Source organism: Kogia breviceps, chromosome 17, assembly GCF_026419965.1.
Source record: "Kogia breviceps isolate mKogBre1 chromosome 17, mKogBre1 haplotype 1, whole genome shotgun sequence".
NCBI classification, from domain to species: Eukaryota; Metazoa; Chordata; class Mammalia; order Artiodactyla; family Physeteridae; genus Kogia; species Kogia breviceps.
In genome coordinates this window covers 50,257,942-50,521,862 of record NC_081326.1, presented here as the reverse complement: position 1 = coordinate 50,521,862, position 263,921 = coordinate 50,257,942, and the positions used below count along the sequence as shown (strand labels likewise).

Here is a 263,921-nt window from a genome sequence, read left to right as displayed (position 1 = left end):
GATCTTCCCGGACTGGGGCACGAACCCGTGTCCCCTGCGTTGGCAGGAGGATTCTCAACCACTGCGCCACCGTGGAAGCCCGCAAAACGTTCTTAAAGGCATCATTAATATTCACTTTTTATCTTAAGATAGCGCAACCAAGCCGTGTTAATAGCAAAGATTTCTAGGTGATTATATCACTAGCAATTAAAAGCAAGTCTGACAGTTATTTAATACATCTTAGTGGACCTGTAAAAACTGCAGGGAGGAAAGATAATATGTGAATATTAAGCATTTACTATGTGTCAGGCATTTTTACACCTATATATCTAAATAACCCTAAGGAAAAGAAAAGGAATCTAACATTTGAGTGCCTCACTTATGCCTGGAAACACGGAAATTTTTGTGCAGATATTTATATATTGTTGATGAGGAAATATACACAGATGGTTACTCAAGGTCATACCTAGTAAATGTTAAAGCAAGGAATTGAAAACAGGCTTTTTCAGTTATGTCACACTGTCTCTCCTTACATCATTATTGTTTTATAAATCCTTCCAGACTAAGTTTACGTAGGGTTATGGGATGTATGTTTAGTAGGTTGTAAATGAGAATCTTGATCCACAAAACCATTTAAGTCTCTTGGCACCATTATCTTCAAATGAGAGCAAAAGGGTGTTTTGTTTAGTTTTGTTTTTTAAGCCAGTATAATCATCTGATGCTATTGGCCTCACAAAAGAACCTATTGGAACATACAAAACTTTAATGAATATCTCTGATTTTTTTTTTCTATTTATGTACCACTCTTTCAAGATTATACAATATATGAATAGTTAATGTTCACATTTTCTACCACTTTTTGCTTTCCAAATATTGCTGCCCTTTGAAGAAAGATGATGCCACTATGGATTACCAGTATCAATCAGAAAAATAATCAAACTGTATATAACTAATGGCCATTTTTACACATTACCAAAATTTGTTCATTGTTGAAGTGCAGATTTGAGGTTTGCATAAAAACAAATTACTGGGTTCTGGATTTAACATTAAGTTTTGATAACAGATAAACTGTCCCAGTAAGATGTTGAGCACAAATTATGTACTGATTAATTTTTTTGTGCTTTTTATTTTTTTCCATTTAATAATAGACCCTTTTATGTGTCAGCAGTTTTTACAGGCACTGGGAACACGTCAAAGAACAAGAGTTCATGAAGCTTAAATAGTTGCTTGTGTATCTTTTTTAAAAGTTACATATTTTTATTCAAAGTGTGTTTATGCTTTTTAAATATACTTTTGTATATGAAATGTACAAAAGAATATATATCAATAGTATCTCCAGTTTAAAGAAAAATAAAATACCCATTTACCAGTATCTCCTACCTACTACTCAGCTTAAGAAATTGAATGGTTCTAGTAACTTTTCAGAGCTTGTGAGCCCCTCACTAATTGTATTTTCCTCTTTGCCCCTGAGAAGTAACCATTACCACGACCTTTGTGTTAATTTCTTTATATGTACATGCCTAGCAAAAATGCCTGGTTTTGCATGTTTTTGACATGTATTTAATTGAAATCATATTTTGTATTCTGTGGCTTGCTTTGTAAACACTGAAATTTATCCATATTGATTTATTCATGTTGCTATATTCAGCTGTAGTCTATTCTTTTTCACTGCTTTGTAATATTCCATTGTCTGAATATACCATAATTAATTCATTCAAGGGTTGATGAACACAGGATGTTTCCAGCTTCTTATCTGGAGTTTTTGGAACCAGCCTGACAGTCATGTGTCTGTTAACTGGAATGTTAAATCCATTCCTTTTATTATGATTACTAACATATATGGGTTTATTTCTACCATTTTATTATAAGCTTTCTATATGTTCCACTTTGTCTTTTTTCCACTCTATTTCTTGCCTTCTTATGGTTCCATTTTTCTTTCATCTGCTACAAGTTGGGTAGCTAAACATTTATTTTTATAGTGGTCACCCTAGAAATTTTAACTTGTATTTTTAAATTTAGTGTCTTAAAATTAATATCTTTGCCCCCTGCCAACAATATGAAGAAAGCTTCTACTGCAGTCATCTTTCTCTCAGCTTGTTATTTGTGTCCATAGTCTGTCCTTTTCATTGTAACCTCATAAATAAGACATTATTTTGTACAATAGTACCCTTTTTCTTGTTCATTCTTTTTGTAATTAGATTTTTTTTCTCCTCAGGTTGCTTTTAGCATTTCCTTTTCATTGGTGTTCTACAGTTTTACAATGATGTGTCTTAAGTGAATTTTCTTCTATTTATTCTGAAAAGTTTTCATTGGGCCTCCTGATTCTGAAGATGGCTTTTGTGTTGCATTAATTCTGGAAAATTATGAAAATTATCTCTTTGGGTATTTCCTTTTCTTGGGTCCTCAAGTTTTTGAGTTCTCACTCCAGAAGAACCTCCCTCCCTTTTCATATTTTTTTACCTCTGTCATCTGTGCTGCATTGCTTTTTGGGTAATTTCTTCAGATCTGTTTTCTAATTCATTAACAACCTCTTCAGCTGTGTCTAAATTGCTGTTAAACATCCATTCAGTTTCTTATTTCAGTGATTTTCTTCATCTTTGGTAGTCTCTTATCATACTTTCAATGCCCACTTGTATTCTTTAAATTTATTTTATATTTTATGTTTTGAATCTGTTTCTCTACTACTACCCTTGCCCAAGCTAGCATCCATCACTTAATGAGCACAGTAACTTCTGAGTTACTCTCCCTGTAACTGTTCTTGACACCCCCCCCCCCATTCCCACCTGTTTTTCATATTATAGAGTTAGAGTAATTTTTTCACATTTAAATCTGATTGTTTTTCTTCCCTGGTTAAAATTCTTCAGTGGCTCCCCATTGTTAGCCTAAAGACTGAATCCTTAACCTGGCTCTCATTATCTGGCATCTGCTTGCTGCATCAGCCTCATTATATGCCAGCCTTAAGCCCTACTGACCTTCTCAGTCCTTAAAGCAGTAGCTTCAAGCTATTTTGACTGCTGCAGAGTAAGGAAAACATTTTACATCATGACCCAATACTATAAAAATAAACATATTTGGTGCAAAAGTTTTATAAAACAATACCCACCTCTTTGATATGTGGTGATCTCTTTTTATTCTGTTCTATTAGTTTCATAATCTACTATTTTGTATTAATTCACATTTGAAAAATACTGCTCTAAAGAACAACAGTCCTTCCTATTCTTTAATGTTTGTAATGCTGTTCCCTCTACTTGGGAATAAATTTTCTCTGCTTCCACTTCCCACTTCCCAGAAGCACACATGTACTTTTTTTTTTTTTTTTTTTTTTAAATATTCATTCATTGACTTGGCTGCATCGGATCTTAGTTGCAGCACGTGGGCTCTTCGTTATGGTGCGCGGACTTCTCTCTAGTTGTTGCATGCAGGCTCAGTTGCCCCGCGGCATGTGGGACTTAGTTCCCTGACCAGGGATTGAACCCAAGTCCCCTGCATTGGAAGGCGGATTCTTAACCATTGGACCACCAGGGAAGTCCTTTTAGTTTATATTTTATTTTTCCTCCAAGACTCAACTCACATCAAAGAAAACTTGACATTTCCTTTCTCAAGGAAGATTTTCCTTACCCACAGACTAGGCCAGATTCTTCTGTCACGATCTCGGTCTCATTTGTATAATTTACCCCACTATAATTATATTTAATATTTTATAATTAATTGGTTCATTTCTGTCTTAGGCTGTCATTTTCATTTGTTTATGGATAATACGTGTCTTTTTCATTGCTGAATCCCTAATGCCTGTCTTATAGTAAGCCCTTGATAAATTATTGAATGAATGAATGAGTCTTGTTCAGAATGGTACAGTGGAAAAAAATGTGGACTTGGAGGGGGAAAGGTTGATAAATGTACCTGTTCAAAAACTTTTAAAGACTTCCACAGCCCTTTTTATGAGTTTAGAGTTGATGTCTGAGACAGACACAAACATAAAACAATTTGGTAAGTACTACTGTATGTGGAAACACTTAGACTGATGAATTGTTGCTATAGGATGCGTTTTTATTTTATGGTTAAGGTTAGTTGAAAAGTTGTTAAAATCAACAAGATAACTGCAGTTTATGAAAAGTTTCAAACTTGTCTTTCTCTGGGTCTTGGCTCTTTCCTGGTAATGGTAGAAGGAAAATAGAGGCAGATATTCTAATGATCTCAGATGTTTTCCTTCCTAATTCCCAGTGGTCAGGAAAACAGCTGAATAACATATGAAACTATTGACTTCTAAAATCACAATATTCTGAACTCAGAATTCTGTTTGTCAGCCTACTGTTGATCCCCACATCTAACAACTGTTTTGTTTTCCAGCTGGTAGATGTGTGAACAAAGGAAGAGGTACAGATATCCTCAAAAATCCTCAAGCATCTTGAAAAGGTCACTTGGGAAGAAACCTTTTTGGTTCTAGTGTCACTGCTAACACTGGAGCAATTGAAGCCCTAAATCAGATTTACCTCAGCAGTAGACGTCAGTAGTAAAACACTGAGTAGTAACGACCATCACTAAGAGAAGGAACCAAGGTCTGGTCCATACTATCTGCTAGAGTGAAATGTTTAAAACTTCCAATGAGTCTTTAATTAGACTCTTAGAAAATGGCCTGCTGTTAAATTATTTTATGTGTTTTCCATGCATAATTCACTCCCACACATTTTAATTCTCTCAGAGAACAAGCCATCTTCTGGAAAAGTGTTAACTTGCTGTAGAGGTAGCACAAACACTGTTAAGTTTTGTTAATTTTTCATCTCATGTATTTAATAAACTGTTTGTTAGAATCTGCAAGAAATAACATTAATCTAAGGCATCTCCTATTTTGGTTCTAAAACTGATTCTTGTGCTGACTTCCATTTAGTCTACTGAGATTGGGAGAACAATGCCAGATTGATTCATTTAGTTTTTAAGTATTGTGAGGACAATTGAGGAGAAGTTGACATTTTGAACTGGGAAACAGCATGGGTACTTCGGCACAGTTCCAGGTAGATAAACGAAGTATGCTTATGTGTATGTGTAAGTCTGATGGCTTAAACATATACATCTAAGATTCCATGTGGATCTAGACAGCAGCTGTTTTGAGGACCCAGAGGTATGGCTTATGTGCACAATGGCATGGAAAAAGCAGTTGGATCGCAGAAACTCTTATTTAATCAGGACTTGAAATCTGGTGCTCTTCTGAGGGAATAAAATACAGTATTGGATTGCTTTTATTTGTGGACCTTTTTTATTTCTTGCCTTCTACATTGCCCTTTAAGCATAATAACCATAATTTCTTTATCTTTGTACTCCCTAAACAGTAGGCATAATAGTAGATGCTTAGATATTTACTCCACTACCTGTGTGTTTATTCAGGTACACAGGTAATGTTTGGTAAATATTAAAGCAGCAGTCTAGCAGAGAGGGCATTGCTATGATTCCCTCTGGTTTCCTCAACTTAGGGATTATGCAGCTTTTCATTTTATTTTAAAGACAAATGGTTTGCATAGAGAGGAAGCACTGATTAGTTGTGTCTTTGTTCAGTTGGCTAATTAGGACAGAGCTGTTGGACCTTCTGTTCATAAGCCAGTTAGTGTTTCTCCACTCCTAGCCACAGATTTGCACCTTGAAACGTTGCCAGCTGTTTCCTAAGTGCATGCCATGAGATGCCAGGAGACCAGAAAACAGTGCACGTAGATCCACTTAAAATCATCACAACTTTTAAAAACAAAGCAAACAAAGCATAAATCAATCCCATAATGGCAAATCAGAAGCTTTAATTTTGTATATTGAAAGGTCTGTAAATCAGTGTCATGTGCTGCTGTCATTGTAAACACTGTGTTGAGAGGGACAAAACTTAAGAAGCTATGACAGGTATTGGAACTTTTGTTATCATTCTTAATTAAAATTTTAAATTTCTGCTGGTGAGTTAGAATAACCAGGCCTAGAAAATACTGGGCAGAATGTGGATGGTTTCCTTGATTCAGAAATCATCCAAAGTTCTACATGATCATTGTGTTTTAATAGATGACATAATTAGAGAACACTCTTGGTTGTCTAGCCATAACTAGACACAGTTATGGGACTTCGGGCCTTGTTCTTTGAAGATTTGTAGGACTCAAATGCGGTTTCACTGAACAGTCAGTAATAGTGCCTCATATTTGCTGCATTTTCACTTTTTGTTAACATTCATCTGTAATGATTTACATCGTCTCAAATGAGTCTGAAAACAGTCTTGTAACTTGGACATTATTGTTCAGGTTTATCATTTGATCACCTGGCAGCCTTTTCTTACCTGACCATTAGTGACTTAACTCTGGGAAGAACAGTTGACTATATAGTTTAAAAAAAAAAAAAAAAGTCCCATACTGACAAAATTATTTCTCTTATAAGATGCTATTACATTCTCCTATTAGAAAACAGAATGAAATTTAAGTTCATCATTCATCAAAGTTAAAAACAATACTAAAACAGTTTGCTCCCTTCTGGAGCATCTAAAGAAAAAATGAGAGAATTCCCTTTGGCATCTCTGGATATTTGAATAGACAACAAGGAAGAACTGTAGCTTTTTTTTTCCTTTTTCTTTTTTTCAGCTAAATTATCCTAAGAACACTCTGACCTGACATAGGAATGCCAGTGGAATAGGAGATGGTAACACAAGATGCACCAGGAGACTCGAGGTTTTGTGTGTTTGAAACTTATATTCTACTATAATGACTAAATTGTAGAGAAGCAAAACTAATGTGTGTGTGTTTTTTTTTAATTTACCCAATGTTTTTTGGGTTTTGTCTTCTAGGAGCAGACAAACTTCTTTTGTATTTTGTTTGCTTGTTTGTTTTTAAAAGTTCACTCTTAAATTTTATAAAACAGTGTAAGACAAGGAAAATTTAAAAGTTGTACTACATTAGAACAATATATTTGCTCAAAATAGAAATGCCAAAGACATATAAAGGTATAAAGTGGTATGCAGTGTTTTTTCACAGAATTTATTTACATTGGTAAGACATTTTTTTGTCTTTCAACTTTTAATTTCACTATAAACAAAAGTGAAGTAAATACACTTCACTGAATTTATCAACTGAATACTAGATGGGGCCTCAGTATTTAAAAGAGCATAACTCTCTTTTTAATTCAAGAATAATTATGCCTGGGTTCTTATGTGTGACTGGACAAAAAAACATGCGGTTGTATGTTTTGGCATATGTTCTTCCAGATTTTTCAGTGATAGTCATGATAACCAACACAGGAAATTTAGATTGGAAGCTCTTTTTCTGTACAAGGTTCTAATAATCACCCTAAAAATAATTCCAGCACCTATTGGTTACTTTTACTTGAAGTCCTTCAGTATATATATACATGACATAGAATCAATGACATTAAGTGGTGGAGAATAGGGATGTGGAATTAAGAAGAATTAACTTTTGGAACAGATAACCTGCACAATACCATGCTCCTTTCCAGCTCCATTGTTGTTACCAGAAAAAGATTTGGGTAAGTAATAATGAAATTAGTAAAAATATAATGTTTTTATAGCAGACTTTTTTTTCTGTCAATCTTTTTTTCCCCTATCATTCATGTTTAAAGCTTTCCCAAGCAAGCAGAATAAAAATTGTAAATCTTAGCTTTAACATATATTATTACCATAAAGGAAAGGAATCTATACACATAGAACAGTGATGTGGATGTTGTGCAATCAACAAAACACTTGTGCAATAATTAAAGAATTTTTAAACTGAAGATTAAATTGGAATGTTGTTATAAACATAAGGGAAATGGCCAACATTTTTCGTTGTATCAAAAGAAAACTCATTTCTAAAAATAAGCACCCTCTTTGTGATGACCCTTTAAAATAGTTTTAAGTGATTCCATTCACAGATGAGCTTTTGGGTCTGCAGCCCTTTGCCGTAAGTGGTTTGCTCTTTGATCCTGTAGCCTTTAATCAGGTGTGTATCGAGAAGAAGAAAGCACTGGCATGGCGGTATCACCCTCCAGACTCTGCATCTGAACATGCCATGACTAAAACAGCCTGCTGGGTCTTGAAAGGTTTCCTTTGGTGTATGAATTTAAGAAAACATTGCTAAGCTTTATTTTACCAAATCGAGGCAAACATGGACTTTTCTAAAGTTACCAAATTTAAAAATCACCTTTACCGAAAAGAGAAAGAAAAGTGTTTTTATCTTCCATATTTCATTTTAAGTTCCCAGAAATTAGAATTAAATAAAAGGATTGAGAATGTTACCTAGTCTTTTAACTCTTGACCTTCAGTGTTCAATTCCTTGTAATGCAAAATTGATTTAGTGTAATCCTTTTTTTTTTTTATCGTGTCTTGGATAATGCTGTCAGAAATGCAAAAACCAAAAAATTATTCTTTTTATTCCACCTCCCACCCCACTCAAATCCACACTTCTTATTACTACTGATTCTGTTGTTTAGATACCAGACCTTCATCCTTTCTTCCAGGTCCTTTTTCTCTTCCTATCGAAACAGTTTTGTCCCTAATAACTTAGTGACTAAGAACTAGGTTTGAGTTCTTTACCAGACATAAATTGTTATAACTTGGCCTTGAGCAAGTTACTTAACCTCTCTAAAGACTTTTTTTCAATACCTATTCCGTAGGGTTATGGGGTTAAATGAAGCAATTCATGCACAGCAGTTAACACAGTGCCTGCCCTCAGTAGCTGTTAGCAAGCACTCACTATTTCCCTGTCTGCCCTGCCCCTCCTTGCTTCCCTCACCTGCTCTCCTCAGCCTCCTTTATCCTTCTCCCTCCCTGCCCTTCGTCCTCTTCCTCCTCCAATTTGAGTGAATGCTTGGCACAGAGGAACTGCTCAATGAAATGGTAGTTTTCACTGTTATGAAACTACCTTCTCCTCTCCAAGAATCAAGCCCTCATTATTTCTCTTCTGGAACACTGAATTTAGTTAATTGGTCCACATGCCCTATTTATTTATGTCCTTCACAATAAAGTTCTGTATCCATGATTTAAACTTCTAAAATTTAGTTTTTAAAGAAAATCATGTGAAATAAATTCAGGACCATGGAATAAATTATTGCACAAACCACTGTTAATAACGCTTTTGCTTTCTGATCATATCCTATGTTTGCTTTCTGATCATATCCTGTCTTCATGTAGATGCTCCATACAATTGCTGTCTTCATACAGACTTATCTGAGGATTTTTCAACTACTTTGAGAACATGTATAAAGTTTTACTTAAAAACACTTTACCATGTGCCAGGCACTGTGATTTAAGTGCTTTACATACATTATCCTATTTAATTCTCAGTAACCCATGAGACGTTTAGTATTATTGCCATCCATTTTACAGGGAAGGAAATAAACACAGAGAGTCATTTTCAGGGTCATACAGCTATAAATGGTATAGAAGGATTTGAACCCAGATGCTCTGATTCCAGAGCCTATGCCCCTAAACACTAGTCTATACTGCCCCCCCTGCTTCCAGAAATAATTAAATAATTTAATAAAGTACATCCTTAGCCTAGTATTTTCTGAGTACTTGAGTTATAATGAATACTTCCTGTAAATTAACTTTTAAAAGGAAAAACATTATTTTCTAATAAAACTGAAAGATAAATCTGAAAATAAACCTTATGTTGACTTCATATTTTTCATGGCTAGTCACTAAGGTTTTCTCATTCACTAATTGTTTGAAAAAAGGGAATACGTCTGAAGGATGGCATCTGTGTTGAAGAGACAAAATCATGGCCTATGAGAAATAGTTGAAGTATCTGGAGATATTTAACTTTGGGAAGACCCAGGGGGGGATGAAAACTTTTCAAATGTTTGAAGGGCTTGCATGTGAAGGAAAGATTAGAGATACTCTGGCCCAAGAGGACAGAATTAGAACCATTTGTTGAAAGCAATTAGATGAGAGCTTTCTAAAAATTAGAGCTATTGCACCATTGAAAATCCTGTTCTGAAATACAGTGATAATACCTTTACCAATCACCGTTTATTTCTACTCATTTTCTAGCTCACACTTTAAGGAAAAGGAAAGGCAGCTCATTTTTTTTATTTTTTATTTTTTGCGTACGCGGGCCTCACTGTTGTGGCCTCTCCCGTTGGGGAGCACAGGCTCCGGATGCGCAGGGCCAGCGGCCATGGCTTACGGGCCCAGCCGCTCCGCGGCATGTGGGATCTTCCCAGACCCGGCACGAACCCGTGTCCCCTGCATCGGCAGGCAGACTCTCAACCACTGTGCCACCAGGGAAGCCCGGCAGCTCATTTTTTGCAAGAACCCTCAGAGACCTTAAAGTGTGCTCACTTGGCACATTAAAAAATTGGAATTTCATAAAACCAGAAACCTCCTACTCCCACAACCTAGGGACAATAATTTGGTATTATTAATAGCATCTTTTCTTGTGATTGTAAAATGAATATCGTAGAAAATTTAAATACAGAAAAGCATAAAGAAACATACAAATATAGGAAAAAGAAGTAAAAACAATTCCATAATCTTCTACATAATCACCACTTACATTTTGTTGTATTTTTCTTCTAGTCCTTTATTTTGCTATTTTTATATTAAATTTAAATTCTAATTTTTAATGAGACTTCCACTTAACACTTTACAAAGTTTTGTAGGCCATTCTTTTAACATAGCCTTATATTATGGACATTGCCTCATTTTTTTCATATTTCAAGTACGTAATTGTTAATGGAGACTTATGGCTCTATCTTATGAATGTACTGTGATATATTTAACCAGTTTCCTATCACAAATAATTATGTATGCAGTGCTTTGTTAGCATAGTGATGTTGCAATGAACATCTTTGTATATTATTAATTATCCAAATGCTAATTGTGCTCTTAAGTTAGATTTCTAGGAGAGGAATTAATCATTCCTCCAAGGTTCTTGATATTTCTGACCAAACTGACCTCTGAAAACCATTTATCAGTTTACTTTCTCACTATCAGTAAGTTATATTAGACTTTTAAAAACTTTTTAAAATAAACTTTTATTAAATTATAGTTGTAGATTATGCAGGCAATTTTAATGTGTATTTCTTTAAATAAAATTAAAACATTGATTTCATATGACTAATGGCCAATTACAATTTTTCTTTAACATAATTATTCATATTTCCCCCATTTTTCAGCTGTATTTTAAGAATTTATTCATAGGAACACTTTATATATCAAAGGCATTAAAACTTTATCATGTTTTTTGTTTTGTCTTGAGTGTATTTATGTATTTTTAACACTCAGAAGTTTTCATTTGTATGTGATCATACTCCTCAGTATTTGTGATTTCTTCCATTGCTATTACGTTTTTAAAAGTCCTTTACATCAGTCCTTCCAAGTTAGACACCTTGTATCAGTAACAATTCAGAGAAGCAGAACCACTAGGAGATAGACACACACACACACACACGTTCTTACGCAATTATAGGAACTGGTTTAAGCAGTGTCTGCAAGGTTGCTTGTCTTTGATGCTGTAGCTTGAAGTTCAAAGGGCAAGCAATTGGGAAGGAAAGATGGAAGTAAAGTAGGAAGAGCAAGGACAAGGTGGAACCACAAGCATGAGCTGGGCCCCACAGGGATGGAGTGACACCAGTGCCTGTTCTTGTTGTCTCTGCCCTTGGTGTTACGGCATGGGTATCTGCCTTTGGTCATGGGTCCAAATACACACCTAGTCCAGGAGTTAGAGCAACTGAAAGAGGATCTAGGGGAAGGCAGAGGATTGTATGTAGGCCTGGCTGCTACATCACACCAAGAGATGAAACTGCAGATCAATGACAATGTGTACAAGGTACAAAATGCCTGCTGCCTTGCTCCCACTCCAAATCTCCCATAAAAATCTCTCTTGTTCACTCTTATGAGAAATAGAAAGTAACAAAAGAGAGTTGACGCATGACAAAGCACCCCACACCTACATTTTTTCTAGTTTTATTAAATTAACTTGGAAAGAAATGATATCTCCAAAATTAGCCTGTCCATTCAGGACCATGGTATGATTCTATTTAAGGAAAGTGCCATAATTTGGTCATAAGAACCCTACATAATTTCTATTACAGTTATTTTATATTTCTTGTTTTAAGAGCAAATGGAATTCTTTCCAATTACTTTTAGCTAATTGAAAAGAAAGCTATTACTTTTAGCTATTACTTTTCTATTCTGCTACTTTGCTGAAAACCTGTAAATTTTAGAGCTTTGTTAAGTTGATTTTTCACTAGTTTTCTAAGCATGTAATTTTATTATCTACAAACAACAGCATTAATCCTTTCTATCATCTCATTATTCTGGAATTACTAATAGGTGCAATGCTAACTAATAGTGTTGATAGTGGGTATCCATTCAGTTTCCTGATTTTACCAGATATTTTAAAAACCTTAAACAGCTACTTGTATTTTTGCTTGTTTGTTCATTTCTAAAATCAGGAATCTTTGTGGAATGCCATTTGACATCTACTGGCATATGGCATAGAATACATTAATAAATTTCTCAAAAGTGGACTATCTGCATTCCTGGAATCCTGCATTGTGCTGGTGAAAGATTTACTTTTTAATGTACTTTTGAAATGTGTTGCTAATAATTTATTTTTTTAAATCAGTATTTCTAAGTGAAATTGATTCAGTTCTTTATCTGGTCTCAGTTTCCAAGTTATGCTAATTTCATAAAATTAACTCAGTAGCTTTACTTCCAAACTGTGTGGCAGTTTGGTTTTTGAAAATATGAAAGACCTTGCCAGTAAAACTGGTACCAGGCATTTTTGTGGTAGTTTTTAAAAATTAACTTTTTATTTGAGGTAAAACATACGTATGGTAGAGTGCATAGATACACACACACACACACACACACACACACACACACACACACACACACACCTGTGTAAACACCACCTAAATCCAGATATAAATCATTTCCAACACCCTAGTCAAAATTCCTACAAAACTAATTACTATTCTGACTTGAAAATACTTTTTATTCCCGTTTTTTTCTCATGTGAGTAGTTTCAGTGAACACATGCCCTCCTCCTTCACCACTGTATTAGTTTGCTAAAGCTGCTCTAACAAAATGACTAGGTTGCTTAACCAACAGAAATTAATTTTCTCACAGTTCTGGAGGCTAGACATCCAAAATCAAGGCATCAGTATGTTTGGTTTCTGCTGAGACTTGTCTCCTTGATTTGCAGATGTTCTCCTTACTGTGTCTTCACATGGTCTTTCCTCTGTGAGTGCACATCCCTGGTGTCTCTTGGTATGTCCAAATTTCCTCTTACGAGGACATAAATCAGATTGGATTAGGGCCCATCCTAAGGTCCTTATTTTAACTTAATCACATTTAAAGGCCTTATCTCTAAATACAGTCTGCTGGGGTCTAAGCCTTCAGCATAAGAATTTTGGAGGAAGCACAATCCAGTCCATAAGAGCCACCTAACAATTTCTAAGACCTTCACTGTATTTGGGGAGTTTCCCACTTCAGTAGTCTACACTTTAGAAGCTAGAATCCAGAAACTCATTTTTCAAGCAGGTGCCAGGGCTTCTGCAAACTCTTATGATTATACTGCACAGCTTAAGGAGATGATATTCACATAAACTCCATTGAGAATGATTCTTCACAGTATTGCTGTGTTCATCTTTATCATACGACTTAGGCGCATTATTTTCCAACATTTTGAAACTACTGTCACAAAGAAGCCGGTATCTCAGAAATCAATTCCAGTGCTGATGAGAGCAGGGCCATGAAACTTGCAGAGACAGAGAATCTAGTGACAATGCCCACTACCCAGTGTGTGCAGCTGCAATATGTACCTTGAAACTACTGAAGTGGCAGTTCCACAGGGACCATCCAGCAGAGTAACTTGGGCATCATTTCTGTCTGTATGGTTTCTATGTTGGAATAGCTGATTTTAATAGAAATTCAGTGATCACATGGTATACTTTACAAAATTGATTTTTTGCTTGAGTTCTTTCAAGTGTATTCTTTTGCTTGCGACTAAGAGCCCTACTGGATACATTAGTTTATTCAGGGTTTTTGCTTTTTAGAAAAAAGAAGGGTTTCTTGGTGTGTGTTTGTAAAATACAGCACATATCCAAGCAAGAAGAAGAATATAAAAGTGTATATGTGCAGTTTAAAAATAATAACAGATTTCTATGTACTCATTACTCAGGTCAAAAAAACAGACCATTGTCTTTCCATGTTCCTGCCATCTGTACCTCTCCCCATTCTGACATTTGTGTCAACCATCCCCTTGCTTTTCTTTAAAGTTTTTACCACCAACATATGCACCACTAAAGAATACATTATGCGGTTGTGCCTGTTTGTGAAATTTATATAAATGAATCAATATTGTATGCATTTTTCTATGGCTGTTTCCTTTTGCTCAACACAATATTTTTGAGATTTGTCCACATGGATGCACATAGCTATAGCTTACTCATATCACTCTGTGTCGTGATCTGTTGTGTGATCCCATAACTTATTTATCCATTCCATCAGTGATGGACTTTTATTTTCAGGTTTTTACTATTATGTAAAATGGCACTATAAATATTTTTATACATGTCTTCTGGTGCACATGTGCAAGAGACACCCTTAGGGTATACCTAGTAGGGCATCTGGTGGGTTATAGTCTTTGTGTGTATTCTCATTTACTGGATAACACCAAAATTTTTCCTAAGTGATTGTATCAGTTTTTAATTCTAATAGCGGTGGCTGAAAGTTCTTTTTGTTCTGCATTCTAATTAGCACTTGATATTGTCAGACATTTAAATTTGTGAATACAATCTAGTATAAATGTCATCTCACTGTGATTTTCATTTTCATTTCCCTGATTTATCAATTAGATCAAATATCTTTTATTACATGTGTATTTTTGTTTCTGCTGTGAAATTTATTTTTTCCCTTTTTCCTATTATCTTTCTAAAACTGAAGCACAATATTCTTTATATTTTATTTGTATGTGATCCTTCATTGGTTATATATTTTATAGATATTTGCCTTTCACTTTCTGTAGAGTCATTTGATAAACACAAGTTCTTAATTTTAACAGTCATTTAATAACTTGTTCCTTTGATTTGTCTTTTTTGTGCTTTAAGAAATCCTTCTGTACAATGAGGTCTTCAAAATATTCTACATTGTTTTCTAAAAGTTTTATAGTTTTGCCTTACACACGTGTCTGAAACCTTTTGGAATGAGCTTTGTGTATGGTGTGAGGTATGCGTGCTTTGCAACACTATCTCTGTCATACAGCTAATGACCAATAGAAAGGTGTTTGTTTTTAAGGTCTTTATTCTCTTACCATGCTAGTATTGATTTTTGACTTAATCACACTGTAGTAGGAGAATAAGGTCTGTGATCCCAGTTCTTTCAAGTTGGTTGTAAATTGTTTTATGTGTGTGGTCAGTTGTGGTAAATATTTCATTTGTGCTTGATAAAATATAGTGCATTCTACAGTTGGGTGCATTCTCTAGACTAACATTGAATAATATTATTCAAATTGTCTCTCCTTAATTTTTTCTACTAATTCGGCCAATTACTGAGAGAGTTGTGTTAAAATCTTCCATTATTATGGTAGATTTGTTTGTATCTCACTGAAGTCTGTTAATTGTTGTTATATATGATTTGAAGCCATAGTATTAGGAATATACAAGTCTAGAACTCTTAACTTCCTGTTCATCAGTATGTAGTGAACTTCATTTTAATAATCTTTTTTTGTCACAAAATCTATTGTGTCTGATATTAGTGTACAGACCCTAATTTTCTTTTGGTTCAATATTCCATGCTATTTTTTCCAACTTTTTCCTTTTAAGCTTTTTATAGTTATGTTTTAGATATACATTTTTCTTTTCTTAAATGTATTCTGCTGATCTTTGCCTTTTAATGGGCTTATTTAATCCATTAAAACTTATTTTAATTACTATCTGTAGATATAATTACTATGTATGTGTGTGTAAATATATATGATATAAATATGTTATAATGTTAATATATAAATTCTGTTTATATAAAAATGTATATTTTAAATTACTATACACACATACTTGGATTTTTTTTCTAACATTTATTTTGCACTTCCTTTTTGTTCTATCTTTTCTAGTTTCTCTCTCCTATTTTTCCAGGTGTTTTGAATCAGTCTTACTAATAGTTACCATATCTATCAAATAATAAAAGAGGTATTATTTCAAGAATTTTCCTAGAAATTTTAACATGCATTAGTTAATTAATTAATTTTATGTTATTAACCTCTAGATTTAATAAAAGATATTTATTCCCACCTGAACAATATACAAGCCTTAGCACAGTTGATTTCAGTCACCTGTCCCCCATTTGCATCCCATTGTCATGGTTTTTTTTGTTTTGTTTTGTTTTGTTTTTGTGGTACACGGGCCTCTCACTGTTGTGGCCTCTCCCGTTGCAGAGCATAGGCTCCGGACGCACAGGCTCAGTGGCCATGGCTCACGGGCCCAGCCGCTTCACGGCATGTGGGATCTTCCCGGACCGGGGCACGAACCCGTGTCCCCTGCATCGGCAGGCGGATTCTCAACCACTGTGCGACCAGGGAAGCGCTGTCATGTATTTTAATTCTAACTTATCTTGTTTTTATTTTAATCCAGAAAGATATTAGTATTGTTGTTTTATGTCATCAATATTTGTTTGAATTTATCCATATAACCCTTTCCTTCTTGAACTTTAAACTTTTCATCACAGATCCTAATCCATGTGTCTGAAACACATATTTGGGGATTTCCTTTAGTAATATTTTATTGATAGCAAACTCACTGTTATCCTTCTCTGAATACATTTTTTATTTCACCTTTAGTTGTAATGACTTTTTGATTATATTCCTTCTGGGTATAGAATTCTGATAGTTTCTTTCTCTTGGCAAAATTGAGCACACTTCATAGACTTCTGGGTTCCATTGCTGCTATTGAAAATTCTGCTGTCAGTCTAAATTTTCCTCTTTTGAAGATCGTTTATCTTTTTCTCTTAGGCTTTCCTGAAGATCTCTCTATCTTTGAAGTTCTGTAGTTTCATTATGATGTCTAGGTGTTATTTTTTTTCTTTTAATTTTACTTAGAATTCATGGAACTGTTTAAGTGACTAGAAGATGATAGAAGATGACTTTCATCAGTTCTGGAAAAATTTTCAGTCAGTATCTCTATTTTTCTCTATACTTATTTTTTCAACATGTTCCTACATCTCTTTCACATGTCTATCAAAACAGTGCATCACATGTCTATCAAAACAGTGCAATAGTAACCTAATAAATAAATCAGTCTAAAACAACAATAATAATTTATTATCTCCCATAGTCTCTGTTGGTCACATTCAGGATATACTCAGTCAATTACTTATTGTTTGGAGTCATGAGATTACAGTCCTATGTTGGCTGGGGCTGCAGTTATCTGAAGGCTTAAAGGGTCCTAGAGTACCCATTACCAAGGTGGAAAATAGGGGCCTTATTTCTTTTCTACACGGATTACTCCACAGGGCTAATAGAGTGTCCTCATGGCATGGCATTCATATTCAGCTTTTTTCTCATTATAAAGATGGGAGAGATGACTTCCAAGCTCTTCTCATGTCAGAGCAGGAGCTGGAAGTGCTGATTTTGTCTTTTGAGCTTTTGTTTGAAATTTTTATTCTATCCTTTTTTTGGATTTTAATATCTTCATCATCTTTAGTAACATTACTATAGTTTCATAACTGTAGTAACTTCTCTTTTCCATTTGAACAAGTTTTTTATAAGTTTTTTAAAAAATTTCTTCTGCTTTGTCTCTCTTTGGGGGGAGATGATTTCCATTCTTCTGATTTTCAAAAAATTTCATTTCACTTGCTATATAAATGACAAATGGAACTGTGGGAATGGATGAAATTGCCTCACAACAGAATGGGAAGAGAATCTAGCCCTGCCTGGGAAACTCCAACATGTAAAAGGTAGAGAAGGACGCATATTATTTTTATAGCTTCTTGAATGTTAGTTTTTACATTTTCATTTGCTATTTTTTAAAACAGTATTAAGGATTGTGAATTTTTGCCTTTGGACAACTATGACTATATTCCATAACGTGATCCAGTAGGAGAAACACTTTTAATTTTGAAGGAGTAGGTTTTTCGGTTTGAATTTCCATTATTAATTTATAATTTTATTGCTTTGCAATCTATAAAGTAGACTGCTATAATTTAGTTTTCCAGAGTTTGTATATATTCTTTGGTCTAATGGATGTTACCATGTTAATTTTACTTAGGTACTTTAAAAATTATGTGAAAGTGTTTTCAGAGTGAATCATTAATTGATTATTAATTACTTTTTCAAATCTCTTTTTTTTCTATCTGATATGACAGAATTTATAGTGGCATGTTGAAATTTTCTAAAGTGTATTTCTAAATATTTAACAGATATTTTAATGATTCTTTTTACATTTTAGTGCTGTGTAATTTGATACATAGACTTTTATAGTTGTTATTAATTTTTATAATGTATTATTATACACATGTGTGTATCTTTTTTTCCCACTTAATGTTTTCTTCCTTGAATTCTCCTTTTTATGAAATCAGTCTTTTGACACCTGTTTTATTTGTGTTTGCCTAATATGTTTTAAGGTATCTGTTAATTTTAAACTGATCTGTTCTTTTGTTAGTTTCTTCTCTTGTCTGAACATTTGCCTTTTATTTTTACCTACTCTGATGTCTTAATCTTTAAATTGAGGCAGTTCCGGTGCTAGTTCTATGTATATTTTTATATAGTTGAATGCATACTGAATACATAATTTTTATTATACGTTTCTGATTTTGCAGTGTGACAAAGCAGTTTTCCTTATCAAAAATCTTCTCACAGTTATAGTGAATAATGTTGGTGTACTATAGTTTTACTATAAATTTTCTACTATTAGGTATTAGGTTGTTCCTTTTATTTTTGTAATTGTTTCAAGTAATATTTCAATAAACTTCTCTGTATTTTGATTTAGGATAGATTCTCAGAAGTGGAATTAATGAGTCAAAGTGCACAAACATTTATAATAAGGCTTTTGATATATAGTTCCATTTTAAAAATAAGTTTATTCTTTTCCTATCAGTGACTGACACTGAATCCAAACAAATATGCTAGAACTTATATATCCCAAAGTCTCATCCTCCTTAAAGTGGACATTCTGCACAGGTAAGTGCTTATGTAACATGCTGCAAATACTGAAACTGCTCTTTATGAGTTGCCCTCAAAGCTTAACACACAACGTTTTAGTGATTTTTCACGTGATAATCTCAATTTTTTAGAATAAATTTGATTTTTAGAAATGGACGTCTTTCAACTTCATGTCTTATGACTCAGAAGGAGGAACAAACCCTTTGATGAAAGTCTTGTATATAGATACCTGAATAAGACAGGATTTTGACCCAAGTCTGTCTGACTTCCAAGCCTAAGTATGTAATTAGACTTACAGTCAGCAGAAAAATATTTATTGAGCACCCATTTTATTCTAGGCATTATGCTAGGTGCCAAGAATACAATAGGGACCATAAGAGACATGTTTCTGGTTCTTCTGCTGCTAAGAGTTTATACTCAACTTTCTTCTTTCAGTTATACTCTTTTAGACATATAAGTAATGGTACTTTTCAAAACTCTATCTTGTTAACTGATAAGTAGTGCTTATACTCACCACCTTATTATAATGTCATTTCTTTAAAAGCAGAAGGCATTCTTTTTATCTCTCACCTGCTATGCATTTAGTGTTGGTCAGTTAGTACTTGTTCTAATGAATGTCTGATTGTATATTGATAGCTTTGACTCAAACTTCTTTTAGGTAGGGTGACCTTATAATTTATCATCTAAGCTGGAGTATATGATTGCCCCAACTTTATGTAGTGTATTAGAGAAAGGGTTTTACAGGGCAGCAGACAGGTGCTTTGAGGATTTTTTTTTTAATGTGCTAAGAGGATAGAAAAATGAATCTGATTTTAGAGGACTTCAAGGTAAATTTCTGTTTTGAAAAAAACACTTCATTGAAATAAAAAGTGGAAGTTTAATAAATATTTCTTAGGACCTCTTTTATTCTAATATCTTTATTTTATTAAGTCAGATTTTGAAAATTACAACCATAGCTTAAAATATAGATCACTCCTTTTAAAATCCAGTGCAGCGGCATAATTGCTTTAAGCATTATGGGAACATCAATGATTGGTCCTAGACTTATAGAAAATAACTTAGTCATAAATTTTGGAACCTCCAGAAAGAAGATGGGCAAGGGGCATTTTCCAATTCATTTCTCTTGGCATTTAACTTGTAGGGTCAAAAAGCATCTGAATTTTAATAACATATGCTTGAATCATTTCTTGAGCCCTATGTTGTTTTCCTCAAGTCAGCAAGAGTATATGAAGCAATAATCAATTTTAAAGGACATCTGGAAAACATTTGATATCATCTCCTGCAATTCCCGTAATTTTATTTTTAATTCAGGGTCACATGAACCATAGTAACTTCTTTTGACTAAGAAAAATTAGTAATTAAGATATTTAATATATTACTCTAAAAAATGTCCATAATTACTTGAAACAGAGATTTAGGAATGTGTGTTTGGGGAAGATGAAAACCCACCATTTACTCATTTGAAGTGTCTGGTGAGTTTCCTAGATAAAGTTGGTTCTAATAATTAAGTGACTTTTAAATTAACGTAACAAAATTATGCCATAGGTGATGAGACAGGTTAGAGTTAGGTAAATCATAAGAGCTCTATTTAAACATAAACTTATTTTGGATTTGCTTCTTCTTACTAATAGTGAGTACCTTGTATGCCATAGATTGGGATCTCCTAAAGACCCATCTAGAGCCATTAGTATCAGAATCTTTGGGGATTCTTGTTTAAAATGCAACCAGTTTGAAAACATCATTTTAACTGATCAATCTTTACAAACCTGTCCAAGAAAAAGAGAGGAAACCCAATTCACCAATATCAAGAATGAAAAAGGAGATATTTCTACAGACCCTAAAGAAATTAAAAGGATAAAAATACTGTGATCACCTCTATGCTTATAAATCCTGTAACAGATTAAACTGACAAATTCCTCAGAAGACACAAATTACCAAAACTCACTCAGAAATAGATAACCTGAATTGTTCTATACCTATTAAAGAAATTGAATTTATATGTTAAATACCTTCCCACAAAGAAAACTGGTTCCACTGGCAAATTATACAAAACATTTAAGGAGGAAGTAATATGAATTCTGTACAAACTGTTTCAGAAGATAGAAGAGGAAGAAACACTTCCCATCTCTTTTTAAGAGGTCAGCATTATTCTGATACCAAAACTAGACAAAGACATTACAAGAAAAGAACACAACAGACCAATATTCCTCATGAACACAATGACAAAAATCCTCAACAGTATATTATCAAATGCAGCAACATATAAAAGAGTAATACATCATGACAAAGTGGAGTTTATCTTAGAAATGGAAAGCCAGGTCAACATAGAATAATCAATCAATATAATTTACAATATTAACAGATGAAAGAAAGCCACCTGACCTTTTAAGTAGATGCAGAAATAGTACTTGAAAAAATTCAACAACGATTCGTGATAAAAATTCACAACAAACTAGGAATGAAAGGAAATTTCCTTAATCTGACAAAGGGCATATACGAAAAACTACAGGTAACATCACAATTGAACATCTATATGTAAAAATAAGGCACCTTGACCTATACCCCATACCTTATACCAAATTTACCTTTAAGTGTACCATAGGTATAAATGTAAAGGGTAAAACTATAAAAATTTTGGAAGAAAACATAGGAAAAAATCTTTGTGACCTTAAGTTAGAGCAAGAATTCTTAGATACAACATCAAAACCATAATCTATAGAAGAAAAATATTGACTAATTTAACTTCATAAAAACATTTTTACTCTGAAAATGACACTGTTAAGAAAATGAAAATGCAAACCATAGACCTGGAGAAAATGTTTGAAGACCCCATATTTGTAAAGGACTTGGATCCAGATATATAATGAAAATTCAGAAATAAGAATACAACCTAATTTTAAAATGAACAAAAGATTTGAAGAGACAGTTCACCAAAGAAGGTATACAAATGGCAAATATGCACGTGAAAATATACTCAACATCATTGGTCTTAGGGATATGCAAATTAGAACTACAATGTGATACCACTACTCGTAGATTAGAATGGTCGAAAACAAAGACTGACATGCAGCACAGAAAGGTGTGCAGCAACTGGAACACTTCTTTGCTAGTGAGAATACAAAGTGGCATTTTGGAAAACAGTTTTACAGTTATTTATAAAGTTAAACATACAATTAAAATACAACCCTACAATTCCATTCATAGTCATTTACTAAGTGAAATAAAACCTGTGTTACATAAAAACTTGTATGTGAATGTTATGACAACTTTATTCCTAATTACCAAAACCTACAAATAATCTAAATGTCTTTCAACTGAGGAATGGACAAACATACATATAATGGAATATTACTCCTCAATAAAAAGTAATGCACTATTGACACATGCAACAACATGAATCAATCTCAAGTGCATTATGCTAAGTGAAAGAAGCCAGAGTCAAAAGGCTATATACCAGAAGATGTGGCCAAGATGGTAGAGCAGGAAGACCTGGAGTTTACCTCCTGCCATGGGCACACCAAAAGTACAACTATTTACAGAGAAACTATCAATGAGATAGTATAAAGAATGAATTTTTTTTTTTTTAGAAAAACATTCATTTTATTACCCTATGGTACACTGGATATTAATACAATGACACCTACACCAACACCAGTCTCTATTTTTCAGCATTGTGTATTAATATAAATGCTGATAATTTATACTAATAAAACTCACCCTATTATTTTTATTAATTTACTCACACTGAATGAGTGTTGTGAATAGTCAAAATTTAGAATTAAGTGTACCCCAGTAATTTAGCAATGACATGGTAGAGAGCTCAGAAGCTTCTTTTGTTCCTCTTTAAGCTATTTTTGACTTCAAAAGATACTTTGTGAAGAGAGCACAAAACCTCTGTAAACTTACATTACATTGTAGTAACATCTGTAAACAATGGTTAAGGTAAATTGCTAAATCTTCACTATTTAATCAAAGAAGAGTGTAGGCATTTTCTGTAGTTTATATCTTTCCACACTAAAGGTATAAAGAAAGAACTACATATAGAGACATGTAGTCAAGATCCACACTCCCGGGTAGGTGATCTACAAATAGGAGGATAATCACAATTGCAGAAGTTCTCCCCAAGGAACAAATGTTCTTTGCTCCACATCAGGCTCCCCAGCCCAGGGTTCCTGTACTGGAAAGGTGAGCCCCCAGAATGACTGGCTTCGAAGGCCAGAAAGGCCTCCACATGGGAGAACTGGAAGGCTGTAGGAAACAAAGATTTTGCTCTAAAATAGTGTGTGCAAAATCTCATGCTCCAAGTCCCAGCACAGAGACAGCAAATTGAAAAGAGCCTGGATCATGCCCACTTACCGAACTTGTAGATCCTCATGGAAAGAAAGGAGACAACTGGGACTCCCCCTGGGGCCATAGATGCTGGCAGCAGTCCTTTTTAGGAGCTCTTTCTACCACAAGGACGCTGGTGCTGGGAAGTGCCATTTTAGAGTCCCCTCTCTAGCCTATTAGTCCTGGGCATCCCTAACCCTGTAGGCAGCCAGCCAGAATCTGACCCCTTTCACCAATGGACCAGCACTAGCCTAAGTGGACCCTCCAGAGAGCCATGCTGAGACCCTGCCCCTCCCACCAGTGGATGGCACAAGTCTCAGGATGGCACCAACCACAGGCTTCCCTGGGACCTGGCCCCACCCACCTGCAAGCTGACACTAGCCCTAGGGCACCCAAGGCCTTGTAGCTAGCTGAGCTGAGACTCAGCACCCCCACCAGTGAGCTGCAGCTACTACACACCATGCAGCCCACGTGGGGGCACTTGTAGAGCATATAGCTCAGGTGACCAGAGGGGAGTGTGCTGCTGGGCTCCACAGGACATCTATATAAAGCCAGTTCTCCAAGATTGGGAAACGTAACTGACCTACTAAGTGCATGGAAATGAACACATAATTAGGCAAAATGAGGAGACAGAGGAATATGTTCCTAACAAAGGAACAAGACAAAACCCTAGGAGAAGAACAAAGTGAAGTGGAGATAAACAATCTAACTGATAAAGAGTTCAAGGTAATGATCATAAAGATGCTCAATGAACTTGGGAGAAGAATAGATGAACACAGAAGTTTGACAAAGAGAAGATCTAAAGGAGAACCAAATAGAGCTGAAGAATACAATAACTGAAGTAAAATATACACTAAAAGGAATCAGCAGTAGATTAGATGATACAGAGGACTGGATCCGTGAACTGAAAGACAATAGTGGAAATTACCAAGCTGAACAGAAAAAATTAAAAATGTGTTTTTAATTGAGGATGGTTTAAGAGACCTCTGGGACAACATCAAGCATACTAACATTCTCATTATAGGGGTCCCAGAAGGAGAAGAGACAGAGAGAAAGGGGCAGAGAAATTATTTGAAGGAATAAGAGCTAAAAACTTCCCTAACTTGGGAAAAGAAACAGACAGCCAGGTCCAGGAATCACAGAGAGTCCCAAAGAAAGATCCACACCAAGGCGCATCATAATTAAATGACAAAAGTCAGAAACATGAATTTTAAAGACAGTAAGAGAAAAAAGTCACATGCAAATGAATCCCCATAAGGCTATCAGCTGATTTTTTCAGCAGAAAATTTGCAGGCCAGAAGAGAGTGGCATGATATATTCAAAGGGATGAAAGGCAAAAACCTACAATCAAGAATTCTACTTGGCAAGGTTATCATTCAGATTTAAAGGAGAGATAAAGGGTTTTACAGACAGCAAAAGCTGAAAGAGTTCAGCACCACTAAACTGGCTTTATAAGAAATGATAGAGGGACCTCTCCAAGTGAAAAAGAAAAGACCACAACTAGAAATATGAAAATTATGAAAGAAAAAAATCTCAGTAAAGGCAAACATACAGTCAAGGAAGTAGATCAAGCACCTATAAAGCTAGTAGGAAGGTTAAAAGACAAAAGTAGTAAAATATAACAACAATAAGTAGTTAAAGGATACACAAAGCAAAAGGTTGTAAAATATGATGTTAAAAATAGTAATCATGGGAGGAGGGGAATAAAAGTGTAGGGTTGTTCAAATGCATTTGTCATTAAGAGATCGGCAACTTAAAATAATCAGAGATGATACATAGATAATGATAGATGATAGATAGATAGATAGATAGATGATAGATAGATCACTATATATAAACTTCATGGTAGCCACAAGCCAAAAACCTATAATAGATACACAAAAGATAAAGGAATCCATAAATAATACTAAAGATAGTTATCAAATCACATGGGAAGAGAGCAAAAGAAGAAATGAACAAAAAAGAACTATGAAAGCAACCTGAAAACAATTAACAAACTGTCAATAAGTACATACCTATCAATAATTACTTTAAATGTAAATGTACTAAGTGCTCCAATCAAGACTGAGAGTGGCTGGGTGGATAAAAATATAAGGCCCATGTATGCTTGCCTATGAGAGACTCAGTTCAGATTTAAAGACACACACAGACTGAAAGTGAGGGGATGGAAAAAAGGTATTCCATGCTAACGGAAATCAAAAGAAAGCTGGAGTCGCAATACTTGTATCAGACAAAATAAACTTTAAAACAAATACTGTAACAAGAGACAAAGAAGGACATTACATAAATGCTAAAGGGATAGATCTGACAAGAAGTTACAACAATTTAAAATAAATATGACCCAACATTGGAGCACCTAAATAGATAAAGCAAATATTAACAGACATAAAGGGAGAACTTGACAGTAACACAGTAGTGGTAGGAAACTTTAACACTCCACTTACATCAATGGACAGATCATCCAGACAGAAAATCAGTAAGGAAATACTGGCCTTAAATGACACATTAGACCAGATGGACTTAGTAGCTGTATACAGAGCATTCCACCTAAAAGCAGCAGAATACACAGTATTTTCAAGAGCACATAGAACATTCTTCAGGATAGAGCACATACTAGGCCACAAAAAAGTCTAAGTAAATTTGAGAAGATTGAAATCATATCAAGCATCTTTTTCGACCACAATACTATGGGACTAGAAATCAACTACAAGAAAAAAACTGCCAAAAACACAAACATATGGAGACTAAACAATATGCTGCTAAACAATCAATGGGTCACTGAAGAAATCAAAAAATATCTGAAGACAAATGAAAATGTCTCAATTTTGGACCAAAATCTATGGGACTTAGGAAAAGCAGTTCTAAGAGAGAAGTTTATAGTGATACAAGCCTTCCTCAGAAAATAAGAAAAATCTCAAATTCCACATTAGCAAACTGAAGAATAAAAATTATATTATCTCAATAGGTGCAGAAAAAGTTTTTGACAAAATTCAAAATTCCATTTATATAAAACTCTCAACAAAAGAGGTATAGAGGAAACATACCTCATATAATAAAGGCTATATATCAGAGACTTAGAGCCAACATCATATTCAATGGTGAAAAGCTGAAAGCATTTCATCTAAGATCAGGGACAAGACAAGGATGCCCACTCTCACCATTTTTATTCAACATAGTATTGAAAGTTGTAACCATAGCAATCAAATAAGAAAATGAAATTTAAAAATTCCAAGTTGGAAAGAAAGAATGAAACTGTCACTGTTTGTCGATGACATGATGCTATATATAAGAAATCCTAAAGATGACACCAAAAAACTATTAGACTAATAGACAAATTTAGTAAAGCTGCATGATACAAATTAATATACAGAAATCTGTTGCATTTCTATACACTAAAAATGAAGTACCAGGGAAAGAAATTAATAATACAATTATATTTACAATTGCATCAAAAAGAATGAAATACCTAGAAATAAATCTAACCAAGGAGGTAAAAGACTTATACTAAAAAAACTGTAAGGCACTGATTAAAGAAATTGCAGGTGACACAAACAAGTGAAAAGATATGTATGCTGTACTAATTGATTGCAAGAATTAATATTGTTAAAATGACCATACTACCCAAGGCAATCCTTATCAAAATACCCATGACATTTTTAAGAGCAATATAACAAATATTTGTAAATTTTTTAAGGAGAAACAAAAGACCCTGAATACCCAAAACAATCTTTAGAAAGGAGAAGAGAACTGGAGTTATCACAGGCCTTGACTTAAAACTACACTACAAAGTTACAGTAATTAAAATAATATGATACTGGCACAAAAACAGACACACATAGATCAATGCAACAGAGTGGATTGCTCAGAAATAAACTCACAGTTACATGGTCAATTAATCTATGACAAATGAGACAAGAATATACAACGGGGAAAACTGGACAGCTGCATGCAAATGAATGAAACTGAACTAGTTTCTCACAACATATACAAAAATAAACTCAGAATGGATTAAACACTTAAATGTTAAGACTTGAAGTCATAAAACTCCTAGAAAAAAATAGGCAGTGTGATATTTAACATCAGTCTTAGCAGTACTTTTTTGGATATGTCTCCTCAGGTGACAGAGACAAAAGCAAAAATAAACAAATTGGACTACATCAAACTACACAGCTTTTGCACATTGAAGGAAACTATCAACAAAATGAAAAGGCACTTACCGAATGAGAGAAGATATTTGCAAACATATATCCAATAAGGGGTTAATATCCAAAATATACAAAAAATTCATACAACTCAACATCAAAACAAACAGACAAACAACTTAATTAAAAATTGGGCAGAGGAGCTGAATGCTGAATAGACATTTTCCTAAAGAAGATGTACAGATGGCCAACGGACACATGAAAAGATGCTCAACATCACTACCCATCAGGGAAATGCAAATCAAAACCACAGTAAGATGCCACCTCACACCTGTCAGAATGGCTATCACCAAAAGGACAAGAAATAACAAATGTTAGCAAGGATATGGAGAAAAAGGAACCATTGTGCACTATTGATGGGAATGTAAATTGGTACAACCACTATGGAAAACAGTATGGAGGTTCCTCAAAAAATTAGAAATAGAACTGCCATATGATCCAACAATTTCGCTTCTGGGTATCTACTCAAAGAAAACGATAACACTAATTCAATAAGGTATATGCATTCCAATGCTCATGCAGCATTATTTACAATAGGCAGGATGTGGAAGCAACCTAAATGTCTATTGATAGACAAATGGATAAAGAATATGTGGCATAGGGGCTTTCCTGGTGGAAAGTGGTGGCACCACTGGTGGCAGTGGTTAAGAATCTGCCTGCCAATGCATGGGACATGGGTTCAAGCCCTGATCTGGGAAGATCCCACATGCCATGGAGCAACTAAGCCTGTGTGCCACAACTACTGAGCCTGCGCTCTAGATCCTGCAAGCCACAACTACTGAGCCCACGCACCACAACTACTGAAGCCTGCACACCTAGAGCCCATGCTCTGCAACAAGAGAAAACAACGCAATGAGAAGCCCTGGCACTGCAATGAAGAGTAGCCCCCTGCTCACCACAACTAGAGAAAGCCCACATGCAGCAACAAAGAATCAACACAGCCAAAAATAAATTAATAAAAAAAATTAAAAAAATAAAAAAGAATATGTGGCATATATATGTATATATACATATACACACACAGTGGAATGTTACTCAGACATTTTTAAAAAATGAAATTTTGCCATTTGCAATAATATGGATGGATCTAGAGGGTATGATATTAAGTAAAATGAATCAGACAAAGACCAATATCACATGATCTCACTTATATGTGGAATGTAGAAAAAAAACCAAACAACAAAAACGGACTCATAGATATAGAGAAAAAACTGGTGGTTGCCAGAGCAGAGGGAGGTTCAGTGGGGGGAAATAGGTGAAGGGGATTAAGAGGTACTAACCTGAAGTTATATAGCAAATAAGTCACAGGGATATAATATACAGCATCAGGAATATGGTCAATAATATTGTAATAACTTTGTATGGGGACAGATGTTTACTAGGCTTATCATGGTGATAATTTCCTAATTATGCAAATGTCAAATCATTATGTAGTACACCTGAAACTAACATAATGTACAACTATATTTCAATTAATAAAAACTTTTGAAAATTTAAATTATGTTTTAAAAATTGTCCTCTTTAATTACTGACTGCTAATTACTGAGTGCTAAAATATAAGGTGCTATTTGACATAAGTCCAAGTACTCAATCTGTGTTCTTTTTCTATTATAAAACTATTGAGCTATCTTAAAAAATTTTTAAGAAGTTACAACTTGTATATCAAAAAGTGCTGAAATTTCAGAGTTGGGCCATATTCAATTGAAAATTCATGATGGTAACTTATGTAGAAAAAAGAAAAAAAGACTATATACCATGTGATTTCATTTATATGATGTTCTGGAAAAAGTAAAACTATAGAGATAGAATACATATCAGTGATAGCCAGGAACTAAGGGTAGGGGGAAAGCCTGACTCCCAGAGGGTAACCAAAGAGATCTGGGGGAGGTTGATGGAACTGTGGTGTGTCTTGTTTGTGGTAACAGTTATACAACTATGTGCATTTGTCAGAACTCATAGAACTGTACACTGAAAAGAGTGAATTTTACTGTTTATAAATTAATATAAAAATCCATCTACATCTCTGATTTTTTTCACTTGTATCATCTCTCAGTCATTTCTGTGCATACTAGCTTTTTAAATTCCTCCCTGGTTAATATAAAAATCCATTTACATTGTTGATTTTTTTCACTTGTACCATCTCTCAGTCTTTTGTGTGCATACTAGTTTTTATTTTTTGGCTGTGTTGGGTCTTCATTGCTGCATGTAGGCTTTCTCTAGTTGCAGCAAGAGGGGGGCTACTCTTCGTTGAGGAGCACAGACTTCTCATTGTGGTGGCTTCTCTTGTTGCAGAGCATGGGCTCTAGGCATGCACTTCAGTAGTTGCAGCATGTGGGCTCACTAGTTGCGGCACGTGGGCCCTGGAGCACGCGGGCATCAATAGTTGTTGTGCGCGTGGGCTCAGTAGTTGTGGTGCACAGACTTAGTTGCTCCGCGGCATGTGGGATCTTCCCAGTCCAGGGATCAAACCCAAGTCCCCTGCATTGGCAGGTGGATTCTTAACCACTGCGCCACCAGGGAAGTCCCCCATAATAGTTTTTTTAATTCCACCCTGGTGATTCAGAAAGTAGCTTTGCAAGGGGCATCTCTACACTTTTCAGTTTACAAATTGCTTTGCAATTATATAAGCAAAAAGTTAACTAAATGCCATTTGAGTGCCCAAGATTTAGCTATATATGGTAACTCATACTAAAAGTATAAAGTTTTAACCATTATTTAATTAAATGACATTATAAACTGTAAAATAATACTTATTTATGGTCATAATTGTACTTTCCCCACAATGGTCTGAAAGCATTATGTGGTGCTTACTTTTCACTAGTTAGAGCAATAGATGCAGCAGAGAATACAGAGAGGGATCCAGCTGGTAACTTATACTCTAAGGAAACAAGGAAGAAGTGAATAACCTGAAGGATTGTCTTGATATTCACCAGAGTCCTACTAGCAGGGTCAATGGTCACACTCACTTTTTCTTCTTGTACTACACCCAATCACTTATGGTGACATACACAGAGAGCACAATAGTATGGATAAAAAATTTCTATGGAGCATACAATACTGTCACTCCAACCAGTGATGACCTCTCTTTCCTTGATGTCATTGCACATTGGAAGGTTGAACTTGATAGGTTTTATTTCCCATCACATCCTGTAATGAAAGGCAGTAAAAATAAGAAGGAGGAGGAAGAGGAAGAGAGGGAGGGGAGTGGGAGAAAAATTAAGATTTAACAAGGAAAAGCATCAATGCCAAAAGTCTGGTGAAATCTACAGGGAAGTAACAGGGTGTTATGGCAGAGCATAGATGCTGAGGTCAGACATATTTAGGTTCATACCTCAGCCTGCCACTTATAATCTATTTAGGCAAGTTGTTTAACCTCTGTGAGCCTCAGTTTCCTTGCTTTTAAGTTGGAAATATAGTACCCAGCATAACAAATTATTGTGAGAATTAATGAGATCATGTAAGGTGGCTAAATTTAGCTTTTGATACAGTGAGAATACTCAACAAGTAATAATTGTTACTATTAATGTTATGATTATACCTTTATAAATCAGCATGGAATAACTAAATTGATCGTATTTAAGTTGCTATTATTCCTTCTCTTCTAACACTCACTAGCTCTATGACTTTGGGCACATGACATACTTTCTCTGATCTTAGTTTTCTCATTTATAAAATGAGGATAAGCATATTTCATAGTGTTGTTGTGAGGATCAACTAAGTTAATACTTGTAATGCTCTTAGAACAGTGGCTTGCACATAGTAAGTACACAATAAATGTCAACTATTACTACTACTACTAATATAACTATTGTTATTGCTATTATTCTCAACCAAGGATTAACACGTACTAGTTGAGCACTATTATGAGTCCAACAGTGTTGGTAAAAGATTTGTGAGCTATACTGAATATTAAACTGTGTAGTATTGAGGCTAAGTTTCTAGCACTAAGTACTCAAAGTATTTGATTAATTAATGAAAGCATGCATTAGTAACCCAGAGAACAGACAGTGAATTAGTGAGGAAGAATCAGGAAAAACAATACTCATATTTTTGAGAGAATTGAATACATGAAAAGGAAAAAAGGGGAGTCTCTTAGACTAGGACAAAGGCATGAAGGCATAAGTGGAACAAAGTGCGTATGGAGAAGTGAATATCCACCAGCAGTGGCATGGATACAAGAAACTGCAATATAGTAAAGTAATACAACGGATTACTATACAGCAGAGAATATTAACTAATTATACCTATATATCAGTGTGGATGAATCTCACAAACAGAATATGGAGTAACATAAGCAAGTCACAAAATAAAAGCTATTATTATTCTATTTATATAAAATTCTAAGCTAGGCAAAACTAAATTACATTGTTACAGGATAACATATGTAAATTATAAATCTATTAACAATTATCGCAAAAGTTAAAGTAGTGGTTACATCTGAGGAAAGGAAGGGAAGGTCTCATGAAGTATTAATGTTCTATCATTTCATAATGGGGGTGTGTATGAGAACTTGGGTGTTTGCTTTACAACTTTTTTAATTAATAAATTTTATTTATTTATTTTTGGCTGCATTGTGTCTTCGTTGCTGCACGCGGGAGTCAGTAGTTGTGGTGTGTGGGCTCAGCTGTTCTGTGGCACGTGGGGTCCTCCAGACCAGGGATCAAACCGGCATCCCCCTCACCAGCTGGTGGATTCCCAGACACTGCCACCAGGGACGTCCCCAGCTTTTTTTTTTTTTTTTTTAATGTACACATATGCTTTATATATTCTTTTTTATGGATGACATATTTCATAATAAAAAGTAAAATCACTTAAAAGTAAGAGTGAATGGGGTCCAGGAAGTTAGCAAGCTCAACCAGAGGATATTGTATGTTGTGGAGTAGCAGGAATTAAAACAAATGTGGTGATATTCAATCCATTTCTTTTTGAGTGCTAAACGGCATCCAATTGGTTACTTTTTCCCCCTAAGCTTAAAAATCTCACCTTTCTCAATACATAAGAACAAATAATAGTGAAAAAAACAAAAAAACAAATAATGGAAGTCATGAAGCAGAGTCAAGGGGTCATGATGGAGGGTATGGAAACCTGGGAGAGGAATGTTACCTCTGACACCTACTAGCTGGGCTGGGGTATCAGGCACAAGGCAAGAGTGAGGCATTGATAGTCGGCAGTTGTCTATCGATATTCAGGGCTTCCTCATCACAATTGAGGCCCTTATTCCAGTTGACAAATGACACCCCACCAAAAGAGACGATGGAATTCATTATGCTATCGAGGATATGGTTAAAGCAGAGTCTGGTCAGTCCTCAGTGGGAAAATGGAAGAGATCAAGCGAGGATAAACCAAAGGAATGTACTCCTACTAGGAAGATCAGAAAGAGATATAGGCTGATATATATGCAAGTTTAGACACCTGGAGTTTATCTCTTGTGCCCGAAATCTGCCCCAGACATTCCATTACTCATGGCTCTTTCTCTTTTAATCCTGCTGTCGAGGAAATAAGATGCAAGCCGAGCAGGTGGGGACTAAAATCAATAAGTTTAACATTCTATTTGAATGCTTCTATCAATAGAATTTAGCCAGCAACGAAAAGGTTTATTCTGAGCTCCTTATTATTTTTTTTAAGTGGCTAGCCAGCTGAGAGCTAGATAGCTGGATATTTGGAAGTATTTCTGTGTTATTTGGGTTCAATTAAAATGTCTCTGTCTCTCTCTCAGAAATTATTCTGGGAACAGGTAAATGTCCAAGGCTAAATAAGAATACTAGAATACCATAGCAGATAAATCTTGAATTGTTATAATAATTATTTTACTGTTGTTTTTGTATATAAAGTGGTAGACACTTTACATAATCCTTCAACAACCTTGCAAAATTGCTTTTTTTCCAGATAAGAAAACTGAGGCTCTGCAAGGTTAAGTAATCTGACCAAAAATGTATAGTGAAGCTAGGATGCCAACTCAGTACTGTCTGAACACAAAGCAAAAGCGGTAGTTAGGTAATCACTAGTTTCTTAAAAAGCAGGAGAATACTTTAAAAGGAATCTTATCAGAGCTAGTCATAGAGGTGGGAAGATTGTTCTCAGAAAGACTGGTATATCTAGCGGAAGTCTTTCTAAACTAATGAAAGACTGGGTGGTGAGGGGACCATGTGAAGTAGAAAAGGTGTAAGTCACCTCAGGTGGCCAGTGGCCCCCCACTTCCCACTGATTGTTGTAATGCAGGATTTAGGCCTAGTATTGCTAAATTTCTTATTTTTCAAAAGAGGCCAGAAATCAAACATTTAAATAAAAAATTTGATTTAAAAAAAGACTGTACTGTGTCTGAGGTTTTACAAAACACTATAATGGCTTAACAAAGCCTGCCATCAGCCTGAATTTGCCCTGTAGGCAACTAGTTTGCAACCCTGAACTTATTCCAATACTGCAAACCTGGGCTTGCAGATGGTTTTCTTTTTAACCTCCAGAGAATTAACTAGCTGTCTCTTCCTCAGGAAAGCCTTCCCTGACCAGATTGGCTCTTCTAGTTGGACTTTCTCTAATTCTCTATAGATCCCCTATCCTTCCTCTCTACATACTTTTTTTGGAATTACATGTTTGATGTTTTTCTTTCCCCCTAGACTGTAAGTTCATGAAGCAAGGAGCCATTTCTGTGCTGGTCATTGTCATTGGCTTCCCCAGAATCAGACTTTGGCTGACAGGAAGTTATGTGAAGAAGGTTTACTGAAGCGTGCTCTTGGGAGCGCACCAGGTGGGTAAGGGAACAGGATTGGTCTGGGAGAGAATTAAGGTGAACAACTTAGTAGAGCTCCCACCTGGGAGATAGCTATCTATAGTATATGATAAATAATTTATATGTTATTACTTTAAAATAAAGATATGAAAAATGGGTGTTTATTTGAAATTATATTAAATTCTATATTATTTACTTTGCTTTTATATAAATGCTATTGTTTCAACCAAAGCAATAGAATTAGTTAATAGTGACAATTAGTAGTAATTAATACTAAGACCAACTAATTGTATGTGTAAGGAAGATTTAACAATATTTTGATAATATTTCTTTCCTCTGATGCAATGATTTAACTCTCTTAATTGGATATTAAATAATTTCAGGATATAGGAATGTGTATTTTTAAGATCCATACTAATTAAACAGATATAACCTATATCTAATAAAAAAGTAACAATGAGATGTTTCTTTCTATCTTATGATACGGTAGAATATTTTTACTCTTTCAGTTTCCCTTTCCAGTAATACTTCTCTCAATGCCTGAAGCCGTTGCTTTAGGACATCTTTTTTTTTCTTTTATGTAGTGGTAAAAGTAAATATAGTTGAAGGTAAAATTCATTTTGATTTGCAACTCCGCTCTTTCTTTTAATTCTTTTCCTTCTAATTTTATTGAGATACAATTAACATACAGCACTGTATAAGTTTAAGGTGTACAGCATAATGGTCTGACTTACATATGTCGTGAAATGTTTATCACAGTAAGTTTAGTGAGCATCCCTCTAGTCATATAGATATAAAATTAAGGAAATAGAAAAAAACCTTTTTTCTTGTGATGAGGTATGAACTCAGGATTTACTCTCTTAACAACTTTCACTTATAACATTAGCAGTGGTGATTATATTTATCATGTTGTGCATTATGTCCTTAGTACTTACTTATAACTGGAAGTTTGTACGTTTGCCTTCATCTAATTCTCCCTTCCACAACCTCCATAACCACAAATCTGATTTCTTTTTCTAAGAGTTTGTTTGTTTGTTTCTGAAGTACAATTGATCTACAGCTAGCCTTACTATTAGAGCATGTTACACACCATAGTGATTCAATATTTCTATACATTTCAAAATGATCACCATGATAAGTCTAATTACCATTCAAAGGTATTAAATACTATAGCTATAAGCCCACTGATTTCTGATGTCAGTCCAATGTGACGACATTGATCCCAATATCTTCTCAACAAGTTGGGCATTGACTACTTAGGATTTTACTCTGTAGTAACAGCAGGTTTTTAGACTTATAAGAATTAGTTTCTGACTCTCCTAAAATGTCCATTCATGTTATATCTACACACTTGTTTTGGTAGACCAGCTGCTTATCAATCAGATCCTTTGCATGTAGAAGTCAATCAGGTAGATTATCCATAACTAAATTGTTCACCTTTTTTTTTTTCATTTTAAAAAATTTGGGGGGGGGTTGTTTTGTTTTGTTTTTTTAACTGTTCATCATTTTTAAACAATCAAGCACATAGGATGTCATCATGAGTTAAATGCTCTTTCTCAGCATTTAAGACATAGAGGTCATTTGAACTTGTGAAATTAAACTTGGATTCCAAATAAGGTAGTTTCAGTAAAGAAATGAGAAAGTTCTATTTAACTTGGCTACCATTTTCTGAGTTTTAAAGCAGTCTTATTTCTCCAAAAAAGAATCTTTTTTTTTTTTTCACTGTATGAGTTTTGTTGAAACCTACACATAACATTGAATGATTCATGTGCACCCAGTCCATCCTTTTCCAGGTTCCTTATGGCCTCTTCAAAGATCATTGAACAGTTTCAGAGAAACAGCATATACAATTCTGTTTTACTGTAATCTTTTTTCCATTCTCCCTCTGGATGCATTTTCATATTAGAGAAGGACATTCTTCTTGTCTCACATTTTGAAAATATGATTTTACAGTAAGCTAATGTTTTAGCATCTTTTCTATGGCTAGCAACAATGATACCCATCTTGTGGGCACATGTCTAAGGATACAATCTCCTTCCATTTCTATAAGTCTATCTCTTAAGGAAATTGAAAAGTGACCAATGTTTTCACTATGAAAGCCTCAATATTATGGGCAAGAAAATCACACTTCTTTTTTTCCCCAATACTGTTGTGTACAGGTGTGTAGAACATAGCAGGTAAGACCTTTCTATTTTCTTTGATAAGAAGTTTCTAGACTGGAATTTTCCAAAATTTATATTTGTATAGTATATCTGCTGAATATACAGATAGATGAGCAAAGTCCACTTCTGTTTGAACAAAATATCAACAATCTTTTGTATTTTCTGTAGTTTGATTAAAATCTTCATAGAAATCAGGAAGATGATTTGATTTTCAAATCAAAATACCTACGAGCCAGGGGGAAACTTTTTTATTTTTTTCTTGCCATGATTCAATTTATCACTTGTACTATAGAAAGTATGGTCATTGGTAATATCTGACATAATCGGAGCTAAGGGACCAACATATCTGTTATCAAAATTCTCCCTTTTGTTTGGACCACAGGACATTTGGGACTCTAAATCAGAAGAAATAGCTTTACTCAGCATCACAAAGCAATTAAGGGACTGATAGATAATGTGTTTTATGTGGTGTGTCTAAATTAATTCAATGGCCACTATTTTCAACTGAGCATTGGTGTCTTTGGGGGAATATGAAAAAACTGTTGATTGATTTAAAGTACTTGCCTGTTTCATTCCTAACTTGTAAGATTTAATCTTCTTATGTGCTTTTACCTCCCCTTCTCCACCATGCCCAACCCCAAGTTCTTTTTTGCATATTACACCAATATTGTATCGACGGTATTTTTTGTTTTAGTTTGGCCTTGTGTCCATTATCTAATAAAGTGCTTCTAACAGTATGAAAGACCAAGCCTTGAGCTATATCTTATACGTGGGAACTCTGACTCAACATTTCATCTTCAACTCTTTAATGGAGTTCATCCTAATTTTTAGAAAACTTCAATGTTCCTACATGCTACAGGGATATAAGAGGCTGTACTTAAAGGGAGAGTCCCTGATAGGAAATTGCAGTAAGCCCTGGAGTTTCTTAGTACAGCACAATGGAAATAAAAGCCACCTCCCTTCTGCTGGTCCATTTTCCCTTTTGGATGAGCAAATGGGAATCATCTTTAGGGCATTACATATTCATTGAGGGGCTGTGACCTTAATCCATAAAGCCCTATGGAGTTTATGCCTTGATTACCTTAAAGCTCGCCTCCCCTTATACAGTGTCCCAGACATTTAAAATCTCCCCACAATGTGCCTGCTAACAGTTCACAGTTTCAGTGGACCCAAGACTGAGCCCCATCTGGTAAACAGGGTTTGGTACAGAGATTCCCCTTAAAGTGATCTGACCATGCCACACAGTTTGCCTAGAAATCTCCTGAATTTCCATAAAGCTAGGCCAGTTTTTAGAACTCTCCTTGGATTATTGGAGAATACAGTAATTAAACTAAACTATAATTGTGGATTCACTACAACAAAGTTTCCATAAAGAAACTTCCTGTGGGGTGTGGCTTCCACTTTAGCCTCTCACTGAGTCTCCTGCTGCCTGCTCCCCAGGCTCGCCTTGCTCCAGCCACACCGGTTCTCCTGCAGGATCTTGCACCCCAAGCTCATTCCTGCTTTTGTACTTGCTGCTCCTTTGCCTTCCCTCTGACCTTTCCTTGGCTCACTCTCTTCTGTCATTTAGGTCTGTGATCAAACATCCCCTCGAGAGAGAGGTATTCCTTGACTCTCTGTTTCTAAAATAACCACCAACTAGTCCTACTCTAATGCCTCACCCTAGAATTTATCACTCACTGCCTGGAATTACATTAGTTGTGAACATAAATTTATTCTCTTTGTCTTTCTCCTGCCATTAAAATACAGGCTCCATGGTAACAGGAATCTTTTCTGTCTGGTTTATCACTGTTTTCCAGAGCCTAGTATAGTGCCTGCTTGTAGTAGACAATCAGGAAATGTTTGTTGAGTGAATATACTTTCACAAGTGCCTCAGGAATTTTCAAGGTGATCTTAGCAAATTGCTTTTCTGACCACTAAATTATTTCTTCACTTCTTTTATTTGTTGCATTTTTTTTTTTTTTTTTTTTTTGCGGTATGCGGGCCTCTCACTGTTGTGGCCTCTCCCGTTACGGAGCACAGGCTCCGGACGCGCAGGCTCAGCAGCCATGGCTCATGGGTCCAGCCGCTCCGCGGCATGTGGGATCTTCCCGGACTGGGACACGAACCCGCGCCCCCTGCATCAGCAGGCAGACTCTCAACCACTGCGCCACCAGGGACACCCTATTTGTTGCATTTTTTAAATTAAACGCTTACTGTAGCACTTGATCACATACTGCCTAATGATGTATTTTGTATTATTACTTAAATAACATCTATACAGTATTGTTATAGTTTGTCTTTCAATTTTTATCTTGTTTGTAAACACCATAGTAGCTTAAGGATAACTGTACTTCTCTTAGTATTTTCCAGAGCAACACAGTTATTGATACCACATAGTAGGAAATCATAGATGCTTCATTATTTGATGATTGAATTAATGACATGTTATTAAATCCCAAGACAATATTCTAATACTTTTTCAATATTATTTCTTTTATCCTTATGACAACAACCTGAAAGTAGGAATTCTTATTCTCCTCTTGCAAATAAAACCGTGGTTCAGAAAGGAGAAATGAAATGCTTCATTAAGGTTGTACACCTAAGAAAAGATGAAGTCGGTCTTAAACGTAGATCCTGACTTCAAAACAAATGCTCTTTCCACTAGAGACTATAATTTTGCAGTAAATCTCTGTTAATATTATAGATTCATTTATAAGGCACAATGACTCCCAAATCATACTGAGCTGACAACTCTTGTGGGTAAAGAGGAAGAGGAGAGTGTGTGGCTCTTGATTATTACCTTTATGTCATGTGCTTACAGTGCTGTGAAAAGGACTGCAAAGGCAACTGGATCTACTCAGAAGACAGGCATTTAAAAACGCAAAACAAACGGGCATGAAGGGTAAAGTACAATTTTGATCCAATCCTCCATGTTACTTGACCCCCAAGACAAACTATGTTGCTTTCTCTTCCTTCCCATAACCATTATTTCTAATGAGGCCTGTGGCGCACAGGAAAGTGTAGCTCTAATTAGAACTGGGAAACTCAATGTACAGCCTAAGGGAAAGTGAATCAATCACTAGCTAACCGCATTTCAGTTCTCCACAGTTGTCCAAAGCTTGCAGTATCCTTGGCATCTTTGCAAGCATGACATTGTGCAAGGTGCCTAGCAAAACCAAAAAAATCACTGCCTAAAGAGTACAAAAGAGGGCAGCAGCACACAGTAGGGATTTGGTGATTTGGTGAAGCTTGACATTTCATGAGATCTTCACATTTGCTGTACTTTCTTATTCGAGCTGAATTTCCTGAATGTTATCATAAATCAGTGGCTCCCATGTTTTCATATAGAAGAACCACCAGTGCATCTGGTATGAAAAAGCAGATTCCAGGGTCCTCATTGCTAGGGATTCTCATTTAGTAAGCCTTGGGTGAGCTTGAGAACCTGAGTCTTAAGTACCTCCAGGTGATTCTGATAATACATTATCCACGGAGATATATCAGTCTAGAAAAACCTTTCCCCCCACTCAGATATTTTAACTCTGGACTTGTGTTTTATGTCTCTGAATAATATATTATTTTCCACAGGAGCATGGAGGACAGAGGATATTGTTAAATGTGTTCATTTTAGAGACTCAAATCCAAAATGATAATCAGAGAAGAGATTGATCTTGCAATGATTTATTCAAGCCTTTTCTTTTTGTTTTGGTCTTGTAGGGCTTTTAATGCACAGTCAATCTTTTAAATTAGACATCAGCCAAGCGTTAGCTCACAATCTATATTGCTAAGTACAAAAAGCTGGCCCAGCGTTCTGGCAAGAAGGATGAGCTGTGAACAGTGAGGCCTGACAACCAGAATGGTGTGAAGTGCTTAGAACACCTTGGGGGGAGTCTTGGCACTCATGCTAATCCTTATTTCCCAGAAGGTTCCTCTAGTGTCACACAGTGGGGAAACCATTAGCTGACACACTGCAAGAGGATTTTGATTGCTGTGATACATACATACTGCATCTTCTGGGGATTTTTGTACTGCTTTCATTACATGATTTCTCTAAATAATAATTGAAAACTTATATTAGACTATAAAGTTATAGATATCACAGTTACAGTCCTTGCTCTATTTACCCCATAATATGGATATGGACAGATATGGATAAAAGCAGACCTGTATGTTATTAATTATGATAGAATATGAAAAGCACTACACAGATGGTATGAAGAAAGTGCTCAGAGTTTGGAGGCTATGAAGAAGGTGGAGAGGATGACACGTGAGCTAGACCGTAGAGTATAAGTAACCTTTCACCAGGCATAGAATGGAGCAAAAGCCTTTCTAAAGAGAAGGACTGCTTTAGGATAAAATAATAGCAACTAACTTTTATGGAAAACTTATTATTTGCTAGACACCGTTATGAGCACTTGTGTTTTATTTCATTTAATTCTCAAAAACCTCTATGTAATGGGCACTGCTATTATCTTCCATATGAAAATGAGGAGAGCCAGCTGTGTGCATTGGTTTGCAATACTCTTGGGTAGCAGGAGCGGTCAGGCAGTGGCAAATGGTGTGGCGTGACCTGAGTCAACAGAGGAGGACTCAAAGGTAGGCTGGGGCCAGGTGATGAAGTGCCTTTGTTAGATGCTGATGAAGTGCTTTCACTACATGGAGGGTTTTGGTTTTGCTTTTTAAATTAGTGTTTCTAATTACAAATGTGATATCTACATGTGATTTTTAAATCTACAAAGAGCGCATAATAAAAAGAATCTTTGGCACCCTAGATCTTCATTTCCACAGCCTCCCTCCTGGGAAGCAACCACGATCATTAACTTCTTGTGTATCTTTGTGGAAATCGTTTATGTATAAACATTTCCTTTCTTCTCCCTTTTTGCACACACAGGAGCATACCATACAGACCCTGCTTTGTATCTTGAGATTGTTCCGTATTTGGCACATTTAGATCTATCTCATTCTTTTCCACAGCTCCGTGTTTTACAATTATGTGGTTGAACCATGGTTTATTTAACCCGTCCACTAATGATAGATACTAAATATGTTGCCAGTCAATACACAATGCTGATTTGTATATTCTTATCTTTGAAAACATGCAAGTACTCCTTACAGGAGATGCTCCTCAAGGTGGAATTTCTGTGCCCCAGAAAAAAATTTAAACAGGGGAGCGGTGTGAACAAGCTGGCTTTTTAGAACCATCAATCTGGCTGTTGTGGAGGATGGATTGGAGGGAGGAGCAATTAGAAGCAAAGAGATCAGGAGTCTCTTGCATTTCTTCAGAAGTGAGACAGTGAGAGCTGTGGACAGCACTGGCAAGGAGTGCTGAAAGTGAAGGACAGATTGGAGAAACAGTTAATGGATAGAGTCAACTGAGAGAAAGAGTTTGCACCCCCCTTTCTGACTGCTTCTCTTTCTTCCTTTCTGCCTTTCTGTTTTCCACTGAGGTCTTTGAGCAGATATCCAGAACCTGTGATCAGAAAGTATTTGTGCCAACGTCACCACCTTTATTTTTGAAAGTATTTTGAAATTAGTAACCACAGATAATTGAAGAAGCCAACAAGTAGTGGGAGAAGTGGGAGAGGAAACTGTTCTTAAAAATGAATTCTAAAAGGGACAGTCCAGTTACCTTAGTGGTCAGATCTGCTCCCAGTTCTACTAGAGGATTGCAGATGGAGCTGTGTATCTGTGCATCTTTTATTGCCGTCTTTCCTTTTTCAAATTTTTAAATTTATTTTTTATTATTTTTGGCTGTGTTGGATCTTCATTGTTGCACGTGAGCTTTCTCTAGTTGCAGCGAGCGGGGGTTACTCTTCCTTGCGGTGCGCGGGCTTCTCATTGCGGTGGCTTCTCTTGATGTGGAGCACAGGCTCTAGGCACGAGGACTTCAGTAGTTGTGGCATGCAGGCTCTAGAGCGCAGGCTCAGTAGTTGCGGCGCACGGGCTTAGTTGCTCCACAGCATGTGGGATCTTCCCGGACCAGGGCTCGAACCCATGTCCCCTGCATTGGCAGGCAGATTCTTAACCACTGCACCACCAGGGAAGCCCTCCTTTTTTTAAAAAAAATCTTTTCTCCTACCAATAAAAGCAAGCTTGTTATCCTTTTCATTTGAGGGTAACTACTATACCCTCATTAAGCCCTGTGATTTCTTCATTCATTGTCTAGTCATAATCTTAATTACCCCTGCTTTAAAAAGCTTAACCTACTTAAAGGAGAAATAACAAACTAATCCTAGTTTGACAGCACATGTACATTGCATCTGGCATTGGAAGCAAAAGGGTTTACCCAGCATCTATCACTGTGTGGCTTCCAAAGGGAAAATGCAAAGAAGCAAAGGCTCAGAGTTATCTTCCTCTCTTCTCTCTGTCTCATTCATGGAGTCAGCTTTGGGAATGGACACACTCACTCCAAGCCTGAGCTCCAGAGAACTCCACAGCCCATGTGCCCTAGGGACATCCAGCTTTATGTAACAGAGAAATGAAGTAGAACTCCTCCTGGTGAAGTTGCAAATTAATTAGAATTTGAGAAACATAAAACTGGAAGCCAGAGAGGACTGGCTGCCAGTCACACAGTGTGTCCTTCTGCCAGGGCATTCCTGCCCTAATGATATGGGTACCAATGTTTATTCTGTTCTGGCAGAAAAAAAAAAAAAGCCCCAACTGGTACAGCTCACACCACTTCGGCTCAGAAGGGATCCAGCACACTCACACACCTGTGCTGCTCATCCAGCAGTCAGGTTTTGATGATGGGCATTGCAAGACAGTAAAGACAGTAGCTGCTGTTCATTCAGGGGAAAAAGTGAAATCTGCAGTGCAGCAGTCTTCTAGGTAAATGGTGTTCACAGTTTGCTCTGGGCTTCCTAATACTTCCATTTTAACTACTATTGTTCGGTTTCCCTGGAGGAAGAAGAAAGAAAAAGGAAAGTTTTAACTGGGATTTTTCAGGTGGTGAGGCTTATTTATTTGTTTTTAGTGGTGAAATTGACTTTATTCAGCACATTTCTTTTTATTCCTGGAGAAACAAGTTCAGAGCAGGTGCAGAACCAGAGAAACGGAAGAGGTGAGATGGAGTACGTTCTCAGTTCGTTTCCTGCTTACATGCCTGGAATGTTTCTCTAAGGCAGAACTAACTTCCTAACTAGGGTAGATTTCAGCGTTCCAAACTACTGATCCTTTCAGCTCACAGGTGGCAGGGCAAGGCCTAAAAGGGCCTCCAGTGGCCTTCTCCATGTATCTCAAGTCACTTTCAAATATAGTCCTTTTGTGTGTATAGCAAGATGTGACATTTTTAGAGGCACTAAGAAACACTGTTTTAGAACCTAACAGTCCCAAATTCTTTGAGAGAAACACAGGATGGCTATTTGACCCCATCAAGACTCTGGTTAGCTAGGTTGTGTGGGTGCGTATGTGTTTTACATATATACGCATGTATGTATATATGTGTGTCTGTACATATATCTATATCTATAGAGAGAATTAGAGAGTTAATCAAGTGTGGTGGCTAATAGCATATGCTTTGGAGTCTAGAAGATTTGTTTTGAAACTCAGTTTCACCATTATCTCACTGTATGTGACCTTGAGCAGCTTACTAAACCCCTTTGAACCTTGATCTCCTGGGGAATAAATACCTACCTTTCAGGGTCATGACCTTGAGCAAGTCACACTCTGTTCTTCAGTTTCCTCATCTGTAAAATGGGATAATAATAGTATCTATCTCAAACTTTTGCTGTAAGAATTAATATGTTAATTCATGTCTTAGTATATGAGTTAATATGTATATAAATCTGTTAGAACATTGCCTGTTATGTGATTAACTATGAAGTTGTGAGTCGTTATTATCATGAATCATCATCATCATCACGTAAAATGTTTAGCACAATGTTTATCCTGTTTAGTACAGGATAGCTATCATCATCATCATTATTATCATAGTTAGCTTTGGGGAAGAAAATGTTTTTGTTCCCACCACAGAAAACCAAAATGTGTGGAGCTCTGACAATTGCTGAGAACATAGGAGATAAGACTCTTTTCTGAGTGAGTGTAAAGTATACGTCATCTTCGCAGCCTAGAAGATGAGCTCCAATGCAGGCCTCTTATCTAGTCAAAAGTCTCTTCTCTTTACCCCTTTCTTTCCAGTCTCCCGCCATCATATTCCCGTCTTTGTTAAAGCACTTCTCCATTAATTCTGCCAAAAAGAAAAATGAGAATATTTGTGTTCTTTGGAACCCTGGCCTGGCCTTCCCATATCAAAAAGCTGGCTGCCAAGGAAGTTTTGCCCTGGGGCTCCCTGGCTTCCCCTTGGCATTCCCATTCCACTGCTCTCCACGTTGGCAGCTGAGGGAAGCAATGTTCATGGGAAGGAGTGTGAAGAGTCAGCAAAAGCTGAGCTGAGCTAAAGTGTCATTAGAAACAAGAATAACCAACAAATTGAGCTTTCAGACAGGAAAATAGAGGCAACCAAGACCAAGTCCAGGTGAGTACCCCACGGGCCCAGGAGTCTTGGGGCAGATATATTGTGCAGGGGTGTGGCATGGCAAAATGACCCCCTGTGGACTTCTTGTTGCTCCCTGTCATTCCATCTCAGGCTCAGTCTACCCCATCTCTAGGAATCCGAGCAGAGAGCAGCCCCTAGGAGAGGAATAAAGCAGGAATCGCTTCCCTGGCTCACCCTCCTTTTCCACATGCATGCTGGATTGTCAGGGAGCTGGAAGAAGAGGGCATGAGTCAGAACTTGAATACTCTAACTAGCGTTCATTCCAAAGCTCCCAGGACAGCAGCCCTGCTAAGGGGCTAGGAGAGCTACGTGGGAGTCAGATTGACCTGCGGTGAAATCCTAGCTCTCCTCTGCAACTGAATAATCATACTCAAGTTATTAATTTCTCTAAGCCTTGGGACCCGCATCTGAGAGATGGAATTAAAGGCAGTTGCACACATTACATTGTGCCTGAACCAGTTAATGTATGGAAAGAACTTGCCAAAGTGGGGCATCACAGGTGCTTAGTAAATGGTAGCTGTTTTTATTCTATCATTATTATCATTAACATTAAAGTCATGTATAGACCGCTCTTCAGTGGGTCTGTCCACTGCTACCCATGAAACAAAATCTTTTTCCTTTTTTCACTCACATCTGCTGGCAGCTTTCTGCTGGCCTTTCTTGACTCCATTTCCTCTTTGACTACTGCAACTGATGTTGCTGTAATCTGGGTTTTACTTGTCTATATGTGTTCACTGTTTGAGATAGTCCTGGGACTCTGAGCTCTCCTTGAGCCACCCTGGTAAGGAGTGAGGTTGGAGAGAACCCAAGTCTCAGACCTCATCTCCTGTTCTGATGCCTCCAAAGTCTTTTCCTGCCATATCCAATCTGACTGAAGAGCCTTATAAACCGCAGATGCATTCATGGGGCACTTGCTAGGGGCAGGAGAAGGGAAATGATCCCTCCCCACGGAATGATCTCTGGGAGGGAAGGTGGAAGGGAGACTGGGTTACACAACAGGGAAAAATCTTGCTGTCAATAGCTTCTTATTGGCAGTTATTTTGGTTTCTGGTTTTCAAACTGCTGTGCAAGTCAGCTACTGACAGCTTGAGTTGCCGTTTGTTGATGCAAGAGGTTCATAAGCCCAACCAAAGTTCTCCTAAGCCTCCTCCATGGGATTTTTTCAAAGAAAAATAAAGAAAAAAAAATGCCATTGGTATCTTCTCTCTCTGAAGCTTTGATAGTCTCTCCAGTTATCATTCTGGAAAGGACTCTGATCTAGTATTTCATGAGAAAACCTAAATGAAGCATGTAAAAATAATCTTCTGTGGGGTCATAGGAGGGATGGCATTAGATGCTACAGATGGAAATGTTGGCTCAAAGGAACTGAGCTTCAGAATGAACAGGACCCCTTGGACGGTTGTAGACACAGGGTCTCCCCACAGGTCAGAATAGGGAAAAGGTGGTTCATCCTCTTAAATGGCATGAAAAGAGGGCCTCGGGATACTTGAAGAGAGACTCTGCAATCTCAGGATTCTAAGCATTACAAATCTAGCAGATGTCTTTGGTAGAGAATTTGGTTGGCTTTGAAAAACAAGTAGAGGAAGACTTCTAACTGAGCGTGAGGACTCAGTCTTTGAAGGCTGATTAAGCAAATACGTGGGTATTACTGTGTGTTTCAGACATCTCCCTTTCTTCGCTTCTGAACCCATTTTCAAGTGATATTATCTGAGAGTTTATTGAAATGGCTCAGAATATAATTATATCTGTCTTCTTGGCCCTACCTGAGGGACTTGCTCTTTTCCATCTCCTATGTCTAACGAATTCTTGTCACTAAGTTCAATTTCTGGAATTATCTAGCTGACAAAAGTCTATAAAGTTTAGTGTGTCCTGGATATATCTAGTTAAAGAATCATAACTAAATATTTACTGTGCTGCAGAGTGGAACTGAGGTCTGCATCCCCTCACTAGAGGGGGTAAAACAATGAAATGCAATGAGATGAAGTGATTCTATCCTTCCAAGGACAATTTCCTGTTCAACTTAAGCACCTTAACTTTGGTGGCTAAGCTAAGGACAATCTACTTTCTTCTTGTCCCTCCCTTAACAAGGAACTTATTAATTAATTCATTCACTCAACAAATATTTATTGAATATCTGCTGTGTGATAGGAACTCTTCCAGAAGCTGGGAAGATAGTAGTGAATAAAACCACGTTTATGCTCTCATGAAATTATATTTTACTAGCAGGTGATAGACCAATAACCTAATGACTATATTATATAATGCTGGTGGAGATAAGTGCTATGAAGAAAAACAAAGCAGGCTATCTAGCCGAAGACTTGTTTGGAAAGCAAACTATTTGGCTAGAGAGAAAGTAAAGCATTAACACTTCAGGCATCCTTCATTCTATACAGTTTTCCCACTTGAAGGGCTCAGGACTCTCAAATGATGTTAGTGGTGCTCAGCAAAGATAAACACCTTTGTGCGGACATGGAGATGTGTACTTGTCATAAAGAGGGAACAGTGTCTCAGGGTCAGATTTGACTGCCCCGTGAATACCAGCACTTACCTCAGAGATGTGCTGGACAGAAATAGGCTTGTGGTGCTGAACCTGACACATCCAATTTATTTATTCTTCTTTTTTGGACTTTAAATCTGCATTTTAAAAATTGTGGTAAAAAACACAGAACATAAAAAAATTACCCTCTAATTTTTAAGTGTACAGTACAGTATTGTCAACTATATACACAGTGTTGTACAGCAGCTCTCTAGAATTTTTTCACCTTGCATCACTGAATCTTTAGACCCATTGAACAGCAACTCCCCATTTCCCCCTCCCCCGCATTCTACTTTCTGTTTCTATGAGTTTGATTATGTTAGATACCTCATATAAGTGGAATCATACAATATTTGTCCTTTTGTGACTGGCTTATTTCACTTAGCATAATGTTTTCAAGTTTCATCCATGTCGTAGTGTTGGACAGGATTTCCTTCTTTTTTAAGGCTGAATAATATTTCATTTTATATATATATATATATATATATATATATATATATATATATATATACACACACACACCACATTTCCTTTATCCATTCATCAATCGATGGACATTTCATTTTGGATGGTGGATCCAAATTTGGATTTGTGGATTGTGCTGCAGTGACCATGAGTAAGCAAATATCTCTTCAAGATCCTGTTTCCAATTCTTTTGGGTACCAATCTAGGCATTCTTGAACCACTGTATGATGTGTTGACCCTGAATGAAATGCATGGATCACTCTCTTTGTAATTTGCAGCGGTTTCTCCAACCCCCATACATCAAGTACCAGCTGTCTCTCAGGCTCTGGAGACACAGAGGAGAATAGTAATAAAAGCTAACACTTCTATGATGCTGGGCACTCTTTTAAGAACCTTGGGAGGTACGTACTATTATTGTCACTCAGGGAGAATGCTGAGGCATACAGTTAACTGGCAAAAAGAAAAAGGGGCTTAGTCTCAGGCAGTTTGACCTCAGAGGTTGTGCTTGTAACCCTTACACTGAACAATCTCCTCTTTGCCTTCCAAGTGTTCAGGGTATGGCAGGACAGGGCTGACAGACAAGGAAATGACCACATTCAACAGTGCAGGAGTTGCTGCTGTGTATATGCTCAAACAATTTGCTTTGGAAACATGGAGCAAACAGCACTGAACTCTATGAAGTTGGGCAGGATTTTTCTAGAGGCAGAGAGGTTTGGGTTAAATCCTGGCAGGTGAGTGGAAGGAACAGATGAATAAAGGGGCATTTAAGATACCTTCCAGGTAAAATAAAATCCATGTTTTTTCACACCTGTTTGGTGCATACCTGCATTCAGTACATGCTGTTCAATTTGTGTGTGCTAGACCGGACTGCAAGTATTTAGTGTATTATTAATCCCAAACCCTTGTCACTGGAGGGCAAGTATAATAATCCTCATTTTACAGGTGAGGAGACTGAAATTCAGAGAGGTGAAGTACGGTGCCCAAGAGCATCCAGCCGAAGTCCAAGTCCAGTTTGTTGGACTCTCAAGCTGGTGCTTCTGACACTCTGCGAAGTATAAAGGGAAGACAGATGAGGTAGAAGTCAAGCTCTTGACCCTTGGAGACCCCTGAGGGTGCAGTTGCCCAGGCAAAGGTGTGGTGTGAGCTGGTCCAACTTGGTCCACTGACTGATAAACCTGCCTGGAGTACACAGCAGAAAAGGAAAGGTTAAGAACAAGGGCAAGGTAGCAAGCCCTTTCTTTAAAGAAAAGAAAGCGGGGCCTCCTCCCCCGGTCCCCACCCCCGAGCTTAGCACTTCGGCACTGCGGTGGAACTGGGTGTTTGGTTGCCTTGCAGCCACTGTTCTCCTCGGTCTAAGGTTGCAGTGCAAGGCTCTGTTCACCTGACACTACTGAAAAGCGGAGCGAGTGAAACAGTGGCTTATCACAAGGCACCGGAGGTCTCTGTTTCTGGCTGCGTTCTACCGTGCACTTGGCATTCTGAAAGCACTTGTAGATGGACTGCCAAAATGCCAGCTTTTTTTTTTTTTTTTTTTTTTTTTTATAAATCCAAGGTAGGGTCAGATTTTCTCTCCATCCACCCTCCTCCCCCTCCCCCAAGGTAGTAATCGCATCATAGGGAAACCTGAGCTGCTTGTTTTTTGCCGCTGTTCCTATTTGCCTGGAAAATACATTTGCTGGAGAAGAATCCGGGAGGAGCTCGGTCTGGATTTATTGCTCTTTCCCTGCAAAGTTTTTGCTTCTGAGAATTCTATTGTGTCAGAACTGGGGTGGGATTTAGGTCTTGCTCTCAAGGACCTGAGTCTTGGTAATAAGATTAATAAAGGGCATATTCTGGTGTTTCAAGCACTGTGATGTGGCAACTTATTAAGGAGAACGGAGAAGGGATGGTTTGTTAAATTGCTTTGCTGTTCCTGTGGACCTTTACATACTATCCTAATGCACATGATGGGCAGACTTGGAGGTTCGAGGCTGTGTCACAGGTCCTCCCCAGAACTCTGCAGCACGTCTCTATCTCCTCATTCTCTCCCACACATTACCGCAAGATGCCCTTGACAAGGGACTCAGAAGAGGAATAAGCGTGTTTTGCCTTCAATTCAAACATCCTTAGTGATATAGGTGCTCCACGAATGTGTGTTAAACGGATGAGCTGGGCTTTGGCAAAGAGTGGGCGATGGTGGAAATGGGGGCAACAGGCTGGTAGAGAGTGAGGAATAGAGTGGTAGTCCATAGCAGGAAGGAAGACAAAGCTGGTGTCCTAACCTCCTTTGCTTTCTCCACCACCAAAACCCTTTACAGTCCTGGCTTGGGAAATCCAGATATGCTCAATATGTTCACACAGAGCAGGACTTTTCTCTTTGCAAACATGCTTGGGGAGTATTTTTAGTAGAACTTAAATCTGTTTTTACTTTGGGTTCTAAGAGCAACTCACATCCAATGACATTTTCTCTTTTGTGAGACAATCATGTAGTTACGCACTTGTCAGCAATGGCCACAGGATAGGTTTCTTTTTGTAACCACCCCAAAGTTTGAAGGGACAGTTTTTTGTTTTTTAAAAAAAATCATTTCTCAAGTTCAGAAACTGTATTTTGGTAGATATGGAGGAAAGGACACTTTTGATAACTATACAGGAAGATGAAACAAGGATTACCTTGATTTTAATTATGACAATAATCCAATTACTCTTTTTTTGTGTGTGATTTTTAAAAACCACTTTATTGATATATAATTTACAGTCCATAAAATTTACTGTTTAAGTATACAATTCAGTGGATTTAATTTACTTATAGAGTCGCTACTGTCACCATAATCTAAGTTTGTAGCATTTTCATCCCCCTAAATAGAAACTATGTACCTAGTAGCAGTTACTCTTCATTCCCTCCAGCCCCCAGCCCTAGGCAACAGCTATTCTATGGATTTGTCTGTATGGATTTGCCTCTTCTGGACATTTCATATAAGTGGAATCATCTAATATGTGGTCTTTCATGTGACTTTTTTCACTTTGCATAAAGTTTTCAAGGTTCATCTGAAGAATGTCATAGCCAGTATCAGTACTTCATTCCTTTTTATGGCTGATTAATATTCTGTTGTGTGGATATACCACATTAATTAATTTTTTTTACTTTTAAAAATGATTTACTAAAAAATTTTATTTTAGGGCTTCCCTGGTGGCGCAGTGGTTGAGAGTCCGCCTGCCAATGCAGGGGACACGGGTTCATGCCCTGGTCCGGGAAGATCCCACATGCTGCGGAGCTGCTGGGCCCGTGAGCCATGGCCGCTGAGCCCACGCGTCCGGAGCCTGTGCTCCGCAGCGGGAGAGGCCACAACAGTGAGAGGCCCGCGTACCGCAAGAAAAAAAAAAAAAAAAAAAAAAAAGCACACAGTAGTGTGCTTTAAAAAAAAAAAAAAATTTATTTTATATTGGAGTATGGTTGATTTAAAATGTTGTGTTAGTTTCAGGTGTACAGCAAAGTGATTTAGTTATATGTATACATGTATCTATTCTTTTTCAGATTCTTTTCCCATATAGGTTATTAGAGTTCCCTGTGCTATATAGTAGGTCCTTGTTGATTATCTGAAAATAATCCAATTGCTTTTAAATGACAAAATACAAAGTTATAAGCAGTTGGGATCATAATTTCTGAATGTGTGAGGTAATTATGTACATTCTTAGTGGAGTTAGACTTAACTCCTGAATTGTAATTTATTTGTGGTAGAGTGTCATTTTTCAACCTTTTACTAAGTTGGGGATCAGAATAATTTGATATACAGTTGTACCTAAATACTTCCATAGAGAGGAAAAAAAGAGATTAAAATGCTGCCAGTTTACTGTGTGATATCACTTATATGTGGAATCTACAAAATACAGCAAACTAATGAATATAACAAAAAAGAAACAGACTCACAGGTGTAGGGAACAACCTAGTGGTTACCAGTGGGGAGAGGGCAGGGGAGGGGCGATATAAGGATAGGGGATTAAGAGGTACAAACTATTATGTATAAATAAGCTACAAGGATATATTGACCACACAGGGAACATAACCAATATTTTATAATAACTATAAGAGGAGTATAACCTTTAAAAATTGTGAATCACTATATTGTACACTTGTAACTTATATAGTGTTGTACATCAACTATACATCAACGAAAAAAAAGAGAGAAGAATCTGGAAAAGACAAAATCTATGAGACCTTGCTCCACATTGCTTGTCGTGATGCTTGAGGCTAAAGAAGATGGCTTCTGCTTCAATACATTGAGGGCTAGAGGAATGTAAAGTGGGCTCAGATTCCTGGTGGTCTTCGCTAGACAGCAAAGCATGCTTCGAAGATTTCCTGGTGAGAACCTGAGACCCTGTAAGAGCTCTGAGGTCAAGGACAATGTTTCTCCTGTTCATAGCTCTATTCAGGACACCTAATAAAGACTTCTAACCCAGTAAGTACTCAATAGATAATTGCTGAGTAGGCTGAATGAAATAAAATGGAAATGGAAATCTGAGACCTTATTGGGTTATGCTGATGATTCAGCAGTGAATAAAACAAAGTCCCTACCCCTATGGTGCTTCCATTCTCACACAATGATGTTGGTGTAGAGAATTTCATCAGAATCACTCCACAGGCAATATATATTTTTGCTGAGAAACTATTTTTCCAGAGTGAATTGCACCAAATCAATTTGATTCCTTGATCAATTTTCTATAGAGTACAGTTAAACATTTCTAATATTTCCATTTTCATTCTTATTTTATTAACTTATTTTATTATTTTTACTGAGAGCTTTTTTCTTGTGAAAACTTTGCAGTGAAATTTGATTGCTTGGTTAGTTTTTTGTCCATTTAGAGTCTACCAATTATAGCTTATTCTATTTGTAATTTCTGAACTTCCTTTTAATTCCTGTTTTTAATAAGTCTAACTTTCCCAGGTCAGATTGAAGACCTCATAATTTAGCTGTTGCCAATCTTATTTTATGTTGATTGGTTCTACCATTTGTTGTAAATGAGATAAGAGATCACTAGGTTGTGTTTATGTCCCCACTAATTCTTGACATAGTGCAGGATGGCTCTACTGTCTGGAATTATTCTCCCACGTTTAACACAGATCTTCTGATCACTTTGCATATTCTGTTCTCTGTGTCAGCAGAACAGAGTGTCACCATATCTGGTTTCATCTCTAACTTTATCTCCTCCCCTGACACTTTAGGCATTGTTAGTTTCAGCCAAATGGACTTCCTACTGAATGTTGCTTTACCTTTTTTGTTCTTTCTAGCTTGAGAGGTTTTGCTTATACAAATTTTACCAATCTCTTTAGGTCTATGAAGGATGTTTCTGAATCTTCCAATCAGAGGTAAATTTTTTTACATCTTTGATGGCACAGATATTATATTATGTTGTTATGTAATATTATATATTATGATATATAATACATATATATATATATATATATATATATATACACCCCAAGATATATGTACATATATAATGACCTTGTCTTATTTTCCATGTTTATCTTGACATTTCTTGAAGGTACTGTTTGTGCCTTCATTATAGTTATGTTATCTAGGGTTACTTAAAAACCAAGCTGAATCCCTTTCTGAACCCATATCACAGTAGGCTGGAGGGAGGATCAATCTCATTCTTGTTGCTTCTGCTCCCATCACAAGTCCACACTGCTACTACTGAGACACCATAATCCAAGCTGGAACTGTCCTTTCCTTTTCTGCAGCTGTGCCCCATCTGTACCATATGTGGAGGGTGGGAAACTTAGGCACTGGGGGTTCCTGGGCCTAGGTTTCTTGGTAACTCATACAGACAAACCTCTGAGGCCTTGCCAACTCTCAGGAGTACTCCCCTGAGATGGGCCTGGGTCCTCGTTCCTCTTATTTCTGTAGAATACACATTTCTCTGTTCTACCCATTCAGGTTATTTAAAATTAGCTCTTCAGTAAGTTTTTCCAAAAGACAAAAAATGTCATCTTCGGGCTTCCCTGGTGGCGCAGTGGTTGAGAGTCCACCTGCCGATGCAGGGGACACGGGTTCGTGCCCCAGTCCGGGAGGATCCCACATGCCGCGGAGCGGCTGGGCCGGTGAGCCATGGCCGCTGAGCCTGCGCGTCTGAAGGCTGTGCTCCACAATGGGAGAGGCCACAACAGTGAGAGGCCCGCATACCGCAAAAAAAAAAAAAAAAAAAAAAAAAAAAAGTCATCTTCTTCAAATGGCCTCTGCTTTCTTAGGAAAATTCTCTGCATCAGGAGATACTAAGGGCCTGGCTACTTGCTTGGAATGGTTGGGGAAGGGAAAAACATAAAGAAGAATTAATATTTTAGGGAAAAATCCTTCCACAGACAAAAAGCTGAAAGACTGGCTCTGAGATGTGAACCTTTACACAAATAAAGGATTAATCTGAATCAGGACTGTCGTCAGCTGTTCAACTGACTTGACGCAGGAGACCAGTCAACTCTAAACCATAAGCAATATGAGGAAATAAGGACTGGCAGGTGAGCTGCTGGGGATTTGGTAACTAGCAATAGCTAGAAATGTCAACAAGAAGAGAAGAAGCATCAGGAAGGTTTGGCAAAGAGGCGGGAGGGCCTTGGGACTCAGGGTTAGGACACTGGTCTTCAGGAGGATCAATGGGACCCAGGCAGGACCTTAGCTCTAGAGGAATGGGCATCAGGTCAGGCAATCACAACAGGGTATTCAATAAGGAAAAACAATTAAAAAAATGAGGACCAAATCACCAGAAAAGGATTCAAAGGTTAACCATATCCAGAAGCAAGGCTGACTTCATGCTAGGTTGCTGAGTCATTGAGCTACTTGATTATGGTTCCAGAATTTGCCCTCTAAAAGGAGAGAGGAAGATTGGTCCTCAAGCTGGGGGTGGGGCTAAGTTCCAGCCTGCTGTAGAAATATGAGTTGACCAAGGGATGCAGAGTGAAGGGATGGGGGAGGAATGGAGAGTGAGTCAGGCAGGCCATTAAACTTGGGTTTCGATGCACAATGTTTGAAAGGACACTGGCATAAAAATTAGTCTTCACACACTTCTCCACACATGGATGCTATCAACACTTAAATTTAAACATGTTGACCAAAATAAAAATAGCCTGCTTTTAAAGAAAAATCACAACTTATATTTCCTTCTCAAAAGCTCCGTTGCCACAATTCCAAGGTAGAGAATGTCTTATATGTTGAAAGATATAGTGACAATATTGGTCTGATAATGACTGTTAGTGAAATCTCCAGAATGAATAGAACATTTTCTGGGAGGATTAGAGAGCATGTCATGGATGATTGCCAGTTTGTGAACCATTAGTCAGGAAACACTTGTGTTAAGGTAACTCTAAGACCTTCAGTTGGGCAACAACCATAACTGATGCAGTGAAAGCACTTGAATGTTTTTCAGTGACTTCATAAGCAAATAGACCCAATCTCTTTCCACTTTAATCTGTACCACCTTCTACAATGAAAAAAAGTTTTCTTAAACTATTAAACACATTCTTCCTCTTACTTCAAAACTTTGGTAGATCCTTAATATGCCCCACTTCAAGTCCGAAGTCTTCCTGTCAAAGATATCCACCACTTGAACTCACTCCACCTATTCATTGTTTGCAGCCATAGTCTTCCCTTAATCTGTTCTCTGAATATGTCAGGCTAATCATTCAAATCTGACTTCCACTTCTGGTCATGCTGTTGATGCCACTGGAGCAATCTCCTTGTGTCTTCTTTGGGATATCCAGATCCTGCCAACTTTCCAGATCAAGTTCTTGTTTCACTTCCTCCATGAAACCATTTCCAAGAAGTTTCTCCCTTCTTTTGACTCTCAGTATTGCAGAAACAAATGGTCATCTACTTACAACAACTCTCCTTTTCTTTTTCTTTTGTAGAGTCCCAATTTTGTTCTGGGCAGCTCTTTTGAAGCAAGGAGTGATAATACTCTGGCTAGTGAGACAGAAATGAATTTCTAGGAATTGTTTTCCCAATATAGACATGACATCCCCTTTTCCTCTTGATGCTTTTTTTTTTTTTCTAGCTTTATTGAGATAAAATGGACATGTAACATTTTGTGAGTAAGGTGTACATACACATATAAATGATTACCACCATAAGGTTACTTAACATGTCCTTCACCTCACATAGTTACCATGTTTTTTATTTTTGTGGTGAGAACAATTAAGTTCTACTCTCTTAGCAGCTTTCAAGTATACAACATAGTCAACTGTCAATCAACATAGTCAATCATCATGCTGTATATTAAATCTCCATAACTGATTCATTTTATAAATAGAAGTTTGTTTCTTTGACTAACATCTCTTTTCCTCAACCCTCCAGCCCCTGGCAACCAGCAATTGACTCTCTGTTTCTATGAGTTTGGCTTTTTTAGATTCCATATGTGTGATACTGGTATGTCTTTCTCTGACTTGGTTTACTTAGCATAATGCCCTCAAGTTTCATCTATATTGTTGCAAATGGTAAGATTTCCTTCTTTCTCATGGCTGAATAATATTCCATTGTTTATATACACCACATTTTCTTTATTCATTCATCTGTTGATGGCCACTTAGGTTGTTTTCATGTCTTGGATATTGTGAATAATGCTGCAACGTGTATGGACTGCAGTATCTCTTCCACATAGTGATTTCATTTCCTTCAGTTTATATGTAGGAGTGAGATTGCTGTATCATATGGTAGTTCTATTTTTAATTGTTTGAGGAGCCTTTATACTGTTTTCCATAGTGGCTGTACCAACTTACATTTCTATCAATAGTGTTCCAGTGTTTCCTTTTCTCCACATCCTTGCCAGCACTCGTTATCTCTTGTCTTTTGATACTAACCAGTCTGACATGTGTGAGGTGATATCTCATTGTGGTTTTGATTTGCATTTTCCTGATGATTAGTGATGTTAAGCACCTTTCTATTGCCATCTTTATGTCTTCCTTGGAAAAATGTCTATTCAGGTCCTTTGCACACTTTTTAATCAAATTATTTGGTGTTTTTGCTATTGAGTTGTATAAGTTCATTCTATATTTTGAATAATAACCCCTTAGCTATATGGTTTGTGATATTTTCTTTCATTCCATAGGTTGCCCTTTCATTTTGTTGATTGATTTTTTTTTGCTATGCAGAAACTTTTTAGTTTAGTGTAGTCCCACTTGTTTATTTTTGCTTTTGCTGCTTCTACTTTTGGTGTCATATCAAACAAATCATTACCAAAATTGATGTCAAGGAGGTTTTCCCTATGTTTTCTTCTAGGAGTTTTATGGTTTCAGTCTTACATGTAGGTCTTTAGTCTATTTTGAGTTAATTTATGTGAGTGATATAAGATAGGGGTCCAGTTTCATTACTTTGCATGTGAATATCCAGTTTTCCTAGCATCATTTATTGAAGAAACTATTTTTCCCCCATTGAATATTCTTGGCTCCTTTTTCATATATTAGTTGACTGTATATGAGTGGGTTTATTTCTGGGGCCTTCATTCTGTTTCATTGAGTTGTGTGTCTGTTTTTATGCCAGGACCATACTGCTTTGGTTACTATAGCTTTATAATATAGTTTGAAATCAGGTAATGTAATGCCTAGAGCTTTGTTCTTTTTTCCTCAAGATTGCTTTGGCTATTTAGGGTCTTTTCCACACAAATTTTAGGAAAATGTCATTGGAATTTTGAGAGAGATTGAATTGAATCTATAGATGGATCGGGGAAACATGGACTTTTTAACAATATTAATGGCTTTTTTGTGCCATAAACACACAAAAAATCTTTCCATTTATTTGTTTCTTCTTCAATTTCTTTCATCAGTGTTTTATAGTTTTCAGTATACAGATCTTTCACCTCCTTGGTTAAATTTATTCCTAAGTATTTTATTGTTTTTGATACTATTATAAATGGAATTTAAAAAAAATTTCTTTTCAGATAATTCAGTGTCAGTGTATAAAAACCTGTGGGATTTTGGTATGTTGATTTTGTATCCTGCAACTTTACTGAAATTATTTATTAGTTTTAACAGTGTTTTTCAGCTTTATTGAGGTAAAATTGACAAATAAAATTATAAGATATTTAAATTATACATTGTGATGATTCAATATATGTATGCATTGTGAAAGGATTCCTCCAATCTAGTTAAACACACAATCACCTCACATATTTATCTCATTCTTCCTCTTCTTTTTTTTAAACATCTTTATTAGAGTATAATTGCTTTACAATGGTGTTTTAGTTTCTGCTGTATAACAAAGTGAATCAGCTATACCTATACATATATCCCCGTATCTCCTTCCTCTTGCGTCTCCCTCCCATCCTCCCTATCCCACCCCTATAGGTGGACACAAAGCACCAAGCTGATCTCCCTGTGAGATGTAGCCGCTTCCCAATAGCTACCTATTTTACATTTGGTAGTGTATATATGTCCATGCCTACCACTCTCTCACTTCGTCCCAGCTTACCCTTCCCTGTCCCTGTGTCCTCAAGTCCATTCTCTACATCTGCATTTTTATTCCTGTGCTGCCCCTAGGTTCCTCAGAACCTGTTTTTTTTTTTCTTCTTGGATTCCATATATATGTGTTAGCATATGGTATTTGTTTTCCTCTTTCTGACTTACTTCACTCTGTATGACAGACTCTAGGTCCATCCACCTCACTACAAATAACTCAATTTCGTTTCTTTTTATGGCTGAATAATATTCCATTGTATATATGTGCCACATCTTCTTTATCCATTCATCTGTCAATGGACATTTAGGTTGCTTCCATGTCCTGACTATTGTAAATAGAGCTGCAATGAACATTGTGGTACATGATTCTTTCTGAATTATGGTTTTCTCAGGGTATATGCCCAGTAGTGGGATTGCTGGGTCATATGGTACTTCTATTTTTAGTTTTTTAAGGAACCTCTATACTGTTTTCCATAGTGGCTATATCAATTTACATTCCCACCAACAGTGCAAGATGGTCCTCTTTTCTTCACACCCTCTCCAGCATTTATTGTTTGTAGATTTTTTGATTATGGCCATTCTGACTGGTGTGAGGGGATACCTCATTGTAGTTTTGATTTGCATTTCTCTAATGATTAGTGATGTTGAGCATCCTTTCATGTGTTTGTTGGCAATCTCTATAGCTTCTTTGGAGAAATGTCTATTTAGGTTTTCTGCCCATTTTTGGATTGGGTTATTTGTTTTTCTGATATTGAGCTACATGAGCTGCTTGTATATTTTGGAGATTAATCCTTTGTCAGTTGCTTCATTTGCAAATATTTTCTCCCATTCTGAGTGTTGTCTTTTTGTATTGTTTATGGTTTCCTTTGCTGTGCAAAAGCTTTTAAGTTTCACTAGGTCCCATATGTTTATTTTTGTTCTTATTTCCATTTCTCTAGGAGGTGGGTCACAAAGGATCTTGCTGTGATTTATGTCATAGAGTGTTCTGCCTATGTTTTCCTCTAAGAGTTTGATAGTGTCTGGCCTTACATTTAGGTCTTTAATCCACTTTGAGTTTATTTTTGTGTATGGTGTTAGGGAGTGTTCTAATTTCATTCTTCTACATGTAGCTGCCCTGTTTTTCCAGCACCACTTATTGCAGAGGCTGTCTTTTCTCCATTGTATATTCTTGCCTCCTTTATCAAAGATAAGGTGACCATAGGTGTGTGGGTTTATCTCTGGGCTTTCTATCCTGTTCCATTGATCTATATTTCTGTTTTTGTGCCAGTACCATATTGTCTTGATTACTGTAGCTTTGTAGTATAGTCTGAAGTCCAGGAGCCTGATTCCTCCAGCTCCGTTTTTCTTTCTCAAGATTGCTTTTGCTGTGCAGGGTCTTTTGTGTTTCCATACAAATTGTGAAATTTTTTGTTCTAGTTCTGTGAAAAATGCAATCGGTAGTTTGATAAGGATCGCATTGAATCTGTACATTGCTTTGGTAGTATAGTCATTTTCACAATGTTGATTCTTCCAATCCAAGAACATGGTATATCTCTCCATCTGTTGGTATCATCTTTAATTTCTTTCATCAGTGTCTTATAGTTTTCTGCATACAGGTCTTTTGTCTCCTTAGGTAGGTTTATTCCTAGGTATTTCATTCTTTTTGTTGCAGTGGTAAATGGGAGTGTTTTCTTAGTTTCACTTTCAGATTTTTCATCATTAGTGTATAGGAATACAAGAGATTTCTGTGCATTAATTTTGTATCCTGCTACTCTATCATATGCATTGATTAGCTCTGGTAGTTTTCTGGTAACATCTTTAGGAATCTCTATGTATAGTATCATGTCATCTGCAAACAGTGACAGTTTTACTTCTTCTTTTCCAATTTGTATTCCTTTTATTTCCTTCTCTTCTCTGATTGTCATGGCTAGGACTTCCAAAACTATGTTGAATAATAGTGGTGAGAGTGGGCAACCTTGTCTTGTTCCTGATCTTAGTGGAAATGGTTTCAGTTTTTCATCATTGAGAACGATGTTGGCTGTGGATATGTAATTTATAGCCTTTATTATGTGGAGATAACTTCCCTCTATACCTACTTTCTGGAGGGTTTTTATCATAAATGGGTGCTGAATTTTTTGAAAGTTTTTTCAGCTTCTATTGAGGTGATCATATGGTTTTTCTCCTTAAATTTGTTAATATGTTTTTATCACATTGATTGATTTGCATACATTGAAGAATCCTTGCATTCTGGGATAAACCCCACTTGATCACGGTGTATGATCCTTTTATTGTGCTGTTGGATTCTCTTTGCTAGTACTTTGTTGAGGATTTTTTCATCCATGTTCATCAATGATATTGGCCTGTAATATTCTTTCTCTGTGACATCTTTGTCTGGTTTTGGTATTAGGGTGATGTTGGCCTCGTAGAATGAGTTTGGGAGTGCTCCTCCCTCTGCTATCTTTTGGAAGAGTTTGAGAAGGATAGGTGTTAACTCTTCTCTAAATGTTTGGTAGAATTTGCCTGTGAAGCTCTCTGGTCCTGAGCTTTTATTTGTTGGAAGAATTTTAATCACAGTCTCAATTTCAGTGCTTGTGATTGGTCTGTTTATATTTTCTATTTCTTCCTTGGTCAGTCTTGGAAGGTTGTGCTTTTCTAAGAATTTGTCCATTTCTTCCAGGCTGTCCATTTTATTGACATATAGTTGCTTGTAGTAATCTCTCATGATCCTTTGTATTTCTGCAGTGTCAGTAGTTAGTTCCCCTTTTTCATTTCTAATTCTGTTGATTTGAGTCTTCTTCCTTTTTTTCTTGATGAGTTTGTCTAATGGTTTATCAATTTTGTTTATCTTCTCAAAGGACCAGCTTTTAGTTTTAATGATCTTTGCTATTGTTTCCTTCATTTCTTTTTCATTTATTTCTGATTTGATCTTTATGATTTCTTTCCTTCTGCTATTTTTTTGTTTGTTTTCTTTCTCTAATTGTTTTTGGTGTAAGGTTGGGTTGTTTATTTGAGATGTTTCTTGAGGTAGGATGGTATTGCTATTAAACTTCCCAATTAAACCTGCTTTTGCTGCATCCCATAGGTTTTGGGTCATCGTGTTTTCATTGTCATTTGTTTCTAGGTATTTTTTGATTTCCTCTTTGATTTCCTCAGTGATCTCTTGGTTATTTAGTAGTGTATTATTTAGCCTCCATGTGTTTGTATTTTTTCCAGATTTTTTCCTGTAATTGATATCTAGTCTCATAGCATTGTGGTCGGTAAAGATACTTGATATGACTTCAATTTTCTTAAATTTACCAAGGCTTGATTTGTGACCTAAGATATGATCTATCCTGGAGAATGTTCCATGAGCAGTTGAGAAGAAAGTGTATTCTGTTGTTTATGCATGGAGTGTCCTATAAATATCAATTAAGGTAATCAGGTGTACTGTGTTGTTTAAAGCTGTGTTTCCTTATTTATCTTCTGTTTGGATGAGCTGTCCATTGGTGAAAGTGGAGCGTTAAAGTCCCCTACGATTATTGTGTTACTGTCAATTTCCCCTTTTATGACTGTTAGCATTTGCCTTATGTATTGGGGTGCTCCTCTGTTGGGTGCATAAATATATATAATTGTTATATCTTCTTCTTGGATTGATCCCTTCATCATTATGTAGTGTCCTTCTTTGTCTCTTGTAATAGTCTTTATTTTAAAGTCTATTTTGTCTGATATGAGAATTGCTACTCTAGCTTTCTTTTGATTTCCATTTGCATAGAATATCTTTTTCCATCCCCTCACTTTCAGTCTGTATGTGTCCTTAAGTCTGAAGTGGGTCTCTTGTAGACAGCATATATACGGGTGTTGTTTTTGTATCCATTCAGCCCATCTATTTCTTTTGGTTGGAGCATTTAATCCAATTACATTTAGGGTAGTTATCACTATGTATGTTCCTATTACCATTTTCTTAACTGTTTTGGGTTTGTTATTGTAGGTATTTTCCTTCTCTTGTGTTTCCTGCCTAGAGAAGTTTCTTTAGCGTTTGTTGTAAAGCTGGTTTGGTGGTGCTGAATTCTCTTAGCTTTTGCTTGTCTATAAAGGTTTTAATTTCTCCGTCAAATCTGAATGAGAAGCTTGCTGGGTAGAGTAATCTTGGTTGTAGGTTTTTCCCTTTCATCAATTTAAATATGTCCTGCCATTCCCTTCTGGCTTGCAGAGTTTCTGCTGAAAGATCAGCTGTTAACCTTATGGGGATTCCCTTGTATATTTTTTGTTGAATTTCTCTTGCTGCTTTTAGTATTTTTTCTTTGTGTTTAATTTTTGATAGTTTGATTAATATGTGTCTGGGCATGTTTTTCCTTGGATTTATCCTGTATGAGACTCTGTGCACTTCCTGGACTTGATTATTTCCTTTCCCATGTTAGGGAAGTTTTCAACTATAATCTCTACAAATATTTTCTCAGTCCCTTTCTATTTCTTTTCTTCTTCTGGGACCCCTATAATTTGAATGTTCGTGTATTTCATGTTGTCCCAGAGGTCTCTGAGACTGTCCTCAATTCTTTTCATTCTTTTTTCTTTATTCTGCTCTGTGGTAGTTATTTCCACTATTTTATCTTCCAGGTCACTTACCCGTTTTTCTGCCTCAGTTATTCTGCTATTGATTCCTTCTAGGGAATTTTTAATTTCATTTATTTTGTTGTTCATCATTGTTTATTTACTCTTTAGTTCTTCTAGGTCCTTGTTAAACTTTTCTTGTATTTTCTCCATTCTATTTCCAAGATTTTGGATCATGTTTAGTATCATTACTCTGAATTCTTTTTCAGGTAGACTGCTTATTTCCTCTTCATTTGTTTGGTCTGGTGGGTTTTTACCTTCCTCCTTCATCTGCTGTGTGTTTCTCTGTCTTCTCATTTTGCTTAACTTACTTTGTTTGGGGTCTCCTTTTCATAGGCTGCAGCTTCATCTTTCCTGTTGTTTTTGGTGTCTGCCCCCAGTGGCTAAGGTTGCTTTAGTGGGCTGTGTAGGCTTCCTGGTGGAGGGGACTGGTGCCTGTGTTCTGGTGGATGAGCCTGGATCTTGTCTGTTGGTGTGCAGCAGCACATCCAGTGGTGTGTTTTGGGGTGTCTGTGACCTTATTCTGGTTTTAGGCAGCGTCTCTGCTAATGGGTGGGGTTGTGTTCCTGTCTTCCTAGTTGTTTGGCATAGGATGTCTAGCACCATAGCTTGCTCATCGTTGAGTGGAGCTGAGTGTTAGCATTGAGATGGAGATCTCTGGGGGAACTTTAGCCGTTTGATATTATGTGGAGCCAGGAGGTCTCTGGTGGACCAATGTCCTGAACTGGGCTCTCCCACCTCAGAGGCTCAGGCCTGACACCCGGCTGGAGCACCAAGACCCTGTCAGCCACACACCATGTGTTCTTTTAAGAGCACTCTTAAGTAACATCCTGATTGTGTGCAGTACAACTTTACTTTTGAATTGAGAGTTGTGGTGGATGTGATTTTTGCCTTCCCCACATGGTTGAAGGTTACGATTTTTGTTTTTGGAAACCCCACCACCTCCTTATTTCTATTACTGTTTTTGCAAGAAAAAGTGTAAAGAGAGTTGGAGTGGAGGTGAGATTTGTGATCAGGAAAGCCCTGGATGCTCCCCTTCTCCATCTTCCGCCTCTCTCTCTCTGGTTAGTTCCTATCCAGCAGCAGATTGAAGTGGGAGATGGTCCTTCTCAATGTTTGTTCAGCAGCTTCACTACTAGGTGAAGGCTTCATGAACCAAGTCCCTCCTCCTCCTCCTCCTCCTCCTCCTCCTCCTCCTCCTCCTCCTCCTCCTCCTCCTCCTTCTTCTTCTTCTTCTTCTTCTTCTTCTTCTTCTTCTTCTTCTTCTTCTTCTTCTTCTTCTTCTTCTTCTTCTTCATTATTAGTGTGAACATTTAAGTTCTATTCTTTTAGCAAATTTCAATTATACAATAGTGTTATCAACCTTAGTCATCATGTTATACATTAGATCCTCAGACCTAATTCCTCTTATAGCTGAAAGTTAGTAGCCTTTTGCCAACCCTTCCCTATTTTCTTTTTGTCCCAGCCCCTGGCTACCGCTTTTCTACTCTCTCTAATAATTTTCTGTGAGGGGAAGGTAAAGTCTTTAGGATTTTTTGCATATAAGATTATGTCATATGCAAACAGGGAAATTTTTACCTCTTTCTCTCTGATTTGGATGCCACTTTGTTTTTCTTGCCTACTTACTCTGACTGAAACTTCCAGTACCATGTTGAATAGCAGCAATGAGAGGGGGTACCCTGGTGTTGTTTCTGATCTTAGAGAAAAATCTTTCAGCCTTTCACTGTTGAGTATGATGTTAGCTGTGCTTGTTACAGATGGCCTTTATTACATCATTTTTATACTCAGGTGTTGAGAATTCTTATCATGAAAGAATGTTGAATTTTGTCAAGTGCTTTTTCTGAATCTATTGATAAAATTGTATGATTTTTATCTCTTTCAACTACTTCCTAGAACCTGGACTATAAGTTGCAGGTGGAAAAGTCATCTTGTGTTTATAAAATGACCAAAGGAATAAAAAAGAAATGCTGAAGATGGCAGAACATAAAGAGAGTAGACTGGGATTTTAGTAATATCATGGATTTACTGCACCAGCCCTGCACTGCCTATCTATAGCCATCTATTTTTTTTTTTTTTTTTTTTTTTGTATGACAAAATAATCCCCCTTTTGGATAATTCACAATAGGTTAGTGGGTGAAATGTACAGGTACTGGAATACCTATATAGTACCCCCATGTACTTAGAGTCAATGTCATACCATAAATCAGTTATTTATTTTCTTACCTCTTTATATTTGCTAATTTTTCCTCTCCAATTAGATAATTATCTCCTTGTGGGTGGGTATGATCTTATATGTCTTTATCAATATTTTATCATTATTCTTAGACACTGTTAGAGTCATCTAAGTAATTGAGTGCAACTAACATGCAATTACATCAATCAGCCAGTAACTATGTAATAATATAAACTATGCATCCAGAATAATAGAGATCATGCAAGCTGGGGGAGTTTGCATTTTGGAGTAGTTGTATTCTGATACTAGAAATCAGATCATTGCATATGAGTTTTTAATGTACTTGTTTAAAAATGGTCGTTAAGAGTCTTTTCATACATTAGATCGTTATATTTCAGTATTTAATTTCATTATATTTCACATTAAAGCAATGCTTGTAATTTCAGCAGCCAGTGTTAAAAACAGAATAATTAGATGATAGAGGCAGGCAACCTTATAAAACCTATTTAAACTATATCTTAATGTAGCACTTATTATGGGATAAATGATATAATACTATGAAGATATTCTTGCATTTCCAGTGCAAATTTGAAAGAAATATTCTTTCATTAGCTGTGTAAGAAGCATTCCTGCAATTCAGGAAGTCAAGAAACTGAAAGGCCTGGGCGTTGGATGAATTATCTATATAGAGTTAAGTTCACCAAGATGATAAGAGTAAATGATGGAGAGGGAAGGAGTGATCCAGGTACTAAAGTGACTGATGAATGAAGAAGATTGATCAAGAGGTAAAAAACAGCAAAATGAAAGTCAGCAAGGGATATTGTCAAATGATTATATATTGGTATCAAGTATTATTATTAAAAGCATTATTTTATTAAAATTTTGATTTTTCTCTCCCAATAATTAGTTATGAAAGTAATTTTAAGTTTCTAAATTAATGGTTTTCTTTTATTTGTTCTTTATATTTTATTTTGAATTTTATTATATTTTGACTATATAACATGGCCTGTTTAATTCCATTTAGTAGAACTTATTGAGGATTTCTTTGTGGCTTAATACATGGTCAATTTTTATCAATGTTTCACTGCTCTTTTAAAAGAATATCATTCTCATTTTGAGGGGTCTGGAGTTTGATATATAGCTCTTGAGTTCATCTTACTAATTATATTATTCAGAGAGTGAGGAAATCAAACCCACAGTTTAAATCATTTTGTATTAAACTCAGAATAATATGTTTTTGCTATTATATAGTTTGTTGTGTGGAAGAAAACTTGAAATTTTAAAGAATTTGAAAGAGTAACCCTGTGATTCTGACTTTAAAATATTAATTGATGCTAAGTTTGTTATTTTAAGCTGAAAGTTGTTAAGAGAATTTGCTAAAATTTTAAAATATTGAAATTTTAAACTATTGAAATATTTTAAAATAATTTGTAATTAACTCTAAATAGTTGTATAAAAGCTAAGGAGGATTTGCCTAGTAGTGTTGTGTATCTGCCCCATCAAGCACTTGAAGTTCTTCAAAAGAAAATAAAATATACTAATCTAAATGCAGTTCAAAATGCTTAAATAAATCAATTAAGTCCATGAATTAAATGGCTTAAGTGTAATTTAGTCCATTCTATATTAGTTGGCCATACATTAATTAAAGATTTTCCTGAAAATTTTTGTTCTTGTTTTACATAAAATTTAGTAGATTTATAGATAACAGGAAAGAATCTTTAAGTGAATTTGAATTTTAAAGCTTAAGGGAAATTTCAGCACTTTTTTGTGTATGTCCTATTTTTTTTCAATTGAAGCATAGTTGATTTACAATATTACGTTAGTTTCAGGTGTATGATGTTTTTCTAGACTAAACTACATTTAAAGTTATTATAAAATAATAGATATTTTTCCCTGTGCTGTACAATATGTTCTTGATGCTTATTTATTTTATACATAGTAGTTTATGTCTCTTAAGCCCCTGCTCCTATCTCTTTCCTCCCTCCTTCCTTCTCCCCACTGGTAACAACTAGCTTGTTTTCTATATCTGTGACTCTGTTCCTGTTTTGTTATACACACTCGTTTGTTTTATTTTTTAGATTCCACATATAAGTGATAACACAGAGTTTTCGTCTTTCTCTGACTTATTTCACTAAACATAGTGCTCTCTAGGTCCATCCACATTGTTGCAAATGGCAGAATTTCTTTCTTTTTTATGGCTGAGAAATATTCCATTGTATAGATATATACCCCATCTTCTTTATCCATTCATCTTTTGATGGGCATAGGTTGCTTCTATCTTGGCTACTGTAAATAATGCTGCTATGAACGTTGGGGTGCATGTATCTTTTCAAATTAGAGTTTTCATTTTCTTTAGATGTATATACCAAACAGTGAAATTGCTGGATCAGTTCTATTTTTAGTTTTCTGAAGAGCCTCCAAACTGTTTTCCACAGTGGCTGCACCAATTTACAGTCCCACCAAGAGTGTACTAGGGTTCCCTATTCTCCATATCCTTGCCAACATTTGTTATTTGTAGACTTTTTGATGATAGCCATTTTGACTGGTGTGAGGTGATATCTCTTTCTGGTTTCCATTTGCAGCAAACTTCATTTTTAAATTGGGAAATTTATTATACTGAATAGTTAAATTCCATGTAATTCTAAATAGTCTTTTCTGGGCACAAAATCCCTCCTTGAGCATCAGAAAACTCCCATTAATGAAAGATAATATTTGTAATAAGAAGTCCAGAAATGGGGGTGGGTGGATATGGCTTTATAAACAAGGAACCATAGAAGAAATTTCAGTGAAAACTTCATGGAAAATGATAGCATGAACACAGGTGTCATAGAATCCTCCCATCCTCAACTGAATTGAACAAAGGAATGCAAACATAGAGAAGATGTACACAACACCTGAAAGAAGACTACTATATCTTACAAAATTTCATGAAATTTTACTAGATCCATTGCAAATGGGACCAAAATTAAAGGAAGCTATCAAGGTGTCAACAACACTTCCATTTAAGAAAGTAGAATGGTTTCACAAAGCAAATGAGCAGATATCCTGGAAAAATACCATCCTCTAATTTTGAGGGGCCAGGGCTGGAAGCAAAGGGCAGGGTGCCCTGGAATGGGTCAGGGGAGTCTTTCATTTAAAGTCTCTTTTGCCACCACAGATCAACAGAGTTTGGAAGCAGAATGGGCACCCTTGGCGGGAAGCTGATTCTCCCATCCCTGTGGGCTCCTTCAGGAAGGAGACTAGACAAGGGCTCATCATGTGGCTGAACTTGTTCCAAATAGTGCAAATCATTGGGCAAATATTAGAGGGGTGGAGTGATGTAAAATGTTGAATGGAAGGGTTTTTGGATCTGGAAAAAAATGCTTGAGTTGGGGATTGGCTCCGAATCATAGGGAAAGGGCGAAGCTCTGCTCTTGCCCTGATTTTTTTTCATGTTGATCCTAACTATCTGCACTAAAAATTAAGGCCTAAAATTTACTATCCTACTTCCTCCTGTGCTTGCATTATGGATGTCCAGGTCCTATCTAGTTAGAGTTCTAGAGCATGGAATTATGGAATTGGGGAGTGGGAGGGAACTTGGTCCACACCAGACCCTCTTCAATCTTCTGTTGACTGTAGAATCTCTGCTTTTCAATGTAGACCTGAGAATTTGAGAAGGTGGTGTATGACTGGCTTCTCTGTGTGCACAGTAGAGTAATGAAGCTTACTGGGTGTAAAGCACACAGCAGACACATAAACACTTCAGTATATGCACTAATTAATGCATGTGAATCTGTGGTGGGTGGGAGTAGGTAGGCAGCCGGGCCAAGGGAGATTGTGGAGAGGCCAAACAGCACTATCGCCTTGATGGTTGATGATAATAAAAACCAATGACAATTTGTCTCTTTGTACTATAAAATGGATATATGTCAATTCATCCATCCTCAGTCTTACTGACGCCAGTTTACTCCTGCAGTAAATTACAAGAGAATAACCAATATTATCTTATGAATGTAATTATTACCAAATCCTACTTATTACTGGGGTAAGCAATTCATAGGCTTTTTACCCCATGTCTTTGCTACGACCATGGCTGAAATCAGAGTCTAGTCTTATTATGAAGAATTGGTCATATACAACTGTGTTTGACATTTTTAATTGTTTTCTGGTTCTTTACTTCTTTGGCTTAAAGATCAAGTGGCAGCTAAGTGATTTATATGATGCGTAAAATCATGACTGAGAAAAGATCTGCTCAGTGTCTGCTTTAAAGTAACAGTGTGGTTTAGTGGGAGGAGCAAAAGCCCAGGGCCAGAAGGACCTGCATTTACACTCTGGCTTTGCCACTAACTAGTGTGTGATTTTACATAGGTTGTTCTATTTTCCCAAGTCTGTTTCCTCACCTGGAAATGGGGTAACTCTAACAAGTAATTGTAAGAATTAAATGTTTAAATTAGACAGCAAAAATCCTCTAACATAGTACCTGAAACATAAAAAATGTTCAATAAACACCAACTATCCCTTAAAATAGCTTATAATTTATTCCAGAGGATGTCAATAGCTTCTGTCTTTACTTGTTGATTTTCAACTGTGTAGAGACCCCAAAACCCAGCTGTAAATTATGCAGAGAAAGAATAATTCCAAAACATCTGAAAACCCTTCTATTCTAATGCCATTCCTCAGTCCTGGGTATTTGGATATCTGTTTACTTTTTAGGGTTTAAGGTGGGATGTCTCAAAGGGCAAATGATGTACTTTTTAAAGAGAGAGATTAAGTTTTATTGCATTATTTTCTAGTGGCTAAAACTCTTGCCAGGCATTTTACTATATTCTGTCTTTATATGAGAAATGAATATTAAAGTAAGGGGATTGGAGGTATAGAGAATAAGGGAGAAATCAAGAGGAGAAAAGTGAGAGCAACAAGAAACACTATTTTTTTCTGTCTTGATTTATTTTTGCCCATTCACATAGGCAGAGTGTCTAAGAGCATGGCCTTTATAACTGGCTTCTTGATATGCACAGTTTAGTAGAGTTATGGAGTTTAATGAGTGTGAAGCAGCCAGCAAACACACCCAACTTCTTCAGCATATGCACTAATTAGCATATGTGAGAAAAGAGTGGATGAGGTGGAAAGAGCTCTCCAAGGGAGATTGGGGCAAGACGGAGCAGCACTGTAATTTTGAGAGCTGATTTTTTTAAAAACAGCAATAGTTTGTCTCTTTGCATTCAACAAATTCCTATAAAAGGCTGGTAATACCCATAATAATTTAGCTTATATGTCAGACTCCGTAGGTAGTTTGTAAGCTCCTTTAAGGCAGGTTCTATGTCTTGTTTCTCTCTGTACAACCATCCCCTAGTGTAGGCACTCCATAAATGTTTGATAGATAAATGAATAAATAAATGAATGAACACAAAGTTAAATAGACTGAAGTTACTGAGCTGAATGTTCTACAATCCTGAAAAGCTGAGACTGTAACTCCAGTTAAATATCTTAAGAGGCTACCTCTGTTCATTAACTTGTCTAGAGAAATATTGTGCCTCACTATCACAAACTGGAGAACCACAGACTTAATTTGGTAAATAATGCATGTATGCCTGTGTGTGTTTTAAAAATTTAAGATTGTTAACTACAGGTGGAAGTTGGGATATAATATATCATAAAAATTTGGATTTGTGTGGTTTTCTTGATTGGCTCTTGACTGATGCACCATTTCTCTTGAAAAAAGAAAGACTTGGCTTTGGTAGGTCAAATGCTTATGTGAAAAAATTTGGCCAGACCTAAGTCATGACTACCCTCTCTGGATGGGACATGTAATCTGTAATTCACCATCATCCCTATCTACTCACTTTACGCATTTATGTTCCCTACTTGATCCAGAATAGCTGGTTGAGTTTGTGATCTCTGCACCAGATGATGGCCTGGTTAAAAAAAGGGCATCCAATGAAGAAGGGGATACCTTACTCTCTTCCAAAAATACTGTGAGACGTTTGATTGGACCTGATGAAGGGCTTTCTGGTTGGGGTTACAGGGAACGAACACCTGCAGAGCAGCTGCATTTGGGGACAAAGTTGATACAACTGTTATTGCACTGAGAAATGGAGGGAAAAGAAATGAAAGATTCCAAATTCCATTTCATTGGGCTGCATAATGGTCCTTTGTGGTCAAGAAGACCAGTCTTTCAGAAGACAGGGGGTTGCAGTGAAAGAACTTGGTTTCTGAAGGGGGAAGAGCAGAGTGGAGTTGAGCTGAGATTGTGCTTAGTCTAAACTATTGCATACAACACTCTGGTTCTTAGAAGCCAGCCAATTCAATTTACTTACATTTGGCTTCCACTTTCAAAAACACATACATTGGATCACACAGTCCTGTTATATTAGATTCATTAATATTTTACAGTGATGCAGCAAAGAGCAGGCCAAGTACCTTAGACACATGAGATTTATGACCAGTGATTAATCTTGTAAAAATAATGAATTGCCACCGAAAAGGGGGAAAGAACAGATTCTTTCCCAAAGAATCTAACCCTCTCATTTGATGGATGGGTACTTCTTTTGAGAAAAACAAATAGAAAACATTTGGAATCTAAAAAATCTCTTTCCGAACACCAACAGTTAACATCTTCCAAAACCCACTTGGTGGGTACAGTTGGCAAAACTGAATTTGCCCTCTCGCCTTAAGAATATTAGCAAATTGCAATGGGGTTCCCTCCAGAAGAAATGTAATATTCTCGTGCTAGGACTTTCCAGCAGGAATACAGCTTCTACAGTTGGCAGGCTCTAACTGACACTCACAAATAGGTCCAGTTTGAAAGATGAGGATTCAGGATGCAGTGAACAGCATATTTTTCTTATTATTTTTTATGTGTATCTAGCTTTTTGGAAAAAAAAATTGAAAATGTCCCTGAAACTGAAACTCAAATGGCTTATAAAAACCATTCTTTTACTTTTTCTCTAATTGTTACTTTTTCCCCCTGTGCCTTGAAAAGAAAGGGGAAGATGAAATTAATTATGTTTTAGATTAAAAGGAAAAGTGATTTTGGTTTTTTGAGGAGGAGAGCTGTGTGGCAGGTTGGCTAAACCTATACGTACTCACATCCACGCTGTACTCCTGGTGGTAGTGCTCTTGTTCATTATTATCACATTTTTAAATGAAAACCTCACCTTTTCTGAAGTGGTATTACCTATATGGTTCATCGCCCTTTTTTTGAGCTTTATATACAAATTCAAGGGAGTCCTGCTTCACTGGTTTTTCATGAAAGAAAACATTTCCTTTGCAGCTTGGAATTAAAAAACACAACTATTGGAGTTGTTTTCCTTTTCCTTCCTCTAAAACCAAGAAACATATTTTTCTTTCTGCACTGAGACTATTACTGAACTATCAGATGACCAGTGAGTCCTGAAACCAAGATATTTATAGTCTGTAAATATTTTTATGGTGGTAGTGGTGAAAAAAGGGGTGGTCTTCCCTATACACACAGACTGCCTTATAATTTTTTTTCTAACATTTAAAAGTAACCTATTTTTCCTGCAATGAGAGCAAAGCAATCTAAGTTTCTGCTGGGATAATATGTGGTTATTTTCTTTTGTTGCAATCTCAGACATTGTGGATCTGTGAATTTTACAGATTATAGATTGATTTTTATGGTTCTTTTTCATAGGTACAACATAGGTATTGAGAAATAAAAAAGGTTTATAAACATAGACAAATTTATATTTCAAACATTACATTTTTTTCTGCATCAGTTTTATCTCAGAGCATGTAGTACTGGAAACAAAGTAACTCAGGAGTTTACTTTAAAAAGCTTTGGTTTGCACATCAAAGACAATTTAATGATGTATAAGTCAGCTCTGCTTTGGTAACAAATAATCCCTCAGTCTCAGTAAAGTAGAACAACAAAGGTGTCTGAGGGTCAGCTGTGGCTCTGCTGCCAGTGTCGTCTTATTCTAGGGTTCAGGATAAAGGAGCAGCTCTTATTTGAAACATGTCATTTTCATATCTAAAGAAAAAGGGCAAGCATCGTGGCTCTTAAAGCTTCTGCTTTGGTGTGACATGGGTCACACATGCTATTGACCAAAGCAAATTGCACGGCCAAGATGGATATCAGTGGGGCAAGGAGGTGTGTTTCTCCCACAAGAAGTCACTGCACACTCCATGGCAATGGGTTAGAAAATTACGCTAAAGGAAAGGGGAAGCAAATCATTGAAAACCACAGTACAATCTAACAGGTTAAGCAGGAGGAGCTTCCATAAACCCATCATCAGTCAGTCCAGGGTGCTTCCAGTTTCCACCCTACTTCTATGATTTAAATTAGGATTCCCCCTGCCATGAAGAATACATCCAGAGTTCATTCCTTCTGTCATTTAATGTGCACTCAGGATATTAAGAAATAAATTTTATTATTTGCATAAGCAGAGAAGACTCAGAAGGGTCAAAATTCTAAAAGAAAGCATTATAATGTAGCTTATAACTGGAGATGCCCAAAAGTATTGCTTAATGTTTCTAATTTCTTCTATCTTCTCTTATTCTTTTTCTCTCTCCTTCTGTCTTCCAACCTCTCTTCTTCTCCCTTTCCCAAAGTACATAAATTTTACTTATTATGTCTCTCCCATTTTCTTAATTTCTCCTTTCTTATTTCCTTTTCTCTTTTCATTTTATCAATTCATTCCTTCAATTAATTAATATTACCTCCTAAACACATCTAGGATACCAAGATAAAACATAGTCCCTACCTCAATTTATGAAATAAGAAAGTCCTTCTAAGTCTGTGCAAGGTTGTTTTTTTTTTTTTTTTAAATATTAATTAATTTATTTATTTACTTTTGGCTGTGTTGAGTCTTCATTGCTGTGCATGGGCCTTCTCTAGCTGCGGCGAGTAGAGGCTACTCTTCCTTGTGGTTTGCGGGCTTCTCATTGCAGTGGCTTCTCTTGTTGTGGAGCACGGGCTCTAGGTGTGCGGGCTTCAGTAGTTGTGGCACATGGGCTCAGTAGTTGTGGTTTGTGGGCTCTAGAGCACAGGATCAGTAGCTGTGGCCCACGGGCTTAGTTGCTCCGTGGCATGTGGGATCTTCCTGGACCAGGGATCGAACCCATGTCCCCTGCATTAGCAGGTGGATTCTTAACTACTGTGCCACCAGGGAAGTCCCTCCAAGGTACATTCTGACTCTGAATTTCTATGATTATTTCCTCCCCAGGGTATGCAGATTTGTAGGAGATATATATAAAGCTTGCTATAATACAAAGTAAAATGTTTTAAGTGCTGAGATAAGGTATGATAAGGTTATGAAAATCAGTAGAAGGAGATTATTTTTAGGATGGGTTGGCAATAGATAAGTCTCTTTACCTAAATTTTCTAATCATTTCCTCTTTTAAAATTGTCATTCCAAGACTGACTTTCCCTCTTTCAGATATTTTATCCTTGGTGACCAGCCCAGGGCTCTGAATAATGTTCTAATATACCAGGAGTTTTGTTTGTGAGCTACAGAAACACAACTCAAACCGACTTAAGTAGAAAAATGGAATGTACTGTCCTGTAAAATGGAGATGTGTCTGACCTATAGGCACAGAATCTATATGTTTAAAGGATGTCATTAAGAATCTATTTCTCTACCTTGGGTTTTCTTTTCTTGGTGTTGGCTCTATTTATAAGCAGGCTCTCTTCTCATGGTTCTAAAACAGCCAGCAGACTTCCAGCCTCCCAGGTTAGCTGCCTCAGCAGTTCCAGCTCCTTCAGGAGTTCCAGCAAAAGTTTTACTTTCATTAGTCTGTCTTGGAAAACAGTGTCATTACTGAATCAATTACAGTAACCAGGTGAATGGAATTGTTCAGTTGGTCAGTCTGGGGTCTCCTTACCACTCTTGGAGCTTGGAGGAAGGTGAGTCTTCCTTATAGTGTGTGTTTCCTTATTAAGGAAAATAAGATTGCTACTTGAGAGGAAGGCAGTGAAAAATAGACATGCAAAAACAACAGACATCTGTTTTATAGTAGGGGCTTAATAAAGCATTTTGATGAAAATGATGGTATTGTTATTGATTTTATTCATTATATAGGCATGTATGTATGTAAACAGAATCCTCCAAGTTTTCTCCCCAAACTTTATTGTCCTTAGCCTTGTCTTCCTACATCATTCACGGTCAATTCTATACTCTGCAGATATCATCAAGCTTGTTTTTTAGTATTTCTTTAAACACATTAAAGCATAGTTGTTTTATAATTTGCTTGATTATACCTATTTGTAGTCTCTGTGGGTCAGTTGTCTGTTGTTTCTTGTCCACAGTGATTTTTGTGTGTGTATGCTTCTGGTTCTCTTGTATTTTGTGCTGGTTATTGTATCTGAAAAATTATTTCTAGAAATAATGTGAATTCAGGATGAATGTATTTTTTTTCCTGGACAGGTTTAAAATTTGTTCCTGCCAGCTCCTATTTAATTCCTCAACTAATGTGAACCTTGCCTTTGAATTTCTATTTCCTTTCCCACAAGACACCCTCACTTTCCTGAGAAAATGAAAATTCACGTTTTTGTGTTAGGCAAATAGCCTCAGGATGAAAGTGGTTTTGTGTTCACTTACCATCCTGGGTTCTTGTTTGGCCTGTTATTTCTTACTATCTTCTTAGCTCTTTGTGGCTATTAGAAAGATGTTTATTATATTCAGCATTTTTAGTTGTTTTCAGCTGGAGAGTTGTTCAGATAGCCCAGCCTGCCATTCCTAGGAACTGGAAGTCTTCTTCCTGAAAACCCTGGTCAACGCTTCGTCATTCCTGATCCTTTCTTTCTGTGTCCACTCTCCCAGTTTTCTGCCCCTGTTCTTTCGCTGTACTTTGCTTATGAATAGGTCTTACTGGAATGTGATAGACAAACCTATGTTTCTTTTAAAATAAATAATTAATAAATTAAATTTTGGCTGCATTGGGTCTTTGTCACTGCGCACAGGTTTTCTCTAGTTGCGGTGAGCAGGGGCTACTCTTGATTGACGTGCGTGGGCTTCTCATTGCAGTGGCTCCTCTTGTTGCAGAGCACGGGCTCTAGGTATGCGGGCTTCAGTAGTTGCAGCATGTGGGCTCAGTAGTTCTGGCTTGCGGGCTCTAGTGTGCAGGCAGGCTGAGTAGTTGTGGCACACAGGCTTAGTTGCTCAGTGTCATGTGGGATCTTCCCCGACCAGGGCTCGAACACATGTTCCCCACACTGGCAGGTGAATTCTTAAGCACTGTGCCACCAGGGAAGTCCCAAACCTACGTTCTTTGATGTGACATCGTGGATCAACTTTTCATGATCTTTGGTACATATCTTTCTTTCTCTGCCTTGAGATGGATGGTATGGGTTGCTTCCAGTTTCTCCAGAAAACGATCTTCTTGGTCCATTTGGACTCTGGTGTATTTCCAGGATAACCAATCTTAAATTATTTCTACCATCTTAAAGCATGATGAAAATTAGACTGTTACAGAGGCAATGGGTACCAAATATACAAATAATGTTGCATATTTAGAATTGCATTACATACATGTTTGCATACATAATATTTCCTTTACTTCCTGTCCTGCTTGGGGAACATTTACTAGCCTTTTTACTTGTTATTGTTCTTATAATCCCCTTAGATTTGAGATTTTCCCCCCAAATTTCTCCTTGGCTTTTTCATTGGTTCTTTTCCACTATACCTCTTAAATTTAGTATACATTTTCAAGGTTTTATCTTTGGATTTTTGCCTCCTTACCCAAGCAATCTCTTCTATTCCTACAGCTTCAATTGTACTCTATATGTACCTGATAATCAAATTTTATATATAGTTATGGCCTCTGTAAGGTGCTCCAGTTCCACATTTTAATGATTACTGACTATCTCTACCAGGATGTTGCCCTTGTTTTAAAATTCTACATTTCCAAAATTGTATTCTCTTTCTCCTCCAGACTCTCTTTCAGGATTATATATTTTTGTAATAACATTAACTTTTACCCAGTCTTCCAAAATAGAAACTTCAGCAACATCTTTGCCTTCTACCTCTCTCCATTCCTGCATTTAATTGATCAAATCCTTCCTTCCCATTTCCACTAACATTGCACTGGTTTAGTTTCATACATATGTATGTAGTCGATACTAATTATTTGTAGATTCTGTATTTGCAAATTTGCCTACTCACGAAAATTTATTTGTAGCCTGAAAATCAATATTCCTGGTGCTTTCTTGGTCATCTGTGGACATGCACAGAGTGACAAAAATTTAAGTCACTTGATGTTCATATTCCCAGCTGAGGTCGAGCAAGGTAGCATTCTGCCTTCTTGTTTCAGCTCTCATACTGTGAACAAGTATCCTTTTTGTGATCTATTTAGTGCTAGATTTTTCACATTTAAAATTTTTTTGTTGGTAATTTCATTGTTAGAAAGGTCGCCAAGTGTAGTGTTGAAATGCTGTCTAGTGTCCCCCAGTGCAAGAAAGCTGTGACGTGCCTTACAGAAAAAATACGTGTTAAGTAAGATTCATTCAGGTGTGAGTTTATAGTGCTGTTGCTGTGAGTAGGATGTTAGTGAATTAATAATACATATTAAATATGGTGTCTTTAAAGCAAAATACACATAAAACAAGGTTATGTATTGATTGTTGATGAAAAGTGATCAGAGGCTTGCAGGAATCTTACCCGGTATTTCTCCAAGGAGCAATGGGTCAGTATTTGCTAATTCTGTGTTCATGGTGACTTTGTAGAACACAGCTACCATAAATAATGAGAATCAACTGTGTGTGTGTATATATATATGTGATATATAATATAGTCATATATCATATATATATAATTAACCTCTGAACTGGTTTCCCACCAATACATTTTCAGTACTGACAAAGTAATTATCTTCCTAAGGTAGAACTGAATATGTTACAACTCCTGCTTTAAAAAAATACTCAGTTCGTATTGAAGGTAAAATTCCTATTCATTACCATGGAAGTCCATTCACTTACAATCTGACTGCTATCAACTTTGCCAGTCTGAACCACCCTTATCTTCCCTCCCTTCATGCCCCACTGCATTAGCACATCGGTTTATTAGCCAGCTATTTCCCTTTATATCTTGGTTTTCCCTCTTTCTATCACTTTTGACTTAAATGCCCTTTCTTGCTTCCCTGATAAAATCCTACTTAGCCTTCAAGACCAAGCTTATGTATCATCTCTGGTGAAGCTTTCCTTGATACTCACACAACAGCAGCAATTGTTCTTTATAGGTATTTCCAATTTACATTTATCACTGTTGCAGAGGGAGTTACAAATATGGAAATAGAAAAAGCTAGAGTAAACTCTGTGCTGTTGGATTGGAATGAGGGGTGTATATAAAGAACTCATGATTTTAACTCTGATGCTGAGAAGAAGTAGAAGCTATGACATGCCAGTAGAATTGCATATACCTAGTACCCAGATCTTGGTTTCTAAATATAATTCTCCACTAAAAGGAACCAAGGCTGCTTGGAGAAAAGCAGGGCTTATTCCAGGGCTGGAACAGGGAAAACACAAGATAAGTCTGGAAGTTATGGTTGCGCCTAAAAGTGAAAAAGTACTTAAAGAATCTTTGAAGCAAAGAACCCAGCTTAATATTCCCCACAGGCCAAATTTGGGTCAAACTGAGACTCAAAGTAAAAGTAGTAACACAATATAACACATTGAGCAAAATAAGAATCTATGAGTCCATACTGATATCAGTCAATTGATCAGGGAAGAGAGAAAGCTTTTCCTTACAGTAGAATAATAAATGTAAATAATAAATAATAATATTAAATACTAATAAATGTAGAAGAAATAATGGAGTTAGAAAATCACCATTTGACAACCATCAGAGTAATAAGTGATTTACCCTCTTTACATCACAGTAATTAATTATCAATTAATAAATCATTAATGGATGACAAAAGTAGGGGTTAAAGTTTGATGAGAAAGAGGATATTTACATAATCCCATGTGTTTCCCACAAATTAATTATTAATCTCAAAAGGAAAAATAGTGACTTTACCATGTAAAATCCTGGCAGACAACATCTTAATCAAGTAGTAGGTAATAGGATAGAGCAGCAGAATGTTCCTCTTGATATGATGCCCTGAGAAGGACACAGCATCAATTTTATAGTATTCTTCCCAAAAAAGGCATAACCTCAATTTAATTATGAGGCAATATTAGACAAATCCAAACTAAGGGGCATTCAACAAAATAGAATGTGTTTTTCAAAAATATCAAGGCCATCGATGACAAAGAAAGACTGAGAAACAGTTCCAGGCTAAAGAGGACAATGAGGCTTGACAACTAAATGTAGCATGTGATCCTGGATTCAAGCCCAGGCTGAGGAATCAGTAGTTATAAAGGGCATATTGGACAACTGAGAAAATTTCAATATAGACTGTGAATTAGGTAATGATATTTTATCAATATTAAATTTCCTAATTTTGATAATGTTGAGGTTATATAAGTGGATGTTCTTGTTCTCAGGGAGTATACACTGAAGTATTTAGGACTAACAGACCATATTTAAAACTTACTCATCAATGGTTTAGAAAAAATATGTATAGCTGTATAGAGATAAAGTGAATGAAAAGCAAATGCAGTAAAATTTAATTTATTAATGATGTTTGGAAAAGAGTATGTGGGAGTTTCTTGAACTTGCATCAAAATAAATGTTAAAATAAACACTTAGGGAAATAAAGATAATCCTGTGTATTTGCTATTTATTATTTATCTTTTCCCAGTTAGCATATAGGCTCCGTAAGGATCTTGTCTTCCTTTCTCACTGCTGTATCCTCAGCACCCATAACAGTGTCAAAATATAGGACTTCAATCATTATCTGTTGAGTGAATAAAAGAAAAACAAAGGCAAGTAACAACAAAGTGGATTCCCATGCCTTTAATTTTTTCCCCTCCTGAAACCTTACTAAATCTTAAGTGAAATAAGTTTTTCAAAAGTTTTTCAAAACTTAAGTGAAATAAGTTTTTCAAAAGGGGAGAACATCCACAAGGAAAGGAAGAATTAAAGACAAAACAATAACTACCACCCCTCAACCCTCCCTCTTTGCAGAATATTGGAAAACTTTTCTCTGGGAAATCTAACCAAACCTAGTAAAAATAGTTAAATAAATTATATTTTGATTCTTTCCAATAAATGCCTCAGTCAGTTTACTTATGGTCCATATTTACCATACAGTAAAGCTCAAGTTGGCAAGCATCACCCAAATGGTAAGAATTTTTTAAAAAAGATTAGCTTGTTAGTCTCTCACTTTTAAATATAAGCAAATAGCCAATAATTTAAAATATCAAGAAAAGCCTCAAAGATGAGAGATAAAGACCAAAACAAACAACAACTTGGAATAAACAAGACTATGAACAGTAAAGAAAATTTTAAAATCAAAAAAAGAAAGCTCTTGGAAATTAAAAACAAAATGAGAAGAGCAATGGAAAACTCATTAGAAGACTTGGAGGATGAAGTTGAAGGAATATTCCAGAAAGTAGAGAAAAAATACAAAGAGATGAAAAATAGGAGAGAAAATATAGGAAAATTAGAGGACCACTCTAGGATGTCCAATATGTGAATAATAGGTATTCCCAAAAAAAGGAGGAGAGAAAAATGTGTGTGTGTGTGTGTGTGTGTGTGTGTGTGTGTGTCCAGGTGGGGAAGGGGTGGAATCATACACCAAATAATTAAAGAACATTTATAGAACTGAAAAATATGAATTTTAAGGTTAAAAGGACCATCAAACCTCTAACAATATCAATGAAAAAATAACCATGACAAAGTAGTTTCAGTGAAATTTCAGCCCTTCAATATTCTGGGAGTGGGCTTCAGACAGGAACATGAGAAAGAATTAGTAATTAGAATGGTTTTGGCCTCCTCAAAGCAATATTGCAAAGTAAAAAGCAATGGAGTCATGTTTTCAAACTACTAAAGAAAAATGATTTCAATATAAAATCTTATATTATCCAAATAGTCAGTGTGAGAGTAGAATAGGGACATTTCTGACATGCAAAAGTCTCAAAAAAATTGTACCCCCATACAAAATTTTTCAGGAAACTCCTGGAGAATGTCCTCCACCACACTGAAAGGTTAACTAGGAAAGAGGAAAACATGGGACATAGGAAACAGAAAATCCACCAGAGGTGAAAGAAAAAGGGAATCCCCAGGAAGATGGTAAAGGGACATCCCAGAATGACAGCTGTGTATCCGGCACAAAGGGTAACCAGTCCAGCAGAAGTATGCCAGAGCCTTCAAGAGGAACTTGAAGAAAATGAAACCGATGATCTACTTGGTAGGAAGGAACATAAGAGGTTATTAAGATGACCCGAAGAATGTTTGGGTTCAGCTTTTTGTAAGTCACAGAAAACTCTGCAGAGGAGAAAACAGGTAATGATAATTTCAGAGAAAACAAAAAGTTGCACAGGAAAGTAACGGTAGTTCAGTTTACTACATGACTCATCTCTGAATAACACAGTCAGACATAGCCACTCAATATTGATCTAGCCATATTTGAAGGATGGGGTTGGTGGGTGGGGGAAGGATGGTGTGTAGGAAAGAAACAGGAGGAAAAGGGAATAAGTTCTCATATTTAATAGTGGAAAAATCAATTGATAATAGTTATATCAGCCATGGTTCAGTGAGGAGAGCAGTCACTGGGTGTTACAGATGGAATTATTATAGGAACTAGATCTTATATGATTGTGAAAGGAGCTGAGGAAGGGAAGATCTGGAAGGGAAATTGGAGGGAAAAAGAGGAGTCACTAATATGTCTGAGAAGCCAAGTGTGCCCAACCACCATAGTGTGATGGCAAAGGGGGAATTTGTGGAGAGGTCTCTGGAAATCTACTGCCTCTGCAGCTGGTCATCTAGTAGTGGGCCTGGGGGCTCTGGATCCACAGGATCAGCACTCAGAAGAAGAGCAGGGTGTAGAGCAGAGTCAGTTTCAAGCTGGTACCTGCTGTATACCTAGGCTTCTGTCCATCACTGCATCGTACTGAAAAAAGACCTCCAAGAAAGTCTTGAACACTGTTTCATTTCTGTCCCCACAAATCCCATGTAAATTCCTCTTTTATTCAGCTCCAACCTAAAAGCATTACATGTCAGAGGATTTGAGAAATACAGTTCCCAACTTAACCCAAGTGATAGTATAAACCACAACAGTCCATCTCTTGACAATCTGGCATCCAATACATACGTCTTTTAACCACATTTAACTTCCAAATAAAGATAAAAGCAAATCTATGCTTCTACAGTACATGGCACAGCTACCTGCACAAAAACACACAGACTGGATTCCTGAAAGAGGATACCCAAAGTATCAGATGTCCCTTTATTAATCTTGGGGTGAAATTCATTCTTTTAGCTGAGTCACTCGCTATTTCGTATTCTGTAGTTTAAATACTGAGATATGAGGTTAACTATCAATACAATTTACACAACTTATGTTAAATAGTAGAGGAGTAGGAGATGACAAAATATTGATATTTGTTATTTATATCAAATCAAGGAAGAAATACTTATTGCTGTAGTGTGTGTTTCTGAAGCTAGTTATGTGATTGTAATTGGTACTTAGAAGTTTTTTTTATCTATGACTGAAGTAGATGGACAGCCTACTAAAGTCTTGATTTGAATAACAGAAAAACTTTAGGTCTGGCTTACAGAAGTGTAACTTGAGTCACCACAATAGTCACAGCCCCTTAACCAACCCAGACTTGAGCCGATTCACAGCCCCAGAGCTCCTTGACTGAAGACAAGTTCAGGTCTCTTGAGCAAGGACTCTCACAGTAAACCTTTCTCCTGGTCTCCCCCCACAGGACCTGGAGCCATTTACTCAGATGACTGTGTTTTGGGAGTGGGGGGGAAATAACTAGACTTTGGTTAATTTCTTGACACCCAAAATGTCAAGAGAAGGGGCTTATGAAGACTGGATGACTGATAGAGTTTGGGCTTGGGTTCATCTCCCAATGGGCCTAGTGGATCCTCAAATTCATGCCACGGCTATTTCCTCAGTTCTTGAATGAATGGTTGGAGTAGACATAATCAGCAACTAGAACCCCTACTTCTATTATAACCCCTATTATAGATGCTATAATAATACTGCAAAATACAACGTTAAAAATAGGTGAGAAAAAAATGGAGCAAGAAATGAGACTAGTACATAAAGTACCTGACCATTTTGTATACTTGCTGATGGTAAACCACAAATTTGCTCTTGAGTAGTAACACAGTTCATTATAATCATAAGTTACAGACAAATCAATTGCTTAGGAGAGGTGGATCTACTTGGGATATCAACACTGAAAAAAGTTCTGGAGAGGGTGTTTCCTGCTCTTAGGGATGCTTGTCCTTTTGTTCATCTCAATTGGCATAACTAATTGAGTGTCCACAAACAGTGAAAAGAGACATTCTCTTCTATTAGTGAAAACTGTGTCTCATTCTTAAAATAGCTGAGAATCTTTATCTCTTGTTATTAACCAAGGGTAGTAACACTTCCTTCCAGCAACCACATTCACACAAAAAAGAATGGACATGACACTACTTTAATTCAAAAGAATTCAGAGTGCACAAGATTAAATAAAGGGAATAATTTTAAAGCTTCAGGTCAAATCTTGAGTTCTTTTCTTATGAGCTGTCTGAGTTGGACTTCCTTTGAAGGGAGCCTCCTGGATCTCTTCCATGGCGTTGAATAACAAAATGAGAAATAGGCCTTATCACATCAGTCTACAGAAGAGTTCTCAAGTGGCAGGACATAGTATTAATATTTGGAGGAGTCAAATATTTACACATTTTTCAAATGTTAAATAAGTGATTATGATGTGGCTTTTAAAAACAACAAATTAGCCTGGATAAGGACTGGTCAGTGACCTGGTTGAAGATCTTTCGTATCAATTCATTTAATTATTTCATACAAAATATAATAAGTGAACATAGGTTATCACATGCAGCTAGCAAAATGGATATTCAGCTTATAGTTAACAGAAAAAAATATCAATTTTGATACAATGACAAAAATGCCATAATTTGTTTCAAAGTAAGTAATGGATAAATTCTAGACTGGAAGAATAAGTATGACACCACCAAATTTCAACAATGAATCAGAAGATTGTGGGAAACTTTAAATCTGAGGATATGAATCTGATAACATAAAAGATAAGAGAACTCTAAATCAATTAGCTAATAAAATTGGGAGTCAGAGCCAAAGTCAACCAAATCTGTGAACATAAATACTTAGGAAAGATTTAGAAAATGTAAACTCTATTCTATTGCAGCCACATCATACTGTCATAAAATCACTAACATCTTATGGTTTTTAATATCAAAAAAAGTGTCTTAGAAAGATCCCAAATAAAAACGTAAAAAGAATGGCATGGGAAAGGACTTTTTACATTTGTGACACAAACATACAAACTATAAAGATAAGACTGACAAATTCAGCTACATAAAATTATTTTAAAAGTTTTAGCATAGTCATGTACATCAAAAGTAAAGTTAAGAGACAAATGAGAAACCTGGAAAAATATTTGCAACTCTAGTAACAAAAGATTTTATATATATATATATATATATATACATACATACATACATATATTCTACAAAGCAAAATTAAGTGAGCAAGAGTAGAGAAAGAGGTAAATGATATCTTTGGAGAATTCATGAAAAAGGAAACATAAATTGCTTAGCCATATTAAAGATGCATAATTTCATATAAAAGAAAAGAAATAAAAATTAAAACCATTGAGATACCACTTTTTGCCTAGGAGTATCAAAGATCAAAACACGTTGGCCAGTATATAGGGAGATGGGCACTTTCATACATTGTAATTGGATAGAATCTCTGTGGAAGGCAATTTTAAGGCTATACGTACACACACACACACACACACACACACACAGAGGTATGTCTAACTATTTGATCCAACTTTTCTACTTTTAGGAATTTATAATACAAATTTAAAATGATCCATGAAAAGGTTAATTGAAGCATTGCTTATAACAGAAGAAGAGTGAAGATAATCTGAATGTCTATCAGTAGGGACCTGGCTAAATACAACCATACAATGAAATGATAGGTGACTGTATAAAAACAAGAACATTTGCTATGAACTGATACCGAATGAACTCTAAGATGCATGAAAAAAATCGAGGTGCAGATTAGTGAATATTCTACTAGTCGCCTAAAAGGGTGAAGAATATATATGTGTATACACACACATTTTCTTCATAAGCACAACATATCTCTGGAAGTATACTAAAAACCTGGAAGGTTGTACATGAATAACTGGCTGTTTCTGAGGAGGAGAACTGGCTGGCTGGTAGAGAGGCTTTTCCCTGTATGCCCTTTATTAACGATTGAATTTTAGCCATATGAATGTATTACAAGTCAAAAAAGTAAAGTAGGCAACTTGCTTCTCATCTATAACATCATCTCCCCCCCACCCCACCCCCCACCGGCACTCAGTTAACCTGCTCTATCACCAGTGCATGGCACGAAGTCAACCTCGTCAGTACGCTTCTCTGTAAACAGACACCAGACACATGCCTATTTATAAAGCGAGTTTAATGAAACCACCGTGTAAACTCAGTTTGAAGAAAAAGCCCATTGAGTCTCCAAGATGGGGAAACTGAACTCTGAGCCTCAACAACGACACTTTCACAGTTTAGAAATGAAAGGACACAGAAATATGGGGTTAAAGTTAATAATGATAGTTTAGGATCCACCAGAGATGGGTTTTTTAGTTGCAAGAACATTCCTGGGTTCTTGAAATCAGGAGAAATATTCAGTGAATGGCAAAAAAAAAGGAAAAAAAAAATTCTGCTTTATCAACACACTAGCCCAAAGAGATTGTGAGATTCTAAGTACCCCAAGAACTAAGTGTGACAGATCTTTTTGAAGTTCCATGGTGTCCTTTAAAAAGCAGAGACAGACCAGGAGAGAGCACAAGGAGAAAGGAATTAGGAATCTTCTTTACTTCTAGCGCCCATTCTTGTCTTAAGAGCATTAACCTATCTTCAGCAGAAGTGGTGCTGTTAAAATTCTTTTTTTGTGAAATGGATCTAGGAGTTCACTAAACTGAAAAGTATCTCTGGTTTTAAAAATGCCATCAGTGCAACCCAAATGATTAAAATTTTGGAAAGTAACGTTTGAAGACAGAGATTGAAAGTGCTCTGTAAATTTAAGGATGGCAGTGGCTAACTCTCAACTTTCTGTATTGAAAACTCATCAACGATGCATTTGTCCTGACACTGTTAGACTCCATAGCAAACCTCTTGATAGAAATAGAAAATTGATTGTAAACCAGAACATGGTAGGGGTGAAAGAGATCTTGTTCTGATCTCCTAAAAATACCAACAAGAACACAGACCCAGAGACTTTCCCAAAATGACCCAGGTGGTTAATGGTAGAGCTAGATCTGCTTGGTCTTGTGCTTATTTTTGTCTTTATATATTTTAAAAGACACTGATGACCACTAACCTTGAATGAGTCCCAAGGCTGTGCAGAAAGGTAGATGGCTTATTTATAGAGGACTTTGTTCTTTCATGGATTTAACTCCTTTAGAAGTGCAATAAATTTGGTGTGCGCATGTGTGAGTGTATGGGAGAAATGGTATTTCTGATGATTGGGGGATATTCACTGGAATATCATGTCAAATGCTGGGCCACTGCCTAAACTGAAATGTTTCCAATCACTTCCAAATTCTGTGACAAAAATCAAAGACTCTGAAAGCTGAGAAACAGATCCACTGTTGCTGTTATGTGCTTTGTCAACTCTACTTGTGCCCTATGGGCCAATCTCAGGGGCTGAATTTTCTTATCTGAGAAATGGGACAGGGGACTTCAATTTAGATTGGCTTGGGTGTTCTCAGGCATACATAAAGTGAATAACACTAAAATTCTTAGCACATAAATACTGCTATGTAATAGTGATTCCATAAAAATAGTTATGGATAGACATTAATGGAACAATTAATAAACATGACTATTTTAATATTCTTGTTGTTTCTATATGATTGTCTCAAGTCTCCAAACTTCTGAACATCTTCTGAAACTGAAGGCCCAGAGAAAGAAATTTAAATGATACAAAATGCTAGCATAATAATATGGTACCTGTGGTCATATTTGCAAACATTCCTACTGCCATGGTTAGCAGTATAAACTCTTATCTTTTGCCTAGGGTGTAAATACATTTATTCCTACAGTAATGAATTCAGGACAGAAGATTTCACCAGAATGAAATCAGATAGCGTAAGACTGTTTAGTGTAACACTTTGTTAAACAGAGTATTCCCCAAACTCAAGGCACCTGAAAGTTCAATTCAGGAGACTTTGAGGGTGGGGGAGGGAGGAGGATTATGAATGAGAAATACTTCAGTAGAAAGTGAACTTTTCTTTGAAGAACCAAGGCCCCAATTTCTAGCGTACTCCAAGAAAGGGATCAAAGGTTTTTGTAAGTTTTTCTGGAAGAGACACAAAGTCAAGAAGTACAACCTCTAAGGATAAGCAAAGTAATGGAATACTCCTTTTACTCCCTAAACCGAAGACGCGTTTTAGTTTCAGCCTTGCTAACATCTTCCTGTAAAACAAAGCCAACACGTAAAACTTAAAGAGTGGCAGAGGTGTGGCATCTTTCGGGGTGCGGCTCAAGTTTAAACGCCACTTTAGAAGCAGCCGTCTCGGCCGGGAGCTCGGAAAGGAATGCTTAGGAGAAGCCATCAGTCAGTCAGATCTTCCTGCTGGAAGGTCGGCGCTGAGGTTGGAGTCGACCCCGGAGCAGCGGAGAAGACGCCTTGGGGGTGAAGACAGCTGGGCTGTCGGGCCAGCACAGTCAGGGGCCGCCTCCACCTCAGCTTCTCTTCAGTTTAGCCACCCACTCCAGTTAAGCCGGGAGGGGATTCGCCCGGGGTTAGGCTCGCTGGAGGCTGTCAGCGCTCTTTAGGACCTCAGGGAAACCGGAGGGGTTCTGGCTTTAGGACCCAGGAACTCCGAGGCAGCCCTGACTTAGTTGCCTTGGACCACAGCACCACCTACTTATAGAAGCATCCCGAGCCTCGGCCCGACTGCATCTCCATCGGAAAGTGAGCTCGCCATCCCTTCGGCCTCCCGGGAGCGTTCTGTCTCCCACAGCTTGGAAACGGAGCAACCTTAGCTGTGAAGTGGCTGTGGGGAGAGCTCTGGAAACCGCACAATTGGACAGGGACCCAGAGAGTGAGAGCGGGGTAACCCTTGCCGTAGGATCGCGCTCACCGGCGGGGACGCAGCATCCCAGAGGCTGCGGACCCGCCCGCCCCGCTGCGCTCCTGCTAGGCGCGGTCAGTCCAGAGGACCCTCCAGGCACTTCGACCCCAAGGCAGCCGCCGGGATCCCAGAGCTGCTACGCGCTCCCGGAGGGTCTCGGCAAACTTTTCCCCAGCCCACGTGCTAGCGAGGCGTCTCGCTTTCCGAGCCCTGGATGGAGCTCCGCGCCTAGGCACGCCGCAGAGCCTGAGACGTAAGTGCTCACGGGAGGCGACCCGCGCCTGGCCACTGCGGCCACGGCGCTTGGGTACCCCACTGTGGGACCGAAGGACCGAAGAGCGCGCCTTTAACCCTGCACCCTCGGGAACTGTGGAGCTCTTTTCTTTTCCGAAGCGCCCGCGCAAAGTCCTTTCCCCCGGGTCGGAGCCTATAGGTCTGCAGAGGTTGCTAATTCACTGATTGTAATCACCTTCCTCTCCAAGTTGCAGGCAGCTGTGCGCTTGGGGTTAAGCTGCTCCGCAGCTCCTGCCAGGCAGTGGGTTCGCTTCCCCCCTCCTTCCCCTTTTTAAATTGGGACGCGTGAAGAGGCAGCTGCCTCCCTGGGCCTCTCTCCACCCGGCTTCTCCTCCTCGTCTCTCAGGTTCAAGGCGGAAAGATGCTGGTTGCGCCGAACTGACCAGCGCAGGCCCCTGGGCTAGTGGCGACTCCCCCTCGGCGTCTTCCTCAACAGCGCGGACGGCGCCGGCTCCTCGGATGAGCCCTCCAGTTCCCCGACTTTGAGAGGCGTCTCTCCGCCGCCCGACCGCCCAGATGCAGTTTCGTCTCTTCTCCTTTGCCCTCATCATCCTGAACTGTATGGATTACAGCCACTGCCAAGGCAATCGATGGAGACGCAGTAAGAGAGGTGGGTTCTACCCTGCCGGAGGCGCGTGGGGCCGGGGTCGGGGCGCGGGTGGCGGCGCTCGCTCAGGGGCTCAGGTGGGCAGGACCGTGCCCTCCACCCCCCGCCATGGCGCGCCACCGCTCCCCGCTTTCCGGAGCTCTGCCGAGCGCTCTGTCTCTTCCGTGCTCAGAAGGCGCGGCGAGCCGGAGCGAGACGCGCGCGGCGAGCCGGGCGTCCTGCGGGAGTTCAGGGCTGAGCGGTGCGGTCCGTACCCACGCTGACTGCCGAGCTTCTACTTCTCAACCGTTCTCTCTTTCGGGCTCCCTCTCTCTTTTTTTAAGCCTGGCATCCTTTTTTCTTGTTTTTTTTTTTGTCCTTTTCTCTTTTTAGTCCTCTCAACCATCTTCCCTGCAGCTCATCTTTCTCTACATTCACCGCCCACGTGCGACCCAAGTCCTGACCCCAGATAGCTTTGGACACGGCCTACTACTCTGTGTGTGTGTGTGTGTGTGTGTCTGCGCGCGCGTGTGGGATAGAGAGCTGGGGAGGGGTACCAAGTGGATGTGGAGGACCTGCATTTCTAGGAAAAGAGCAACATTGATTTCTTTTTCTGGACGCCGAGACTAGGTGGGAGGACGTCCTGAACTCAGCGCGTTGAGCGGCAGCTCGTGCGCAGGGTTTTCGGGGGGAGCGCTTGCCCGCAGGGTGATGCTTTGGAGACAGGCCCGACTTTGCCCTCTCTGTTTACTCCCCTCAAAAGCAGCTACTTCTGAGAGAGGTGCCGGCGCTCAGTGAAACTCAATTACGGCTTCTTGACCTCCTCCTCCATCTCCATCACCTGTGTGCAATGTGGGGAGGCGAGTGGAAGCCTTCAGAAAGGTTTCAGAAAGCTAGATTTCCTGATGATTTAGTGCGCCCGTATTTCTGCCTCCGAGTCCTGCTGCGGCTGCAGCTAATCAAACTGCGTTTTAGGGGAAGGGCTGCTAAACACTGTGAAGTCAGCTGAAGGATTTAAACGCAAACCGCAACACCCCCGCTCCCAGCACGCACAGCCTCACGGAAGGTGCACAGCAGCCCCTTAGAGTTTATCCGTCTTGGTCGTGCAGTTTGGACTTTTGCGCAGTTAGAATTTGTCTTGAGGTTAACAGATTTTGATTTTTCTGGGATATGAACGTCTCGCTCGACTTGTGATGCGGTTTATCTACAACTCGTTTCATGGAATCTCCAGTCTTGCATCCAGATTTTGGAGAGAGCTTTCTGCGCCCTAATTTTTCAAAGTTTTTTAGGACGTCGTTAAGCTGTTCTCACCTACCCTCAGGGCTGAAGGTTGGCCCGCCAGCGGGCAGAGCTCAGGATAACTTGGTGGTGTGCGATTTCCGCCGCCTCTGCTCTCCAATTGACACTATGGAGCTGTGGTTTATGAGAAGGATACCCCTATCTCTCGCCCTCATTTCTCTTACTCTCCTTGTCTTTCATTTCTGACATTTGGAAAATGCTTATTTTCAGAAGTTTTTCTGAATAAATGTACTAGGGAGGAATTTCTTCCCAGAGGCCATGAAAGTTTGATACTGATAACAGTCTTGCCAAAGTCCCTTTCCATCTCCTTCACCTCCCCTCTGCCTCCTTTCTCCACTCCGGTATTTTCTTTCCAGGTATCACTTGGTAGAGCTGGCAATTTTTGATAACACTGTGGTCTAAGTGGTCAAAGTGTTTGGAGAGGCTTCCCTACCACCCACACCCCCCTGCCTCCAAGTAGACACTGCAGCCTATTTGGTTGAAAAGACTAAAGTGCTTTAAAATGTTCAAAATATCTAAAATCCTTTGCAAATTCTTGTTTAGTAGATGACTTGCTAATTCAGCGATGTCTTTCTGATCCACATTGCCTGCCCCATTGTGGCTGAATTGGGAAGAATCAAGCACGTTGCTTTAGTAGAACTTAATGCAGAGATGCTCTTTGGTGGAACATGACATTACAGCACTCCTGCGGCCAGAAGCGATACTGCACGCTTTCCTTTGCAGTGCCATCTCCAAAGTTCTGCCTATACCTCCTTAGGTATCTGACGCAAAACCTATTTGTTTCAAAGCTGCTTTAGCAAAATCTCATGGCAGTTACCGCCACATCCCCAAGTGCTGACGTTTAGAAACCCAGTTCTAAAGTGTGCAGTAGTAACTTCTGCCAGACAAACCTTTCAGTATAATAAAATTCAAATGCTTTCAAGTACATGTAAACTGGTAAGGTTGTAAAGAAAAAATTCTATCAAAATGTCTGTGTTTTCCTTAACAGATGTCCCTTCCCAAATCTCAAGCTTCTGGCTAAAATAACTGCAACCCTTAAAAGTGACCACACTATCTGTACCAACAAAGGGCGTACTGTGTTTTTAATTAAAAGTGGAACTACTTAAAGTGCTGGCTAGACAGTGTAGGGTGATAGTAGCTTTTCTGCTTTGCAAGGAAGCTTAAGGATTGCATTGTGAGAGTATTGAAATGAATAGAGATCTAACTCGGGTTGTGTGAATTGTCCCTCTTCACAGGCTTAAGCCGGTTTTAATTGATCTCATGTCCACTGATTGATCCTACACCAATTGTTGCGCATACCAAACAATTGGCCTTCCCAGAGGAGATTGATTTAAATTAGTTCCGTGGTGAACGCTTGACTACTAGCCAAATCATGTCAGCGGTGACAGTTGACATGCTAGAGCCTATTGTGGTACCAACATTTCCCCCTTTCCCTTTGTTTTGGATAGTGGCAGTTAAGTATTACTTTCTAGGAAGAAAAGTGATTAGTACATTAAAAAAAGGTGTTGTGGCTTAGAAGATCAGTGATTTTCTTGGCTTTGTGCTGTGATGTCGGCAGCAGTGATACCAGGATCGGTTAGGCTAATGCCCGGGATCTGATTCTTTTTCTTTTTTTCATATTCCATCTGCAAATAATCAAACCTTCACTGTGGAGCATTCTCAGAACTCCTTTGGCATTATGTTTAGTCTGCTTTATGATCTCAGATGCTCTATAATATCATTTTCTTAATGAAATAAAATTCTTGGCAGAGATCAGATAATTTAGTCAGTTAAAATCAATTGCATCCAGTCTGGAATAGAGAGCAAATATATCATTTAACTTTATGCTTTATTTCAAAATATGGCCAGGGGATTAGAGACTAGAATGTCAGATAAAACTGTGTATGGGAGAGACTATCGTAAACAACACTAGCCATCTACTAGTCTTTTTGTCTGCTTATTTAGAAAACAAAGTCATACAATAAAAGTGCCTTTGATAATCACTACTGGGGCCCGGCAGCAATACATTCGAAAGTAAGGCACAAACACAACAGTGAGAATGAATATCTTGTAGAGGCGAGACACATGCCAACGTTTTGAAAAGCTGATTGACAACTCATGTTGTGTCTATGTGGTAACAATCAGAACTCATTGGCCCCTCACCCTCCAGTCCCCTTCAAAAACATAGTCATCATTAGCTACTGTTAACCCCTGTGGCCTGTATCCGTCTCGGGACCTCTTATGATTTATCTGTATGGTAAACTGGGTTATTCGATTTGTCTTATTTTTTGCAATGGTTGTAAGCCACATTTCAGGCCCAATTACTGAAAGGTAGGTAGACAATTCATAACTTTATGATGGCCTTCTGGGATTTCTTGAGCTTAGTCTGTAGTGATTTCATTTTATATCTCCTTCCTTCTCTTGATACGCCCAGTCACAAATTTACCAGGGATTTATGAAAACTTCTTGATGAAATTCTTGAAAAGCAGCAAGGCTCCCAGACATGTAATTGTGTTTCTGGTGGTCTGATGGTAGGGGGCGTGGTATGACAAGTGTTTCCCACCATAGCCTCTTCTCTCCTGAAGCCTCAGCTTCTCTCTCCATAACCGCTCATTTTCCTATGATTAGATTTGGCTTCTTCCATGAAACTGAAGTGTTTATCACAAATAGTGTGGTATGTTACTGGCAACTTCGGTTGTTTAAACAAAACAAAACAAAACACTACATTTCCTCTTAAACTTTATAGGGCTGAATTAATTAGTGTTTTTAAAACTCAAATGAGGAGATGTGGAGATATTTACAAGTTTTGTAAGTACGTTTAATGATAGCTTATTTCTCACAGTATTCTTTCAAAATACAAAATGGCACATGGAACATATTAACCTATGCTTAAAAGCTTCGGAATACATTTGTAGGCCTGTTTTTTTAAGTTCAGAGTGTTTCAGAAAAGCTCATGTGATGTTTTAATTTTGCAGCATAACTATGTCCTTCCTTTTCTTTTGTTCTTTTGTTAATGGGCTTTTCTTCCAGCATAATTCTGAGTTTTTCTTGCCAAAACCTTACCAGTGCACAGAGGTTAGAAAGTTGCCTTTCCCCCAACCGATATCTTATTCCTCTCTTGAAATTTGGAAGTGATTCAGAATAGGTGACATTTCCTCAGGCCTCCGCTTATTCTGGCTTTCGTTATCTGTTTATAAATCTAGCCTGGGTCGAATCCAATGTTTACAGAAATCACAAGTTGGAGACGACACTTCTAATTTTTTTTTTTTTTTTAATAGATTTTATTTATTTATTTATTGGCTGTGTTGGGTCTTCCGTTGCTGTGCGCCGGCTTTTTATAGTTGCTGCGAGCGGGGGCTATTCTTGGTTGTGGTGTGAGGCTTCTTACTGCGGTGGTTTCTTTTGTTGCGGAGCACGGGCTCTAGGCGCGCGGGCTTCAGTAGTTGTGGCTCACGGGCTTAGTTGCTCCGTGGCATGTGGGATCTTCCCGGACCAGGGATCGAACCCGCGTCCCGTGCACTGGCAGGCGGATTCTTAACCACTGCGCCACCAGGGAAGCCCCGACGCTTCTGATTTCTTAATGCAAAACTACCTCTTGATTTATTCAGAGACTAATTGGACAGTTTATAGATTATCCAGGCTTTTTACTTCTTTTCTTCCAACTGACTGCCTTTTGAACCTTTTTTTTTTTTTCTGGAAATAAGCACTCTTACCCCTCCCAAGCTCAGGAAATAGATGACATAAATCATTTGACAGACTACTTGAGAACCACCCTGCTAAAAGGAGGTGGTAAGCTCTGGGATAAAAATAAAGTTTAACATTTTCTTTTTTCAAAACGTCGTGATGGTCACTATTTTTTTCCCCATTATCTGCCACAATCAAGGATTGACTATTAGGTACAGTGTTGCATGTCATATTTATACATGTTCACAATTTTAGCTGGAATAAATATGGAAGGCACTAATTTATACATTACATAAGTAGTATATAATTATATGACAGGGAAGGTATATCTTCTTACATGCATATACGTACGTGTATATGTAGGTATGTGGGGTGGGGCATGGGGTAACTATGGAGAACTGAGTTTTTGTAACTAAAAAGGATTTTTACTCGTCTTTCCCATTTTTCATCTTTTTCTCAGGACAACAGAGCAGGACAGGGGTAGGTGAGGGGGCTGAGGACTAGGAGAAGGAATGGGTAAGGATACAGTGTTTTTATTCTTTCTAAGACCCACCCCCCATATATCCTTCTCTCCTCTCGGACCTTTCTGTATCCAGTCACCCTCTTTTCTAGCCTGCTGCTATCCCCCCATCCTAAAATTCCTAATTTCTGTCTTTCTCACCTTACTTTCCAATCTTTTTCTTGACCTCAGCCCTTCTCTTATCTTGCCTAATAATCAGCTTTCATTCACTCACTTGTCAGTCTGTCACAATCTGGCTTCTACTTCCACCATTTCATCGAAAGGGTTTTCTTAATGGTCACCCATACTCACTACTCACCTCAGTGCCAACCCTGCCAAGGTTACAGCTCTCCCGTCACTGAGATTATCGCTCCTTTTCAAAGAAAGTCTCTTCCTTTGGTTAGCGACACTGCACTCTAGTTTCACGTCCCATATTCTGCACATTTTTCTTCTTTGGTCCCCTCACTCAGAGCAGGTGTAGGCTCCTATTTCTTTACCTTTATTCTTTCCCTTGGGGAATTTTATCCATCCCTTTATCCTCAACTGCCTTTTCCATGTAAAGCCCTTCAATTCTATCCCCCCCCCTTTTTTTGAACTCTGGATTATGTTACTCTCTGATTTCCCAACTACTGCCATATGGATAAATATTTCATGCACCAGCATGTATGGATAGGTATTCCATTCCATGCACATTCAGTCTTGACAACTCAATTCCTCTTCTATGCGTGGCATTACTCTTCCTCTCCCAAATGTGTTCCTCTACCTGTGTTTCTTTTTTCTGTTCAGGGGCTTCTGTGTGTCAAGGCTGGAAGCCTAGCCGTAGTCTTTGACTTTCCTATTGTCTCTTTTGTTGGTTTGTTCAGTCTTAGTGGGTATCAGAAATGTTTACGTCTACCCCATACTCTCCACTCCCAGAGGTATTTCCTAGCTCAGGTCCTCACTGACTCATTTCCCATCATCCACTTCTTCCTCACTCCATCCTTTACAATGCTGCCACATTGAATTTTTCTCATTGTGATCCACAGATCTCATCATGTTACTTCTTTGCTAATAAACCTCAAACCTCCCAGGTCTCCATATTGACTGCAGAATAAATTCCAGCTTCTTTCACTTTACATTCAAGGGTACTCTACCATCTGACCACAGACTGTTTCCAACCTTCCACCACCACGACAGCACTGTATGCTTAAGCTACACCATATGAGTTCATTTCCAAGCATACTGTTATGTTTTCATGTTTTTGTGTTGTCGAGCATGTGGTGGTGCCCAGCTAAATAAAAGGCCACCGTTTCTGTGAAGCCTTCCTAGAATTTTCCCTAAAAGCTTTCTTAGCTTTTCATGCTACTCCTAAAGGACTCTCGTTTCCCCCATTATTTTGGCTACTTTGCCACATGTGTCATCTTTACTATATTTTAATCTCGTCTAGGACAGAACTTTGGCATATTCATCTTAATACTCCCCAAACCAGGCCAACTAGAGTGCTTCCTCCACAAGCTGTGGCTGAACAAAAAGTCAGTGATGATGAGATTTTGTTGTTTGCCCTTAAAACAATGCTAATTATTTAATGAGAAATGTTTTTCTTTTCAATCTGAAGTTCTTTGAGCATAGTTGAAGTTTGAATGAATAATTAGGATAATAGGTATAATTTGATTATTTACTATTCTTTTTTAGAGTTTAAAGATGAGCAACACTGATGTATAAAAGCATCCCAGCCTAGCCTTATTCTGAAGTCTCTGATAATCTTCAGAATTTCAGAGTACACTAGTGCTTGCGTGTGTATTCATATACCTGTTTATTATTTAAATGATGGAGTGTCCCAAATGGTGGGTGAGTTTGGACAGGGGAGGGGAAACTCTGTGGGAGTCACCCATATCTAAAAAATACTTCTAAACAAAGGGCCAATAAAGGATTTTCATCCCCAAACGCTTTGTCTGTATGCATAATTATTTAGAGAAAAAAGAAAGTAGCATTTATCTTCTTAAAAGGCAGTCATATTAATAACATAAATTAGTGCAGGCAAACGTTCAATCTTATATTTATGACTTTAGAATAATAAATATAGCAGTGTAGACATACCTGTGAGAGACACAGGTGTGTGTGTGTGTATGTGTATTTTAGAACAAGTTCTGTAGGTGTGAGTAGACTACATAGTTTTTTGTACAGTGCCTTCCAGGAGAGCACTGACATTTTGCTACCCTTTCAAGGAGGCGAGACTGGTTTGACTAATAAAGAAGGTGAGCTACTTACTGAAATGTATAATTTAAAAAACTAATTTTTAAGTGGAAGAAAGCTAGAACTACAATCCAACCCTCCTGAATTCACTGGCTTTTCCTGTACACAGTACACTTTGAACATCAGTGTTCGTTTTAGAAGAAGAAATCACCTTTGAGCCAATTCAAAAGTTCTTTGGACCCAGAGTTTTACTGAGCCTCAGAACTTCCTACAACTCATAATTACGCCACTAAGTAACTGGTATTAAGGAACTGAAGGCTGAGTGGGTGGTGTAACTGAGGTGTAGGACCGTAAGTGTGATCTGGTAAAAACTTGCATACTTGTGTTGCTAAATTTTTTATCACTATTCTTGCATATGAATTATAGGAACTTCTTTTATTTCTGGTACTCCCATAGCCAGAACAAATATTGTGTGTCTATGGGTGTGTGCTTGTGCACTTGTGTCAATATGTGTGTTTGTAGGTGTATATATATGAATTTTGTACATACACTTATGTATGTATCATAACACCATCATATGATCAGCATAGCCAGTCAAGGTTAGAGAAAAGCTAGTAAATATTATTATTTTTACTCTTAAAATGTAGAGAAACTAATTGTAGGTAGCTCCCCACCTTATCTTGTCATTTGGGGAAAAACCTTTACAAGTTACTTAAAACCATTTGATTTTCATCACCTGCTGAAGGATATTAAGAGCACTTATAAAGCAGCTGGTTCTGCACATTTCTTTTGAGCAAGGCTTCTTAACTTGGGGTCCAGAGATGGGGCCAGGGTTTTTGTGAGTCTCCTGAAATCAGATGCAAAACGTTTTCTGTTTCTTTTTAGCGTGTAAAGAGGATCTAGAGCTTTCACTGAAGTCTTAAAGTGGCCATGGTTCATCTTGCCTTCAACAGGTTGAGAAGCACTGGTTAAAGGAACAGGAGGCAGGGCTTCCCTGGTGGCGCAGTGGTTGAGAGTCCGCCTGCCGATGCAGGGGACATGGGTTCGTGCCCCGGTCCGGGAGGATCCCACATACTGCGGAGCGGCTGGGCCCGTGAGCCATGGCCGCTGAGCCTGCGCCTCCGGAGCCTGCGCTCCGCAACGGGAGAGGCCACAACAGTGAGAGGCCCGCATACCGCAAAAAAAAAAAAAAAGAAAAAAAAAAGAAAAGAAATAGGAGGTAGACCTTGTTAAAGAGCATGATGCCAATTGGCTGCTTCAAATTGACATAAACTTTTGGGAAACAAGTGTCTTTTCCATGTGTGGGTTTCCAGCCATTTGCCATGTGTATAATTCACAATATGAGGACACATTGGAAACACTACCTCAAGACTTATTTCAGTAAATAATTACCTGGCTAATAATACCTTTCTCAAAGGTAATAGTTGTTAAATTCTATTTCCCTAAAAAGTTTATAAAAGTACAAAATAAACACAGAATAAGGGGTTCTGTTAAAACTTCTCATATAGTCTAATTTTATCTCATTAATAAAACAGTAATATAAAGTTTTAAAAATCAGTGTTGCAATTTTCCAGCTGATGACGTGCAGCGCTGGTATTAATAGGATTTGTATGTATCACACTGCCAGTTCACAGGCTGGTCAGAACCAGTCTTAGCACTCTTCAGTTCTGGCCAAGTAGGCTTCTACAAGATCCTTGCTGCTGGGTCAGCACACTTAGAATTTTTCTACCGTGATGGCCTTCCTCTCTCACCTATCACTGGATTCAGCAATCCAACCAGCCACTTAGCAGTTAAAACACACAGAGCGATAGAGGGCGCACTTTGCATTCTTTTCCTCGTGCTTTGTTCTCTGAAATTCTGTAGGTTTTGTGCTTGCCTTGTTCTGCCCTGCCGGGTAGGTTCAGGTGGGAAACCTGTTCTACTCTTTCCAGTAAGATTGAGGCTGTGAACAGCTTGACCTCTTCATGGAGAGAGAGGGAGAAGGAACAAGAAAGGGAGCTTTCAGTTTTACTGAGAAGTTCTGGTTTTGGTCCCTAGTCTCCTTTTGACAAGACCTTCTCGCCAAAAGGCAAACTTAACCAAACTCACAGTTTTAATATCTGTGAGGCAGATATTAAAGCTAGAGATTGTGTTAACCGGGAGGTGGATTCCAGCTTCTATAGCCACTTTGGAAAACATTAGTTTTTCTTTTTTTTTTTTTTTAAAGAATGTTTTCCATAAAGTGCATGCCTAAAAATTTAAGCAATTGGGGGCTTCCCTGGTGGCGCAGTGGTTGAGTGTCCACCGACCGATGCAGGGGATATGGGTTCGTGCCCCGGTCTGGGAGGATCCCACATGCTGTGGAGAGGCTGGGCCCGTGGGCCATGGTCGCTGAGCCTGCGCGTCCGGAGCCTGTGCTCCACAATGGGAGAGGCCACAGCCGTGAGAGGCCTGTGTACCTCAAAAAAAAAAAAAAAAGAAAAAGAAAAAGAAAATTAAACAATTGGTAAAATTTGGAGTTGACCAAACGACTCCAAGTTAATACTTTCCAATTGTTTGCCAAATTCTTTAATCTTTATGTAGAGACCCATTTCATTCAATGGATCTCTCACATTGCAGCCCTTTGAGAATAATAAAAATTGTCTGATCTTCTCTTGAAAATCTCAAGTTTAATTTTTTTTAGGTTCTCTTTCCCCTTCATGTAATAATGTCTGACGTAGGATTTAAAAATTCTCTGGCCCTTCATGGTTGATCACCTTACATTCTGTGTTCTAATGCCTCTTTCTTGGCTTTTGGGAATTCCCTGGTGGTCCAGTGGTTAGGACTTGGTGCTTTCACTGTGTGGGCCCGGGTTCAATTCCTGGTCCGGGTGGGGAAACTAAGATCCCGAGAGCTGAGCAGTGCTTCCAAAGAAAAAAAAAACCTGGCTTTTAACGTTGAAGAGATTTGTGCTATATCTTCATATCTTCATTAAACTTCCTACGTATCTATGTATTGATAGTAGACCAGGTTTCGAGTTGAGTCCTAGCTGGGTTAATATTCCCATGATGAAGTGACGTGTCCTGTGCCTATCACACGCTTCCCCTCTGCCACCCCCCCACCCCATAGCCCTTTAGAGTGACTGTGGTATTCGTTATTCTCAGGTGTTCCACTGCTATAACTGGTCTTTGAGGACTCTGCACTGAATGATCCCAGTGGCATGGGAAGAATTGTACCTGGGGCTCCCAGGTTACCATCCTTAAATATAAATTAAAGCAGTCCTAGTCTTTGACCTGTCCTCTGGGTAGTTCTTGTAGGTGGAAGAATATTTTGTTAAAATTCTAATTTTTGACACTTGCTTCTTGATGTTTTAGAGGATCACACACTTCCAAAGGGAAGTGTGTGTATGTATGTGTGTTTAAGAGTCGAGTCAGGTTAATAGGAAATTTTGAGGGATCCTGGGTATTAGTTCTGAGCTCTAAGTCAATATGAAGACATGGCAGAGAATAGCTGTAGGTGGAGTGAATAAAAAGAGCAAACATTAAACTTTTCTGTTGACACAAGGATCTGAGTATATGTCTAATGCTTAGAGAGAAATCAGGGCTGTCCTATCCAAAGCGTTCCTGCTACTGTAAAATATACCTTGTGGTTACTATCCTTCCATCAACTTAGTATTATAGAGAAACTTTGTTAGGGATAGGAGACTAATTTGAAAAACCAAATGTTGTTTGATAGTGGACAGCAGTGGTTCCCAAAAGTGTGATTAGTGGGTTGAGGTTAGTTTGTTGTGGAGCTCAGAAAGCCGTTCACACCACTCCTGGTGGTCAATAAGTCATGTACTGGCTGATGTGATTCTTGACTGAATCTGTCAATTATGAAAGATTTCTTTGTCCCTCTCCCTTTGAATAATACTATCCTGAAAATTGATCTAGAGCTTGGCAATTATCTCTTGAAAATTGATTCTCCAAAGTTATGAATTTTGTGCACTTGTTCTCTCATGGAGAAGTAAAAAAATTAGTTCTTTGCAGCTACTGTGGGTGATCTCAACATGATTTTGACTTGAAAGTGACTCAAAATGAATAATAACTGTTCTAAAGGCTTTGGCAAGCTTCAAGTAGTCATCTTGCTTGTTGAATTCTGGGAGAGAGTTTTGAAGAAGTGGGAGAGTCTGGACCTGGAGAGAGGAAGAAGGAGCAGGATTACTCCTTTCCAAGACTTGAGGCCTGTCACATAGAGAAAGGGTGTAATTCGTTCTTCACTTGGGATTAAGGCAAAATGGAGGCTCATAGGGAGGAAGATTATGGCTTATATTTAAGAAACTATCCACTCATGTAAAAGACCCTTTCTTGATGCCCCGAGTCATTGGAAATTGCCCTTTTCCAGCAGCAGAGGGTATCTCTTAAGAGTGTGGTAAAGCCAGTGGCTGTATTGAGTGTAGAGAAACCTTGAAGGGCCACTTACACCAGAAGAGCCATGATGAGCACATCTGCAATGTATCTGGCATCTAATATTTAAATAGAAATTCTTGTTGACAATTATTCAACTCAAATTATAAGAACCAAATAATGTCCTTCCTAAATAGAGAACACTAAACAAAATTACTTCTTTAGATTCTGCATCACATGCCTCTATCATCATTCTAAACTTCAGTAATCAATAGTTTTATACCTATTGAAGTCTAATCTGAATTCCTAAAAAAAGAAAAGATGTATTTCTCAAGTCTTACATGACCATGATGTCAATTTTGAGAATGTTTCATTATAAGAAGGTCAGATTTCAATGCAACTATAATCAGGATGGGTTAAGCCATACAAATACTTTGCTTTCTTTAATGGGGTTACTAGACTGGAAGATAAAGAAGCATTGGACAAAAATTCATTAATAATAATACTTTGCACTTACGAAAGCATAATAGTGTTAAAAATTCTTTTGGAACAGGTAGAGAAATGAACATATATCATGTGCTGTTACTTACTTGAATTACATTTGACCGAGCGGTGAGTAATGGGTTGATGTGCACTTTGCAGGAAGCCTCTAGCTTAGTAAAGGACCCTCTCTGCAGCCTAGTTTGGAACAATATTTTCTTAATGATTAGGTTGAAAACAGATGGGCATGCCATCTACACTTTTGAAGAAGTAGATATGAAGTAGAAGAGGACATTTAAAAGGTCGGTTGACGTTACAAAAAGATCTCGATGGCTGGGAATGGCAGGATGAATTTGTGAATGAAATCTTTTTTTTTTAAACATCTGTATTGGAGTATAATTGCTTTACAATGGTGTGTTAGTTTCTGCTGTATAACAAAGTGAATCAGTTATACGTATACATACATCCCCATATCCCCTCCTTCTTGCGTCTCCCTCCCACACTCCCTATCCCACCCCTCTAGGTGGTCACAAAGCACCGAGCTGATCTCCCTGTGCTATGCGGCTGCTTCCCGCTACCTAGAAAAAAATGCAGAGTTTAGATCTTAAGATCAAGGAACCAACTATGGACGAATAGGATGTTGGAGACAAGGGGTTACCACTGATTTTTGAGGTGACAATGTGATATAGCTGCAAAAAGAAGTTGGCTACATTAAGAGAAATACTTACCTAGATTAAAGAATGAGGCAGATGAAGGTCCTCAGCCCACACCAGTGGTTTGTTCTAGATGTCATTACTTTCAGAAGTGCATTTGCAGTACACATAATACTGTATTGCTTTCCTAGGACTGTTGTAACAAAGTACCACAAACTGGATGGCTTAAAAGAATAGAAATTAATTTTCTCACAGTTCTGGAGGCTAGAATGCCAAAATTAAGGTGTCAGCAGGTCTATACTCCCTCTGAGACTATAGGGGAGGATCCTTTCTTGCCACTTCCAGCTTCTGGGAACCCCAGATGTTCCTTACTTTGTGGCAGCCTAACTCCAGTCTCTGTCTTCACCTTCACACGGCTGTCATTCCTCTGTGATGGTCTCTCATCTCTTCTTATAAGAATACCGCTTATATTGGACTAAGGACCACACCAGTAACCCCATGTTAACTTAATTTCAGCTACAAAGACGCTATTTCAAAATGAACTCACATTCACAGGTACTGAGGATTAGACTTCAGTGTATATATTTGGGGGGCACAGTTCAATCCATAAGTCCTAACCTGTGGCAGACCTGTAGTTCTTTAAATCCTCATTTTCACAACTCTGTGTAATAAGTAGTAGTATTATTAATGATACCATAAAAATAATTGTATTAAAAGAAAAAGTAATGGCAATAGAAGTATAATAACTAGTAGAGCACTGTACATAGTCGCTTAGATTGTATACTGCACATAAAGCATGATATTAATGACACCCCCTGGACTTGTGCATACAGTGGCCCTGGGGGGGGATGCTTTAGACATGGTTTATAAGTGTATAGGTTTTGGAATCAGACTCTCAAATTCCTTCCTGCCCCTGAAGTTCCACGAAATTGCACGAATCCAAAGAATCACCTGAGTGTGTTGATTACATTTTAAAATAAATCCATGAATCAAATTGACTTCTTCTTCAGCTAAATAAAGCTGAAAATTCTGTTTAACTGGCTTCCTTCTGAAGTTTACAGAACTCCAAGAGCTGTTAGCATCCTTTATGAAGTAATGTTTGTGAAGTAATTACTCAAATATCAACATGGTCCACTGTACAGTTGCTTCTGGTGTTAGAGGTATCTTAAATTAGTTCCCTCTGATATTGAGTAGTATCTAATATTGGCACTGCCAGGGAGCTGGATCTGTTCATACTTGTGTGCTATATATAAAGGGCTGGTAAGAACATACTTTTAAATGTTCTTACATTTTAAATGTGATAAATTTCAAACATACACAAAAGCAGAGAGGGTAGCATAATGACTGCCTATCACCCAGATTGAGCAAATGTTGAGATTTCATCACACTAGTTTCATCTATTCTTTATATTTTTCTTAAGTTTTTATTGTGATGTGTTATAAAGCAAATCTCAGATGTTACATCATTTTACCTTATCTATTTCTGAATGCATTTCTTACAAATACAGACATTTTCTCACCAAACCATGATGCCATTAACATACCTAGCAAAATTGCTTATTCCCCGGTAACACCTCATAATCAGTACGTCATGAAACTTCATCAGTTGCCTCAACAATATCTTTATACAGCTGATACGTATGAATGAGCATTGATGTAACACCCACTCATTGTACTTGGTTGGTATGTCCCACAAGTTCCTTTGATTCTAGAGCAGTACTTCCTTCCCACCCAGTTTTCCATGCCACTGACTTATTGAAAAGATCAGGTCAGTTTTCTACAGAATATCTGACATTCTGGATTTTTCCTTTTGCTCCCTTGTGGGAGTCATTTGACTTCCTCTATCCTCCATGTTTTTGTAAACTGGAAGCTCTCCTTGAAGGTTTGATTACATTCAGGTTCAGCTCTTTTGGCTAGAACGCTTCACAGGTGTTGCTGTGCACTTCATGTTACAACCCATCAGGAAGCACACACAACATCCATGTTCTTAGTGATGCTAAGGTTACCCAGCGGGTTCATGTGGTAACAGCCCGATTCCTCCATTTTGAGGTTCCCAGTAACCTTTCACGTAATGGTTTCTTCCATTGATGATCTTTGAATCATCAGTTTCTTTAGGGGATATAAAATAGTTTTTTTCTATTTTTATTCCTTCCACAATTATTAGCTGAAATTCTTCAATAAAAGAAGAACTGTTCCTTTTCAACCATAGATATTTTGTTAACTATGAAACAGTTCTTAGAGAGCAGGCAATACACTTAATTCTTCCTCTTTAATTGCAGAGTAATTTTCAGAGTAATGAGTTGATGCCTGTTTGGCTGGCCAGTGGGTCACCTTTGATTTGTGTCAAGCCATGGCCTGTCAGATGGAGGAGGTGAAGTCTTCCAGCAGTTTCTGCTTACTGAAACATTAGTGGTAGAATGACATTAAAAAACTCTTTTTTTGGCTTATGCTAACAGGAATGAAATGCAAACCTTTTGAAAACCTGAATTCTATTAGACATCTTCTGATAATGTTTTCTGTTAACAGCTTTCAGAGAAGCTACTGAGTGAACATACAGTAGCTTCAGCCTAGTGTAATCTGACACTCATTGGGTAGAAAAACAGTACTTTGTGCTACTTAAACACTCTCTGGAAGGCTTAGGGAGGGGAGGAAGGAAAATATTTGAGGAGATCAACTGGATGTTGTAGAATAAAAGTAGTGTCACCTGAGAAGGATTAAAGTTTCCTCAAAGCTTGACCTGAATGGCAGCCTGCCGCTTAGAATGTGTACCCCACACCCGTCAATGGCTCGGTTTTAGCCGTGTGGTCTTTAACTTGAAGGCATATGAAGAAAGGCTCTAGAGGCTATGTCTTCAGTGCAAAAGTGGCAGTAAAAGTTGTAAAAAAAAAAAAAAATCTTCCTACTTATTCTTCAGGTAGTTCTTGCTAATTACAGAAATCTTTCCTTTATCCATTTAAAACCCTAGCTCATTGCTACTAATTAAGTTACCATTGATATTTGTTTCACCTGTTGAAAGATATCTATAACATCTACATTTAATAGTTGTGTTGTTTAATGAAGTTGAAAGTTTAATTCACACAAATGTCTGTTGGGAGAAGTAGATAAGAGCATGCTAGAAGTTTCGAATATAAACACATTTAGTACATGGCTCATGAAAACAAACCTGTTGCTAGAGAAATACAACCCGCTAGGTGTGTGCTCTTCTTAGAAGTAAAGTGCCTTTGCAGTGTTTTTCAGAGAGCAGAAAGTATTGTGAGCTGAAGAAATTGGTTATCTTGCAAGTCAGGGAAAGAGAACTGACAAGGCGCCTAGCTGCTTCTACTAATGATTCTTGAGAATGATTTTTCCCTCCTTCAACCTGTACATTTTTTTTTTTTTTTTTTTTTTGTGGTACGCGGGCCTCTCACTGTTGTGGCCTCTCCCGTTGCGGAGCGCAGGCTCCGGACGCGCGGGCTCAGCGGCCATGGCTCACGGGCCCAGCCGCATGTGGGATCTTCCCGGACCGGGGCACGAACCCGTGTCCCCCGCATACGCAGGCGGGCTCTCAACCACTGCGCCACCAGGGAAGCCCAACGTGTACATTTTTAAGTCAGAAAACAAATGAGCTATATCCACTAATTGGGCCAGTAGTTCATGTCCCATTTTTTTCATTTAGTTTTGAAATGTATTTTGGTAATAAACCCTCATCTTGCTGAGATATTTAGGTGTTTTGTCTTGGAAGTAAGTGGTAAAAACTTTGCACCGTGTTCATATAAGTCATTGGTTTAAAAACCACTAACTGCAGAATTTTTTATGGATATAATTCCAACATTTATTTATTGTTGAAAATTTGGAAACTAGAGAACTAAACAATGAAGGAAATAAAACTACCAATAATCTTCCCACTCAGCAGTAACCACTGTTAACATTTTGATTCTTATCCTTCTAGATATTTCCACCCCTTGTACATAAATATAAGATTTTAAAACTTAATACATCATAAAGCACATATTCGTACCTATTTTAATGATATGTCTGCTTCATAAGTCATTGTTTACCATGACATTTGAAAATCCATTTCCTTAACATTGGGCAGATAAAAATCTCATATTAAGTTTTCAGTATTATTAATAATGCTGCTATGAACCTCCTTGTATTGTACATCTTTTCCCACATCTGTTTTCCTTAAGAATCATTCACAGAACTAGATATAATAATTAATATACTTTAATCATTACATTTATTGAGCACTTATTATGTGCCAATCACAGTTCTTTGTGCTACATATTATTTAATTCTCAAATGACCTTGTGAGGTCGGCTGTATTTTTCTTCCCGTTTCATAAAGGAATAATCTGAGGCACGGGAAGGTAAATAATTTGCCCAAAGTCACAGAACTACCAAGAGCTAGTAAGTGGTAACGCTGGAATTGCAGTCTAGGCATTTTGACTCAGGCATGCTCTTAGCCACCAAGATGGAGAGGTGAGGCTTTTGATCTTATTGCCGATTGTTCTCCAGAATATGGTACTGATTCTTATTCTGTATGTGGGAGATGGTGTGCATATTGCCTTGAGCCTTTGACACTATATTTTAAAAAACATCTTGTTGGATTATTCCTGTTGAGAATAGAAAGAAGTATCTCCCTTACCCTCAAGAAGCTCACTATTTAAATAGAAAAAACATTCTCTTTCATTCCCCCCGGCTTCATATAACATTAATATCCACTTGGTTGCATAAATCTTTATTCCTTTTTTTCCTCATCAATACCTATGATTTCCATACCTCTCTCCAGTATACTTTGAATCCTTCGTCTTCTGCATCTGTTGCCATTTTGTAGACCAGGTTATCACCATCTCCCTCCCAAAGCACATTGGTATCCTTCCAGCTGATCTCCCTGCGATCCATTCTCCAAAGGGCAGTCAGGGCAATTGCTTATAAAACAAAAGCTGGAGCATTTGATTCCGCCACATAAATGCTTTAGTGGATTTCCATTATACCTGAAGTAAAACCCAAACTCCTTACGCAGCCTGAAAGGCTATGTGTGACCTGGGCACTTTTTATTTCTCCAACCCTCCTTTTGTTATCTCAGTCCTACTGTCCTCTTCCTGTTTCTCAAACACTCTAAACTTTCCTGTCTCAGGACCTGTGCATCTGCTGCTTACTCTGGCTAGAAAGCTCTTTTCCTATCCTCTTTGTGACGAGCTCCTTTCCAGATAACCGTATCTAAAGCAATGCATTTCTCTAGCTCTCCATTTTTCTGCAGTTAAACTATCAGGGCCAGGATAGGCTGAGGCAAGAGGGGCACCTATGGCATAAATCTAAGGCGTGTACTTGCCCAAGCCTGAGAGAGCGCGACTCCCTGCATTTCCACTGTCAGAGCATTGCTTACTCACCCTAGCCCCAGCCCTACTCTATTATATCAGCTATTTATTTCTTAAACACTGTAGAATTTTCTTGTTCTTTTGGTAGCAAACACTGCTTATTCATCAAAACCCATTTCTTTTGCCTCTTGGGCCTCAGTAGCTGGACTGTGTTCCCCAGCCTCCCTTGGAGTTGGGTGTGGCCCTGGGCCTGAGTTTGCCATGGAAAATGTATAGAAGGGCTGTTCTTACTGCTTCTAGACCTGTCCCCACAAACCTCCTGTGGAGGGTCTCGCTTTCTTCTTGAGTTGGTCAACTTGGTGCAGAGGATCTAACCCCCCTTCTCGCAGTCCCCAGGGGACGTCAGGACCACCAGGGGAATGGAACTTAGGTCCCTGAACGACTCCATGGAAATCTCCCTACCGCACGTCTGCCCCTGACCCTGCGTCAGCAAGAAACAAAACTCCTTTTGTGTTAAAGCCACTGAAACCCTGCCATTTGCAACAACGTGGATGAATCTGGAGAGCATGGTGCTAAGTGAAATAAGCCAGCCAGCCAGAGGCAGACACTGCATGGGATCACTTACATGTGGACTCTTACAAATAAACAAACAAACAAACAAACAAACAAACAAAAAACCACGTCAAACTTATAGAAACAGAGTAGAAAAGTGGTTGCCAGTGGCTGAGGGTGGGGGAAATAGGGAGAAATTGGTAAAAGGGTTCAAACTTTCAGTAATAAGATGAATAAGGTCTAAGGGCCTAATGTGTAATGCGACTATAGTTGATAACACTGTACTCTCTCATTGAGATTTGCTAGAGCTTAAATGTTCTCACCAAAAAATTAAAAAAAGTAAGTGTGAGGGATGGATGTGTTAATTAACTCGATGGGGGGAATCCTTTCACAATGTATACACATATCAAATCATCATATTGTATACTTTAAATATATTACAGATTTGTCAGTTATACCCCAATGAAGCCGGAAAAGAACCCCCAGAGAAACAAAAACAGGCTAGCATTTCTTGCCTTAACTGATGCAGGCTCTCTTATCCACACCAGAGCTTTTGCAACATAAGCTCCAAAAGCATGGTGACTTTGTTCGCATTGTATCTCTAATGCCCAATACGGTGCTTAGACTGTGGGTATCAAAGAAAAACTTTTTGAACAAATAAATGCAGACTATCAATAGCAGTATACAGGAACTTCAAGATAGAATACTAAAAGGAGGATATAGGTGAGAAACGTCTTCTGGGTTCAGAGGGGAAGGAGTGGATAATGCTCTAGGAAAAGATTTCATGAAAATGGAGACTTAACTCTTAAACATAAGATTCACACTATTTATAAAGTGGTCCTTAAATTTCTTAGTCACAGATGTTTTGGAAACATCAAAGGTATAGCACAGTGAGTTCACACGAAATGTATAGAATTTAATACCAACAGCTTACATATTAGGCTATATCCAATCATTTTTATAGTTACAGGCCTATAACTGGAAAATATTGAAAATTTCTTCTCTTTATTTCTTACTGTTTATGCCCAATATATGTTTGAACTTTTAAGAATTTAATGCAACACAGAAGGAATGTCTGCTTTTATTACTGATACAATGAAATTCCTTGATGTTCAAAGTTCAGTAGATTATTTTGCTTGCCTAATGATAGAAATGTTAGTTTGGGGAAAGGATCTGGTGGCATTCCTTCTAGAAATGTCTATAGGCGCTAAGGAGAGGCCATTGTGTAGCATTGTACTGTTGATGATGGAAGGGTTTTTGATCAAGATTAAGGATTTTCAGCCCTTTTAAGAAGAGAACTGTTTTGATTTTCTGGGAAGTCTTGAGATTGTGGGCATGGAGAAGGATGGGTAAGAGTAGGGTGATGACTGCCTATACTGAAGTTTCCAGGCAGGTGGTGGGAGAGGGGGAAGGAGTTTTCTACCACCTGCTGTGGACACGTTTCCACCAAGAAGCCCACCCTGCAAGCCCCTGAGAACAGGATGAATTGATGGCAGCAGGTGGGTCAGGTTTTATGATCTACTAGAAGATTCAGGTATACAGGCTCTGTACCCTAGTTAAGACTAGAATGTATAAAATCTGAGGCCTTTATTCCTACTTTTATTCTAAAGTCTCTGGTAAGGTTCACACTCTGGCTGGAATGGCTGTGAGGGGCTCTTTGCCCGACCTGAATTAGCCCTGACAAGTAACTATTCACTGGCTCTGCCACGAACTCTGTGTGTGTGTGAGAGACTATGTGTGTATAAGTGGGGGTGTGGGAGAGTGTGTGTGTGAGACAGTGTATGTGTGACTGTGTGAGGGAGAGTGTGTGCGAGACAGTGTGTGTGTGTGAGACAGTGTGGAGAGTGTGTGTGTGTGAGCGTGTGTGAGAGGGTGTGTGTGTATGAGAAAGTGAGAGAGACAACTTAAATTCACCTTTTGACCAGACATCCTGCCTATTTAGAAACAAGATTTAGACTAAATAGTCCCAAGGGTCCTTCAAACAATAAAATTCATTTTTCTATTCTTCATTTGGTCCAAATATTTACACCCCAAATTCTTCCATTTCTTAATTACTTTGAAACGTTGATCAGGTTATTTCTTCGCATCTCTCTGCCTCAGTTTTGCTGTTTGTAAAGAGAAGGTAATGGTAGTTACCTAGCTAATGATATATATTTTTAAACGTCTTTATTGAAGTATAATTGCTTTACAATGTTGTGTTAGTTTCTGCTGTATAACAAAGTGAATCAGCTATATGTATACATATATCCCCATATCCCCTCCCTCTTGCGTCTCCCTCCCACCCTCCCTATCCCATCCCTCTAGGTGGTCACAAAGCACCCAGCTGATCTCCCTGTGCTATGCAGCTGCTTGCCACTAGCTATCTACTTTACATTTGGTAGTGTATATATGTCAGTGCTACTCTCTGACTTCATCCCAGCTTAGCCTTCCCCCTCCCCGTGTCCTCAAGTCCATTCTCTACGTCTGCATACTTATTCCTGTCCTGCCCCTTGGTTCTTTAGAACCTTTTTTTTTTTTTTTTAGATTCCATATATATGTGTTATTAGCTAATGATTTTGTTGTAAGAATTAAACAGAGGGTCCATGTCAAGCCCTTGGAACAGAGCCTGGCACCAAGCAAGTGTGCGGAGACTGTTCACTGCTGCTGATTATGTTCCCTCCTTGCTTACTCTGTGTGTCTTTTTGCTAATATTTCCTCCCATCCTAGGTCTCTAACAAATTCTCCATTCATGGTTTTGAAAAATTCCCTGAAATGGTGTCTTTATAAAATTAATTCTAATGAATATTAGAGGAATACATCCCTGTTGGAAGTTTGTTCAAAATCATAGGTAAGTTTGAATTTCTCAAAGGAAGAAGCTTTTTCTTTTAAACTGGCTGCTTTTGGTGAAGAACAGAAAATGTGCATGCTTAGAGATACCAAGCATTGCTAGCTAAAGTGCAAAGGTCACCTTTGAAAAAGTAGTTCAATAAAATACCTAGGAATAAACCTACCTAAGGAGGTAAAAGACCTGTACTCAGAAAACTATAAGACTGATGAAAGAAATCAAAGAAGACACAAACAGATGGAGAGATATACCATGTTCTTGGACTGGAAGAATCAATATTGTGAAAATGACTATACTACCCAAAGCGATCTACAGATTCAGTGCAATCCCTATCAAATTACCAATGGCATTTTTCACAAAACTAGAACAAAAAATCTTAAAATTTGTATGGAGACACAAAGGACCCCGAATAGCCAAAACAATCCTGAGGGGGTGTGTGGGAAATGGAGCTGGAGGAATCAGACAACCTGACTTCAGACTACAGTACAAAGCTACAGTAATCAAGATAGTATGGTACTGGCACAAAAACAGAAATATAGGTCAATGGAACAGGATAGAAAGCCCAGAGATAAACCCATGAACCTGTGGTCACCTTATCTTTGATAAAGGAGGCAAGAATATACAATGGAGAAAAGACAGCCTCTTCATTAAGTGGTGCTGGGAAAACTGGACAGCTACATGTGGAAGAATGAAATTAGAACACTCCCTAATACCGTGTACAAAAATAAACTCAAAATGGATTAAAGACTTAAATGTAAGGCCAGACACTATAAGACTCTTAGAGGAAAACATAGGGAGAACACTCTATGACATAAATCACAGCAAGATCCTTTTTGACCCACTTCCTAGAGAAATGGAAATAAAACCAAAAATAAACAAATGGGACCTAATGAAACTTAAAAGCTTTTGCACAGCAAAGGAAACCATAAACAAGACAAAAAGACAACCCTCAGAATGGGAGAAAATATTTGCAAACGAAGCAACTGACAAAGGATTAATCTCCAAGATATACAAGCAGCTCGTGCAGCTCAATATCAAAAAAAAGCAAACAACTCAATCCAAAAATGGGCAGAAGACCTAAATAGACATTTCTCCAAAGAAGATCTACAGATTGCCAACAAACACATGAAAGGATGCTCAACATCACTAATCATTAGAGAAATGCAAATCAAAACTACAATGAGGGGGCTTCCCTGGTGGCGCAGTGGTTGAGAGTCTGCCTGCTGATGCAGGGGACACGGGTTCGTGCCCCGTTCTGGGAAGATCCCACATGCCGCGGAGTGGCTGGGCCTGTGAGCCATGGCCACTGGGCCTGCGCGTCCGGAGCCTGTGCTCCGCAACGGGAGAGGTCACAACAGTGGGAGGCTCGTGTACCGCAAAAAAAAAAAAAAAAAAAACCAAAAAACTACAATGAGGTATCCCCTCATACCAGTCAGAGTGGCCATCATCAAAAACTCTACAAACAATAAATGCTGGAGAGGGTGTGGAGAAAAGGGTACCCTCTTGCACTGTTGGTGGGAATGTAAATTGATACAGCCACTATTGAGAACAGTATGGAGGTTCTTAAAAAACTAAAAATAGAACTACCATATGACCCAGCAATCCCACTACTGGGCCTGTACCCTGAGAAAAACCATAATTCAAAAAGAGTCATGTACCACAATGTTCACTGCAGCAATATTTACAATAGCCAGGATATGGAAGCAACCTAAGTGTCCCTTGACAGATGAATAGATAAAGATGTGGCACATGCGTACAATGGAATATTACTCAGCAATAAAAAGAAACGAAATTGAGTTATTTGTAGTGAGGTGGATGGATCTAGAATCTGTCATACAGAGTGAAGTAAGTCAGAAAGAGAAAAACAAATACCGTATGCTAACACATATATATGGAATCTAAAAAAACCACCACGGTTCTGAAGAACCTAGGGGCAGGACAGGAATAAAGACACAGATGTAGAGAATGGACTTGACATGGGGAGGGGGAAGGGGAAGCTGGGATGAAGTGAGAGAGTGGCATGGCCATATATACACTACCAGATGTAAAATAGATAGCTAGTGAGAAGCAGCCACATAGCACAGGGAGCTCAGCTCGGTGCTTTGTGACCACCTGGAGGGTAGGATAGTGAGGGAGGGAGATGCAAGATGGAGGGGATATTGGGATATATGTATACATATAGCTGTTTCACTTTGTTATGCAGCAGAAACTAACATACCATTGTAAAGCAATTATACTCCAATAAAGATGTTAAATAAAAAATGGGTGGAAGACCTAAACAGACATTTCTCCAAAGAAGACATACAGATGGCCCAGAGGCACATGAAAGGATATTCAACATCACTAATTATTGGAGAATGCAAATCAAAACTACAATGAGGTATCATCTCACACTGGTTAGAATGGGCATCATCAGAAAGTCTACAATCAATAAATGCTGGAGAGGGTGTGGAGAAAAGGGAACCCTCTTGCACTGTTGGTGGGAATGTAAATTGATACAGCCACTATGGAGAACAGCATGGAAGTTCCTTAAAAAACTAGAAGTAGAATTACCATATGACCCAGCAATCCCACTACTGGGCATATACCCAGAGAAAACTATAATTCAAAAAGGCACTTGCTCTACAGTGTTCATTACAGCACTATTTACAATAACCAGGTCGTGGAAGAAGCCTAAATGCCCATTGACAGACATTGGGTGGATAAAGAAGATGTGGTACCTATATACAATGGAATATTATTCAGCCATAAAGAGGGATGAAATTTGGTCATTTGTAGAGATGTGGATGGACCTAGAGACTGGCAAACAGAGTGAAGTAAGTAAGAAAGAGAAAAACAAATATTGTATATTGACGCATATTTGTGGAATCTAGAAAAATGGTACAGATGAACCAGTTTGTAAGGCAGAAATAGAGACACACATGTAGAGAACAAACATATGGACACCAAGCAGGGAAAGGGAGCGTGGGATGAATTGGGAAAGTAGGATTAACATCTATACACTAATATGTATAAGATAGATAAATAATGAGAAACTGCTGTGTAGCACACGGAATTCCACTTCAGAGTAGAAATGAATACAACATTGTAAAACAACTATACCCCAATAAAAACAGAAATAAAAAAGTAAGGAGTTCAGAGAAACGTGTTAATCTAGAACCCGAAATCAGCATATGTTCTATTTCCTGGCTTTCTATATTATCCTGTTCCTGCTTGATCCAGTTTTTATACATAGGGGATTTTTTTCCAGCATGAAAATGAGTCACTTTAGAAATACTTCACCAGCTGAAAGAGCTAAAATTTCCCCTTTTATTTTAACATATAACTTTTACTTTTTTAAAGTTATATATAAAAACCAGTATTTTAACATGTACATTGCTTAGTTTGGTAAAGGTTACCAAAGAACTAGGATGGAAATGCCTAAGGAAAATACTTGTCAGTCAACTGAAGTTTTTTCTTTAACCCTGGTTGTTTTTGTGATTAAAAAAAAAAAAAACAAACGTATTTTGTTGAGATATAATTGACATGTAAAAAGTTGTGCATATTTAACATATACAATTAGATGAGTTTGGAGATAAGTATACTCCTGTGAAACCATCACCACCATCATAGCCACAGAGATATATGTCACCTCCCAAAGTTTCCTCCCATCTCTTTATTATTAGGATTATTAATTTTGTAGTAAGAACACTTAATGTAAGATCTACCCTCTTAGTAAATTTTAAGTATTCAGTGCAGTACTGTTATTTATAAGCACTGTGCTAACAATGGATTTCCAGAGCTTACTTATGTGCATGTGATTTGAATTCTTTGGCGATAGTTTACTAGAAAACCACTGGCTTACGAATCAGGAGTCCTAGGTTGGAGTTCCTTCTGGCTGGGCATCAGCTCTCACTGTGACTGGAGTTCTTGAATCTTTCTGGGCATCATGTTCAAAGACTGAATCTGAGTACGTGAATGTTACTCCACCTTTTGTCACTAGAGACTTAACTCCCTGTCTGTCTTCATTTACTGGGATAATATTCAAATCTACTTAGTTCAGCTGTTCCACTTGTCCTTTCAAAATCAGAGCCCTGATAAGACCAGGACTCTTCTGTACTATTTTTGAAACATTCGTGCATTGCTGTCTGTATTGACGAGGTTTTCAGGCAATAGGTAGTATCAATATTTAAAAGATTTCTTTTAAATCACTTATCTCTTAGTACTCATCCTTTCTGTCCAGCAAAAGAAGCCAGTTCAAAAGAAAACTTAATTTCTTTGCAGCCCTTTCTTCCTACTGATGGAGCTCCTCAACCCAAGTCTTAACTGGGTGAAATTTGAAGTCTTTATTTTGCCCCAGCCCCCAAACTGCTTCTGCAATGCTTGCTCTCAACTTGGTGACTGCCAGTGACTGACACATGTCTACATTTAGTTTATAGTAATAGGCTTCTATTTTAGTATTTAGATGAGCTTTAAAAAAATCAACTACCAGTTTTGATTCTCTCCCTTAACATTTCAGTGAGTTTTCTTTTTCTTCACCGAGTGTGTTCTTGGAGGCCTTGTGGTGCAGTGGGGCTGGGAAAGCTTGCTTATTGCTGAAAGCCCCGCGGCGTTCTTCAGCTCTTGCACACATCCTTGCATGTGGTTTTGATTTTATGGTGTAAGAGGGTTCTTCACTTTTTGATTCATTTTTGGTATGTTGCTGTAGCCATCACTGTAATTAATCTCCTAGGAAGAAATCTGAAGGTTCAAGTCAGTAAAAGGGAACCCAGGAAAAGGCAGCTGAGCATGAGATTTTTTTCCAGGTGATTCTTCTGTGCTTGGGGTTGTAGATAACTTACTTTTCTCCCTGATCTCATAGAGTGTATTATGCTGCTGCTTCCCCTCCCTTCCCTTTCAGAGGGTGATGAGATGGGAACCAGTTATCCAGCCCAGCCGGGTTTCAGGTCCTGTTCAGCATTTACCAGGTAGTGACAGCAGTTGTCCCTGGACACTGTTTCATTTATTCATGCTTGCAATTTATTTCTTTGCTTTGTTCATTCCGAATGGGATTTTATTAATGCCACGTTGTAACTTTTATTACTTTAAAAATATATTTTTCACTTTTAATTTTGATAAACTGGAAATAATCAGAAACGTAAGAATAGTAAAATACACATCTACATACCCACAGACTAAAATAAAAAGTTACCATTTTGCCATGTTTGCTTCATCAGTCTATATATACATACTTTTGTTACTAATTTTTAGTAGGGAAACTGGAGCTGTTTAGTTCAGTGCTATGAAAGAAGTCACCAATTATCCAAAAGGGTGGATTTTACCCTTGTATAAACTCTTCTTAAATTTAAGCATTATTCTGATTAACTGATCTATACCTCAAGTCCAAAATCTTATGAAAGCAAACATTCTAGCACTTAAATACATATAAGTAAAAGACAATTTGTTTTCATTGGAAGGAGTTTTTCTGGGCTGTGGAAATTGTTTTAAAATTCAGTAGATATAAAACAAATATATCCTGGAAACACAAGTGGTTTGGAGGGTACTGAAGATTTCCCAATGTTGACTAACTGTAGTGGAAAAAGTAGAGCAGTGAATGGTCTAGTGTTTTTTTTTTTTTTTTTCTGAGATTATGGAATTATGTACATGATAGACATTTTAAAAAACTGTAATTCCCAGCTTGGGGTAAAAAAAAAAAATGGAATGGGAGGAGCTTTATCTGTTCTTTCTAAACATTAGGGTTTTAAAGCTACAGTAAAGCTTAAGCTATATTTATCTATGGAGAATAAGTCACTTTGGAAAGCCAAGATTCCAAGTAAATGAAAATGATTATTTTAGGTGTTGAAACTTAGAAAAATTGATGTACTTCTATTTTCCTGACTCTAGTAGGTTTCCTGTAATTTCACTGTTTCTTTGTGACTGTTATTTCTAATTTTAACTGTTGAGTTATCATGCAGCCTCATGTGGGATGTAAATGTGAATAGATGTTGACGGGTTAGCCCCACTCCCTTTCCTAGCGGCCCTGGAATTTGCTTTCTCAAAGTTCCTCAGGAATTTGCTTTCTTAAAATTTTCTTTCTCATAATTTGACATGTGGCATGTAAAGAGAGGCAGGGTACTTAATGGATAGCACCCTAGGGTCTAAGAAGACACACTCTGTGTGTCTTCTTCAAGTTGCTCCACCTCTCTGGGCCTCGGTTTTCCTATCTGTTAAATGGACATTAAGAGTACCTGCCTCCTTAGGGTAATTGTGAGGACTATACAGAGATACCTAAAAAGTGCTTAACATAGTACCTAGCACATAGTAATGACAAAAAAGTTCTGGCTGTCGTTAATTTTATGTAGAAATACTTAGCAAATACATAGAAGCAGTTCCCTTGTACATAGATATTTTCTTTTCACAATAAAGAAATCTTTAGGGTGTCAATCCCTTACCTTGTCCCATTACTTTGGGTGAATATTATAAGCACAGTGGACCACAGACTTCCTCAATTGTATGCACTTTAAAAAATTTTACCAAGTTATTCACTGAGTGAGAGGCAGCAACCTTTCAAGAATTTTCCTGAGGTGTTTTGAAGAGCACGTGTGGTGAAGTGTCCAAATTTTTCGTTGGTACTAGAATATAGCACGTCTGCTGACAAAACATGAGGTCACAAATTCCCCAAAGTTCCCCTTAGTATCCTTGGCATGGCCTCTGACATACGCAGTATTAAAGACTACAATTAAAATATTTATAATATGCAAAAACTTCAAATGGTGTTTTCTGGTACATGATCAAATTTCATATTCGTTAGTAATATTTCATATCCTAGATAATGCCCATAGGTTATATTAAGTGATACTGAAGAGCAGGACGGTGATTAAAACTGTTACCAGTTACTAGCCCTGCTTCTACTGGGTGGCCACTGGCAAGGAAATGGCTTTCTGGTTGTGGAGTCCTGCTAAATGCTCAGTCTCTAGCTCCTACTTTCTGACTCATGTAGCTTCCAGTCTCCATCTTTGCCATTTTCCTTTTTTTCTCTTCTCTTTTTACCTTTTCTTGACTTTTTCTTTTTCTCTCCAGACACTTGGAATCAACCATTGTCCTTAAATGATTAGGATTATTTTTTCAATTATGTCTGCCGACTTGGTAAAAACTTAGTGTTTTGTCTGCACACCCACATGGTTTATTTCTAGAAAGCCTATTATGTGGGATTTCCCTTAACAATTGTATTGGGAGAGGGAACTGATAGGATGAATATTAAAATTTTTGTCCATTTCATGTATAATTTGGCAGAACTGCATCAATACACCAGGCCAGACTTGAATTATGGGCTGGAAGCACACAGTGTTTCAGACCACTGGCGAGGCCATGCAGTTAAAGAGATATATTTTGAAAAGGATGCTTTTGTCTCTAGGTGCCAATTTTAACCCAAGAGAAAAGTTTACATGGCTGGATATAAGATTGTTCCTTCCCTAAAATAAGGGTGAAAAAAAAATGACCAGTGATCCTTTTCACTGCTAGTCTTGGTTCTCTTTATTTTTCTTCTTTACATCGTACTGTATTCCCACCATACTGGTTTGGCTACCACTGAATAGACAATTTTCTTCCTTTCTAATCTTTTGAATAGTCTAAAAGAAGTATTTGTTCAGTGTTTCATGGTATATGTGGTGTGAGAAAAATCTATAATTGTTCTTGATTTGGACATTTCTCAAGGCAATCAAATCCCAGATAGTTTAGTCCAAGATAAATGATAGCACATTTTATCTTTGCATTTGTGAAATCTTATTATGCTGCTCTGCAAATGTATAAACGTTTTCTTTTCATACGGCCCTAGGCCTAAATTATGGCTTCTCATTAACAAATGATTTCCATACTCTGTTACATGTGTGCAGGGAAGCCTTCTTCAAGCAGCTGCTGCCGTCGTTTGCACTGTCTGGAAAAAGGGGTTATTTAGCGTTTAACTCTACCTGCTTTGGCTTTTTGCCTCTCCAAGATAAGAGGTGTTTCATGTGTTACTGAATATTTACTTACGTGAACCTGAGATACAGAGATTCTCCACTTTAGTGACCAAAGATGGCAAGGTAGGAAGGACAGATTAAAAACATAGCTGTGTTTTATATTACACAGTTTAAGTCCAACCATATCTATATATCCTGGAGTGCCGACTCTATGGCAATCTGAGCGGAGTAAGCAGTTAGCAAATTGTTCACATGTTTTGCCCCGCAACTCACTTAAGTAGATGTAAGAAAAAGTCTTTTACTGTTTAAGATGTATATATCCGTGTAACATACACAGACAAGATGGCTATCTTCTAATGTCTAGAAGAGGTGAATATGATTCACCTAAGCTTATGCTGCAGCTGCATGTGGAACAGACATTTCTTCCCCCTACCCAAGGCCCCCTCCCCACCAAAAAAGTTTTAATACTTACGAGTTTTGGTATTTTTGTGAATAGTAAATGAAACATACTTCTTTATAATCTCGAATGTATCGTATTATATAATAAAGGGAGAAAGGAATTAATGTTGTTCTTGAGAGTGTTTGGATTTTGAATCCAGGTGTCGAATACATGGGCTTTGTAGTCAAGAGAACCTTTTGTGTTTAAAATTAACCTTTTAATAGCTTTTTGAGGAATTAGAAATATAGATACTAGTGTTACTTCTTGACCTCTAAAATCAGAGTTTTTCCTTCCTTGACCACTTCCTAAATATTCATAGTTTTCTTTCTGGACCGCAGAATCAGTGACATTTTGTGACAGTCTGTAAACCCACTTTAGAATTGTGGCATAGTCATTGGGACATATCAGCTTTTTCACAGGACATGGATTCATTAAGCAAAGGTCTTTTGAGTTCCTGCTGGGTGTCAGGCATTGTGCTAGAAATGATTATTTGTCAGACAGTAAAAACATTGCTTTTGTATTAAAAATTTTAGTGGAAAAACTGAACATTTTTTCCCCTCTGAAGTTCCTATTGATAACAATTCAAATGCAGTTCTATCCACGTAACGTCCCTGAAAATTCCTGGTTATCAAAACAATGTTTTGTACAAGTGGCTCTTTCATTTCACTTTTCTCTGAATCATCCTTGCCTCTCAGGGACTCCCTTCCTTTGCTTGCCCCTGTTGGGACGGCCCTGGCTGGGCTGCAGAGCTTTCAGATGCCTTTGCTTCTTGACTGGATATCACAGTTATAAAGTTCAGCCAAGATGTCATGGGTATCTCTTTAACTTTCTTTCAAATTAAACGTGGAATGAGAGAATGTTGGCATGCTTCAGGGTGAGAGGTGCTAAGACTATCTTTTGTGTTTTTTCCAGGATGGTACTTTCTTTCCCCCCAAAGTATCGCGGTAAAATGTATGACCAAATAAAAGTAACTATTCTCCTATTTAGCAAAAAGAGTAGTATAATGTGTTGTAGGCACAACTTTAGAAACCCTTTCTTTCATTCCTTAATAGGAATAAAGTTTTCCTTATTTGGCACCATTAGAAAAACAGAGCAGATGAAACATAATCCTTACCTTGCTGGAGTGAGAAGAGACCTCCACTGCAGTCTCTCAACCCACTGCCCAGATCTCTCTCTCAGGCTTAGACAAGAAGGTTTTACAGTGCGGAATTCTCAAGAGACGAAGCATTAACATTACAGGTAACATTACAGAGCAAGCATTTTCGTCAAAGCAAACTCCCCACTACAAATGGAATGCCCTCACCCTTGAGGTTTAAAAGTCCCACTTATTGAGGCACTTGCGGTCATGCATTGGCTCTTATCTTACTGCCCTCCACCCACAGTCGGCTGGAGGCCGTTTGCACTTTTCTCCGCAGCCTCTGTCCAAGACTGTTCATCGCCTCCTCCCTCCGGTGGCGATCGCTACCGTTCCTGTTTGTTGCTGTACCCGCAGTACGCCTTGGCCGCGCGCGTCACAAGCGTTCGTCGTTTCATTCACTCCTTGCAGCAGTTGGAACGGATTTTGGAAACTCGCAGACTAGGAGTTTAAGGGAGCAAAGGGGCGAGACGAGAAGCTCTTAAAGCTCACATGTGATGGAACCAGGATCGAACGCTGGGCCTGACTCCAAACAAAGTGTTTGATGCCCCACCCCGATTTCCCAGTTTCGTGCTGCCTCCCAGTCCACCAGTTTCATGCTTCCTTCATCTGTTAACCATCATTGTTGCCCTAGACGCAAAGCTTATCCCGCACCCACCGCTAGTCTAGTAATCACTTTTAAGAACTCAGATCCTTCGCTTTCCCATGCTCCCCACTTTGTCACTTTGGTTCCCTAGGTGTCAGGGGAAAGCTATGTTAAGGACAAAGTTGCTTCTATTTCTTTGCAATGCCTCCTTCAAGAACTCAGCATTTAATGAGCACCGGTACTGAGCTGTAAGGAAACCTGTGTTGCGAGCCATACTGCCTCTCGGCTAGCGCCTTCCTCTTGTGGAAGACCCAGCCCCCTTTTCCTGATGTCGCTGGAAAAGGAAGGGCTGCTTCTCATTTCTCTGGGCTTCATCTTCGCTATTGTTTCTGACCACAGTTATTTAGCGGTCTGCTTCTCTGTCGTCTGCTATGTCCATTTCTACTGCTTTCCCCTCAGTATCACCAATCTGTAGACATTCGTGATCTTCCTTCACCATCTTCTATTAGCTTCTTCAAACTTGGGTCATAGAGGGTTCCTTTAAATTCAGCACCAGTATGGTGACCCATGGGAGTGTGTCCTTGATCTCATTTTCTCCTCAATTACCTGTTGAAGTGACGGCATCTCAAAACCCTTCTAACTCCTAGTTCTCAAGCTTGTATCTTGCATATAATTTATATGGTTTAACCTTTCCTTACCATCAATTAATTAAACTCGTTCTTCGGTAGCCACAGGTGCCTACATTTCATTTTTTGTGGACCACTATCAACATATTGGTAAACTCAGAGTTCTGACTGAACTTATTACGGTCATTGTCTTAGTCCATTTGGATTTTGCTCTAATAGAATATCATAGATAGGGTGGCTCACAAACAACAGTAATTTATTTCTCATCGTTCTGGAGGCTGGAAGTCTGAGGTCAGGGTGCCAGCGTGGCCAGGTTTGCTGAGGATCTTCTTCCACATTGCGGACAGCCATTTTCCTTTTGTATCCTCACATGAAGGAGAGAGGGCTGGCTAAGTCTCTGACACTTATAAAGGCACAAATCCTATTCTGGAGGGCTTCACCTTTATGAACTAATAACTTCCCCAAAGCTCCACCTTCAAATACTATCCCAGGGAGCTTCCCTGGTGGCGCAGTGGTTGAGAAACCGCCTGCCAATGCAGGGGACACGGGTTCGAGCCCTGGTCTGGGAAGATCCCACATGCCGCGGAGCAACTGGGCCCGTGAGCCACAACTACTGAGCCTGCGCGTCTGGAGCCTGTGCTCCTCAACAAGAGAGGCCGCTATAGTGAGAGGCCCGCGCGCCGCGATGAAGAGTGGCCCCCGCTCGCCACAACTAGAGAAAGCCCTCGCACAGAAATGAAGACCCAACACAGCCATAAAAAAAAAAAAAAAAAAAAAAAAAACTATCCCATTGGGATTAGAGTTTCAACATATGAATTCTGGGGGACACAAACATTCAGTCCCTAACAATCATCTCCAGACTGCTGTCTTTATTATCCTAAACTTTTCCCCTTTGACCTTTCGTGATGTGAATCTCATGCTGCTAGGGGGGATTTGGTATGCATTTTGCCCACAAGTGGGATTTACTACTCTATGGAAACCCTTTTCATCATTTCTCTAGGACTCTTTATTGCATTCTCTTTGACAGTGACTTTTCCAAATGTGTTTCTACAATCTTGATCTTTATTCCATGAAGTTCCTTTTCACTCAGATAACAACCTTAGTTTGCTGAAAAACATCAAAACTGTTCTCTGAGAATTCACTAATCTTCTCTCTCATTCTCATCATATTGTACCCCCTTGTTACATACCCTGCATACCCTACTCCTCTTAAAAACTTCACCCATCCTTTTACATTTATTTTTTCCGATTTCAGCTGAAGTGAGGCCTGTCGTTTCTACTTGTATTTTGCTCCTATATTCCCTTTTCTGAGCTTCTCTTATACAGGATCTGTTTCATTTGTATCTTTTATCTCACATTCCTTGACACTGTATCCTCTTACTGTCAAAAGTACAGCGGGCCTCTCACTGTTGTGACCTCTCCCGTTGTGGAGCACAGGCTCCGGACGCGCAGGCTCAGCGGCCATGGCTCACGGGCCCAGCCGCTCCGCGGCATGTGGGATCCTCCCGGACCGGGGCACGAACCCGCGTCCCCTGCATCGGCAGGCGGACTCTCAACCACTGCGCCACCAGGGAAGCCCTGTCAAAAGTTTTTAGGTATCTTCCATGTTACGTGTAAAATAAAAATATCCTTTGATTCTACAATCCTTAGAATGTTCCCTTTCTGCTTTTGCCATTTCTTTCATTGTTCAACCTCTTAGGGAAAAATCACTTGCAATCTCCATAGGATTTTTCTTCCCTGCCACACATTCAGGGTTTATCTAAAATATTGCAAGGAAACAAAACCTGATTTTAGTTCATGCTTTGGGGCTCTCCTCCTAAACTGCTTGATAACTTTAAAATCTCTCTGTAGACCAGCCCTGTGCTTTCATTTGCATGCAGGAGAGCTCCATTTTCATGGCCAACTTGTGTCCTAAAAGTGAATTCTCCGTACCTCCTCCCCCAGCCAAAACTATACCAATGAAACCCACAACTTCACTCACCTTTGCTCATCACCAACTTTGCTGCTGTTTTTAGTGATACCTCAATTCTCTTCCCCAGGCTGAAAATTTTGACTCCATCTTCAAATATTTTCTCTCATTCAGATCTCCACACTCATCTATTATCCAGACTTGTTAGTTTGGGTCATAATGAATCAAATCCAAATGTTGGCTTGCCAGTGCTCTGTCCCAAATCAATATTTTAGTCATGACTATTGCAAAAGTCTCTTAACTGATTTTTCTCTCTGTTAATCACCCCTTTCCCTCTAAGTTTTCATCAGGCTGGATTAGTATTTCTATTACTACTCTTTGATCATGTCATTTTCCTGCTCAGATTTTTAGGAACTTGTCAGTGTCTGGAGGCTAATTTTCTTGCTTAGTGTGATATTCCATGTTCTCTTTGGTCTGGACCCAACCTACCTTTTCAGCTGTCTTCTGAGACCGTTAGGCACTTACTCTGTGCTTCAGCTGAATTGCAGGAAGTGATTGTTCCCATGCATTTTCTCACATGTTTTTTTTTTTCTTTTTTCTGTCTAAAATGCCTTTATTTCCCCTTACCTCCTTCTGTTTGAAGTCCAGCCCATCAGACCCAGTTCAGATGGATTCGGTGATCATCCCAGTTGAGAAGTTAGTGGATTAAAGCAGGAAATCTCAATACATATGTTTATAACACTTACTGCCTGTTAGTAGGGTAGGTGATCTAATGCCTATTCATGCAGCCCTTTTGATTGGATGGTTTCCAAGGACTTCAGTTATGTCTTCTTTTCTCCAATTCCTCAGAGCCTTCTAGCAACAGGTGCTCAGTATTATTTTCTTGATTAATCCCTGTTTACACTATTTGTTATTTGGCCAACAGTGAGAAAGGGTAAATGTGCTTGGCAGCTTGGTCGTCACTGGGACTCTCTTGAGATTGATGGGAGGTGAGAGGAGCTGGGCTGGCCAGCGTGGAAACTGCACGAATGAGCTCAGACCTCTTCACTACCAACGAGTTTTTTTCCTTCAGAAAGGAAGCTTCTGATAAACAGTCTTTCAAACACTTATTTTATTCATTTGTTTTTAAATACACAGGAAAACACACTTGAAGCACTAAAGCCAGGTTGCCTGGGTTTGAATCCTGACTTTGTCACTTCGTGGCTGAATGACCTTGGGCAAGATAGCCTCTTCAGTGCTTTACTTTCACTCTCTGTATAATTAGAATAATAACATATTCATAATGTCTTTATAAATATTAAATGAGTTAATGCATGTAAAGCATATTAAACAATATGGCAAATAGGGTATTCCCAAATGCTGTCAATTAATATTACTATTAAGCAATGAGGGAATTGCTGCAAGAAAAAGATATATTAGTATTTGTTTCTAATTTATTTGCCAGATTATTAAAATGCTATGATTTTAACACATGAGGATAAGTACCCTTAAGGTCTAGAAACTCTTAAGATGTGGAGCATAGTGAAAGAGAATGAATGGAAATGTCAGGGAAAATTAAGCAATCTAGCCTCGTATTTGCTTGGTTGTCACATACACCAAGGGACTGAGCAACTGACTTAATTACTTAAGCCATTCTAGAACATGGATGATTATTTATGTGACACCTAGTAGACACTGAGCAAAGCATTGATCCAGTACTTCCAAGGCGCTGGTAGTATGAAGATGAATAACACATGGCTTTTGTTTTGAGGATGCTCAGATTTATGACTTAAATAACTACAGCTCAATGTTAAAGTGCTATGGACACAGGTATATACAATGTGCCATAGGCTTCTATGCCTCCTCTTGACAGAGGAGGGTGTCAGAGGAGCTGAGTCCTGAAAGTGGTCAGACTTTTATGGAGGGGACAGAGCAAATCTTTGGCTATAGATTTTAGCACATTTTAGGAATGTGAGGTGGGATTTTTTTGTTTTGTTTGCTTTACCAAGATCTGTGGAGATAGCAAAGTCCCAGTGGTGGTTTACTTGATAGGAAGGGATGCTAATTGTACCAAATATTCTGGGGGGTTTTTTTGTTGTTTCTGTTGTTAAATAAAATATCTTTGATTTTGATGCAAACTTTTTAAAAAGTTGCTTTTTAATACTTGGAGGACAGTATGCACAGATTCACAGGATGCCCTTGTATCTCTATCTTTGTAATATATTTAACAAAATCAAGAAAAGGTTTTCCACATCAGGCAGTCCATGGATAAACATAGTCTGTGGTTCCTAAACCTGATAATGGTGAGAATAATCTGGGGAACATTTAATGATGTGGGAGCCTGGGCCCCCCTCCAGATAAACTGAAACAGACTCTCCGAGGAAAAGCTCGGACTCTGCATCCAGGAATCACAGATGTTTAAGCACTACAGGAGAAACCAGTGCTCACTGTAAGCTTGTGCTGTTGACATGGCAACTACTCATTGTGTCTGTGATACTCATTTATACTCAGAAGTGAGATGAAACACAGTAAGAAGACAGATTTGGAACTCACCAGGAAGTATCATGAAATCTCTGACTTTATCTGTTGCCTTACTTGTCCTCAGAAGCAGCTACAAGAGGCAGTAATTTGAAGATAACAGTATAATTCAGAAAAGATAGTTAGATTTCTAAAGTTCTCTTGCTACTGCCAAATACTCAGGTAATCATTTGGTCTTTTGTGTCCATCATATTATTTTCTTGGAAGAGGATCTAATCTTGTCCCCGCCCCCTTTTTTTCTTTGTCTTCCTACTGAGCAATGGTCAAAACTTGGAAGGTGTGTTTACCTGGAGGGGAGTGAGTGTTCAATAGGTTTCAATTTTTTAACATAAAACACACGCATGTTATGGTTGGGGGAAAAACAAAACAGTGCTTAGGGGAAAAGTTGCTAATTTCATTCAAAACATGAAGAAAATAACACTTAGCTTCTGTGTAGGAGTCTGCTTGGTCATGTGACGTTATCGCAAGATTAAGTGTTCTGTGTGCACGTGCACATGTTTTCTAGACTTTCTCTTTAGGACATTTCCCATACTAACCTTCACGTGGCTTTGGCCATAGCCTGGTCACAGCAAATCTTCCTCTGCTTTGATGCTACTGTGGCCCAGTACCCTCTCCGCTGGGCCACTGCAATCATTATTCTGAATCCTACATAAAGCAGAAAAATAAACATTAAAAATTTTTTATTATGAATTTTTTCTGTCAAACCACAAATAGGGGATACTCCTATATTCATCACTCAGATTCAACATTTATTAAGAATATATATATATTCTATATATGCTTCATCTGTCCTTTTTATTTTGTACCTGATAAAGTATTTTAAATCAAATCTCAGCTATCATGTATTTTACCTTAACATACTTCATCATTTATCTATAAAATGAGGTTATTTTATAACCTCAATACCATTTCCAGAGTTAGCAAAATTAACAATAATTCTTCAGCATCATTTAGTACCTACCACAACCAAATTTCTCAGATTGTCTCAAAAATGGCTTTTTATAGTTTGTTTATTTGAATTAAGAACCTAGTTTGGGAAAAGGACATTTTTAAGGGTGGTACTTAAGACATGCGTAAAGAACGTTTGATTCCTGGTGTAATTAGAACAAGTGGGGGGAAAACCCAGAACCTCATGGGATTTCTTAAGTATTTTGTGGCAGGAGCTAATGCTTCCTCTACATTTTCTGTCCTTGAGCACTGTGATCTATCCCCTGAGAATGAGCGACTCAAGGCAATTTTTAAACACTGTAAACCACAGTTCCTGGTTTAATGAGAGATTACTTTTCACACTGCATTCCATGTTGGTGCAGATACAGTGATTTCATGTTCTAAAGTTAGTCCTGCAATTACCATTTTGATTGCTCTTAGAAAAATGCACACGAAGAATACTGTGACTCAGCGAAGGGTGTTGCCAGTGGGTTGTCATTTTTAGCTCTGATGGGATTGCATAAAGAATGTTCAAGTTAGTGCTGCGTTTTTCTGCTGCTCATGCCTTTCTGGCCGCACACCAGCACCAGCACCAAGCGCATCCAGCCTCCTTTTCCTCATCTTGTTGTTGTTGTTGTTTAAAGATTAACAAGCACCTGAGAAGCACAGTATACAGGTGAATGGTAATACAGGTACTCTAGCGAGAGCTGCGTCCTAATAAGAAGTAAGCTTTCTGTTCCCTTGCAGTTACAAAGATTCGTAAGACTAAACTTAAAAGAAATAATCAGAGTCCAAAGAAGTCTAATTTTGAACATAAATTGATGTTCATGTGGTACCTCAGTCCGTGAAGTACTTGAAAGTTTTTATTGCAAACATGTGAAGGGACACTGAGTTGGTAAGACATGGCACCTGCCTTCCGGGCATGAATGTCTTCTGAGGGGGATGGAAGTGGGCCTTGGGGAAGAGGAAGCTGGCAACGGGGAGGCTACCTAGACATTCTTGCTGTAATCTTAGCACTGGTTAATCAGAACTGGAAGAGGGTCCTAGCATTGGGTGACAAGAAGAGATGCTAGAAAGGTTTAGAAGTATCCTTTCAACTGGTGACTTATTGGATCTGAGGAGTCAAAGAATGGGGTGACCAAGAATTTGTGCCACAGTACCCAATCAAAGATATTTGCTATGTTTCTGAAAAGAAACATGAAAATTGATAGGGGGAGGTTGACTTTTTTTTTTTTTTTTTAATTTCAATACCTTCACTTTGAAAGCATAGGCAGCCAAGAGGAAATGTACTCTGTATCTCTAGGAAATGTGGCCAGGACACAGGATAGAAACGGGAACTACTGATCAACCTTCATGTAATAGAAACTGTATTAAGGTGTTAGTGATAAAATGTTAAGATTGTCTGTCCTCAAGGAGTTCATAATGTATCAGGAATGAAGATGAACGAGTAGGTACTCAGAGGGATAGGCCATATGTGAACTATGTAATTATTAAATATTTATGATTATAGTTAGGCCTAGATGTAGTAAAACCAGTAGACGTTGGTTTTTTTTTTTTTTTTTTTTTTGCGGTATGCGGGCCTCTCTCTGTTGTGGCCTCTCCCGTTGCGGAGCACAGGCTCCGGACGCGCAGGCCCAGCGGCCATGGCTCACGGGCTCAGCTGCTCCGCGTCATGTGGGATCTTCCCGGACCGGGGCACGAACCCGTGTCTCCTGCATCGGCAGGCGGATTCTCAACCACTGCACCACCAGGGAAGCCCTAGACGTTGGTTTATTTTCTGTAACTCCTTCTCTCTTTTTCTTTCCTGTTTTTGTTTTCCTTTTTAAAAAAATCTTAATTTTAGAGTTAGGACAAGAGTGTGCAAAAGTGATTTGCTGAAGTTGTTGAAAAGGCGGGAGTGCGGCCAGAACTTATATTTGTACTATCTGCCTGTGGTCTAGTCATCGTTCCTGGGCTGGGGCTACCTCCCATACAAGTTGTGGGTGGGTGCATGGGGTGACAACCTCTCCTCCATCCGCTCCTGCCCTCTGGCCTCTGCCAATCTAAGCCACCATCGTAGCTTCTGGGCCAACTGGGTTATGAGTGACATGTGGGACGCCAATTCTATTTTATTCGATCACCTTTCTTCTCTTTTATTAGTGCCAGAAAGCGGAGAAGCTAGTTACTGTCTACAAAAGACAGCAAATAACTTTTGCAGCTTGATGGGTCTCTTGATTCAAGGTTACTTTTTTCTCCTCTTCCATTAACAGAGAGAGTGGAAAAATGTGAAAACAAAGTCTGCTAACCAAAGGTTTCATCTTTAGTAATCTCAGTGTCAGTAAATATTTTTACATTTTCACTCACGGTTGATCTTGAATTTTTTTTTTTTTTTTTTGCGGTACGCGGGCCTCTCACTGTTGTGGCCTCTCCCGTTGTGGAGCGCAGGCTCCGGACGCGCAGGCCCAGCGGCCATGGCTCACGGGCCCAGCCGCTCCGCGGCATGTGGGATCCTCCTGGACCGGGGCACGAACCTGCGTTCCCCTGCGTCAGCAGGTGGACTCTCAACCACTGCGCCACCAGGGAAGCCCTTGAATTTTTAATATAAAATTATGGTATTTGATTCTCTGATTTTTATGTCAGTTCTTATTCTCACCCAGGTGACACTTAATACCTGTATTCCTCTTGTTCTGAAAGGGCATTTGCAAACATAAAAGATTTGGTCTCTTTTAAAATGGATTGACAGTCTACTCTCTATTTTTCAAAGTGTGTGGTGTTTTTAATAATCAGTAATAAACATTACAATTTATTTTTTCAAGTTGGTAGCATAATAAGGCCGTTTAGTTACACCACAAGAAAAGAAAGCTTATAATGGACTCCACCTGTTTACGCTTACCGCTTCCTGAGTCACGTTTTCTGCACCATGTAACAGTGATCCATTAGTGATGCAAGATCTTTGGGATATTTTAAGTACCCTCTTTATAGCCATTATTTGAAGAAAGATTAATCTGGTGGTAGGTTCAAGCCTATAACACCATGACTTCTAAAGAGACTGGTTCAAGTTATGCTTGTTCCACTTTGGAAATGTAACTTAGATGCATGTCCTGTGAGATACAAGAATAATTTAACAATGGAATTGGTCATGTCTGAAAGAATAAATGGGAAACACTCATGCTCTCTCTGGTAGCATAAAGAGTCATCTCGATCCTCAAAGGATACTAACACAGGTGTATAATCATCAGTGGCAAAGTGCTTGCCAATTCTTCAGGTACCCCATGCAAGGATTTCAGTGGAAGATACACTTGATGAAAAGTATCCCATTGTTATACTGTATCTTTAGAAGGAAGAAAACATTGACAGAGATGTGCAAGGAGAACCATTTCATAACAAGGAATGGCTCTCCTTGTTACAGTCTTAGAAACATAACTGAACTTCCTCAGAGTTCTTTTTGACTTGCCTCAACTGGTTGAATTCGTAGCCCCTCATCCAGATTCCCGCAGGAACTTGTATCATAGAACTCTATCATAGAACTTACTGTGATGTAGTAAGATACACATGAAAATAAAACTAAATGAGTAGGGCATAGTCAAGCCAGCAGAGGAACGACTAAAGGATTGTGGCTTACACTCCCAGTCAATTTGTCCAGTAATTTGTGGGCATCCCTGGCAGTCACCATATAGCATCCTCCATCATGGTTTTCCTCCTTTGCTTAGACAGGACTAATCAATGTCTGTGGTTCATGAAGTTATTTGGAGGAGCCTCTCCATGGCCACTGCTCAGGACAGTGCAGGCGCCCGGCAGGACCAAAGACTCTCACTTCTGAAACATCTCAATCTGCCAACCTGTAGGGTCCAGGAACCATGCTAGCTTCCATGAAGATGCAGAGACACCAGCGCCCTCCCAAATCCTAAGCTGAACTTTGGTTGTATAAATGAATACTGCGTGGATCTCTCCAGTATTCTCAGCCAGCTTATCTGATCTGGCTAGGATTTCTTTCTTTTTTCTTTTTTAAATAAATTTATTTATTTATTTTTGGCTGCTTTGGGTCTTCGTTGCTGCGCACGGGCTTTCACTAGTTGCAGCGACTGGGGGCTACTCTTTGTTGCGGTGTGCGGGCTTCTCCTTGCGGTGGCTTCTCTTGTTGTGGAGCACGGGCTCTAGGCGCACAGGCTTCAGTAGTCGTGGCTCACGGGCTCTAGAGCGCAGGCTCAATAGTTGTGGTGCATGGGCTCAGTTGCTCTGCGGCATGTGGGATCTTCCCAGACCAGGGCTTGAACCCAGGTCCCCTGCCTTGTCAGGCGGATTCTTAACCACTGCGCCACCAGGGAAGCCCCTGGCTAGGATTTCTCACTCTTCTAACTTCTGGAACTAAAATCCAGTCCAAGGGGCTTGCCAGCATCACAAGCTTAGCTGTCTTGTCTTTTTATCTGTCCTAGGACCCTCCCTTGCAAAATTCTTCTGTACCAAACAAAACTGATCTGGAGCTGAGAGAAGGGTAGAAGGGTCATTTCTGCTAAGTGTTTGAACTCCAGCTAGAAGAATGTAGATAACCTTGTTAAATACATGTTTGTGCTCTTCATTGGACTTTGAATTCTACAAGGACCAGGACTGTATTTATTTTGGATCCCTGGCACTTAACACAAAGTTAAAGAAGTCAAAGTTAATTGGGAGAAGAATTATTGCAATGTCTTGGTCAGACTTAATAGTTTTCACAACTTACTTCAAGCTGGAATAACTCTCATCAGTACCCTCTGCTTCTCATCCATTAAAGAATATTAAATATGTAAATATACTTATTCTTGTTGCTCAAGTTCTATTTCAAGATTCCCTTTTAGTGGAAAAAATGTTTAGTGTATCTTTTATTTCTCTTGAGTCATCATTGTTCTTGGGAACACTGATTAAATGTCTTGTAGATGCTTTGCAGTGTGAGAGTTTTGTGGTCGGTAATGCTTCCTGAGCCTCTAAATTTGTAGCAAATTAAAGATGATGATTCTTATGGTCTGTTTTCCCCTCTTTTAGGCGTGAAATATTTGAGTATAGGGTATTTGAGCTGTTAATTTTGTATGTTCACAGGAATTTTCTTTGAAAAAAAATATTACTTTAAATATTACTGTGGTATTTAAATTGATAACAGCTAAAAATATGCTAGGCACTAGCAATAAATAGCATCTGAACTGTAATCCTCACGACAATCCTTAGAAGAGGGGTTGGCAAACTTTATCTGTAAAGGGCCAAAGAGTAAATATTTTAGGCCTTGTGGGTTATAAGTCTCTGTAACAACTCCTTAATTGGGGAAAAAATGGGACTCTGATGTTAAGAGATTTACCCGAGACCACCTTGCTAGGATTTTTTTTTTTTAACTGAAGTAAGGTTGCTGTACAATACTATATACGTTACAGGTATATAATATAGTGATTCATAATTTTTAAAGGTCATACTCCATTTAGTTATTTTAAATATTGGCTATATTCCCTGTGTTGTACAATATATCCTTATAGCTTATCTTATACCTAATAGTTTGTACCTCTTAATCACTTAGCCCTATAGTGTCCCTGACCCCTTCCCTCTCCTCACTGGTAAATGCTAGTTTGTTCTCTCTATCTGTGAGTTTGCTTCTTTTTTGTTATATTCACTAGTTTGTTGTATTTTTTAGATTCCACAAATAACTGATATACAGTATTTGCCTTTCTCTGACTTATTTCACTTGGCATAAACTGACTTCACTTTGCCATACTGAAAAAAAATCAGTAGTGAGAGATTAGTATCTACTCACTTGGTTAGGACTGCCTACAACATGCAAGGCACTGTACAGTATGCTATGGAGATGTTACAGGCCCAGTTATAGGAACCTACAGTTTAGAGGGCGTTGTAGTTGATAAACAGCATTTCTTTTATCTGCCCAAGTTGTGAATGATAACGAGATCCGGGTTTTCAGATGACAAATTAAATATCATTTTTGTTACTGGTAAAGCTGATGCTCGAGAACGTGGCTTTGATGTACAGTAAAAATGAACTTCCTAATCCCTTACCTTGGATTCAGACAAGCCCATCCAGCTAGGCATAGCATGGAGGCCTGCTTCTATAACACTTCGGCAATGCAAGAAAATCCCAAACAGGAAAAGATGGAGAATGGTGCTCGTCTGCAACGCATACCCAAATCTCCATACAGAGAACTTCCTCCCTCTTTCTTGGGGAAGAATTAGCAAAAAGGAGGAGAACGTGCACAGCTTATATATATAGATATTCCCCCCTCACCCCCACCCCCGTGGAGAAGGAAATACCAGAAGTGAGGAGTAATTGACCCACCTCTTCCTCCCCAGCATAGTACAAGTGCCACAAGGGAGAAAACAATTGATTTGCTTTGGAATTTACAGTGAAGAGAAATTACCTCCAGGATTGGAGAAAAGCAAACCTTTGACTGAGAAGGTGACATTTAGACAAGTTTATTTGTTTTTAGATGTTGGGGGTAGGAGTTCATTAATTAATTTATTTTTGCTGTGTTGAGTCTTCGTTTCTGTGTGAGGGCTTTCTCTAGTTGTGGCGAGCGGGGGCCACTCTTCATCGCAGTGCGGGGGCCTCTCACTGTCGCGGCATCTCCCGTCACGGAGCGCAGGCTCAGCGGCCATGGCTCACGGGCCCCGCCGCTCCGCAGCACGTGGGATCCTCCCGGACCGGGGCACGAACCAGCGTCCCCTGCATCGGCAGGCGGACTCTCAACCACTGCGCCACCAGGGAAGCCCCTTGGACAAGTTTTTGAATAATTTTCACTTAGATATGTAGAGATGATGGGGGTAGGATGGGCCAGAGAAAGTGAATATCAGAAGCAAAGGTGCACTTGGGAGGTCAAGAGGTCAGTTGTTGGGTTCCAGAACTAGCATGACCAAATGTCTCAGTTTGCCTGAAACACTGGTTCTCAGCCCTGAAAGTCTAGAATCCCAGGAAACGCCTCAGTCCTGGACAAACTGGAGGGGTCTCTTGAGTGTCAAGCTAGGAACTTGAAACTTAAATTTGTTGTACGGTACAGTATATAGAATGGCTACATGTTTGGCAGGTCATTGAACTTTTGGTATATACAGTTACTTCCTCAGGGAACCCACTAGGCTGGAAATAAGAGGTGAGAGGCCAAAGACTATCAGTAGATTTTGGGAACCACTGAAGAATTTTTGAAGGGTATGAGGGTTGCGTTGAATCTTAGAGTATGCAAATATACAGAAAGGAGCTTGCAGACTGTTGAATATAAAACTAGATGAGAATATATTAGGGAGTAAACTGAAACATCAAGGAGGGTTCTGCTTTTGAGAAAGATGAAATCCTAAAAGAACTATGATCCCTTTTTATTGTTCCAGTTAGGCTCTGAAAAGAGCTACTGGGCAACCACTCCCCCAAACTACATCCATCCTGATCTGTCCGTTCTAGTGGATAGTGGTTTATGTGATGTGATGGAGGTGTTAGCTAAAATGGTGGTAATCATATTGCAGTATATAAATGTATCAGATCAATGCATTATACACCTTATACTTACACAATGTTTTAAGTCAATTATACCTTAATTTAAAAAAATCTAATGGATAGTGGTGATTAGGAATGAATTGATACAAATTAACCCATGGATTTTTTTTTTTAATGTAAGCTCTCTACTCTTGTATTTTCCTGGATAAAAATTCATTGAAGGCTGCATTTCTAGTAAGTTCCTTGAAATTATTGTTCAAGAATTGTTTTATTATCATGACTGTATTGAATGTTCTGCCTGCGTGTGGTAGTCCTACCAGATTGACCAGATTACCAGATTGGTAATTCATTTGGCAAAGCCCATGGGGTAGAGCTTGTATAGTGGTTTGTTGTTGGCACTGAAATGGATGAACCAGATGTAGATGTTATCTGTTTAAGCATCTAGACAGTGTCTTTCGTTCAGTAACTATTTGTTAATTAATCAGTTGGATAACTTCCTCTACTGAAAAATCTAAGAGGAAAATGCAGTATTGGGATATGCTAGTCTTTTAAAATAATAAGCCTTATTATCTAATAAACATCAGAGGTGGTTTTCATGATTTACTCAAAAACCCAATAAATATAAAAGTGAAATAGAGATCCGGTTCCTTGGAAAAACCAGAGGTATTTTCATAAAACTTCTTTGTATTAATTGCTATCGTTTTTTTATAGGTATTTATTATTTTAATTATTTTGAAATGGATTGGTTATTGCTTCTTCTGCCTCAACTTGAAATCTTATATTGTTTAACTTATTTTGAAATAATTTCAGACTTATAGAAAAGTTTAAAAAATTGTACAAAGGAATCAGATTCCTTAACTGCTAATATTTAGCACACTTCACAATTGCTTTATCGTATTATCTATTTTTTTCTGAAATTATAAGGAGACATGATGCTCTTTATAAAGACATCAGCGTGTATTTCCTAAAAATGAAAACTTGATTTCTAACCACAATACATTTTTTAAAATAACAGTATATATCAGTGTTATTTTCTTTACGTAGCTTATGACTTATTCAAAATTTCCCAATTGTCCCACTAATGTGTTATGTAGTAAAAGAAGAAAAGTCTGTTTCAGATCCAATCCAGGATCACACATTGTTTTATGTTTCTTTATTCGTTTTTTAATCTGGAATAATTCTTAAGCCTTTGTCTTTCACGAAGACAAAGGCTTTGTCTTTTTGACATTTTTTTAAGAGTACCGGCCAGTTATTCTGTATGATATTCCTCAGTTTGAGTTTGTCTTATGTTGCCTCATGACTAGATTGAAGTTCTGCGTTCTTGCCAGGGATATAACAGAAACGATGTGTTTTTTTTTTTTTCCAGTGCATCATATCAGGAAACACATGATATTGATTTGTTCCATTTCTGGTGGTACTAATTTTGATCACTAAGGTATCCTGTCTGTAAAGTTACTATATTTCTCACTGAAATAAGTATTTTGTGGGAAATGCTTTGATGCTATATAAAATCTTGTACTCATCATACATTTACTCAATACTTTAACTAGTGCCTGAAATGATTATTACTATGGTGATTCCAAGTGAGGGGATCTCCATTTTATTTATTTAATTAATCAAAATATTTATTTATTTATTTGGTTGCGCTGGATCTTTAGTTGTGGCATGCAAGCTCTTTTCATAATAATCGCGGCATGAGGGCTCTAGCTCCCTGACCAGGGATCAAACCCCCTGCATTGGGAGCGTGGAGTCATAACCACTGGACCACTAGGGAAATCCCCCTCATTTATTTTATATTCATTAGTTGGAATTCTGCAAAGAAGAAATTCTCCCTTGTTCATTCTTTCGTTCATTCATTCATTCATTCATTCATAGCAATATAGATTCATGGTTTGTGATTTTCTTCTATGGATTATAATCTGTCAATGTTTATTCTGTTGCTCAAATTGTCCTAGATCAGGCCACGGGGAGCTCTTCTAAACTACTATTTTTGTCATGTTCCCAACATTCCCCGAAGACTTCTCTGCTTTCTGGTACAAAACGTCTCAGGCTGATTTTGTACTTTCCCTGACCCTGCCTTTGAATCAGCCATTTCTCCAAGAGGCCATGGCTCCTTTTATTTGAGAATAGTGTTTAGAAAACAGAATCTGGATGCTAGGTATGTTCGTTGCTATTGGGAATGGCATTAATTCTAGACCTTCTCAGCAAACAAAGCTAGAAAACATATGCAAGTGTGTTTGTGCCTGTGTTTATGCACATACATACATATCTGTGCATATATAATCTATCTCTATAAACATATTAAAAGTGATTTCATGATGTAGTGGCCTCCAGTTCCAATCCAACATCTCAGCGTTCATTCTAGTGTGTTCTCTTTCCATGTTTCTAACTCTTTTCTAACAATGGAAAACTTAACTCTCATGCGCAATATATTTACTCAGTTGTTCAATTTGCGAATATATTGCATACAAGGCTTTTAGAAATGCTAACCCATACCACTGTGAAAAACAAACCTACTCAGAATCAGTATTTGTTTATCGTTCTCTTTGTCTTTAGCTTAAGGATATATAGTCAAAATATTGTGTTCAAAAACTACTTAGATTAGTTTCCCTCCCACATCAGTGTGGTTCTGTTCATCTAAAATTCAGTTAGATTTTTTTGTTTTGTTTTGGTGGGACATTTTCCCTCTTCCCCATCCTTACTGTTTTTATTTATTGAGTATGACAAATACTAACAAGATTATGAAGGTCAGAACAGTATAAAAAGAAGTGTGTGTACTTCCCACACCCTACCCCTTCTAACCTATTTACAGTCCCCTATCTTTTTAACTCCATTTCACCTGCCTACCAAAGGTAACCTATCTCACTAGTTTCTGGTTTATTCAACTTACGTTTCTTGTTGCATAAGTGAACAGACATTTTAAAATTTTCTTATTTATCTCCTTTTGCCTGATATCAAAGGTAACACACATTAGATATTCTGTTATACTTTTGCACTTTGATTATTTTTTTAACTTAACAGTACATTCTGGAAATTGCTCCATATCAGTTTAGAGTTAGAGTTCTCCCTCATTCTCTTTTATAGCTGCATTGTGTCCTGTTGTGTGGATGTACCATAATTTATCCACTTACTCTCCTGTGTGTGGACATTTAGGTTGCTTCCAATATTTTGCAGGGACAAACAAGGCTTCAAAGAATAACCTTGCACAAGTGTATTTTCAGATTAATATAATTTTTATTTCATTGAAGCAACTTAATCTAAGTCTTCTCCAAGTTGTCCTTGATGGAGAGGATTTTGGAGTTATGTATGCGTTAACTTGTTTTTCTTCCTTAGGAAGCATCCTCAGTGTATAAAATTGTTAAATTCTCCTGCTTTTAAACACAGAAACACACCATATTGGGACTCTATACCATGAAATTTCAGTAATTTAATTCATGTTTAATGTGTGGTCAAAAGAGCCCTTATGCTTCCTGGCTTTTTATTATCTTAGGTAATCTGAGTAGCTTCTAACGAGAGGTTCTAAAAGAATTTGGGGAACTGGTTTTATAGCCGTAATTGAGACACAGCTCTGCATAACTCCTTCCATCCACCACGTCCTCCTCCCTGTACAGGATACAGGCCTTAGAGCACATGGCCCTGCTTGTGGTCTTTTCTGAATTAACAGTTGTTCTTTTATTATCAGTAGTCTCCTAAACAATGTACTTTCTAAACACTTGGTTATCTAATATCTATTATCTGTGACCATAACACAATGTCCTATTAAGTAGAACTCTCTATATTGTGGATTTACAAATAAAGATGTTTACATGCTGCTCTGTAGCACTTTTACTATTACCACTTTCCTGTTCAACTGTCACCACCTAAGAGGAAGCCAATCGTAATTTTATTTGTACATCCTTTCTCTTAAGTGTTTGCATTCTGCTGGTTTCTTAACGTCTAATCTAAAATCAAAGCATATCATTTTAGTTCAGATGCCATGTGTTGTGTTTTATCTGATCCTCATGCACTTGAACTCGGGTTTCCTTGACAAAGACTCTGTTGTTTCTGAGTTGATTGACTTTAACCAGAAGCTGGTGTTTTCTAAGCTTCGTTTTTGAATGGGCTCTGAGGGTAATGTGGCATGCTCCTCAGGGATGCTTAAGTCTTATGATGTTTTTCTTAATTCTGAATTTGTTGCATTTGATTAAAGCGATATAATTTTATTCCTTTGCAGTAACCATGAAGAAGAGTTGTTCTCACTATTTCTGAAGAGTAAATTAATAAATAGTAATGTGAATACAAAGGGGGTTTAACTTGAAAATTTGATCATTGAATCATTTCATTATAAGGAAGCAATCAATCTAGCTCCTTCATTTCCTCCCTTCCTCTTTCTCTCCTTTCATTCTCATTTTAGTTACACTTGTTATACACAGATACATCTTCATTGTCAAAGAAAAAAAGAAATTGAGAAAAGAAAACAAAGTAAAAAGCATGTCTCCTGTGTTCCCTTTAATTATCCTTCTCTAGATGCAACTATTATTTTATATCAATTTCTGATGCTTTCTATATGTTTGTACACTCACACATATAAACTCTTAAAGTTTGCGAGCTTGAGGATGAAGGGGAAGTGTTCTCCTCTGCAAAGGCAAGGGTGGGGACTTTAAGAAAAAATTGTTCCTAAATTGTGTTGCTACTGTCAGAAGGTTTCTACCTTTCCTTTCATTGTCGGAAGACACTTAGACAGTAGACTGTGGCTGTCACTCTATCTGAAGAAGAGAAAGGAGACTGTGAGGTGGAAACTGCCTCTAGAAGGCAGTAAAGATGGAACCTGCATATCTGATGACCGGGTGGATTTGATTGGGGATTACAGTCTCGACAGGACCTTTATAACCCGGTGGGGAGGTGGCCAGCTAAAGTTTGTATGGGGGAATACAGTGTGAACGCAGGCTTAGCTGGAAGGCACGGTGAGATTTGTAAAGGGACTACCATCGCTTAGGAAAGTTGCTATGGGTATTAGCCCCTCCCCGAAAAGGTTCCTGTTGATGAAGGTGATGGCATCACTCTTCCTTCCTGAGCCCTTTGGCAATGAGACCATTAAGGCCAACTGAGGAGAGGGGTAAGACCTCATCCTTTGAGTGGGAGACATGCCCTTTTCCTCTGTAGCACACTGGGGAGTTAATGCATCCAACTCCTCTGTACCCCAAGCTGTTAGGGAAGTAGACTTTTCCTGCCTTTGTATGTGGAGTGGAGGAAAGGCTTTGGCTTTATATTAAATTTAAATTGATGTTTTAAAATAAAAAGTAACAGGTCTTAAAAATTCAAGAACTACTATAATAAATTTCATCTTGCTTTCATTTATGGAATCTGCTCAGTATATCTAGGGAATTGATACCCAGCTGGAAAGCAGGGGTTCAGGATAGCAGAAGAGCGTAGCCAGTTTGGGGGGGGGGAAGCTTGTTGAAATATCCCAGTGAGTCAAACTGTCTTAGTAAATGGGTGAATGGTTTATTTGGCAACGAGTCGTAATTGATTTGCTTTTCAAATTCATGGTCTCTAAAACATTGTCATAAGATTGTCCAAAACAATTGAGACCAAACCTTAGAGATTTTTCCTCTTATTATTTAATGTTGCACTAAATTTGACATATCATGCATACATATCTTGTTAAATTAGATGGTATGTTTCTGGAGACCAGGAGCTTTATTTTCTAACAAGCTAAGTAAAAGGTCTGTGCACTGAAACTTGTTAATTGAAAGGCACTGCATTTAAGCAGTGTGTTATTGCATGACAGCAAACACCTATACTAGATGCAAAGTGCTGAGCCGGACTCTGGGCACATCAAAATGTACAGGAGGTGACGCCTGCCTTTGAAGAGTTTACTGTCTTCTGGGGAAGACGTATAGACAGCTGGTTAATTTCATCATAACGTGACAAATGTAGTAATAGAAGACAGCCCAGCATGTCTGAGGGACCATACTGTAGTGGCCCTTAAGCCCTTAGAAGTGGTTCAAGGATCAGAGACAGCTTCTTGGAGGGGTTGCATGTTCCTTTTTAGTTGGGAAATTGTAAATTATTTTACTTATCATTGTGTCCCTAGTGTGTGTGACATAGGGAATAATCATAAATATTTGTTGAATGAATAAATTAATGAATAAAATAGAGCCAGATATGAGACTTAAATAATGAATATAAAATAACTAGAAAAATAAGGGCAGATGGGGGTTGAAGGTATTCTGGGGATGGATGGTGAAGAGTGGAAACAGAAACGCAAGAGTTTTGGGGCTGGTGTCTTGTGTAGGGTTGAGGCATAGCTCAGAGGTGAGACTGGACTTGTGGATTCTTAAACAGGGGGAGTGATAGGCATTTTATTTAATTTTTCAGTCCCTCTGAAAGTTTAGTGGAGAAAGGATTAGATGGAGGTGAGAATTGGAAGCATGAAAGTGTGTAGGCTGGTGGAATAGCAATGGTAGTAGAAATGCAGAAAAGAGATTGGTGTGAAGGATGTATTGGAGAGTGAAGGTTAGTAGGAGTTGGTAACGGACTGTGGTGAGGGGATGGGAGTCTAGGATGAATGTAAGGTTTTGGTCTCTGAGATACAAGTAGAAGTCTCCTGGATAGGGCTTCTGCAAAAGCGGTTGGCTTCTTATTAAAAAACAAGAGAGACTTGACTGGCATATACCCTTGTCCCTGCCTACATGTAACAAATGCCTCCTTACTACCAGAACGTCTGGGAAGTCAGTTTTTTGCCCAGCATAATGCCTCCCTAAAGAGAAATGGGATCCTGAACAAGGGTAGGCAACTAAGTAGTACTGTCTGACACATGGTGAGTTACCTGTTCATCTCTCTGCTACTAGCATTAAACAAAAAGCACAAAGTCTATTCTTTTGAAAAACTCTTTGAGGAAAACATCCTACACCAAAAGGGGATTACTATATTTGCATGAAAAATGTGGCTGTCATATTTTTAACACGCACTCAATCAGCAGGTGCTTTAGCTCTTCCTAAGAATGATTATTGTTCTAATCACAAAGAATAACAAAAAAAGAAAAACAAAAAAGAAAGGAGGTGATTGTGGTCTTCTCACCCAGCTTGATTTGAATGAGAAGTAAAAAACAAAAAACTTTCAAAGGAACATTTAAAAGCAGCATATAAATGTATGACTATTATGTGGCCCAGACCAACAGGCTGAGGGAAGCCCACAAAAGGGAAAGGCTACCGTGGAGTGTGGATCAGCTTTGCAGAAATGCAATAAAGATATAAAAGGGAAAGGGTTGTATGGGTTATATATATTTTTAAAATAACAAGGGTCAGTGTTGGATAGTTCAGTGTAACACTTTGAGTCGAATTCATTTTATTAGGCTTGAAAATATTAGAGACGATGAGGTCCATAGACCAGAAATAAAATAATAAATCTTCTATCAAATTTGCTTTTATATACACCTCTTTTGTACTTATATTTAAAATCTATATTGTATACACTTAACTGTACCACCATATGTCAGTTTTCAAAACTATTTCAAACATATATGCAGTAACATATGTGCAGTTCTTGGGCTGGCAAAAAGTTTGTTTTCTTAAAGTATGAACTGTTAATTTGAAAACCAAATTCACTAAAAGATCATGGATCATGAAATTCAGAGTACTGGCACTTTTAGATTCTTCATGTTTTATGGAAAAAAATCTTCACATTTGGTAATACATGCATTTATTTTTAATGCTTTATCTGGATTTTCTATCACGTCTCTACCCCTTTTCCATTTCTATTTAAGACTTTAAGACATCTTGGCAAAGAGGAACAAAGAGACTTAATTCTTACTGAATATGAAACTCCCTAGGCCTGGATAATGTCTGTATTTTTGCTAAGTCTGGAAAGATGTAAGTTTTAGCCAACACTGGAACAGCTTGAGAAACTATTGAAATCATACATGTATTGTTTTGTCTCTTATGTAGAAAAGTAGTCCTGTGTGGCCCGGTTTTACTTGATGTGGCCCTAGTTAATCTGGTTGGCTGCTTGAGGTCTCTTGTGTTGACCTAAGGGAGGTTTGGGAAATATTGGTTAATATACCACGGTGTGAGAAGGATTTATTACAAATGCCATGTGTCATTATTATAGGCATTCTTTCCTTGTAAATCAAATATTTTATATAAGAACACATCACAATAACTTGGATTCATTCCCTCATTTCCCTCTGAGTAAAATGAGAGACCCCCCTAAAAGGGTTCATCATAGAGGTGAACTGTGTGTCCGTTTTGAGACTCTTGCTTTCTGCCAAGATTTAAGTGAAGTCCTCTTTTAGTAGGGAAATATAAATGTGAATTAAGGATATAATTTTATCCATAATTAAATAAAAGCATTATGGCAAATAATGTTTTGTTCTTCTCTACATCAAATAAATTGCTCAGTTGCTGAATGAAGGAAGATACTGTACAGTGAGACCTGGGATTCTAAAGTCTTTTTTTTTTTTTTTTTTTTTTACCTGCGAGCAGTTAGAACAAATCTGGGAATTGGAATATTGTGATATAACTGCTGACAGCCCACAGAATATTAACATTCAGCTGTATGTTTATTTCTGTTTGACTTTGTAAGTGCTATGTAATTAAATCTTTAGTTTGTAATTTCTTCTAATTTAATTGCATAAATTTGAAATTTTCCCAAGTACAGTTAAATTATTCACTACTAGTATTACAAGGAAACACCACATCCTTTGTTTTTATCAAAGTTAAACGCACATATGGTTTAGAGTCAAATAGTTCTACCAAGATTGTTATGAAAAACTACTATCCTTGTCCCAAGGCTAACCGTGCCACGACTACTTTCAACTCTTTTAGAATCGTTGGGTATTTATGGTCATAACTGTTCACAACATGCTTTTATTGCTCTCGCTGTACTTTTTAGCTTGGGGCATTATCTGTTGAATTCCGCTCCGGGAGATAAGGATTTAGCTCACTCTCACTACTTCCCTTCCTCCCTTCACACAAGCACGCTTCTCCTCCCTATCCTCTCATATGGTTATAGTATAATTTTAGAAGGATGAGTAACTAGTGTTTATATTCTTATAGCCATGCAAACACAGCTGAGTCACATAGTGTGTATATATTTATTACATTTTGTTTCCTGTATAACTTGTTGTTTTCTCTGGAGTTGGTTTTTCCTTCATATATGCACCCCTAATTCAACTCTAAATTCTCTTCAGCCAGTGTAAATCTCTTCCTAGTATGTTAGAATATATTAACTATTTTATTAATTTTATCCTTTCGAAGAAACTTCGGAGTCTCTGATGTGGTGCCATCTAGACTGATTGCTATATAGCCTGCTTCACAGATATCATCTTGGGATTTTCCTTAACCATCATCTTGGAGATTCCTTCTGCCTCTAATTTGTGTTTAATATGCTGTTTCCTAGATTCCACCTTTTGCTTTCTTCTTTTTTAAATGTATTCCCCTGTTTTTGTAGAGCATGTCCTTCAGTAACTTACTGAGAAAAGGTACATGAGATATATATTTTTGGGACCCTACATGTGAGAAATGTCTTTATTCTTCTTCACAGTTGACTGTTTTGGGTGGTCCTGGATACTTTCTGAAGACCTTCTATAGCCATCCCCTCACTCTCACATTTCAGCCTCAGGCTGGGTCCTCCTGAAGCACTCACTACATCTAACTCTCTTAATTTCCTCTCTAGCTCTTCTCCAGTACCCAGGTGGGTAGTGGAAGTCAGGAGCATGTACAGAAGGGTGTCTTTCCTTTCTCTGCACCCTCACCTTCAAAAGTTACCATGGGTGCCCATTGTTGGTGTCTCATTTTGCTTTGTGATTGTCAAAGAAAACTAGAGCTGGACGGTAAAGTGGTAAAAGCAGATTTTTTTTAGGAACTATTCCTATAGGATAAAAGAGACCTCAGTTTAGAACTGGGCTCAATTTTAAAGTATGTAGCAAGTTGGGAATTTTAAAGACTGAGGATCAATGTAGTCTTAATTTACTGTTTTCAAAGGGTATACAGGTTCTACTTTTGGCTGCCAATACTGGTAGAAAATGGTAGAAGGCCAAGCCACACAAGAGGAGAAATTTTAGGGTAAGCTCTTGAGCTTACCTGAGAAATAGAAACAGGCAGATGAATTTATGTTCACAGCGGTGGACAAGTATAAGAGAGAAGCCCCCCAACACCACCAGCAAAACCCAACAAACCAAAAAAGAAAGAAGGCAAATTCTAAGTATGGGAAGTTAATCTAGTTTGTTTGCTTCTAGTTTTGATGAGGGGTTATAGGATCCCTAAGAATTTTGACTGAAGTCATAAATCCTCAGGAAATGAATTTTGAAATCACGTGGAGGGCATTCTCTTATCTTTGAACAAATTAATAGTATACCCACTCCTTGTAATAGACTGATAATCCCCCCAAAAGATCTATAGTGAAATCAGAGAAGATACGAGGAGTCTAAAATGGTCACGACAGAAGATGCCTGCCCATGGGAAGAAAAAAACAATAGGGGTCTATGGACACAAGTGCTGTGAGGAGATATGGCCATTTTCCTTTTACATCATGGATGGTATGAATAATATTGATAGTAAGAACACTGCCTTATTCTAAGATTTGGTGAACAATGGTATTAGAAAATATCACCTTACCCAACTAGTTAGAAACTTATGGAACTGATTACTCTAAGAGGAAGGTAGGGGTGGAAAATATAAATAACCTCAAAAATGATTTAACTAAGTTTGTGGATGACAGCTCCATAATGGGTTATTCCAGGGAGCTAGGATGTTTTGGGTACACTCCTAACCTTTGAGGCTGACATCAAAAACAGCCATTCTTCCCACAGCATGTCCCTTGGTGCCATCATCAGAATCCTGGACAGGAAGGAGCATGAGTCTGATCCAGGGTGGCAAGACGCATTAGACACTGATCTGTGCCAGATTTGTGTGGGTTGTAAATTTAGGGTAAATTCCAATATGAGGGTTGTAAATTTCAATGAATGAAAACTTGAAAACCTTAACTTTTCTATTTCCTAATCTTTGTTAATTCTTCTTTATAATAGTATACTCTTAAAGCTCGTTTTTCAACTTTTTGGAAGATCTCTTATATGTAGCGTTTACTTGACTAGGATGGTACTTTGTGACCTAGTTGTTTCCCCTAGGGTCAACTAATAACCTTGGAAAATAAATCTTACACCCTTGCAATTTCTTTTGCAAATTAACCCATTTTCAGTTTGTAGTTTGAATGAAAGAATAAAATGGAAAGATTCTACTTTAATTACGACTTTTGGTTTTTCTGATAGAAAGATACACAAAATTCCCTTTTGAATTGATTATAATCTATGTATAGGGAGGCACAAAGGTAGTTTTAGTGTTTTCAGGTACAGAGATTAATTTTCCTTATTTTATTTTGGAGGGGGATGCTGTATTCAAAACTTGGATCTGAATGCCTTAGGTCAATGTGTAGGAATCATAGGGGATCTTGTTTTTAATATGGATTTGGATTCCATAGGTGCGGGGGAGGCTTGTGATCGTGCTCTGAGTGGGTGCTGCTACCGCGGGGCTGAGGACCACATTTTACATAGCAAGACTTGAAAGGGCTACTTGCTAATGTAGCCCTGTAGTTTGGAACACCAATCATGGTTTCAGCTTTCCCACTAAATGTTTTTGGAAAGTTTAGGGAATAATTAAAACAAATAACTTATATGAACAGGATCCAAATACTACATTTATCTGGATGTTGAACTAATCTAGAAATTCCTTCTTTTCCACCTATTCTGAATTTTCCCCATGTCTCTTCCCTTTCCTTCTTGAATTTTTCCATTCGGTATTGAAAAGTGGGGACTAAATGACACAAATGTTTCTTGAGTCAATTAAATTTAAACACACACAAACACATGCACACACACTCTTTCAGTTCTGTCTACTTTGGCTAATTACTGGCAATAAAACTCAGTAAAGGGATTTAAGGATTATGAATGTTCTACTTGGAGGAAATTGTAATTAAGGTTATTAAGGCCTTTGGGTTTCTGTGTGTATTTTAAGCAAATTAGGAGTTTTATGTTTTTTAAAGAGACAGTAACTCTTCCCTGCCCAATTATGCCTCCCCGGGGGTGCGCATGCGCATGCAGTGCCCGTGATGCAAAGGCACATGGCCTACTTTGTTCTTTCAGGTGAATCACCGTGTAAGTTAGGAATGTCTTTTGTCTCAATTCCATATGTGAAAGTCAGGATAACTAAAAGTAGAAACTAAGAAATCGAGAGAAATTGTCCATTGTACTTTGCTACAAAAATTATTTTAAAAGCGTAATGATTGTTTTAAATTCTTTAAAAACATTTTAAGGCAGAATAACTGTCATTTACCTTTTATTTCCAAAATAGCTTTGTCTTCTATTAAAGTGATATGGGTTCGTTGCAAAACTTTATGAAATGCTGAACAGTATACAGAAAAAGATGGACTCATTCTATCTCTTTTCATTAACCATTGTTAACGCTTTTGCATCTATATTTGTAAGATATTTTTCTGTGTATATGTAGAAGGTAGAAATTTCCTAAGATACACACCCCGGGGGTACAGCAAAGTCACTTTATTTTCTAAGCTTGAGTTTAGTGTCTATCTCGAGGCCTTGTTCTTCTTTGTAGTGGAAAATTAAAGCTCTGGCCTTCCCTCTTTCTCCATCCATCCGCTTCTCAGCAAGGTTTGCATCAAGTTTGTCTGGGGAGAGGGAGCAGTGGAGGGCCTCTGTGGTCCTGATGCCGCTCTCCACTGCTGTGTGCGGTTCGCGTTGGTTTGACTCTTCCATGTCTAGTTCTGCATACCTTCTGTCAGGGCATGAATTCCTGTCCACAAAGTCCGCGTCTTCTGTCCTGACTGTGAGGCTGTCCCTGGCCTGTGGGCTCTCTCCACCGTGTCTGAGCTCTTCTTGAGATGTGAGGTTATTTTGGATGTTTTCCTAGACGGCTTTGGGCTTGAGAGTCCTTCTCAGGCCCTTTCTGCCCCAAATGCCTCACTCCCATGTCTCCATCCCGAGGCTCTAAGTGTCCAGGTTGGGGGCACACACCTGGGCACTCCTACTTTCTTAGGTTTCACATGTATCTTCTGTTCTGATTCCCTAATTTATCTGGACAGGATATGCATATTCTTTCGTGCAACCATTTCCCCCAAGGTTAGGGCATATGACTTTGTAGAGACCCACTCAACCTAAACTGAGTGTTCTCTTCTCCCTCCCTCCTACACCCCCAATTCATGGGGTCTTCATCCTAAGCAGGTAATTGATTCTGATGGTCTTCCATGCTTATTTAAGACAGAAACTTTTTTCCTCTGTGAAATTTGTCTCCTGTTTTTTTTTTTTTTTTTTTTTTTTGTGCTAGGCGGGCCTCTCACTGTTGTGGCCTCTCCCGTTGCGGAGCACAGGCTCCAGACGCGCAGCCTCAGTGGCCATGGCTCACGGGCCCAGCTGCTCCGCGGCATGTGGGATCCTCCCGGACCGGGGCACGAACCTGTGTCCCCTGCATCGGCAGGCGGATTCTCAACCACTGCGCCACCAGGGAAGCCCTGTCTCCTGTTTTTGAAACTCAGAACTCAGTGTCTCATAATGCAGTGAAATTAAAGGAATGGGAAGGTTTTGTCTCTTCTAAGAGTTTTAAAATAGCATTTGGAAACTTAAAATTTGAGCATTTGCACTTCTTTCTTTGAGAAACTCTTCCCTGAGCCAGTGACTGCCACTTGTATATTTGAATAAAGAAAAACCTAAGGACTTAGAATGAACTTAAAAGAAAAAAGTCAGTTCATACTGCAGAATATCATGCCATGTATGATAATAATATAATATGTGTAATATAATATGTGTAATAATATGTGTAATATTATACACGTGTTTTTAAATAGAGTCTTACATTATTTTTATAATCTGCCTTCTTACATTTTTCTATATGGAAAGAGCCTTCTTAGCATGTTAACTAACATTGCTGTGTATAATAAATGATCTTTAAAGTCACTATTTTAGATCTGATAAATTATCCAGTATTTTATTGATGGACATTTTGGCTCTTTACTATCTTTTCACCATTAAAACAAATGCTGTGATGTGAATTGTGTATCTTTATGTATTTGTCCATTTCTTTCCATAGGCTTCCTGAGAGTGGCATTGCTGGGTCAAAGGAAAAGTATAATATTGCTAAACTATAGAAGATTTGTACTTATTTACATTACCGCCAGGAGTACATGAGGTTGTCATTTTCTAAATGCTTACTGATAGTTTTTAATCATCAATCTCCTAAACTTTAATATACGATGAAGTTGACTGCTTATTTTAATTTGTATTTTTTGTCACTAGTGAGTTTGAACATATTTTCATGTACATTTTTCCGTTTCTTTGATCAATTTTTAATAGTTTGTTTATATTCCCTACTTCCTCTTCTAAAAGGACCATTCTCCATGTTGATCTGCAAGTATTCAATATATACAAAAACATCTACCCTTTTTTTGTGTGTTGCTATAATTTTTTCCAGTTTGTTCCTTTGTTGAGTAAGTATTTCTTTTGCTGGTCTGACTTTGTCACACAGCCTTTCAGGAGATTCTTTTGCTTTATTAACATAGATTTTAAAATAGGCAAACCATTTTACAAAGTGATTTTTTATTACATATGTGTGAAATTTGGGTACATTTAAATATGTTTATAATAGTTTAATTCTTGAATCTAATTTAGGTTTTCACTGATATTACTTAAATAATAACATTATTTCTCTTTATGCCGTCTGCTCTCTACTAGGTTACAGTGAAAAAGATGCTATTTCACGATTATAAATTCACAAAGAGAGAGTTGCACTGGTTTGTGAGATGATATACACCTCCCAGTTAGTAAGTGAATTGAATGTTAGGAAAATGTTGTTCACGATAGCATGAACTTGAGCATCTTGTCTCCTTTGTGGAAGGTGATCCCCGGAGGCCCGGTGGCTGCTCTGTGCATGAAGTTGGTCATGTGTTAGACCATGGAGAGTGATGAGTTGAAGTGGACAGGGCACGTCTGTTTGATGCAGGCAACTGCCCCACAGCTCAGTTGATAGTTATCAAGCAGGAATGTGGGCCATACCATATGATTATTCAAGAAAAACGCAAGAAATCTTCATTTCCATTAAAAAATTTAGAGGAACAGATATGTTGTGAGTAAAACAAAGTACTTCTACAGACTGCATAGGGGCTCATGGTCATCAGGTAGGAGCCTTTGCTTTATATTTTTTTGAGGCAGAACTGCTCTGTGTGAACAGTGTCCCCCAGAGCTGTGTAGAGTATAGCCATGTGTGGTGGCCCTAGAAATGCTTCTATACCACAATGATGGAATGATTTTCCCAGAGAGTAGCTAACGTCCCCCCTCCTCTATACCCTTGGGGTGTATGGCCTTGCATGCACACGTCTGTGCATAAGTGTGTGCCTGTGTGTATGAACCTAATGATTGGCTCTTATGGTGAGAAGACACCAAACGCCTCATAATCTGTCTACTGTCTCCTTAGTTTCCTCTTTTGCTACAATCCTTTTTGAAATACGTTGCTCTCAGAATACTGTGAGTAAAAATGAAAAGAATAGAGAGGAAGAAACAGGTTTCTGCAATATCAAGTTCAGGATCCCTGAAAATGAAATTGGAGACTTAGTGATTACAAAGTAATTAGAAGACGTATCTATTGACAAGAATTCTTGACAGGTGTGTGCTTCCCATTTCATCACATCAGGAAGCACATGAGGCAGTTAGTTTGTCCCATTTTGGGTGATACTCGGTTTGATCCCTTGGTTAATGCGGCTTCTGCCAGATCTCTTCATCGTAAAGGGAACTTCCCCCTTTGGAATTAGTGAGTAATCTCTTGGGTGATATTTTTTCCCAATAAGCTTTCACCTAATGGTGTTAGGACGGTGATGATTCCTGCCTGAATTAAATTATCGTATTAATGATGGCGGAATGGTGCATCTAAATTATGTGGCCACAGTCATTCAAATGCAGATTGTAGGATATTCTACAAGACAGCTGGCCTGGACTCTAAAAATCTCAATGTCGAGAAAGACAAAAAATAATGGGGGAGATGTTCTGAATTTAAAGGAGTAAAGAAACAAACTAAATGCAATGCACAGTCCTTGACTGGTGTCTGGATAGATGGAAAGACATTTTGGGGATGGCTGATGAAGTATGAACATAAACACCATAAAATATTATTTTACCCATGATAAATTTTCTGACATCTGACAATGGTATTGTGATTATGTAAGAAAATGTCCTTATTCTCAGAAGGTGCATGCAGAAGAATTTTATGTGAAGTATTGTGGTGTCTGCAACTTACTTATAAGTAGTTTACCAAATATGAGTGTGCTATTTCTATATCTTTCTATCTGTAGATCTGTGTGTATATAGACGGAGACATAGATATAGATGTCGATATATGGATAGGGAGAGAAAGCAAGGGAAATTGTGATTTTTAAAAAATAATGAGGTTAATTTTGACAGGACTTGTTCTTATTGACATAAACACCGTGATAGGTGTTTATAATAATTATTTTAAACTATAAGTGCTTACAACCCTGGTGTCCTAAAGCCTCTTCTAAAATTTGGAGTTTTTGAAATTCAGTTTTCCCAACTTATTGAAAATCAGACATCGATTCATTTCCCTTTTTTAAAGCCCTCCATTTTTTTTTTTCAGGAATCAATTTCTCAATATTAAAAAAATAACAATATATTCATTAGGGTCTTCTTGCTTATCTTATAGTCAATATTTTTTCCTTAAGCTGTGATTTTTTTCCCTTTTCACTTTGAAAGTCTTTATTTTTAATAAATACAAAGTGAAAGCAGAAAATAAGTTTTTCTACTTCTTTCATCTAGTATTACATTATATCTTAATAATTGGACTGAACAATTTCATCTTGTTAATTTTGCTCTAAAAAAAAAAAGTTCCCCATAAACCTTAGGGACATTTCTTTGTGACTAACCTATTTTTCTCCTGAATGTATCCTTTTTTACATGTTGCTTAAAATGTTTGAATTCATCAGAGGACTTTCTATGAAACCTTATTGAAATCTAATAGAATATCATTCATTTCTTTTCCCATTGGGATTATGAGAGTAGACTCTTATTTTGAAAATATCCTCTTAATTCCTCTTCTAACTTAGAAATGTTAGCTACAAAGCCAAACCTGTATCCTTCCAAACTCAAGAAAAAATCCATTGTTGAAGTCTTGGATTTTACTTCTAGGGTCACAGTTTCTGTATATTCTACTCTTATACACCCCATGGTAACATCATAGTTTCCATATTCTCAGCAAAATCTTTCTTGTATCCAAGTTAAGTATTGAGTGGCTCCTTTTGCTATTGTCTGAAAGACAGATTGTCAATAAGATAGGCCAAGATTTATCAGACATACAAGGACAAAGAGTTCAGCATCCCCTAGTCCTGTGCAGACACCTGTGCCCGTACTAGCCCTCTCCTTGGGATATCCACCTCCAGCTGGCAAACTCCTGCTCCAACTGGCAACTCATCTTACCACCTATTTCTTAGCTCTTCCAGGATAAATTTGATCTCCTTCTTCTCTACCCCTAAGCACTTGGTAGCATGCACATAAAATGTAACTTAAAATCCACAGCACCTTAAAGGGCTCTCAGTGAATAAATCTAGGATAAGTTGAACACAGATTACTGTAACAGATGATAGTATACTGAATAAAATCTGCGATTCCCTACTGATATAAACAAACAAGCAGAGAAATAAATGAAGGAGAAGGGAAAGCTCTTCCTAACACTAGAACACCCCCTAATAAATGGATAAGAATGATGGAGTTATAAAATCACCTTTGATAACCATCAGAAGGATAGTTGACTTAGGCAAGATCACCAGTGGATGCCAAAACCAGTGTGTGGAAGTTTGAAGAACAGGATATGTATATAGTTTCACTATATCTCCTCAAAAAAAAAATACTTCTTATAGAGGGAAAAATAGTGACTTTATAGTATAGAAACCTGCCCGACACCACCTTAGTCAAGGGGTCAAAGTTAATATCACCAGTAATGCAACCAAATTCATCAAGTGCCTCTTGACCTGCATGAGAAAAGGACATAATATCAATTCATACATTATCCCCGAAATGTGAGATCAGTCAGCCAAATAGACATTCTGTAAATAACTAATCTTCCAAAATGTCAAGCTCATGAAAGAGGAACTGTTCCAGATTAAACGAGACTGAAGAAATAGTTCAACCTAATGCAATGCATAATCTTGGATGGGATTCTAGTCTAGGAAAATAGTAGATATTAGGGACATTATTGGGATAATTGAATACGGACTAGGGGTTAGAAAACTGTATTGGATCATATCAATATGGCTGATATTATAAGACAATGTCCTTGTTTTTGGAAATACATACTGAACACTGAAATTTGACGTAAAAGAGTGTAATGTCTACAACTTATACTCGAATGGTTCAGAAAAATAGTATATGCATACATTTATATACACATGCATAAGTGTAGGTATCTGTATACACATCTATATCTGTAAACATGCGTACATACAGTTTTGCCACTTTTTTGAGAGTGACCAAACACTATTTACAGTTTTCCAGTAGTGCATATGGAGTTTGCTTTTGGCTTCTGAGGCTTGGAGAGAGTGAAGGAGAATTATGGTTAGTGAGCAGGGGCCAACTGCTCTCAAACTCTTTGTGTCAGTCTGTCAGTCCAGCCTCTTCATTTTAGCTCATCTTTAAAGTCTAGTTTTGCTCATTTGGATGGCGTACCGAGCCTTTCTAATTACATAGGTATGCTTGTTACTTCAAAGGCCCCTTGTCCAGGACACGATTTGTCTTCAAAGACAGTGAGGAGAGTTGCCCATTTGCAGGAAATTGCATGGTTTAGGGGTGATGTTTTTTCTTTGAACTTGTCAATTGGAGTAAAGAGTGCTGGTTTTTTGCTGTATGCCCAAACAGTCAAAGACTTTCCACTTATAATTTTGAAGATGTCTCTTTAACCTCTACCAGAAGAAACCTGTAACTCAGTTTCCCCCATTATCCTTTTTGCTGTATCAGCAGTTTGACCCTGAAGTGTTTTTGTGGGTGACATCCTAATTTTGTTGGTTTATGAGACTTAATATAGTCCTAGTTATGTTAGGAAAGAATTAGTATAGTACTCTTAGTGGCTAATCACCAAAAGGAACTTTGATTATTTTGCTGTAGTTAAAAACAGAGCACAGGGGCAAGTGAGCAAATTACAAGGGTACAGCCTAGTTTGAAAGAAAGTTCTCACAGTTTTAATCATGGTACAATGCATTTTTTCCCTAGGTGCTGTACATATATCTCTTAATGAGGAAATTAAAAGCATGGCTTTTGAAATCAGAGGTCAGAACTGGATTTAAATTTGTCACTAGCAAACTGTATGACTTTGGAAAGGTTTCTTAAACTCTCTGATCTGTTTATTCACTTTTGATAAACAGAAATTATGAGTAATAAACATTACTTAGAATATTTCCCGAAGTTCATTTTCTTTTCTTTCCCCACCATTTTGACTTTTCTCTTTTTCATTTCTTCTTGTTCTGAGTAGACGTAACTTCTTAGAACAAGAATGGTTAAGCAGCTAGATTTCAAACTGTGTCTAAGGTATTGATTGCTGTGAAGTTAGCAAACTGACAAAGCATACTAAAATGAACTGTTGATAAATATTAAATACAGACAATTGATTTTAAAATTACTGAGAACTAAATCCTGTGTAGGTCTGAAGATTTAGTAGTGAATCATTCTGATTTTTATTAGCATAAGTAATAATATTTTACCCACAGCGACCTACACCGAATATAATAAAGCTTTCACCTCTTTTTGCATTATAGTGTATTCTGGAATAATTGTTACATAATAATGTTTGTCAACCTGAAGGGTTCGTTAGTGTGTTTTTCATTAAGGCAACTTAAACAATTTTTTTATTATCTTTGTTTGAAGAGAACTTTCTCTAGGACAGTGTAGCTAACAGTGTTCATTCTCAATTTTAAAACACAGTGGTATAATCCATGGGAGTTTCCACATCTAAAACACATGGAGTCTTTAATCTGGTTAGTTATGGCACGGGTGATTCTTGAGGGCTGTGTTTATGACACCAAATAAACCATCCAGTTGGCTTTCCATTTATTGTTTTAAAATTAAAATCGTGAAATAAGCAGGAGTTAGTTTATATTCTATTAACCTTTGAATAGACAGGAAGGGGAGTTTTTCCTATAGGCAGTTGGGTAGGTCAGACGCTATGGGCACTTAAGTTACAGTACTTGGGAAGTATGCAAAACTATTTTGAAGTAGTGTTAGTATAAGAAGTATTTAAGTACTTTATGGAATAAAAATCTGGCTTTGTTTATGAGCAGTTTGCTTTTTTCTATTTAAATAATTGGATTATCTCCTTGTGTAAACATGGGACCATGTGAAAGTGGTGGTTTCACAATCTTCATAAATGTATTTATTTAGATCTGCTCATGTTGGAGTTACCATTAGCACCAACATTCTGTCAACATTTCCACAGGGTCTTTTAAGTATGTTGTGAAAGTCCAAGCCAACCCTTGGCATGAATAATCTATACTACACAGCAGTTTCTAGCCACAGCTTAGAGGATCCCATACATTATAACTTTATGCTTACTTTTCCTCTGGCCTTAGAACTGTTTTATGGAGTAAATTTTTTTCTTTGTCACGGATTCAAGCAGGTGGCTTATTTTATACAACATAAAATATGACTCTTCCCTTGTTTCAAAACATCATATATCTTTGGGAAAATGAACAATCTCTAACCATCTTATATTTTTCTCTGACTTCATCAACGAATTAATGTTACTGGTGTTAGCAGTTGTAGAAGCTGAAGAGCTTATGATTCTGGTATTTTGCTCACGTTAATAGTTTAGGTTTGGGATCCAGGTGTTCTGACCCTTGATTGTATATATTTCCCTGTTACCTGTCACAGTTAACATCTAGCATAGGAATATGCATTAAGGTTTTTGTGTCAGAGTTTGTAGCGGGGGTGTGGAGGGAAGAGGAGTAATTCTTACAGGGCTTGGCTTCGACAGTGAGTGTTAATTATGAGAAATACTTCACCATTTGGGGAATTGTATATGCTAACTTGAGGGCTCATGATTTTAATTTTTTGTTAGAGTCTATACATAGCTACTTTTATCTTTTCTTGTGTCTTTTTACTTGACATTGGGTGTTAATGACTGTTTTTGGAAACCTGTTTCTGGGTCCCATTTAATTCATTCAGATTCTTGTGTTCTACTTCATGTTCAGTTGATCAGTACATAGAACTGGCACATCAAAGTGCTCATTTCAACTTTCCTTGAGCTTCTCTCTGTGGTGCTGAACCCCGAGGATCAGGACCTGATGGATTCTGATTAAAAAAAAAAAAAACATTTAAGTACCTTGCATTGAATGTAAGATGTGCATTCAGAAGCTCTTTTGGGAAATCTCTGGCTCCTATCACCAGATGTGCGACCTGCATCTGCTTCAGCAGCTTACGTTTGGGGTGAAATATGTTGAAGGGATACTGTTTTGTCTCAAAGTAAAATGTGTTGAACCAAAGTAATTTTTCCTCTGATGATTGCAGTGACTGCTTTGGTACATTCTTTCAATTTCCTCCAGTTCTGGCAGACTCTCTTGAATATTAATGATGATGTGTTAAATTAGAAGGGGAATGTGTTTTATCATGTTCTGGATAGGTCCGTTGTGCCCTCAAACATACTTATGTAAGATTCCATCCACATGTATTTTGCAACCATATCTTAGCTCATCATCTTTCCTTGACCTGCCCTTATTGAGTATTCTGGGCTTCCCTGAGACATCTTAGTTAATTTATACTTGAAGCATGCATGACACATGCCTCATCCAGGCTTTCTGCTTCCTGTGATGTGTAAAACAAAACAAAACAAAACAAAAACAAACACAAATACCCCATCCAGTTAACCACACTACAGCCATGGTTAATCGTGGTTGAAACTGTACTTCTGAGGTGCCAATCTATAAGGATTATGACTCATGTAGTGCTGGCACTGGCGAGTAATCAGGAGCTTACAATTGTGGTCCTTTTCCTCATTTTTTCTGAAGATGTTAGCACTTCATGTGTTAAAGTAAACCTGTAATTCTACTTAACTTTCTCCCTCCATATTTTAAAATCTAGTAGCTTTGAGTTTTTATACAGTGAGAAACACACTTTGGTAGGAGCAGCAAAATCATCTGATTAAATTCCTTTAATCCTGATGTCATTAAGGATATTCATCTCTAGAGATGTTTTCAATATTTTGGGAGGCTTACAAATCTTTAGAAATACTATTTTCCTAAGGAATACTTCTGAAGATAAGGATATATCCAGTCTTTCATTCCTAATTAACGTGTTTTAGGTGGATAAACAATGGTATTAATTATCAACTAATAACATTTTCAGGCAGCCAATTAATATGGGTTTCTCAAAGCTAGTACTTTGGGAAGTTAAAAGTTTTGTAAGCCTTTTTCCTAAAAATATTGGTATCTATTGAAGGACTCATGATAAAAGATAAAGAGATTCTGAGAAAATCTGGTTTAATTCTACAGGTTATAAAATTTGGGGATTTTTGGCACGTTTGCCCTTTATTCTCAAAAGTTTTTCTAAACTAAATTCATGTTATTTTACCTCCTCTAAAACTTTAATGGACATTTAGAAATTTATCTCTGTCAAAACTTTATTAACATCATTAATTTTAACATCTATTTTCTAAGGCATAATGATTATAATGGTGAACATCCAGTGTGTTAAAATTTGTTGTCTTTGCATCAAAGATCAGATTATTTTATTTTCTATAAATACTTACAATTTAATGTAAAGCTAAGGAAAGTATCCTAAGATAGGCATTTCCCATTTTGGTCAAATCTTGTGTGGCTCCTTAATTCACGACCTTGATTGCTTAGTTGAGCTTGAGCTTGGGAGTATACATGATTACAAGGTTTTTTATCCCAGTGCTGCCAAGCTGTAGTGGAAGGATCTATGTCTGACTTGATTTGTATAGGATCTGACATGCAAGTTCCCTGTCATTGGTGCCAGGGATAGGGTTTTTGTTTCTAAATATATATCCTGAATTTGGGATTGGGCAGAGATAAATATATTAGCAATTTTATGATAAGATTGATCAATGAAGTTAATAGCAGTTTTTCATTTTTTAAAAAGCTGTTGAACTTGTAACATTATTTAACCTGCAAATATGGAGTGAGGCTAAGATGCCAACAGCCCATTGTTCAGTCCCATTATTTTCAGGATTAGAAATCTGTACTCTTTCTCAGGAATGGATGCCTTCACCTAGCAGGAATTTAGATTTCTTGTTTGGCAGGGCCTACTCCAGAAACAGGGGAACACTTTTTAAAAAGTATTAGGAGTATATTAGAAACAGATGGGCATTCAACACCTACATAAAATGTTCTATGGGATAAAATGTGAATAACTGGATTTGATTTAACAAAGGATCAAACTTAAAATATCAGGATTCATGAAAAACCAAACTTACTTTGCAATTTAAGAGGAATACAAATCAGATAATTAGAATCAAGAGTAAAGAGTTTTACTTATACTGTTTTGTTTTCTCCTTATATACTTAGTGATATAAGTAATTGTTACGTGGTTTCTGCCTCACGATTTTTGTTTTCTATATCCGTATATTCCTTTCCCTGTCAGGGAGATATGTGTGGATTTGTGTTTACATCACTGTCTAGCACCTTTTTGAAGATTTTCAATGTTTTATGTGATATATTTCACCTTTAGAATTTTGGGTGGATCTAGATTTAGAAAAGTGTTTTGGTTGGAGTGATGAGGCTCTGGATCTCAGCAGGCTTTAGGGTTGGAAAAGTTGAAGCTTACAGGGAGAGCAAATAAACATGGTCATCAAAGCTGGGAATTAAGATTTGTTTATTCACCTGCACACTTGAATTAAATCTCATAGAAATAGACAGAGCCATTTGACTTATTAAGATCCTGACAAAATAAATTACTCTAGTCATGCTTAAAGGTCTATTTTTGCCTGGCTTTAGATACAGAGATTGGTGTAGTCACCATATAACGGATGAAGAAGTTCTTGTTGCATTAAGCTGTTGTTTTACAACATAGAGGTGACTAGGATACTTGACACTGGACAACGGTTAATTAAACCGAAAAGTCCATTTGAGGTCTGGGGCACAAAGCTTCAAATTGCCAAAATTACATGTGTTCTTGTCCTTCAGTATTGAGGAGCATGGTTGAAGAAGATTGGGGGAAGGGAAGAGAGAGCACTTAGGTTGGGTGTGGCTCGCATCACTTTTGTTTTAAGAGAATTCCTCCTGTGTAGGGTTATAAAGATATCTAAGATATGGACTCAGGTAAGTATTCCCTATTTCATTTTCATTGTCAGTTGAGGTTCAAGTAAATAAAGCAATGCATTATTGATTTTAAGAATACCTTTTAAAAAATGTAGAGTACAATTTGTTGACTCTGAAATCTTTGTGGTCAGGATGAAAGTTGGCTTCTGATACATAAAACAAAACAAAAAGCCTTTAATTTATGATGATTCTCTTAGCTCTGTAATTCTCTTTACTCCATACTTCTTACTACAGAGTGTGATTTATAGTGATAAAGAGCTCTTGGTTTGACTTTTGAACTGAAAGTAAGTATAGCTTCAGTTTTACTTTGTGATGACTGTGGTACAGAGAACCTTCTCCTTAAACCATTTTGCTGTGTATGTAAATCTTCCAAATTCCCCTTTTACTTATGAAGCTAAGTTTGGGATTTGGATAACATTGATAGTGCCTTTTCATATTTGTAGTTGAGTTGCAGAGCAGAAGGCAGCCAGTGAACTATTCTTAGACATGCTGCAGAGGACCCTGCAGTGTGGGGCTGCCTTTGATGCAGCTCCAGCCAGCAGCTCCTTCCCTTGCCTTAGTCTCCTGCTTGCTCCTACATAAGGACTTTTTCTTTCACAAGAGAGTCATAAATTGCTTCCCCAAATATCATGCCATAGGGTCTTTGTGCTTAAGGTGGGGTATGTTCTTAGGCAGCCCTGAAAATTGAAATGAGTTGGGTTCTCCCCAGTCACCACTTCCTCTGTCAAAGCCATTTCATCCATCATACAGCTCCTGAGTCTCCCTAGTTCTGTTCTTTCATCCTGTGTTCTGCACCCTACCCACCCCACTCTCAGTTTTCACCTCTTCCTTACACAAAAGTTGGTCTGTATCCCAGTTTTTGAAACTTACATACTCACTCCTTACAACCTGCTCAGGACACTAATAACAAAATGTCAGAATCAAACCTCTTCAGAAGGCAGCTGGGGAAATTGTAAATAGTCTAACCTTATTTCCAGCTGGCTATGTGAAAATGCTTTATAAGTCATAATTATTTCATGAGAGTAACGGATAACAAAAATCCTATGATGAAAATAAAAGCAGAAAAGCTGAGCCAACAATAGAACGTAGAGAGAGGTACATGGGGGGTTGGGGCACTATAACTGCCTAAGTAAGAAGTAATAAGGGCCTGACTTATGAGAAGGTGAGTGGAAATTACAAGAGTGAGGGTTGGAATTAAGTCTTTAGAAGGAGACATTATCATTAATCTAGAAGAGGAAGAAAACTTTCAGTAATGACCCAGCTGCAGGAGTTGGGAGGACAAGAGACTGAGAATGAGGTCTTGACTGAGGATCTGAAAACCAGTTGTGGTCTTCATAAAAGTGGTGTTGGGCTTCCCTGGTGGCGCAGTGGTTGCGAGTCTGCCTGCCGATGCAGGGGACACGGGTTCGTGCCCCGGTCCGGGAAGATCCCACATGCCGCGGAGCGGCTGGGCCCGTGAGCCATGGCCGCTGAGCCTGCGCGTCCGGAGCCTGTGCTCCGCAACGGGAGAGGCCACAACAGAGAGGCCCGCATACCGCAAAGTAGAGTTGGGGATAATTACATGGGTAGGGATGGTAGGTTGAGGCTGCAGACAAAACTGACACTTCCAAGAAATATGAGTGATATTGGTCTGATTCATTGACATGAGAAGATGCTCACAACTTGATTGAAATTGAGCAAGTTATCATACTTCATGTAAAGTCTGATCACAGTTATGAAAAATACCAATTACATATTATAAATATTGTATATGTGTACATATATAAAGGGGTATCTGGAAAGTCAGCCAAAATTTTATTAGGAATTCTATCTGAGGAGGTGATTTTTCATCTGAATTGATTCTTTTTTGCTCCACAATTGCAGGTTTAAGAAAATAAGGTGGTAAATAAGAAATTAGTTGGGAAGCATAGATAGGTTTGCAAGCAAGAGAAAGTCTGTAACATAGATTCACTATGTAAATAAAAGCAGTTTTGAACAGTTGATAGAACAAAGTCCTGGAATAAGTGGGAAGAAGTAGACCTTAATGCCCAATTCAAAGGGTCATCTTGGCCATGATTTCTGGTCCTGAGTGTCTTGGTTCTTCTTTGGCCCCTTCTCTGAAAGGTTAGACTAAGCCCTTGTTTGGGGATCTCTCTGGAAGAGAGGCTGCAAGAACAAGTCAGGGAGCCCAGGAGAAGTGGGGAGAACATGTTGTGGAACTGAAACCTATGTAGATCTGCTGCAAATAGTTCTAAATATATTGGATGTTAAATCATTATAAATAAGGACTGGTGTGGTACACAATGTACTTTGTTGTATAGCTGCTTCTCTGAATACTGTCAGCTTGGTATTAATTTTATATGCAATACAGATTATATGTAGGGCAAATAGGATATAGTCTCAAAGCACAAAGTTTCAATAATTGATGAATTTTCTATTCCTTGTCTTATTTCTTTTGTGGGTTAACTCAATAAAATGAAGTCAGTGTGGCCTTAAGCTTATGTCCTTACATGAACTTTTCATACTTTAGAAATTATACTAGGATTTCAGATTGTATCATTTCTGAATTTTATACCAGGGCTAGAAACAGAATTTGTTTTCTTTTAAATTACCATTTTTGTCACTAGCTGTAATGAACTTCATAAGGTTCATATATTTCAGATACTGTTTTTTCTTACATGCTTCTTACCTTTTTAATATTTATATCTTGTTTTGTGCCACAGTTCTTTAAGCCTGTTTTCTAGTTCAGTCCCTCTCCCAGCCTACCATTCAACTTGTCCTTAGAATTTTTTTTCAGTTTTAGAATTTTAATTTTTCTAATTTGCCCATTTTATGATACTGCTTCTTCCCATGTGATTTCTAGTCATTTCATCTCTTCAAATACTCTAAAGATACTCATTTTAAAGTCATTTTCAGATAGTTCTGTTATTTCTGATTCTTTAGGTATGAAATCTCTTACTCAGACTGACTCTTCCTCACTGAGGTTTGCTTGAACATGTGATTTGTTCATTTTGATGTTAAGGTGGTTTTCCACGAAAGTCCCGGGTCTCAGGATTGTAGAAAGTTTCTGTAGGGTTGTTTCATACTTTTTTTCTTTGTGGATTTTGCTGGATCTGGGCAAGATTTTTATGTTAACCTCTTGACTTAGGGACCCCATACTACGTTAATGATTTAAACTTGGATACCACACTTGGATGTCTCATAGATTTGGGGTAGCTTTCTCTTATGGGTTATATTTTTCTCTCCTGTGCTCACGTCCTCTATGCCCCAATCCAGGGTTGGAAACCTCTTCTCTGGCCAGCTGGAGTGGGGGCTTCTAGTGCTTGTTCCATGGACACACAAGCCTTTACAACTCCAGTCTCCATAGAGACAAGCATCAGCTATTTACATGCGTATTTCTTTTCTTTTTTATATTGAAGTATAGTTGATTTATGATACTGTGTTAGTTTCAAGTTTATAGCAACGTGGTTCTACATGCATATTTCTTGGTCTGGACTCAAGACCCTGCCCTGAGGTCTGTCTCTGTCTGCTCTAGCATCTCCATGAACCATTCAGTTTGAGCTTCCAGCCTCAACTCTGTCTCTGGGTTTCCTCTTTGTTTCTAAGTTTGGTTGTGTATTAACCATTTATTTTTGGAGGGTGGCAGGGGTTATTTTGTTTAGCATTTCTATGTGATTAAAGTAAAAGGACAAGAGACACTTGTCTTTTCATCATGTTGCATTGACCAGAAGTCTGATCATATTCATATTTAAATGTATTTTGTCTTTTTTCGTTTACAGCTAGTTATGTATCAAATCCCATTTGCAAGGGATGCTTGTCTTGTTCAAAGGACAATGGGTGCAGCCGATGTCAACAGAAGTTATTCTTCTTTCTTCGAAGAGAAGGCATGCGCCAGTATGGAGAGTGCCTGCATTCCTGCCCATCCGGGTACTATGGACACCGAGCCCCAGATATGAACAGATGTGCAAGTGAGCAGTCAACTTTTGTCCACCCTATTTTATTGTTTATGCAACTTAGGGGGAGTTAGTTGAAAACTTTGATTAAGAAAGAGTATAATTTTAATATGCTACAGAAATAGTTTAAGCTTAAACTTAAAAAAATAAGTGGGGTGGTACAAGAACACTTTTACTTTATCTCTTGTATAGAAGTATATTGTATACACACACTTTTTTTTAAGATTACCTAAGTATTTTTTCATAGCATGTATCTCAAACACAAGCATGGTAGGCAGATCTTTGTAAGGCATACTCATTCAGCACTTATCAAAGAATAAAGGGATTGAAATACCTTTATATTGGGAACATCCTCTTGAGTTTACCACAGTGTCTGTATCTTCTTTTTCTATTATACTTGAGTTTGTAATACTTGAATTAGTCTAATCTGTAATTTAATACATGAATTTAAAGCACCACTGCTGATAAAAGGTATAACTAAAATATTTAGTTTACTTCAAAGTATTCTAAGTTTCGCAACCACAAAAAGGTTATTAGGGAATGGCATTCTATACATAGGAATGCAAGCACAATTTTTTACCTTTTAGTCCAAAAAGTCATTTCTCATTATATAATTATTCTTAACTTCTGGGTAAATGGTAAAAATTGGAGTTTAAAAAAATGAGTAAGATACCAAAGGAATATCCCCCTTTTTAAGGAGCTCAAATTTTAGGGGATAGAAGGAGAAAAAAGGGGAACATGGAATGAAATGACAGATGGGTAAGATGTTTAATCATAATTCAATACACTAAGTACTAGATCAGCAGGCAACTGGTGTGTTATGGGAGTGATTTAATTATCTCCAATTAACACACTGTATGCATGACTATTAGATCAGCTGAGGTCTTTAGGTAAGAAGAGAGTTTGAATTTTATCATCCAAGGTCAATGTTATTTTGGAAGAAGGCAGAACTGGTAGAGGAAGGTTATATAGAATCTGGGAAGAAGAAGCGACACGTTTGTAAAAATAATGTGTTTGGGAAACAAGAAGTCTCCTTTGGGGACGCTATTGGCATCTTGGCAAGGCAACTGGCCTGCATTGCTGGACATTTAACACTCTTAGTCCTTGCTTGTTAAATCTTCTTCATTCCCCCAAATCACTGTGACAATAAAAAATGTCCCTAAAAATTTCCAGACACCTCCTAGGGGAGCAGTACCATCTCTGAAGAACCATTGAGCAGTAGCTGCTTAGTGTGAGGTGTGGTTGGAATTGAAGATGAAAAGGGAGGCTTGAGTGCAAATGATAAAGGTCTTGAGTGCAATGTTAAGAAGTCTGGATGTTATATGAGGGTTCTGAGCAGACAGTGAATTAAAGCAGTTGCTTTATTTAAGATAATTCTTGCAGAAGTGCAGGAAATGAATTGGAGAAGGCTACTGTAACAATTGCAGATGAGAAATTGTGTTCTGATGAAAGGTTTTTGGGTAATGAATTCCAGAGACTTTTAAAATAGGATCAATGAGACTTAGTAAGTAACTAATTTCACAGAATAAAGAGAGAATCAAATTTGATACTAAGGTTTCTAGCTAAGGTGACTAGGTGAATAGTTTTGCCATTAGCAAGATAGGAACATATGGATTTAGAGGAGATTCGTGTGGACTTCCATTTTATGGAATTGTTTGGATTAATAACTAGAGGGGTACAGCTCCCCCAGAGTATCGATAGATTGGCCATTTTTTTCAAATACCTTAAATCATGCCTTATCCTTAAGATGTATGATTTGGGCTAGCTAGTAATGTGTATACTCAGAGTTTTTGAACCTTCATAGGAGAATGTGTCTATCTTGAAATGGATGCCTGTTCAGATTGCTTTAGACCACCTATGGGGGGGTGGGTGGATCTGAGCCCATGAATATTCTGTGCATTTTTTATTCCAGACTATCAGTGCACAAGGAAGATAAGAGTGTAGATAGCTCCAGGCATTTATTCCAAGTTCTATGCCTAGCACTCTACACACTGTGTATGGACAGTAGGGTGACCATATAATTTATTACTCTATCTGGGACATTGGGGATTGAAAGTGGCTGCTGTTAATAACTATGCAGGGACACTGGGTGTAAAGAAGGGCTGTCCTGGGCAAACTGGAATGGGTGGCCATTCAGCAATACCTCATAGTCTTATCAACAGGGTCTTCCTTAGAGAGATACCCCAAGGCAGAGCTTCACACAGACATTTTGGTTAAGTTGATCCCTTTTCTCAGAAATGGAGAGGAGAACAATGACTGTAAATCAGCCTTGGAAAGAGAATCTACATGTGAAAACGGGTTTGCTATGGTTATACTTATTGTAAGTGAATGCAATCGATGTTGCAGTTTACTGACCTAGAAATCATTACTTATCCGGTACAAGCGAGAAGTGCTTATTAACAAGGCTCCTGTGAAGCAAAGTGAAAGTGGAAAATTATTTCTTAATTCTCAGTATATGACGTTCATTCTTAGTAATATTGGCTCTTTTTCATAGATGCTTGAAATATATTGCATTGTTATTTGTATTCCATACGGATGATGAGACAGATTTAAATCGGAAAAGCTGTCACAAACTTAGAATTTGAAATCATATTGACTTTTTCTTTTAGAAGATTAATGCTAGACAGTAGAGAAGATTATACTTCAAGCAACAGTAGCTTTAAAAAATTCTCTAAGTGAAACTTGCTCATCTATTTCCTAATCACTAAAGTAGGATTTCATTGTAAAGAGAAACCTTTCTTCCAAAGGAAGACTTGCTCTATAAAATGTTGGCTGAGGTTGGCTTCTTGGTCCACACAGTGTGGATTTTATAAAATTCAAACATGCTTATTAAAAACCAATTCACTAATCATTTGTGGCATAGTGTGGAAAAAAACATACAACACTGAGTTGCCATTGTCTCTGATACTGTTAGGTGAGATTTCTCTCACATTTTCTTTCTCATTCATTGATAAACTCATTTACACGAAAAAGCTTAATTTTAAAAATTGTTATACATATTCCCTGCAGAAAGCTTGGAAGGTACATAGAACTTTAAAAAAATAAAAAGCAAAAACAAAAATAAATATTACTCAGAGATAACAAAATTCAACATTTTGGCTTCTATTTTTTTTCTAAATAATCACACCTGTATATATATACAATAATATTTATTGCTCAGATTAACATTTAAATTTAGCTAGGAATTCTAATTTTCTCTAGATAATTTTAAAATTTTTATTGGGATATAGTTGATTTACAGTGTTGTGTTACTTTCAGGTGTACAGCAAAGTGATTCAGTTATACATACATATCTATTTTTTCAGATTCTTTTCCCTTATAGGTTATTACAAAATATTGAGTATAGTTCCCTGTGCTATACAGTAGGTCCTTATTGTTTATCTACTTTATATATTAGCGTGCATATGTTTATCCCAAACTCATAATTTATTCCTTCCCACCCTTTTCCCTTTGGTAACCATAGGTTTGTTTTCTAGGTCTGTGGATCTATTTCTGTTTTGTATATAATTTCATTTGTATCTTTTTTTTGTTTTTTTTTTTACATTCCACATATAAGCGATATCATATGATATTTGTCTTTCTCTGTCTGGCTTACTTCACTCAATATGGCCATCTCTAGGTCCATCCATGCAAATGGCATTATTTTGTTCTTGTTTATGGCTGAGTAATATTCTGGCTTTTGTTCTTGACATTTTGTTTCTGTGCATATTTATGTATTTCTTTCCTTACAGATGAGTCATCATTCTGTTTTGTAACTTGTTTTTTTTTTTTTTTTTTTTTGCGGTATGCGGGCCTCTCACTGTTGTGGCCTCTCCCGTTGCGGAGCACAGGCTCCGGACGCGCAGGCCTAGCGGCCATGGCTCACGGGCTCAGTTGCTCCGTGGCATGTGGGATCTTCCCGGACCAGGGCACGAACCCATGTCTCCCGCATCGGCAGGCGGATTCTCAACCACTGCGCCACCAGGGAAGCCCTGTAACTTGTTTTAATTTAATGAATTATGAACATTTTTTCATGTCATTAATAATGACTGCATGTTTTCTACTGAATGGATATACCATAATAATCTAGCTAATTATCTGTTGAAAATTTGCTTTTAGTTTTCACCACTATAAGCAGTTATATGAAGAAGTTCCTTGTATATAGATTCTTTTGCTTATACACACATGTATAGTTTTACACATTTTTTTCTGATTTATTTTCATAAGATAAACTTTTAAACATAGCATATTTTTCCAGCTTTACTGAGATATAATTGCGATACAAGCATAATATATATTTTAAAGCCTTTTGATATATATTGCCAAATGGCCTTCTGGGAAAGTTGTACTCATTCATGTCTTTACTAATAGCAGACATTTTCCCTTGCATCTCATCAACACTGGGGATTAGTGACAAAAAGGATAAAATTCATTTTTTTGTTTTAATATGCTTTTCTTTGATACAAATGAAGGTAAACATTTATTTTTCTCATGAATATTGGCATTGCAGAATATTTACCAGAATCCTTGGCCTTCTTTTTTCCTCTAATTGCACAACTATTTTTTAGTAACATAAATAAAAAACTTCAAGTGAAGGATAACACAGAATATGTTCACAGATCATAAATGGAGCGTTCAATGAATTATCACAAAGTGGACACATGTATGTTACCAACACTCAAGAAGAAATGTTAACAGTACCCCCAAAACCCTCATTATATCCTTTCCAATCACTCCCCTTTCTCCTTCAACAAAACTGCTACCCTGACTTGTAACCAAAACCATATAAAAGATTATTCATGATGACACTAATCATACTAGCTACAAATTGGAAACAACTCCAATGTCCAAACAATAGAGTATTTTAAAAAGTATATATAGAAGTAGAGATGAACTACTGCAACATGAAGTGTCATAAATAAATCTCACAATATAACATTGGGTGAAAGAGGCTATAAAATAATATATACATTTACATACTTTTCAAAAATAGGTAAAATTAATCTATGGTGCTAGGTGTCAGGATTGTGGTTTTTACTGATGTGCATTTATTGAGCACCTACTATGTGCTGACTTTGGTACTAGATACCTGGAGATACAATAATAACTAGTTTCTGTCCTTGAGTTGCTTATGGCATAGTGCAGTGACATTCTACCAGGGGTGATTTTGCCCATTAGGGAACACTTTAGTAGTGTTTGGAGACATTTTGGTTAATACAAGTGGAGGTGTGCTACTGGTATCTGGTAGACAAAGGCCATGGGTACCACTCAACGTTCTACAGTGCAGAGGACAGCCTCCTGCAGCAAAGAATTATCTGGCCCGAAATGTCAGTAGTTTTGAGGTTGAGAAATCCTGGTCTAGTGGAAAGACAGATAGTTAAGTAAAGTGTATTATGTGGTAAATGCTGCTAACTATTTAGCTTCCATTCTGTGCCAGCTACTCTATTAAATGTACTTTTTCTCATTTTGTTTTTCAAATAAGTGTGGAAAGTAGATTATGGTGTTTCTATTTTATGGATGAAGTTACCAACTAAGTAAAACGCACTTTCTAATGGTTGGGTGGATTTCAGCAATGAAGGAGCTGCCACTTAAAAAAAACTGTAGGTGTTTGCAGAATTATTAGGATTAAGTATTATAGGTAGAAAAAAAGGGGAAAAAACACATGGAAAGGTATGGAGATGCACAAGAAAAACATTCATTGTGAAGTAAGATGCAGGTGGTTGAGTGCAGTTCCACTGTAAAATCAGAAAACTAAAAAGCTAGTTAGGTGGGGACTCGGTCATTGCAGACCTTATGTGCTAAATTTAGGTAGTAGAAACATCCTGAAAGCCACAAGTAGTCAATGAAGCACTACAAGTAAGGGAATGATAAAGGCTACGGCTTTTGGAAATATTTTTCTTTTAGCTGCATGGAAGATGGGCTAGCGGGGAGTCTGCAATGACGGCAGAAAGATCAATCTTCTGGGTAAAAAAAAAAAATGAGAACAGCTGTATTCTCACTAGACCCTCCCTGGCCAATCTATATAAATTTTAACCTCTCTATTCCAATATTTCCTTTTTTTCCTTCTCTTCTTTATCCCTCCTTCACTCATTCCTTCCCTCCCTTCTTTCCTTAGCACTTATGGTTGACTAACACACTGCATATTTTACTTATCTGTTTTATTCATCTCTCCCACTAGAACATAAGTTCCAAGAGGGAAGGGATTTTTAGTCTGTATTGTTCAGGCTCTTGTTATGCAGAATAGTGTCTGACACACCCTGGGTGCTCAGTAAATATCTGAATGAATAAATGACCTAAGATAGTTATAGTGGGAATGGAGGAGTGGAGAGAGATATTGCGGAAGAATCGGTAAGACTTCATAACCAATTGGAGGATGTTAGCCAAAAGTGAAGGGAGAGATTAAGATCACTCTGACGATTTTGACCTGAGAGCTGGAGCGTAGAATTTATCAAGGTACAAAATATAGGAAGAAGAGCATATTTGCTGGAGAGAAAGATCATGATAGTGGAGAATGGTTGGTTTGGGGCATGTTGAGCTTGAGGAAGTATGAGACATTCTGGGGAGGATACCCAATAAGCAGTTAGATGTAAGGGTCTGGAGCCGTCAAGGGAGATCTGAACTGAATTATTGGGAAGAAGGAAAGAATATCAGCTGAGAGAGAAAGAGTTCTGAGGATTGAAGCCTGAAGAATGGGGACAGTTTACAGCAAGGAAAGAAAAGCCTGTGGCAGAGGTCATGACAGAATCACCAGGAAAATCGAAAATTAGAGAATGATGTCCCAGAAGCAAGTAGGAAGACTTGAAGTATCAAGGGGTCAATGTCAAAGTTGTACTGTTTAAACAAGAGTTGTTGACCTCGATGGGAGTTGTTTCACTGTTAATGTTGGAGTGCTATCCTGATTGTTACGGTTTCAGGCAGTACATTGAGTCTTAGGGAAGCAGCCAGGTGATTGTAGACCCTCTTTCTCTTTCCCTTCCCTGCTAAGCTTGTTGCAAAAGAGTATCTGATGATAGCTCGAAGGCTCACAAATTAGGAAATCGTGTGTGCGTGTAAGATGGAGGGAGACTTGAATGGGAAATAGCCAGTTGTGGTGGAGGAAGAGAGGCATGATTAAGGCAACAAAATCATTAAAGAGACAGAAGAACATAGGATCCAAAAGCTAAGTGAGGAAATTAGCCTCGGGCATTAAACAGTTGTTTAATCAGCAATCTATAAAGTACCTCATGTTAGTCAAGGATTTTGTTTTAGTCATGTACGAGGAAGGGGATCAAAAATACACTGAAGTGAAAGAAAATGGACTAGTAAAATTTTTTATGTATAAGAAAATAATAGCGCTTCCCTGGTGGCGCAGTGGTTGTGAGTCTGCCTGCCGATGCGGGGGACGCGGGTTCGTGCCCCGGTCCGGGAAGATCCCACATGCCGTGGAGCGGCTGGGCCCGTAAGCCATGGCCGCTGAGTCCACGCGTCCGGAGCCTGTGCTCCACAACGGGAGAGGCCACAGCAGTGAGAGGCCCGCGTACCGCAAAAAAAAAAAAAAAAAAAAAAAGAAAGGAAAAGAAAATAATATATATAATTGTCTTGCCAGAGGCAGTATATTTAAAAAAAATAATTTGCAAGCAAAAAATTATGGAAATGAAATTTTGCAGTTCTGTGTCCAGTGAACTTGCTACTTTTGTTTTCACTCTGCTATATTTTATGATTCTGCCCTTGTTTTGGCACTTTGTGAGAAATGTCTTTTGGGCCAGGAGAATACTATAGTTTGTTTTTGAAATGAAAAGACATAGGTTTAAAAACTAGGAATTTTGAATGTATACAAAAATTCAAAGTTAAGTATAACCATCCCTTAATTTGTGAACCCCAGGATCAGTGTTTAGGTGTTTTTAAAGAATTACTGCCTGGCAAGTTTGAGTCCTTTTGGAAACCCCTGCCATTCTTGAATCATGCAGTGTGATGATGCATTTGAAAAAAGATCAAGGTATTTAGAATTAACAGAAATATGTTTAAGATGTTTTAAATCAAATCTGGATAATTGTGAACTACAAATAAGGGGACCTATATAATTACTCTGAGTACCATAAGGTCTTTATAATTGTTTAAAGATCTGTGAAGATGCAGACCTCAAACAAACCTCAGTATTTGTGGGATTACAGGAGAAGTAAAATAAAACTAAAGAATGTCTTTATTTAGAAGATACTTACAAATTGACTGAATACACAGTTGGGTTGCATGTGAAACTGATACAGAATTAGACAACAGGAATATATAGCACCATTACCTAAACTGCTGTTGAAGCACACAGGCAAATGGGGTTGGTGTGTCACATAATTATAAGAGAGGTAAGAGAAGGGAGAGGTTAATGTTTAAGTGAGAACAGTCATGAAAGGGTATGGGAATTGGGTAACTTAATTATATTCTCTCCTTCCTTCACCATCTAGCCTGGGTAGCTAAGTCAGTAGTGAAGAGTTAGGAGGTCCAGAGGAAATGGATGAGCATGATGTGTGAAAGTGCCAGTGATGAGACCTTGATGGGAAACCTGGAGATGATAAATGATTGTTACTGCTCCAACTAAAAATAATATTCAAATTTAGGGACTATTCTGATTATACTTAAAAGAAACCAGAAATGTTCTAAGTCATGTATTGTATTAGAGCTATTTTCCATTAGGTTTGATCTTTAGCAAACCAGCAAATGGATTAGGGATCATTGAAGGAGCTTATCATATTCTTTATTTTGGAGTAGAGGTTGCACTACAGTCAAGGAAGTGGGGTACTTGGGTAGTTTTCCCGGTGCTAATAGTATGTATTTATCTGGTGAGGAAAGAGAGGGCACGCTATAATTTGGGAGATAGTTTAGACTGATTAATAAAGCATATAAATGTAGCAAACACTTAATGCATACCTTTCTTACACTATGCAGGGGCAAATGTGTGTTTTTAGAAAAAAATGCAAGGAAATACAATGTGGTAAGAATCGTGGCAGCGATGCACTGGGTACTCAGGGAACCCATGGATGTCAGCTAAGGTGCACTTGGAGATGGCTGAGTCTTAAGAGTTTCTAGAGAGTATATAATTATCTGAAGCGATCCCAAAGGGAGGGGTAGGGTGAGTAAAAGCAAGAAGGAAAAGGACATTCATAGCAGACAGTCAGCTGAGGGTTGGCACATAAAGTTTGAGAGTGGAATCCTGGAAGATGAGGACGGAGAATCCATAAGCTGGTCAGCAGCTTTACTTGTTTTAGAATATTCTCTAGTGGCAGCAAGGGAGTAAAGTGAGGTGCTTCTTAAACTGAAGCCTGCATCAGAATCATCTGTGAAAACACTGATTGCTGGGTCCTCCCCTAGAGTTTCTGATTTGGTAGGTCGGAAGTGGTGCCCTAGAACTTACCTTTTTAGCAAGTTTCGAGGTAATGCTGCCGTGGCTGGCTCAGAGACTATACTTGGGGAATTACTGCTACAGTTTAATAATTATGTTGTCTCTATCTGTCGCTAATTCGGGAGTAGAAGGCTTTGCCTTTAGTAAAAGACACATTTTAGTATCCTCTAAGCATATTAGGATATTGTGAAGAAATGTGTATTTTCCCCCACGTCCCTCATTAATTATCAATATCAAGATCACTAATCATATGTCTGATATGGACTCTACTAAGCTGACCATGGTAGAATACCCTGGCTGTCAGGTCAGGCTTCTAATGCTCCCAGCTCTCTGCTGCACCCTTTTCTGCCTCCTTTACTTTCTCATAACTCCCCCTTCCTAATTCTCTAAGATTCCAAGTATTCTGGCACATATGGTATTCTAATTTATAACTGTGTCTTGATATCTTAGAATCTAATTCCCTTATGTTTTGATTTTGTGGATAAAGGTTTTGACAAAAGATTCTGATTGAAATGTGGCTTCTACATGAGTAGAAGCATTGTAAACCTTTATTTTGGACCAGACTTTGAAGGGAAGAGCAGGGGAGTGTTAACTGACAGAAAAGCAGGATCATGGTGACTACTCAGGCAGAGAGGGGCCTTCTGTTGGCTTTGTCTACAGCTGGCTCAAGAATGGAGATTATCAGGTATTCTAAGTTACTCTTTGACAATGGGTAAGCCTCATTTTCTGAGCCCCAGTGTAAAAACTAAGGGAGTCTATGAAACCATTGCTCTAACATTCTGGGATTCTGAATGCCTTCAGAAATCACTGCTTTTTGTTATTTCAGCCTAGCCCCTCTTCTCAAACTCTGGGTGGGAATGGCTATTCCAATATTCTCTTAACAATTCTATGTCGCAGATAAATATTTGCGTTTTACCATTGAAAAGATAAGCTCAGAATGGTTCAGAAGCCTACCCAAGGACACACAGTATGAAGCAGAGCTGAGTCTAATTCCTGTGTTTCTTTAACCGTACCTTTCTGCCTCTCTTGGAGAGAAGAAAATAACAAAAATCACATTATTAGATAAGTGTTAGAATCTGTCTTTTTTTTGGGGGGGGTGGAGGTAGGGGTAAGGTCTTCACTTTCAGTTGGCATTCTTTGAAAGAGTACTTTCTTCAGCTGGTTTCTTCCCTGAAGAGGGACCTTGCCTTGGGGGCCATTCTACAGAAGGTTAACAAGTTACTGCCTGCTGGAGAAAGCTTATTGTCCTAAAGTGGCTTGACATTGAAAGAGCTGCTCCTAGCCAGTTAATAACCTGACCAGAGCTTGATAAGGTTAAAGAATAGTTCCTTAGAGGAACCACAAACCGTGGCCCTCCTGTCCCCTTATCAGAAGACAATTGAGATGTGATTACCTACTGAGTCTCTCGATTCTTATGCTTTCTTCTCAATAAAAGCCATCTCTGCAAGAGAGCTGGCTATATTTTGATGCACCTATGACTGGGATAAAACATTGGCCAACTGATTTTAGTTTTAGGGGGTTGTATCTAAAAGCTTGGTCTCACCAGCTCCACAGTTTAATTGGCTGAGGTCAGCTAGTCAAGAACTTGGCGTTCTAATAGGGACTCAATATGTATGAATTGGATGAGGGGCATATCCCAGGTGGCTGGGGTCTCTGAGCATAAGAGGGAGAGCTCAGTAACATTAGCTGCCCTTCTGTGAAAGACACCATGTGCTTACTAGTAATAATGAAGACTTATTTAGCACTTTCCTTCTGGTTAAGTCTTTTCAACCACTTATGAAGTAGATACATGACTGTGAGAAGCAAGTAAAATCACTAGAGAAGTTAAATCACTTGTTCAAAATCTGGTAGTGGAGTTGATACTGGAACATGTGTCTGCTGACATGTTCATTGTTCCTGAGCTATATGCTTCCTGGAATGCTTTTCAATTTGTTTGAAAGAGGGATCACTTTATAAATTTGTGGAACAGGTAAGCTAAAAGTTGAAACTATTTTTGCATTTTACGAAGACATTTATATTAACTACTTTTAGCATTCAAAATCATTTAAAGATAAACAAATTTCTTGATGAAACGCTAAACATTATCTAGGAAGGTGGTGGTATAATGGAGCAACCTGATAGGTTACTACTGACCAAGTGACAGCCCTTTTCAATTCTTTTAATGAGCCAGCATTGATGATAATGAGGATAATTGGGTGATTCTTTTCTATTAATTTTTTTTGTGCGTGAATGATACATGTCTTTATTGAAGTATAGTTGATGTACAGTGTTTAGTTTCAGGTGTACAGCAAAGTGATTTAGCTATTTGTACATATATATCTATTTTTTCAGATTCTTTTCCCTTATAATTTATTCCACAATATTGAGTATAGTTCCCTGTGCTAACCCTAACCCTATACAGTAGGTCCTTGTTGGTTATCTGTTTTATATATAGTAGTGTGCATATGGTAATCCCAAACTCCTAATTTATCCTTCCCCTCCCTTTCCCCTTTGGTAACCACAGGTTTGTTTTCTATGTTTGGGGGTCGATTTCTGTTTTGTTTATAATTTCATTTGTATCATTTTTTTTAGATTCCACATATAAGCAATATCATATACTTGTCTTTCTCTGTCTGGCTTACTTCACTTAGTTTGATAATCTCTAGGTCCATCCATCTTGCTGCAAATGGCATTATTTCATTCTTTTTTTACGGCTGATTTATATTCCATTGTATAAGTATACCACATCTTTTTGTGTTAATATTTGTTACTAGTCATACTCTTAAAAAAAATATTTATTTATTTATTTATTTGGTTGCATGTGGGTCTTAGTTGCGGTAGGTGGACTCCTTAGTTGTGGCATGTGACCTCTCAGTTGTAGCATGCATGTGGGATCTCGTTACCTGACCAGGGATTGAACAAGGGCCCCCTGCATTGGGAGTGTGGAGTCTTAACCACTGTACCACCAGGGAAATCTTTATACCACATCTTTTTTATCCATTCATCTTTCTATGGACATTTAGGTTATTTCCATGTCTCGGTTATTGTAAATAGTGCTTATGTGAATACTGGGGTGCATGTATCTTTTTAAATTATGGTTTTCTCCAGATATATGCCCAGGAGTGGGATAGCAGGATTATATGGTAGCTCTATTTTTAGTTTTTAAAAAAACCTCCATACTGTTCTTCATAGCAGTTGTACCAATTTAAATTCCCACCAACAGTGTACGAGGGTTCCTTTTCCTCCACACCCTCTCCAGCATTTATTCTTTGTAGACTGTTCAATGATGGCCATTCTGATCAGTGAGAGGTAATACCTCATTGTAGTTTTGATTTGCATTTCTCTAATAATTAGTAATGTTGAGCATCTTTTCATGTGCTTTTTGGCCATCTGTATGTCTTTTTTTGGAGAAACGTCTATTTAGCTCTTCTGCTCATTTTTCTTCTTTTTTTTTTTTTGCGGTACGCAGGCCTCTTACTGTTGTGGCCTCTCCCATTGCGGAGCACAGGCTCCGGACGCGCAGGCTCAGCAGCCATGGCTCACGGGCCTAGCTGCTCCGTGGCATGTGGGATCTTCCCGGACCAGGGCACGAACCCGTGTCCCCTGCATCAGCAGGCGGACTCTCAACCACTGCGCCACCAGGGAAGCCCCTTCCACTCAGTTTTTGATTGGGTTGTTTGCTTTTTTTTGTTATTGAGTGGTATGAGTTTTTTATATTTTAGAGATTAATCCCTTGGCGGTTGCATCATTTGCAAATATTTTCTCCCATTCTGTAGGTTGTCTTTTCATTTTGTTTATGGTTTCCTTTGCTGTGCAAAGGCTTTTAAGTTTAATTAGGTCTCATTTGTTTATTTTTATTTCCATTACTCTAGGAGATGGATTCAAAAGATATTGCTGTGATTTATGTCAAAGAATGTTCTGCTTATGTTTTCCTCTAAGAGTTTTATAGTATCTGGCCTTACATTGAGGTCTGTAATCCATTTTGAGTTTATTTTTGTGTGCAGTGTTAGGGAATGTTCTAATTTCATTCTCTTACATGTAGCTGTCCGGTTTTCTCAGCTCCACTTACTGAAGAGGCTGTCTTTTCTTCACTGTATATTCTTGCCTCCTTTGTCATAGATTAATTGACCTTAGGTGTGTGGGTTTACTTCTGGGCTTTCTATTCTGTTCCATTGATCTATATTTCTGTTTTTGTGCCAGTAACATTATTTTTTTTGAAGTATAGTTGATTTACAATGTTATGTTAATTTTTGTTGTATAGCAAAGTGATTTAGTTATACATATATACATTCTTTTTTATATTCTTTTCCATTATGGTTTATCACAGGATATTGAAATAGTTTCCTGTGCTGTACAGTAGGACCTTGTTGTTTATCCATTCTATATATACTCGTTTGCATCTGCTAACCCCAAACTCCCACTCCATCCCTCCCCCAGTACCATATTTCAAATACTATAGCTTTGTAGTATAGTCTGAAGGCAGGGATCCTAATTCCTCCAGCACCGTTTTTCTTTCTCAAGATGCTTTTGGCTATTTGGGGTCTTTTGTGTTTGCATACAAATTAAAAAATTTTTTATTCTAGTTCTGTGAAAAATGCCATTGGTAATATGATAGGGATTGCATTGAATCTGTAGATTACCTTGGTAGTACAGTAGTTTTGACAATACTGATTCTTCCAATCCAAGAACATGGTATATCTTTCCATCTGTTTGTATCATCTTCGACTTCTTTCATCAGCATCTTATAGCTTTCAGAGTACAGGTCTTTTGCCTCCTTAGGCAAGTTTATTCCTAGGTATTTTATTCTTTTTGATGCGATGGTAAATGGGATTGTTTCCTTAATTCCTCTTTCTGATCTTTTGTTAGTGTATAGAAATGCGACAGACTTTTGTGTATTAATTTTGTATCCTGCAACTTTACTGAATTCATGGATGAGCTCTAGTAGTTTTCTGTAGTAGCATCTGTAGGATTTTCTATGTGTAGTATGAAGTCATCTACAAATAGTGACAGTTTTACTTCTTATTTTCCAATTTGGATTTGTTTTATTTCTTTTTCTTCTCTGAGTGCTGTGGCTAGGACTTCCAAAACTATGTTGAATAAAAGTGGTGAGAGTGGACATCCTTGTCTTGTTCCTGATATTTAGAGAAAATGTTTTTAGCTTTTCACCATTGAACATGACGTTAGCTGTGGGTTCTTTTCTATTAATTTAAATTGGATATACTGTGAACTATTTCCTATCTTTTCAGTCTGTAAACAAAGTTCAGAAAAAGGTAAGCAATAGCTTATTGCATTGTGCTGAGGAAAGCAAGTAATAACAGCATATTTCAAATAGTTCTTAAAGGAGATGTTTTGTTCAATTAGTAAACACTTTCACTGACCAACCTGTGTGTGCGTGTGTGTTCACAACCCTACAAGGCCTCTGTCAGGCATGTAAAAGTTCTCTTAAACTAATTAAAAACTGTACACATAGATCTGGAAGAAACCTAATTGATTCTGTTTCTTCTCTCCCTCTCCCCACCAACCCCAACAAATGTGCATATTGAGGCTTATGAAGGAAGTGCTTCCTCAAAGTCATACAATTTGTCAATAGCAGGGTGGCCTACGTGTCTGAGTTACTGACTCCAATGGAATATTCTTTTCATTATACTGTTCCTTAAAAATAAACCATGTGATGTAGACAAAACTATTATGCACAGTTATAAAACCTGAATATTAGAAAAATATCAAAGTTTCTTTGACTATTTTTTAAATGAATGGTCAGTTTAAGTGTTTAAATCCCATTAAGGATTACAAGACATTTGATTTTCTAAAGAGAGAAATCAATTTGTGGAAAATCACTTCAAGAGAACACTGAGGACTTCACTGGTGACACAGTGGTTAAGAATCTGCCTGCCAATGCAGGGGACACGGGTTCAATCCCTGGCCCGGGAAGATCCCACATGCTGCTGAGCAACTAAGCGCCTGTGCCACAACTACTGAGTCTGTGCTCTAGAGCCCGCGAGCCCGAAGTACTGAAGCCCGCACGCCTAGAGCCCATGCTCCGCAACAAGAGAAGCCACCGCAATGAGAAGCCCGCGCACTGCGATGAAGAGTAGCCCCCACTCACCGCAACTAGAGAAAGCTCGTGCACAGCAATGAAGACCCAACACAGCCAAAATAAATAAATAAATTTATTAAAAATAAAAGAGCACTGAATTGGAAGGAACTCTGAGCTGTGATTTGAGCTTTTGCAGTAACTAGGTTTGCAAGCTTAGACAAATACATAACAGACGCTGGAATAATAACCTTCTTGTTCTAATAATTCTCAAGAGTATCTATAAAATAAATACTGGGTAACAGTATTATCTGCTATTGGCTATTCACTTCTTTAATATTGATCTCTTTGTGACTTTATATGAATTTTAAAGTCTAGTTTCTGCTGTGTTCAATCTCTCCTTCCAACCCTTATCTCTACTTGATTTACAGGAATATGCATACTTTTATGTCTTATAGAAAGACAAAAAATGAGACATAAGAGCTTCAGTGTACTTTATAATAAATTGGTGCCTAATTTGGAAATGGACCTCTTTATAATTTAAGTATTTTTGTTTTAAACAAACGAGGTGGACTCTGTTTCAGTGTTTATTCTAACCTGAAAGAGATTTAATATTAAATTTGTTAGTCATTCAGTAGATACATCTATTGTCATCTGTTGTGTCAAGTACCCACATCCTGTGAACACTGAATAGAATAAGACATGCTCTGTCTTTTTCAAGGGCTCTCCATTTAATAGGGTGATTATAATGAACATAGTTATTAACAACTATGAGAAGAATTATTGTCATGGGTGTCTGGGTGCTGGGAGATTATGGGGGAGTTTTAAGGAAACTTCATGGCTAGGGTGAAAGGTACACATGGTGATGAAGTGAGGATAGTAGATGGGTATGTCTATCAAGAAGGATCTTGTGTTTGAAAATCAAGGGTTTGAACTGATTCTGGAAGTGAAAGGGAGCCACTGAAAAAATCTAGAGCAAGAAGATGACATGACTAACTTGTGTTTTTGAAAGATCACGGAGATCCTCATGTAGCTGCAGTCGAGTAATCTTAGTTTGAGCATTATGATTTGAAGCACCAGTATGGTTAAACCATCAAGGATTTAAGATGTAGGCCAGATTGGAGACACTGTTAACAACTTCAGTTATGGTTATTCACCTTCACACTGCAGATGTTTAATATACTGGTCTAGGGTAGCAATGCCATGACTACTTGTTGCAAGATAGATCCTTTTTTAATTGTATTGGGTAACTGCTAGAGAAAACTCAAAGGGTACTCTTCCTTGCTATTTGATCTGGATGACAAATTATATCAAATAGATATCCTAAAAGCTAGGATGTATATTTTCCTCCCTGTGGTAAACATGGCTATGTGATTTTCAATACTACTTATAAAATATTAAAAATTTTAAATTATGATACTAATATTTGGAAAGTTAAAAGTCTGTTCAGATATTTAATAGAGGAAATCTTTTTCAGCTTACATTTAATTTTCTTGTGGGTTTGGTAGCTCTCTTGAATGAGCCTATTATTTCAGGATAGACCCAAGTTTGACAGCATCATTCTCTGTTAAAGGCAGATGCTACCTTGTGCTCTGTTTCCCTTTGTCTAAGTAAAGCATCTATTTTGCACTTTAGTTTTTAAAGTGCTTTCCTGTACATTCTCTCATTTGTTGCTGACAATCCTATGAGGGAGATAGTATTATCCCTATTTACAGAGCAGATAACAGAAGTTCTGAGAAGTCCACTTACAAGCTTAAGTGTTGCCTGCCACTACAAGGCACAGTGAAGGCTGTATCTACTTTTATCATCAAAGTTACCTTCACAAACAGAGCTGAGTAAAGATATCAGACCATAGGACTAGATATAAACATGATGCAGGTTTTAGCCAAAACATTATTTTGTAAAATTATTTTTTTTCTTCAGTCAACCCCTTCACTGACAAGTCAATGCCACACATAATCAAGAAATTAAAAGCTTATTAAAATAGGGTGGAATTTTGACCTACTGCTAACTGATAAGGAGTCACCCTTTTTGATTTATCAATATACTGTGAAAAACATTGAAGTAAAACATTGAAGTAATATTATCCCTATGTTGAAATAACTAAATTTCAGAGTCTTCAAATTCATTTGATATTTGTCTTACACACACAGCCAGATGGTGTGTATAAGACATCACTATGCCTCTCTAAGTTTAATGCTACCATTTGGTGTTTTAAAAATGAAATTCTTTTCTTTTTTCCTTTTTCCTTCAATGTACCCCATGGATTTCCATCATTCTCTAGGCATCATAGTCAACATACTATGACCAGTGGCAAAATCAGTCCTGTCACCTTTTGGTAGGACCCTTGAGGTGAGAATAGCTTTCAAATTTTTCTTTGGTTGGAAAAATTCAAAAAGAATAGTATTTTATGATGCACAAAAATGATACTAACTTTAAGTTTCAGGGTTCATGAATAAATTTTTATTGGAAAACAGTCATGCTTAATCACCTACATACTGTCTGTGGGTGCTTTTGTTCTACAACAGAGGTGAGTGGTTTAGACAGAGACGGTGTAGCCCACAAAGCCTAAAATACTTTCTATCTGGCCTTTTACAGGAAAAGTTTGCCTATTCCTGCTCTTGCCTGTTTGGAGGGTGAAGGCATTCAGAGAGTCTCCTTGTTTTCCTTGGATGAACGTTGGGTGGAGGGCAAGACATATATTAGCTTACATTTGCTTTTCTGTTAGTTGGGTGGAGAGATTTGCATTTTCCAACGTTTGGAAAAATTCAACTAAGTCTTTAAGTCTGAAATTTATTAACCTGCCTTGGTTCCACCTTAATATGAAAGGGTGACAACATACCAAAAAAGGAAAAGCACGAGGAGTGACCAAGATGAGAGATCTGCTACTGGTAGGAATTTAAAATCTGATAAGAGATATTAATTTGGTTTATAATTTTTAAAACTTTTTTCATTACTATCACATTTCTTTCCTATTTTATTGTGAGGTAGTTGTCCTTCTCTCTCATCCCCTTTAGATGGGGGGGTAAAACCCCCTTTAAACACCTAGCTTTGTACTCCCAGCAAATGTGTCCAAGTTTTAATTTCAGTTGTTTTGAGAATGATTTCAAATATCCATCACTTGAACATATGAGAAATGAAGCCAACGTTTTTATAGTTCCTTATTATTTGACCACATGATTTTACACAAGCCTCAATGTTTCTTCAGATTTCTTTGTGTGGGTGGGAAAGATATAATTTTTAAAATAGTCAGATGTCACAGTGAAGCTCCCAGCAACATATTTTACAAATTTGAGGGTTTTTTTTTAAGAAGTGTTGAAACACTTTAAGTTAAAATAAATCAGGAGAAAACAATTTTTGATAGCATATATATCCTGTGAAGTTGAAATAAAGGGCACTTTTGGCATATAAAACAGAATTCTATAATTATCTGAAAAGCAATGTATACATTTCTGGATTGAGTCCATTCATCCTACCTAATCGCAATTTGAGAATTAAAATTACTCCCAGGCCACGATTTTTCCCATCCTTGTGGTCACTGCCCTAACGGCCAATGACAGACCATGTTTAGTGCACTTCATAAACTGAACATCTTTATAGTGCTTGGAAGGGGGTGCTGCATGTTTGACGCAGTATTTGTTGAAGGTTAGGCTTATTTGGCTCTAGAAAGTAATACACACTTTATATGGTATCTTTTAACCTTTTCTTTTTGTTCTCATCTTTAATTTGTTACTCTGAACAAAGATATGATATACGTAAGTCAGATATTTTCTCCTCCTATCTGATGGCGAAGGGAGTAGGGCACTAATAGCATGTAATTTCCCCCCCACCACCACCAAATTCAAACTTACATTTAGATCTCAGTTTTCCTAAATCTTGGCTTTGAATGTTTGAAGTAGATGACTTTCCATGTAGGTACTCAACAAATGATTGTATTCAGTTTGTTTAGCCATATGACCTAAACAAGGGTAAAGCTACTATGTTTACTGTAGACAGTGGTCTTTGGATAATGCCTTTCATTTAAGTAGTACATTATGTATGTATGTGTATATGTATACATATACACACATATGTATATAATTAAATTTTATTATATGAATGTATAGGATATATAATTAAAATAATTATACATACATATACCCATACACATACAGTGTCTTGGTACCTTATTTGAGCTTCCTTCCATCCACCATCTTGGACTATCCTAGTTGGCAAATTTTTATAGTCATAATAGCTCACGTTCTTTTCTCAGATATTATGCTGAGATCTTTGCCTCTATTAAACCTCTGACTTCTCTCAACTCTGAGATAGGGCCTGAGGTTACCTCCTTTTTAAAGGTGAGGATACTGAGGCAAAGATAGCTCTACTGACTTGCTGATGGTCACACAACAGTAAGGGAGCCAAGATTGTAACCTCAGACCTTCTAACCACTGTACTATTTGAAAGGCCACTATATTCTCAGCATAGTTCTTACTCCCTGCCTTGGCTCTTGTTTGAAATGTCCTGTTCTGCACTTGACATAGTTGCATTTCACTCTATGCTAACTCTCCTAACTAGTAAAGGCAATCTTTATTTAAATCCACTCTGGTGGGTTTTACACAGACTTCTACCCTGGATCTTCTCTTAATTTAGTGAAATTAACGCTGGTTTACTGCATCATCATTCAAATAGCTCAGCTGTAAGCATGAAACACTGAGTCCTGAAACCTCTGAATCTGTCCTTTATTTTCTTTAGGTTGAAATATAATAAAGCTTCTGATGAGCTGCATGTAACTAGACCTTACTAGAAAAAAATGTAAATTTTAGATTTTAGGTCATAAGTTTTCATCAGCCCCTACTCTAATGGGATTACTGCAATAGTACACATTAGAAAGGCATGATTTGTGTAACATAAAGCTTAAAAACTTTATTTAGGGATATTTATAAACGATTGCAAGTTTTGAGAAGGAATGTTAAACAGCAGTATTTGAAGTTGTTAGAGAAGCCTAAAAATATTTAAACAATTTTAAGAAACCTCATATGAAGTCGCACAGTCTAGTACTTTCCATGTGAAAACACTGCTAAAAGTCTAATTTCAAATGTCTTTTGGAACAACCTGTCCCTTTCATTTCTGTTCAAATTTTAGCATACACTGAGCCGAGAAACCTCTAGGGTTTTCCAGGGGTTGACCTGATGCTCTTTGATCCTTGCAACTGCTAACTGAAGACTAAATCTCCCCCCAGGCGCCCACCATGGGTGTGTATGCCACATTCTGAAGGAGGTGCCAGGAGGCTGACACCAAAGGGCAATTGGAGAACAAGAAGCGGTCGGATATTCACGGTGTGCTGAGGAGCCTGCAGCCCACAGCCCTGGTGCCCAAGAAATAACAGATTCCTCAGTGTGTGGCTGAGGTCCTCTCTACCTCACTGACTCTTTCCTTTCTCTAATAATTGACTGTAACCTATAGAATTACGTGTTCACAGTTGGCTTGAACAGAGGTTGATTTTTCTCTGTTTTTCATTTAAGGTTTTCATTTTTTTGTTTATATTATTAGCCACTCTGAGATAGTCAAATAAGAGGTGGTTTTTGTCATCTAGGTTTTGCTGGGGAGATAAATAAAACTCTCGGTGTGTCAAGGCCCTGAGAATTGCAGCACCAAAGGAAGAGGCAGGGGAGGGGGTTCACTGTGGATCTTTCTCTTCTCTCAGCTCATCTCCTCCTCCACCCAGTTTGTTGGTTCTGCTGATTCACTAGAACTCCTTTTCCCATGGCTGTTAGCTCTTCGAGCATGAGGCTCTCAGTGGTTTGCCTTACCTCCACTCTATTTCTGCTTTCAGGTAGCTTAATTTCCTGAAAATACCCTTTCCCCACTTCACTGTATAGACTTTAGCGTAGTTACATTATTACCTTGTTGCCTGCCTGGGTACCTTTCCTATTAGTAGAGAGAACATCCTGAAGTGCAGGAACTTTGCTTTTTCATCTGCCCCTCTAGCTATCATCGTGGCGCCTGGCCCCGAGGGGCTGTTATCTGTCAAAATGAGGGAACAAACCAGATACCATTTTGATCACATTATTCTCGTGTGTAATCTATGGGGACCTCCTACTGCTAGTTAGACCAAGCCCTAATTTGAACTTAACTTCATTTTTGTTCATTTTAATTGTTACTTAAATACTTAAAACCACAAATAATTTAGAATTTTACCTCCTTTTTTGAAACTAAATGAAACAAGAGGGGAAATTCTCCACCCACAGCCATCTAAAGCCGAGTAACCACGTCATCCATCTAACCTCCAGTACATTCCTGCCCCTCTTCACTGGGTGTCAGGCGCTGTGTGAACCATGGCTGTTGTGTTATGATGGAGGAGTCGCCCTCCCAGGACTCTGCTCTCCCCTCTGTCTCTCTCACACCTGCTCAGCGGAGGTTCCAAATTCCACAGCACACGTGACCTACCACACTTCAATATTTGCGTTCGCCATTATAATTGAATTGTTTTCAGGTGTTGGACTATCTGTTCCTCCAATAAGATTTGTAGTCCTTTACCGGCAACCGTAGATTTTCTTTTTATATTAAAGATGTTTACAGTGCATATGAAGCAATCTCATATTAAGCATTCAAATGAGTTTTTAAATATAAAGGAATGGAGTTTTTAAATGGCATTCACTTGGCAAGCACTAAAACTCGACCACGTGTCCGGCACAAGGAATTCAGAGCTTGAAGGAAAAAAAAAAAAGTTTGTAATGGCAGAACAGAAATGGATCTTCCCTGCCTCTCATGTACCCAGAGCCTGCTTCTATTATCTCCTATGCTATGTTGTGATGCCCTGAAAGTGCCACATGGCCCCCTCTCTTTGGCTTTTCCACCTCCAGGGCAGGGAACGGGTGTTAACGATTGTTTTGTGTCATAAAATGGCACAAAACCTGGCACATACTCAGTTTTTGGAGAATGTTTGGAATGAACTATTGAACTGAACTAGAGTGTAGTTTGAGAAATGTTATAATGGAGCTGGTATGGCTACTGGGGAAGGACAGAAGGGGGTACCCAGGCTATTTTTCTGTTTCTTGGCCACGGCAAGCCTCCCTTGCCGAATGACAGCCCCGTCGGTTTGCATTTGGACACAGTTTTACTTGGACAATAATTTTACTTAAACCGATACTGGCAGCCCTCACTTGGTGGATTACAGCTTTGAGGAGGCACTATAATTTAGAAGCACGTAAATTGGATAAAACAGCGTCTTGTATTTCTGAACAAGGACTTAAAGCCCAGGTTTTTAGAGACAAGACCCATGTTTAGCAAAGTTTGATATACCCGTTTTCTTAGTCAGCATAACGTTTTGCAACGTTTTTCAGTCTGTTGAATGATCCCATTGGTGTTTTAAAACTCATTTATTTATAAAATGGACATAGAGATTTCCCTGAAGTGTTAATATAGTGGCTATTTCTGGGGAGTAGACCCGATGTGTCATCAGGTAAGGAAGGCTATTTCTATCTTTTCCTTGAAAGCTTCTGTACTGTTTTGAATTTTCATTCGTAATGAGAATGTTTTACTTTTGTATGAAAAAATGAGTTAGTAGAATTGATGTGAATCCCTGAAAAGAAGCAGACTGGCAGTGTAGTTGGTTTTATGCCGCTGTTAGCTTTAAAAAGCTTTCGGCTCAAAGGTGTTTGTGAGTGAACGCATTGTGTCAGTTCAGGCTGCTAAGTATATGGGCGGCCTGCTTTGGTTTTACGTTGTGGCGAAGAGCGGAGCTTCTGACTTCGTTACGGCTTTGCACCAATCAAAGCTTTTATTTAAATGCTTCAATGAGTAAAACAATGTTTAACTTTTTTCCTAATGATTTGGAAAACACCATTGAACATATGGAAGGAAAGGACACTGGCAAGAGATGGTGAATTGATTATTTTGAAGGCTAAGACAGGTTCAGCATTGTCATATAAGGGGTATAACCTCATGCTCCCAAATCTGAAAAAAAATTGGGATGGGATAACATTCCTTTATTCATTCTTGCCTGTTTAAAAATCAAAAGAATTTCTTTTAGAATGTAAATACAGTGGCATTTTCTGTATATTTAAGTAGGTCACAAATGTATACTGAAATATCTTTTTCTCTTTTACTTCTAATACACAAATACGTTACAATTAAAAAGATTCATATGACTCAGAAATATAATTTTTAACATTTCAAAATTCTGCTGTTTCCCCTTCCCAAATTAACCTCTCAAGCTACTTCATATACATACACATACACGTGTATATGTGGTTTTATTGCATCATACTCTATGTATCCTGCAACTTGCCATTTTTCGCTTAATGATGGGACTCAGAGCTTATTCTCAGTCATTGCTTATAATTCACCTTGTGCTTTTTCATGGTTGTAGTATTTTATAATTTGAATTCATCAGATTTTTATTGTACTGAAATTTGAGGACAAATAATTAAGCTTTCTTCTAACCAGATTTATGCCTGAAGAAGTCCTAAGGGACTTTAGAGAGAATGATAGGTATTTCAGAAATTCCACATTCTGTGAACTGGTATTAGGAGCATGGAATGAAATGAGGAAAGGGAGCTACAAGTAACAATAAAGATCAGGAAAGGACCTTGTAAAATTATTTCCAAATGCTTATTGCTATAACTTTTTGGCCTAAAAGCTCGTAGGTGCAGGCCACGTTAAAAAAAACAAAAAACAATCAGATCTTATACATAACAATTGACTTACGAAATGTATAGTCCTTTTTTTAAAAAAAAATAAATGCTTCGTTCTCTTCACCCTTTAGTTCTGTTTTATCCTTTGGAATGTTTATCATTATTTCTTGGAAAATAGTTCTGTTAACAGGAAGGGCTGCTTGCTTTTTAGAAAAATGTAGCAAGAAAACCAACAATTTGTGGACATGATGGTCATGTACTTTGACCATGATTAAGAAGCTACTGACCAGCGATAGACCACTGTTTTATAAAAATATAGGTTACAGCATTTAAGACTGCAATTGAACATTTTATAGGGTGATAAAACCATTCTTCTGTGTCCACCATCCTCCCCTGAAAAAGCAATAGTGTAATTTGACTATGGACTTTCACCCACACATAGTTCGTTTTCCAATTGTAAATTTGGGTAACATTTTAGAAGTCGAATTAACTGCTTCATGGTGGTCATTTAATACAGGCACACATGTTTAGACTCAAAATTGAAAGGTGAAGATTGCCGTTTTCTTTTTATAAGTCTAGAAACTGTCATTATTTATAATGTAATCTATTTTAACAAACTTTTTCAGTGTTTGTATTCTGGCTTTATCTTCTCAATTTTCAAAATTTTGATAGTCAATGATTTCATTTATTTTGGTTATATTTTTTATTCAATTATATCTTCGGTTGTGGAAACTAGTTGTTAAAGCTTTTCTGAATCGTTAAATCACCAAATATAGTACTGGCACTCAGAGGCTTGTTAAAAGAATAAAAGTGTTGCCAGGGAGTTTTCATAGAGCTTTATGTGCTGTTAATTGCCATCAATTAAATCTGTTACAAGTAATAATGTACTGTAATCTGTTGAAAACCTCTCCTTTCAATTAACCAATTCTCTGACCTTTCCTTCCTTCTCCTTGAAGAGTAGTTTAGAGTTTATTTATTTTCACCGGTACAAACCAATTACCTCTGGCCCAGCTGTTCCTCTCATACAGGGGAATCTGACCTAGAATACAAGCCTGTAAATTATTGCTTCTTTTTACACCTTGTAATGTGAATGGTTTAGTGGATAAATACATGTTTCTGTTTCTAATCCACTGGTGCTTCTATCTGCAGACTACCGATTATGAGCTAGTCGATTTACATATATTATTGTAGATCCTCACAATAACCTTGTAAAGTCAGTGACATCCCTGTTTTATACAGAAGGAAATAGAGGCTCAGAGAGGCATGTAGCCGTTCAAAGTCACACAGCTGGTAAGGACAGAGCTGGGATTCAAAAGCACACCTAGCAGAACTGAAAGCATTTCTCTTTCACCAACTGTTTCCAACGAAATTCAGTTAGTGAGTTATAGAGAAAAGAGATCAGATTTAGAAGGCAGTCCGTTTGGGGGCTTTCAGAACCAACTCAGCCATTACCAGCTTTGTGACTTAGGCTCAGGTTCCTTATTTGCAAAATAGGGGTACCACTGCTCACCCTGATGGATTGTTGTGAAGACTAAATGGAAATGTATGGCACATTATGGGTTTTCCAAAAAATGACATAAAGTACCCCTTGGAGTTAAGACACCCTCTGATGAAAGTAAATGCATTAAACAGAATTTTAACTTACTGTCTTGGAACAGAAGATAATGATTAGAGTGTTCCCATTGTGTTTTTCATAGTAGGTCTTTGGAAGAGCAGAACAGATTTCAGTCCCACCAGCAATGCAATTTGTAGGAGGAGTGTTTTTCTTTTTAATCCTTCGTTTTAATCCCATTTGGAGTTGCAAAAATTTCTGAAGGGTCTCATGCTGCCTAGGGCCCCGGGCTGGAATTTTGTCTTAGCCTATTGATGTGGTGAGCTGTTGGAAGAGGTAGGAGTGATTTAGAAGGAGATGGCATGAGGAAACAAATGAGTTGAACACATATTTTTCTGACCACTAGAATTCCAATTGAGCTAACCAGTGAGTCTGTGAAAGTTTTATTTGCAAAACCAGTAAATTTTTGACTGAAATTTTCTCTTTCTCTTCAAAATTGTTTTTAGGATGCAGAATAGAAAACTGTGATTCTTGCTTTAGCAAAGACTTTTGTACCAAGTGCAAAGTAGGCTTTTATTTGCATAGAGGCCGCTGCTTTGAGGAATGTCCAGATGGTTTTGCACCATTAGATGAAACCATGGAATGTGTGGGTGAGTAGTTTTCCATGTAACTTTCAAACTTCAACTTTTATTTTAACACCCGTTTCTTGGGGGGAAAAAAATGCATGCTGGATGTATTCATCCTAGAAACAAATCGGTTCTCTTGTTATTTATTAGAACTGAAAATTATTTAAGTTCTTTGCTGACTTTATGCTTCTGGGCACTATCATATATTACATTTTGCTTCGAAATTTGTTAGTTTTACATCTAAGTTAAACCATTTAAATGCTGAGAATAATGTTTCTATTATCTATGTAATACATCCATTTCTTAATTATCTTTATAAAATTATTAGTAACCTTTAGAGAAAAACATTTTGTTTAGAAGAGAAACAAGATTTTCAAGCAGTGCCATGTGGTTAGCTCGTCTATCACTATTGTTATGTGTATTAATTATGGAGCTTCTTGCTTAGCCATTTGTATAAAACAAATTCAATTGGGAAGAGATTTTTTGTGCCAAATGTACTTTGTTGATGATTGACTCAATGTTGCAAAGTGCATTAAAACAATTTTACTTTTACTAAATTTACATATGTAGAATGCATAATTAATATACATACATATGCTGTTTGTGAGTAATAATTAGGAATACACATTTTATAAATTTTATATTTTTTGAGTGTTTAAAAAAACTTGGGTAATTTTATACCACTGATTAAAAGGTAAAGATCTGTCAGTACCTACATGTTGATAAATGCCTCAAACTAATCTTAGGTGTGATGGCATCTTCACCACTCCCATCTCTGCCATGCCTGAGTTTTATTTGACATGTTATACATCTGATATGGTGTACAACAGAGCAATGTATTCTAAATGAGGCTTTCCATCTCTTGAAAATGGAGACTTAAATTGAGAACATTTTCCCTGTAGAAAGTTTGAAGTGGTCTCTAATTATGGATTCGGAAGCTTGCAGAGAACACATTTAAATGCGAGGTTTTCGAAGAAATGTGTACATATATTCCTATATATGTGTGAGTTAATCCATGCATACAGGCAACACCTTACTGAAAAATAAGCAAGTCACTAGAAGAGCATATTCAAAATGTTGAATTCGCTTTTGAGAGGCAAGACCCACACCTATTACAAATGTTCAGTGGAAATGCTTATGAAACCCTTAACTATTAACAAATTAACCATAGAGTCCTAAGCATTCCCCTAAATAAAAAATCTTAAATAGCTTTGAAAAAATCTAAGTGTTCCCATGACGCCTGCTGAGATCTGGAATGTGGAAATGCTAATGGTGTGTGGACTCTAGGCCTGAGTCCTCATCTGCTAGTGTGATGGGGTTTTTAATGGTGAATTTGATGAGGAGGTTTGACTTTGCATATTTTTATGCTTTTTTCTCCTCCTCCTTTCTCTCATCGCAGGGTATTGGAGAGTAATCTACTTTTCCACTATATGAACTTACAAAAGGGGATGCTAAAAGCTTACATAACATACATTTTCAAATAGCTGACCATATTGGTTTACTTTTCAAACGATGGTAATGTGCAGTATCAATTTAGGGAGTAAGAAATATATACTGTGGTGTAAGACACCTTTTAAAAGAATTGAGACAATCAGAAAATGCGAAACACTCCCTATCCTTTTCTTCATATACTTACTGCCAAAATAAAACTAACAGACTTGTGAATTTCAGGAGGGGCATGCAGAATTTACCTGTAAAATTTTGTGTCCTGTCATGATATGAAAAGAGTATCTTTTCCTGTAGGTTTTCGCTGTTGAACCTTTTAAAGATTATAGATTTCAATGTCTTTAGAATGGACCAGTAGCATCCCTTCAAAAAATGAACTAAGACAAATAGTAGTAATTTTTAAAGCGCTTATGTGGCAGTTATTTACTTTTATCTATAACTCCATAATTCAAAGAGTTAAAGTTCCTGAAAGGTGTATACAGGTCTTGTGGGCTGTACAACTTAATTTGGGTATCAGAAGGTGGGGGAGTTGGAGAAACACTGCCATGTAAATTTGGTGATGGGGGAGAAATGTATGCCAAATTGTCATCTGTGTTTGTTTTCTCTCTATTAGAAGGATGTGAGGTTGGCCATTGGAGTGAATGGGGAACTTGTAGCAGAAATAATCGCACATGTGGATTTAAGTGGGGTCTGGAAACCAGAACACGGCAAATTGTTAAAAAGCCAGCAAAAGACACGATACCATGTCCAACGATCGCTGAATCCAGGAGATGTAAGATGGCCGTGAGGCATTGTCCAGGAGGTGAGTTCAGATAATCCCTATTGTGGGCTGTGTACTTTCTGAATTCTCCTCCTGTCTAATCACCGCGTCGCTCCCCAAAAAGTATTTATCCATGAAGGAAACCTGATAATAACACTGGTGAGAATATTCCACATTATACTTCCTTAGAGACGAATGCTTAAATTGTGAAGAATGTAAAGTGAATATTTAATTTCATGGTACCTTGAAAATAATTTAGAAGACTACATTACAAATGAGCTTTTAAAATGAGATTTCTAAAAGAGTGTGTGTGTGTGTGTGCGTGTGTGTGTGTGTGTGCGTGTGCTGGTTTTTTACTTTTTCTTTTTAGTTTGCTAATGTACCATAAAAGCCAGTTCTTATGAAATCAGGCCTTTGCTCTAAGAGAACTAGCCAACTTTCAGTTGAGAAGAGTTTAGATTAGAAAGGTTTATGGAATCTGTAAAATCATCTGTATCATTACTAGGTGAAGATGACAACTTAAAATAAACTTGCCCAAACACTGGGAGGAATAAACATTGTCTTAATGTTACCACAATTAGCCAGTTCTCTTTGTTTTGATAATAATTTGTGGAAAACAGCTCCTGGTATGTGTATGTTTATTTGTGTCTTTGTAGTAATTGTGCTGATTTGTAGTAATTATTCTGTAATAACAGGATTAGGCCCACTAACAAATTAGGAGAAGTGTACATAGCTCGGGTGCTGGCTGGAGCCGAGTCAGTGTGTTGAAATGCAGTGCTGATGCTGTGCTTCTGAAAGCATAATCTCTTGTTACTATTTATTTTATCACTAGTGGATGCCGCATTGCCAAAGATGAAGTTAGGATTTTTCTAGTGCGCGAAGTAGGAAAGCAAAAAAGAAAGTTGTGTTTAGAAAATTGCCCTATGAAACAGTCAAAACTTTTGTTTGCTTTCGTTCTTGCTGTTGGGGCATAGCTTTTCAGCTTCGTGGCTATAGCCCAGAGAGGGAATATATATCTGCTTAGAATGTATTTATATCCATATTATGCTGCCTCATAGAGAATGTCTATGATCCATGGAGGAAGACAAAACTTAAGACTTGAAGACTCCAGTCGGCCTTTGAGAACTATTAGATCCAGATTCAGAAGCTACTATTAGGAAGGCAGCTTTTCCTCTTGAATTAGTTTTGCTTTTCTTTGCTGAGTCTTTGAAACAAAGTTTTTTTGGGTCTGCTTTTCACTAACAAGGATGGTTTTGTTCAGTTAAACTGGGTATTTTTCAGTCAAAATATAAGAAAATATTTTCTTACAAAACTAATAAGCCACTTCTTGGATAGCTGAGAGCATTTAACCTGCAACCTTGTACCTAAAAACAAAACTGATGTATTCAGGTATTGGAAATAAAGACTTTCTTTGTTGTATATTGTTTATATAACTACCCCCCCCATTCCTCTTCCAGCAACGTGGTCCCCCAATTGTGGTTTACGTTAATAGCAAAAATTAACCTGAAAATGCTCCTATAACAAACATGCTTATGTGTAACAAGAGCCAGCGCGTTCCCCTCCCCTCTGAAACTATTTTGACTTAGCCCGTCTTGCTTGAGAATTTTGTAGGTAACAGCTAAATTTTTAACCTGTAATGTTTATTGGCTTTTTATTTTTTATGCTTCAAGCAACAGTGCATTGTCTTAATAGATATAACCTGACACTGTCAGCGATTAGAATTATGTCAAAACAAATGTTTATGTATCATCTGTTAATATTCTCTTTTTGACAAGTGAACCAGCAATGAACTCTTATTTAATTTACATTTAGGTTTTACCAAATATTATTTATTGGGATAGACATTAGGAGAGACCAGCTATTGCTCTAATCCCTGTATCTACATATTCAGTTTAATAAATGCAACTTTTAAGTAAACTTTAAAGTTAGTAGGTTTAAAAAATTATATTGGAATTTGTTTTATGTTTTAAAAAAGGGAACTAACATAGGATTGTTGATAGAAATGGAAAATGACTGCAATAAAATAACTTCTATCAAATGTAGGAAATGAAAACTAGAAAGTTAATTTTGGAAATTGAGCACCAATTGATAAAAATTGGCATAACTTCCAGTGGAGTATCCCACCTTGCCTCAGGTGAGAGAGGAAAAAGTTCCTTTCTTCAATAGGTCACGGGGATTAATGGAAGAATAGAGAAGAAAACCACTTTATCCCATTTTACATCTTGACTTGATTTCGGTGATCTGCTTTGACAAACCATGCAAAAATGTAAGTCGTAATCAGGTTGGGAATACAGGCATTTTTCAGATCTTTTCAACATATGTATGGATTTTTCTCCTGTTGGAGCCAATCTTAACCTGATCGCACACAAACGCAGCCTTAGCCTCCTTCACACTGGAGCACGGGCACATTAAAATCAGCTGCTTTTCATTACTGGAAGCCATAAGTTAGAGGTCAGCGAAATGGAGTAGTCCTAAGTATATAAGATATTACACTGAAAACTATTAGAAATGAGACAATAAATGGCTGTAAGATTTAAAAACAACAGTGTAATGCTTTTTGCCTATTTTTCCTTAATTGTTGTACACTTACTTGCTTTTAAACAGTGAAAGAATATTTGGAAATGTCTTAAGTCATGGATTGATGTATGACTTGAAGTTACTGTTCATTTCCAAACTTTTCTTGATTAGTTATCGTTTCTTTCATTTCTGATGACATAATCTGTGGGGTACCTCGGGCTTTTCTGACTCTCACTCTTCAGGATTCTGGTCTGCTGATCAGGAGATCTGGGTCTCTGCACCATGTCAACTCATGAATTCTATGACCCTTGGCAAGTCACTTAACCTCTCTTGGCCTCTATTTCCTCATTTTAAATTGAGGGTATTGGGGTAGGCAATCTCTAAGATCCACTCCAGTCCTAAAATCCAATGACTCTACGACTAATTGCCAAAAGATATGGGTAGGTTTTGTGCTTGTCATGTGAAGGGTGAGGAAGAGAACTGTAAGCCCAAGAGCATTGTTTTACGACCAAGAACTGCCCACTTTTCCAGTAGCTGTACTGTGCATTTGCCAAGCCTTTTACATCTGGCAGCTTTCATCCTCTTCCTTCCTTCTCTTTCCTTTTCACAGATAGTGAACCCTCAAAGACTGAGCAAGGCTCTTGTAAAGTTTGCATATGACCTATGCTTTAGCTACCAAGATAGCAGGAGGATGGAGAAAGAAAGAGGAGGGGATCGTAAAAGACGATGGGAAAGAGGGAAAGACTGACAATGAGTTAGAGGAAAAACAATTGAACAATGAGTGTAGGAAACAAAGGAAAAAAGAACAGACTACTAAAAATGAAGACTGTACTCACAGCAGATGTAACTGTCTTCACTCCCCTCCCTCCCACCCTGAGCACACTAATATAATTCATCCTGTTGGAACCAAGGTATTCTATTAATATATAACCTGCAGCTTTATTATTACTTAAAAAAATTTTTTTTGGCCACACCACGCGGCTTGAAGGATCTTAGTTCTGAGACCAGGGATTGAACCTGCACCCTTTCAGCAGTGAAAGTGCGGAGTCCTACCGCTGGACTACCAGGGAATTCCCTAACTTGCAGCTTTAAATGGAAGGACTTTCAAGTCTGGACTATGTTGTACATTAGGCAATATATTAATAGAAAATTATATAAACATGCTATGATCAAATTTAGATGACAAATGGAAGAACAAAATCATGGTTGCTGAGGTACAAAGTTGGAAAATGTTCACATACAGGGAGCGGGGGGTTGGTGGGAATGTCATTTGGAGGTGACAGTAGTCTTTCACAGGATTGGCCAACACCACCTCAACCTGAAATATTCTGTCCCATATGTAAAGTCCCATGATAACTAATTTTAATTTATTCATCAGGTGTTTATTGAGCAGTGCTGTGTACCAATCATTGGTCTAGGCATGATATTGCTCAAAGTTCTTACAGTGTTTATTCTAGTGGGATCATGGCAATAAAAAAGTGGATGAGTGCATAATTTCATGTGGAGATGGGAGCTATGTGAAGAAAAATAAAGCAGGGTAAGGAGCTAGTGAAAGATTGGATTGGGAGTGTATTATGTAGGGTGTTTAGGGAAATTGAGGGAGTGACATTTGATCAGAGATCTGAATGAAGGAGATCTTTTGAAGACCTAAGGGAAAGTTTTTTTTAGCTCTTGACTCAATGGCTATGTTTTATGAACATCATTGATTCTTCCATTACTTACTAGGGAAGAGGAAGGAGCTGAGATCCAGGAGGCTCTGCCTGGTCCATGGAGATGTAGCAAGTTATTAATGGTAAAGCCAAGAGGAGGACCAACGTCTTGCCCAGGAAACTCAAATTTTCCTGTACCTTTTCCTTGTTCCTTATCATAAAATTCAAAGGTAAAAGCTATGGTTGTCCAACATCGAAGTAGCTGACTTTAAACGTTCTCTCCCTCCACCCCAATGCATCATTTTACTTTGTTTTACAAATGTTTTTTAAAAACATGACATTCTGCAATCACCACCCCCTCCCAATGTCCTTCCACTTGAAATAGCTGGTGAAACATACCCCAAAGGTCATTTCCTAAATGCCGAAGTGTTGAGCCCACTGGCTTTGTTTTGATTCAGCCATTCCTACTGAGGCCATCTTCTTCTGTAATTTTAGTACCTTGGGTCCTCAATTTGTTGTGGGGAAAAAAAATGTGATTTCAAGATTATTCTTTCCATCCGCAGTCTTTCATAGTGGCTCTCCCCCTGAGGCTGTCTTGGTGGAGCCACACCCAGCACTCCTCTCTGCCCCCTTGCTCCCTGGCTGCCCAGGAGCCTTGGGGCTCTGAGCCCCTTCCTCACATTTAGTAGCTCCGTGTCTGGAATGCCCTTTCTCTTTCTGACCCATCTAAGCCATCAGACTGCTAAAGTACTTTAGGTGATGCTTTGACAGATGGTCAGATAGCTTTCTGTCTCTTTTGCTCCTGGCTGCCTCAGCTCACAATACTGCAGGTGTTAGTAATAATATGGTGCAATTATTTAAGCCCTCATTGTATTTTCATAGTATTTTCTCAGGATTGTGCTACAATTTAAATATAAAAACTGCCCCTACCTACGATTTCAACTTGAACACAACTCACTCCTCTTATGTGACATTACTTGACCTGCATGTACTTTTTTTTTTTTTTAAGTGACTTTTAACTTGGTAGGATACAAAAGAAAATACTATTTAGCAACTTAGAACCAGAATCCCTGCAAGCATCTACTTTTCAAAAGGCAATAGTAATAAGACCTCTCCAATTTTTGTTTTCTGTATATAAACTGACAGCAACATGTGGATTAGGTATTAGATACTATAACTAAAGATGGTTGTAGATTGTGATGGATTAAACCAAGAGCAGGAAATAAGCACATTTTCAGTAGGATAGGGTCAAGAAAATATGCTTTAGACATATGTTCTTTATTTCTCTACATTTTGTTTACATTTGAGTTGCAATTTATGTGGTCTGCTTTATACATGCCAACCTCAAGAGTAGTTTGGAAGAGAGAGGATAAAAGAAAAACCTCTTTTCTTTTGAAACTTTCAGAGTTGTCAGGAATGTAGATATTGAAATTTTTGTATAAATAAGAGAGCATCTCAAAAGGGGGAATTCTCGTTGCCTCTTTGCTATGCTAAATATTTTGTTTCCTTTAAAATCAGTGATTTGTGTTAGTCACTATAAATTAAGCAAATTGTACTATTTCCCAGGTACTCTGGACACACGGCAGCGAATGGTAATGTTTATTTTATAGTGATTATAAACTGGGACAGTCATTCATAAGCAGCCACATCTTAAATGTAAATGTATGATTATCACATAAACTGAGGTTTAACAAAGATCCACCTGCTCCCAAACATTTCTCTCAGTAGCTAAAGTATCTGAAAGTCCTGCCTCATCTGTTTTAACAATGAGCCTTCAGGCAGTGTCTTGGGATGTATCACCTCCCTTGCGGCCCCTCCCCCAACTACTTTTTGTATTTTTTTTTTACTTATTTCTGGGAAAGTGGGTAGGGGATTACTGTGGGCACCTGGCGGTGGTAGTATTTTTTGGTTTTGCGTTTGGTTTTTCTAGCAATGATTTCTTTCAGATTTTCTGATTCTCACATTTCAGAGGGTAAGTGCCTGAGGAAATGGAGGAGGAGAAAAGTGGGCCCGGATGTGCTGTGCATGGGAGCTCATGGAAAGTCCAGAGAGGACAAGATGAAGTGCAATCTCGGACTTAGACATAGAAATCCGAGGGCGTGCCAAGCACCCGTCACATGGAGGCTGACGGAGGGCATGTAAGACAACCTCTTCTCCCAGTTGCGTTTTGAGCCTGTCCTGGTGCCAGCCTTGCTTGTCGGAGGGGCCAGGGAGTGAGTGAGCGAACCCACACCTCTGTGCCAGTCTCTACAGCTTCCCATCTGGAATCTCTACTTAGCCCCACAGCATCATGTACTAGTCTCTTTTATGGGTGCTTGTAAAAAGGATTTCTCAACTACATGTGCCACTGAAGGCCTGACGGTCTACGTGTAACCAGGCAAGGACAGGAAAATTCCAAAGGAGCCTTTCTTTTATGAATTCTACCCAGCAGTAAGCTACTCTGATCTTAATGTAAAATATAGAAAACAATTTTTACATTGCTCTAAAATAAAAACAACTTTAATAGGACACACATGGTGTCAGTGGTAGTAGATTTTTTTTTTCCCCCCTCTTACGAGGGGACTTTTTTTTTCCTTATGAGATAAGACAGTCTCAAGTATAAACCCCTAATGATTTCTTGGAACAACTTATTTTCCTCATCAGACACCTCTCTGGGATCTTTAAATGGTGTTGATAAAAAGAGCGCAGGCTGTTTGCTCATTGAGATTTCCTGTAAATACTTCTCCAGCTACTGGATTGACCTAGAGTTGGACTTGTGGATATCCTCCAGGATTAGGAGGCAGAAAGAAAACATTTTCGTGGAAATAATGACAGAGTTCTACTCAAATCCCAGAGCGATTCATGTTGTCAGCGTACAGAAGTGGTTAAGACGACAAAATTACTTTGTGCAGCACAGAGGGGCAAAAGGTTCAGGTAGCAAACTTTATTACAATTTAAACTCAAAATGTAAGGGCAGTAGATTTTGCTTTACAGTTGACTCTTTATATAATACTTGGGCCTAACATTCTGTGTGTCAGCATTATTTTCTTGTATTTGAGGACTTTGGAAACGAGGAATAAAATACTTGAACTTGCGTAGTCAAGAGACATTTAATAATTGGTATTATACCCGTATAGACTGCCCATTACTCAAACGATTTAATGATAACTAAATGTAAAAAGTATTTGATAACATGCTAAAACAAAAACAAAGCAAAACAAATTTTAAAAGATCAGAACTAGGAAAAACTTAGAATAGGAGCTCAGGAATGACAAGGAAAATAGACCATATGAGTATGTGTTGGTTGAAATAATTGGGCCAAAACTTTGGCCTTGGGTTTCCTACCAGGCAAAGGGAAAACATGGATATGATTCTACCTTAATTTAAAATAAATGATTACTTATAAAATACAGTATCAATTTAATAACAGCTTTTGGAGAGAAAATCACCATGTATATACACACAGCACATATATATACACATACATGTACACAAACATGAATAGATACACATGCACACATACATGTATGTATATATGGATGTATACCTACATATATACATATACACACATATATACATGGCACACACATTTACATGAATACTTCAATTTCAGGCACATTAAAGTGTGCGTAAGCTGTGGGACCTACATCATAGAATTAAGGAAATTAATAATTCTCATAGTAAAGCGAATATTCTAGTTCCATAGGGAGATAAACACTAAACAAATTTCTCAAATGGGGAGTCACTTCGAGAGCAATGAGTAGTATGGTGGACAGTGTCTTCAACAACATCTGCACCGCAAACATCTGCACTACCTTCTATGTTTCTAGAAGGTAGAAGGCAGCTTGGGAATGTTTATTCCTCAATGAAAGCTGAAGGTATAATAGTGAAATGTGAGTTATAGCAGAACAGGCATCATGGAATCAGGACTTTTTGACTTACCACTTATATTTGAATGCAATCATCCACTAGGTTCTTTCAGTGAATATTGAATCTGTTTAGAACTTCATGGTATCTAGAGAATCTAGAAAATGTGCATTTGTATGGAGGGTCAGTTACCCTTTGAGCTTGTCAGTAAGTCAGGTGTCTTTTCTACCTAGTAAGATGTTCTTAAGTAAGATCAGAAATTGCATATTTAGATGGAGAGTTATTTCTGGTGATTATCTCCCGCCCCACGCTAACATTTTAAATAACCTTTTGTGATTTTTGTTTTTTCTCTAAGGCTGGACTTCAATTATTTTAACCTGTAAAGGCTATTTGATATGAGAGAACCATGTGGATTTTGAGTAAATGCTTACTGAGTTGAATTGACTTTATTAAAGTATTTTACAAGCTGCCTTCTAATTCCTCTTTCAAATCTACTTCCCCAATATAATTCAGGTATTTAGCGATGGATCTGAGCTTTGAATGCAATCTGTGATTTTTCCATGGCCACATCTACAGGTTCAGCAAATCAGTTATTTAAATCAGGTTTTTAAAAAATGGGCAAATTGGCAGTGGGGAGTGATAGAAACAAAAGTTTATAATCTAGTTAGGGATGAAGAAAAGCACATTACAAAATAACAAAAGAAGCAAAATTGAATTTGTAAATGTAAGTATCATTTTAGGCCCTGAAATGATATGAGAAGTATCCTGTTTTAGCTGTTGTGGCTAGGGGATGCTTCCTGAAGAGCAAAACATATTAGGAGAGGTGGGTGGAAAACACCTTAAAAAAAGGAGATGATTTGAGACAGAACCTTTTGGGGAAAAGATGTAGATGCCAAAGAGTACCTCTTGTGTCCAAGGGAGGATAAGCCCAAGAGCCTGGCTGGAACTCAGACTTTGAGAATGGCAGTCATAGTAGCTCACAGCAAAAATCTAAGTTGAAAACTGAGTGTGTGAAGCACCTCTATGGAAAGGACAGGATTTTGAATTTTACCTTGAACACAGTGGGGCATGGAAGTATTTTAGTGGAACACTGATTGAAGGTGGGAGTGACTGAGGGGTGTGTCGGTAAGATGTATGGAAGAAGGTAACTTGCATGTCCCCGATTTGGAGGAGAGTGTTAAGCAGAGCTTGAGTTTGGGAGAATTACCAGAGAACACTTCTGGGTTCTGATGTTTATGCATTTTTCTGTAATGCTTGCTTTTCTAAAGAGCGCAGGATTTTGCCTTGACTTGCAGTCCACTGTGACACTTAAATCTTTTTCCGCCAACTTTCTAAGCCAAGCCATTCCCCAGTTTGTATGAGTTCAGTTTATTTTTAAAAATCTAGACACATTTTGCATTCACCCTAACTGAACTATATTTGCTTTCTAACCGCTGCTTCCATTTGCCATTACCAAGACCCTTGGATGTATTATCCCCTATTTTCTAGCTTATGATGTTAACCTTTTAATGGGTTTCCTTTACCAGCCAGCTTGGAATACTCTGACAATTTAAAGTACACAAATTAAATACTATTCAGGTCAAGGATGAAAATGATCCTACAAGACCCAATGTCGGTTGTATAACCTAAGATGTTTTTATCTAGTGTGTCGTTTACTAGCAGCTGCCTGTAACACTGGGTTGAGAAGGAGTCTGGGTTAAATGCTGGGTACAGGAGAAAACGGTATAGTTATCCATTTATGGTGTTTGTGGTGTGTGGTGGGAAACAATGTCTCATGTATTTGTTCCCCCTAATCCTTTAACCCTCCAAACCCCCAAGACACACTTGGCTATCTTTGACAAATAGTCATCAAGCTTCTGTGTTATACCTTTAGTGACAGTGAATGAGTGTATATTGGAAAAAACAGTATGAAAAAATAGTGGAAAGAGTTATAAATTTGGTACATACTGGTCTTGGTCACATATTGGTTGAATGGCATTGGTCAGATTACTGAATTTCCCAAAGCTTAGTCATTTATGAAATGGGGATAATAATATGTCACAGGATTATTGTGAGGAGTAAATGAGCATGTATGCAAATAGGTGGATTTTTATTAATCTGCTACATTTTGTTGTAATTCCATTGTGAACTCGGCTATATTTTCCATTCTTCCCATGGCTCCCTCTTACCTCTTCATGCTCTCGTTCAGATGTGACTCATCTTCCATTTGGGCCCCAATCCCACAGTTCTGGCTGTTGATGGGCATCTTCCTTAGAGATCCTGCCAGCATGTCAAACCAAGCGTAGCTGAAACATACCTTACTATCCTTCCAAGATCTTATTTTTCTGGGGATGGCTATCCTTTCTAAAGGCATCACTAGCCTCCCAGTTACTCAGGACCTCAACCCCACCTTTGAATCTCTTCCTCGCATTCAGACAAATTAGGTCTCAGATCTTTGCTCAACCACCTAAAAAGTATGCAAACTTGAGAAGTTTATTCAATCTCTCTAAGCTTCAGTATCTATATCTGGAAGATAATAACAGATGCCTGCTTCATAGGATTGCTAAGAGAATTAAGAAACATCATTCATACCTTGCCTTGCACAGAATCAAGGATCAGAAAATGTGAGTTGTTATTATTTTATCTTTTTAAAATAACTGCTCACCCAGTCCTGTTTCTCCACCGTTCATTCATTTTGATTTCTATTGTCTCTACTTGGCTTGAAGTCTTTTTATTCTCTTTACCTAGAAGATTGTAATAGCCTTTGGTAGGCAGAGGAAGTGTAGGTTAATTTGCATTCCAGCTAACAGATGTGTCAACGTATTCAGAGTTAAACTCATTTCAACTCATTTACAGTGTAATCTAGGTGGTAAAATTGAAACAGTAAGTTCCAGAAATGGCTTGGACAGCCATTGAGTATCCTGACTAGTGTAGGGGCTAGGACAGAGCAAGCCTCAAATATTGAATGGGAGGAAGGTTGCAGTATGACTAGAAAAGGTTAGTAGTGGCTGAAGAGGTGATGCATTCAGAGTATAGACCTGGAATCATGGGAGGATTTGACTAAGTGAAAATGAGTAGAGGGTGAAGGGAGAAGATCAAATGAGCAAAAACGTGAAAAAATGGGATGTATATATGCTGCCATATATTTAAACATGGAGAATCTACTTGATATAATGTATGTGTCAGGAAACAAAAGGGTGGAAATTAGGGCAAAAGGAGTAGAAATAAAGAGAAGAAGTGAACTCAGCAAATACTTCAAAATTAATAGTTACTAAATTGAGCCTCATGGATTAACCAGTGCTGGAAAAAATTGAGACTGAAGACTTGCCAGAGGGAGGAGACAGTTTCTTCTCATTGATGATGATTCATTTGCAAACCTCAAGTTCAGGTATGTAGTTATTCAAGAAGCATGGGTCTAGCATATGGCACATAGTTTATAACAAGTGAACTAGCTACCTACGTCATAAGACAGTAATGAGCCTAAAGTTAGGAATGTGGTTACAGATGTATAACAGATACAGTAAAGTGTGTTGCTTCACTGTACCTAAAGACATTTTTGCTATGGGAATTCAATTTCTTAAACCCATATGTATCAGTCATTTAATCTTGAGGAGAGGGTAGGATCCATAAAAGGGAAGAAATCTCTAGATGTAGATCCAAGAGTGGTCAAACTAATTCTATTCAGGATTTCATGGTGTGTGGCTTGTTTCATGGCTTGTGGGGAGGAGGCCCAGCAGGTAAGTATCTGGCCCCTCACCCTGGCTGAATGAGAGTAGCTTTCCTTTTTTCTTTTTTATGTTTTGGGGTTTCTTTTTATTTTTAATATTTATTTATTTATTTAGGCTGCACCAGGTCTTAGTTGCATCATGTTAGTTCTTAGTTGTGGCATGCATGTGGGATCTAGTTCCTGGACCATGGGTCGAACCCAGGCCCCTGCATTGGGAGTATGGAGTCTTAGCCACTGGACCACCAGGGAAGTCCCCGTTTTGGGGTTTTCGTATGAGTTTTCCTTTGGGGAAAAAGGAGCATGTCTTTCTCTAAAACAAAACTTTAAGTTGCATTCATTTACATCCCTTCCTTTACATATCAGAAGCTAAGGTGCAGAGAGGCTGAGTGAATTCCCCATGGTAATGATAGGAGATAAAGGCAAAGCTTGTTTCTTGCTTAGACATCAAACCTAGAGCTTTCTCCCATACAGCCTCTTTATTGTTCAACCTATAGTAATTTCTGGGAATCCTTCAGAGGTACCGCAGCTAGGGTTTGCATGTTTTTGCGTACATATTCTCTGTAGTGATTGGCCCTTTATTTTTGCAGTGTTTTCTCTCGAAATAGTGGTATGAAACTTAGCTCAGACTGATTCAACAATGTATCTACTTTTTATGGTTGACTCTGCAAGATTCTATGATGATCCAATAAAAAACCCGAAATCCTCCCTTTAACTTGTTTACAGTTATTCATTTTGGTATACAAATTATGTGCAGTTAAATATGGTATAAGATGGACAAGCACATGATGTGCTCCAAACACAACTTTGTTTCATCTTGAGCTGCCTCTTTAACATTTTTATTCAGTAGGCATTATCTTCCGTTGTTCCTAGGAGAAAATTCTGACAGGTCTTATATCTTTTCTGCTCACTTTTTGGTGAAACAGTCCTAGGGTCATTTTGTCATTGATAGTCTTAATTTAGTTATTAGAATGTCTAGTCCAAGATAATAACCAAAAACTAGAAACTTGAATTAGTAATAAGTCTTTGATTATTATCTTGGACTTATACACAGAAAATGTACAACAGACTTTGGCTGATATGGAGCATCTATTTTCAAAAATATCTACATATAGAAAAATCTACTTTCCAAACTGTTGCTTGAAAATTCTAGAGGAAATAAACCTCCAATGAAATGAAAGGGTAAAAAGTAACTAGTGCTAATCCCTGGAAGATAGATATTGTGTAGACTCCCATCCCTTTCTTCCTCCCTTCTTTTCATCTTATGTCAAAACCTGTAGAAAGAAACCATATGCATGTCTCACATGTGTGCAAAGATTTCTTGTAGTATTCTTGTATTTTCATGTTGAGAGTGGTATTGCTAACTTGAGTAATTTAAAGTAATTTCTGCTTCAAACGTCAAGTGTCTGTCTGTAGCATTTCAGATCCTCCTCTATTTGGTCTAATTGTCAGCTCTAAGCGCACAGATTGACCTAATACAGTCATCAGATATGCTTTGAATTGAGTTATTTTGCTAACTTCTGTAGCCCTGTTTGAAGCAGTGCACTGTGTTGCCGTCACCAGTTTACTTCTACTTTATCAGAAACATAAGACCTGTGTATCCCAAGAACCACCATGTGAAATATTCCACCAGGTGGATGACATGTGAGCATATCTAGTTGCAAAACTGTAACATTGGTAGTAGCATAATTTGAACCATTCCTTTAATAATAGCTACATTTATTAAGAACTTGCTTAAAGGAGTTCAAACAAGGGAGGTGACCTCTTAAGCACCCATACTTTAAAACTTTTTTTAACTGTACAGCCATTAAGATGTTCATCTTTTATGCAACTTTAGTACTTGGTAACAAATGATTCCACAATCAGTATTATGCAATGAAAGCACAATGAAAGATGATTGAAAATTCAAAATATGTGGTCATTTATTCTTGTACACACGCGTACATGTGTGTGTGTGTGTGTGGCGGGGACGAGAATTAGTGGTTTCAGCACTGCATTTAGGGAAGCGTTCAGTGTTGTGCTCGGCATTTTGTTTGACAGCTGTCACATTGTTTTCATTGTCTCTCCTTTTGTTTATTTCCCTGCTTCTTAAGCAGCCTGATGAAATCTCATCAGCTAACTGGGACTGAATTTTGATGAGTGTCAAGTTGCTTTGATGAAATCTCGTGTAATTATCTTAAACTCAACTTTACTTGGCTTTAATGCTGGCATTTTCTGTACCGAGAAAATTAATGCATTTGTCTGCTACTGGAGATAGAAGTCCCGTAAGAAACAAAGATAGCTCAAATACAAAAACAAACACAATTGAAGTTCATTTTATACCTTTGTTTCCAAACTAGCTGTCCACTCATTCAGACTTTTTAAAAAATGTTTTAGCATCTGTTCCTTTTAGTAACGATAAAATCAGAATTAGCTATTAGCCAAAACTTCTTCACCCATGAACTTAGAGAAATAATTTTCCTGTTGACCAGAAAAAAAGCTTTGGTGTCCCATTATGTGGATTTTCCTAAGGAGGACAAAAATGTTTTAGTATTTTAAATACAAGATGATATTCCATTTTGTCAACCAAGGAAATGATTGAGCTTTTAAATTGTACTTCCTAGTGATATTTTAGGCTACAAAGCCAGTGCTGTAAAGGATTTAAGAATTTTGGAGTCAGGGGCTTCCCTGGTGGTGCAGTGATTAAGATTCCGCCTGCCAATGCAGGGACACAGGTTTGAGCCCTGGTCCGGGAAGATCCCGCATGCCATGGAACAACTAAGCCCATGTGCCACAACTACTGAGCCTGTGCTCTAAATCCTGTGCTCTGCAATAAGAGAAGCCATCACAGTGAGAAGCCCACGCACCGCAATGAAGAGTAACCCCCACTCACCACAACTAGAGAAAACCCGTGCACAGCAACGAAGACCCAATGCAGCCAAAAAAAAAAAAAGAATTTTGGAGTCAAAAGACTCCTAAATTTAAATCTTAATTTCTGATACTTATGATGCAGAGGAAGTTAAACTTGCTGAACTCTTATGTGATTAAATTAGGTAATACCATTGTTGTATCTCTTCAGAGATCATTATAATGCCAGAATTTCAAGAGGTGTGGGCTTTAGGTAAAACTCTGCAATAGAGTTTTCAGAATGTTCACATAGTCTGAAATAGGACATTTAACTCTTTGGCCAGTATATTTTCCCGTCTTAACATAGGATGCCAGCAACCTTCTGCTGTCCCTGCTAATGTGTGTTGGATGTGGAACTGGAAGAGATAGACTGCTTTTATTCAGTAACCATGGACAACCCAGCCACCCTCAAGGGTTCTTGAGGAGACTGGGGCTGCTTTTTGGACACTTGGAGATTATTTTTTATTTATCTCAGCTTTCTGGTTTGAGTTGATTTCCTAAAGTTAATATAGAATTATTTATCTATCTATCTATCTATCTATGTCTGCATCGGGTCTTTGTTGCTGTGTGCGGGCTTTCTCTAGTTGCAGTGAGCAGGGGCTACTATTCGTTGTGGTGCATGGGCTTCTCATTGCGGTGGCCTCTTCTGTTGCGGAGCACAGGCTCTAGGTGTGCGGGCTTCAGTAGTTGGGGTGCGTGGGCTCAGTAGTTGTGGCTCGCGGGCTCTAGAGCGCAGGCTCAGTAGTTGTGGCGCATGGGCTTATTTCCCCTCAGCACGTGGGATCTTCCCGGCCCAGGGCTCGAACCTATGTCCCCTGCATTAGCAGGTGGATTCTTAGCCACTGCACCATCAGGGAAGTCCTCCTATAGAACTTTGACCTGCAAAGTCTGGCACAGAACATCCCCACCCAAAATGCTTACAGATGGTGGCAGTTTAATTGAAGACAGATAATTGGTGGCAGATAATTGAAGACAGTTCTATAGCCCTGAAAGAAAGTTATATATATTACATTTCTTCAAAATCGTGTGTTTTTCTGCATTTGCATAACTAATTCGAATATATTTCCTTTTCCATGTTTTTTTCCCTGGGTCAGTTTTCATCGGGCATAACCCGATTTATTAAACATTAACTATAAAGAGTTCACTTCTTAGTTTTACTACATTGTTTATAGAGTGTTCAGTCAAGGACCACTTCAGAGTTACAGCATTACTGGGTTCTGCCAACTGTGAAACCAAGCTGCTTTCTATGTAAAAACAGAATGGTATCAGCAAAATGCCGACTCCTCACTGGTTAAGTTTACTCACGGTCTGACTGATGCCCATTCTGATGGAAATGAGTATCATCAGAGTAGTATCTTATGGTGGTGTAAATTTCATTTCATTTAATATTTTAAGTAATCCATGAACTATCTACAAGGGTCATATTAATGGATTTTACAGATATAGCCCCAAAACACAAAATAAAAAATGGTCTACTTTAATTTATGTACAGTGTGCAGAAATTACCTCTACATAAATGACTTCAATGTACTCCTTGTTATAGTGATTTTTTTTGCACTCACTTATTTGACTCTTGTAGCTCTTATTATCATCATCATAATCTAGACGAAGAATGTGTTGAGGCTTTTGTCCACCCAAGTCCTAGACTTTTATGAAGTTTGTTTTAGTGGAAAGCTACCATAGAAGATAATCTCTAGAATTAAGAATGTAAGAGAGTTAATTGTAACAGCTCTGTTCTCAGCCTCTTTTTTGGGTTTTGACTGTTATCTATGCCACAGCTCCAGATGGGTTGCAAATAGTTATTCTGGAGTCTGGATACAATCAATTGCTGTCTTCTTGGTAAAATGTTTCCTAATCAATAGACTTGAAAGAAATTAATAAAATACGCATTTTTCTGGTAAGATGCATGGCTTCTCGTTATAATAGGTATTCTACAAACCATGAGCTGTGTTGATTCAAGATCTGAAAAGTTTAAAAGCTGCTACAGCTGAAATTAAAGCAAGAACCAAATGCTGAAAGCAGGAACGGGCACCATAGAAAAATGTTGATGCCAATTGCTTGAGATTCATAAAAGAAGTATATTATACCTTTTATTTAAAAAAAAACTTTATCAGAAGGGAGTTGATTGGTGTTTTCATCCATGGCTAAAACAGTTCAGTATATTTGATTCTTTTTCATCTATTTGTTAAAATTTTTCAAATTGCTTTTTCTATATAATGACTTTTCTTTCAAAATTGTGCTTATGTTCTTCAGATTTCCAAGTTCTTTCAAAATTTATTTTTATTTTTAAAAGTGTGGTAAAAGCAGTACATATTTAAGGTGTACAAATCCTTTCTTCTTGGATATCCTGGCTCTCCATCACTTGCGAGGCCCAACTTCATGAAGGGGCTTGTTGAGGCAGATCTTAAATGGCTTTGGGCCAAGAGGCCATGAGCAAAACACCTACAGGCACATACTGGGAACTGAAGCATTGCTAAGAGAAACAGACCATCTGACTTTTTAATTAGAAAACTGTCTAAGTCTACACCTCAGTGTCATCTCTTGGGACTTTTAAACCAGAATCTAGGGTATCTTTACTAGTGTTTTTCTTTTATAAAACATGCAATAAAAATGTAGAACCATAGCCAGGGGAGAGATCAGGGGTAAGGGGGTGTGTCTCAAGGGATTGATAACAGGATTAAAACTTTATGGAAATCATTTGCATTTCTGGCTAGCGTCTGTTATAAAACACACATACTTAACTTGGCTGGAGCTGTGAAACCTGGTGTTTTACATTTCAAGTTCCTTTTAGGCAAAATGCAACACTTGATCTTCTCAGCAGAAATGACCACCTCTGTGAAAATTTAAGAACTAGTCCTGAGCTCAGGAAAGAGTAGACCAGCATGAAAGGAAGTCCCCTCATGACAAAGCATTTTCTTTAGCCAGATAAGTGGCAAAAGGCAGGACTCCTTTCAAATTGTTTGGGTGAAATTGAAGATGATATTACAATAGCAAAATCAAAAGGGTCTAGGGGGCTACAAGCAGCAACGTTGAAGAAGCTGTGTTCTGCTATGTTGGGCTTCTGGGATGTCAGTTTGGATCTGTTGGTATCAGAGATTTCCTTAAAGTTATCTCCAGTTCAAAGATGATATTAAGCACTTGTAGTTATTTGGGTTTTGTTTGGTTTAGGAGAGGTGCTATTTAGAGAAAAATACTTACCTAAAATAGGCATTTTATTTGTAAAACAGCTGCAGAAAAATCAAGGATTGATAGTTTTTATTACCAAGTTTGTAGCACACACTGGACTTTGAGATTGTGCATAGTTTTTTTTTCTTATTATGTTAATAGGACACAGGCAAAATACTTGGCATTTAACTTACTTGGCATCTTTTGTCTCACGTTTCTGTGTGGATCAGCCGGTGCTTCGTGGGGGTCAGTGACACAAGGAAGAGTACAACAAATGTTTCAAATGTTACTTCTTTACTTTCAGCATTTCAGGCTGTGCTCTTGCAAATGTTCTCCATTTTGTGTGATTGAACAGCAAAACAGAGGCAAGGGCACAATAGAGAGAGCTTTAATGCTAATAATTTAATTAAATTGCTGTTCTATATAACCATCCCGTAATAACTTTTTAACCATCGTGCACTTTGGTCTAGTAACTTTCTCGGTACCTTTCTCCGTCACTTCATTCTCCCTGCTAAACAGTTTGCGAGGGATCAGCTGTACTACCAGGCCGTCAAATGTATTCAATTTTGGAAGCAAACACTTCATGGTTGTTTAAAAATCCCAAGTATTCACATGGGGAAAGTGTGGGAGGTTTCAAGTTTCTGAAACGTTCTGCAGAAAATGAAGTGATAACAGTTCCTGCCGGTGGCCATATGACTCAGTGATAACTGGAAGAAAAAAAAAGTTTGTTTAGGCTTGGCCAGAGTTAATAACAAGAGTTGTAATCTTATTTTCGCTCACAAACATGTTTCTTTTCTCCGTAATCCCTTTCCTCATCTTCTGGAGACACATGGGTCTTTTCTGAGACCTGGCTTCACTCTTGGAGAGATGTGCAGTATGTATTTTGTGCTGACTCAAGGCTTTGTTTTCATTCCTACCATTCATTAAAAACACGATAACAGCAGAATCGCAAATCTCTTGCCACAGTACAATGTTAGCCTGTGTTATATGGCAAAATGTGGGGAGCATTTGTGGCCGGCGGGCAGGGGTAGGTGCTTAGAAGTTTTTCATTTCATGACTTATAGCCTCAGTTCATCAAAATGCTTTCCTCTCAAAGATTTCAGGATACATTTGGCACCAACATGTGCTAACATGAGCTTTTGTTGTGTTTAAATTCCTTCTCAGCTTGGTTGGCCAGATCTTTATTTTATTTTGGTCCATAGGCACATCTGTCACCTGTCTCCTCGGAGATTATGTGCCTCTTGGGAGGGACTCCTTTTTCCTGAACCTATGCTTTGTGTTTAGCTTCCAAATACTTTTCACATTTCTAGAGCCACAATCAGGTGAGCTACCCAATTTTTAATCCATTTGGTTGATGGGCTGGGGAGTTATGGTCTGTTTTATTGTATGTATGTATTTTCACTAAGTGGGTGGGATATTACAGCTTTAATAAATGACCTTTTGTGCTGATAGTGTTGTGGGCAGAGAGACTGTGTATTTTGAAAAGAAAACCTTTTACTTCAATATGTTAAGTAATTCTGCAGGAATTCATAAATGAAAGGTTTAAGATAATGTATTTTAAGGAGGGTTCTGGGAGCATTTGCCTAGGAAAATGGTGGGTAGTTGTAAACTGTCATGAGAATGAAATTATTTGAACATTTCTGGGTTAATTTTAATTTCTTAATATTTTCAAGCTCTGATTTCATAAGGACTTTACTGTAAACAGAAGCAAAACATTTGATTTAATAAAGATGCCAAGAAATGTAGCAAAACTAAAATTTCTATCTGTAGCAATAAAACTACCGAGTCTATTAAATGCTTTATCTCTTCTAACTTGAAATTTAAACTCTAAAGGACACTAAATTTTTATGTTATGAGACTGTCGCCTGATAAAGCACTACTAGATTGCAGTTTCAAGAATCCTGTTGTGGACAGGTTCAGGATTTTAAGCAAACATACTACCAGCATTTATATACCTCATTCATTCATATTCCCTTTGTATGTGTGTATATATGACCAAGATGTATATGTTCTTAAGTGGTCTGCTGAAAATATGGAGGAGGAACTCTTCTTACTCTTCCTGTAACCCAGTTACTAAACGGCTTGGACAGAAAACATTCCAGAAAAGTCATAATGTTGAATTGCAGGTTTACACATCCAGGGGTAAATATTCTGGAGTCTCACCTGTGAATTGTCTTAAGTTCCTTGATGACCTGGCATCTCTAGTTGATGCCAACCTGTTCAGCCTTGACATCACCACAGTCTGGGACTCCGCTGTGGGCCACCTGCTCCATGTTTCTATTTTTTGCAACCCTCAAATGATGAGAGGCAGAAGAACAAAGGAGTAAAGATAGAAAAGGCTTTGCAGTTGGACAGTCCTGAGATCGACTCCCCGGGACGGCCACTCATTAGCTACTTGCCCTTCAAGAGTCTCTGATACTCTTGTTCTTTTCTGTAAATTGGGGACAGATGATGGAATCTACCTTTCAGGCTTATGAGGCTTAAGGGAGAACACATAGTGTCTGTACATAACTAGTGTTTCCTGGGTGCTTACGGTTGTTTATTACTGTGAGTCTGTCAACTCCTCCAGCTGACCCTGGATGGCTTGCTAGGATGCTAAAGAGCTTCAGCTTCCAGAAAGTAGTAATACTGTTCCAGACTCCTAGCTCCTTCTCTTAGACACATACACCAAGGTCATTGATTCATGAGGTACTAAGGGCACAATTCTGCCATTGAGTAGAGTACTACTTTGTGCCCTTGGTGCATCAGTCCCATGCCTTTGTGTCTTCTGATTCTTTCCACCTGCTTGTGTTACTGTCCCCAATTGCTTGGGCAATTGTCTCTACTTCAGACCCGGTCATGGTTTCCCCGAACCTTGACCATCTTCCCACAGGGATAAGGATTTCTCACAAATCCAGGACCCAGCAGAAAGTCATGAGATTGTAAAACTCAATGATGAATATGTAGATTACATCCATTTTGAGCCTTATCTGATAATGGGTATCTTTTGTACCATTAATATATATTTTCTGAAATAAGCTTTAAAATTACTAGCTTATAGATTTATAGTAGTACATAATTTTTGTGTATCTGGACATTTTTATACATATTAAAGTCTGACTGTTGTATAAAATATATGTTAAATTATATATATAATCATCTACATATATTACGTATAAGTATAATCGGATGTAGATATATATATATATATATATATAATCGGATGTAGATATATATAATCATAGGAATAAGATGCTTTGCATGTAATAATCCTATGATTTTTTTTTTTTTACCATACCTAAATTATAAAGTTGAGCACTTAAGATTTTCCTGCATTTGAGATTTGTTTTCTTTTGTCATCAAGGTTCCTGAACAAAAAAATATCAGGATGGAAAGATCAATATCACCCCTAGTCATAAGTGTCAGCCAGTCAACCATAAGCCAACATGGTTTATGTTTATGATGGAAAGGATTGTCACACCCACTACTCAGTCCCCAGTGTTTAGTAGTTCCTTGCGTATAAGTGGGTAGTCAGTAAATAGCTGAATGAATGTAGATGTGTAAAAATGTTCTTCCTTTATACTTTTTGCAAGCTTTGAATTTTGTATAGATAACATTGTCTTAGTATTATAATCAGGAAAAAAAAAACCCTGAAGTTATTTTACAAAAAAATATTTTGTGATTATTATTATAAATGTTTGAATTATTTTCTTAGAATAGATTGAGTAGTAGAATTACTGTATAAAAGAACATCAATTTTTTGCCAACATTCATACTGCCAAATGCCTTTCCAAAGGGCTGTATTATTGTGCTACCAGCAAAATATGAGTATTAGCCTTGCCACACCTTGCCAGAACTACATTTTACATTTTAAAACAATTTTACTATGTTTTTAAAACATTTCATCTGTTTTCAATTATATTCATTTAGTAATGAGGGGGCTTCCTCTTCCATTCCTTTGTTTACCAGTTGCATTAACTCTTTTGTGAATTGTCTTCATAACCTTTGCCCATGATAGGCAAAGAGCATGGGCATTCCTTAAGAAGCTTAGAAAAAAAGAAATATAAAAAATTATGTGGTAATTTTATTTTTTAAGATGAGGGGTCCAAGACTACCACTGTGGAAAAGAGTTTTGAAATTATCACAGCTGGATACTTATGAATAGATTGTCAGGTCCAAGTACAAGGTTTTTAACTTTTAGATGGATTGAAATGAGTACAAAGTTGCACAAAAATGCTGAATTTATAACCTTTTGTGTTGTACAATGATAGTTTTAGCTTCTGTTCTTCTAAGCTTTCTAAGTCTTGAGTGGTGCCAGCTAAAACAAATAGAATTAAGGACATGTTAGCTTCTTTTTGAAAAATTGTTTTATGAAAATGAATTTAAAAATATTCCTTCGAGGTAAAACTTGGCAAATGTGCTCCCCCAGAAATCTGTTCATGGGTTTCAACATTTTTTAGAGTTGTTAATGCAGTGGAACTTAAAACATTTTTAACATAAATATGTATTTTTTACATAGGTGATAAATTTGAGACCAGCATTTTTTATGAGGATTGAAGTAAATGAAAGAGAATGGATAATTTAAATACATGTATATTTCATATGAATAACTGCAATCTCTTAGCCAGTTTCTTTTCAAAAGTGGACTATTTTATGTGAGCTTAAGTGTACTTTTATAGCACGCCTAACGTGTGTGACTTCGTTTGTAATACTGGAAAAATTATGCCCTCTGATTTTTTTCAGGTTGATAGTGACAATGTTCATTTAAACTCAGCATCAGATCAGAGAGGCATATGTATGTATAAGTGGAGGTTGCATCATGGGCATTAGTCTTTCTGTGATTGAATGACACACACAGGCTCAGCAGGAGAGGTTGGAACTTAGCCTCTTCTTCTAGAGCTTCAGAATCCCCCAAACCTGAGTCAGTCTAAGGTTGAGGAAATCACAGACCATGTGGACAGAACACCTCACAATCTTAGCAAATTCCTCAGCCCAGCTTGAAGATCCTATTACTTCTCTCTAAACTCTTTCTCATTTGTCACAGAAGTTATTCCTAATCTTGACTCTTCTCAGAGATGATGTCTTCTCCTTATGGCAGACAATTTTTTTGAGTTTTTGAATTTTATTTCATTTTTTATACAGCAGGTTCTTATTAGTTATCTATTTTATACATATTAGTGTATATATGTCAATCCCAATCTCCCAATTCATCACACACACACACACACACACACACACCACCGCTTCCCCGCTTGATGTCCATACGTTATGGCAGACAAACTATACTTCACCTTTCTTCCCATCTGCATATCTTCAAATACTGTACCTACTTAACTTGTATTTTCCCATAAAAGAGACAAACCTCTTTCTTTCCAGGCTACCCCAGTATTCCTGAATCTTAGCCCTTCTCCACAAGGATCTTATTTGTCTGTTATGACCTTTTCTTTATTATATTTTCCCTCTCAGTGCCTTCATTACCCCAGCCCCGACCTGACATTTCTACCTGGTTATCTCCAATGTACTTCAAATTTTAAAAATCTCAGATGACTTCTAATTCTCCTTTCAAACAGGCTCTTCCACCGACTATGCCCTATTTTAGAGGCTGGCATCAACTCCTTACTCATTTTTGGCCTGGAAATCACCCTACTCCTCTGTTATCCTTATTTTCCATATCCACTTGGTCACTTATTCCACTTGATTCTACCACCTGAACAGCTTACTGCTCACTCCCCGTCTTTACTCAGTCCTACTGTTTCTTTACATTGCCCACCGTGACTACTTTAGTGGTCTCTTGACTGGTCTTTTATTTTTCCCCTTAAAACTAACTGTAGAAGAATACCTGTTTAGTATGTGAAACTAGAATCTTTCTGTTTCATCCAGGTATTACCTTGAAACAAAGAAATATACATGTTTATGAAATGTTGCTGAAATTTCTAGGTTAACTATTATTTAGTGATAGTCTTTTTTTAAACACATGTTGCACTTGTTCTATTAGTGTCACCTCACTTTAAATTTTAGCCAACATCGGGGCTTCACTGGTGGCGCAGTAGTTAAGAATCCGCCTCCCAATGCAAGGGACACGGGTTTGAGCCCTGGTCCGAGAAGATCCCACGTGCTGTGGAGCAACTAAGCCCATACACCCCAGCTACTGAGCCTGCGCTCCACAACCTGCAAGCCACAACTACTGAGCCCGCGTGCCACAACTACTGAGCCCATGTGCCATAGCTACTGAAGCCCATGCGCTTAGAGCCCGTGCTCTGCAACAAGAGAAGACACTGCAATGAGAAGCCTGCACACCACAACGAAGAGTAACCCCCACTCACCACAACTAGAGAAAGCCCATGCGCAGCAACAAAGACCCAATGAAGCCAAAAATAAATAATCTAAAACAATTTTTAGCCAACATCTTGTTTCATATTAGTTGTTAGTTCCTAGTTTTGTGTAACTAGACTTCTGCAAATTTTATTTTTTTTACTTTTCTATTTTTGGTACAATATTAGTTTCTGTAACTTGACACCAAAAATGATTCAATTAGTTTTGGAAGCGCCAAGCATCCAAACATAAGTTATGTGGAGTGATAACATTCATGTATTTTGACAGCATTTAAAGGGAAAATAAAGGAGGCTTGTGTCAAAAATGTACTGCAGATCTCAAATTACCAAGGGCATTACTGGACTTTGGCTATCTTGGAGCCATAAGTATTGCAAAGCTATGATTTGGAGGATATGTGAAGAATAAAGACCCACTTTATATTAACATTTCTTTTTACTATAAAGGAAATAGCATTAATTTGAAGAGAGTTTACACAAAGTAACTCTTGTCCATTGTTGGCTTCAATCTTTAGTGCAAGATTAGTAAGAATTAAGTAGTTTAAACCTTAAGCTTGCATTTTGTAATTAGCTTAATTTCGTGTCACAGGTTTTTATGGGAGCCATCTAAGCTTTTTTTTTCACTGGCAAAGTGCCATTATGTTTCCAGCCTGGGTAGAGGAATGCTGGATTTTATGTATGTCCTGAAACAAGTTAGCACATTTTGGTTACAACAGCTGCCTACATGATGAGGAACAAATTGGATTACAAAATCCTACTTGGTAGTTCAGCATGTCAATTAGTTAAGTTAGGATTTGAACCGTTATCATAGTCAATGGGATGAAAAATGCCACACGGTGGTCAAGACCAGTCTGGTAATAGGTCAACCTCAATGCCTGGCTCTGCTGTTGATCTAGGGGATGGGGTATGTGACCCCTGACAACAGTCCAGTTTCTCCAAGTGTGAGATCAGAGTTGTATTTTTAATAAGGCTTTATGGAGGACCCATCATGAGTTAGATGACTTATTTAGGGATGAAGCGACATTCTTCAAAATCATTGCAAAACCAAGACTGTATAATTTTCGCTGTTTGTTATTCAACTTTGTGCTTCAGACTGCATCTGCCGGTCATGAGAAATCCTGTTGGCGACATGGCATCATGCGGGACAGCTATTAGGTCAGGTCTCTGCGTGGACGTACCGTGTGCATCAACAGTACTTGAGCAGCTGAAGGATCCATGCTGCTTCAGAACTGGGGACAGTACAGCAATTAGAGTGACAGAGATCAGGCTCATAGAGCCTGTCAAGTTTAAATCTTTTTCTTTTACCTTCATTATTCTGTCAAATCTGGTTTCCTGTACTCCACTCCTATTTTATTTCGAACTCTTGAAGCTCTTACATAACCGGGCGATACAACGTATTGTTGAAGGGTAAAAGCTTTGGAGTTTAGGTCCTGACTCCTTTACTTAGTAGCTTGCTGACTTTGGCAGCTGCTTAACTTCATCAACCCTTAGTTTCCTCATTTGTAAAATGATAACGCCTACCTCAAAAGTCGTAAGGGATACTAAGTGGATCAGTGCCTGGCATGGTACCTGGGCACATATTGATGTTAACTAATAATGATGTTGATAATATCAGTCCACTTAAAGAACATCGATAAAGCAGTCTTAATGGTGCTCATCTAGAGAGAGGATCCAATCCAAGGAAAGCACATCCGAATCACCCAGATGGCTTAAAATAGGTAGGAAAACAGATACATAGTTTTTGGGGGTTTGGGGTGTTTTTTTTTTTTTTTTTCTGAATACTGTAGCTGAACAGAGGACGTGTAATGCCCACTGGCAATGTTTTTCCTCACCAGCAGATATTTTGCCTTATAGCTTCTTTAAAAATCAGAGTTAATAGTATAGACAGGATTGCTTTCCATTTCCCTTCATAGTGGGAAACCTATTTGGGTGGGTGGAAAAAAATAGAAGAAAAGCAGCTATTGAAATATTAAATTTATCTAAATTTCCTACAACTTAGCTATTTGTAAGATGGGGGAGAGAGAGAGAAAGAGGAGAGAGTTTTAAAGCATCCTTTAGAGATTTTGAAAACTTAATTGAATGTTTCTACCTTGGCAAAGCTGAACCCATTTATCTGTATAATCTCTTCAAGCTCGGAGTTATTGAAAAGTTTCTGTCTTTTCTCTCTATTCTTAGCCGAAAGCAGTTTGCATGTTATTTGCTTACTTGGGTGCAGTTCTGCAAGTTCGTGTATTTAAAGCTTGTGAGGGAGCCAAGCCACAGGATCTGGCTGCCTTTCAGCTGCTAAACAGGGGGCATGTAATTTGCCATTGGTCCCCAACTGCGAGAACTGTGGATGTAATTTCTTTTTGGTCAGCATCCATCCTGAAGTGAATTTATCTCCTCTACACATTTGTTTTCCTTTGGGTGTTTTCCTTTTGTTGCATGATCCTTACTTTGTTGAACACAAGTACTTCTGTAGTGTTACTTATCCTCTCAAAACAATGAAAAATTACTTTTGCAAAGCTGTTTAAATCAGAGGATGTAAAGTAAAGCCCATCCAAACCAGCAGTTACCATCCATCCGGAGATGGGAAGAGCAACTTCTAATACAAGTCAGAAAACTAACAGTCTGGCGTGAGTGAGCTAGGACGGCACAGCCATGATGGGCTTACAGCAGTGTCAGGGAGTGCGGTCCAACCTCCCCTGTGGTTTGGCTGTGAGTTAGATTGTTTCATGTGGTTGGTTTAAGGGAGGCTAAGGAGATCTCTTCCTCCTCTCGGTCTCATTTATAGTCTTTTTTGTTACCATTATTATCACCACCACCACTACTCACATACATTCAATGCTTACTACATGCCATGAATTGGGCTAAAACTTTATTTCCTTGTTTAATCATAACACCAACTTTATATGGTAGAAACAACTATTTCTCACATTTTAAAAATGAGAAACTGAGGCTTAGAGAAGATACTAGCTATGAGGCTTTGGATAAATTAATGTGGCAGAGCTAAGGTTTATACCAAGGCTCTTCATCTCTAAAGAGCATGTTCTTAACCTCCCATGTAATATTGCTTTCCTGAACGAAGATGATTGTTGGAAAGTATCCACTTTAGTAACTCACCACTTTTAAATGTTCCATACATAAAAATGTGGAATGGCATTTCTCCCAGTTCCGTTACTTTTATATAATGTAAGTACCTCTAGTAAAGAGAATCAAAAGGAGAGAGTGGCATGGACATATATACACTACCAGATGTAAAACAGATAGCTAGTGGGAAGCAGCCACCTAGCACAGGGAGATCAGCTCGGTGCTTTGTGACCACCTAGAGGGGTGGGAATAGGGAGGGAAGGAGAGAGATGCAAGAGGGAGGGGATATGGGGACATATGTATATGTATAACTGATTCATTTTGTTATATGGCAGAAACTAACAGACCATTGTAAAGCAATTATACTCCAATAAAGATGTTAAAAAAAAATAAAAACACATAGAATAAAAGGTATATGATAAAAACTAAAAAAAAAAAAAAAAAGGGTTTGGCTAGAAGCAGTGTCGGAGAAATCTTTACATAATTTGGCAAGACTAAATTTTCAGTTTCTTGTTTAAAATAAATGTGACATTTCAAACAAAGAATAGGCAGTATTTACATAAAGCTAATTATTTGTGCAAACTTTCTCAGCTAAACAGTGCATCTGTTAACTATATACTTTATAAAAAGGGTAGTATCAATAGTGTATATATGTCAGTCCCAATCTCTCAATTCATCCCACCCCTCCCCCTTGGTATCTATACATTTGTTCTCTACATCTGTGTCTCTATTTCTGCTTTGCAAGTAAAATCATCTGTACCATTTTTCTAGATTCCACATATATGCATTAATATACAATATTTTTTCTCTTTCTGACTTACTTCACTCTGTATGACAGTCTCTAGGTCCATCCATGCTACTGATACTATGTATAAAATAGGTAACTAATGAGAACCTACTGTACAGCACAGGGAACTCTATTCAATACTCTGTGGGGACCTAAATGGGAAGGAAATCCAAAAAGAGGGTATATATGTATATGTATAGCTGATTCACTTTGCTGTACAGTAGAAACTAACACAAAGTTGTAAAGCAACTATACTCCAATAAATTTTTTTAAAGGGTAGTAAAGGATGATCTAATAAGGTTTAAAGAACATAAAGATTACATAGAACCTGATGGCCAACTGTTTTTCTCTTGGAAGAACTGTACTTACATAACCACAGAAGAAGACTTGGAATTCACATGAGCAACAGCTCCTTGGTACCTATGGTTATTAAGAATACTTAAGTATTCCTTTCAGTCTCTAAAATACTTTTTTCAGGATAAATTGATACAGACACATTTTAAGACACATGTATGGAGTAGATGAGCCCTCAAATTTCTGTCCAGCACTGTGATATTTTTTGGCCCACAGTTCATAATTCTGGTTAGGAGATTTTTAGAATTTGACATTTGCCATTGGTGTAAGCAAAGAGAATTGGACTTGAGAGCAGTTCTCAGTCATGTAAACTTGAGTTTTAGTATTTGAACATATTTAGGATTAATGATCAACGGCCTGTGGTTTAGAATGGTACCTAGATGGATTTGCCTTTGCTACACCCTCCTGACTTCTCCCTAAAATCCTTATAAGGATGAAATGGATGACACTGTAAAACAAAACCAACAGGCAACCTGTCATAAGAATCCAGAAGGAAGTTCCAATAACTAAAAACCAAAAGAAGTCTGTTTAGAAACATAAGTGGAGGGTCATTTACATTATGCTACTGATGACTGTGTCTCCCTGAAAGCTAGAAGTGCTTTCTCCCCTCACAGCCAAATTGCCCCTGGGTCAGAAATGGAAGTTCCATATCAATTAGAAAACTGGACAGATGTCCTTTTGTTGTGTGGCCTCTGCTTTATAACAACAGAATGATAATTATAACTAATAGTGAATACATGTAATAGTCCAGATATTGTGTTAAATATTATTAGCTCATTTAATTACTGCAATAATTGTGTAAGTTAGATTCTCTTAGTTTTCCTGATTTTCAGGTGAGGAAACAGAGGCACAGAGGTTAGCTGTGTGGTTTGAGCAAGTTGAATAACGGAGCCAGAATCTGACTCTAGACTGTCTGGCTTCAGGGCTTGTGCTCCTAGTGACAAGGATAAACTGCCTATGCCAGATTCCTCTTTCCTACATCTTTCTAAAACCTGTTGGTACTGCTCTTCTTAGAAATACTCGATTCCCAGAAAATAAATACATAAGAATACACACTGTGTCCTGGAAAGTGTGGGTCCCTTAAGTGCTGTAAGTCAGGGGGATGATGGGAAGAAACCTGATGAGAGTGATTGTTAAAGATCATAACTTACTGTATTTCCCTTCAGCGTGTCAGAAATCTAGACAGTCATTAAGAGAAGGTTCCATTTTATTTAATTTAGTTATTTATTTATTTTTTAACATCTCTATTGGAGTATAACTGTTTTACAATAGTGTGTTAGCTTTTCCTTTACAACAAAGTGAATCAGTTATACATATACATATGTTCCCATATCTCTTCCCTCTTAGAGAAGGTTCCATTTTAGTTCAGCATAGTCGCAGCAGAGAAAAAGTGCTAAACATTGGATTCGGTTGGGGGATGGGTAAATCAAGTGCTAGTCATGAGTTGGGATGAGTATGGAATTTAATCAATACCCAGATGGGTAGAGACTGTCCAAAGACAGTCCCCCCAATTCATCTCTTAAATCTGAGTAGGCTTGACTTTTTTTTTTTTTGAGGAAAATATGAGTTTATAGAATAATTACTGTAGAATAAGAGGGAAGTCATTCTAAAACTCGATGAAGTTCAGATTCCTGATATTGCTGCATTATAAGACAGAAGAAAAATTTAGGGAAAAAGTTTGTCCTCAATAAGGTACGGGGAAAACATAATATTCATAAAATAGCTTAGAAAGCAATAGTAAATAGAATGAGATAAAGGGAAAACATGATCAGATTAAAAGAGAGATCACGTGAGATAAAGAATTGAAGGCAATCTGAGCATAGAGTAGTCACATTAACATTTTCACTGGGGAGTGTCAGGCACAGAATTGATCATTCGGAAAAAAGAATAATGATATGTAGGAAAAACTTGGGAAATGAACAGAATTTTAGTGGATAAGGACAAATTGCTGAAAATGATGATGGGAAAAAGATGACAGATATTAACAGTAAAAAACTTGAGTTGAAAAATGGCCTGATTTTAGAGAGCCAAAGAACTCAGTCTGTGAAAGAGAGATCTACGTATAGTCATAGCCTGGCAAAAACGTTTGAATAAAAAAGATAAAAGATAAAATTCTAAAGAAAGTACTTTATATCCATAGGACAAAAATCAAAATCAAACTGTCCTCAGACTTCCAGTTTTGGTGTTTAAAAAAAAAAATATAGTGGAAATAGCATCTAAGTTTTGAAAGATGAAACCAGCTTGTAACCCAGCTAAGTTATCTTTACTGATACACCACGCTACCTAAATTGTCACTATGGGAATATTTGCTATAATAACTTGCAAAAAATTTTACTCCAAGTTTATGAATCAAACCCTACCGTAATGGATTCACATGCACTTGCCGGCAAAATCATTTCAATGGTGTGACTCCAAGCAAGGAGGATGTTCAGTGCGTTTCAGTCTTAACCTCAGTAGTCTTCCCAACGGGGTAGTGTATGTTCTGGTTAGCTATTGCTGCATGAAAAACATTCCAAAAAAATATTTTTGGTTATTTTTATTTATTTATTTTTCATGGAAAGGCATTTTATTTTAAATTATAGCAGTGTGTACATGTCAATCCTGAACTCCCAATCTATCCCTCCCCCTCCCCTCTCCCCTTTGGTAACCAAAGTTTGTTCTCTAAGTCTGTGGGTCTATTTTTGTTTTGTAAATAAGATCATTTGTATCTTTTTTGTTTTAGATTCTGCAAATAAGCCATATCATATGATATTTGTCTTTCTCTCTCTGACTTACTTCACTTAGTATGATAATCTCCAGATCCATCCATGTTGCTGCAACTGGCATTATTATTTCATTCTTTTTATGGCTGAGTCATATTCCACTGCATATATGTACCACATCTTTATCCATTCATCTGTCTGTGGACATTTACGTTGCTTCTGTGTCTTGGATATTGTAAACAGTGCTGCAATGAACATTGGGGTGCATGTATCCTTTTGAGCCATATTTTTTCTCCAGCTATATGCCCGAGTGGGATTGCTTGATCATATGGTAGTTCTATTTTCAGTTTTTTAAGGAACCTCCATACTGTTCTCCATAGTGGCTGTACCAGTTTACATGCTCATCAACAGTGTAGGAGGGTTCCCTTTTCTCCACACCCTCTCCAGCATTTATTGTTTGTGGATTTTTTTATAACATCGTTATTGGAGTATAATTGCTTTACAGTGTTGTGTTATTTTCTGCTGTATAACAAAGTGAATCAGCTATATGCATACGTACATCCCCATATCCCCTCCCTCTTGCATCTCCCTCCCACCCTGTTCATCCCACCCTTCGAGGTGGACGCAAAGCACCAAGCTGATCTCCCTGTGCTATGTGGCTGCTTCCCACTAGCTATCTATTTTACATCTGATAATGTATATATGTCAGTGCTACCCTCTTACTTTGTCCCAGCTTACCCATCCCCCTCTCCAGGTCCTCAAGTCTATTCTCTACGTCTGTCTTTATTCCTGTCCTGCCCCTAGGTTCATCAGAACCATTTTTTTTTTAGATTCCATATATATGTGTTAGCATATGGTATTTGTTTTCCTCTTTCTGACTTACTTCACTCTGTATGACAGACTCTAAGTCCATCCACCTCACTACAAATAACTCAACTTTGTTTCTTTTTATGGCTGAGTAATATTCCATTGTATATATGTGCCACATCTTCTTTATCCACTCATCTGTCGATGGACACTTAGGTTGCTTCCATGTCCTAGCTATTGTAAGTAGAGATGCAGTGAACATTGTGGTACATGAATCTTTTTGAATTATGGTTTTCTCAGGGTGTAGGCCCAGTAGTGGGACTGCTGGGTCATATGGTAGTTGTATATTCAGTTTTTTAAGGAACCTCCATACTGTTCTCCATAGTGGCTGTATCAACTTACATTCCCACCAACAGTGCAAGAGGCTTCCCTTTTCTTCACACCCTCTCCAGCATTTATTGTTTGTAGATTTTTTGATGATGGCCATTCTGACTGATGTGAGGTGATACCTCATTGTAGTTTTGATTTACATTTCTCTAATGATTAGTGATGTTGAGCATTCTTTCATGTGTTTTTTGGCAATCTGCATATCTTCTTTGGAGAACTGTCTATTTAGGTCTTCTGCCCATTTTTGGATTGGGTTGTTTGTTTTTTTTAAATGTTGAGCTGCATGAGCTACTTGTATATTTTGGAGATTAATCCTTCGTCAGTTGCTTTGCTTGCAAATATTTTCTCCCATTCTGAGGGTTGTCTTTTTGTCTTGTGTATGGTTTCCTTTGCTGTGCAGAAGCTTTTAAGTGTCATTAGGTCCCATTTGTTTACTTTTGGTTTTATTTCCATTTCTCAAGGAGGTGGGGCAAAAAGGATCTTGCTGTGATTTATGTCATAGAGTGTTCTGCCTATGTTTTCCTCTAAGAGATTCATAGTGTCTGGCCTTACATTTAAGTCTTTAATCCATTTTGAGTTTATTTTTTTGTATGGTGTTAGGGAGTGTTCTAATTTCATTCTTTTACATGTAGCTGTCCAGTTTTCCCAGCACAACTTATTGAAGAGGCTGTCTTTTCTCCATTGTATACTCTTGCCTCTTTTTTCAAAGATAAGGTGACCATATGTGCATGGGTTTATCTCTGGGCTTTCTATCCTGTTCCATTGATCTATATTTCTGTTTTTGTGCCAGTACCATACTGTCTAGATGATTGGAGCTTTGTAGTTTAGTCTAGAGTATAGTCTGGGAGCCTGATTCCTCCAGCTCCATTTTTCTTTCTCAAGATTGTTTTGGCTATTCGGGGTCTTTTGTGTTTCCATACAAATTGTGAAATTTTTTGTTCTAGTTCTGTGAAAAATGCCATTGGTAGTTTGATAGGGATTTGAATCTGTACATTGCTTTGGGTAGAATAGTCATTTTCACAATGTTGATTCTTGCAATCCAAGAACATGGTGTATCTCTCCATCTGTTTGTATCTTCTTTAATTTCTTTCATCAGTGTCTTATAGTTTTCTGCATACAGGTCTTTTGCCTCCTTAGGTAGATTTATTCCTAGGTATTTTATTCTTTTTGTTGCAGTAGTAAATGGGAGTGTTTTCTTAATTTCACTTTCAGATTTTTCATCATTAGTGTATAGGAATGCCAGAGATTTCTGTGCATTAATTTTGTATCCTGCTACTCTACCAAATTCATTGATTAGCTCTGGTAGTTTTCTGGTAGCATCTTTAGGATTCTCTATGTATAGTATCATGTCATCTGCAAACAGTGGCAGTTTTACTTCTTCTTTTCCAATTTGGATTCCTTTTATTTTTTATTCTTCTCTGATTGCTGTGGCTAAAATTTCCAGAACTATGTTGAATAATAGTGGTGAGAGTGGGCAACCTTGTATTGTTCCTGATCTTAGAGGAAATGGTTTCAGTTTTTCACCATTGAGAACGATGTTGGATGTGGGTTTGTCATATACAGCCTTTATTATGTTGAGGTAGTTTCACTCTGTGCCTACTTTCTGGAGAGTTTTTATCATAAATGGGTATTGAATTTAGTCAAAAGCATTTTCTTCATCTATTGAGATGATCATATGGTTTTTATTCTTTGATATATTCATATGGTATATCATATTGATTGATTTGTATGTATTGAAGAATCCTTGCATTCCTGGGATAAACCCCACTTGGTCGTGGTGTGTGATCCTTTTAATGTGCTGTTGGATTCTGTTTGCTGGTATTTTGTTGAGGATTTTTTGCTTATATGTTCATCAGTGATATTGGCCTGTAGTTTTCTTTCTTTGTGACATCTTTGTCTGGTTTTGGTATCAGGGTGATGGTGGCCTCGCAGAATGTGTTTGGGAGTATTCCTCCCTCTGCTATATTTTGGAAGAGTTTGAGAAGGATAGGTGTTAGCTCTTCTCTAAATGTTGCATACAATTCGTCTGTGAAGCCATCTGGTCCTGGGCTTTTGTTTGTTGGAAGATTTTTAATCACAGTTTCCATTTCAGTGCTTGTGATTGGTCTGTTTATATTTTCTATTTCTTTCTGGTTCAGTCTGAGAAGGTTGTGCTTTTCTAAGAACTTGTCCATTTCTTCCAGGCTGTTCATTTTATTGACATATAGTTGCTTGTAGTAATCTCTCATGATCCTTTGTATTTCTGCAGTGTCAGTTGTTACTTCTCCTTTTTCATTTCTAATTCTCTTGATTTGAGTCTTCTCCCTTTTTTTTTCTTGATGAGTCTGGCTAATGGTTTATCAATTTTGTTTGTCTTCTCAAAGAACCAGCTTTCAGTTTTATTGATCTTTTATATTGTTTATTGTTTCTTTTTCATTTATTTCTGATTTGATCTTTATGATTTCTTTCCTTCTGCTAACTTTCGGCTTTTTGTTGTTGTTGTTATTCTCTCTTTAATTGCTTTAGGTGTAAATTTAGTTTGTTTATTTGAGATATTTCTTGTTTCCTGGGGTAGGATCATATTACTATAAACTTCCCTCTTAAAACTGCTTTTGCTGCATTCCATAGGTTTTGGGCCATTGTGTTTTCATTGTCATTTGTTTCTAGGTATTTTTTGATTTCCTCTTTGATTTCTTCAGTGAACTCTTGGTTATTTAGTAGTGTATTGTTTAGCCTCCATGTATTTGTATTTTTTACAGCGTTTTCCTGTAATTGATATTTAGTCTCATAGCATTGTAGTTGGAAAAGATACTTGATACAATTTCAATTTTCTTAAATTTACCAAGGCTTGATTTGTGACTCAAGATATGGTCTATCCTGGAGAATATTCCATGAGCACTTGAGAAGAAAGTGTATTCTGTTGTTTTTGCATGGAATGTCCTATAAATATCAATTAAGGCAATCTGGTCTACTGTGTCGTTTAAAGCTTGTGTTTCCTTATTTATTTTCATTTTGGATGATCTGTCCATTGGTGTAAGTGGGGTGTTAAAGTCCCCTACTATTATTGTGTTACTGTCGATTTCCCCTTTTACAGCCGTTAGCATTTGCCTTATGTATTGAGGTGCTCCTCTGTTGGGTGCATAAATATTTATACTTGTTATATCTTCTTCTTGGATTGATCCCTTGGTCATTATGTAGTGTCCTTCGTCTCTTGTAATAGTCTTTATTTTAAAGTCTATTTTGTCTGATATGAGAATTGCTACTCCAGCTTTCTTTTGATTTCCATTTGCATGGAATATCTTTTTCTATCCCCTCACTTTCATTCTTTATGTGTCCCTAGGTCTGAAGCGGGTCTCTTGTAGATAGCATATGTATGGGTCTTGTTTTTGTATCCATTCAGCCAGTCTGTGTCTTTTGGTTGGAGCATTTAATCCACTTACATTTAAGGTAATTATCTATATGTATGTTCCTATTACTATTTTCTTAATTGTTTTGGGTTTGTTATTGTAGGTCTTTTCCTTCTCTTATGTTTCCTCCTTAGAGAAGTTCCTTTAGCATTTGTTGTAAAACTGCTTTGGTGGTTCTGAATTCTCTTAGCTTTTGCTTATCTGTAAAGTTTTTAATTTCTCCGTTGTATCTGAATGAGATCCTTGCTGGGTAGAATAATCTTGGTTGTAGATTTTTCCCTTTCATCACTTTAAATATGTCTGGCCACTCCTTTCTGGCTTGCAGAGGTTCTGCTGAAAAATCCCCTGATAACCTTATGGGGATTCCCTTGTATGTTACTTTTTGCTTTTCCCTTGCTGTTTTCAATATTTTTCTTTGTGTTTAATTTTTGATAGTTTGATTAGTATGTGTCTCGGCATGTTTCTCTTTGGGTGTATCCTGTACGGTACTCTCTCTCCTTCCTGGACTTGATTGACTATTTCCTTTCCCATGTTAGGGAAGTTTTTGACTATAATCTCTTCAAATATTTTCTCAGACCCTTTCTTTTTCTGGGACCCCTAAAATTCAAATGTTGGTGTGTTTAATGTTGTCCCAGAGGTCTCTGAAACTGTCCTCAATCTTTTCATTCTGTTTTCTTTATTCTTCTCCCTGGCAGTTATTTCCACCATTTTAACTTCCAGCTCACTTATCCGTTCTTCTGTCTCAGTTATTCTGTTATTGATTCCTTCTAGAGTATTCTTAATTTCAGTAACTTGTTGTTCATCACTGTTTGTTTGCTCTTTAGTTCTTCTAGATCTTTGTTAAATGTTTCCTGTATTTTCTCCATTCTGTTTCTGAGATTTTTGATCATCTTTACTAACATTACTCTGAATTATTTTTCAGATTGGTGCCTATTTCATCTTCATTTATTTGGTCTTGTAGGTTTTTACCTTCCTCCTTTGTCTGTAACAAATTATTTTGTCATTTAATTTATTTTTTTTTCTTTTTTTGATGGGTGGTGTTGTATTTCTTTCTTCCTGGTTGTTTGGCCTGAGATGTCCAGCACTGGAGTTTGCAAGCAGTTTGATAGAGCTGGGTCTTGGTGCTGAGATGAGGATCTCTGGGAGGCCTCACTCTGATTGATATTCCCTGGGGTCTGAGGTTCTCTGTTATTCCAGCAGTTTGGATTCAGAGCTCCCACCACGGGAGCTTGGCCCCGAACTCTGGCCTGGGAACCAAGATCCTGCAAGCTGGTCACTCGTGGTTCCTCCCATCCCCTTAGGTGTCCACGGTCCCCCACCAGTGCCTGGTAGGTGCCCTACTTGTGAGGAGATGTGAATTCCACATCCTCCTATTATGCCATCTTGACTCCACCCTCTGTTTGTATATTTTTTGATCATGGCCATTCTGACTGGTGTGAGGTGATACCTCATTGTAGTTTTGATTTGCATTTCTCTATTAATTAGCAACAAACATTCCAAAATTTAGTAGCTTAAAATCAAGAATTTCATTATCATTTTGCATGGATCCAAGAGTGGACAGGTTGTGGCTGGGAGGGTCTCACTTGGGGGCACTCATTCTGTTGTGTCAAGTGACTGCTGAAGGTGGACCCATCTGTAGGCTTCTTACTGCCACGTTTGGCTCCTGGGCTGGCATGATGGAACAGTTGGTGTTGGCTGTTGTCTCTCTATTCACATAGCCTCTCCACGTGATCAGCTTGGGTTTCCTCACAGGATGGTGGACCCAGAATGGAGATGCAATGCTTCTAATGAAAGAAGTTCCAGAATATTATCTCTGTCATACAAGCTGCTAAGGCCAGTCCAGATTCAAAGGGAGTGGAGGAACAGACTCCTCCTGTGGATGAGAGTGTGGCATATGCATACAAGTAAGGAAGAAAATGATGGCAGCTATCTTGGGGTCACACCACTATAGTGTTTCTCACTGCTCACGTTACCTCCCAATATAGAAGGCTTCTGGTACTATACAGTATCATTGCTTCATTAATACAAACACATCTATCAGAGTTTATTGAATTTTATTAAACAGGTAATTAGGTTATTTAAATTTCTTTTTTAATTCAGAAAGCCTTTGTTGGATTATTACATAGATGTTTTCAAGGATTTTAGTGATATTCTGGGAAATTAGGATATTTTCATAAACTGGAAATTACTTTTTCCATTTTGGAAATGGAAGACAGGGCTCCATTATCCTAAAATTTGCCATCCAGCATGTTTTCAGGAATGAATTAGATTCAGATAATGAGGATTACTGATTTGAAAGGACAGAAATATACTTAAATATATAACAATTATAAAGCATAATGCCAGTGTATTCATTTCTTGAAAAAACGTTGCAGAATATCTTAAGAAACCAAGTAGTCGATTAGCATTTATGATACAGTAACACGTTTGTTTACAGGATGTGTGTGTGTGTATATACACACACACAAACACACACACACCTTTGGTTAACTATGGTTATTTCTGGGGGTTGTTTTTCTATTTTGGGAGTGGATATTTTACAGTGATTTTTGTATTTTTTAGAGAAATATTATACTTACTAAAAAGTACATGTAATTTATATTTGCTGTTTAAAGAACAATGATAAAATCATCCTGTACCCTACCATTCAGTTTATAAAGTAGAGAATTATCTCTGACTTCACCAAGATAGCAGAGTAGGAGATCCCCAGCCCCCATCCCTCCACAAAAATCAATAATTAGACAGCTATCCATAAACAAAAACAGCTCTGGGAGAGCTCTGGAATCCACTTGAGAAACTTCAGCAACCCAGTGGAACAAAAAAAACCTGAGAATAACCACACAAAAAGAGAAGGAAGAACATTTCCTTTCACCTCCATCATCCTATCCCCCAAGGCTGCATTCTTGGCACCAAGGAAAACTCCCCAGCTGGAAAGAGTTTGCCTCACAGGGAAAGGAAGAGCGGGGTGAATGACCAGCTTCCCCAGCCCTTTGGAGTATTACATGAAGGACCCACTTCAGTCACCACCACCAGAGACCAGCAAACCTGAGATATGACCCATAAAGTTGGGTGGGAACAAGGAAGAAGTGCACGGGCTCCAGTGTCAGATACACAGTGAAAGAAGCCACTGCTACCAGTGACATGTCCTGCAGATGAAAACAGCAGCTTTCACTACTGAAGAAACCAAGGGCCAGCACAGCCACCACAGATGTCACTGGGTTTTTGCCCCCCGGTATTCCTGTTTGCTGACACCAGCCACCTGAGTCCCTCCCCACTCCCCTGTCCATCCCATCCCAGCAAAAGCCCAGGATCCTCTGTGGCTGCATGAGTACCAGACACCAGCCCAGAGCCCCCAACTGACCTTGCTGCTGTGTGTGCTCTCTGGGCTAACCCCTCCAGCTGCGTACCTGCGCACTGCTTATCTGACCTCCACTGCCATGTGTGCACCTGTGACCAGGTCTTACAGCCATGGAAGTGCATGCTGATACCCAAGGCCTCCATAGCTGCTTGTGGTCCTGGATCTGGCCCTGTCTTCTGTCACTGGCCTGCACCACTGGGCTCATCTGCAGCAAGCCACAGCTGCATGCCTCTGGCCCAACCTCCATCACTGGAGAGACTACGCAGCCACAGGAGGGTATGCTGACAGCCAGGGTCCCCACAGCTGCTTGTGGGTCTGGATCTAGCCCTGTCTCCTATCACTGGCCTGTACCACTGTGCTCACCTGCAGCTAGCTGCTCCAGCTACATACCACATGCTACTAGCCTCACTCCTGATGTCAGGCTCCACTGCTGTGCACCAGAGATCAGAACCAGCAGCCACAGTAGTGCACACTGACAGCCAGCACCCTCACAGCTTCCAGTGCACTACAGTTGGCCCTAGCCCTTACTGCTTGCCCTGCCTCCCACCAGTGTGTGCAGTGTGTGTGTGTGTGTTTGCAACTGGCCCCTGCCACTACCCAGCTACCTGCAACTGGCCTCTCACTACCCAGCTACCTGCAGCTGGCTTCCTAAACCTGTGTGTGTACACACCACTGGCTTCAGCCACTACTGCTGCCTGCCTTAGTGCCTAACGTCTGAACTGGGAGTCACCACTGAGAACCCCAAAAGTCCTTGTGGCCTCTGAAGACATCCTTCCCCCTGCAGCATTCACCGAAGATCATGCAGTTGAGAGGGTGCCTACTCTTACCATTCAACATATTACTGGAATTCCTAGCCAGAGCAATTAGGCAAGGAAAAGAAATAAAAGGCATCCAAATTGGAAGGGAAGAAGTAAAATAGGCTGTTTGCTGATGGTATGATCTGTGTGTGTGTGTGTGTGTGTGTGTGTGTGTGTGTGTGTGTGGTATGCGGGCCTCTCATTGTTGTGGCCTCTCCCGTTGGGGAGCACAGGCTCCAGACACGCAGGCTCAGTGGCCATGGCTCACGGGCCCAGCTGCTCCGCGGCATGTGGGATCTTCCCGGACCGGGGCACGAACCCGCGTCCCCTGCATCGGCAGGCGGACTCCCAACCACTGCGCCATCAGGGAAGCCCTGATGGTATGATCTTGTTCCCATAAAAAATTTAAAACTCCACTGAAAAATTGTTATACCTTATAAACAAATTTAGTAAAGTTTCAGGATATAAAATCAACATACAAAAAATAAGTTGCATTTCTGTACACTAACAATGACCTACTGGAAAAAAGAAATTAAAGAATCCCATTTATAACAGCATTAAAAAGAGTAAAAAAAATTTAGAAATTAACTGTGGAAGTGAATGTTCTATATAAGATATTAATGAAAGAAATTGAAGAAGACACAAATAAATGGAAAGATAGCCCATGTTCAGAGACTGGAAGAGTTAATATTGTTAAAATGTTCATACTACCCAAATCCATCTATGGATTCAGAGTAATCTTTATAAAAATTGCAATAGTATCTTTCACAGAAGTAGAAAAACAATCCTAATTTTCATATGGAACCACAGAAGACCCTGAATAACCAGAGCAATTCTTGAGAAAGAACAAAACTGGAGGCATCACACTTCCTGATTTCAAACTATTACAAAGCTATAGCAATCAGAACAGTATGGTATTGGCATAAGAGCAGACACACAGATCAACGGAACAGGATAGAAAAGCCCAGAAATTAACCCACATATATCTGGTCAACTAATATTTGACAAGGAAGCCAAGAATACTCAATGGGGAAAGGATAGTCTCTTCAATAAATGGCTTTAGGAAAACTAAATATCCACATGCAAAAGAATGAATTTGAACCCTTATCTTACATCACCAAAAATTAACTGAAAATGGATTAAAGACTGAAATGTAGTACTTGTGACCATAAAATTCCTAGAAGAAAACATAGGGAAAAAGCTCCTTTCAGAAAGGTTGTATTACTTTACACTAAATCAGACATATGTAAATACATCATTATTTTTTTCATCTACTTCATATTTTAATTTGTTGCACTTAATTTTGAATGTATACATATATGGGTACATACCAATCGTAGTTGATAGTATATAAAATTCCCATGGAGTAGCACTTAGGGAAAAAACTCTTTACCCACATAACATCATGCGTTAAGATAACCCTTAATGGGAACTGATCTAATTTCTACCTATAAAATAAAATTTTTCTGGCATTAGGGAATATTTATTACTCAATGGAAAAGCCACAGTATTTCATCAGTGTACTCAACTTACATAATGCGCAATTTGTGGAGTTATGTGGAATGAATTTGGGAAAGGATTTATGCTCAAATATTACTTTTTTTTCCTTTAACTTTATTTATTTACTTTTTATTATCACAGTTTGGCACAGAGAATACATTTATTCAATTCTTTCCTGCTGGAAAGACCATTAATTTTTTGGCTTTCTCTTGTAAAGAGACCTAGGAATGACAGTATGAGGAAGGAATTAGGAATCAAGGAAGGTTATTAAACAAGTCCCGTGGCCTCTGGATTTCCATGCACTCCATAGACAGAGCGATTTACACAGGAATTAGTTTCGATTGCTCAAATCTAATATTACCAAATAAGTCGCTAATACAGTTTTGCCTGGGGAGAATCCCTTATCTTTTCTTTTTTCTTTATCTCTTTGATAATGTGAATGTGGCCAGACGCATTGTAGTCATAGAAGAAACCATCTCCACCCTCTGTTTGCTTCTCTTCCTCAGCCTTTCAATAACCTCAGATTTCCCCATCCTGAAGAACCCCTTGCTCGCCCCTCCTGTCTCTCTCAGAACAGTGCTGTGTAGTGGAGCCTTCACTCTCATCTTCCCTCCCTCAACTCTGACTTACTCCAGCCTGCCTGGTCTCTGCATTCAGCATCACTGAACTCCTGCCTTAAAGGTCACTGATGACGTCCTAATGACCAAATCAAATGGCCATTTTCTTTTCTTTTAGTTTTAAAATAAGAATTGTATATATTTCACGTGTACAACATGATGATTTGATATACATCTACATAGTGATTACTGCAGTTTAGTTAATTAACATGTCTTCTCACATAGCTACTTTTTGTGTGTTGGATGAGAGCACCCGAAATCTACTCTTAGCAAATTTCCAGCATGTACTACAGTATTGGTAACTATAGTCATCATACTGCCTTTATGCGTTTTAAGTATTTCTTTAATACTTAGAACAAAATGGCATATGACCCCAATGTTGCCATTTTGTTTTTGTAACATCTCCCATGCCTACTTCCCCAAAGGATCGTGTGTTTAGAACCTCTTTATGATTCAGTCTCATTGGTGTTTTTGTAATGGAAATCCTTAGGATAGGACCTATGACAAAGCAATCTTGATACCAGCTTATAAGCTCTAACAAGTAGTAGTATAGTAAGCCTTCAAAAATCATACCCTATCATGATGAAAATGTTTCCTTGTCTTTTGGGTGACATCAGTGATTGATTTCTAAATGAGGAAATATTTCTAAAATGGTCCCCTAGACCAATTTGTATTTGAGTTGAGTGGTAGCCATAATAATTAATCATTTATGTCTCCCTCCTTTTCTTTCCTTCCTCTCTCCCTTCTTTCCTCTCACCACACAACTTCCTCTTGTCCAGATTTTCAGTTGTTTCCATATTTTATTTATAAGTACAGGAACTGGAGGAGAGATCTTAAGTCATGCTCTGCTCTTAGTTAATAGGAATCATTTTCCTGTATTTTATGGCATAAAAACTGGATGCTTAAAGAAACTCTGCTGTTCAGTGCAAAATGTTCCGTCAGAGCTGGGAAAATAGCATTGATTAGTGATGACTCCAAACCATGAACTTTTACTGTAGCAATTTTGCTACTCCTTTTGAGTTTATAATTTTTAATTCCCCAGATTTTTTTAGTCTTATCTTAAAAGAAACTTGTAATTTGTTGGTCATAATCCTAAAGAATATAATTTTATGCTGTAAGATAAACACATATATTTACATGAAAGTAAGCTGTTCTCTCAACTAATGTGCCCAGGTAGTCTATGGAGGTGGATATATTTTGGATACACATGCATTTATGAATACACACACAGCCCCCCCCCCCAGAGAAACTGTCTCCAGTAATTTTGAATAGACTACCTCATTGCTACTGAAACTTTCAGTGACCCAGAATTTAAGTGTAAATAGTTATTAACATATCTACAGTTCTCTTTCAAAACAAGACTTGATTTATGTTAGAATCAATTTAGCTTTTAACAAAATATTTAGATGGCATTATTTGGTGGAATTTTAAATTTTTCTATAAGAAGACTTGGAAACACAATAACTTAAGGCAGTTTAAAAATATTTATTCCTTCAAAAAAGTATCAAAGTATAAGTGTTAATCTTATATTTATCACCCATACATTTTTTTTTTCTGTTTTGTATTAGAACCAAGCTGATTGGAAGTGATTTCCAGAAGTTTCTTAATTCATTTCTTGTTTTCCAACTGAGTTCTAATTAAGCTGTTGTCAGAAAAATGGTTACCTAATTTTTGAAAAATGGTAAAGCAGAAAAACTTTTCATATCTCTTCTCAGTAACTCGGTCCTTAACTTCCCTGATAAAGAAATTATTATGGTTGTGTTATAGCTTTGTAGCTATAATTTTATGTATTTTTGATTAGCAACATAGTGAAAGGTAGAAAACTGTTCTATTTTAGAAGATAATTTTTCACATATCCTGTGAGCATTGACATCTTTTTTGTTTCTTGGCAAAGCATTCTCTGTAGTCTTTCCTCAAAATCCTTTTTAAAATAACCATTTTCATGTTGATGCTTTTAGGTCAAGTTTCAGCTCAGGTCCTGGAACCTGCACTGCTCAGACTGTGAGAGTATGTATTCTATAACATAGTAATAGCTCACTGATACTCTTTTATGTAGTTTTTCTTATCAAATTCCAGGTGATGTCTTTACTGAAATTCTAGTAGTTTAGAATGCAAGACTCCTCTTGGATATCGGATTCAGTGATGATTTATTTTAAATAATTTCCATTACATTTAAATTTTTTTCATGTTATATGTAAACTTTTCACTTCTCATTTTTCTTTAACACCTAAGTCAAATAAAACTGATTAGAACATAGTGATATAAACATGACCATGAACAATGCTTGGGAAATACTACAGATACTTATTATGTATATGAGTGTGTGTGTGTGTTTATGGATGTTTAGCACTTTCTTTTGATTTCAGTTTATATTATATGTTTAACAGTCTATGTACTTTTTCTGGAGAGTGAAATACCATTTCCAGTTGGGGGGAAGTAAACTCATTTTATTACACAGTAGGATGTTTGTGGAAAAAATAATTGTTAGCTATATCCTGCTCTTTTAATACCTGGTAATCACAAAGATATTAGGATTCAAGAAAACCCAGCAAAGGTTGCAGACTTTTTGAAACCTTAGAGATGTGATGTCTCTAATAATCACTAGGTGTGTTGAACATGTTATTTTAGAGTACCTTGTAAAATATTTTTCCTCTAATTGAAATCCATTGCTACTACTTGGGTGGTTGACAGAGATTCTGTAGTGACCAAAACATTTGTCTTGTCTTTACTTATAGATGGAGACTATTTATTTTGGCAAATATTTGTTTATTTTCCTTGTTCTGCAAGAATAACAAAGAAAATATGCCCTTGATCATCTTGGTCTTGTAACAAACCAATGATGGTCCCAGCCTCCATTTAATGAGTTTAGTGGTTCAACCCTTTGACTGAATGACCTAGTCATAGGGTTTGTGGGAGTTTATGATTAAAGGGAAGAGTGTGACACTGATTCCTTCTTTCTCTCCTCCCTCTAAGGAGATCACATTTATTATACCACGAAGGTGATGAGAGAAAGTATAGCATAATGGATAAGAGTGTAAGCTTTGGGACGAGACTGCATTCAAATCCAAACTCTACCACTTACTGGCTGTGCCATCTTAGGTCACCTTACCTCTCTGATCTTCTGGTTCTTCTGCAAAGTGGTACCAAAGAGAGTATCTATTTCATGGGAATATTTTTAGTATGAAATGAGTGGACATACGTAAAACATTTAATGCCTGGCACACAGCTAACAGCAGCAGCATGATGATGATGATGATTTAATAACATGGAGGAAACTCCGAGCACCTTTCTGAAAGAAGGAAAAAGACTTGTAATGTGCTTCCTTCTTTCTGTGATGCAACCAATAACATTTCAATACCTCTGGTCTTTGCGTCACCTGGTCTAAGGGGTCCTTCTTTTGTTTTTCCAATTTTTGAAGTGCCAGATCTGTATCCTAGTAAGGCAGAAGCTCCAAATTTGATAATAATTTTAATTTTTTTCAACTATAATCTTGTTTTCTTTTTTTTTCTGTCCAACTCTTTAGAATTTCTGCAAACCAAGTAGATTGTCTTTCAAAACAGAACCCGTTGAGTGAATTGAGATATTCTTTAGAGTAAAGCGAGTTTGTGGAATATAAGCACAAGAGAAATGAATCTGCTGTAACATGAGTGACCCACAACATGAGTGACCTAGCTTGAACAAAAAGATAAGGGACCCTTTCCTCGTGTATACATTCCTCTCAACACAGGCAGCTTGATCTCTGCTGCTTTCTCGGGGCATCACCACAAAGGGAACCTAGGGAAGGTAGTCCAGGCACAAAGAGGCTTGCTTCATTTCACAGTTCGGAAGCTACCTGTCAGCTCAGTTGGGAAGGAGGAAGCCATTCATTTTGAATGGATGCCTAGCCCTCCTTTCTTTATCCTGTTTCAAAGTCCTTTCTCTCTCCTGCCCACACCCTTTTCAGCACAGCTTTATGCTCTCGACTTGCATGTATCTTAACTTTGCACTGAATCATGTCTGAAGCTTAGCAAAAGAATTCTGAATTTTCCCTCCTGAAGCTTTCATTCAGGAGTCAGTGTATGGCTAGGAAACCTATATTTAAAAGAAGAAAAAAACTCCCTGGAGGATTGTACTATCTCTGGCCCATAAACTAGCTTTTGGAACCACAGGTCTAAACTTCTTCCAACTCTCAGCTGAAAAAGAAACATCCTGTGTCATCTTCCCTTGAGTTTTACCACGGGCGCACTGTTGATACTGAGTTGCGCTAAATGTGTTGCTTGACCCCAGGCAACTGAGGCTTTGAACGCCTTTAACCCAAGGAACAATTACTATGAGAAATAGAGGTTGTAGGCCAGCCTCACTGGGGAGCTAATAGGGCCCAAGAGCACCCTGATGTGCTGGGGGACTGGGTAGGGATCTTGATGCCTCCAGCCTAGTATTTACTGATTAATTTGTTTGTTCAGCAGCCATTTAAATGACTATGAGATCAAAGAAGTTTTGCTGGGCGCCAGGGATCCGAAGGGTATAGTGGAAAGAGTACGGGTTTTAGAATCTGCCAGATGTTGGTTTGAATCACTGCCGAGAGCTATCTGATCCCGAGCTGTTTACTTAACTTCTCTAAACCTATTTCCTCATCGGCAAAGTGAAAATAATGCTTACCTTGCAGGCTGTCATAAGGATTAGAAATAATACACACGAGGCACCTCATCTGGTGCTAGCATTGATTTAGCATGTACGTGCCAGGTACAGTATCTGAAACTTGACACACATTTTCTTTATCCTTTCCAGCAATGCTGAGGTGGGTACCATTGATATTATTAGCTCAGAAATAAGAAAACTAAGCCTTAGAAAAAGTAACTGATCCAAGATCACTAGCTCCTGAGAGGCAGAGCTCTGCTTTGAATCTATGACTGTCTGACTCCCAAACCCATGTTCTTAGCCATGTCTCCTAGAAGGCTGCCTAGTCCAGTGTCATGTGACTCACCCACCCCTCCAGGCTAGACCTGGGAGTGACCCATCCATGGACTGGCCAGGCATCCATGACTCTGTAGTTTAACTGAGGGGGAGCGAGGCATGTTGAGTTCTTCTCTTGGGAATATGCAATTAAGGCAAAAGAGATTGAGGCCGTTATAAGAGGGAGGTAAGCTGAAAGGTCATGGGTTTATTCAGGGCCAGGGCTGCCTTCATAAACCACGTGTAAGCTGGAGTTGAGGGCAGAAGCCACGTGGAGCCCAGGAAGAGCAAGAGTTCGCTTGACGATGGATGACAAAGACCCTATGGTTTTGTTTCCTGACCACATTGAGCGTTCGCATCTAGCCCAGACATCTTTGCTCTAACTCACCATATTAACTGAGATAAATTTGAGTGAATATCTGTAACTTAATTTTTAGGAAGACTCTAACCAGTACTCTGTAGCACATAGTGGCACATTACGTTGTAGCTGTTTGTAATTATTCACAAACTAGTAGCCGTGAAATATAAGCACACACAAAATTGCAATAAAAGGTGGTGAATTTTTTTTTTTTTTTTTTTTTTGTGGTATGCGGGCTTCACTGTTGTGGCCTCTCCCGTTGCGGAGCACAGGCTCCGGACGCGCAGGCTCAGTGGCCATGGCTCACGGGCCCAGCCGCTCCGCGGCATGTGGGATCCTCCCGGACCGGGGCTCGAACCCGTGTCCCCTGCATCGGCAGGCGGACTCTCAACCACTGCGCCACCAGGGAAGCCCAAAGGTGGTGAATTTTTTGGTGAGGAAGGTTCAAAGTGCTCCAGGGCCACAGAGGAGGGGATGCAGTTATGGAGGCTGGAACATGCATCCCCTCATGTCACCCTGTGTTGACTGTCCTCGGGTAAGCCCTGCCACTTAGGTGAGCCATAGCCTGAACTGATAACCCGCGCTCTGACGTAGCTGCCATGTAGAAACCATTACTTACATTCTTATTGCTTGTAAGTATGTCTTCAAGTTCCAAATTGTGTTGAATCCAAATTAAATAAATGCTTGCTGTATGATGATAGTCCTAAATATCATTTCTTGGACTTTTTTTTTTCATTTAGTTAATGGTTATTGATTGAAGCCCAAGATGAAGGGATTAAATCATCTTATTCAAATGGAATTATCTTAAAAGGTACCTTCCGTTATAGCATGAAGTCAGCTTTGGAGCAACTTGGAATTCTTCTCTGGTTATCCCATCACTCCTAATCAAATGAAATCAGTATCCTTTTCTCTGCAAAACCTGATTTTTTTTTCCTGACTTAATTTAAGAGTGGCAAATGAGCCTGATTGTTTTCTGCAAATTTTAGTTATTTTGAGTAAATTCAGGGTGCATAGCTGCATGACATTCTAGCAGAACGGTTTGAATGCTTAAACTTTTTGATGATGTTCAATTGCATGAGAATGTGTATGAAGCACTTACAGTGCATGGTCCATAGCAGGAATGTCCACCAATCCACTTACCCCACCAAGACATTTTATAGATTGCATCTTGGTAAAAGGTAAGGAAAAGAATAAGCAATGAATCAATGCAGTGTATATTTAGAGAAAGTCTCTAAGTTACAGATAAGTTGTCATGTATGCCGTATTAACAGTTCATAATGGGTTTTCAGTTATGATGAGGCCATGGATTTTTCTCATAGAACTCTGTCAGAGTAATAGTAGCCATCTTCTAATACTTTTCTGTCTTTCTTGAAAAATAACTCTATTGCTGTATTCTTATCCAGGGACTTTTAAAGCTGTAAAATTATATAAGAGAGAAATATTGAGACCTGGTTCCAAGTCCAGCTCTGCTGCTAATTAGCTGTAGGAACTTGGATAGGTCACTTGGGTTTCTCTGTGCCTGGCTTGCTTCATTTCTAAAGGATTTAGCAGAGTTGGACTAGAGCAGAGGGTAGTAATGTCGGGTATACTTGCTGTCTCGCCACCCTCCCCAACATGGTCCACTGCCTGAGGCTGGGAAGCCAATGTGATCAGAAGCCTTGCTCAGGAGTCACCACCTAACAATCAGCTTTTGTACTTGATATTAAATCTCTGTGCACTCCCTGCACCAGAAGATAATGACGATCATTTTTAGATTTACAACTCTATTCTTATAGATAAGAGACCTAAGAGAAAAGGACCTGTTCTTTGCAGGTACTTTATGTTAACTTTCCCCGTAAGAAAATGGGAACCTGGGTTTGTGAATAATGCTTTTTTCCCCTAAATCACTGTTTGAATAGCAGATTTCATCTTTATTTTCTTTTCTCTTAGCCTCCTTTACCTTCAAACATCTCATCTTTTTAATAGAAATGTAATTACATTTTTCCTCGTGCAGCATTTGGATCTTGCTACCTATTCTTTAGTCCACCACAGAGCTTACCATTGGCTAAAAAGAAAAAAAGAAGACCTTCAGTTGGGGTTAAAAGAAAGTATTTAAGAAGTTAGAGCCTAAAAGCTCCCCTGTATATATATTTTTAACCAGAGATACTTACAGTAAAAGTGAATTATTGCCCCCTTGTGGTAGAGTTTTATATATATATATATATATATATTTCACACAAATGAAATTTCGGACAGGATGATTTTAGTTTTCACTACTCTGAAACTCTTTGTCCTTGACAGTGAACCTAAAGTAGTTATGAAAAGAACTTGAGACATTTTTGAAACCACATCTTTTTGTTTATTCTCACCTATCTTAAACTCCATGGAATCTTGTCCAAACTGACTTTTTTTTCTTTCCTGTTTGAGGTACCAGATTTCTAAGAACTTAAGTTAAACAAATCAACTGGAGTGATCAATGTTGTATGGAACAAAACTAGATATTATTCAGGTTACTTTTCTGTAGTCTTTACTGCTTCAAATGGGTTGGTAAGGGCTTGGTAAAAGAAATTGTATCTTAGACCCGAAGAACAATAATTTTCTCCAGAGCTATACAATGAGGAAATTTTGAAACACCATGTGCAAGAAATCTTAGTGGTGATACACTTAATTCATAAAGGTTCAGGTCATCCTCGGGATTAGCTTTTCTCTTCCATTTTCATCAATTTGAACAATGAAACAAGATTTTTTAAACCAAATGGGACTTCCTTTCAGCAAAATAGGCAACAGACCTCATGCCTACTAAAATGTCTGAGTAGAGGCCATTTTGTACTCTTCTTTCTACGACAAAAAATATGGTAAAATTTTACAGATAAAAGAACAGTAACACACAGAATCGGCTTATTGTATTACAGCTTACAAATTAGTATAAATCTGCATAGGTAGTAAGTATTCTGAATGATTTTCATGTTTGTATGTTTAGAGAAGCCCATTTTGTCAGTTATTTTTTATTTTGGATGGTTGTTACTCCCCACCAATAGCCTTGTAAGATGAACAAGCTAACTGGTAAGCTATCTCCAGATTGTGTATAGATTTTGAAAGCACGTGCTCTTTTTTTTTTAAAAAAAAGATGAAATGACTAAGTGACCACTTGGAAGTTTCAAGTTATGACTTGAAATTCAAGATGTCCAGTAAAGTTTCCTTAGTAGGTGGCTTGTTATTTTTCAACACTATGACATTTATTGCTTTGTCTCTAGATTACTTTTTTCTCAAAGAAAATTTGATCACAGTCATCAAACAACTATTGAACAATCGACCAGTCCTTTAAAAAGACAACAATCTCTCTCTGTGAAATGTTTTTAGTAGAGTGTATTTTTGAAAAACCAGATAGATGTTACTTAAAATGCCAATTAAGGAACTCTGTACTGTAAAGGAGCCAAATAGGTTCATTTGCTTTACTCGTTCTAGCTCACTGTCTCTGACTCTCCAGCTGATGTAAATAAATAACCATCAATATGTTGTTCTGAACCATTATGAACAGTGGAAAGATTTTTATCTTGGACTTTGTAGAAAATAGAGGGGTAGATCCCAGGCATGCTCAACATATTTGCCTACTTGGACACCTTTCTAGATACAAGAAGTTTTATGAGCCAACATCCATTCTTAATGTCTAAAATATTTAGGTTAGTAGTTATTAAACCTTCATGTGTTAGATGCAATTATGATTGATCCCTCCACGAAAGAACCTGCCTACCACCACAGTAGGAATGCTTTTGATTTACAGGCTTTTTCTTATACCCGTTTATGACAAGTTTTAGGGACAAGTAATAGTAGTACTCTTGGGAATAAATTTAACTGTCATGGCCTTGAAATACAAAATACTTCAATTCATAGCTGAAAAGAAACTTTATTATTTCTGTAATCATAAAAAGAAGAGGTCATAAAAAATTGTAGTCGGACGTTTAGGTAATTTACAATTTTTCCAGAATTATAGTAAACATGTCTATGCAGAAATCTCTGTTCAACTTTAGGTTATTTTCCTAGGACAGATTCCTAAATCTGAGTCAAAAGTTAGGAATATTTTTAATGCTTTTGTATACATCGCCAGATGGCTTTTCAAAAAGGCTGTATCAATTTTATATTCTCATAATGCATCCTGATGCTGTCTTACCATTTTCTCACTAGCTTTTTACATATTTTTACTTTTAACAATCTTTGCAGTGGCAACTCATCTTAGTTGGAGGTTTTAATTATGAGATTTGATTCTTTAAATATATTTATTAGCTATTTTATTTCCTTTATGAATTGTATTTAGGTCTTTTGTCTATTTTTTGAGCTTTTAAAGTATTTTAGGAATCAGCTGGCATTTTTCCGGAGAATTATCAATCACTCTTAAATAAATCTCTATTGCTACTCATTCTTGGGCAAAGTAAAGTTGCTCATACGAGAAAAAGAAATAACCCAATTACTATTTATTGTCTACATCTCAGTCCTTGTGGCTTTAGATGTGGAAGCAACCTTATGTTTTGCCTCCAGCACATCCTCTGAAGTATGACAAGATTCACCGAGTTAGTAGTTACAGACTTCTTGTCCTCAGTTTTAGCTGCCTTGAAGGATGACTGGAGGTGATTCCCAAGTCTCCATGGTGAATTTCATAAATACAGTGAAGCCCAGGTTTCAAGTCAGCATCACTGACTTACCATTAAAATTTAGTAAAAATTGGTACTCGTTTCAGGTGATTAGCCTTGTCATCATAGTTGTGGCTATAACAATGGTAACTATAGTTAATTACATTTGCATGATGTAGCTTACTTTGCTCAGTTTTGTGTGTGTATGTGTATATGTTTGTGTATGTATATATAGAGAGAAGCTTTTATCTTTTTCCACAGTCACAGCTACTGAATTTATTCTTCAATTTTCTTTCATTGTATTTACCATTAGGAAGTCTTTCTCAAAGCACTTAGTAATCATAATGCAAACCCGAGACAGCCTTTGTACCTTACTGATGTACATACAAGAACCATTGCTCCGATGATAAAAAGACTCTTACCTAAATCTAGTGAGAGGAAAAATCATTTGAAGACCTTCCTTGAATTGGGGAGCTTATGAAAGAATGAAATTCATGTCTACCTGGCAGTGGAGTCAGTATTTTCACAGCTTCATGTAATTTGTAAGTCTGCCTGATATCTTGGTTCAAAATAATCTGTCCTATTCCTGATTCTAAGAGCAGCAATCTACAGCTGGATGTTACAAGTATTTCCATAAGGGACTGTTCACCTTTTCCTGTAGAAGAGTTGATAGGTTTTCCTGTTGGACCATTTCCACATGTGTGCAAGTCAATGTCATTATGTTGGTTAGAGTGTGGCTTTGATAGCATCTTTCTAACTTTGTTCATTTTGATAATAATCTCGTCTCGCTAGTGATAGTTTACATATCTTTTCACCCTAGGAACACTTTTTCACACGATGCCTCATGACTTTCTAGTGAAAGATAATTGTAGTATCTTCATCCTATAAATGTAGAAACTGAGAGTCACAAACACAATGTATTACCAGACATCTCAGTTACAAGATTGCCTACCTACCAGGTTTCCTTCCTCTCAGAGAGGACCTTTCTCCATTAAACCACATTGTTTTCCTTAAAAACTGTTATATCTGGGCCAGTCATTTTCTTGCATTCGTATAACAGTGCTGTAAAGATTTGCTCTGTAGATCAGATTCTGCCTGATCTTGAAGATATTCTCCCAATAGTAATTTAAGGCCACTGCATTCTTCAAGTACTCAGGACAATAATATGAAGAATTTTTCATTGGAGTTGGACATAGCTGAAGGCTGACAATCTCCTCATAAAGCTCAAACCTTTTCTGCTCATCCTGGGAAGTATATTTGCCAAGTCTTCTCTTGTGAACTGAGACGTAAGAAAGTGAAGTCCATGGGTTGAATTACTCTTTGGGTGACTGGCATCATATTTGCCCTTAAATGCTCAGGGTGAATGTACTTGATAATGTGGAACTATCTGAAAGTACACAAGTCATTCTCTGAGTCTAATTTCATAGTCACAGATGTAAAGAAGTTAAGTGGAAATAAACTAGCACACTTGTATATCCAATATAACTTATTTTCAAATATATAGATAAGAATAGGGATATATATTTCTGTTAGCATTAATCTTAACAATTCCTTATATTTGAAAATCTTAGTAGAGTTCAGAAGAAAATGTGTGCAAGACCCTTTTCATACTCCGTTAGGTCATGTTTTAATATTTTACTACTTTGAGTTGGCTTAAAGTCCAAACAACCTACTATGGACCACAAAATATTTTCAGTTAATTTAGAACTATCCATGGTCAAGTCTTGGCTAATCATCTTAAGCCTTTGGTATTTGCAATATATCCTACGTGAGAAGTGGGGCTGACCAAAAACCAAACCAAGCAGTGAACAAATAGCACAGAGATGTCATTTAAAAGAGACATCTGAGGAAAGATTTTAGGGTTGTAAAAAGGTCTCCCAAAACATCTCTAGTTGGAACCAGTACCGTAAAACTTATCGCCAATGGGATAATCATATAATCTATAAAATAAGTTTTCAGAAGCATTTCTGAATTTTTTGTCCCAATATGAACTGCTTTATGCAAATATTGAGGAATTTCTATGACACAATGTTCTGTCAGCCAGCAAACACAAAAACTACTTGATATTGACAATTACATCAGAATAATATATTGATATTAGGTAAATGACATGAAATTAACCTTTGAAAATGAGAGTTTGCAGTCACTTAGCATAGATTTGCTGTTAGTGAAGGAGTACACATCTAACATTCAATTACATAATTTATACAAAAATTGAAATGGTGATTGGGAAAGGTTTTCTTTAAATTATATTCAGTATATTTTTATCTTAACAGAGCACATTTTAAAATCTAGGAATGTTCGCATTATTTTTTCATTTAATTTTATTTTGTTTCTAAAAGAAACTCCATCCTTTAAATAAATGAAACACAAACTGAATTTTTACATGGTAGTCAGCAATGATTTTCTTTTTAACTAAGGATTTTTTGGTTGTTTTTTGAGAGAAAATATAGAACTAAGAAAACCTTCCTCATAAAACTTTATAAGTGAAACTTCTTTTTAAATATGCTATTTTATGTTAAGTATTTCATCTCTCCTTATTAGGTGTGTCTCATCATTAGAAACAGTATTATTAAATAGTTGTAACTTTACAGTTTCTTTGACTAATGATGCCTTGGACTAAAGTTTCATTGGGTAGGATTAACTACGTTTTAAATTGGCAAAGTGCCATTATAACATAATGCCAGAATTTAATGAGAACCAGAAGTTAACTTCAAGGACCTTCATAATTTAATATGAGGCATGCTTATATTCTTATTATTTTACTGTAGTGTCCTATTAAAAATAAGTTATTCTTTTTTATCTTTGTTCTTGTGATAAAAAGTTGAACTCAGCAAAGTATTACTTATTGAATCTAGGGTCTTACAAGTAAGACTTTCCCATCCTCAAACAAGACAGACAGTTTCCGATCAGAAAGAGCAGAAATGAGAAGCATCTCCCTTACTTAAAAATCTCATGGCCTCCTTTAATCTCCTGTGATTCTGGTTTCCTATGGCTCATATCTATCTTCCTAACCTGTGGTCTATTTCTTATCCATGTCTTATATCAGCCACTTCTCCATTGCCTGGATTGAAAAGCTGACCAGCTATATCCCTGTAATGAAAGGATCTTGGGAATATTGAGTTTCTTACGTGTGGGAAGGATGGAGAGCATGGATTAGAATGGAATGTTCTATTTGTGGTACTGATGACTGCGTTGTCTAATAGCTATGCCTTACAGCAAGAGAAAGCTTAAGTTTTGTGAAACTGCATGATAAAATTGGAAGTAGGGACAGGTAGAGGAGGAAGAAGAGCTGACAGGAGGATTCTTTGTAGTCTGTGAGGAAGAACCTTCCTGTCCTGAAGGTGTACAGCACCAGACTTCTAATGCAGATGAACTTTCAAGCTCTTTTCAGTTCTAAAAATCCCATGATTCCTATGTGCTTAGAATCCAAAGGACCTAAAGCAAATGCCTATATTCCTTATTCTTTTTTCTCACAGTCCTACGTAGACATACTTGCAAAGAAATGCTGAGACCTTATAAAGACTGGAAACCATACCACAAGATGGAAAAAGTAAAATACAGCAGAAGCAAAGGGAAAACTGCATCCCAAAACTCCTGATGGAGGAAAACCTCAACTATTTAGCTGTGGTCTGTGCTTCCTAGTGGCTAAGGCAAAGAGGGAAATAGGATAACAGGGTGTGATTTTCTGGTAGTAAAACACACACCTATCAGTTCTTCAGAAACAAGCATTTGTCTTGCTCTCAATAAGACCAGCTTGCCTAGGAGAGCAGTATAAGAAGCCATAAGCCACATAAAAATGATGTCCTCATGAATTTTTATAGAAAATAAAGTACTCCACATATGTCATTTCATTTATTGGCCTTTGGAGAACACTGAAGGAATGATGTTAAAAGCTAGACGTTTTCTTCTCCCGTGGGGGCAGGGAGAGGGGCGTTTGAAACTTCTGGTATATTTACTGTAGATAGATGCTTATTTTCTTTTGACCCACTGACATATGGAGCAGTAGAAAGATGTAAAGATGTCTAGTAAAGGGTAGCATTGTTAAAAGGAGGAGGGGGTACATGGAATTTCTGTGGCAGAATGATATTTGCAAGACTGATCAGGCCGCTGGGAGGTTTTTAAATATGCCAGTTCCCTGTAACAGGAAGAGCAGTCTCTGTTTGAGACAGCATATCCAATTTAGTAAATTATTATTATTCCGTCAAAATTAATGTGAACAATTTTCTCTTTGAGGCTGCTTTTTCCATAGGTGATGTTTTCCAGATGGGCTTTGTATAAAACTCTTAATGTTTTGTGTTTTCTTTCCTAGAGAAAGAGCCTTTTCTGACAGGTCTTCCTTTCTTTCTCTTCCCCCTGTTGTAGGGAAGAGAGCGCCAAAGGCAAAGGAGAGAAAGAACAAGAAGAAGAAGAAACTGATAGAAAGAGCCCAGGAGCAACACAGCGTCTTCCTAGCTACAGACAGAGCTAACCAGTAAAATAAAAGACACAGGGTGGTGTGTTTTTGTTTGTTTGTTTGTTTGTTTTGGTTGGGGGTTGTTTTTGCAAAAGTGCACAGAGCTGCCCTCCACTCCCAGACACTGGTGGGCTGATTTGCGCTGCTCGGACCAGTACCTGTTCCCAGTAACGTTGTGAGAGGAGGAGCCACGAGCGTGGTCTCTGTGTTATTTATGCTTTGATTTGCATCTGGAGACTGAAGGGGGGAGCTTGCGACCTGCAGCAGTGGCAGCAGGACTAAGTGTACAGCATGTGACTCAGCTCCCTGTGTGCCCCCAGAGAGAGCCACCCCTGGTCCCACAGAGGGGCAGGAGGTGTGAGGCTGCAGACCCCCCACTGGAGAACTGACTTTTGTGCATATTTATGGAAAGACAGCGCTTGGAAGGCAGAGTGCTATTTCACTTGTGACCATTATTTCTCATATTGCGCATTTTCGAGGATCAAGGTATGTGGATATCTGCTTAGTGTTACCACACGTGGTTCTCAGAATCTGTTACCTTCCAACTCTTGTGCACGGAGACTGCTTTTAGCTGGGGTTCCGCTGCAGGAATTCCCGTTCAGTTTCACAGCAGCTTGGATGTGTACATACTCTGCTGGGGCTACATATAAACCTCTTATTTACTGTATTTATGCTTTCTTCTGTGCAACAAGTCATACCTGATTAATATTATGTCACTTTGTTTCTAGTGGTTCCTAACCATTGTCTGGTAAATGACTGTTCTAGTTTTGCGAATTGATGAATGTTTTGCAGCCCCTTGAAACTTTTCTTTTCTTTGTGGGCTTATTTCTCATTGTAAGGATAGGATAAGCTAGTTTGTACATAGGGTCAAATGACCCCTGTCAGAGAATTTGAATATCAATAGACCTTCCCTACTCCTCACCACAGCTAAAGCATGAGGCCTCTGGCAGTCAGAAGTCCAAAGTCCCTTTGAGTCTAAGATGTGATGACTTTATGAAACACAACTGAAAACATGAGAAATTACATGCAGTCACTTGCAGTACTCATCATGCAGTTTCACAGGTCAACTAGAGAATGTTTCAAACTTTTAACTGCAACCTTCAATATGTATAGTTTTCATTTAAAGCAGTCCCTGACTTGCAATGACAGAGCATCTACCAATATTCTTAGATCAGTGTAGAAATTACCATCTTATGAGACCATGCATAGAATTGGAGGAGAAACACAATAAATTCCTACAACTGCTGGTCAGATCATAACAGGTCTCCTCTGAACCAGAATTTCTTTCTTATCCAAGACAGAGAGGGACACTGTGGAGACTTCCCAGGTGACTTTCAGAGCAGTTGTTTCAAAAACATCACTGTCCACTTGCAGGAATCAGTTCTTAGAGAGTTTTGAATTGGCTTCTTCCAAAAGCATCACTATCTTACTGGATGATCCAGAAGAAAATTAGAACAAAAAGGAATGGCTGTAGATTTTTGAGGAAAAAAAGCAAGGTAAAGCCTTTTTCTCACCTTGCATTTGCTAAACTACCTCTTCTGTATTTTTGTTTAACTTTTGAGTCAAAAGCATCTTACCAATAAATATGAATGTCAAATACGTCATTATGAAAATACTATTGCTATGAGATAATAAGCCATATATGAATGTTGTATACAACTTTAGGGTTTGCATTTAATCCTAAAGTGTTCACCTCCTTTCACATCTATTTACACTATATTCCAATTTACTAAGTGGGGAGGAGGCCTCTTTATATAGTGCTTCATCGCTAATAAGTCAATACCTGTTCTGTTTCTGGGATGTTCTTTTAGTGCATTAAAAAAATTCAAAATTATTCTTGTGGAGATATTATTTTCTTTAGAGATGTATTTAGGGGGAAAAACGCAATATTATCAACTGTACCCCCAAATATTGGTCCTTAAAAAAACAGACAAATTTTTAAAACCTATGTTTGTAACTACAGCTAGGACACTAACTAGTTTAGCTATAAATTGCACTGCAGCAGAGTGATTAAGAGTGGGGATTTTAGAGCCACACTACCTGAGGTCTAGTCTGGACTCTGAGGGTAGCCTGGGGCAAATTATTTCATCTCCCCAGATCTCAGTTTCCTAATCTGTAAAATGGAGGCAACAATATACCTACATTGTAGGGCTATGTCTTAAAGACTAAGTAAAATATGTGTAGGGTTGTGTCTTAAGGATTCCGTTAGGTAAAATGTGTAAACTACGGTCAGCACAGCATGGTATAAACTAAGCAATACACAAGTTGTTACCTGTTACTCTTGTTGCCTCTGTCCTTGGCTATTTATTTCAGAAATAATTCTCCTACCAACAACATAGAATATATTTATGAAATCATCACTTCCCTTCAATCTATTTTTTTATTTCTGGATATTACTTGCTCAGACTTTTACTCTTATGGGAATTGATTAAAGCTACCTGATTACTAAGCCTCTACTTATAAGCAAATACAAACCAATAGAGAGAGAGAGACATACTATAATTTACAGCTTCATGGTAATTACACAAAGAAGATCTCATGGTTTTCCACAAATGGCTATACCATTCCTATACTTCATACAATGTATGTAAGTAGAACATATGAAACTGGTTTTCTTAGTATTTTCGGGTAGCTTAGCATCTGTAAAAGTAAAATATGGGACTACAACTTTCTCAGTTAAGAAGCTTGAGTGGTATTTTGATAGGGATTACATTGAATTGTAGATTGCCTACAATCTACAATTGTAGGTAGTACTGTCATTTTAATATTAATTCTTCTAACCTTAGAAAATAGTATATCTTTCCATCTGTGTTATCTTCAATTTCTTTCATCAGTGTCTTATAATTTTCTGAGTATGGGCCTTTTGCCTCCTTAGATAGGTTTATTCCTTTGTATTTTATTCTTTTTGGTGTGATGGTAAATGGGATTTTTCCCTTAATTTCTCTTTCTGATGATTTGTTGTTACTATACAGAAATGCAATAGATTTCTGTATATAAATTTTGTATCCTGAAACTTTACTGAATTGATTGATGATCTCTAGTAGTTTTTTGGTGGCATCTTTAGGATTTTTTATGTATACTATCATGTCCTCTGCAAACAATAACCATTTTACTTCATTTCCAATCCCTATCAAAATACCAATGGCATTTTTCACAGAACTAGAACAAATTTTTAAATTTGTATGGAAACACAAAAGACCCCAAATAGGCAGAACAATCTTGAAAAAGAAGAACAGAGCTGGAGGAATCACACTCTCTGACTTTAGACTATACTACAAAGCTACAGTAATCAAAAGAGTATGATACTGACACAAAAACAGACAAAAAGATCAACGGAACAGAATAGAGAGCTCAGAAACAAACCCACACACTTATGGTCAATCTACAACAAAAGAGGCAAGAATATACAATGGAGAAAAGACAGCCTCTTCAATAAGTGGTGCTGGGAAAACTGGACAGCTACATGTAAAGGAATGAAATTAGAACATTCTCTAACACCATATACAAAAACTTTTAAAATTGGATTAAGGACCTAAACTTAAGACCAGAAACCATAAAACTCTTAGAGGAAAACATAGGCAGAATGCTCTTTGACATAAATTACAGCAATGTTTTTTTGGATCTGTCTCCTAAAACAAAGGAAATAAAAGCCAAAATAAACAAATGGGACCTAATTAAACTTAAAAGCTTTTGCATAGCAAAGGAAACCATTGACAAAATGAAAAGACGACCTACTGAATAGGAGAAAATATTTGCAAATTATATGACTGATAAAGGGTTAATATCCAACATATATAAATAACTCATAGAACTCAATATCATAAAAACAACCCAATTTTTAAAATGGGCAGAAGACTTGAATAGACATTTTTCCAAAGGAAATGCAGGTGGCCAACAGGCACATAAAATGATGATGCTCAAGGTCACTAATCACCAAGAAAATGCAAATCAAAAGCACAATGAGATATCACCTCACGCCTGTCAGAATGGCTATCATCAAAAAGAATACAAATAAATGTTGGCAAGGATGTGGAGAAAAGGGAACCCTTGTGCACTGTTTGTGGGAATGTAAATTGGTACAGCCAGTATAGACATTTCTCAAAAAACTAAAAATAGAGCTACCATATCACCCAGCAATTCCACTCCTGGATATATACCTGGAAAAAAACCCACTAATTCAAAAAGATACATGCACCCCAATGTTCATAGCAGCATTATTTATAATTACCAAGATATGGAAGCAACTTAAGTGTCCATCAACAGATGAGTGGATAAAGAAGATCTGGTACATATATATCTACAATGGAATATTACTTAGCCATAAAAAAGAATGAAAATTTTGCTATTTGTAGCAACATGGATGGACTTGGAGGGTATTATACTAAGTGAACTAAGTCAGACAAAGAAAGTTGAATACTGTATAATTTACATGTGGAATCTAAAAAATGCAACAACAAACTAGTGAACATAACAAAAAAGAAGCAGACTTACAGATATAGAGAACAAACTAGTGGTTACAGTGGGGAGAGGGAAGAGAGAAGGGGCATAATAGGGGTGGGAGATTAAGAGGTTAAAACTGTTATGTATAAAATAAGCTACCAGGATATACTGTACAACACAGGCAATATTGCCAATATTTTATAATAACTATAAATGGAGTATAACCTTTAAAAGTTGTGAATCACTATTTTGTACACCTGTAACTTGTATAATATTGTGCATCAACTATACTTCAATAAAAAACCTTAAGTGGGGGTGGCTGAAGTGGGTGAAGGGGGTCAAAAGAACAAACATCTAGTTATAAGTCTTGGGGATGTAATGTACAGCATGGTGACTATAGTTAATAATATGTATGGCATAATTGAAAGTTGCTAGAAGAGTAAATCATAAATGTCCTCATCACAAGAGAAAAAAAAGTTTGACAGATTAGCACTTAGAAAAAGCCAATTTTATGAATATGTCTTTGTTCTTTTTCAAGATGCTAATATCAGTCACTGTAAACATGAAATTTTCATGTCTTGCTAGAGACATTTGGAGAAGAGTTAACACTCAGCCTCAAGTGTGTAATTTGTATATAAAGGTGATGTGTGATTCTTTCAACAACTACATCTATTTTTGCTTTAGAGGGGAGCTGTGACTCCCCTCCCGTCTCTAAAGGAGAGAATGATACTTCTGTTCATTTTAGAGAAATTTGTGCATGGTGGATACACTTGATAACACCATGTTAGAATAAAGCAGAATTAGTAACCTTGTACATGTTGACCAACCATATTATCTTCCCCCTTCTTTCCAAAGGGATAACCATTCCATTTCTACTCTTGATCTCACCCCCTCTTTTGTGACATGTTCAGTATCCACTCATTTGATGGCTTCAGCCCTTCCTCTCCTTCCAACTTAAGGTATTATTTCTTTCAAGGTCTTTATCGTCCAGTATCCTGAAAAAGTAGCTTACATTTATTGATGTCTTTGCCTCCTCCTATTCTCATTTCTCTTAACTCATTTAAGTTAATTGTTCTGACAAACGTAGCAATACATTTCCTTTGCTAAACAGAAAGGAAAATATTGCCTCAATCCTTTAATGTGTTCTATCTGCTATTTCCACCAAGTTTGACTCCACTGGGCCCTTTCCTTGAGGAATTTTTTTCCTCATTTGGCTTCTGTGACATTCCTAACATGGGTTTCTACTTCTCTGGCTACTCCTTTTCAGTCTTCAAGTTCTTTCTTTACTTAAATAAAAAATATTGATATTTCAGGGGTAAGCCCACTGCTTAACACTTTGGGTTTAATCTTTCCATCTCCTCACTCCACCTGGGAAATCTAACCTTATGACTTCAACTACCAACTGTAGTTTTTGACTTATAAGCCTGTATCTCTGTCTCCAGGTCTTTGTTAACTATTTCCAAGCCTCTATTAAATATCTTGATCAGGGGGCCCCATACTTAGGCCCAGTATGTCTAAAACTGTATTTATTACTGTATCACTCAGAGTCCGGTCAAGGGAAAAACCAGTCTAGGTATTTCAAACAGGAAAGTTAACTTAATTGGGAATTGGTTATACAAGTGATGAATGAGATAAGAAGCTAAAATTGGGATGGCAAGACAACCAGGAGATTAGCAACAACAGAAAGCCACTACCAAGAGGGGTAACAGGAAGAGTTGGAGTTTCCAGAATCCAGAAGGCAAGGCCACCCAGCTAGAGCTAGAATCATAGCTGAGGTGAGGCTAGAGGTAGGGCCACAGAGGAAGCTGGAACCAAAGACAGAAAGCTTGTATAGCAGGAGGTGAAATCTCGGAAAAGATTCCAGTCGCCAGGAGAAATGCTGCCGAAAGCAAAGTGAGAAAGGAAGAAATACTTTGGCTTCTCCCTACTGCCAAATTCCAGTCTTCCACCAGCATCTGCCATTGCCCAAACTTGCTTGGAAACCAGGGGCCCTCGGTAATGTAGTTATCTGTGAGGCTACAGCATAATCACTGGTTTGCCCCCCCCAAAACAATTCCTCTTCCTGCCTTCCCCATTTCGTAACTAATATTTTTACCTACCTAGTTGGTTAAGCTAAGGCCCTGTATTCATCATTTACAACCATTGTTCCATACATCTCATCTGTTACTAGATTCTAGTGAGTCTACCTAAGAAGCATCTCTTGAATTTCTCCTTACCTCTTCACCTTCTTTGTCTTAAACCTGTTTGGTTCTCTTTGTCTCTCTTCTGCACTTTTCCATTATTATCCTAAATATTCTTGCCCCAGCTTCACTCACTCCAACTTTTCATTTATGTTTCTACCATTTATTTTTCTATTATTTGTTCTATTCTCATTTAAATATCATCCTACACTTGTAGAATAAAATACTAAAAATTTTCATGTGGACTACAGTGTTTATGTATTTTGTGGGGATTATGAAAAGACTGAATGGACTGGGATGATCATTATTGTAAAATTTTCAAGGATTCCTTTACGGTTAACTTGGACATGCTCTCAATATTTGTTGATACCCCTTGAATCATGAAGGCAGAGATGTTAGGGCAATTATGCCTTTGAAAGTAGATGGTAAACATATTAAATCTGATTAATTGGTTAAAGTCTGAAAAATATGTCAAAGATTTAGATAGATTCTCATATTAATCTATGATGAATCATTAAAGCAAACTGCCATGCACTACCTCCCCCAGCATTAGAACACATTGCTAATCACTGCTGAACTAAACACAGGTCTCAGAATCCCTCCCAATAAAGGTGTTCCAAGGAAACACTACCAATAGGTTGGAGTTGACAGGGGAGATATAATCTTTAGGAGTTATAACCGTTTTGATTCCCAGGTCAGTTTAAAGCCCTAGATGGTGACAATGTCTTCTCTCAGAAATACTCTTTGTGTATTCCATGAAGTATTTTTCAAACCTTTGCACTAAAGTACCCTTAAAGACAGAGAAAAGTGAATTTAAAACTCCAGGACTTTAACCTGAAGCAGGCTTACTTCAAATTTGAAGTGTCTTTAGCACCCTAATTTTAATATAAAAATTATTCATGCAACAAAAGATTTTGCTACAAAAAAGGCATGCAAATTGTGCATTCTACTCAGTAAAATGGCTGTTTTTAAATATAAAACTACTCCCCCAGCCTTCAGCATCCCCCAAAAAACCTGGAGTGAAATCACGTTCCAAGAAGATGTTTCATGCTTCTTTGGTCCTGTGGCTTCACATACTCCTTGGCACATAGTCACTTATACTTGGAGAAATGCATATCCCCCTTTAAGAAGCTCAGCAGTGGTCCTTTGGTGATGTTCTGAAGTTCTCTAATGGGCTAACCAACTCACTCCTCCTTGGGCTTTATAACCTCAGCTTCCATGGCAGCATGCTGTCTGGGTGCACATCCAACTTGAATTTAATTCTCTTCTACTGGCTCCCTTTCTCCCTCCTAGTTTAGTTATAAAACTCAGACATAAGCCTTCTTCACTAGATCTGTTATGGAGAAGAGAGGTTATCAGACTTTTTCTTTAAAGGGCCAGAGAGTAAATATTTTAGGCTTTACAAGCCACTTGTCTCAGTCACAACTACTCAACCTTGTACTATTGCAGCACAAAAGCAGCCATAAGACAGTAATGTAAACAAATGGCTGTAACTAAATAGCAATAAAATTTTATGTACAGACACTTAAATGTGAATTTCAGTTTTCACATGTCATGATATATTACTCTTCTTTTGATTATTTTTCAATCATTTTAAAAAATGTAAAATTGTTATCTCACCAGCTATACAAAAATAGGTGGTAGACTGGAATTCGCCCACCGGCTGGGTTTGTTGACCCTTGATATAGAAGGTAACTTGTTGGCTCGTGGACTGTCCTTGCAAACTCTTTGAGAGGCTGCCTCTAACTCTGCCTCAGCTCTCCATACTCTGCCTCTGGAGGCATCCAATAAATGGACTGAATGCATATGCCCGTTAAAATGACCCAGTGTATGGGGATAAGTACCAAATTTATATTTCCACTCTTGATGTCTCACTCCAATTCTAGCTTTATCCCTTGTTGGCCATAGACTATTACTATATTTCTGGCCCAAACCTAAAGTGAAATAGTAAAAACTCAAAAAGCAAAAATTTTTTTTCTGTGTAAGTTCTCTCCTAACTTCTTCACTGCAGTAAGTAGATCCCCTGTCTTCTAGCATACCTGAGCCCCTGCATTCTATTCAGAGAATCATATACTTTCTCTTTATCCTCTATCTCTTCAACATCAAGACCTCTCCATCCTTTTTCTGTAATAGGTGTCAGTGATATACCTTTCTTTGTTCTTATTACCCTAATCTACATGAATTACTGCAGTGGACTCATTTTAAACACAGCCCCAAAGACTCTTTTTAAAATGATTATCTGATTACACTTATTGGCTTCTTTATACTTCTGGGATCTAGAATTCCTTAACTGTATCTCCCATTATCTTAGTGCCTTTTCTTTCCATTAGAGTTTGGTCTTCACTTCCTGTATTAGCCTATGAATACTGAGTATGCACTGAATGCCTTTTAAGAGTAAAACTTTATAGTCAATAATTGTAGTGCCCCTGTTTTCTGGCTTGTTCATTTTAGTTGCTAGATGATTTTTAGACTAATGTTTTGTGTCATCTTGTGCTCCTCTACTAAGAACAATGGAAAAGATTACATGATAATGGCAGAAATGTCAAGGAAGACATCTCTCAGGGGCTGAACTTTGGCACAAAGCCTGGATGCTGAGTGTATGATGGTCTGAGAAAGAAGTAGCCCAGACACTGGAAACAACCAGTGCAAAAGTCCTGAGGTGCAAACAGCATCAGCATGATCAAAGTACAGATAAAAGGGAAAAGTTGCTAGAGGACAGTCAGGAGGAACATGAGATATACATGATGTTAGGAGTATTGAAAGGCAAGGTCATGAAGGGCCATGAAGGCTTTGGTGAAAACTTTTAGTCTAAGTGCTTGGAAAATCACTGGAGGACCTAAGGAGGGGACTGATGTGATTTGGTTCCTTTGCCCTATTCACTTGGGCTGCTGTGTAGAAGTGGGTTTTCAGAGTGAAAGTAGAGAGAAAATTAGGTTATTGCAGTAATCAGATGAGAATTAATATGACTTGGGCTGCTGCGTGGCAGTAGAGAAGGAGAGAAGTGGTTGGATTCAGGACATAGTTTGGCAGAAGAGTCCACAAGACTTGCCAATGAGATGGATGTAGGGGGTAGTCCTAAAGGAAAAAAAGAAACAGAATATGTCCCCTAGGTTTCTTGCCCTATGCAACAGGATATATAGAGAAGGTGGGGAAAACTGGAGAATAAATAAATCCATTTTTCACATGGTAAGTTTGAGATGTCTGCTAGACATCTAAGTGGAGATACCAAGTAGACAGCTAGATATAAACATGGAGTTTAAGTAAAAGGGTCAGGACTAGAGATATAATTGTGAGCTATATCAGTGTATAGATGGCACTTGGCACCAAGGAACTTTATGGGCTGATGCAGACAGAGAATGGACAAAGAGAGGAAAAGAAACATAGAAGCACGTAACCTTTGATATCAACCAAAGGAGAAGGTACCAGTAAAGAGACTGTGAAAATGTGTCCAGGGAGGAAAACCGGGAGCAGTCAGCTACTAGGAGAGCACAGAGCTGGGATTCAAGGCTTACGTAGTTCCTTTCCCCCTCATTTTAGAAAAAATAGCAGGAGAAGTGAAGGACAATTAGGAAAACTTTGTAACAATCAAGGAGTTTGGTCTTCTCAATTATTTCCCCCTCATTTTACACTCCAAAAGTGAAACTTACCAATAGTTTACATTCTCCTTGAAAATGGTATCAATATTGGAAGAACTTAAGTCAGTGCTTAAAAACCATGGAAATTATTCTTCACATAAATGTGATAATGATACTTAATTTTAGGTTACCATATTACCTATGAATTTCATCTACATTTATGATGAAATAATTATCTCAATGGCCCTACAAAGAATTTTCTAATTTCTTTAAAATTTAATAAAATATATCAAGTGAAAAATAAAACAAGACTTCTGTGAATTATAGGTCCTTGGGCTTGTAATTTTCAACAAGGAGGAATTTTTAAACTTGTAATTATTGAGGTTGTTTTGTAACAGCTCTCTGATGTAAGACCATACATGTTTGAACAGAGTTAGGTATTGCACACACGTACACAATCATGGTATTTAACTGGAAAACAAGATAAGTATTGAAGTACTTTTTTCAGGGTTCATTCTGTTAAAATAGGAGAGCTAAAGTTTTAAGAACTTGCATTACATTTTTAAAATTAAATAATGTTTCTAATATTTTTTCCCATCACACACGCTTCTCCCAAGTTTGCTCCCTCCTACATATTACTATCTGGAAAAACTAAATGTGGCAGAGACATCTAGTGCTTACTTATGTCTTTCTGACCATCAAGGAACATTCCATTTCTCAATCCTCTTAGTTAGGTAGGGTCTTGTAATTGATTTTAATCAATAAAATTTGGCTGGAAATTATGTGTGTCACTTCAGGGCTGGGGCACTTAAGAGCAGGTGTATGCTCTGCATGGTTTCTTTTCTTCTTTGGCTGTGATCATAATGGTAGAACCACAAGATGAAATAAGCCTGGATCTCTGAGTCACTTCACAGAAAACCATTGCCTTGGGTAGTTGGCTAACCTAAATCTGATTTTACAAAAGCAAGAAATAAACTTTTATTGTATTAATCCGCTAAGATTCTGAAGTCATCAGTTATCTTAGCATGGTCTGGCATTACTCTGTAATGCAGTGTTTCAGTTTAGTGTTTCACTTTTCAGTATTTCACTTTTTCTTTGGATCAAGAAACTATCTTACTTATTAGTTGAAAGCTAAACAATAGATATAGAAAAGCAGAAAAGTCAAAAGGATATTTGATCAGAATAATCAGATTGTATAAGTTTAGAATTAGAACAATGACATCTACTTTTAATGAAATGTCTCATTTTGATGAAAGAAGTTGACATTCTGATGATGGTGGTACAATAATTTGTTGTCAGACTTTCACAAAGGTTCATACAATATTGTTAGATATTCAAGGCAACACATAATCTCCATAGCTTTTCTCCACATACTTACTCTATGCAACAAGTGTAGGCAGCCTCTAAAATGCTATTAGTGGGGGTTGACCAAGATAGTGAAATGGGAGGTTGCTCAACTCTCCTCCTCCCACAGACACACTGAACGCACAGCTACAGAGTAATTACCTCTGAAAGAGAACCAGAAACTATTGGAGTGACTCCTCCACATTGGGCAAAAGAGAAAACACCCACAATGAAATGCGTAGGGAAGGCTGAGATGCTTTTACCATAAACCCTACTCCGAGCACAGCACCATGTAAGTGAGAGGGAACTCCAAACTCCCAGCTTCTTCCTGAGGATGGAAGGGTTTTGACCCTATATTTAACACCCCAGCTTTTACAACTCCCACCTGAGGGACGGGACCCCAAAACACCTAGCTCTGAAAGTCAATGAAGCTTGTGTCCATGAGACCCACAAGACTATAGCAAACAAAGAAGCAGTTGTTAACTGGTACAAACACTCACTATGGCTATCTCCCCAGGGCTCAATGCAGAGGGAGCAGACAACTAGCTCATCTCCCAGTTTTTACCTGAAAGAGGTCCATCTGTACACTTTGAAAGCTGCTACTTGAGGGTTAAGCTTCTAACTTAGCACACATCTAGTGGCTACCTGTGATCATCCATGAAGACCACAGAAATCACTGGACACCTCCCTCACTGTCTTCCTGTAGCTGGCTACAAATCACTAGTATCTCCCTGGAAGGAGCTTCTAAACATGTCTGCGCCTCAGCTGTTGTGCTGCCATCTGAGGGATGGATCCCTGGATTGCCTGGCTCTGACAGCCACTGGAACATCCACTCATGAATCCCACAAAAACAGAGTTCTTAAATGGCTACCCCTGCCCCTTCAAGGGCAAGGGCTCAGGGCAAAGGGAAAAGGCAAAAATGCCTATTTCCTAGTCTTTCCCGGAAAGGAGTATATCTGTATACTTTAAAAGCTGCTGCCTGAGGGTCAGGCTTTTAATTTAGCATGCATTTAGGGGCTGACAACTATTGTTCCTGGAGACCACGGAAGATGATGGACACTTCTTCCATTTTCTCCCTGTAGGCCACTCCAAGTCACAAGTATCTCCACGAAAGGATCTAATATACACATCTGACACCCCAGCTTTCATGGCTGCTGCCTGAGGGACAGGCCTCTGGCTCTCCTGGCTCTGATAAGCCAATGAGGATGGCATTCATGAGTCCCAAACAAATGCAGCAAACAAAGAAGCAATTCTTAATGCATATAGGAGCACAACCTCTTTCCCTCCCCATCATGGCTAAAACCCAGGCCCATACAGAGTGAACAGGCAAAAATGACTATCTCCCAGTTTCTCCCTGGAAGGGGCTTACCTACACACTTTCCCAGTTGTTGCCTGAGAGGCCAGCTTCCAATAACCTGCATCTAGATGCCAAATACAATCCTCTCCTTTGGGACACTGATGGGTCTTGGCACACTCTCACCTACTGGGAGCCACTAAGAACAAAGAACGCAGCTTGGAAACCCCAAAGGTTTGAGAACTTGGGCTGGGCTGATTTATGAGGTTCATCTCCTACACAGACCACATTGTCAAGACTGGGAGAAGTGGCTGATTTATCTAATGTGAGGAGAACAACACAGAAAAACAGATCTTAATGAAATGGAGATAAGGGATTTATCTGATAGTTCAAAATAATGATATAAATATGCTCACTGAGGAGATGAGAGCAATGTACAAACAAAATGAAAATTTCAACAAAGAGAAAATATAAAAACGTACCAAACAAGTCACAGAGCTGAAAAATACAATAACTGACTCTAAAAATTCAATAGACAGTTTCAATAGCAAACTAGATAAAACAAGAATAAAGGATCAGTGAACTCAAAGACAAGGCAGTCATCCAATCAGAGGAGCCAAAAAAAAAAAAAAAATGAAAAAGAGTAAAGACAACTTAAGGGACTTGTGAGACACTATCAAGTGGACCGATGTATATAATATAGGAGTGTCAGAAGGAGAAGTGAGAGAGAAAGAGCAGAAAACTTATTTAAAAAATTAATGATTGAAAACTTCCATAACCTGGGGAAAGAAACAGATATCCAGATCTAGGAAGCCCAGAGAGAACCAAATACAGTAAATTTAAAGAGACACAGACTAAGAAACATTATAATTGTAAAAATTATAGACAAGAAGAGAATCTTAAAAGCAGCAAGAGAAAAGCAACTAGTTATGTACAAGGGAACCCCTATAAGACTGTGAGATGTTTCAGCAGAAACTTTGTAGGCCAGAAGAGAGTGGAATGATATATTCAATGTGCTGAAAGAAAAAAAAAAACCTGTCCAACAAGAATACTCTACCTGGCAAAGTTATCCTTCAGAATTGAAGGAGAAATAAAGAATTTTCCAGACAAACAAAAGCTGAAGGAGTTCATCACAATTAATCTGGCTTTACAAGAAACGTTAAAGGGAATTCTTCAAGCTGAGACAAAAGGATGCTATTCAGTAACAAAAATATATGAAAGTAAAAAACTCACTGGTAAAGATAAATATATAGTTAAATTCAAAATACTATCCTATAATGTGGCTGGGTAAATCACTTATAACTCTAGTATAAATATTAAAAGACAAAAGTATTAAAAATAACTATAAAGAGAGGCCCAGGCCAAGATGGCAGAGTGGGAAGACCCTGAGTTCACCTCCTATCATGGGCACAACAAAATTACAGCTATTTATAGAGCAACTATTGATGAGAAAGACAAGAATCTAGCAGAAATCTTCTATAACTAAAGATATAAACAAGTTGTGGTATAGTCAAGAACCATACCCGAGGGTGAGTGACCCACAAAAGGGAGGATAATTAAAATTGCAGACGTTCTCCTCAAGGAGCAATGGGTCTGAGCCCCACATCGAGCTCCCAAACTTGGGGGTCCTATGCTGTGAAGACAAGCCGGAAAAATGTTTGGCTTTGAAAGCCAGTGGAGCTTACTTTTGGGAGACCCAGAGGGCTGTGGGAAATAGAGCCTCCACTCTTAAAGAGCACACACAAAATTTCACACACTCCAAGACCAGGGTAGAAGCAGTAATTTGAAAGGAGCATGGGTCAGACCCACCTGCTGCTCTTAGAGAGTCTCCTGGAGAGGAAGGAGAAACTGGAGCTCATGCTGGGGACACAGACACTGGTGGCAACCATTATGGGGAGCTCATTCTATCACTTGGACACTGGTGCTGCCAAGCATCATTTTGGAAACCTCCCTTTAGTTATTAGCACCTGGACCCAGCTCCACCCACCAGCCTATTGGCACCAGTACTGGGACACCTCAGGCCAAGCAGCTGTCTGGGCAAAGACACAGCCCCACCCACCAGCCAGCAGGCTGTCTTAAGACCTCCTGAGCCCACAGTCACCCTAGGACACAGTCCTTTCCACCAAAGGGCCCAGTACCTGACCCCACATACAGGTGTGCAGGCACTAGCTCCAGGATACCCAGAGTCCTGCAGCCAGAGACACTGGGACCCAGCTCTGACCCCCAGTGATCCAGCTCTAGCCTCAGAACCAGTCTCACCCACCAGTGTGCAAATACCAGCCTCAGGAGCCCCTGGGCCCCAGCCCCACCTACCAGCAGGCTGACACACCAACTCCAGGACACCCAGGGCCCTACAGCCAGAGAACTTGGGACCTGGCTCCATATACCAGTGAGGTAGCATTAGCCCTGAGACCTCCTGGGCCTCAGCCCCACCCACCAAAGGGCTAGCACTAGCCCTGGGACCAGACACACCAACAAGCAGGGCAAGAATAGCAGTGAGATACCTTGGGTCCCTCAGCCAGCCACCCTGTGATCTGTCCCACCAACAGCTTTCCTTACCAGAGGGTGGACACCAGCCCCATGATCCCCTGCAGCTCTGCAGCCTGCCTTGTCAGGACACAGCCAACACACTACCAGGCTGGCATCAGCCCTGGGACCCCTCGGACCCCAGCCCTGCCTACCAGCAGGCCAACACCAGCTCTGGGACACCTTGGGCCTCTGAACCAGCAGCCCCAGGATCCAGCCCCACACACTGATGGGCTGACACCAGCTTTGGGACCCCTAGGACTCCTACAGAGGCGCTGGGACGTAGAGCCATCCACCAACAAACACCAGCTCTGAAACACATTGGTCTTCTTAGCCAGCCACCGTAACACTTAGAAATACTCACCAGTGGAACAACACCAGCTTTGGGACACCTCAGAACCCACAGCCAGCCATGTCTGGAACTAACCCCACCAACCAGCAGGCTTACACTAGCTAACCCCACCAACCAGCAGGCTGACACTAGATCTGGGAACCCAGGCCCTGCAAATAACCACCCCAGGAGCCAGCTCTGCCCAGCAGAGAGCCAGCATGAGCCATAGGAGCCCCTAGGGTTCTGCAGCCAGCTGCCTCATGACCCAGCCCTGCCAACCAGCAACCAGCAGCCTCCACACAAGGCAGGGCCTGGCAACCAACTGGACCAGGGCCAGCCATGTCTACCAGACCACCCACAGTAGTCAGTCCATCACAACAGAAGCACCCACACAGCCTACATGGGGGCTACCCCTAGAGCATATATCTCTGGTGACCAGAGTAGAATGTGCTGCTGGGACATATAGGACATATCCTACAAAAGGCCACCTCTCTAAGGTCAGAAAACATAACTGACCTACCAGATACATAGGAAGAAAACCAGTAAATTAGGCGAAATGAGACGACAGAGGCACATGTTCCAAACAAGGGAACAAGATAAAACCCCAGAAGAACTAAGTGAAACAGAGATAGGCAAACTACCTGATAAAGAGTTCAAGGTAATGATCATGAAGATGATCAGAGAACTTGGAAGAAGAATGGATGAACACAGTGAGAAATTTAACAAATAGTTAGAAGATATAATAAAGAGCCAAACAGAGCTGAAGAATACAAAAACTGAAATTAAAAATACAGGGCTTCCCTGGTGGCGCAGTGGTTGAGAGACCACCTGCCAATGTGAGGGACACGGGTTCATGCCCCAGTCCGGGAGGATCCCACATGCCGCGGAGCGGCTGGGCCCATGAGCCATGGCCGCTGAGCCTGCGCGTCCGGAGCCTGTGCTCTGCAATGGGAGAGGCCACAACAGTGAGAGGCCTGCGTACCGCAAA

At 37.9% G+C, this 263,921-nt stretch overlaps 1 protein-coding gene across 2 annotated transcripts; it reads left to right on the top strand.

The window, feature by feature from the left end:
* Window positions 1-87,961: 87,961 nt before the first annotated feature.
* RSPO2 (R-spondin 2) lies at window positions 87,962-249,519 on the top strand. 2 transcript variants are annotated; one of them, XM_067017957.1, is made up of 6 exons: window positions 87,962-88,564; window positions 88,952-89,215; window positions 162,518-162,706; window positions 188,730-188,873; window positions 190,909-191,097; window positions 247,153-249,519. In XM_067017957.1, exons 2-6 carry the CDS (start codon window positions 89,122-89,124, stop codon window positions 247,263-247,265), a joined length of 729 nt encoding a protein of 242 aa, XP_066874058.1. In that variant the 5' UTR covers window positions 87,962-88,564; window positions 88,952-89,121; the 3' UTR covers window positions 247,266-249,519. The 2 variants fall into 2 exon arrangements, with proteins under 2 accessions (XP_066874058.1, XP_058898841.1); XM_059042858.2 differs by having other exon boundaries at window positions 88,072-89,215; window positions 247,153-249,513.
* Window positions 249,520-263,921: the final 14,402 nt, after the last annotated feature.

Bases quoted from the DNA above. Each gene is read 5' to 3' on its own strand.
- RSPO2 (XM_067017957.1), top strand. From the start codon at position 89,122: ATGCAGTTTCGTCTCTTCTCCTTTGCCCTCATCATCCTGAACTGTATG. The intron at 162,707-188,729 runs GTGAGCAGTCAA...AATTGTTTTTAG, and splicing joins AGATATGAACAGATGTGCAA to GATGCAGAATAGAAAACTGT. The intron at 191,098-247,152 runs GTGAGTTCAGAT...CCCCTGTTGTAG, and splicing joins CGTGAGGCATTGTCCAGGAG to GGAAGAGAGCGCCAAAGGCA.